The sequence below is a fragment of the Molothrus aeneus genome, chromosome 13 (genome assembly GCF_037042795.1).
Source record: "Molothrus aeneus isolate 106 chromosome 13, BPBGC_Maene_1.0, whole genome shotgun sequence".
Classification (NCBI taxonomy): domain Eukaryota; kingdom Metazoa; phylum Chordata; class Aves; order Passeriformes; family Icteridae; genus Molothrus; species Molothrus aeneus.
The window spans coordinates 17871806-18155120 of record NC_089658.1 but is presented as its reverse complement, the minus strand read 5'-3'; the positions used below and the strand labels follow the sequence as shown (position 1 = coordinate 18155120).

Here is a 283315-nt window from a genome sequence, read left to right as displayed (position 1 = left end):
TGCAGGGCACGGCCTCACCGAGGTGGGACGAGTGCCACGGGGGAGGAGGTGGCCCTGGTGCCCCGGCGGAGGAACCTGTGTGAATGGAACGAGCAGTGCAAGGGAAGAGATGTCCCTTCCTGCAGTCACCTTGTGCTCAGCCTCCTGTTTGTGTCTCTGAGCAGAAGGGGCTTTGCAGGCACCCCAGTTCCATGTAGTGCTGTCCCAGAAGGTCTGGTGGTGGCTCAAGGCAGATAAAATTCATGTTTTCATTCGTTCCTGGTTTTTCACCCACAGAGAAGCACCCCCTCTTCAGGAGGGGGGAAGCACTGGCCTGTGCTCTGCCCCATTCCTATACAAGGTTCCCAGTTTGCAATCCTTAGTGTGCATCTGTGGAGGCTTCTGAAGTGTGAGGGAAAGGAGTGAAGATTTTACCAAGTCCTTTCAGGCTACAGGCATGGTATATTTTTCATGTTTGGGGTCACAGTGCTGGTCTGGGACAGGATAACAGGAAAATCTTTCCTGGAACAACTTAGGGCCTGAATACAATTAACCCTCCTGTCATCTTATAGGATGAATAACAAAACTTTAAATGGCAGCTGGGATTAAAGGGCTGTGTTTTCCTTCCCAGCATCAAGTCTTTTCTCAGGATAATAATTTTCCAGACTGCTCCTGCCAAACAGACCCATGGAGAAACACTGCTGGTTCAGTCAAGTTCCTCGGCACAGGCACACAACACCACTGGACTGGCCCTACAGGGCTGCACATTTCCAAAATGAGGATTTCCTCTTGTAAAAGCAAACAGCAAGAGACTGCTCCAAGGTGAAAACCAGCAGCAAGGAAATGATGACCCAAAAGCAGCAAGGCAGGGACCTGTGGGAGGAAGGAGTGGTGGTGCAGGGGCGGGACTGCATTCCCTCCCTCAGCTCTTGGAGCCATGCTGTTTGCTTCCTGCTGGAAGAAAAGCCCTTTTGCTTTTCCAACAAAGATAGTTTGAACAATTTGCTTTCACCATTGCCCTCCCTCTTTTCCTTTCTATTCTACTTGCAATTTTGTTAGAAATAGATGAGTAAATACCGTGTACGTTTGTGTGGGAGCTGTGGTGGCTTTTGGTTTTATGATTTCCCCCCCAGCTGTGATTCATTGCTTTTTACATTTTTTAATCTATTCCCCCACACCCCCTCCTGCTTTCCCTGTCTCCTTGCAGCCCAGCAGCTGTCGTTATCAGTGAAATGACTTGACATTATTTTGCTGTACTTTGTTTCTATTCATTGATTTGTTGAATGAAAACTATTTATCTGGCACTGACACACGAGATTGGAGCCTTTCAAGAAGAGGCAACTCTGCAATATAATTTTGCTCCAAAATGAGCAGAGCAAGAGCTCTGTGTTAAACCAGCCCAGCTAAAATCCCTGGCCCCATGATGGAGCAGAAGCAGTGGCTGCACAGCCTACAGAAGTGGTGTATAGGAAAAGCATCTTTCCTTATCCTGCCTGCCCCTGGGAAGCCCTGCTGGGCTCTTGCCAGAGGCAAATGAGGGATTTCTCTAGAGCTGGGGATGCAGGGAAGTGCAGGAGGGGAGGCAGGTGCTGGGCAGCAGGTGTGCAGTGTCTGACTGGGGCTCCCAACATCAGGAGGATGTGGAGCGAGTCCAGAGGAGGCCATGGAGATGCCCAGAGAAGCTGTGGCTGCCCCATCCTGAAAGTGTTCAAGGCCAGGATAGATGGGCTTGGAGCAACCTGGGATAGTGGAAGGTGTCCCTGCCCATGGCAGGGGGTGGAATGAGATGATGTCTACAGTTCCTTCCAAATGAAACAGTCTCAGATTCTGTGATTCCAGGATTTTGTTTGGGTATAGATGAGTTGTTCCCTCGGCATGATGAGCACCACAGTGCTGGAGCACAGTCCAGACTTGCTCCTTTGCCTCCTGTCTTCTTTATCTGCTGTGAGTTCCTCCCCATTTCAATATCGGGCATCCAGGGAAAACCACCTCCTGGATCCCTCCTGTGATCCAATAAGCCTAGGGAGAGAGTTGCACAGCTCCAAAACCAGGTGCCAGTGGCTGGTGTGATTTTAGTTTAAAAAAACCCTGGGCACTATTACCTCAAATGCCAGAAGCTGGTTCCCTGCCAGCGCTGCTCAGAAAAATCCCACCTCCTTGGCTCCATCAATACCATCCCACAGCTTGAAGGACAGGTTTTGCCTAGGGAATACGCTCTTGTTTGAGGGATTCAGGATCCCTTTTTCCCACAGAGCCCTGGCTCCTTTCTTCCCGGCACAATCAGCCCTCTTGCCGCTTTTCTTGCCTTTTCTTCCACCGCTTTCCCACATTCTGTTCACACCTTCATGAATATTCAGAGGCCATTGGCCATATGAAGCTATTGAGAGCTCTTGTTAACACTCCTCCTAATGACATGCACCTTCAATAGAAAACAAAAACACAGATAAGAGCTTGTTAGCGCAGACCCTTGTTCCCCACCTAACAAGGTTTCCATTGACTCGGACACTTGTGGTGACACATTGCTTGCTCTCACTGTTGCCTCTTTTGATTTGCGACTGGCTTTTACCGAGGGGGTTTTTTCCTTCTATTTTTTTTCCCTTCCTTTTTCTCCCTTTTTCTCCCTTTTTAGATTTTTTTCCCTTTTTTTTTTTTTTTTTTTTTTTTTTTTATTATTGTGCGGTTTTAAGCTAATTAAGAAGAAGGTCAGGCTCCCGGAACAATGAGGAGCGGCGGCACAATGCGCGCCGGGAGCGGCGTGCGCGCAGCCCCGAGCGGCGGGAGCGAGGGCCGGGCTGCGGCGCCCGCGCCTGGGAAAGTTGTGCCGCGAGTGGCGCAGGAAGAGCCGAGCTCGGGTCAAGAGGTGATTAAAGCTCGGCGAGAGGCTCTGAAAAGGGGCTGGGACCACCCGCCGCGGTTCCCAAGGGCTCCCCGGGTCCCAGCCTGACTGGACATCCGCGGTGGCCAAAACACCACCCGCAAGGCCAGGCAATGGGGTGACTCCTGCAAAACTCGACATCATCTGTGAGATGCTCCCGGTGATGCTGCTCCCAGTTTATGGCCGATGTGCACGGAGAGCAGAGCCCCACAGCCACATCCCTGGTCCCACCGCGGGGCTTTTCCCTGGGACTGGAATCCCATCCGGCTTTGGCGACGCTTTTCTTCCCTCCTCCAGTGGTGCTTTGCCTCCCTCCCGCCGTCACGGAGATCTGCCAGGCTTTCATTAGCTGGGCCCACCCATTCGATGCCATGAGATGCCTGGCTTCTTGTTGTTGTTGTTGTTGGGTTTTTTTGGCCACACCTCATTATTCCTCCTATTATTAGGCTCTCGCGGCGTTGTTTGTCATCTTGTCAAGGCCCTGGAGTTTCTATGGATACTGGTCCCCTAAGTGGCCATGCTATCAATTAAGACAGCTCCATGTCTGAACTCTTCCAGGGGACTTTGTGAAGATTCACAGATAATTTCCCTGATTTCCCTGCAGTTCCTCACGTAGCTGCATTTTCCCTTACCACCTCTTGGTCAGAGCTCAGCGTATTCAGGTTTTTCAAGCATCAAAAGGCAGGATTACCTGCTTGGCTAATAGAATTAGCTAGAGGATGATGGGGTTAATTGTAAATCACCAGATTTTATATATATAATTTTATATATATATATATATATATATTTATGACACAGTGCAATAAATAAGCTATAATGAGATAATCATCATAGTGATGTAAAAGCACCAGCAACAAAAACTGCCACGGAATAAAAAGATAAATGCTTTATTATGCTTTTTTTTGGGCTCCCTGGGAAGAGGAAAAAGCCTCTTTTTCTTCCTCTTCATGTTCAGCTTAAGGACTGACAACTGTGCAAAGCTGAGAGGATGCTGAGCATTTCCTCTGAAAATAAGACTGCTGAAAGTTTCCGTATAGAGCAATTTAAAATTGTTTTCCTTATGAAAAGCAGCATAAGCAAGCAAAATAAAAAGTATAGCATTTCCAGTGGGAAAATTAGACAGAAGAAGATCGTGCTGGGTTGATCAGGATTTACTGGGACCAGGCTGAGCACAAGGAGCAGTTTTGCTGAGCACCTGGCAGTTTCTCACTCTCACTGTTCTTTGAACACCCAGTATGTTTCCTTGGATAAATTTGCTTCACCTACTGATTTTCTTTCATGGGCATTCTGCCTCCATGCCTGTACCAGTTCATTTTTGCTCTCCCTGTGCAGGTGAGCAGATCAGGGGCGTGTTGCTGGAGCTCCCCCACTCTCACTCAGTCACTTCATTTTTCTGTATCTGTAACCATAAAATGTAGGTATTTAATAATTTCTCAGAAGTATCAAGAGGTTTCCAGCCTTTCAGCCAGAGAGGCTGAGCAGTGTTTGCATTTACTCTCTGGTGAGAATTAGTATCTGGGGGCAGGAGGCAGCAGGGAAAAAGTCTTTGATTTGGATTTGAGTTTTGGCTGGTGATTATGATTCTTTATATGCTCTAAACCAGTTTATCTCTCCCTAGGTGGATGTGTGCTGCCAGCAGTGTGATAATATCCATTGAGGGCTGCCCAGAGGTACAAGGAATAAACCCATCCGTTATTAGCTAATACAGGAAAGTGATTCGATATGGGTCTCAGAAGCTGGAGTAGATAAATAGGATGATAAATGTTGGCATTAGCAGACGTGACTGACTCCTCTGTCTCTGTGATTTGGTAGTGCCCAGTAATTAAATAGTTGGAGTTTAATGTATTTTAAACTAGAGCTGCAGCCTGTAAATCACAGAGATTATGCTCTTCCCTGCTGTGCACTCCCTGGGTCGGGAGGAATTCCCATTCCTGTGCCGCAGCTGTCCATGGCCCCGGCTGGGTATTGCATCAGTCGGGACCAGCCAAGGCAGCACCAGCCCTGCTGCAGGCCTGGGGCAGTAAACACATTCCCAGAGCCTTTCCAGCCCAGCAGGAAGGATCCCAGCCCATGGCCTCTCCATCCTGGGTTGTGTCTTCTGTTCTGGCTGGAGCACCTTCATGCCCATGTACACATGCAAACACACCCCAGACCACTGCAGGGCAAAGCATCCCAGGGGAGTCATTTCCTCCCAAAACCTCTGCTGTGTCACTGTGGGAGCAGCAGCCCCCCGGGCTGCTTTTGCTCTCAGACATGGTTTTCAGGATTACTGTTTTCAATTTTTCCATGCTCATCATCACATTTCACATCAAGGTTGACTTTTCTTTGCAACCAGACTATGACCTTGTACTAAATTAAAGTGGTTGTCTTTTTTTATATACAGGTCATCCAAGAAGGAAACCCAACCCCTTCCAATGCAGCTAAAACTGTACTGAACTAAAAGTTACTTTTTCTCTATATATACAACTATTTTTGTTTCTCATCCTTTGTTGGCCAGACCTGACTCTTCTGCTGGAGGTTGGTTGTATTATGCAGAGTTTTCCCATAAGCAAAGGACTAATTTAAACATTTCCATGCAATTCAGCCATTTTATACCTTTTAACACTATTTCTGGATTAGTTCAGGTTTTTACTCAGAAATTTCTCTGTGATAACTCGCCCCATATCCAGACATGGCTCTACCAGAGCCCTGCTATGATGACCCTGAAATGCTGTCTGGAACCACAGCTGGGATAAAACCTGTCCCTGCTCTTCCTGCATATAATTATTTTTAATAAAATCTATTTGTACCTCAAATTATTTCCTCTTCCAAGCTTTTTATAATTAAACAATTAGTTTTGCTGTATTATTGCAAGTTACAATCTCTGAGGTTTGCCTGCTGCTCTGCATGGAGTGGTGGTGAGTAACTTTCCTCTAGGGGAAGGATAAAAATGAGTTCTGGTTTAGCTAAAATAGATGTTTCTTTACTCTTTTGATGAGCAGAAGCTGATGATTGTCAGCCACCAGCCAGAAGCAACAACTCCTATTGCTTTCAGCAAGATCAGCAGCAGTTTAACAACTGATGAGCAGGAATCATTGGAGAGGAGGTGTGTTTTGGGAAGCATAAGGTACCTTCCCCAGTGGGCTTTGCAGGGAACTGGATCTTCTGTAAATCATCCTGTGGCTTATTTTTTCCATACTGTTGTTGTTTTCCTTCCAGATCACTTTTAGCCTGCCTGTCCCAGGTACATTATGATACACAGCCCACACCAGCCCAGGGGACTTCACCTGTGAAGGGTGGTGTGGGAGCTGCCTTCAGAAGCTGAAGGACATGGGAGCCTTCAGACTGTCCTGGCTCCATGGTGGCTGTGGTATGGTTAAGGATCAAGCCCCTTTTCCAGGTGCCACTGCAACCCCCTTCTTTCCATGCTGTTGTGCCTCCCTGTGCTCCATCCTTTGAATAGAGGCTGTTCTTTAGTTGCACAAGGGGCTGAGGGGGTGGGATACAATGCAGGTTGCCCATGGACCAAAGGGATAAACTTTTACAAGCTCTTGCTGAGATTTGGAATGAAGAAATATGTGAGTTTGTAGCTGTTGGACCAGAGAGGCTGTTTGGGTATGAGCACGGAGCAATGGAAAAAAGATATTGGTAAGTGTTGGTATAGAGTTGACAGAGCTGCCCAACAGCAGCTGGGAGTTTTCCCCATGATGAAACATCTCTGGAAGAATGAATTCCCAGCCTTGGGTGACCTACAGTCTTAAGTGTTGAGGAGGAATGAAAATGCCCAAATCCTCTCATCCTTGCAGCTAGAAGTTAAATTTCCTCCTGTCTGGTCCTCTACTAAGCAGAGTCCCTGCCTTTGCAGCTAATGGCACCTTTGGTTGCTAAAATTATTTCACATAAATAGAAGTGACTCAAAGGAGACTGGTGTGTGGAAAGCAGTAGAAGCCACCTGGTCTGGATACAAAGGGGATCTGGATTTTTTTAGCCAAGTGAAGTGGTAAAATGGAAAATGCATCGGGATGTAGACAAATGCAAAGTAATAATTATGAGCAGCAAATGGAAAGGGTGGTAAACAGCAGGATCACATCAAATGTGGAACAGCCAGAGAGGAGGCAAGAGGTACTGCAAAAATCCCTCAGCATGGTCCAGATAAGCCTGGGTGGAGTGCAGCAAAGTGCCCCCAGACCCTGCTGTACATCAGCAAAGGAGCCAGGGGGGCTGCAGAGGTTTCCCATGTCGACAGCCAGCCCGTGGCTTTGCAGCAGGGACAGCGAATGTGGCTGTGTCTGAGGAACTGCTCCACACAGCACTTTTGCTCTGGCACCTCTTTTAAAATAGAAATGATGGGTCATTACTGCAAATTTGCTGAGTTAATTCATTGGGCTTGTGTGTGTGGAGTGGCAAAGAGGAAAGCAAAGGGGTCCACATTTGCCTGCAGCCATCTTTTATGGTCCAAGCAGCCAATTTTCTGTGTAACTATAATAAATCACAGCGACAGACACACAGGATGCTGCTGTCTTTATATAATTATTCCATAAATTGCCCCATTTTCTCCCCCAGAAAGGCCTCCCAGTCCCTTCTCTTTGCTGGAGCATGTTGTTATCCTGAACACAATACGACAAATGCATTTGAAGAACTTTGTAAGCAAAGGGTAAAGAGGGAGCCTGCTCCTGTTTCCATCGCGTGGCTGTTTGCTCCAAGGGGATTTGCAAAGCAAGGGAAACAACCTTACAGCTCAGGAAATCGAGCATGAACTCCAGGACTGAAGGGAAAGCATGGCTGGAAAGCCAATCAGCACAGAGCCCAGCTGCCAAGAGAGTGGCAGGCCAGGGCATGGCCGAGGAGGGCCCTGCCCCTCCTTTACTCCACTGTACCTTGGAGGTGCCTCCTGCATTCCCTGGAATTAACTCCCATGATGAATTTTGAAGTCCCTTGCCACAGTGACAGAGGGAAGCTTTGGCATCTCTAAGTTGTCTCTGTGCAAGTGGCATTTTAGTCACTGCTGCAGACAGTGCAAGGTCAGCCCAGCAAAGTGACTTTGATGACCAGTGCCTTCTCAGCCATCCCAGCCCCTTCCTGCTCAGATTTGCTTCTGAGAAGCTTTTAGTTCTCTTCTTATTCCTTTTGCATCCTCATTCCCTGCCTAACTGCAGTTTCAGGCTGCTTAGCTGGAAGGCACAGACCAGGGCAGGTTCTGCCTGCAACAAGTTGGATAAACTGTTCTCCTGTGGGCACTCACCAGTGTAAAACCCCCACAATTTGTGTACACCAGGTCTTTGGGGACCTCTTGGCTTGGCTGGTGTTTTGATAACCAAGCTTGTGTTGTTTCTCTTTCCTCCTGCCTGTAGAAGATACTTCTTAAAAATACGGCAAGTGGAAAGGAAAGAAAAAAAAAAAAAAAATCTTTTTCCAACAAGGATATAAAACTTCCATCAAATCAACTGTGTCACTAGAGACCCAAAGCTAATAAGTTGATCTTACAGATATATAATAAACTCATTTATTAGGTTTTTATTTTAGGAGTTGGTGGTATTAATTAGATTGATATGGCCCATAAATCACTTGATTTGGCTGAGCCCTCAGATACTTGTAATTTAAATTAATATAAGTGCAGCTTAATTAATCTGATTAAATCCTGGGACATGCAAGGCAGTGTTTGCAGCATCCAGGAGGAGATCACAAGGAAAAGTAGTATTTTAAGGTAAAGCAACTTCTTCACTGCAGGGTCAGTTTTGTTCAGCTGGTGAATCAGGGGACAAGAATGGAACTACAGGAGATGCAAGCCAAAAACCAGACATTCTGGCTTTGCCCTGACACCTGGAAGCTGGGCAGAGCTCATCGCAGCTTCTGGACAAGGTGAGGGGCTGACCTTCACAAATTCACAGCAACTGCTCTGGTTTGGGGGACTCCTGATCTTTTTTCATCCTTTAGCAGCGATAAATGAATTCTCAGAAGGTGAGTTTAAGACATTAGTGAGCATAAACCACAGGCTGATCTCTGTTGTGGTCACAATCTGGATTTTTTACTCCCTTCAATGCTACTGAGAAGAGATAATATTTCTTTCCAGGAGGGAATAATCCATTAATTGGTTCTTCCTTGCTCAAGGGACTGAGACCTTTCCAGACACGAGCTGCTGTGTTCCCCAGGCCAGGAGCAGGCAGAGGTGGAGATGAAGCTGGTGTGTCCCACTTGGGACTTACCTGCTCTGCATTCCCTTCCATCCATTCCTCCTTGGGGACGTTTCTGGGTAGTGGATAATGATTTTATTGTGACTTGCTTGTAGAGAGGATGGAATGCACCCTCCTGTGGGACACACTTTGCAGGGTGCTCCCACAGGGGTGCACCCATCTTCTCCCCAGCATTGACAGTTCCTAAACCTTCTCCAGGTGGGTAACACCAGACACTCAAACAGGGTTCCCATCTATTTTTTTTCCAGAATGCTCTGTGCTTACAGCTCTCAAGGTTGATGCTCCAAGTCTGTAGGGCCCAGGCATTTGCTGTGTAGCCTTTTCCCTACACTCCTGCTAATTTGCCTTAGTCTGAGTGAGCTCCCCTGTGGATAGGAGTGGAATTCAGACCCTGTGGTGCACCCTAGCCTCGGTTCCTCTGTTGTCCACAAGCTCTCCATGTGGGATGGAGGTACAAGTGTGCTGTTTACAGCAGCTCCCAGAATCTGGATGAAAGCCCCTTCCAAGGCTCCCGTGGTATGTCTAGCAGCAAAGCCCCAGCACAGGGCTCATGCAGCCGCAGGTTGTTTCCGTTAGAGTGTGGACACCATAAAATATGTTTTCTTTAAAAGCAGGAGATAATGCTGCTACAGCAGTTGGATTAATCTAATATTCTCCTTCATCTTCAAAAGAGAATTGCCTAAATAGCCAGAGAGGCACATTTTATGAGTCCTTCTTAAGGGCTATCAATCAAACCTTCCAAGAAAGGCACTGATGCCCTTTTGCTCACAAGAGGGAAATTGGATTCCCCACGGCTTTGCTTTCAGTCTGCTGTAGCCTTGCCGTGTAATCGCTGCATCGCAAAGGGTCTGGCCATCATTTTCTTCTACTGGTCTGAGGGAAAAACCCACATGGAGGAAACCTGTAAGAAGAGAGGGAAAACAGCCCAATTAAAGGCAATGATCTCTTAGCTCTCTGCCCTCTCTCCTGCCTGCATGAGGCAGATGTAAAACAATAGCTTTATTTGTGCAAGTTTTAATTGGGTAGTTCAAAGGAAGCAGCGGAGGCTCTTTTGATCTCTTGGTGTGTTTGAATGCCACGTATCAACGGTGCCTGCTGGCCACGGCAGTGACCTCTTGTGTTAATTAGTGTTTATCTGAAATCGAATTAGCTCACAATTGGGAGAAAGCAGAGTGAAAAGCAGGGGATAAGCAGAGATTTGTGCTGTTCCCAGTTAGAAGTAAAAGCAGGTCTGCTGAAGTTGACGTTAAAATAACTCAGAGAACATTACATTTTTGCTTTGTTTTTCTAACACTCTTGCTCAGATGGTCCCATTTCTCTTCCTAATACCCTGTGCTGCCTTCATCTTTGCTGAGTCTGCTGGTCCGCGCCGCTCATTGGAACTTAAACCATAAACCAACACCGAACAATGATGCATTATTTATAGGAGACCGAAGGCTGTGAGGTTGACAATAGTGCAAAGCTTCTCTTTCTTGTGGTCAGTAATCCATAAATAAATACATCATCTATTTAGGTTTGCAGAACTGTCTGATGGATGGGAATAGCCTGCATTATACAATAAGGGCACCAAGGACCTTGTGAAAGCCACCACCTGCTTTTGGAGCAGATTGGCCATTTCTGAGTAAACCCTTGATGGAGGCAGGGGGTGTGAGAGCTGCCCAGTCACCTTTCTGGTCCTCATCTGGGGAACTCCCTGGAAGGTAAAAGGTAAAATAGGGTTTAGAAATGCATAAAAGTATCAAGTTCTCAGTGTGAAGTATTAGCAAGGACAGAATTTTATAGCTAAAAGTGTCTTACTGGACAGGTATACAGTCCCAATTTCTGAGCAGAGAATAGCCAGGGTTGTGGAAACATCTATCCAAACATCCATGAACATCTGCCGGCCTTCAGCGTGTTGGACTGGCTGAAATCTCATCTTCAGATCAGATCCAGATCTCAAGGTGTTTCAAGTGCAGGAATGGTTTTATTTCAACCTTGCTTTTCACTCCTAATCTGCTTTCAAGTATCACCAGCTGGATTTTCCTGCTTGCCCCCATAATGAGCTCATCAGTGGGGGGCAAGGCACCCCAAAAATGCCATGGTGGCACTTACTCCGTGTCCTTGGGTGTACAGCACTATATTTTCTGGGATTAGCCACAAGAGGGTGGCATGAGGATGTGCACCAGGCAGCCTCCGTGCTTCGCTGCATGGCATTTTATAGCCACCTCTGTAGATCCAATAAAACTTTGGAACAGATCCTTATTTTTGGCACATGAGCACATTTCCCACTACAAATAAGCCTGACGGGTGTTTCTGAAGGCAGCCCTGATGGAGCATGTTCCTTGATGTTACACATGTTCTTTATGCCTAACCCAGCCTCAGTTAGTGGGTACCACAGCAGCGTATAAAATTTAGACTATTTCGGATCAAAACTTTTATTGGTCCTTGGTAACTGCTCTAGGGAGAAGTCCACAGGTGTTGTTTATGAGCAAATATTATTTTTCCTAGTCCTGTATGTTTACAACACAGTGATGTTCCACACGACTGCTTTATGGCTCATTGGGATGGTTCTAGTAGGTTTTTATTTGGTTGTAGCTGACAGTGAATGAGGTGGTTAATAAATACACACAAAAAAAAGTCTGTGACAGCAAGGGAGAAAAACTGAAACGAAACAGATTCATTTAATCTAAAATCTCAGCCTGGGTTGTCTTGGTATGTTTTTTTCTGAATTGGACTGTCAGCAATCCAACCCAAGTCACTCGTCTCAAATGATCACAGAATCCCAGAATGGTTTGGGTTGGAAAGGACCTTAAAGGTCATCTCATTCCAACCCCTGCCATGGGCAGGAACACCTTCTACTAGACCAGGTTGCTCAAATCTCCATCCACCCATCCTGGTCTTGGGCACTTCCAGGGATGGGGCAGCCACAGCTTCTCTGGATAACCTATGTCAGGGCCTCACCACCCTCACAGGGAAGATTTTTTTTCCAAATATCTAATCTAAACCTACTCTCTTTTAGTGTGAAGCCGTTCTCCTTTGTCCTGTCACTCCATGGTCTTGTTAAAAGTCGCTCTCCATCTTTCTTGTTGGCTCCCTTCAGAATCAGTCGATGTGTCTCTGTGTAAGGCAAATTCACATTTGATTTAGCAAAGCCTCACCCGGGGTTATAAGTCCCAGGAAGAGCAAGAAACAGGGCACCGGGACATCCCGGCAGCAATACAAATCAAAGACATAAAAACCCAGTCCAAGTTTGGTCTGCAGAGCTTTGTAAATGCTGGAGATTTTGTACCTTATTTTAACACGATATTTTTCCATGTGCAGGCAGAGGGATGATGTTGGTATCCAGAATCCACCCTCCTCTCATTCCTGCTCCATAGCCTGGCACTGTCTACATAATAACTCTCACTCCCCCATCCTGGATCTGTACAGGTTTTTTCAGGGTGTGAGGCCCTCCTCACCCATGGCTCTGGCTGTTGGACCAGGGCCCTTGCATGCAGAAATCCTTTTTGCCATGAACACATTTTAAATACAAGCTTCCGAATCTCATTACGTGCTGCCTTTTCCATTCGTTTTCCTCCTAACAATGCACCTGCCAATATCTGCCCCTGAGCTCCATTTTAAGCAGCATTTTCCATAGTTAATGTCACACTCTTGCTCCCAATCTATCTTTGGCAACTGCTGACTGCCTGCAGCAGGACCAGAGGAAGAAGGAAAACCCTCCCTGGGTATAACAATAACACAACACCCATTCCTGGAAGAATGATGAGATAGGCTGGGTAATAAATATTTATAAGAGCAAGCGTAATGAAATGGATGTGTAGGATGCTGAGTCTCCCTTAGGGTTTGGTCATCACATGTTTTTTTCCTCTTTTCTTTCTTCCCTGTGATACAGAATTGTCCTGATGTCCCTGGGTTGTTGAGCAAATTGCTCATTGTGTTGCTCACTTACACCATGCATGTTATTATGTGCAACCAGCTGCTCCTGTTTGGCATTGCTCACGCATACGGAACAGGAGGCCACCGTCACTTTCCTCGTCTGGAAGTCAACGTTCCCTCCAGTGCTGAAGTTGCTGCCAGACCAGAAGAAGTCTGGGAACAAAGTGAGTCCTGGTGGTAAAGGTCCCCGAGAGACTCCTTTTCTGGGAAGACCAAGGGTGAAGTCTTGCAGTGAGTTTGAGCTGATCCAGCTTTGTACTGCTGTTGAAAACTTCCTCATGTCTGTGTCTGTCTATTCCCATTGCTTTCCTTGTGCTGGCACTAACTCCTGAGTGATTGCACAGGGAGCTGGAGCAGGGCCCTGATTTTGTTGTTAATGTTGTCGCCAATTAAGTTTTCAGCACCATCCTTTCCTCTGTCCAGCTCCAGGCTCATTCAAGCACTAATGCCGTCACAAAGGAAAGAGCAGCCAACTCTTCTGGTAATTAGAGCTGCTTAAATCTGTCATAAAATGTCAACCTCACACTGCAGACACGTCTGGAGTCAGGGATGGTCAGAAAACGGAGCAAGGCTGTATTTGAGACTGGGAAGTTTAATCCTGCTTGGGAGAGAAAGGATCTAAGCTGTGAATCTTCTTGCTCCTCACTGCTTTTTCTCTGAAATACCTTCTCCTTGTTGTTCAGGTTTCTTTTATTTTAGGGTGTCTTTTTCTGGAGCAGGTGTTGTTCCTTACCTGCATTTGTTTAGTAACTCATACAACTACATCCTGGTAGTCTGAATCCCACAGCTGCCAGCTGGAAGTAGACATGGGCTTCTTCATGTGGGTTTGGATTCAGAGGCTGGAGAAGTTCTGATTCAGAACCCTCTGTAATGTGTTGCTGTGCTCCAAGGTCTCTTGCACTACTATAGCCTTACAAAAAGCATGGATCCCTCTTGGCTACAGGCTGCCTGAATGGGAAAAAACCCAAAAAAATGAGTCCTCGACCCTTAAAATGGGACTTTACACCCTAAAAAAAAGGGTCTTTGGATGTTCAAATTTACTGCTGAGCTACATAAATTTATAGCACCTTTTGCTGGATTTCCCTAGTGGGCTGTTATTCCTGGGATCTTATACAAACCAATACATGTGTACAATACACTTTCCATACACCTGACTCACCAAAAAATTTTTGTAGCACAGAAATAATGTCTCTCACAGGAGAAACAAAAAGCTGCACTACAAACACTTGCCACTTACTGCTGCTGCTTCGCCTGTCACACTTTCTTCCCTCAAAGTATGGAAGGCTTGCAGCTATTGAAAGGCAGAAATGCCTTGTCAACAGGAACAGGAATGCTAGGGAGTCTGTAGAACATAAATGGGGGGTTTGCTGCCCTGAGTATTGGAGCAGAAGGGCCATTGTCTGGGAAGGAACGTCCCTTCTGTTGGCATGGCTGCTGCCACTTTGTTCTTCGTGGACTGACAGCCAGGGAGTTATCTGATCCTTCCCAAATCTACTGAGTGGCTCTTTAGCCAGGCTCTCCCTCTGGAAGTGCCACAGGGAATCATTTCACCGCTGTGAGCAGACACTGGGACTTGGTGTTGCTCCTGCAGAGCAGAGGTGGTGTCAGTGTGAAGGAGCTGGTGCTCCGGGTGATGTTTCTGCTGCTCTCTCTGTTCAGGAGCTGTTTGCCAAGTCGCTGGTTTTTTCTTTTCCCCAGGGACAGATATTCAAAGAATATATGTTGCAAGCTTGGGTTTGTCGAAATACTGGTTTCATTCCTGTTTCCACAGACATGCAGGAAGACAAAGAAGTGCCAGAGAGGAATCAAGTAACACTAAGATCAGGTAGAGAGCTAAGACGGGGGCTAAACCTGGGTCTTTCAAAGCCTGGTCTAACTCTGGCCTGTTGACATACAGCTCGGTCAACACCTTAACACAGGCAAGCGCCTTTAGCCAGAATTTGCAGTGTTTTGTAGACAACTAGCAATTTTCCTTTTTTATATTAATGTCAGATTTGCCTCCCTGCAAGGTGAAGTTTTTTATGCTTAAAGGGAGGGAGAAATGTCTGAGATTTGGAGAAAAATGGGCAGGGGTGTGTCTGAAAGAAACCACTGGCAGACACAAGTAGGTATTTCTTTACAGCCTAGTTAAAGCAATTTGACAGCACCCTTAAAACCACTTCACACATAAAGGAGCAGGTGGGAAGGACTCAGAGAGAAAGAAATATTTGTAATCTTTACCTCCATATTGGACTGGTGCAGAAAAGGATGTGGATATTACTACCCATTTTCCTTTCCACAGGAAGGTGAGATGGTGCAGGAATGGGGCCAGTGGAATGCTGGCTTTATTATGCACTCCTTCCCAGCAAGGTTAGCTCAGTGAGTGCCCAGCTGATGTTGGGCAAAGCCCCTCTGCACATCCCTTCCGAGTAGGGGGCACATCCCTCTCAGAGCTTGTCTGTATTGGCAGTGCCGAGTATGAACTTAGAGTTTCATAACTGACACTCCCGGAAAACCTGCTTCCCATCACACAGCCTTTCTGGTTTCACTTAAGTTTTTATAGTTCATTATACAAGTTAATAAATAGGAGGGTGTGGATTAAAAAGGTTTCTTTTTTCATATTCTCCATAGCTGAAGCCCCCTCCACATTCCACACTGCTGTGATAAAACACGCCAGTGTACTGGGCAGCTTCGTACCCTTTTGGAGGGCAAAGCAGACCCACTCTAGATGCAACTGCCCTTGTGTTTGGTGCCAGGTACCACTGCCTAAAGGACTTGGTGTCATGTGCTCTCAGGATTAAACCTGTACCTGTGGCTTTATGCACACACATGTGGTGCGAGTTTGTGTCTGGGACTTAGCCAAGCCAAACGGGGAGGCAGCAACTTTGGGCTCCATCCCTCATCTCTTTGCCTCATTTCCACTGCTTGGCTCAGCTGGTAGATAGGTCCTGCCTCTCTCCTCAGCGATGGGGTGCAGACATGCCACACCATGTATTTTATTTGCTTTATTTTTACAGTCGGCTGAGAAGCGCAGGCAAAGCTTTGACGACCAATGAACGATATACACCTGAAGGAGTGTGCCTCGAAACTGAATCCCAACAAAGCCACGGCAATGCGGTTACTGGTGTCCGTTTGCCTCCGCTGCCAGCCGGGCTCGGCGCGCTGAGCTCCGGCAGCCCCGACGGGCAGCGGGGAGGGGGAGGCGTCCCCGGCAGCACCGTGAGGGGAGCGCGGCGGCGGGAGCTGCGCGGTGCCCTCCGCGCTCACCCGTGGCAAACCGGGGAAAAAATCCCTAAAGAGGTTGGGGGTGGAATTTTAATTTAAAAAGCCACATAAAGTGTTACAAATGTTTGTGGCTTGTGGAGCTGCTGGAGAGCGGAAGAGTCCCGCACCTGCAGTCCACCCCTCAGGGAGCGGGGCCGGTCCCGGGGCCGGCTGAGGCATCCCCGGGAAGCACCGTGAGGGGAGCGCGGCTGCTGAAAGCGGGCCGGTACCCTCCACGCTCTCCCGTGCAAAAGCGGAAAAAAATACTAAAGAGATTGAAGCAAGAAATTATTAAAAAACGCCACATAAAATGTTATAAATGTTTGTGGCTTGTAGAGCTACCGGCGGGCGGAGGAGCCCGCACCTGCCGTCCCCCACCCTGAGGGAACGCGGCTGCTCCCCCCGCCGCGGGCTGGCAGCAACCTGTTGGTGCGGGCGCTGCCGGGCGGCGGGAGGAGCCCCTCGGAGGGGCGGCCGGGCCGCTGACAAAGGCGGAGCAGCGGCAGCCCAGGGCCGCCCCCGGCAGCGGGGCCCGGCGGGCAGCGCGGGGCTGGGGCTGGGGCCGGGGCGCTCGCACAAGATGGCGGTGGGGCGGCGGGAGAGCGCGCTCCCCTCGTAGATGCGGCCGCGGCGGCCCCTGCTCCCGGCGCCCGGCGGGGCTTACATGGCGCTGGAGGACCTGCTGCTTTGTCTCTGCTTCTCCGCCCTCGCTGTCCTGGCCGTGCAAGGTGGGTGAGGAGGGAGGGAAGGGGTCAGTGCCCCCCAGCCCGCGGGCGGCTGCGGTGCCACCTGCCCTCACACGGGTAGCGGGCGGTTCCGCGGGATGCGCTCCCTGGCCAGTCACCCGCTGTACCAGCCCTCCTTCCCCTTTAGTGGCCATTTACCCCAGTCGTCCTTTCTCCCCTTAGTGGCCGTCCTGTCCCTCCGTGGCCATTCCCCCCCTCTCCCCATCCCCTTCTTTCCTCCAAGTCGGACGATAGCGGTGCTCGTGGCCCATGCCTAGATGGTGCTTCTTTTGGAGTCATCATTTGGGGGGTGACATTGGGAGTCACACTTTGAGGGTGCCACTCCCCACAAGAACTCCGGTCAGTGTATGGGCTGGGGGGAACAGCAGACCAGCAGCAGCAGCAGCATTCCACGGCCTCTGCCTGGACAGTGGCAAGTTTCCGCCAGAGGAGCAGTGGCTGTACCAGGGTGATGGGGAATGAAGAGCTTGTCCGGCACAGGGTGGCCCAGAGCAGGCCCAGGTGTCCAGCAAGGCTATGGAGGGGCCCTTCGCCTCCCTTGCCCTGCTCACGCCGGCATGGGACACACGGGTAGGCAGATGTCCCGTTGGTCGAGGAAGTGACCCAGGAATAGCCATGCTCCTCACGCTCGTGTTTTGCAATGGTTACGCAAACGGCGCTGTGCGAGGGCACACGTACGCGGCCACCGGGCGTGTTGGTGGCTTTTTGTGGCTGCCATTGAAGTTGGTATTGAGGGTCGGCTGAACTGACAGACCTTGGGGTGTGGGGCTCCTTCTCTGTGCGTGCACAACCCACAAAAGGTTTTATTCTCATCCCTGAGAAGGGTTTGGAAAGGTACAGGTTGGCAAAACTGCACGAAAAAATGTGAGCGTGTGTCAGGGACTTGCTCTTGTTTAAAATCCCCCCTAAACAGGGTATTGTGGTGGAGGAGCCATCCCCATGTCATTGTACATTTTTATTCCTTTTATGATGCATTCAGGTTCAGCAGAGCATAATAACAGCACGTGGATGGCTGCAGGGTTGTTTTTCTTTTCTTTCTTTTTCCTCAGAACACTGTGAGCTCCCGTCAGGGGTAGGTTATGATTCAGCATAGGTGCAGCTTTATGGTGACTGTTGTGGAAGTGAATAACGGTCCATGTAAATGGCCCATTGTCACCAGTGAGTGTTGGTTTTCCTAGATGGGAGGCAGGCTGTGACCCCACCAGCAGTCAAGCTGGACTGAGTGGGAGCCGTGTCTCCTGTGTGTTTGAACAAACAGCTGAGTGGATCCCAAGGCTTGTAATGGAAAACAATGGTTTAAAAAGAAAAGAAAAAAACAAACAAAAAATGGGGGTGGTGGAGTGGATGTTGTTTTTCCAAACCCACTTCAACAAGAAAACTTCAGATACTTTGGGAGAATTTGCAATTGTGGCTTCTTGGTGTATCTTGCAAGTAGTTAGGCAACTAGTGAAAATTGTTGCTGTTTGTTTTCTAACAATGGGACACATCTTGTACAGGGAGGCAGTGAGTGTGTCTGCACAGTCCTTGGACGTGCCGCTGGGTACGTGTGGATGTGCTTTCCAACAGGTGGGTTTGATTCTGAAAAGAAAAACATGGACTTGTTTCAATCTGAAATTAATTTGGCAGAGAGTTGAAATGGTTTTGGGAAAGTCTGTGTTTGATCCCAAAGCCACATGTGTTTTGATCCAAAGTTCAAGCCTCGCCGGGTATGAAGTTCGTAGGAGAGAAGTAGAATGGAAAGCCTTCCCCCCCTCCGGACTTGATGGAAGCAGTGCCAGTGTACACTTGCTGGGGATGTGATCCAGTGTTTTTGAAAGCTTTCTGCTGTCTGACTTTAGAGCCTGTTTTCCCTTCAGGAGCAGGAAAGGGGTTTAAGGAAAAAAAACAAGCACTAAACAACCCCTTTTCAGTTGACTCCAACAAGGGGGCTGTGCCGATTCCTTTCCTTGGGGCTCTTACAGGGGACGTGTTGGTAGGAAGTGCGCTGAGCTTTCCACGCGAGGGATAAGCTGAAATCCATCTGGTTTTGTGTAGTTCGGTTTTGTGGTTGAGTTCACTTGCTGTTTCCTTTTTCGACACCACCTCATTTGAGTTGTGATTTGTTTTATCCTTCCTGTCGCGTTCGCCTTGGCGGCGTGACCCCGCAGCCGCTGCCTGCCGTGAGAGCCTGTGCCGGGGAAGTCGGCGTTCCCATTGTTAGGAATCGCGTGTCCCTGCTGCTCTTCGCAGGATGTCACCTGCCTGCGGTCCGCCGGCCCTGTGACCGTGGCGTTGCGGTGTCACCGGGAGGGGCGGTGCAGGGAAGGGGTGTTTCCTACAGCCCCAAGAAACGGGGCACGCTGACAGTGCCAAACGCGGTGCACACAGCGCTGGAGAGGCTTCACCTGTATCCCGTTTCCAGGGGCAGCGTTCCCGTGCCGGAGCTTGGAGCTCGCTGCCCTTGTGCCGTGGCTCTTGTGACAGCCAGTCCCCAAGCCAGGCAGGGGCTGCTCTAGCGTGGGGAATGCTTTTGCTGGCATTTCTCTGTTTCTCTTCTAGTGTGTGAAGCTGAAGGTGAAACTGCTCAGGCTTAATTCTGGTTTTGTCTCTCCTGTTTTCCCTAGGTTTTTCCTTTTTTATTTTTTTGGGTTTTGTGCCTTCACTGCCTTGAAGTACCAAGTGAAGCAGAACGGGCTCATTTTCGGGCATATCCCCCTCTTTTGCAGCAGACTTTCTCCTGGCAGCTGCAGCAGATTTGATCTGCTGTGAGGGCCCCGTGGGGGTGGGTGACTTCTGGTCATACATGAGGCACTTCAGAGTGGCACAAGTAAGAATTGGAAAAGAAAATATTTGGCAATCTGCCTTTCCCTGGGGAAGAAAGGAGATTATTTTCCCTGCATGTAGCCTGATTTGGAGATGGAGGCAGCTTCTGTGGGACAGCACAGGTGTCTCTGCACTGGGAGCACCTGGGCCTCCTGAGTTTGCAAAGCGCTGGGGTGGGCTGTAGCATACAGCACATCCCTCCTGAGAACCCACTGTGATCCTGGACCAGTGACTTCATCTGCTCTGGCAACCTCATGGCCCACTTCAGCCAAATGTAAAGATGCTTCTCTCTCTGTCAAAGGTGAGGATGAAATCCATCAATAAGTATTCAGCACATGTATGATCTTTTTCACTCTAGTGCACACTGTCCTGAGGGCAGAGCACTGTGCTGTCCCACAGGTTTGTGACTCCTGATACCATATCACTTGCCAGATGATTTGAATTCTTACCTCCCTTGGAGCTGCTTTTCCAAAGGCTGGCTCTTCTCCCAGGGAAAAAATCCAGGTGCTTGTCTGGGCATTTGCAGTGTAAGAGATGCTGCTTGCACAATTTACACGCTCCTCTCCTGGTTAAATGGCTTCAAGGCCATTAAGCCTAGTCATGGTTATATAATTAAGATGGGAATTAATATTTAATCTGATTGTAATTTGTTGCTGGAATCCATCCCAAACTGTATTTCTGCGTGAGGTGAGTGCGTACGTGAGGGAAAACTGAGGCCAGTGTTACATACAGGATATTTTTTGCATGAACACTGGGAATTACAGGTCTGCCTTGGGTGACAGAGAAACCCTAACCTTTACAAACCCTGAGTGATCATAGTCATTTTGTTATCAGTAGGAAGCAAATGTTTGTTTTATAGTCAGCTGTAATAGTAGAGGGGATATGGTAAATCCTTGTTATCAGTACTTGCCAAGTGTGTGTTGGGCCAAAATCAACTGTGGTGCAATTTCGTTACTTTCTGGAGAAGAACTGGATCCACTTGCCTACAGTATTTTTAGCTGGTTTTTGAAGGTGAAGAGGTGTAATTATCTCATTCAGTTGTCTGTCCATCTCCCTTTTCTTCTTCCCAATAATTCCTGGACCTGGAGAATTTAGAGTTTTTGAAAATAAGTGACCAAGTAGAGGAGGGAGATGCAGTTTCTGCATGGACTGAAGGACAGGGACTGGAAAACCCACTTGAGGAGGAACCTGAGTGCCTCAATGGTAGGAAGAGCTTTGAGCAGATTGTGAACCTTTTTTGGATAGGACTGGACAATCCACTCTGGAGACACAAAACTGCAGGAAATCACAATCTCAAGTCCTTGTATTCCCTTGTTTATTTATGAAGTCTTTTCTGCTGTAAAACATGACTTATGGTTATAGCAACGTACATATTATGGGGCTTGGTGTCTGTTTTGCTTTCCTTTTTTTTTGGGGAAAGCACTTCAAAACACAGGATTTGGAGCTGCTGTGACTTTGGCTCTTTTCCTTGTCTTTGTGTTGGTCACTTGCTGTCTCTGCCTCAGTCTCCCCACTTGTTCCCACTGAGCAGGGGATGCTGTTACACACTGTAAACATGAAGAACACCATCACACTAAGTACCCTTCTTGCATTTATTAAATTCCTTGAGTAAGTGGCCTCCAAGGGCTGCTTGTGCTTTTCTGACTTAACAGCTTGTTGGTGAGAGGATCCACAGTTGCTAAAACTGAATCTGCCACCTTCATAGAAAGCAGCATTAAGCTGTGTTCTCACAAGCCCTTCTAGAGCTGCCAAACCCTCTACCAGACATGGGGGGAAGTCTGAAGAGCTTCTAATTTGTCTGACTATCACTAGTATGCTGAAGTCATCCTTGAAACACCATTGAATTTCCTAATTCTGAAGAATAATGGAAGCTTCAAGGAAGAGGAAGAGCTGGTCAGTGTTTCCTTGCAGGAAGGTAAAAATCTGCTGAACTCGCAGCTGCTGAGAATGGAAATTCCATGGGAGAGCCAAACCATGTTCTGTTTGCAGGTGTCAGGACACTTTGTGAGTGTGTAGGTGTTGGAGCTTCTCCCTTGGACGTGTTTTTGTTCGTGTCACTGATGGCCACTGCTGTCTCTGTTTGGGTCAGGTCCTCTCCTGCTCCTAATCCATGTGATCCTGCTGTTGTGATATGGGCTTGCTTTATCTGAGAAGTCCAGCAGCTGCTGTGTCTTATCTCCGTGGGTAATAAACATACTTTGTGGTGCTTATGATAAGCAATTACTGTGTTCCAGGGAAACTTTCGTATCAGATGTTCTCAAATTATTTAAAAATCTTTATCAGCATTTAAAACACAATTGCCTGTTATTGCCTCATGAAATTCAGCTGAGCTATGGAATAACCTGGTTTATTATGTTTTTGTTTTTTCATGTTTTAATTATTTTTCCAGATCTTTCATGGAGTTCTTGAGGACAGGTCATTAATATTAAAGTGTGTTAATGAAATGTGAGCATCCTCAAGGTTTGCTCTCAGCCCAGATTGGTGGGAGAATTAAAATCTAGCATGTGAAGTATTGCATTTGTGCTCAGTCTGCTGTGGCTCTTTCCCTTGTTCCAACAGACTTCCCTGGTCTCATTTCCTGCTCAGGTCTTTGAACCATGTTCCCTTTGGAGTCGGGATGGCTTAGCACCTTGTTAAATGTAAGACTTTGGGAAATTAAACAGTTAAAATGGTGCTGGGATGGCAGAACTTGGTGGGATGTGGAAGTGATGCCAGGCTGGCAGCAGGGGTGTGATAAAGTCCTTTGTGTGTTTCACTGTGTGCTGGGAAATGTGCATCCTTGACCGTTTCTAAATTGACTGTCAATAGATGATCAAGTTAATTGGTGCGACTAAAAGGTCATTACTTAATGAGATGGATTTCCCATGCCCTGTCAATGCACTGGGAGTTCTGGCAAAATCTGACTGTCCATGCACTCGGGGCTTTGATAAATCTTCTTTTTTCAGAAGCATCATCAGTGCTTAGAGGTTCCCAAATTACCTCAGGTTTTGCACTTAAGGCAGGACTGTCCTCTCTGTGGCTCCTGACTGGCTGTTGGGTACAGCTGCAGAATGGGTGCATGTATTTTCCAGACAAAAGTGGAATTTTCCCTGATATTAAAACTAGTCAAGAGTTCACTGATTATTTTTTTCTGCTCATGTGAGAAGGCTTTTATGTTCTTTTGGAAATCTTTGTCTCTTTTTAGCTGATGGTCTAGTGAAAATGTGCTCTTGGCTTTCTGGGGTTATCTGTGCTGCTTTAAAGGATAGGTGAGCATAGTCCTCCTAATTATATAGACCCAGAGGGACTGAGCCTGTTGGAGCCCATTTCTGTGCCCTCGCAGTCCCACCTGTCTGTCTGTCTGTCTGTCTGTCTGTCGGTGGCAAAGCCTTGAAAGAGTTTGTAACAAAGGGACAGGGAGCTTTGCATGGAAAGAAAAACCAAACCAAGGGCTGGGGAGGGCAGAGAATTAGCAGGTGTTCAGGCTGATGCTGGGGGGTCCCCCTGTGGTTTGGGGATGGGACCTGCCCCTGTGTGGGAGATAAGGGGCTCGTAGGAGGTTATCTTCAGCAGAGGGGTCCAGAGTGTGGTGTGGGGTGGAGGAGCTGGGGCTGCTGGCCCGGCTCCATTGTTTTTTTGCTCGATAGGTATTTCCCCTTGTTACAGAGGCTGGGGCAGCCCTGCTGTTGGAGAATTCAGGCTGCAACAGGAGGATGATCATATCCTCCACGGGTCTGTGTGGCTTGCAAAGACACTTCTGAGGGCACTTTGTGTTGTTCCATGGCAAGGCACCTTGGCAAAATACCATCAGATAAGATAAAAGGGGAAAAAGAATCCCAGGATCTGATCCAACACCAGCTCCTTTGCTGGGTTGGCAAAAATTGTTTAGATTTTCCCTCCCAAGAATGATTTTGTAAACATAATACTGCCTATTAGCCATGTAAATTACTGTCATTGGTGGCAATTGTTGTGATGGAAAGATAAGCATCTTGAAACTCTGGTTTGATTTACCCCTCCTGTCCCCCCAGCTCACTAACCAGTTGTTTGTGTCAGTGCTGATTGCGGCTTTTGTCAGAGAAATCAAAATATTGATCAAATTTATTTAGCTCTCTGTTCCCTAGGTCACAGTAAATGTAACTTTTCTTTCTTTTCCTTTGTTCTCTTTTTCTCTGTACTGAAAACAAAAGGAACTCTTCCTCAAGAAGATGAGCCATACGTTCCCAAAGTCAAAAGTCATCCACTTGAAGAGGGTCCTTAGGAGCAGGCTTCCTATCTGGAGCCTTTCCTCAAGAGTCTGTCAGTGGAAAATCTGGCGAGCAGCATTACCACAAGTACTATTGTGGAGTTTTCTTTACATGCAAAGTGGGCAGAGATGGAAGTTTCTCCCAGCTGCTGGCAGAGAAGAGCTTCCCATTTGCTTCATGCTTACGGCTGCTGCCAGGATTTGTTGTTTATTAGCAGAGGAGTTAAGTGAGGGCTGAAAGGCTTCAGCAACACTTCAGCATCCGGGCACGAGGCTGAGCTGTCAGATCATTCTTTGTTTTTAATACAGTGAAGACACTTGGGATAGTTCAGTGAGTTTAAGGCAAGCAGTATATCGTGCTGCCTTCTTGTGTACTGTGGCAAGCTGAGACATTTCTTGTACATGCAGGTCCTTGAGTCTTTCACCTGTTTTCCATCCATAATCTCAGCCTTCTGTAGTAACAGTAGTAAGCCAGCCCTGCTTTTCTCAGCAGTCAGGTGTTTGCTCTGCTGGGGAAGTCTTTTACTGCTTCAGTTCAGAGCCTGACTTCTTGGATCTGGACCGTGCAGGTCCCTAGGGCACCAGTTCCCCCCAGCTCAGTTCAGAGCTGCCATTCAGCTCAGACAACCAGTGCTGGATGTGGCTTTCCAGATGTGATGGGATCAGAGCCAGCTGAGGGAAAAGGAAAGAAACCTTCATCTCCCAGAGTGTCTCTTTGTGGTGCAGCTGAGCCGTTGCTGAGGCAGATTTGGGGTGTTCATGCATGTGAGCAGCAGGAGGCTCACATGCAGGAAACCAGAGGAGGCATCAGGATGGGGCCCATCTGTGTAACTTCCATTTAGATTTTAAACAGAAGGGCTAAGTTGGTATTTGGTAAGTGGTATGTGCAGACCTGTAAATGAAAATTCCTGAGTAGTTTTTTGTGTATTTTAAAGTTTGTGAGGTTTAAAAAAATGCTGCCCTCATAGGGAGTCTTTTCTTGTCACCAGAAACTTGTTGGACTGCAAAGTTGACAGAACTAATTTTTATAGCATTTTCTAAGCTGAACTAATTGTGTATTTTGGAAGGAGGAAGACAACGATGTGGATGTGTGTTTTTATACAGATTTCATTAAAAAGGTGATGTGGATTATCCTGCAAGTTATCTGAGCAATGTAAAGGTTTCTGCTGGAAAATGCAGGTGATTATAGGCTGGTGACTAACAAATAATCCTTGGCTAATATGGGTTGGGCTCAATTAATGTTAATCCCTGCTCAACAGCAGTAAAAGTTGGATAAAGGAGATTTTGCATGGCTGTTGTTGATCTGAACGTGAGAACGTTCATTCCCTGAAATAAACCCAGCTCTCTGGAAGAGACATCATTCTCATCATTTATTTCTAACACTAGAGAAGGAGCTATTCAAAGTGGCCCAAAACTGCCTGGTTATGAAGATGAGGATTTCTCCTGTGCTGGTGTTACGTGCTTAGGCACAACGGACCTCGTTAAAGAAGGAGCAGCAGTAATTAGTCTAGATTAATGGAAATAAATCTGGTTTTAGTAATAAATGAGGTTGGATTCCTTGGTCCAAAGCAGCCACCATCTATAGTGTTCATCTAGCAGTTGGATGCACAGAGGCAAAACTCTCCTCACTGTTGAGAAAAGTGGGTGATCTGGGATGTTTTTATTGAAATGTCAGTGTAAGTCCAGGTGTTGTTTTTAGATGTGTTTTGGTGAGATAAGCAGAAGCCCAGAGGCAGCCAGGGAGAAGCATCACATCCGAGCCTGGACCCCCATTGATCCAGGAGGGCCCCAAAGTGGTGTGACAGTCCCCACAGGAGTTCTGCTGCTCGGATACTGTGTGTCAGAAGCGTGTCCTTCACCATTTGGAAGCAGACCCAGGCCTTTTACTGCTTTGTCCTCAAACTGTCAGGTTTCAGCTGGCTGCAGCTTTGGAAAACAGAAAGATTTATATGCTCTGAAGAGAAACTTTTGCTGGCAGTGGGTAAATGCACTGGAGATGCTGGAAAGTTAAACAGCCAAGTAGGTGTGAGGCATTTTTGAAGTAGGTTGTGAAATATATTTTCCTCCTGTTGTTATGATAGATGTAAGTTTAAGTTTGGGAATGGGAGGGCAGATTTCCACCCATTCTGACCCTCAGTCCTAACCATGTTCAGAAGTTTGTGCTGCTCCTTGTTTTCCTCCACCTTTAGGTGCATCCTTGTAGCCACAGATATGGCCTTTATGTTGCTATTTTTCCTAATACAGTCCCTGAGCTCTAAAAGTCACTTTGCTCTTTCAATAATAACTGACTTTTCAGATCACAACCAGATACTGCCCTTTCAAACAGGACTAGGTAAGAAGTTAAGCCAGGAGGATTACAGTCCCAAGGTGGTCAAGTCCTTGGTAAGATCATGCATGTCTAGCTGTGGGCACCCTTTTGACTTAACAGTTTATCCTCTCCCATTTTATTATTTTCTCTGTCAAACCTGCCCTTTTATCTGCTATTGTCCCAGCAAGGCTGGCTGGCTGCATTGATAACATACCTGTGGGGTTGGGTGATAACAGAAAGAAGCAGAGCAGGTCTAGATAAAGCAGGGGTGGTCCACACTCATGGAGGGAGCTGGTGTCAGACACTGCAGCTGTAGCCAGGCAGCGAAGCCCGGATGGATTTTGTGACTTCCCAAAGGACATGTGGTGGGTGGTGACAAGGCCATCCCTGGACAGGCTGGTGCTGTGTCAGGACTGCCCACACTGTCTGTTCTCTGCACATAACTCCTGCCCTGAGCCCCCCTCACCTTTTCCTTGTGTTCCCGTGCTGTGTGGGTGCTGTCTGTGTCCTTGTGTCCTCCCAGGGCGGTGACACCTCTCCTGGGGCAATGCAGGCTTGCAGTGACAGTCGTCTGCACTGAGCTATTAAAATGCACTTTTCCATTAGTTCTCTTCGTTGCTCTTCTGAATTGTCTTTTCTTCCCCTGTGTGCTGGCTCATTATTTCTTATTAATTCATGGTTTGTGCAATTACCTGGGAAATGCAGGAGAGTTGGCAGGAATTTGACGAGCCTGACTTTCCTTCTTGGAAGTAGATAACTTTTTTCCAATGCAGCATGGGAGGGTTGGTTCTTGTCCTCTCTGAGTGACAAGTTGCACATCCAGGCCTTTCTGCAGGGGCTTTGCAGGACAGGTTGGCTGTTTGCAGAGAGCTGGCAAGCACAAGGAGCAGGGAAAGGGTCTATATGTGTATTTCCTTGTGTACCTGGTAGGATTGAAACCAGAGCTGTTCTTTGACATTCTGTAGCTGCTCTGCATTTATGGCACTTTACACCCTGCCCTGAAGACACACACCAGTCTTGAATGCAGCCTATCAAGAGTGAACAAGGAAGGCTCTTTGCTCAACTTTAAAAGACAGAATTGTACCATAAATAGTTCTAAATACATGCCAGGAGATTTTGTTTGTTGTGAAAACTCTCAGCTCAGTCTGAGGAGTGGGAGTGCATGTGTCTTGAAGTGACATCCCTGCAGAAGGGTTCTTTGCCCCTTTTTTTTGGACAGTATTTCAGGTAAGAACAGAGATGTGATCTGGTCCCTTTCTGCCATCACACAGCAAGATAAGAGGGCTGTCACTGATTAAAATGCAGCAGTTTGTCTGCTTGTACCTTGTGTTTTATTGGCAAATCTATTGTGCCCCTGGTTTTCCCGTATGAATGCTCCTCTTTTTTAAGTGTTGTATTCATGCATTGACTTCCCAGCTGCTAGGAGGGACCTCTTCTTGATGGAAGGTTTTCTGGATGGCTTCACAGCTAGACTTCAGGCTGTTGGTAGAGAAGGAGCTTTACCTGCCCTCCTCCTTCCATTTTTATTTTCAAGTGAACTGCAAAATCTCATTACCCATGGCAGTGGTAGGGCTTTGAAGATTTCTGACCTAATTATCTCCTTTGCACTGCGAGTAGCAGTAAAATCCATGTGCTGTCAGGGGACTTTGCTGTTGTGGCAGCTATGCAGCAGTGGGAGAAAAGGGGCTCGTGCAGAGGGTTTGCTTCCCACAGTGCAGGCTGGCTCGGGCTGCACATTCCCAGCTGAACAGGTGCTTTCCTGCAAGACTGGATGGGGTGAATGCGGTATAAGTGAGAAGTTACCATGTTCTGGACTCCATCTCAGGTGCTTCAAATGCCTTTTTTGGGTAATGTTCATGAAGGTCCTGCTCAGAAGGGGCTGGACCATTGTCTATGGAGGGGCTGCTTGGTCGTGGCATGATGTGTAATTAAGGAAGTGGTGGGTTAAATATAGCAAGTTTCAGTGGTGTCTGAGAGCTGTGATAGAGCCATGTATTTGCACATCATTTCTGAGACTCTCTTAGAGTCATGTCTCCGTATTTGTGCCTGGATATAAGGAATCTTCTGCTGTTGGAGTGAATCAAAATATTAACTCTAGCTATTCCCACCCTGCAACTTTAGTGAAGTGTTGCTACATCTCTTGTGGGCAAGGAACTTGTGAGGTAGACGTGGTCTAAGTAACACTAAACTGTGTAGCAAGAAGGCAAGAAAAAGGAGTGTGGGAATATTTGGTGCCTTGATCATCAGTTGAAGGCAGAGGGATGAGAAAGATCTTTGAAGATTAATATCTTTGATCTTGAAGATGATGAAAAATTCAGAAACATTAGAGTATGCTCCATCCTGGTATAATATCTTGTGTCTTTTTGGGTCAGTATCTCTGTGCTTCCTGTACCTAATGGAAACAGTAAAAACCACAGCTAAAAAGGATCAGGGCGTTAGTTTGTTTTCAGATGCTACAGGTAGCTGTCCCTGAGGGGTCTGTAAGAGCTGTTTTCTCTGACCTCCTCCCTAAGCTGTTGTTCAGAGTCATCTTCCAGGTTTCTGTGTGGTTGTGGCTCAGTGGAAGGCAGCAGATCAGTTCCTGTGGCAAAACTGGGACCTGTCAGAAAAGCTTGGCAAAATGCTGGCGTGGTGTGAGGGTCTGAGGGAACCCTCCCAGTACTGACCTGTTGTGAAGCCAACCAGTCTCTCCAATCCTTACTCCTAGCAACTCTCCCTGTGGCTTGTGTAGCCAGACCACTGATTGCTGAGTAAAACAAGTGGGCAAAGTCAAGTAATCCTTGTACATCTTGAGTAATGCTTTCCCTTTCTGTGGTTCCAGATAGCAGCTGGGAGAAAGTTGGTTTGGAAAACAAAGCTGTTAGGAAATGTTTGTTTAGACACAAGGCAAAATGAAAGTGAAAAACATAATCTGTCTGTCCCCCTCCGCCTCCCACCTTCTTTTTGTTTAAAATGTCCACATGCTATTTACTTTCAATAAACAAAAGATGTTTCTTATAAGCTGGTGTTTACTGGTAGGGGTATGTGATTTATTAGAAAACAGAAATCCCTTCTCATGCCTATGTTTTCCAACTGGAACAAGAGTTCATAATTTTATAGACCTTTCAAGAACAGATTTTCTAAAGCAAACAGTGAAGAACTGTTAAATTATAGCCATGTAAAACAACAGTGTAATAGTGTGATTGCTCAGTAGTAATGGCTTTATTATTCTGTAACAAATAGGAGTGGTTTGGGCTGCTGGGAGATAACCTGGCTGTTCTGAGATAGCTTTGGAGTTGATTCAGAGGACAAGCCCATTTTAGATTTTTCTTTTCCTCATGTTAAGGAGATATGGAGTATATGGGTATTCCCTTACCCCAACTTTTTTCCAGGATCAGGGAAGGTGCAGCTTCCAGAGAAGCAATTCAGAGTTTCTCTCTAGAGCCTGAGAGCCACTGGATCTCACACTGTCCCTCTGAGTCAGACAGGGTGTTACTCCACCAGCATTTGCTTGGGGTGTCTTTGTAACTTGTTTTCTCTTCAGAGGAAGTGGGAGAGTGATGCATTCTCCCCAGAACCTTGGATGATGGGGGCTGTGTCTGGGCCTCTCCTCAGGCCTGTCTGAGGTCACAAGCCATGCAGGACTCCCAGGCAGTGCATTGTTCAGGCCAGGGCTTTGGGAATGAGCTGTGGGTGCTGCTGAATTCTTCAAACCTGGGCATGAGCAGAAATGTCCTTGCAGTGCCTGCCACTGTCATGTCTGGATCCTGTTTGGACCTCATCTACTCCTTGCTTCTCACATGGAGCTTGAGCAAGTTGGGGTGCCGGATGCCTGGCCTTGCCTCTGCCTTCCACGTGTCTGTCACCTCTGGATGTTGATGATGGTGCAAATGGCTGTTGGAGGATGGTCTGTGCCCCCTCGGGCAGCTCTGCCAGCTGTGGCTGTGTCAGTCACTCTGTCACTGCAGGTAGTGAGTGCGAGGCACGAGAGGCTGGGTGGTCTCAGCTGGAGCTCCTGCATTCTCCAGCCTTGCAGTTCCCTTGTGTGTGAGGATGCCTGCCTGGAGCCTGGGTGGGATCCCTGACAGATGCATGCGTGGTGCCCTGGCCCTTCTCCAGCTCCCAGTCATTGCAGTGACCTCTGCTGAGACGTGTGTGTTGAAAGGGACCCATCTCCTGTGTTTATTCCTTCTTTCTTTCTTTCTTGTTTATTCCTTTCTTTCTCCTGGTTCTCAACTTCTCCCTGGTAGATTAGGCTTATTTCTGGCTGCTCTACATATATGCCTGCTGGAAAACCTTGTAACAGCTTACTTGGGCTCTTGGATGAAATTATCTGTGCAAAGAGAGCTGTGGCTTGTAATGAAATAGCTTTACAGTGACATAGTTTTTGTGCTGCAGTGTGTCTCTGCTGGTTTTCAGGTTATTCCTGGGCTAAAAATATGGCTCATTAAGACTTCTGTAACAGGATGCAACCATATTTTAAAGATATTCCTGTGTGTTATTACAAAGTGATTTAACTGATACTGCATTTGGAGACCTACTTTGTAGGATCTTTTATCTGAAGTGGAAATGAGTAAAAAATTAAGTGTGTGTGTTTCTGATAGTGAGGATGTGGTGCTGGCATGGATGGCTGGGAGGGCCTGGGAGCTGCACTGGTGCCTGGTGCTGACTGATCAAAGCCACTGGACCAGCTACTTCCATTTCTGGTCTTCCCTGCCCCCAGACAACAAGACAGTCAGAACTGCATGGAAAAGAGTTTTACCACCTATTTCATTTGAAGCTGGATGCACTTGAGATGTGTTGAACAAATGGACAGTAGCCTTTCTTCTCCCTGGGGACAGCTTTTACATGGATGGGAAGCTACAGATGGGGCCCAAGGCAGAAATGCAAATAGGCAGGGCTGTGATACGAAGCATTTGGCAGCATCGCAGACTTAAAAGCTTCGTCCCCACGGCTGCTTGATCCTGCTTTCTCAGTTGTGCTGACACAGCTGGTTGTGGGCTGTACTGTGAACTGTGCGAGTGGAGCTTTGACCTCAAAACTGTGGGATTAGGGCCTTTGCTGCTGGCACCGTGAAGCTGGCCCAGCCCGGGCCATCCCAGAGCTGCTGTTGAGAAGCCCTCAGAGATGTACTCGCTGTGGTTACAGCTTTGCAGAGAGGAGCAGCAGCGAGCACAAACAGCTAATTAGTTTTTATAACACTCTTTTGTTTGCTTTTGAAGACACGAGTCCTTGGTTTGCTTGCCTGGCTCCTGTTCGCTGTGGTGACAATGTCAGCGCGGCTGTGCGAGGCTCAGGTTACGCGGGGAGAGTTCAGGAAGGTTTGGTTTCAGTACAGGTCTTGTCCCTGAGCTGTTCCAGCACTTTCCTGACAGGAGGCAATCGGTGTCAGAACAGGTTTGGCCCTGAGACTGAAAAAAAAATGGGTTTGAGGGGCAGATCTCCCCCAGTAATGAGTTCAGTGGTGGGCTGACTGCTTTTTATAGATGTAAAGGTCAGATCTGTTGCCTGGGTTATGTAGAAAGGTTTTGTTCTGGAACAGCCTGCTCCTGATGAACTCCCATCTCTGCTGAGCTGCCAGGCACTGCTCTAAACAGAGTTTTTCCTACATTTTCCTAATCAGTGAATGTTGGAGAGATCACTTTTTCCTAAATATTTCATTGTTGGGTGTTGAAGAATTTACTTTTTAGGTATGCTCATTTAAGGCTGTGAAGTTTTGAGTTCATATCAGCAACTTGGACAGCTTTAAACCCCCCTGGTTTTGAGCCTGCCCTACTTGGAGTTTGGTTTTAATCACAAGTTTTAACAGATTGAGTCTATTGAAAATATTCTCAGTGAAACACCCTAATTTTTTTTTTTCTCAGAAGCTGTTAGCTGTCTTCAAGAAACAATATTTTAATTGAAGCCATGATAAAAGCAGAGTGGCAGTGGTTGTTGTAAAGCTTAATTTATTAAACAGCCTTGTTTTTAATGCAAAAAAATCTGTAAAGAAAAAAAAGCTATGCACTTTAAAACTGTCAAAATAAAACCTACAACTTTGAAGTCTTAAAATACTTTGGGAAATGCTGAATGTTTTTGACTGGTTATATGGAACAGCTGAACTGACTTAACTGGAACAAAATTAGAGGAACAAAGAGGTTTTGTTTCCAGAGTGTATTCTTTGCCCTTTGACAGCGCTGTCTGGCTCACACTCTGAGTTAGATACACGGAGCAGGTCACTGTCGGCTCCCCCCCTTTGGTTAGACTTTCACATAGGCAACCCCACTGGAACAACAATAATATTCTTACAAAAGAGAAAAAATTACTGGAAGATTCAGGGGCAAGGACAGAATCTGAACCTGCTGTTACTGTTGGGTTGGGTTTTTTTAAGGAGCCTGAGTCTCATATTGATGGTGCCACATGTCAGTGCTGAGTTTGGGGGTACCTTGGGCTAGCAGGGCTTTTCCTGGCTGGTGATTGATGTTGCATCCCACACAACTGGACTTTCTCAGCATGGTCTTGAAGTAAGAGACTTGTTTTCCATGGAAGATGCTATGAAGATCTCTCTCCCAGTGAACTCTTCCCGTGTACCCAGCAGCTTTCATAACCCCTCTGCACAGGGGGTATCACTGGCTTGGTACTGGCACTCTGGCTCTGGGAGGTGCTCATGTGCTCTGTTCTTCTGTCATTCCAGGCTATTTGCCTGAAAACAGCCTCTCTGAAAAGTCTGTCTTCTGTTAAGGAAGGGCAGACAGCAGGACGAGATGAGCAGCTGAGAAACAGGGCTCTTGTTTCCATGCAAATATCCTATAAAGAACAAAAGAGGGGAGGAAGAGTGTTCAGAGGTGGAGTCTGCCAGCAGAAAGGCTTCAGAGTTGTTTTCCATGAGTAGCATCAAGTCCATGTGAATGTAATTTTTACACTGTTGTTGCTGTGGGTCTCATGGGTGAGTCACAGATGCTGCTTTTGTTTTGGACTTCTGGAGGGCTAAATCTCCTCTCTGTGGGAATTTTGCTGCTGAATTCACTACCAGAGAATTAGGGCTTTTAGGATCTGGTGCTGAAATGAGTTACCTCTAATTCCCAAATCTCAGCTTATACAGGAGGCAGGATGCAAATGAACACAAGAGGTGCCTTGTGTGCCCCTGGGTGTACCAGTGTGTCTTGCTCTGAGGATGCTGAGGGCACATTTCACTGACTGTAGGACTGCCCTGTGGTTTCTTTCCCAGTGCTTTCTTCCCTTTCCGTGTCACCTGAGCATGCTGGGAAGGTGTCAGAGGGCGCGAAGCCCTTCGTGTCAGCAAAGAGCACTAGGAAAACAGTGTTGTGAGCAGCAGCCTCAGCCTTGCTGGAGTTGGCTTTGAAGGTCTTGGGGAGGAGTTGGGACTGGAGATAGAGACAGCCCCGTGATGTACTTGAATTGATGTGTCAATGGCAAAGAGCTCTTGGGGACTTGCTGCCATTCACTGCAGCAGGAGCTGGGGTGATTTAAGACTTGGCTGCTCAGAGCTCCCTGTAGTAGAGGGAACCAGATTGATAACAAAGGCAACAGGAGTAAATGTACATCTGCCTCTTCCATCACTGCCCCCAGCAAGGCAGAAACGTCCCCTTATCAGCATTCATATCCTTTACAGCTATGGGTATTGAGTTGAGTTGCAAGCCAGTTCAATGCTGGAGCAGATGCACACTGAATTTAGTAGCTTGCTTAGAAATAAGTATCAGCAAGATGTCAGAGAGGTTAGGCTCATTATGAGATCTCATTAATTCTGTGAAATACCCTGTAGAGAATATATTAATATTCTTATTCTGTTGACATATATTAACATATATAATAGTTGTATAATTGTTACTAATAATTATGATAATAATAAGCTTCTACTGGTAGACAAGTCAAAATGGATATTCAGAAGTCCCTGTAGGTACTTCTAACCCACAGTTCATGGACAGAGGTGCTGATGCCTACAGCGTGGTGAGAAGTGGCAGTTCCTCTCCCTGCTCCTGTGTGGGAGTAATGTCAGCCTGGAGGCCAGATTTCACAGGTACAGTTGCTGTCTGTGCTGCTTGGTGGGGTCAGGCAGTTTGGGTTGGGAATTTCCTATGCTCTTGGCTGGAAATTACCATCCCTACCCTGGTATTTGCTGCTGTTCAGCAGAAGAACCTGAATTTGATGTGCCTGCTCTTGTGCCATTGCAGTGGTGCAAAAGTAAAAATCACCCTCAGCCTAAAACATTGGTTTGCAGAAGCCCATTCTGCTTTGCCCTGCAGAGAGATCACTGTCAGTGACAGTCTCATCCAGGGGTCTCCTTTCTTACAAACTCCAGGCTTTTCAGATCGCTGCCCTAGATGAGATAAAGGTCTTGGTTGTGTGTGTTATGTGTGCATAGTTGCCACCCTACTAGGCCAAATCTTGCCATTAGTTCTAACAGAAAACCAGAGGGTGCCCTGATTTTTAAATCATTAAAAGAACTCAGACACATGGATCTTGAAAGGTTCTGGATTAAAATATGTTCTTCTGTTTTCTTAAATGTAAGACCTGCTAACAAGCACGTGGAGACCCACAGCGATTACAATTCAAAGCTTGGTTCAAAGGGTAAAGCTCTTCTTGATTTATTGGAGAACATTACTCTGTGGCGTATCTGAAAGCCAGATGCAGGGTGACAAACCAGCAGGATTATGGCAAAGCAGTAATATTCAGGATTGTCCAAAGAAAGATTAACTTTTCCAGTCAGCTTTTACTGATGCAAATTCCCTCCCGCTGTGTTGCAATAAAGAGCAGAAATAACTAAATATGAAATGCTGACTCGTAAAGGGGAGTCATCTAAAGTGCTTTGTGTTGCAAGATTTCATGAAAATGGTTTTGAAATGTTCTGCTGCATTTACCTTCCAGAGAGGCCAGTTGTGCCAGCTGGCAGGTGCTCTCAGCAGTGCATCATCCTGGAGCAGTTCGGGGTGGAGCCTCAGCACTGGAACATCCCGTCCAGCTCGCAGGGGTCAAAACAGGATTGTTCCCCCTAGTGCCTTTTTTCTTTTTTCTTTTTTTTAATAAATAAATGTTAAAAGGTTTTGTCCAGTGCAGGTATAAAAGTCTCCAGCTTGGTTTCAGTCTCTTTTTTCTGGGCAACAGTTCCAAATCACTCCCTTCCCTGGCAGGGGGATGGCTCTCTAAAGTACATCTTAGGGTTCCTGGTCTTTAGGATCAATGCAAGTTGTGTTCAGTGAAGGTCTCTTTCATTAAGTTCATATTATACAATATAAAGGGCATTTTTCTTCCTAGTGTGACCCCATTGCTCTGTGTTGTAGGTAGCTTGCATCCTGGTGCCCACTGTTACAGTTCCTGTTTCCTTTTTGAATTGCTTTTTCTGCTGCTCCCATTGTTAATCCTTACCTGCTCTGGGTTTTTGTGGTATGTTGGATCCTTTTTTTTTTCCTTTTTTTTTCAGTAGCCTGCATTAAAGTTCTTTAAAGTGTTCTTTACAGCAGACATCTTAGGCTTGATTTTTTTTTTTGTGTTTGTAAAGCATCCAGTACAGTTTTGCAAGCCCATCCCAAGCTAAGCACTACAGCCTATAGACCTTGTCCTGCTGAAGCTTAGAGGTTATGATTTCCCTCAGTTTTGCCGAGACTCTGCTGGGCTGGGTCCAAAAGGTGAATTCAGACACCACCCTGCTTCTCTAGAACTTTGTTTCCAGCTTCAATCCTTGTGTTCTCTCCCCTCAGTCTAATTAAACCCCGCTGTAACAAATGCTGTGAAGCCAGCTGCCATGCTTTGGCAGGTAGCAAGCACAGGGCAGCAAAACCTCCAGCTAATCTCCATCCATGCTATGAAGTCATAAGAATCTTGTTAATTTTTAAAAAGCCCTTGATGCCCACTAATCCAAATCAATTTTAATTTCTTTCATAAAGTCATGCTTCCATTTAAGCTTCAGCTAAGAATTACAGCTAATTTGTTCGATTTTATAACAGTATAATTGAAAAAGTGATTTTAATGTCCTGGCAACCATATTCCCTTTCTTTGGTTGTTAATGAAAGAATCCATTAAAGTTAAATGATTTGGGCACAGATTCAAGTTGAATCGCCTGAATATTCTAGGGGAGTGTTTCTGACCATCTGCTGCTCTGTCACTGGCATTTGTGTTGTAAATGGGACCGAGAGAAGGACTTCACAGGTCTTGTTCAAACCATTAAGCGTAAAATATAATTTTAATTTTCTGATCTCAGTGTAAATAGTGGAAATACTCAGGAGAGTTGGGACTGCTCTGATCTGTGGGATCCTGCACTCATAAATCTCACTGCTGAGCAGTGCTCCCACATCCTTTCCAGGGGATCTTGTGGCTGTTTGTATTGATTACAGTACGTTGTTCAGCAGCAGGTTGTAAGTTCCTTTTAATGACAGGCAAGACAACTGGAAGTGGAGCCTGTGAAGGGGAGGCACACCCGATGGAGAAGTGTTTTTCCCGCTGCCTGGAGTCACACTTGCCGTTTCCGTCTGGCTGCGATCGGAGCGGTGCGTCCTAGGGAGGGTTGGTGAGCGTGAACAGACACAACTAATAAATTACAGCAGCTGCTGTCACTCCTGCCTCCTTTGCAGAGAGCCAGGGTGGCTGAGCTGGGGCTCGGGGGCTGAGCTGGCACTCCAAGCACAAGCCTTGTACACCCAAGCAGGGGCAGAGTCAAAGGGCTTCTGTCCTTTCTCTGTAACATACTCTTCCTCTTTCCTTTGCTGCTGAGCTTTCTTGCTGTCCTTAGTGACATGCAACATGCCTGACAAGCTGGGAGGCGAGATGGACAGGGAACCAGGCCATGAAATTCAATGGAGGTGCCACTGACTCTCACTGGAGGTGGATGAGTCTTTGGGTGCACCATTAAAGCTGGAAGTGTGCCTGTCTTGCAATGTGAAAAAAAAAGAAAATAAGATTACAGGGGATGTGTTTCTTTTGAAATTGTGAAGTCTAGCCCAAGTTTCTGGAGATCTTTAAAATGATGGAGCAGCAGGATGGGCTCTGTCTGCTTGCTCCACAGCTATACACTGCACTTTGTGTGTAAAATTTTGAGTTACAAAGGCTAAAGAATTGTCTGGTAGAAAGGACAGAATGTATTAGCTGGGAAGTTTGGCTGCTAGATTCGGACTTGGAGTGGGGACACTGTTTCATTCCTCTTCAACCTTTCCCAAGCTTTAGCATTGGGTATGCTGCCCCTTTTTTTTTTTTTTTTTTTTTTTTAAATACTGTCGGGTGGTGAGAACTTGGCTGATAAAATATTCACTGTTGGAACTGAACATTTTTCAATTTAGTGTATTTATATTTGTATCTTTGGAATATGCAAAGCCATTAACCCAGGGGGAAAGAGCTACAAAACACTCTTAAACTGTAGCCCACAGGTGAAGGATTTTTGTGTATTTATTTGTCAATATTAGTTTCTGGTTCAATGACTATTCCCAAGAGGGATGATACTGAAGCTTGTATCATACTGCATACTTTTAGCTTTCTCAGGCATGGAGAGATGAAAGTGTATCCTAAAAGTATGCTAAACTGAAACAGTTGAAGTATAAAAATAGGTAATGTTGTAACAGGAGATCTTCTTTCAGTCTCCTCTGTGTCCTTTGCAGATAAAGTGTTATGTATGATGAAGTAAAATCAGGAACCTGTGCATCTCACAAAAGCAAAATAACTGGGTTTCCTTTCCAACATCAGTGAAAAATGCAGGAAGTCATTATGTGTTTAAACGGGTGTCGGTGAGATCATGCAAATCCAAGGCAGTTGTTTTAGTCTACAAATCTCAGGCTTATTCAGCCTGGACCCTCAGCAGCACAATTACAGTCACTGCAGCAAATGGGCCTTCTGATGTTAACACCAGCAGATAACAAAAATAGCATTTAATAACTTTCATTAGAGTTAGTGTTTCTAGGGCTTTGGGGCTTTGCTCTTTCAAATCATTTACATAATTTGCAGGTACAAGCTGCTGTGCCAGACTGTCCCTCTGATTCTCTCTCTGATCAGAGCATATTAATGCACTTGTTTGATGGTCTGTTACCAATAATTACCTTGGATTGCATTAGGAGCATTTCCAGCATTGCAGCTGGTCTGTATTTTTCACTAAGTGTATTTCAGGGCCCAATTACAGGACTGTGATGTGTTATTGTTCCAGTGCACTTGTTCAAGCTTGTAATTTTAATGTGCCTCCACACTGTAAATCTCTGAATGCAAACCCAGGGCTCTGTCCTGAGTTCCCCATGTGTCCCGTGCTTGCAGCAGCTTCTGCAGGGATCATCTCAGCTGTTCCTCATTGGCCTTTTTAAGAAGGGAAAGATGAGGGCCAGGAGATGGACATTGCCTTGAAGATGTTTGTAGAGCAAAGCCTGAGGTTTGGTGCTCTGTGTGGTGGGTGTGGAGTGGCTGGGAAAGGCAGAGGAACAGCTCAGTCCTCCCTGGATCAGGCAGTGTGGGGATTGTGGAGAGGCTTTCAGGGATTTTAGTGTTTAAGTCACTTGGGCACTTTGAGCATCCTTCAGTGCAAGGGAGGCTCACATTTATATTGCTCTACACGGGGCACCTCTCCCTGTTCCACTGTGAGACACCTTGGGGAGAGGACCTGATAAAGGCTGAGTTTAGCAAATCTGGATTTTGAAATTCTAGGCTTCCTTTGCCTTCAGAAACCCTTCTGGGGTCAGAGGGGAGAAATGTGAACACTTAACCTTTGTGAAAGTCAAGCACTTTACTGTTATAATTGCCATTGACAATTCAACACAATGAATAAATTATTACTGCTATTGATTTGTTTCATCTTTCTGGACCATTTGTTACAGGGGATACATCAGAATAACACAGTCTCAATGAGAAGGAACTCAGTCCTGAGAGCTGGTGTGATGTTTGTTCCTATCTGTTAGGCATCATCTGTAGACAGATATTTGTGCAAATCTGATGCTTCTGTGGAAGCAGGAGAGCACTTAGTCCTTTCTAGAAATCAGTTGGCATTTTACTAGGTTGGAGTTTCCAGGGCTGTGTGGGTTGGTGGTTTTCATGGTCTTGGGTGGCTGAAATGAACAGCTTCAGTTGACTTCAGTCTTAGGAGCATCTTCAAAAATACTTCCATGCAGACCTTCTCAGCTGTTTGTTTTCCTTGGTGTATGTTGCATTTATACACAAAGGTATTCACTTCCCCATGTGAAAAAACTTCATTCAATCCCTGCCCAAACCAGCACATCTGTTTACTGTAATTACAGCTTTAGATGATATCATTCTTTCTAGGTATGGCCCATAAACAGTGTTGCAGGTGTTTTAGATGTTTCTTTCATGCCATCCCTTCTGCTCTTTTGTTTTGAATTGGGGATTTGAACAGGACAAAGGCCAGAGGCTCATACCCAGCATTGTTCTTTGGGGAGAGTTGCGTGCTCCAGCTTTCCATGCCAGCATTCATCCTGGGTCCGGATGTGTGCCAGGACTTGAGGAGCACCAGTGTGCACCCAGGCCCAAGCTGGGGGGTGACCAGGACACTGTACAGACACCATGGCTGCAGCTGGATGTGTGCAGGGTGTGAGGGGACTGCTCTTGGCACGGCCTCCTACCCAGCCCCTTGATGTGGGGACAATGTGACGCTCTCCGCATGCCGCCTCTTGCTGCCTGCAGTGCCGGGCTGGCACCCAGCTGCTCATGAAAGGCTGGGATCAGCTTAGTGACAGGGGATGATCTGAGAGTCCCTTGCTGCCAGCTGGATAAATACTCCTGCAGCAGTGGGAGATGCTGCATTATTAAATAAACCATCCGGGTTGCTTATATGCAGAATTAGGATAAGGTTGGCTTCCCACTGGTGAGCACTGCTCAGCACTGGAACTGCTCTGCTGTGCCTGGATATCAAGTGTGGATAAAATGGTCTTTTCAGCAGCTCTGGAGATTAGTTTTAGGAGCCTTCTGTTCCAGAGAGACTTAATGGGTGTTGAAGGTGTAACTTTCTTATTCCTGTTGCTATTACAAGGTGGAAAGTTCCAGTAACATCTGGTAACTAAGTAGGGAATGTAGGGATCTTGACCCTTCTGTCTCACAGGCCTCCTTACGGTTTAGTGGAAGAATGCTTTCTATTTTATTGTGCCGTGGGGAGGCTGAACAAGTGATGCACAAGGGGATTTAGGTGTCCAGCTCCTCTTTCAGCCTCCCATTCTCTAGAGATCATGGGAGTGGGGCGCTCCAAGCCCAGAGCTCCTCTGGTTCTGCTTTCAGTGATGGTGTTGCCGAGCACCCAGCATGCAGACTGTCGGAGACCTTCGTCCAGATTTCTTTCTGGGTCACCACTTGCCAAGTGCAATTGCCCTAAAAACAGACTGAGACCAAGCTATTGACTTGTAATTGTCAATGCATAAAGTTTCCAAGAAGAAAGAGAGCTTTGTGTGGCTTTAATGGGGACACACTGAAGTATAGTCGCTCTTTGAATTAGACAATGGGAACGTAAAGATTTTCTACAGCTCCTGAGAGCCTCTGAAGAGCATCGGCAGAAGGTTACATTAAGCAGAACAATGGCACAGTAGTTGGCTCGCTGAGAGGTAGGAAAACCCTTTGGAAGGAGTAACTTCACTTTTCTTCAGTACTGTTTGCTCCCAATTAAATAAGATTAATTGTGCTGTTGAGTTCCAGGAGTTCAACATCCAAAATAAATACATAAATTAAGGCAGGCGACAGTGCAGAGGCTCAAATGCAGTTTGAATTCCTGCCACCTCTGTGGGATGTGGAGGGGAGAGAGGAGCCCTTTCCTCTTACTGCCTGATATCCCACAGAACACACACGACGACCCAGCGCTCTGCTCTCCTTGCCTGAGCCACTTTCTTGCTCCTGGGAAGGTTTTCTTTGGCTGGATCTCTGCAAGGTGCACAAGCCAGTTTCAAAGTGCCAGATGTGTGTGGAATAGGAAACATGCTGGCCAGGCTCCAGGCTGTGGGACCTGCAGCACAACAGCGGCTCCCCAGGAAAATCTCTGGCTGCCAAGAGCTAGAAGTGATGTCAGCTCTGGAACTGTGTCAGATTAGAAACCCTTGTACTTTGCTCCCTGTGAAGTATTAATCTCCCAAGGCCTGTGCCGTAATGGGTCCTGTCTGGCTTGGCTCAGCTCTCTTTGTTTTGGGCTGGGAGTGTTGGAGGGGTTTCTCAGGAAGGCACTGGAGGCTGTCAGTGGTTTGGCTGCTTTGGGCTGGGTGTCCTTGAGCTGCTCGCAGGGCCTCACTCAGCCATGCTAAAGATGGACCTCCCCTGCCTTGAAGTGAAGGTCTGAGCCTTGGAATCGTTGATTGGGCTGGGGTTTGTAGGAGTGGTTGTGCCTTGGGATCTTGTGTGTGCCTAAATGTCTTTGGCTTTCCCCAGCTGAATGAGTTTCTTGAAGAGAAGATAGAATTGATAGAGATGTGCTGTCAGTTCTTATGGGCCTTACTCAGGAGTTGTGGCTCAGGTGATTTCAGCTGTGCTAGAAAAGGAACGCAGATATGCCAGTGCACTGAATCCCTTTTGGTTTATGCCTGAATGTTTTGTTTTCACAGTAATTACTAAACCACGACTCGTTCTCCTCTGCACAAAGCCATTTGTCTCCTGTTGAACAGTAACCTTTTATTTGCTTGTGCTGTGTAGCAGAGCTCAAGGACATGTTTACTAATGATAGCCAAAATTTCACCAGAACAAGCTTCTCCCTTGTCTAGGTTTTTCCATCTTGATTTAAGTGGTTAAACCTCAGGGAAGGGATGGGAAATAGCCTTATGTGCAAGGATACAGGTGGGGGTTTGTGCTGTTCTTAGTCATGGAGTGAAAGCTCCCAACTCCATGGGTTTAGAGTACTGCATGTCCTGGATGTAAAAACACTGCTGTGAGGGTCTCACCTCTGCCCAAGTATTTGCATTGTCAGCAATCTGTCAGACCTTGCTGTGTTGCTTGCTCACACTTCACCTGCTTAGTTATAGATTTGAAATTAAAACCCAACAGAATCTGTTCTTTTTCCCCTTTACTCAGTGGTACGTTGGGCTATTCCTGCCTCCCTTTGATGTTGGGGAGAGGAGATAATAGGAGTGGGGTTTGGCTGGACGCTGAGATGTGCAACTGGGGAAGGGCTGTTGGCTGGTTTAATGTGGATTTTCAGATGCCTGCCTTGGATCTGAACTCAGGCTGGCAGGGGCTGTGCTCCCATGGAGGGCAGAGGACAGCTTTGTGCCTTGAAGATTTGACGACCTTTGTTCATTTGAAACGCCCTGTTTTTTTATGCCACTCAACAGGAGACTTTTTAATTTACTTCACTGGGCCTGGATGCCGGAGGTGGATGGATGGCTGATGGAAGTGAGGAAATAGATGGGAGAAAAAGAACATTTTCTCCTGGGCTGTTTTTATGCGCAATATAGCCTAGGGGTTAGCAACACAGGGGAGAGTGAAAAAACCCTGCAGAGCCTGGGTCAGAAAATATAATTTTCATGGGAACAAAATGCTTTTAACTTGCTACATCAAAGACCCTCCATTCCAGAGCATTCTTTGTGTTTGAATACATCTGCATTCCCCTAGAACTCTGTATGTGAATGCACGAGTATGTCGTGTGTATCTACATGTGAGTGTATATTTGCACATGCATTTATGATCTGAAAGCTGTTACTGCCCACCTTGGAATAGCTCGGCAGCTGAAACTACTTCCAGCAGGAGTCAAAAGCAAAAAGCTGTTTAGCTCCAAAGCACAGGTCTGTAGCTGGAACACCTGCCTAGGACTGATGTGTAAAAAGCCCCTCTGGCTCCTGTCTTGGAAGCCCACCTTGACTACATTCATTACAGCATCACCTCTGGCAGGTAAGAGAGTGGAGGTGAGCAGGAGGCTGCACGAGCACGTGGCTCTGTGCTTAACCAGGGTCCTATCAATTTCTGTCACTACAGGATGAAGAATGGAGGTTGGAAATAGTCAGCAGCTTCTGTAAGCACTTAACATTCCTGATTTCATTTGTCTTTGATCTCACTTGGACTAATTTTACTCTCTTCTGATCCCTTTCCTTGAAGGGGCTTTTATCTCATTGTCAGGCTTGCTAATTTAGTGCGGTGTTTTGAACCAGAGCTCCTCCTACGTTTCCAGAGCCTGGAAGGTAATTTTTTTTCCTTAATCAGGGAGTGTCTGTGGAGTTCTTTGAACATCTTGGGACAAAAGTCATACTGGGGCTTTTTGCAATGCCAAGTCTGCACTCTGGACCCTACTGCTCAACCTCTGTATGTGCAAATGGCTTGTCACCAAAAACTTGTGGTATTTTGGGGCCAAAGGGGCAGTAAGGAGGGCTGGCTGATTTGGGACAGGTCAGAGCAGTCTGGCGTTGGGTGGGAACTTCATTTGCTCAGCTGGAGGCCTTCCCAGCCGGCTGTGTAAATAATAAACAAGGGGGGTGGTCACACGTGTTTGACCAACCAAGTAGAAGCTTGGATCCCGGTAGATTTTGACTTTGGGGAAAGGAACTGGGTGATTTAGGGATATAGAAACATCACCACATGTTTTTGAAAAGCAAATACTTTTTTTTTGTGATAGAAAATGTGTTCTGTTCTTATTCTGGTACAAGCAGGTTGAGTTGATTTTTTAAGGAGTTGAAGTTTGAGAGGCTGATAATTGCTTCTTACTGTGGGAAGATGCACTGCAGATCCCTTCTCTATTCCTGGCTGTCCCCTTGCACTTTACCTTTGGAAGAGGAGGAGTATTTTCAGCAAAATGCCATTCTAATTGCTGTCTGAAGAAACTAGAAAATAGGACAGATATACAGGCTGTTCTCCCAAGTGATGAACAGGAGCTTCTAAAGATGACAAGTGTAAGGAAAGGCAAAGAATGAAGACTTTACCCAACAAAGTTTCAAATCTTTTGGAGTAAGCTCTGTGTCACACAGCTCAGCCTTTGCTGTGGCAGCCCTGCCTTCACAGAGGTGGTGTGTGCACACAGGCTGCCTGAGCCCTGGTGACATGCTGCCAGCAGCAGCTGCTACAGGAACATCCCTTTGGAGAAGTGTCTGTGCCACTGCTCCTCCATGGATGAGAATTCTCAGGGATGGGGGTTCTCATGACAGCATCTGAGCATGCCTCCTGTCCTGAGCTCAGCTGAGTTTTCTCCAGCTGTTAACCCTCTCCTGTGCTTGTCCATGTCACCTGCACAGCTGTTTGGTGCACTGAATTTCTCACTACTCATACAGTTTTTTATTACCATCTGTCTTGCATGAAAGGCTTCCAGAGGCAGTGTCTTTCCAGCACATCCTGGGCAGCCTTTCAGCCTCATGTTCCCCATGGAACCATTCAACCTCCTGAGGAGCCACTGAGTTCTTTACCTTGCAGTGATCCTCAAAGGACCAGTCTGCCCTAGTAGACATGAATGGGCAGAATTGCCCTACAGGCGGACTCTTGGTGACATTTGCCTGACCTGGACCTGCCAGGGCAGTGCTGGCTGACAAATGTAGCAATTCCATTGTGGTCTGTACACACTGGAGCTCAGGGATGTCTGCTACTTCTGCCTGTACTTTCTCCTTGCAGAGTGTGAGATAGCAGCATGGTGGAAGCATCCACGTGGGAAAACCCCAGGGGCTTGCAGGTAGCTCTGTGTTGGCAATGGCTGCCCTTTGTCACGGAGTACAGTGCCTGGCTGTTGTGCTGCCTGGGACATGGGCATCTCTGTATCCTGCTGGATTCGTCTCTGGGACATTGCCCCCCGGATGTCCTAGAGAAGGTGACACAAGAGGGTCTGTTCTGTCCCATAACAGTAGCAGTCAACAGGCAGGGTTCTTGTGTGGCCTCCTGGTCACTGAAGGGACAGAGCTGGCCAACACCAAGTTCTCAGTGGTTGTTGTACAACCCAGCAGCAGTGACAAACCTGACAAGTTCCCGTCCCCACGGGCACCGAGTTGGCCATGCATGGGGACAGGGTTAGGCCCTTCCTTCCAGGGGCACCTGCGGTTTCCAGCACACGCCTTGAAATAATTCCACCTCCCTGCATATGTAATTTTGCGTGTCATTGCCCCTAATTGCATGCTTAACACACACTCTTTTTAAAGTGCAGCCCTTTTATCAGCAGTAGGTAGTAGCAGGTTTAATAGGGTGTTTGAATTCCTATAAAATTAATCTGTAGCCTTCTGCGATAGGAGACGGGCAGGGAGCCATGTGGTTCATATCCAGTGTTGATAAACTTGTTATAGAGGCAGGAAACATTTCTGATTGGAGCAGTGACAAAATAATCTGGAGCAGAGCCATAAAAAGAGTGGATGGTGATGGTTTGAGCACAGCAGAGATTGAAATTGCTGGTGTGTGGAAGCAGCGCTGCCAGCTAACATTGACTTAGTGTCTCTGGAGAACTCTAACGGCAAATGCATTTTATTAATGGCAATATTCTTTTAGGAAATGCTGAGCATTGTTTCAGAGGTGGAGCCCCCTCGAGTACGTGGGTTTGGAAGTCGGCCAGACCAAGATCTGTTCAGCTGAGCTTGTTGCTGGTCACTGCTCTGGCCTGGCTGCAGCGGGAAGGTTGCCTAAGGGCGTGTGCTGGGTACTGTCTGCTAACAACTGGAATATCCTTTTCTAGTGCAGAAAATGCACCCATCCATTCTTGCTCTGGATTCACCTGTATGGGATAAAATGCTCAGAGACAGCAGGTCATGTTTTTAACTGTTCTTTTATTGTCTTTCCTTTGAAATGTGTTTCCCAGAACATGAACATTAGTGGGAGTTGTTGCTTTCTCAGCTGGACTTGAGCTCTTACTGCCAGTAAGGGGGGGAGCTGCTCTAACTAGATTGTGGTCATTGACATTGGAGTGCCACATTGGGCTTGATACTTTTCCTTGCACTTAATTGTCTTGTGGGGATTGATCAGCCTTGGAGGAGGCTCTGATGTGCAGGTGAGAGGGAGCCTGCCACGGCCAGCCGTGGTACTGCATCTTCTGGGCTTGCTCTTACTGATACCACCTCTTCACCTCTTTCCAGCTGCTTTCTGCTTGAATCCAGCATGGAAACAAGTGTGGACAGCAGGGGTGGCTGCTGGGCCCATTGAGAATGGCAGAAATGGTGCCAATGGTTGTATAGCCATAGGGATGGGGGATGGAAAATGCAGCACACAGGAGTCATGGATTGTGCTGGTCACCCAACAGGGCTGAATTTCACCTGATACCTCCAGCCATGGTTCCTTTGCTGTGTAAAACTGGGATGTGATTCAGTCAAGGAAGGTAACCCCCACTGCCACACTGTCTTTTCTTTGCAGGGAGGCTGTCGGAAGGGGATTCTCTGGAGCTGAGCTGTAGTGCTGGTCCTGCAAAGGTGATACTGGAGCCAAACCAAGTGGTGATTTTGGACTGTAACCTGACCCCTGTTGAGCAAGTGATCAATATCACATGGAAGAAGAATGGGTTTCCATTAGTGGAGCAAGAACATCTCCATGTGCTTCCAAATGGATCGCTCTTCATCTCATCCCAGGCTGTGGCAAAGGACAGTAAATATCCTGAGAGGGATGGTGCTGAGGGCAATTACTCCTGCCTGTCTCACACCTCCCTAGGGACTGTCACCAGTCAAACAGCTGCAGTCAGATTTTCAAGTAAGTGTTCTGGGGGTTTTGTTCATTTCCTTTCCTTCCCCTCCTGGTACTTGTACAGAAATCTGCTTCCCCAGGAGCTTGAGATAAAAAGTCTGTGAAATAAAATCATAATAATGATGATAGTCCATAAATAAGCAGTGGTGTTTTCCTGTTATCCCACTGTTAACATCCTGTGTACACCCAGGTAAGTGTCATCAGCTATGAATTAAAAACAGAGCCCTCCTCTTTCCAAAAGACAGTGCTTGTTTTTGCAGAGAACTTCAGAGCCCTGAGTGCAGCACCCTGTGCTTGGAGACATGGCTGTGGGGGGGTCTGGCTGTGGCAGCTTGTGAGGTGAATATCTCTTTGTATGGAAGAGATGAAAGAAAGGGTTCTTCAGGGCAGTTTTTGTTTGGATTGAGAAGGACACTCCAAGATCTGAACTGCTGAATCTCTGCACAGAGTTCAGGAATAAAATTCCTTTCTGTTCAGGCTTGGCTCCTGGGGGCTATTTTAAGTGAGTGCAAATAAACGATTCCTTGACCTGCCAAATAGGTGAGGCTAGAAAATAATGCAAATACATAACACTTCTCTCTACTACAGTGACTTATGTGTGTTAAATGTTGCTAAAAACAGCTGCACAGGCACACCATGGGAGTTGTGGGGGGGTGAAGGTGCACAGATAATGTCCTGACACCCCCTTTACATTGGAATGTTTTTAGGCTCTGGTACCCCATCCATGTTTGGCCAAGGGAGTGTGCTGTAGAAACCAGAACTGCTGGGGAAGCTTTGCCAGATGAGGGGAAAATCTTTGACTTTTGCAACACGTCCTCCTTTTCTACTCAGAAAATGTTTAGCACGCAGTCAGGGATCCTGCACACAGGTATTGTTTGGGAGGAGCTGTCATTAGTCCAGGTGGATTTATTTAGGTGCCCCTGCCTCAGTCCCAGACAGCCTGAGTTAGGTTATATTTATTCCCTTTTAGGGGTGACTTATGTTGAAGTGTGTGCTGTGTCTCTTGTGCAGTGGCAATGGGCTGTGTCTCTATTATGGTCCTGGGTTTATTGTTTGGTGTCTTACGAGTTAGAACAGTGGAGACATCTCAAAATGGGGAGGCTGACTTAAATTGCCCTTCTCTCCTCCTGGATTTTTCCAGAAGAGCATAAATGGGTGATGCCTCTCTCCATCCCCTTCTGTGTTTGTCCCAGAAATGGGAAATTTCAGGTGAACTCTTTCCTTGTGTGTACTTGAAGGTCTCCTTTTATTACCATCTGCACAGGGAAAATGCTGCTTCTGTGGCACACACATGCACCTGACATAACCTATCCATTTCTGAGCAGGGAGCAGCAAGAGAATTGATTAATGAAATGCATCTCTCACTTCGATTTGTTCCAAGGGCTGGGCAGAAGCACTCGCTCCATTAGCATTCAGCTGGAGCAAGTGAGGATTGTAAAGGCTTGGGTTTTTTCATTTTTTCCCCTGCCACTGAACATGGTCTGTCCAAAGCTGGATGGAGTGGATGGACTTATTCTTTGTGCTGATTGCCTTGGGGACTGCTAGTCAGGACAGGGCAGTAGAAGAAAACCTGTTCAGCAGGTGGGATGTGTTATTCCTGCCATGAGCTTGTCCTTCTGACCTGCAGGTCCTTTCCTTCCCTGGAATGGGGTTCCCATGCAGGGCTGTGGGGCTCTCTGTGCCACTGAGTCTTGCAGTAACAAGTGGGAGCATTGGGTATTCATAGCACCTCCCTTGCTCTGTACTGGTTTGGTGCTCTTGGTGTCATCTGCTGTGTTTCAGGCTTGTGGGAGTCCACTTCTCCCTGAGAGCCCAAGAGCAGCTCTGGCACCTCTCTCTGTGTAAGGGCTGCTAGCTTCCCAGTGGAGGGAGGGGAATGCTCCAGTGAGCCCAGAGGCTGGAGGAGGCCTTTTGGAGCAGTCAGGCTAGAGTGGTGGAGGTTGAATGGCATGTGAAGGCTGTGGCAGTGTGAGGACTTCCATCCTTCCACCGTGGTCCAGGAGCTCAGCTTGTTGGCATTTTGCTGAATAAACATATGGCTCACTGCCCAGTGTTCCCTGGCACCCTGTGTGCCACAAAGGGACCCCTGCCCTGGTCCCTGTCCACACCTCGTGGCAGTGGTGGCCATGGCAAAGGGGGAGGAGCAAGGCTGTGCGGGCTCGTGTGCCTGTTCAACAACCAGCTGCTCAGGCTGATAAACTGGGTTTTCCTGCAGGTTTTCCTGAGCCCCACGTGCTCTCACATGGAAGTACCAGGGGCATTATTGTAGTTGTGGGAAGGTGTAGCTTTCTACCTGTTAATAACTACATTGATGAAGATTTGTTAAAGCTTTTAATTTAGCTTAAACATTTTGTGCAAGGGAGGTTGTAGAAAATTACAGTAATTGTGCCTGTCAGATGAAGACGTTTGCTGTGCCTGGAGGGAATGGGCCAGCATTGCATGGCTGCTGGCAAGGGAGCACGGGAGAGGTTTGGAGTGTTCCTGCACCTGGAGGGACAGGCCACAGCAGGAATTAACACACAGGATCTCTCATCATCCTCTCTCCACACGGACAGTGTGTCTTCTCTGTGGCGCCCTGCGGGTCTGGGATTTGAGCAATGTCAGACTAGGATTTGTTCTTACTTTAAGGATTTATTTTATAGATTCTATCCTATTTATTTTGTGAATTAGGGGCATAGGTGAGTGAAGGCCAGGGACTGCAAGCAGAGCCATGCTGGGCAGAAAAACTTCCTGCAGATGAATGCACAGGCCCTGGACCATCCATGACTTTAGATGTGGATTTAGATGCTGATTTGGGTAGGTGGGGAGCTGGCTCCTGTGGAGAGCAGGAGCAATCCTGTGCTGCCATATGGCCCCGCAGACGAGTGCTGTGCTGGCTGTGCCTGCGCTGTGCCGGGGGGGCTGTAGCAAATTGCTCCCACCACTTTCTTAGCGTGTTCCCCTTCCAGCCCCAGCCTGTTCAGAGGTGAGTCATTCAGAGGGGGTAGCCTGGCTGGTGTATGAGATCTGAGTGGGGGCTGATGTTGCCCTCACCTTGGAAATGCCTCCTAATAATTGTAGAAGGTACAAAGAGGACGAGCACGCGGAGAGTCTGGGGGCAAAGCGCTGTGGGAGAGAGCAGCGAGCCCCTTTCAGAAGGCTGAATTCCTTGCATAGACTGCATTTTCTGCCTGGGGTGTAGTGTTGCTGGCTGGCAGCCTTTCCAAGCCCACAGCCTCCTGCACGGATCTCGCTGCTGGGAGAGGGGGAGGGTGCTGTGTTTCACCATCCTGCAGTCACCCCTGGGCTCAGAGCTAAAAGCCTGGCACACACGGCTTGGCTCCAGCTGGGTTTAACATGTCAGTGGGGAGGGAGCTGCCTGCCCCACTCCTGGAGGTGCAGAGCCCGGTGCTTTGGCTGTCGCTGAGGGCAATTTGCTGTAATGCTCTTCACCTTCTCACCTGCAGTGGGTAATTTTTACTGAGTGGCCTATTAAGGTGTTCAGGATAATCAGTGCAATGGGGCTGGGAGGTTTTGTGGCTCAGGATGGCTTTGCAAGCTAAATCTTAGCTGAGAAGTTGAAAATAATGTTGAGTATGTGTCGTCTTTGTCTGCCTTTTCCCCTCAAGCATCTCCTTTCGCTGCCTCCCTGTGGGAAAACCTCTCACTTTGCAGCACTTCTGCAGCAGCAGAATTCTTCTGCCCGGGATTTGTTTGTGGGAGGAGAACAGCCCCTCCAAGGATCCTGTGGCCCCAGGGTGAGCAGCGTGTTGGAGCCTGTCCTGCACTTGTTGTGACCTGCACGCACGTCCAGGCAGAGTGTCCAAGTGACAGGACCTGCTCTCCAGTCCTCTCCTCCCTTGCCTGATTCTTTTTCCTCCCAGCCCCAGCTGTTTGCAGCACAGCTCTGAGTCGCACTGGAGGTGCTGTACGTGTCCTGCCTCATCCATTCCACCCTGGTACTCCTGAGGATGAGAGGAGGAGCACAAGGGATCACAGCATGCTGTAGTGTTGGCCCCAAGCTGGTGCAGATGCTTGTGGAGCAGTGATGAGCCCAGCCAGCAAGTCTGTCTCTGCCTGACCCTTTCAGGGCTGACATCCACGGGTCTTGCTCAGTGCTGCAACAAAGGAACTTTCTCACTTCTCTTGCTTTGATTTGGTGTTACTAAGATCCCAGTTGAAGTTCCCTGTCCTCTCCTTCACGGAGGACTCTGCAGGCTGCTTCTTTCAGAGCTTGCAGGGGTGATTTTTTCCAGCCCATCTCTATGACCACTATCCCTAACCTTGTGCTGTGAAAGGAATATGATGGAGCTGCTCTCAGCCTCTGAAGCCCACCCCAAGAGTTCTGAGATGGTTTGCTGGGCATTGCCATGGCAGAGCCCCCAGCCCCCACAGAGCTCTCAGCCTGCTGTGAGACAAAGCCATGGCTTTGCCAGGAGCTGTGACTCCCCTTGGGAAGTGTGGCTGTTCCTGTGTGCTCCAAGAGGGACACTGTGCTCCCTAATCAGGGGCACTGTTTGGTCACACTCCTCCACATCCTAGTGAGGTTCTGTCAGGGGTGCTTTTCTTGGCTTTTGAAGAGCCATTCCAGCACAGTGGGCAGATAGGGCTGGGTGGAGGTGAAGGGCAGGATTTGGTTCTCAGCTGGGAATTTAAAGCTTGCAGGACCAGGTCTGGCAGGTGATAGCCACGAATAACCAGGACAGGTTATTGCCTGATGAGCTAGGGAGCCCAGGAGGCTCTGTCACCTTTCGTACACCAAGCTGATGCCACTTAATAATGAGGAGCAGAGAGACAGGTGATGCTGCGTGAGGTGGAGGAAACAGAAATGCTAACAAATTTCATTTTTTAGGATTCCTGCCTCTCATCATGATCTTCCTGAGTACATGGCCCTCCAGAGCCTGCCAAAATATTCTCATTGACACCTGTAGGATGAAAAGAGAATAATGGGAAAGAGGATTAAGGGTATCTGCTGTCAGGAGAAGGTTGCTTTGATGGTGCCATCCTGAATATGCACTGGCATTTGATGGATTTTCTTTTAAACTCTTGGATTCAGCAAGTTTTATTAACATGAGCTTAAAAGGTTTTGTAATTTGTAGAAATTACTCTGTGGTGAAGTGGTCTGCAGTGTATATTTGAGAATACTAAAGCAGTTGGCTGAATTAAGGCCTTACATATTAATGTATTTTTCAAAATTTTCCAGAAAAACATTTTTCATTCCATTTGTATTGAATTGAAAAATGAAACGTGGCAGACAGCTGGTGGGAGAATTTGGTCTGTAGCTGCTGCGGAGAGCAATGAGTTGCTTGAAACATGTGATAACTATTTAAATTAAAGAAAAACACTAATGACAGCTGAGAATATGCTGAGGTTAAAATGGGTCATGCAAAAGCATTTCATTTTCCCAACTGTACATACTTTCTCAAGCTCACACTGCAATAAGGCATGTATATGTGTGCATGGATGTTTGTGTGTGTGAGAGATGCAAAGAAAAACTTCAAGTTTGGAGTCCTACAAAATCCAAAGCAATGATGGATGTTCTTGGAAAGTGGTGGTGAGACAAGCACATAATTGTGTTGGAGGGCCAGGAGGTCGCTCAGGGTCCTTCTGAGCACAGTGCTGTGCTCAGCCCAGCATTCAAGTGTGGTTTCTTGGCTGAAATTTATGTTTCTTGTTCCACATTTGGGGTTTCTGGCACTTGTGTTAGAGCATTGTTGGATGGATTTGTCCAGCAGGGTAGGTTTCACAGCAAAGACAGTTTAACAGAGATAGATAAAGCAGAAGCCATTTCTTCTGGGGGCTTTCTGCCCCCATCCAGGAGCCTACATGAATATTCAAAACTCTGCCTGTGACTGAGATGCCTTCGGGTTATGCTGTTGGTAGGACAGATGCTGACAGCCCTGGGGGAGGATTTTTGCTGCAGGGTTTTGCTGTGTGCATGGAAAGGCTGGAAGAAGAGGCAGCTGTGGATTGTGGTCCAAGAGCAATTCCAAACCTTAGTGCTTTGTCTCCAAAGCAGTCCGGCCTCTTTACTATGGAAAGACATATATAGAGAGAGGTGAGCCTTGGAGGGCAAACAAGTATCCTGGCATGTATGAAATCCACCCTCCTTTAGCAGGGTGTCTGGATTCCCTTGGTTGCCTCCCATCTGCTTGAAAAGGATGAAGTTGGTTTTTGCAGGTAGGAGGAGGAGGGTCAAAACTCTTATGAGCTCTGCCTCTGGTCTCCAGCACTGCCAGTCTGTGGGCAGTTGTTTTGTGTAACTTGACATCTAGCTTGTTCTTCCTCTTGCCTTGTTTTAATTTCCTGTGGCTGCAGGAATGCTGCAAGGCAAGGGGGAAACTCTCATCTCTGGGGTTGTGGCATTTCCCCTCTGTTTCTCATTCTGTGTCCTTCCCAAATGGAGCAAGTGAACATACAAGGAAGCAATTTAGGAAGGTAACTGCTGAAGCTGCCAAACTGCCTGTCTTTCTCTCACACTGTTGCCTTAAGGTAGAAAATGAGGCAAGAAGCAAATTTACACATTGAAACCTTTCAGTTACTGTTGTTAGGGTTGCTGAGGGTCTGTAGGAGCACAGGAAAGTGAGGAATTACATTTCAGACTGTCTTCAGGAGAGAAAAGCCTTTCTTAGCTCATACATCATGACAAGTTTGCATTTCTCAGCAGAAACACTGAGTTATTAACTTTCCTTCCCTTCTTCTTTCCCCAGCATTATCACGCTTTTTCCAGCAGCCGGAGTCGCAGACAGTGGAAGAAAATGGCATGGCCCGGTTTGAGTGCCGGATCGAGGGGCTGCCCTCCCCTGTCATCACCTGGGAGAAGGACCATGAAGCTGTTCCAGCAGAACCCAGGTGATTCCCTGCTTGCTTTCTTGGGTCTGCTTGAAAAAGAGCAAAGCAAAACCTGGCCATTTAGGATGTGGAAATCATTCTATAAAATGGTAGAATGACAAGAGAAGTGATACCAGGTTTAGACCTGATAACTAATTGATATTAGAGGAGGTATTCAAGGGACTGAGGAAAAAAGGTCCATAAACATCTAAATAAAATGAACTTCCCCCCATATATTCAAACCACCAAGGGAAAAACAACACTTGATACTGTTCTAGTTATTACTGCTCATAACCTGCACCCTGCAAAGGCCTGTGTGTACCCAGGATGGGGCATGGCAAGGCATGGATGCTTTAGCTTGTCCTCTTGTGTGAAATGACATGGAATTTGTTGGGTTATTGGGGCTTGAGGTGAGGAGTATTGACCTGGACATGTCCAACTGAATTCCATTATGTGGATTTTCTTTGATTTTGGTTATGGTTTTAATGGGAGGTCTTTTCCTTTGTCTTACTCCCATGTTTAGACACCATCCAGTAAAAATGCTGAATTTTCTTTTTCTGGAGAAAAGAGGAGAGTCCTTTTCCTTCATGAAAGTCAGTTAGAGAGGAGGGGATAAACCATTAGCTGTTTGTCTGTAGACATCACTTCTGCAGGGGATCAGTAACTGAATTGTCCTTTAGTTCTTAAAAACTTCTTTTCTGTTCTTCAGAAAGAGGTGCTTCCCTCCTGGGGAAGTTAATCCAAGTGGCAGAAAAGGAAAAAAAGAGGAGGGTGTTGGGGGGGAAGTTTAGAAATACTTTTGAAGCAGTGGCTATTTCTATAAGAATACCCACTTATATCCTTGAGTCTGGAGTGTGGCATCTAAAAGTTCATAGGAGGCTGTTGAGAAGAAAATTAATAAAAAAGGAAGGAAAAAACCCCAGGAAAATTAGGGATTGCAGGGAGAAGTGTGTCATAGATACAATGGCTTTTTAATGAGACAGCTCGATGGATATTGTGAAATTACTTGCTCAGAGATTGCTTTCATCACGGGCAGCCTGAAAATTGTTTTCCTTGTAAAAGCCAAGCCATAATCTCTATCTGCAGATCTTGCTTTTTAAATCATGTTCTAGCTAATATGCTTTTTCAGAAGGTTTTGCTTTTTTTGTTGTTGTCTAGTTGTTGTTGGACTTAATATAACCGGCTTTCGAAGGAATTAAGTGAATTCCAGGAAATGTTGGCCGCCAACCAGAACTCTCTGTTATCCTCCCTGCATTGTGCCTAAGGATGGGATCTCAGGCTGGCCTGATTACTGTGGGCTCCCTCCTGGGCACACTTGGGATGAGCCTGTGAAAATGCAACCCTTTGGCTGGGCAGGTGTCAGGGTGATGATTTCACACTCCAGAATAGCAGGGCTGGGAGGGTGTGCAAAGTCAGGGACTGGAGGTACAGCCCTGGAGTAGTGCTACATCAGTGTTTGTGATTTAAGATGGATAGAATAATCATGTTAAACTCACATTGCTTTTCCCTTTTCTTGCTTTTCTTTTCCCCCTCTCTTTTCTTCCTTTCCCCCTCTTTTTAACTCTTCCCCCTCCACTTTTCTTTGTTGTTCTCACCTTTGGGCACTCTTTTCAGCCTTTGCCAGGATGCAGGTTCTAGCATGGTGCCACCTCAAAGGTACTGAGAGCTGATCTTAAGAAAGTATTTAAACAACCTACAGGGTACTAAAGTGCTGATTGGTGTTTTTGGAATACATTTCCTGTCCCTCTTCAGGAAAAAATTCTAAATTACCTATGTGATAAGGCACAGATTATTTTGCAGTTCTGTCTCACAGTGAGTAAACACAGTCTTAAATCTGCAGCAGCTGCTGAAAGGTGGCTCACAGGATTTCTCTTGATTGCAGTTGATTTGGGGTGTGTGCAACATCTCTTGGCATAATCTCTGGTTTATGTGCTGGCTGGGTTTCACATCAGGCTCCAAAATTCTGTTTATTTTCTCTAGAGCCAAGATGAGCACTTGCTGGGAACTGGAGGTCTTTGGAGGTCTGTGCAGCAAATCCATAACCTACAGACCACATGCTCTGCAATCACAGTATATTTGTCCACATCTTGGCTAAGTGAGGGTTTTAATTCTGTGTTGTGTCAGGAATGCCTTGACATGGCTCATGTTCATGTACAGGACTCTGGAGCTGTCAGCAAAAGGGCTTCCAAACTGGGCCTGCAACTGAGCTGCAGGTTCCTCACTGTGCTCCTTTGGGCTGTCCTAGGCACCTTCAAAAGGCTGAAAGTAGGGTGTGCTGGCAGTTTACCAGGGAGAAGGTAAGAAAGGGAATAGGGCTGTTAATGCTGGGATATTCTCTGAGCTGTAGGGCTGCAGGGTTTGGGCGTGAGGCAGTGGCACTTGATTTCAGCTCTTGGGCACTGCCCTGGTGAGCAGCCCTGAGCCCCTCAGTGCTGTCAGGGAGGGGAAGAGCTCTGTGGGTGTGCCCTGCTGTTCTTGCTGCCTTTGGAGCCGTGGCAGTTGGCTCTGCTCTGAGTGTGCTGTCCTTCAGTGTAATCCAGGTAGGGACTTGCCTTTCGCCCCCATCAAGGCAACCTGAGATCCTGACACTGCAGCTATCAACAGCAAAACTCCTGGAACTGCCAAGGTTCCAGCGTTTCTATTGCTTCCAGGGCCTTTGTCTGTCTGTCCTTTAGCTTTTGTTTCCTGCTTAATCCTTGGTGAAGGTGAGCAAAGATTTTTGCTTTGTGTGGAAGAAAAGCTCTGACAACTGTCTGCTCTGAGTCATCAGGCAGATTTCCTTACAGGGAGCCTGGGGATGGAGCAAATGCCCTTGCAGGCTGCCTGAAGGCTTCTAGTTCAGGGCTGCTGGGACCCTGAAGAGCTGGAGGCTTTGTGAGCAGCTGGGAGAAATGGTGGATAGGGAAATCTGTTTTTCTTCCCTCCTTGCTTCCCCAGCAGAGCGATCCTCACTGCTGCCATGTTTTCCCAACAGGAAAACATGTATGGCAATGAGTAGACCTCTACCACTGGTACTGAGGGGACTGTCTCAAGCTCTTTTGATGAAGTCTCTCCATTCAACTCCCTTGTTTCCAGCTCCTGCTCTCTTTAGAGACACAGTGGCTTTTTTTGTGCCCTCAAGAGAAGCTGGTCCTGAATGCCCTGGTGTAGTGACCCTGCTCTGAGAGAAGAAAGGCCAGAGACCAGAGGTCTGTCCTAGCCTCAGTGAATCTGTGATAGATTGCTGAAGTGTCTTTTTGTGGCTGGGAGATGCCTTGCCTGGTGTTTGAAATATGTTGATATTAATTACAGACTCAAATAGCAGATGCACGACAAAAATAAATATTATCGCAGTGGGAGGCTTTCCCTCTATGGAGCTGAGAGGATGCAAATATTTGTCATCCTTCTCCTGAGTCCTGATGAGGCATCCTGATGAGAGCTTTTGGGTATCACCTCCTCTGAGGTCTTTTGGAGCTTGATCCTGAGAAAAATGTCTTTGTGAGTAGCAGGAACGTGGCTTTAGGGATGTAAGGCATTGCATTTGTGTACGTGGGAAGCTTCAGCCTGTCTGTGTCCATGAATCAGGCTGTAAGATTGTTTCAGTGGAGACAGAATGGTCACTGGAGGAGCTCTTGTAGCTCTTCCTTCTTCATCAGCTGTGAAGGACAAGACGTGATGAGCTCAACTGCAGTAGCTGAGGTCCAGGATCGATGCAAGACTCACAGCAGGGATATTTGTCTCTGGAACAGACTGCTTAGGGCAAGGGAGGTGTTTCCATGAGTGCACATTTAGGATAAATGTCTGCAGGAGCAGGCATACCATTGGTGACCATGGCTTGAATGCAGGATGAGTGACCTGTTAAGGTCTTTCTGGCTCCATGATCCTCGTTCATGGCACTCCAGCTGCCTCAGCACCTGGAGAACCACAGTTTGACTTACTGTGATCTTTGTGGATGGCAGGACTGGCATTCATGGTTATAACTTGTCTTTGTGCTGTTCCTGTGGAATAGCTGCTATCCCTCCCCTTAGCAATTGCCTTTGAATGTGTCCTCTTCATAATGAAGACTGATAACCCAGGGCTGCCTGTCAAACCTCGGCAGCTCTGTTTATAGAGGCTTGCAATTAAAAATGGATCTCATATATAATTAAAAAGGATCACGTAGGCTTTGCGCCTTGCATTCAAGAATAAAGAGGCTGCCATCTAGGAATCCAGGCAGAAAATGGAGATGCTGACAGCCTGCTCCTACTTTTATGCTAATTGCTAATCATCTGCTTTGTTCAGTGTAATGCAGCAAGGATTGTGTTCATGTCGTGAGCAATGTAGCCATTTCACTCTGTGGAAGTGTTTCTCAGTAACATCCCATGGGCAAATCAGAGGATACTGAATGCCCAGCTGTGAGTTTGTCACCTTGTAAAAGCCAGAAACATGTGGAAGAAGGAAAGGAGCAGAAATTATGTGGGTTCAGGTGGCTGTGTTGTGGCTGCTTTGGCCCATGGAAGTGCAGCTGTGTATCAACTGGTCCCTTTTCATGTACTTGAGCTGCAGCAAGAAAAAGATGATGTTCAGACTTCTTTGCAGTGTTTTTTTTGTCTGGCAACCAAACCTTTGTAAAAAGCAAGCGCTGAAACTGGCTGTAGCATATGCTCAAGCTTGGGGACATGTACAAATGTGTATGTAGAAGTGTGAGTGTGCAGAGTTGGTTTGTACTGTCCAGTTGGTTCGTGTCGGCAAAGTCCTGTTAGTCTGGTCTCCCAAAAGCAGCTTTTAAATTTGGAAGACTCCAAGGTGATGGATAGGTCTGTACCTACTGCTTTTGAGAACCACGGGTTGGGTTGCTCAGAGGTCTCCTGATCCCTTTCTGCTGTCATTACCAGGACCTGCACTTGAGAGATTTTTCGGGAGAAAAAGAAGGGATAAAAGGACTTTGGGGTGAGGAATATTTGGGGTAAGGCATAGCCTGTCTCACACTCTTCCTTTTGGTTACTCAGGTTTATAACTCTTCCCAATGGTGTCCTCCAAATCATGGATGTGCAGGAGAGCGATGCTGGGATTTACCACTGCGTGGCAACCAACGCCGCCCGAAAGCGCTACAGCAACGATGCCACCCTCAGCGTGGTGAAAGGTGAGGGAGGTGCTGCCAGCAGCCTCTTGGGCTGGGTACAGGTCTGCCAGGTAATCATTGTGTGTGGTGGGGGAGCTGGGCTCAAATACCAGTGACCATCTCCCCTCCTGGCGTGCTCTGCACGTGGCCAGCTTTGGTTAAAACTTGCAGAGAAGCATTTCATGGAAGGTTTCTCTTTGCTGGTGAAGGGATAAGGAGACTGTGTTGGGAGGACTCCTTTGTGCTCTGGGGTGATTAGAAGGGATGAGGCAGCCCATTTGCTCCTTGGGGAGGGCAGCATTTTTGGTGGTGTTCTCTGCAGTGGCATTGGATAGCAAGAGAAGCAAGGGCTGGCATGAACAGACAAAGGTGCTTCCCAGGCAAGCGAGAGAAATAGCTGGAGGCTGGAGTAGCTGGCAGGACAGTGTTTATCCAGGGTGCCCAGCACAGTCCAGAGGAGGCTGAGCACAGTGACATTCAACTTGTGTTCGGTGTCCATATTGCTGGTGCTCTGCTGAGCTCCAGAGATCTTTCTGTGGTATTTGGGAACAGCCCCAGCTGGGATTTCTCCTGGTGATACAGGCCTTTGGAGCAAAGCTTTGGCTGTGAGCTGTCCTTCACCTCCCAGTCTGGGCCTCAGCCTCTGAGTGCATTTTCCTTTGTAAGCCAAGAGTGCAGTGGGCAAGTCTGGACATGAGGACATAGCTGAGAGCCTGAGTGCAGTGGGGGTCTCCAGGCTCCAGCATCCTTCCCAGCATGCCTGGCTGCCTCCCCAGCTTTGTATCATCCTGTCCTGCAAATGGACAAGCTCACCAGGGCTGGGAGTCTGGCTAAGCTGTCCCTTCTCTCAGGACAGTGCCCCCTGCCACATCTGTCTCCTGTTCATGCTGACCCCAGTATCTTGCAGACAGCTTTAACCTTGAAAGCTCTGAAATCCTTCCCAGCCCCTTCCGTCTTTGTTTAGGATTGTGTTGCTTGGCATTCTGCTCCCAATGTATTTTCCCAGCGATGGCTTTGCTGTTTATCCATCAGCAGGGAGTGTAATTAACTGTGGAGCCTGAGAACACACCTCTGATCAATGGATTGTGTCATGGAGGTAATCTGGGTGGAATCTGCAGAGAATTCGTGAGCGGTTGAATGCTCTGTATCTAATTGCCAGCCCCTGCCAGATCCTCTGTGTGCTTAATGAAGCTGGGAGCCTCGGGGAGCGCTTCCTATGGGCAGTTCCAGCTCCAGAGACAGCTCCTGTGCTGGCTCTGGTGTGCTATTGATAACTAATATCGATCAAGCTGCAAAGGTGAATTTGATGTCCTTGGCATCATAACTCATTCTGCATAATTGCATCTTGTAGCTCTGCAATGTTTAATCTGCTTTGCAAATGGAGGCAGTGGAAGAGGTTAAATGGGAAGCGTTCCTTCTGGAGCACCAGCCGGCCCGAGCAGATTTCTGCCTGGAGTTCTCACCCAAATCTCTCTTCTGCAGCACCACACCACCCGCTGGCTGCTAAAACAAATATGTGAGGTTGAGTTTTTCAGCAGATTGAGCTGATAGTGATGAAAAACATGCCTGTTAAATCTCTGGGGTTTTTTATAATTGGGGAGAAGTATCTCTGAGACAGATGGGAAACTGCAGTGACCTGTGCAGGCTGTAAACTCCTCCGTGAGTGACTGGCATGGTATTGATCCTTTTTTGTTTCAGCACTTCACCATCAGAGCACATTTTTGGATGCCTGGACTGGCTTGAGGAGTCTTTTCCTCCCTGTTCAGAAGCAGCTGATAATAGTTGGAGTTAACTGGTCAGGCAGAAATCCTTTCCTGATTGTGAAAAATAAAACCAAACTAAACTCAAACAAAGAATCCTAGGGAAAAAAAAAAAAAACAAAATAAACTGAAAGACAGACAACAAAAGAACAATAGACTGAAGTACAGTTATTTAGTGTTGCTTAATTGGAAATTTTAGGGACCAAACTCCTGTGTGTCTGCAGACAGGAGGGACTAAACTGCTTCTTCCCTCCCTGCTCCTGGCAAGGGACTCCTTTGTGCCAAGATAAGGTGACAGTCCAGCCTTTCAGTCCCACTGCACTGCCAGGGCCCATGGAAAAGGTTTGTGCAGTGGGACCTTGTGTCTCCTTATCTGCTGTCCCACTGGCAGCACTGGCAGTGCTGTATTATGATGCTGAAGCTTGTGCTCCTGGTAGATTTTGGGGTCTTGCTGGTGATAATGCAAATGCTTCCAAGGATCTGGTCTGGGAACATTTTGTGTTCATGCCTCTGCCTTCCAGACAGGGCTGGATTTGAACGAGCTGTGCATAGCTAAAGAATCAGTTTCCCTGTAGCTCTTCTGCCCAGTTGTCCTGTTCCTCCCCCTTCCCTCCCTGTTCCTTGTACGATGGCTGGGAATTGTTCCCTCTCCCTTATTAAAGGCCTTTTCCCAGTAAAAACAGCAATTAACATGACCTCTTTCTGTCATATCTGCACAGTCTAAAAACCCCAAAAGTGTCATTTCCCTGGGCAGTGTGACTTCCCTGTCTTGGGGGAATTTAGGCTGTGCTGTGTGTCCATGGCTGAGCACATGCTGGCCGTGGCCAGGCAGGGCAGGCGGGGCTGCAGATGTTTTGGCTGTGCAGACTTCATGGTGCAAATTTCCAGACCTTCCCTGGGGAAGCGGCGTTTGGAGCTGGAAGGGAAGAGAGCAGACGGGACAGCGGGATGCGGTCACGCAGCCCTGAAACAGAGCCTGCTGCTGAAACAGGGATAGCTTGGGTTTTCCTCTTGGATCTCCACTGCTTCCCAGTGCACAGAGTGCTAAACACATCTGGCAGCTCTGTCCCTTCACCCCTCACCTGGACAGGTGATGAATGAACCCTGTGTCTCTCTCTGCCAAAAGGGCGTTAGGAGCTGGCTGTTGGATGCTTTCCCAGGCCCTGGCTGTGCATGCTGCCTTTCCTTGGGGTCAGCTGTGTCTGTTCCTTGTAGCTCCTTTTTCTGGAAGCAGGCTCTGGAGCCCTACTCTGAACTTGTAGATAAAGAACTAATTCCTTGTGTGTCCTGGTCGTGTTCCCAGGTTCTTGACATACACACAGAAGTGTTGCCATGCTTCATAAAGCAGCTCTCAAAGAAGAGTAGCAGAAGGGCTTGGGGAACGTGATGTGTGGTCTCAGCAGGTCACTTTGCCTGTCACTTCACTTTCCCCCTCCATGTCACGCACATGCCTGCTCTGTGTGTTTTCATGGGAATAGGGACTCCCTCTTGCTGTGTATTTGCCCCACAACTGGCACAATGTAGCACAAATAACAGTCAGAAGCTGTGCTGCTGCAAGAACAGTAGATTTATACAAAGATTTGATCTATTCTGTTTTTAAATGTCACAAGGAGTGTTGCTCCCCCTAATTTCCATTGCATCTTCCCCATTTAATGAATGCTGGGATCTCTTCTCCACAGCTAACCCAAATTTCACTTCCCTGCAATCCATCCTATTAGTTTTAGTTGCAAAGCATTGGGAATCTTGAAAAAATTGTCATTCCTCCTTATTTTTTTATCCCTTTGAGTATGTATAAGCAGTATGGTGTCTCCCAAGTGACCTAAAGAAAGTTAAAAATCTTGGCAATTTTAGTATAGAATAGTTTTTTTCCACTGGAGTGGGAGAAACAAATTTGAGATCCTGACCCCAGAGCTCCTTCATGAAGATCTCAGTGTTTGTGTCTTTTCATATTTATTGGTTATTGCAGAAGGATTGTCAAAGCGTGGTCCTGGGAGCCAGGACTCCTTGCTTCTCTCTCCCTCTCTGTTGTTGGGCTGCAGAAGAGAATCAGTTCCTCAACTGGAAATTTCTGTAAAGAGGGATAATGTAATAAATAGCCTTGGAGTGGGTCAGTCTGGAGAATGATTATGGACATTTGGTGCTGGAGGGCATCTAGGGGCACATACAGAGAGAGGTGTGGGCATGTATCTCAGTGTGGGTGTGGGATTTCCCTCCTCATGTCCTCCGGACCCTGTTCCTGGTCTGTGCATGTGGGGTGGCTGTGACTGCTGTGACATCTGTGGGAAAAACCTTTGCCTTAAACCAGATAGGCAAGAATCAGAATCTCCCTGTGCTGCAGTAATGCAGGAACTGGAGAACAGAGCAGGGTGGTGGGTGGAGGTCTGGGCTGAGCAACCACGGAGGAGTCTCCCAGCAGCTGAGCACATCCCCCGCGAGCTGGGATTTAGTGCCGTGTTATTAGAGATGACACTGCGAGATTGCCGTTGGCAGAACATCATTTACGCTGACAGTTGTAGCAGCTTGCTGCAGCAGTGTCCCAGGAAATGGATTTTTCAGCCAAATATTTGTATGAATGTGATAACAGGGACAGAGCTTGGAGGCTGCTGAAGCACCTTCAGTTTTTTTGTTCTTTTGGTGTTTGTGCTGCAGTGGCTTGCAGGTACCAACATAGAGCCTGGGATGGTTCCTGCTCCAGAGGGCTGTAGGAAAACAGAGCTCTTGACTGGGGTGAGCTTTAGGGATGGAGGGGAAGGTGGTGATGAAGTGAGCAACACTCGCAGTTGGCCACCACCTCGCAGAAACAGACGTGCTGTTACCACAAGTGGATTTTCAGTCCCTGCATGTGCGAATGACGTGCTGGATGCTGGCTTGGCACTCAGCCTGAGCCCTGGCCACGTGCTCTGCTCCCCTCGCGGCTTCCAGCACAGGTACTGGGCAGCCAGGGGACAGGGGAACTTTGGATTTGGGTCAGTGCTGCTCTGGGCTGGCCTCCCTGACTGCAGCTGGGCATTGATCCTGTGTGTGCTGCCAGCGACAGTGAAGAGCAGCATTAACCAGAGCGGAGGGATGGTCCAACCTGGATTGGGGTGGTCTTCCTCCAGCAGGAACCCATTGCAGGGACAGCAGGGCCCTGTGTGGTTGAGGGGGTAGAGCTATCCACAGCTGTGTGTGGGCATGGCACACTTCTGGGAGGCATGAGCTGTAGGCATGTATAGGGAAAGAAAGTGTGGGGTGGGATAACACAATTACATTTTTGCTGTGAGTTGTTGGCATAATCAGCAAATGATGCACCACGTCTGGAGAAAGAGACATCCTGGTTCCAACCTGCAATTGCCGTGTTCCTGTACCATGTGCCTCCTGTGCAGGACATAGAACTGTCACTTTTCCCTCTCTCCTTTTATCATCCTTCTGTTTTCCTTTGCCCTCTGGTCCCTCACTTCACTAGCAGTTAAGCAGGGAACTTCACCTGACATCCCTCAGCCATGAGGACTCTGTTTACGAGTGTCTCACAGTTCTGGTTTCCTGGGGAGCAGGTATCTGAAGCTGTTTGCATAATGCATCTGATGGATTCTGTAAAACACTGTTGCTCCTGCCTGTGGCAGAAGGTGCTAAGCAAGCCATGGCAAGTGTGAATTCAGAGGATGGCAAGATCAAGGCGGAGGTACACAACACTTCCTGCTTAATAAATATATCTTTAAAGCTAGAAGTGACCTTTTGCCTAACAAACTGTAAACTTTAACTCCATCTCACTTTACTGAGCCTGTCACTGCTGGTGGGTTTCAAGCACGTGTGGAGCAGGATCGAGCCCATTGATATTGGGTGAAACTTGTGAAAGGCTGGTGCAGATGTGTGTCAGGCACGCATCCAACCACACAGCTCTGCTTGGCTGGGGTTCCTACAGGGCCAAGATGCATCACACCCCTCACATCGCCGAGGGAAAGCTGCTCATAGCTCCAGTGTCAGCAGCCTGCTCTGGGAGCCCAAGGGGAGTTCCAGCTCAGCTGTCTGTGAAGTTCCGTGGGGCTATGATGTGCCACACTCCTGACAGCTCCAACAGCCCGCAGTGACAGAGGGTTTGATACAAAATGCAGAGCCCTCACCTCCCATTAAGCACAACAGCTAAGCCTGGGGATGGCACCGAAGTGAGTGGCAACAGAGGTGTCAAGGATAATAGAGCAGAACAAGAGATGTAGGGCTGGGAATAGGTGAGCTGTTTCCAGGTCCTAAGGGGAAACTGCTCTAATCCACATGCAGTGGTAGCTGTGCATGACGTTTAGAGCTGTCAGATGTGGCCAGGTTCCTGTATTACTCTGCCTTCAGCTCCTGCAGATGAGGGATGTCTGGATTCAGGCATGGTTTATGGTCCTCTGGTGTTCTCCACATGCATCCCTATCTAATTCAGGTCTGCTGCACTTTTGAGGCTTCCTAAAATAACAGCTGGTGTTTGGTTAGGCTTGGACTGAAGCACAGTTTAAGTGGTAGGCTCCATTTAGTTCTCCTCTGAGTCCTTTGGTGGTGGTGCAATCCTGTGGTGCATCAGCACATCTGCACTACAGGGATCACACCTAGCCTGCCCTGGAGGATATGGGACAGGCTGTGACTGTGTGGAGAGGCTGGAAAGGAGCTAGGAATAGAGACCATAATTAGGTCAGCAGCTTGCAGTGGGCTGTGGGACAGGAAGGTTGATGTGGTTGGGCTCCTGATGACACTAGTTAATTATTAATCATTGGTGTTACAGCTGTGCCTCAGCAGCTCTCGGAGGTCAAGGGCTGGCGGTGCCCTCCGGCACCGACAGCATCCAGCAGCTGGAGTGAGGATGTTGGAAGCGTCTGGAGGCATCGCAAAGCTCATGGGGGTGTCTAATCCCATCACTTTTGATACAGGACAGACATGTCCCTGTCTCCAAGACCCACCAGTACCTACAGGGGTGCTGAGGAACAGGAGTGGGAGGAGTGGGCCTGGTCACAGGGGAGGCTGTCAGGAGCAGTGCTGGGCTGCTCTGAGCCCTCACTTGGATATCTTGGATGCTAGGGATTGCTCAGAACACATCTGGGAGTTTGCCTTCAGTATCAGAGGTGTTCTTGCCCATCTCTGTTTCTGGTGCAGCCAGGGGGCAATGCCAGCCGAGTGGATTGTGGACAAGAATGAGGAGCAGGAAGAGAGAGGAAGGATGGGATAAGGAGGGGCAGGTGGTGCTATCAAACACTGTCTTGATGCACAGCCTTACATCAGGGTTCTCTGTGGCACCCAGCAAGTGTCCAGGCAAAGGGTTCTGACAGAATCTGTGGACATCAGCAATGATCTTTCCCCATGGAAAGCCAGCTTTTCTTCCGGACTTTTCCTAGAAAAACAGATTTGCATTGTCCTGAGTGAATGCAGATGCATCCATCTGCTTTTAGTTCTCTCCCTTCCAAGTTGGCAGTCTCAGTTTGCTGCCAGACTGTTTTACTGTGGGCTCCCGGAGTGTTGTGTGTTCACAGCGTCACTTGTGGGAAGCATTCTGTGTACCTGGCATCAGGGAGAGCCCTCTGCAAGATCCCTTCCCAAAATGTTCCTCTTTTCAAAGCTGCTCAGGACAGTGGATGGCTGCTCTGGCAGAGGGAATGGGGCAGACCAGGAGCCATGGTCACAGAGGAAGCAGGTTGTGCCCTCCTGCACGGGCCAGAGCCTCCAGCCTCATCGCTCTCTGCTGTCGCTGCATGTGCCTGAATTGCAGATGGATCTGATATTACAAATAAATCTGAATTGCAAATAGTTCTGATGAAATAGGTGTCAGCCCCTGGGAAACATCAGCCTCAGAGCACAAGGAGGAAGTGACTGGAGTGAAATGGCTCCAGTCACTGAGGCAAGGTGAGTAAGGAGGAGTTTCAGGGTGACTTGTGAGACAGAATGGTCTTCTGTTGACCATGTCTCTGTGTCATTGCTCTGCAAGAGGTAAAAAAATAGGACTTATGGCTTTTTTTTTTCTCCTTGGAGGTTCCTCATGTATCATTCTGGAAAGTGGTGTGCTGCCCTAGGATAATGACAGAGAGAGCTGGTATAATGATGGTTAAAGAGGCATGAGGGTGTTCCCACTGAATCCCAGAGGCTGGCAACTTATGTCCCCAGGGCTATCTCATGTTTACTGATTTGGGGGGTGTTTATATTTAAATCATGGATACTGTGGCTTTTGTTAAGGGTCTTCTGATGCTCTCTGGCTATTACTTTTGCATCTTCACTTCTGTGAATAGCTGTGTTGTGAACTGTGAGCAGATGGAGTCCCAGAGATGCTGAGAGATGTACCCAGAGCAGCACAGTGGGTAAGTGACAAAGACCATGGGAGACTGTCTTGAGCCACTGGACCAGAAGCTGGGACATCATCCTGACTGGTTGTCAGCCATGGGGCATTCCTGGTATACTGAGGAAGTTCCTGTTGCAGTCATGACTTTACAAAACAGCCTCTTGCAGTCCTTGTTTTTCTAGTCACTGGGTTTGGCAGCTGCATGGGAATGGCTGGAGCTTGCAGTGCTTTAAGGGCTCAGCCTGAGCAACATAAGCTGTCTGGGTCTTAGGGTTAGGGCAGGGAGGCTGCTCTGTTCTCCACACAAAGACTCTGAGGTACCTCTGCTCCTTTCTTCTCTTCTTGTTGGCCTCTCACCTGATCTATACACTGAGTAACTTTCTTATAGGGAATTTGTTTGCACAAAAGTCTGTGAAAACGTGCCAAGACAGACTTATTAATCAGTAGTTACTATCTAAAGTGATGACACTGTCTATGCTGCCCCAACACAGTTTTTCTGTTAGGTCTCAGCATCCACTGTGCCCTGAGCTGGAGTTTCCTATTGCCTCTGCCACATTCCAGCTCCATGGGCTGCTGCTTCTGCCTCCCAGAAACTCTCTGTGATGCATCTTCAGGCTTCTGAGGACTGAGATGCCTGAAGGCCTGAGGTGTGCCACCCTTTTGGCTGTGGCAGGAGCCAGAAGAGCCCCAGCTCTCGGAGCTCTGTGCAGCTGCCGGCACAGCCCCTCCTGTTTATTTTGCCTGGCTCCGGCTCGGAGCGGTGCAAATGGAGGCGCTTCCAAGCGCTCTGGGGAAGCGAGCAGGAATGCGTCGTGCAGTCTGGCTGGCTCCCGTCCCTTTTGGCGTGATCAGGAGCGGTTCCAAATGCGTGTACGCAAACAGAGAGCCAATGTTGACAGCTTTACAAGAGCTGGAGTGGTGGGCAAAGCACACTCCGACTGCTTTGCAGCACAGCTAAGTGTACCCTGGACGTACAAAACTCCATAGCCTGAAGGATCAAGGACTTGGGGAGTGGGGAAAGAGCCCCCCTAAAAATCCAAGGCAATTTCTGGAAACCTGCCACTCTTCCTGGGCTTCTGGTTACAGAGAGTTCAGGGTGTCAGCTTGTGGCTGAACTGGTACATTAGTGGATTTAATTTCTGAGCTGAAATCTGTCAGCTGTATAAAGAAGTTGAGAGGAATGAAAGAGGACTGCCTGATGGCCCCTTTGCTTGTCTGGACTGGGATCCATGTGTTCCCTCCCAGGGCTTCCAGACACAGACGTGGAACTGGGGAAATGTTGCACAGGCTGTTTCTCAAGACAAATGAGAAGCTGTTCCTAGAGCAGCTTCTCCTGCCACGCTCTGTGGAGAGACCCCAGAAGCTGTGGCAGGTGGTGATCTGAGGAGTACATCCAGGTAGTAAATGGAAAGTCCTCGTCCAAACTAATGAATCTCTCTGCATCTTTTTTTAATCAGAGGAGTGTATTTAATCTGTTACATTCTCTGTTTTTCACATACATGCAAACAGCAGAGGAGCAAGTTTAGTAATGTGTAGGTTGGACCATATATTTTAGGATCTGTTTGCTGAATTATTTCTTGGGGGATTTTGGGATCGTAGTTTGAGATACAAGTGCTGTGTGTGCAGGTCTTTTAATAGCACTGAAAAGTGATTGAACTTCTGTGTTTTAATCCACCATGTTTCTTTGTGTGCTGCTTTAAAGATGACAGGATGTCACTGCTCTGCTGCAGCACCATCTTAGTAAGGAGGAAGAGAGACTCCAAAGAGAAACATTGCACAACATGGAGATAAATTCTTCCCTGTTCAGCTTTTCAGTTCAATGTTTGCATTGACAAATGCATAATTGCTTACAAAACATTTGGAAGACATGAGGTAAAAGACAATAAAAAACTGATTTATTGAGCTTATCTGTACTGTTGGGCAGAAATAACCTGTTACTCCAATACACCGAACAGTGGAAGCCAACTTGCTTTTCAGCCTCCCTGGATGACTTGTGTGCTGACCCAGACACTCCACAGGTGCCTGGGAAGGGAAAGGAAAGGAGCATTTCTGTGAGCACTGGTGCTGACACATTGTACTGGGACAACCTCTGCAGTCCCAGTACCAAACCATTGTCCTTGCTGTGGTTTCTGCTGAGGCACACACCTAAAAGATCCTGTAAGGCTTGGGGACCAAAGGCTGCAGAGAACGAGTTCTGAGAGCACTAAAGTTGAGGAATTGAGTCCATAGCCTTGTAACCAAAAGTCATCCCATGCCTTCAATGACAGGAAAACTTGGATCCAAGCTGCCACAGGCACCGATATAGCAAAGGTGGGAGAAAAACTCCAAAAAGTAAATGGTAAGTTTCAGAAAGGATATGTGCTTGCATTTGGGGATAAGAGGAGGCAGTTTTTGACTTAGGACACTTGGGAACACCTGATTTAGGGTGTTAAAAGGGCAGCACTCACCTTCTCTAGTCGCTTATGAAAACTCCCTTCTCCCAGTTCTTTTTGCTTTCCTGTTAACAAAGCTGTGCCTTGCCATTTTCAGGTTAGAACAGTTAGAAAATAAGAAATGCCTATTGCTAAACATGCTCAGGTGTGAGATCTGACATTGTTTATATTGCCCTGGAAGCAAATATTCCATGTGTTTGGATACAAATGGGCAAGAGTCTTGCCTAGAGATTTTACATGCTGGTTATCCTGTCCTGAAGTAGAAATAAATTACAGATAAATTTCCAGGGCAGTGTAAAGGGAGGAGAAAGGCAGGTCTGGAGGATGTTTTTCTCCTCCACAGTTGCTGTCAGCTTCTTTCCTAACAGTCCAGGAGGTCTGTGAGTTATCCAGGAAAAGGGAGAGAGCTGGGGAGTGGGAGTAGGACCTGCTCTGCAAACACAGCGCCTGCATTTTTGAAGGTGTGTGCTTTGCAATGGGTAATTTGCTCCCCTATTGTCTGCAGAATAACAGCAGTGACAGCACTGACTTTCTCTAATGAACAGCTGCTCAGTGCTAGGATCCATTCCCGGAGGAGGCTCGCAGGGATGAATAAGGTTTCATGCTCCTCCTCCAGAGAGGGTGAGAAAGTTTGCAGAACAGAAGATTGTTGCTTGATTGTCAGAGATCTCCAAATCTTGACCTGCTGACAGCTGAGAGCTGAATGTGTTGCCATGCTAGTCATGTTTAACCTTGCAGCACTTTTGCCAAGGCAGGGTGTTCATGGAATCGGGAGAGAGGTGTTAGTTCCCATCTAAGAAGTCGTCCTCTTGTCACTGCAAACGACCATCACAAATTGGCTGAACAAAAAGCATTTTCCTCCTGTTGCACTGCCTGAATTCTTTGCTGATACTCTGCACTAACAAGAGCAGGGAGGCAGGAGAGGATCACTGTTGAATTATGGATGCATTAGAGGCAGAGCCAAGTTATGAACTCTTGGAGATGGAAGTCACTGATGGATATTATAACTCAAGCCATAAGCTCAAATAAACATTCTGAGCTTTGTCCCAATCAGCTCCCCCTGGTGCCTCCCTTGACATCCCTGCTCAGAGTTCACCTTCACTGTGAAATGACACAATTGGATTTGTGGAGATTGTGCAGCCTCAGGAGTGTGCTGAGGTGTGTCTGGCCACTCACTCACTCACAGGTTCCCACAGGCTCCCCTCCCTACCTCCTTTTCAATTTATAACACACAACATCAGAAATGCTTTGTTATATTTCCTCTGTGCCTGCCCTGAACCCAGGCACTGAGGGATGCCTGTGAGAGCAGTGGTACAACAAAGTGGAGCACCCAGGTTTGGCCTGACTCCCCTGTCTCATAACAGGAAAGTAGAAAAACACATAAACTGAGAAGTCTTGTGTAGTGAGTCATTTGGAAACAGTAAACTGCAGGTGATATTCTGATCAGTAAGTCTGGGCTCTTGGCCTGTGGTAGCACCTTTGTTGTCTCTCTGTGCAGGGGTTAACAAACTGTGCAGGAAGAGGACTGCCTTTTCAAACTCTTTCAGTGCACTGAGAATTTTCCTCAGTTCTGTGCACTGCTCACAGTGATCCCAGAGCCATTCTTGGCACCCCATATGTGAAAAGAGGGTAAAATTGATCCATCTGATTCAGAAGGGCAGAAAGTTCACAAAGGCCTCAGTGATGGAGAGTTTTGATGTGAGTCCATGGGTTGTGCCTTGGGCTGTGCAAAGCTTTTGCCTGGAGCAGCTCTGCTGCTTGGAGAGACAAAACAAAGCTGGCAGAGTGGGAGAAATCTCAAAGCCCAAGTTTTAAATAGCAGCTCTGTGAAAGCTCTTCATGCCCCAGAGCAGCCAGCACGGCGCAGGTGCATTCAGTGACCTGTTTTGTTCAGGCAGTGAAAGATGTCTTGGAAACTGCAGCTCTTTTTTTCTTTTGGTTCTGACAATTCCCTCTTGACCTGAAATTATCTTAATGGCAGTGGAGACAAAAAGCCTCATGTTGGCTTTACTCTCCAATGTGTGTTGGAATCCCCTCTGTGGAAGTTTCCCTGGTTAGCTGAATACTGTTCTTGGGAACTCCTCACTGAAACACAGTTTGTGGGGGTGAACTTGTGATCCATTGTGTCCAACCAGCCTAGAGAGGTGGCAAGGGGAAAATGTGCTCCAAAGGGGCTCAGTTTGAAGAGAAACTTGACTTGTGGACTTGCTCTGAGACATCCACAATGGAATACAAAGCTGGAGAGAAAAGTGTTTGTGCAAGAAGTGTAAGGGGCATTCATCCATGCACACACCCAGGAATGCACTGAGAAAGCAAGCAGAACTGTTTATGTTTGTAATATAATTTTCAGTAATAATCAGATATGGGGCCTGGACTAATATATTTTCCCGATAGTTTTTCAAGGCTGAAACTAAGGTAAAACCTCTCTCCTATTGACTGACAGCACTACCAGGCAGCTGCCAGGGACCAAGTGATACAGGACAAGTGCCTTCAGGTGAAGCTTCTATAACCTGTAAAGTGCTTTTGCCAGTCAATACCTGGGGCCATGCACCTGATGGAGCAGATGAGTGTTTAAGTCAGGTTTGAGCAGCTTTCTCTCTTTCTCTGCTCTAAGGTTGGTAGAGAAAGCTGCTTGGAAATCTGGCAGGGAATATATTACCATCTGGCTGGTGTTATTTCTTTTTACTCTAGATTTATTTTTTCCCCAAGCAGTACAGAAAAAGACAGCTTTTTGCACACAGATGTGCCTCAGCCATGTCCTGCCCAGCAGGTATGTGGCAGCCAGTGGTGCTGGGTAAAGAATCTCACTCCCAGGGCAGGATGGACATCCTACCATGGATATTCCTGCTCCCAGGATATGTGGTGTCAGCTGCTGCCCTGCTCCTTTTCTTCAGAAGCTGCCATGGCCCTGCAGGCAGTGATTCGTGTCCAGGGTGGGCATATTGGGCTTGCTGAGTCCTGTGCAGGGTGAGCTGAGCCTGAGCCTGGGCTGTGTCAAGGTGTGTGACCACATCCAGCCCTGCTAAGCACAGAGCAGCTCCTCACCTGGCTCCTTTGCAGCACTTTCCCCAGCTCACTCATCACAACTTACTGGGTTCTCCAGTGTCTTTCCAGCACTATGGTCTTCCATTGAATGGCAGCTGTAAAGCCCTTTGCCTTTGTTTCTGATACTCTTTCATGTGTTTCCTTCCACATCCTGGCTGGAAAGCTCCTTCTCCTTGTTCTTTCTCTGACATTGCCTCATCCCTGTGTGCCGTGTGGGGTGTTCACCTCGCATTAACAATGTGCAGAGCAGCCTCACCCATCTAGCTGGGCCTCGCTGAACTCCCTGTGCTCAGTTCTTGTGCAGGACTAATGATTACTTGTGGATTTCAGGGCTTTGTTGAACTAGAGCTGGAGTTAAAAGAAAGCTGCTGTTGCGGAGAGCCTTGAGTTTCTCTGATCCTTGAGCTTATGTGCCTGAGGTGGAAGCTGTCATGCCAGTTTTTGCATTAAGCCCATTTTCTGTCTCAGTAGTTCAGAGTGACCAGGATTTTGATCTGATTGTCAGTGACTTCTCAGAATCCATATCTGCTGAGTTTTCTTCCTGTCCCTATGCTGTTTCCCAAGTTGTCCTGCTGCAGCCAGGTGTGCTGGCTGTGAGGCTGAAGGTGTCTGTGGATGTGGACGATGGGAGCAGCAATGGATGTGATGGAGCAAAGCCCTGGCCAGCCCAGGAGGAGACTGGGTTTGCCTGTCCACACCAACCCCTCTGTGTAGGGTACTCATTTCACTGGAAGAAGGACAGCTGGCTTGGCTCTTCCCTGCCCCAGGGCAGCTCCTCTTGCTGCTGTTTGCCCAGGGCTGGGATTGCAGGTCAGCGTGGTCCGGCCACTGCCCCAGGTCAGGCACTGTGGGTGCTCCTCGGTCTCTGCTTCCATCTGCTGGACAAGCACTGGCTCCTGCTCACTCCTGGTTTCCCTTGGTGCCTCAGGGATTCTGCTGGCTCCTCTTGACCGTGGTCACATAATTCTAGAGATGGAAATCCCTTTCACGCACGTATGGGCTGCGAGAACATTTCAGCCTGGAACCAATGCTTTGGCAAGACTGCCCTGCCTAGATTGACTGGCACTGAGCCTGGGGCTGAGCTGAGCACAGCGCATTCTGTGCAGCCCTCTGTGGCCTCCTGCCATGCAGGCAGCTCTGCCTGTGAGGCTGAAGCTCCTCTGGTTTATATCCCCAAGGAATTCAGATATGAGTGAATTGTTTGGATGCTGCATGAATAGCCAGTGAGGGTCTCCAGAAGTGACCAGAGCAGGTGGTACAGGATAGCATGTAAAGAAACTGGGCAGGGAGGACATGGTGCTTTCCTTGGACATCTCCTTCAGCATCTGACAATCAGGGTCCCAGTCAGAGTATCCCAGTCAGGAGCATTTTGGACTGGGGACTGCAATGAGACCATATTTAACAGTCCTGGTAAATATGTCCTTTTAGAGCTTGTCTGAATCTCTTGGGTTTTGAACTCTGCAGCATCTTGATACACTGAGTTCAGAAAGGTCCTGCTTTTATTTGTTTGAGACCTACTGCCAGTAACTTTCATTGCAGGCCTAATTGTTACTGGCACTATGTGACTCCTCTACAGTTATTTCTCCCTTCATGAGGACAACAACAAAAGTGTCCCCCAGAGTTAGAGGTATTTGAGAGAGCTGGAGGAACTAGCGAGGGTCATGAACACTCTGGTCTGCTCAAGAGTGCTCCGGTTGTTTTCATCTGACAACAGAAATTTGGCTGCTGCAAAGGCATTTCCTTAACCTTCCCTTAACCTCTGCTCAGCAGTGGGCAGACACAGGCAGAAGTTTCATTTCAAGCAGAATATCCCCATCCCATTCTCAAGGCATTGTGCAATGCAGCTTGGAGACCTTCCTGTAAACCTTGCTTGATTTAGGTGTTGGCTCTGGGTCTGTGCACGTACAAGCTACACAGCACTGTCTCCTCCAGATGTGGGATAACTGATCAGTCTTTGTGCTGTCAGGTGAAGGCCAGGACGCAGCCATGACCTCTCTGTGTTGCAGTTTACAGTCCAGCATCTGGCTATTAAAATTGCTTTAGCCAAGTGACTGGATCCTTTCTGAGCTGCTCCAGTGCTTTGGCAGGGTGAGTGTTGGTGTTGCTCTGTTTGAGGACAGCGGTGTCTTGTTTCAAACATCCATGTAGCAACAGTTCATGACGGTGTTGGGCTGAAATTCTGCTTGTTTTCCATGTGAAAATCCTGTTATTAGAAGCCATATGATTAGAGTAAATTTTGCTGGGCAGATTGTTTGTTTCTTTAGTAAAAATTCTGTAGTCATATAAAAGCAAGACATGTTTTTCTCCCCAAGCTGGGCCCGAGCCATTTCCACACATGAGACTGCCCAGGGAAGCACAGCTAGGGAGCCAGGACTGTATTCTTTTTTTCCTGGGAACTTTGCATCTTGGAAGGACAGATTTTTTTTTTTAATTTTTGACATTAGGTTCCCAGGCAGCAGGAGGAGATGTCACCATCGTCGCTGCTCCGGAGAACACCACGGTGGTGGCTGGGGAGAGCGTGGTGATGGAGTGCATGGCAGCTGCTGATCCCACCCCCTTTGTCTCCTGGATACGACAAGGTGAGTATGAGGGACAGACTAAACTTCTGTTATCCATAGGAACCTGTGGATACTACATTCTAAAAATCTATTAAGAGTGGAAAAATCTAGGACAGGAAGGGTGCTTGTAACGTCGATACCTAATGACACAGGTGGTGGCGTAGTGTGGGGTGTCCTTGCTAAAGTGGAATTATTAATTAAATCTTGAAGGTTACAAAGCACACAATTCAATTTATAGTTGTTTCACCTATGCCTGGATGCCTTTTGATCTAAATTAGTCTTTCTCATGTGAACTGGAGCAGTAAAGGTCATGAGATGGGCTCAGGTGCCACTCCTCCCCGGGCTCCAAGGTTACTGGGGATTCTGTGGAATCTGCCATTGCACTGGAGAAATAGCTTGTATTTTGCAGCATTATAAAACTTGATAAAATCTGTTAATCCTTGGAGTGACTGGGACTGTTACTGGGAGGTTTTTGTTGAATGGAGGGATTGAGGAGCTGCTTAGGTCTCGTCAGAGGTGTATGAATGAGCTGGGCTGGCAGATGTTACCCAGGGCTGATAGCCAAAGTCATGAGTTGGATGCCAGTGTCACTTCACTGAGAATCACATCCATCAGATTTGTTTCAGAGGCTCTGACTGAAGACATTCTCAGCTCAGAGGTTGATTCTCCCCTAGAAAAGGCATTCAGTCATTTTCATAAATCCAGGTCACAATTTAAGAGTCCTCTCCCCTGTAGCTGTTTATTGTGGTTGGTTTTCAGCCCAGATTTGTCCACAGGCAGTAATTTTAGCATATAAAAATATTTCCTCTTCCCCACAAAAAAAAAGGAGCAAAAAAACCTCAGAGGATACCACTTTGGAAATCAAGTGAGCAAGGCTTAAATGTTATGGCAGAAATGTTTCTAGTTTATCCCATGTGCTTTATAATTACAAATGCTCAGCATTCCCCTGCTAGATCACTTACTGCTTTACTGAGAACTGTTGATGCCCATGGTAAAGTAGATAATATTAGAGTTAATTATCATTAGGAGAGTTTTTCATGAGGAAGGAAGACAAGGGTAGAGGGGGAAGGATTGGTGAACCAGTTCTTTCCATGCTTTATTTTCAAGTGTTTACTTGGTCCCAGTCTCCTCCCTTGTGTGGACTCTTCCATTTAAAAGGACAGAGTAACAGTGCAAGTCATTTTGAGTTACACAAGTTTGTTTCCAAGCTTTCATTTACGAGCAGAGTGGGTTACTGGACCATCAGTCATGTGGGGAATACTGAGGATGTACCTCCAGGTTGCAAGTTTGGCTCTTGCCAGCTTTGGTGGTGTCAGCTAAGTGCTACCATCTGGAGTCAGTTTTCCAACCAACTGCCCCAGTGCAAACGGGGTGTGCAGATTGTGTGTTCTGAGTGTGCAGCCACTGAACTGTGAGGCCATCTGAAGACCCTCCCAAAGTGCAGGGAGGGGGCAGAGGATCTGCTCTCAGCCACATTCCCTGCTGATGGTGCTAAGTCAGTGCAGCTGTTCACAGTGGAGGTGGGGAGTTTGTTCTGTGTGAGCTCCAGGCTCGGCTGAAGCTGGAGAGGTAAAGGCAGGCAGTGCTGGAGAGGTGCTTCTGCAGGTGGAGAGAGACAAAGTCTGCTGGTGCACAGGTACTGCACAAATTGGCTGGTCCTCCCAGTCTGCAGACTTGTGCCAGACCTCCCATCTAAGCCTCTCCTCAGCTTGTCCCCAGCTCTTGGCTTTGTCTCCCACACACTCTCAGAGGTACCAATGCCATATCCCTGAGATTCTCACCTCAGAGTGATGCTGAGAGTATGCAGTGCCCAGCACCACCCTCTGCCCTGTCTGTGATGCTGAGGAGCCCAGGGCTACTTGAAGTTGTAGAAGGACATCTTGGCTTCTGGCCAGTGAGAAGGAGCTGCCCTTTCCTCCTTCCCTACTCAGCAGTGCTGAGCACCCAGCCTGGAGAGTGGGGAGAAGGCAGCTCATGGCCCATGTCTCTGACATAAACACCAGAGTTCCAGGGAGCTCCAGGTGTCTTTCTGACACCTCACAGCCAAGCTGTGAACAAGGAATGGATCAGGAAGCTCAGTAAATTTGGGTTCACATCCAGAACACAGAGGAAGAGGAGGAGTCCCTGACTTGTCAGTGATTCAACAGTGTTGCTGACATTGCATGAATGAGTGTCTGTGCTCATGACAGGGGTCAGCAGGCAGATCCAGCAGCTTTTCCAAACCGTGTGTTAGCACAGCTTTCCCTTGAATGTGCTATTCCTAGCGCTCTCATTGCAGGCACACCCTAGGCATCAGAGACTGTTTTGATCCAAACCAGAACTTTTTTGATTATTACAGGCTAAACTAAACCTTGCGGCAGTGTTGGCTTGAGCTGGCTGTCAAGCACTGAGGAGTGTCCCAGCAGGAATCTTCCTCTGTGCTGGGGTTTGGGATTTGGGGGTCTCTCCACTCCCCAGCTGCAATCCTGGCATTGCTTACAAGCCCTCATAAAGGGCAGCCTGGGCTCCCCCCCACATTTGTGCATGTTTCTTCCTGCAGATGGAAAGTCCATTTCCACAGATGTGATTGTGCTGGGCCGGACAAATCTCCTCATTCCTTCCAGCCAGCCCCATCACTCCGGGGTGTACGTCTGCCGAGCCAACAAACCCCAAACCCGGCAGTTCGTTACCGCCGCAGCTGAGCTCCGCATCCTCGGTGAGTAGAGCAGGCAAATTCTCAGGCATAAATGGTGACCAGTTTGCTCTGGGTTGCATGGATCAACATCCAGGAGGTCCCCAAGGCTTTGTGGTCTTTGTGGCCCGTGCTGGGTGAAGTGGGAGCCGGGTTAGAGCTAGGAGGCCCAAGTTGGGATAGTTCTCAGTGGGAGTGTCACCTCTTTAATTTGGGGTTTAGTTCCTGGTATTTACTGAACCGTTTTATGCCTTGTTCTTGTTCTCCAGGGTTCCCCCTTGGAAACCTCTATCAGCAATTAACTTTCAGTATCCTGGAAGCCTGCAGGGAGAACAGCCTAGGATCAGGGAATGCAGCACATGATTGATACAGAATTTATTTTTCCTTTTGGACAGAGTCTAAATTAAGCCTCTAGAGTCTGCCTGGCAAATCCCATCTTGTAAGCAAAGCTGCTACTGAATAAAGCATAGCACCGAGTGGGGAGGAGAAGGGATTTGCTTTGCTATTTTTTCCTCCTCCTTCCTGCATTAATTTTTCCTCTCTCCTCCCAGCTACTCCCAGCATCTCCCAGGCTCCTGAAACCATCTCCCGCACCCGAGCCAGCACGGCCAGGTTTGTGTGCAAGGCAGAGGGAGAGCCAGCCCCCACCATCCACTGGCTGAAGAACGGGAAGCCCATCCTCTCCAACGGGCGTGTGAAGGTGCAGAGCAGCGGCAGCCTCGTCATCAACCAGATCGGCCTGGAGGATGCTGGCTACTACCAGTGCGTGGCTGAGAACAGCCTGGGCATGGCCTGTGCCACCGCCAAGCTCTCGGTGATCGTGCGGGAGGGTTTGCCCAGCGCTCCCAAGAAGGTCTCGGCCGTGTCCCTGTCCAGCACCACCGTCCTCGTGTCCTGGGAGCGGCCGGAGCACAACAGCGAGCAGATCATCGGCTTCTCCTTGCACTACCAGCGGGCTGTGGGTAGGTGTCACCTCCCTGGGCAGCACAGCTGTGCCAAAGGTACAAGGCACAGGTTGACCTTCTTCCCCAGCTAGTGACAAGTTGTGAGGCAATTCCCTTTTCATTTCAGGTAAAGGAATCTTTTCCTGGAGTCAGTATCAGACAGTGACAGTGCCTGTGGATTAGCCAACATATTCTAACTTCTTGATTGGCAATGGTGTGTCCACATAGCTTAGTTGTCTGGATTCTATGGGACCAGGCACTGCTGATTTTATGCATACTGATTTTGTATGCAAAGAGTGTGATTGCTAACAGTGATATCAACCAGCTGCATTGTGTACAGGGGGAATCACTAAATTATCCACACCCAGAATCTGAAGTGAGGCACTAGCTCTCTTGGGGTATGTCTTTCCAAACAGCCAGCAAACCAATGCTCCTGCTGAACTGTTGCCAGAGCTCTGAAAATGAAACTGGTAACTGCAGCTGCTTCAGCATGAATTAAGGAGTTTGAGTCAAAATGGAGACATCAGCATTGAGGCATTGGAGTTTCTGCCCAAAAAACTCATACAAGAGATGAGGCTGTGCAGGTGCTGGGGAAACTGGAGAAGATGTAGTGATTTTTAAAGTGGATTTAGTCTGCAGACCTTGTGAATTAAGTGATTTTTTCAGGAGTGTCTTGGCAGTTCACTGACCTGCTGATCAGTGTTTCCTTGGCTCTAGGAACAGATAATGTGGAATACCAGTTTGCTGTCAATAACGACACAACTGAACTGCAAGTCAAGGATCTGGAACCAAACACCAACTATGTCTTCTATGTGGTTGCATATTCCCAGCTCGGAGCCAGCCGGACGTCCTCTTCCATCGTTGTCCAGACCCTGGAGGATGGTGTGTTCATTAGATGGGTACTGGTGCCTAGGAAATGTTCTTGACCTGGTTGATAGTGAGCACTGAATGTGCTACAGATGGTAGCAGCTCCTAGAAACCTAAACCTGCACCCTGGTCTCATCATCAGCTTGGATGATGAAGGATATGAAAATACCCTGGTTGATGGTGGGGCCCATGAGAATCCTTTGGGAATTGCAGGCAGCTCATAAGGGCTTTTACCTAACCCATGTGATATTGCTCTAAGCTTCATTCTGGGCCAGACTGGATTTCAACTCAGAAGAAACATCTATTGCAATATGTAGGGGTGGGAGGAGCCTTGAGGTCAGACCCCTTAAGAGCAAGTAGTTTGTGTTGATCTTACCATTTATCACATAGCATTTTGTGAGCAGTAAAGGCAGAGTGCCAGAAGCACAGCTGCCCAACGGGAAGCCATGCACAGCTTTCAACAGGCTGCAGGACAAGAGGCAAGTAGAGATGGTTTTGGCAGACCTCTTGTGCATTATGTGCTTTTAATGCTCCTGACATGGTGACCTGCGTGGTCCCATGTGTATGTCTGAAGCCTGAAAGGCTGAGTTGAAAGCATGAAAGCTGCCTGCAGCCCAGAGCTGTGCTTCTCAAGGGAGTGAGGATTCCCAGGCTGCAGTTTGGATCTGTGAGCCATTTGCTTTTGTGTCTCCTTCGTGCTCCACGTGCAGCTCAAGCTGAGAGCTGGTGTGTGCCACCCTGCCCAGTTTGCTCTGGGTACAGGTCCCTGGGAGCAGTGTGGCTGTGGCCAGCAGCTCTGGTCAGCCTGGAAGTGGAGCAGTCAAGCATCTTCCCTCCCCAGACACCCCTGAAGGTCTGTGTTGTGTTGGTTCCTGCAGGACAGACACCAAGTCACCAGTGGCTGTGGTAGAGCCAAGTCAGTGGCCTCCAGCCAGCTCAGAGAGCTGGCAGATGTGTTGAGGTGTTGCTGTGGTCTTTGCTGACTTCTCTTGGTTGTTTACCCAGTTCCCAGTGCAGCCCCTCAGCTGTCCCTGTCGAGCATGACTCCTGGTGACATCCGTGTGACATGGCTGCCTCCTCCTCCGGAGCTGAGTAATGGCAAGATAACCAAGTACAAGATCGACTACTGCACCCTCAAGGAAGGTGAGGGAAACACCATTCGGGGGTTTGTTTTCTGCTCTAGTGGTGTTAACAGCCTGTAATGTGAAGGGGAGATGGTGCAAAGCTGAAAATAGGGCCCATTTTACCCAAGGGAGGAGAACCCTTTCATAGTCTGGCTCTGTCTGGTGGTTATGGCAGTGGCAATTCATACCACCTCGAGGTGCCTTTTTGTGTGATTGTGGAGGAGCCATGTCCCCAGAATGGTCTGACCCATGTTTGAGCTGTCCCAGAAATGTCTGCATGAGCAGCCCTTCACTGCCATCTGCACTGTGTTTTGGGGAAAGAGCTTTATGCTGCATGGGGAAGAGGAGTAAGTGCTTTCAATTTCCTTAAAATGGAGTCTAATCAAAGTGATCCTTGTGAAAAAAAAACCCTAAATACCCTGTCCATGTTGTGTTGCTCTATTACCGAGTTTTATCTGATTTTATTTCCATTGTCAGGCACACTAAGCAGGGTTCAGCAGGGATGGTAACATTTACATCTGCTGGATGTGGCTGTTCCAATTCCACGTGTGCTTGCTTTGCAAATCCTTCTGGGTATTTGCTCTTAAAACTGTCAAAGCTCTGCAGCTTCTCACTTCCCAGGGTCATGATTCTTCCTGAGAGAAGGATGGCGAGTGTGATGAGGTGCTGGACATGTTCCCATGTATTTGAACTGGCTTAGTAGTCTGTGCTGTGACTCCTGGCTCTGGTTCTTTTGCCTTGAGCCTGCACATGGCTCAGTGGCATCGTAAAACCTTGGAAACACTTGCAATCCAGGGATCACACTCAGCAGTACGCTGTTACATAGCAGGGACAGTGCTCCTGCCTGAGTTAACACCAAGGGAAGTTGAAATCGAGACCTCTGTGTACTCTAAACAGGCCACATGAATCTTAGCTGATACAGTGAAAATCCCAGACTAGTCTCAGTTTAAATTTCCTGTTACCTCCCTTATGAACTTGGGTGGGCTGAAGAGGGAGCAGTAAAACCTCTGTCTGGCGTGGATGAGGGTGTGAATTTTGCGGAAAGCAGAGCTGCTGGACAGTTCTGGTTCACATGAAGGTGAGAGTTTAAATAGAGCAGTGAGAAGCATTGGAACATGCCATCAGCTCCCATTAGCTGTGCTCATGTTCCACCATCACATCATCAGAGCAAGGTTTCTGACAGCTCCCTCTGGGCAGGCTCTGGTGCTAAAGGCAACCTGCAATTTGGAATGTAATGAAGGGAGCTGTCAGTCAGAATATCTGCCCAGCCTTACAGTTTTTTTCTGATGGCATAAGACTGCTCCGGGCAAAGCCAAGCCAGCCCAGGGCGTGCAGACCACGAGGAGGTAACGAGGCTTGTGGCTGCTCAGCTGTACTTCCCTTGGGCTGGGAAATCCCTGTTTTCAGTGGTGTCCCCTTGGTTCCAGCAGATCAGGTCACCTCCATCGAAGTGGGTGGAAATGAGACCCAGATCACCCTGTACTCACTCCATCCCAACAAAGTGTACAAAGTTCGGATCGCAGCCAGCACCAGTGTGGGATATGGAGCCCCTTCCGAGTGGACCCAGCATCGGACTCCTGACAGAGACAACCAGACACATGGTAGGAGGCTGAGAAATGCCTGGGATTTGGGACAGGGTGGGAAACTTAAGGCATTTTCAGAGATACTCGCTTTCCTTTGGGAATTACAGCCATTGGTTTTGGTCAGACCAAAGTGCTCACCTTTACCTTGCCGCTCAGCAGCCCCTGTACATCTCACTGCTTGCCTGGCAGTGGGGCTTTGCACCCTCTATGTGCAGCTGAGAAAGTTCTTTAAAAAAAAGAAAACAAACAGAACTCCAGATCCCAATGTTAACGACATTTGGGAGTGACAATTCTGCCAAACAGAGCTGAGCCCATACCAGACTCCAGCAGTGGTTAAAGATGGCGATATCTCAGAATACACTGAGAAACCCCCACAGTGGCTTTGTGACATTGTTGTTTCCTGTATCATCCAGCTGGGAAAGTCAGTGGTAGAGTGTGACTGACTCTCCACTGTCAGGGAGTGGAGACTTCCCACTCAGGACAGCCTTTTCCTCACACTCTTCCCTCACTACTGAGGACCAGGAGGATTCAGTAGACCAGGGAAATGGAGACATGTGGCTCAATCTTTTTCTCTTGTCTTCTTCTTCCAGTTCCATTTGCCCCAACAGAATTAAAGGTCCGAGCGAAGATGGAGTCTCTCCTGATAACATGGCAGCCCCCAGCAAACCATGCCCAGATATCTGGCTACAAGCTCTACTACAGAGAGGTGGGCCAAGAGGAGTCCAGTGATGAGAGCCCTTTGGATGGTGCTGAAGATGAGAGCTGGGATGTAGGACCCATAAAACTAAAGAAGAAAGTGAAGCAGTATGAGCTGACTCGACTAGGTTAGCTGGCTGCATCTTCCTAGCACTTGATGTGGAACCCAGGGCCTGTCTCTTGCACTTTGTAGCATCCCAAGATGCTCCCAAGAGAGGTTTGCATGACTGGAGATACATAGGGTCAGGACCATCTGAGGTGTTTTAAGATGATCCAAAATCCTTTCTGGAGTGGGGCTCTTTAGGCTTGTATTGAGCAGAGTTTAAAGCACAGAAATTTCTAATGCAAATTTAGCAGGGATTTTAACCAAGTTACCAATATACTTAGTATATGTTAATAAGTGGTTCTTAATTAGTGTTTTTATTGTGTCACTATAAAGAGTGCCAAGATTGAAATCTCCAGTCAGGACAATTATCTCTCCTTCCCTGTCTGTTTCTAAGGAGCTCTATAATTGCATGCTGTTTGAAATCTCTCTGTATTAAAATGCAGAGATGGGATAATTCACAGCATACTAATTTTAGCCCAGTATTCTGTCCCACTAAAGGAAAAGGGATGGAAGAGTGTCCATGACTGGAGAAGATCTGAGCAGCAGTGAGTCCTGCCTGCCTGGCTCACTGTGCTTAGCATTTCCCACAAGGGGCTGTATTCCTAACATCTGATTGTATTAATTAATTGATTTGCCCATTGATACAGGATGGAGAGAGAAGAGAGTCATGGCAGATGCGTCCTTGAAAGAGGCTTTCTGCTTCCCAGAATTCTTCCATCCCCCACTTTATGCTTCACTCTGTTACTGCCCAGTGAGTGGAGACTGTAGGGCATGTGTCTGTCGTGCTGGTTCATCTTACACTTGTAGCATATCTATTATGCATAGTGTAAAGGTCAGGTTCAGCACCTGGAAGGACTGTTTGTGCCATCTGTAAGTGGGGTTCTCCCAGCTCTGTCACAGCCATCTTGCCATTGAGAGTGTTAACAGTGATGAGTTTCTCTGAAGAATTTAGGTCTGTAATTATTGCGCAGAGGAAGCCACATGTGAACATCATCATGTGCTGCTCCAACCACTGGCAAGTCAGTTGGTGCAGGGGCTGGGAGTGGGCTGAATTGGTTCCAAATGCTCTGGCACAATGATGCAGAGAAGGTTGCTTGTTCTTCTGTAATTACTTCCTTGAATTTGGGCATCCGTCAAGCCCTGATGGTTTCCGTGTGATTTGGCGGCTGTGTATCGGCTATCGCTGTGTCAGGAGCGCAGGCTCGGGTTCCTCCCAGCTCAGGACGTTCCCTCTGCTCCCCTTGGGCTGTTGAATGATGTGCTCCTGCACACAGAGTAAAGGCAGGGTCAGGAATCTGGCTGTGCTGAGGAAGGGAGGGGCTCTGCACATGAAACAAGGAGGAGTGATTGGGATTTAGAAGGGTTTCGTTTTATGGTGCAGAACTGCCCTGTACCACTAAGGGCTGCAGCTTGTAGGCAGAGCAGTCTCAGGAAGGGCTGGCAGCCCTAATGTGATCTGGGCTGATGGGGAATTAGCTGGGAGGATTTCCCAGATCAGGGATGTCTGCCTGGAAAGCACAGCACTGGAACCCTCTCCTTAGATCCCTCTATAAAAGCAAATACCCAACACTGTCTCTTGGGATTTTCTTCCAGAGCCATTGAGTCCAACTGCCTGGGTACCTCAGTGTTGATCAAAAATGAAAACAAATTCTGTCCAAATGTCTTTTAGACACTGACAGGCTTGGGGCACCGACCATCTCTCTAGGAAGCCTGTTCTGGTGTTTGAGGTGGTGTTAGGAAATCCCAGCTTGGGCACTGGGCATCCCAGGCTGAGCTCAGATGTGGATACCAGGCTGAGCTCAGATGTGGTGTGTTCCATGTCAGTGCAGACAAGGTCCAGGGTGGTCACTACATATCCCTTGGCTCCACAGCTCCATAGTGTCACTGAAGCCAGCACTCTGTCCCTTGCCTTGCTTTGAGGTGTGGCTTGAAATAGAAGACTTGTCCCATCTTGTGCTGATCCCTGGAGCAAACCATGTCTCTTTAGAATGGTATCACTAATGGTACCATGTGTCTTGTCTGAGAGGTGCATGCTGGAGTCCTGTGAGAGAGGTGGGCAGCTGGTCAAGGGCACACAGGAAATCCAGCAATTTCATCAGTCCACAAAATCAGAAGGAAGCTTTCCTGAATCACCAGGAGGGGTTTTCCCTGAGAAATTCTTAGTGACTTCCATCGATGTTCTAGCACTTACTCCCTGTATTGAGGTGCAGCTACCAGGGCCATAATTTATGTGAAAAATAAATGGCAGGGATCTGATCCTGTCTTCCACATTCCCATGAAGGAAGATTGCATTCCTTTGGAAGCAGCTCTCTGGAAATAAGGGTGTTTTCCCACTTAAAGGAAAGTATGGCTTCTGGCACCTGGCCAATATGAACACCTTGAAACGCTGAGTGAAGCAACATATTTAGCATATTGGATATATTATGCAGCCATCCAGATTAGTGATTTAAAATGATCTGGACTAGATTATTCTGCCTATATTTAATGTATGATGGAATGCAGTGAAATACATCTGTTTTCATGCTGCCTACCAGCTTCTTGACAGCTTGATAGAGTTTTATGTCTGCCTGTTCTAAGAGCTTGAACATCTGGGCCTGTGTATAAAAATTGAAGCTAATCCTCTGACTGAGAAATCCAAAATACCCCTATTTTCAGGATGTAAGGTGCTCGATCTTGCAGTCGAGCTCCCCTGGCGTCACGTGCAAGCAGCTGCTGTATTGATCCTGCCCAGGGATGGAGACAGAGGACTTGTATTTCCTTCACTCCATTCTCCAACAGGAGCTGCCCACAGCTGCCTCACATCTGTGAGCTTTTCCTCATCGTTTTGGATTGCACCATCCATGATGTGCTCGTGTCCCACTGAAGCCCAGCCCAAGGCTCAGCCAGAAGGGGAGTGTGGTGCTGGCAAGAGATGGGCTGGGTGTTCTTTGTTCCACTGAGCCTGTGGTCCCAGCCCTTTGGAGGTGGAGTGCTCTTTGGCCTTATCCCCCTTGTGTGGGTTTGAAACATTTTTCTGTGGCTGGAGAGTGTGGAAATGCAGATCAGGCTGTCTTGGAGGCAGACAAAACTCTGTTTGCTTTTGGGATTCTTTGGGGGAGAAAAATGTGGCTGAACTGTTTTTATATTCTGAGCGTGAGCGTGTGTTGTGGAGCAGAGAAAGCCTTTGGTAATTGGTACCATCAGCCTTTGGGAGTGTAATCAGGGCAGTAATAATAAAATTGGCATCAATAAGAAAGGTTTCATTCTGCTTACATTGTCTGGCAAAGAGAGCAGTGATCTGTGAGGTCAGGGAATGAAGAGGCATGTCCCAAATTAACAAACTTCATCAATGTGCTGCAGCCAAGGCAACAAAAGGCAGTGTGGACTGCTCTGGCTGAGCTCCTGAAGGGGCTGGCTGCTGCAGGGAATGTCTTCTTTGAGAACTTTTTATCTCCCAAGTTGTTTCTTTGATTAAACATCTCCATTAAAAATGAAGAAGCTGATGAAAGGCTGGAAGAAAGAGAGAAGTGTTTTTTGGACCAGGGCAGCACTGCTTGGAGACAGAAATCCCTGTCCTGCAGCTCAGTTTGAGATTCCCCACAGTGCAAGGCTCTCTGATGGGAAGAGCATGCAATGAGGACCCTCAGGTTTTTGGTGTGGGTTTTCTGTGCACTGTTGCTTTTCTAATTGCAAATTGGGAAGCTCTACTCTGAAGGCAAAACGGACAACATACAACAAAGGCTGCCAGTGACTTAACAGGGCGTTTGAGGACTTGCTGGAAGGAACACCCTCACAGCAGTGAATAAATCAGAAAGGACTTCAGAAACAGGAGGTGCATTTTGGGGTAGGAGAGAATGTCCTCACTCCTCAGGAATAAACAGTGCAATGCAGTCACTTCCATGGTAGAGAGAGGAGTCAGCATGTGTAAGTTTCTTTAGCAGTTTGTAAGAGATCTAGAGATCCTGAGTAGATTGCTAGAGGCCAGGACACTGGTCAACCCTTGAGGGCTGGGGAAAGTTCATTTCCTGCTGATAATTTCTGTCAAAAGTGAGGGGAGGACCAAAGAGCAGCTGTGCTGATAAGATACACCAGCTGTGAGACAGTGTTTGTGTGTGGGAAGCCTGTAAGTGGAAGGGGGACTCCCTGCTGTAATTTAGATATCAGGTGATATTTACTTAGGTATAAGGTAACAAAAATGTATTTATTATGTTCAAGCTAGTTTCTTGGATGGTGAGAAAAGCTGGCAAGATCAAAGAAAATGTGTCTGACTAGGGAGGGCTGGTGACAAAAATAACCCAAGGCAAACCCTGATTGATTTTTCCAGCTCCTGGGAAACTGTACGAGGTGAAGCTGGTGGCATTCAATAAGCACGAAGATGGGTACGCAGCGGTCTGGAAGGGCAAAACAGAAAAGGCACCTGCAACAGCAGTAGGTGAGAAATGCCCTTCAGTTGTTGTGTCTCTTCTGCTTGGCAGAGGAGGGGTGGAGGGATTACAGAGGATGAACTTCAAAAAGGATTATACCAAAATAGGGAAGGTCATAACATAAGGGAACTTCCTTTGACAGTCATTGCAAAACACGTTGAAGGAATTGGGAAGGAATGAAAGGAGCAAAATGTTCCCCTTCTCATTAGGGTTGTTCTTCCACGGGGTGTGAGTGGCATTATTGTACACCTCCACATCTGTCTTTGTGCTGCACCATAGATCCCCCTGTGCAGAAGGGGCCTCCACTGCCTCCAGTCCAAGTCTATGCAGAGTCCAACAGCTCAACTTCCATCTGGCTCCGCTGGAAGAAACCTGACTTCACAACAGTCAAAATTGTCAACTACACCGTGCGCTTCAGCCCCTGGGGCCTGAAAAACGCCTCTCTTGTGACGTACTACACCAGGTAAAGAGGGTTCATCTGCCACGGGTTGCTCATGTCAGGAATGAACACGGGGCAGGAGGAAGTTGCATGGAATTTACAGAACTTAGCAAAATCCTAGGTGTTCCATATGCTGGGAATATCTGCCATGGTCACAGATAATGTTCAGGACTGCTGAGATGTGGCAGTGGGACTTGAATACCAAGGAATCATTTACTGGTCTCTGCATCTTTTTTGCTGTGGTTGGACCTTACGCACTCATTAACAACATGGCCGGGTGCAATTATGCATTCGTGATTTGTGAGATGGTCCTCACAAGTTTGGTCTATAAACTGCTAGAGTTTAAGCAGTTTTAATAATTTGGGGATGTATCTTACATCTGAATACTTGTGCCCATTTTTAGCCTCTAACCAGGCTGTTTTCCACTTTACCCTGCAAGTACATCAGAAATGGTCCTGGAGACTGGGAACTGTTTTGCTCTGTCCCTGGGAGCGAAGTGTTCTTGCATTCAAATGGCTGCAAGAGATGGAAAATCAAATACTGTCAGAGTTAGGATAATCTCTTAGAGTGTTCCTGGTGGGGTGTCAAGGTGACATGGGAGAACCCTCAGGTGTTCACAGCCTTGTGCTGTGTCCTCTCTCTCCAGCTCAGATGAAGACATTCTCATCAGTGGGCTGAAGCCCTACACCAGGTATGAGTTTGCTGTGCAGTCCAACGGCGTTGGCATCGATGGGCCCTTCGGCAGCGTGGTGGAGCGCTTCACCCTGCCCGACCGTGAGTGTTCATGGCAACCAAATCCTCATTTCTCCTGGCTTTCCTTGAGTCTCTGTCAGATCCCCCCCAATGTGCCCCTGAGAGATGTGATCTCAGACCCCTCGAAGCTCTGACAACCTTGAGTCCATGCTGGGAAGCTCTCTGGGGATGAATGCTCTGCTCCTCTTCCTGCTGCTCAGGCTGGCTCTTTATTTGTCTCTGCCAGGGCCCTCCACTCCTCCGTCTGACCTGCGGCTGCACCCTCTCAACCCCTACGCTGTCCAGGTGCACTGGTGCCCACCTGTGGAGCCCAATGGCATCATTGTGGAGTATCTCATCCTGTACAATGCCAACAACACACAGCCAGATGACATGTGGACCTTGCTGACACGAGAAGGTGAGCCCCCTCCAGGTACTGTAATACCCCTCAGTCCTCCTGCCTCCTTTTCTTTCTCTGGAGTCCTGGTTGCTCAGTCCTGCTGCCCTGATTTCTGCCTCACTTTGCATACAGACAAATATTCAAGAGCTCATCCTGGCAGTTTTCTTGAAGCATATGCTGTACCTGGTCATAGCAGAGACTCCAGGGACATGACTGCTGAGAGACATGAAATCATACGTGTCTGGGAATGAGTAGCCATTATCACCCAGGAAATAACCTACAGATGCAGCCTGGCAGCCAGCAATTCCTAGAAAAACGTGTGCCAGCAGCATCACGAGTAGTGTTTTTGGATCTGTAAGCAGGAAGTTCATTATTACTGAAGAGCTGTATGAAATGCACAAAAATGCCACAAAATCCCTCACTTCTGAGGGTCCAGCAATTTCACAGCTGCTTTTCTGTAGCCTCTGAATAGTCTTGAAGCAGAACATTTTAAATCTCTTTTGATTTGCTTTTGGTCAGGAAACATCTTCAGCACTGAAGTGCATGGCCTGGAAAGTGATACCAGATACTTCTTCAAGATGGGAGCAAAGACAGTGGTGGGATCTGGTCCCTATTCCAACGTGAAGGATGTGCACACCCTCCGGGAGAAGCTGTCTGGTATGAATTCCTCCTTGCCTCAGGGCAGGAAGGGAATTGCATGGCTGGAGACTGATTTGTCAGCAGTGACATTTCTGTTTACCAAGCAGTTGCCTGGTGTTGCTGTGGAGGATGTGAGATAGGATTCTCTGCAGGGCAGTGCAGGGGATCACAGCAGATCCTCAGATGTGCAGCTCCAGAACCCATCCCACAGCCAAACTTCATCTCTTCCCCATCCTGGTTCCTCTGGAAGGACAACCTGCATCTTGCTGTGGCGTGACATTAATGAATATGCATAGGTGCCAGTTTGCTTCAGGTTGATTTAAATTGTCACTGCCAAGGAATTTTATTGTTTTATGTGTATAGAATCAGAACCACAGAACAGTTGGGTTAGAAGGACCTTTTAAACCTGCTTGGTTTAGTTCAGCAGGTGCTTCTCTGAACATGAGACACTTTGTACCCTCTTCCTGCTAGCAGTTGAAATGATGTGGCTGTCATTCCTTCCCCTCCTAGATGTCCTGGATATCCACTCTGTGACAGGGATCATCGTGGGGGTGTGCCTGGGGCTGCTCTGCATTCTCTTCTGCATGTGTGCCAGCTTCCGCAACAGCAAGCACAGGTGGGTGCACCTCAGGTGAAGGAGGCTGCTTGGAAGGAGACAAAACCAGTGTGAGCTGCATCCCCTGTTCAGCTGGGCTGCTTGGGATGTGGTGTAGGGGACAGTTAATGCACAGCTTGGATCTGAGGATGGATAAGGAGTATATTTAGTATAATCTTTTCAGTGATTTATTTTTTTCAGTAGTTTCTCTTCAATTTACATTCTTAGACTAGTAGGGTTTTTTTTCAGAGAAAGAAAAATCCTCAAGAAAATGGAAGAACCAGTTTATTACCTGTGTCTGTTAATGTGGGTAGTATTTTGCTTCTGAGGTTGGACAGCTCTAAGGATGTTTGGAAATGGTTTGTTAACTTCCATCTGGGAAAATGATGAAAGACTTCACAGTGAGTGACAAGCTGGTTTAAGGAGGATTGGATACAGCCCAAAGCCCTCTGCTATCCCAGGGGTCTGGATCCAGCCACAAGCATTTGGAAAGACCATGAGCAGAAAACAGCTCAGTTGTTCAGAAGCTTTGGCTCTTTGAGCTTTGAGCTCACAGCAGATCTCAGGGCCAGGAACAAACAGCTGCTGAAGTCTCATCCTAATGTGGCCACTAAACTTTCCTGTCCTGTTGCATCTCTAACCTGTAAAGCAGAGGTGACAGGAGTGACACAGCTCCCCATGGACCAGGGTAGGTGAGCACCTGCTTGTGCTGGGACTCGTGGTGTCTCCTGCCCTTGGGGTGTGCTTGGGGACAGCTTTGCATCCCACAGTGGGATTAGTCTGAGATTTGGCATTAATCAAGGTGGTGCAGAGATATATCTGCAGTGAAAGGTGTTACAGTGGGATGTGAAGATAAAGGATATCCCCAGGAGTGGCAGGGCATGGCTTGGGCCTCGTCACTTGCACAGGGACCAGCTGAGATGTCAGCTCTTGCTTGTTTTCCCTCAGGGAGGCCCTGCCAGGCCTGGATTCCCAGGCTGCTGGCAACCACACGTACTACCACCGGAGCAGGCAAGGGTTGGCCTCTCCCAGTGCCACCTTGGACTCACATGAGCTCGAGTCCCTCATGTCCCCACTCCCTGAGGATGCGCCCGTGCCCCTGGGGGACATCACTGAGCTGGCAGAAGTGCACAGCCTCATCCACACGAGCCTCCCTGAGGACATCTTCCATGGGAAGAGGAAGGTAAGGATCCATGCACATGGTGACTGGGCTCTCACCTTTGGCAAGAGCCTTTGTTTGGTGTGTGGCTGCTGGGAAGCCCAGGTGGGATCCTGTCCTGACTCTGCAGTGCCAGAAGTCTTGGCTGCAGGCTGGTGTTGGACAGTCACACATTTCCCCTCTCTGTAAAACACGACTAGCTCAGCCTTGGCTGTTGGCTATTATTTGGGATCCCTGTGCATCTACCACCCCTTTTCATCTCCCGGAAAATTGACCCCTCAATGTGAGAAGCTGCTGCCAAACTTGGTGCTGCAGAAAGCTGTGGTATTCGTGTTGCTGTGGCATGTGGATGGTGGGAGGAAGTGTGATGTCTAGAGCAGACACGTGGCCTTCCAGGATTCTCTTTTGCTTGGACTAAAAGAAGCTGTCTCCATAAATAGTGTGTTCACTGGAACACTCTTGAAGATAAACAAGAGGTGAAATTGTAGGGTTTTTGTGAACCTTATTTTTTGAAGTAGTCTTCTCCTGCCCTGCTTGGTTTGCCTGACACTGCATTGTCTTTCTTTTCCTGCCCATTTCCTCTTCCAAGCTTGCCTGAAACATTTCATTCCATTAGGGAACCTTTAATTGGCCTAATTTAGTTAATCTGTTTATGTCTCTCTTTGTAGCCCTGGGAGAGCATGTAAAGTAATTAGGAGGTTCAGTAAAACAAATGCATTGTGAGCACTTGGGATTTCACGTTTGCATCAACGATGCACTCGTGTGTCACTGGAGGGAAGGTGAGTTCAGGTGCCTGGCTGACCACGAGCCCTGTCTGTGTGCTAGGGGCAGTGCAGGTGGGATCTTTGGGAAACACAAAGTCTCTGCTGGCCTCACTGCCCCACGGGCTGAAGCTGTGCCCGTGGCCATCCCTGCGTGCTGTGGCAGATCAGTGCTCAGCTGGAGCAGAGGCTGTTTGCAGCAAAGCCACATCCATGGATTTTGGTGGAATGTGGCTGCCTGTGTGGACCCAAGCCAAAGAGTGTGAGGAATTTCCTACAACTCTTTCAGTTAAATAAGGAACAAATGTTTTCAGTGATGGGGACTTACCCCTGAGAACAGGTCAGGCTGGGGGAAGTTCCTTCTTTGTGAGGCCTTTCTGGGGGTAGTATGTCTAGATCTCTGTTCCAGAGCAGCAATCCTGCCTGCAAGGGCTTACATCAAGATCTGAATACGTGCAGAGTGGGACTGGAGAGGGCAGTGCCAAGGCCTGGCCATATGAGGCTCAGCCTGAGAATTTGGGGCCCTCACAGTGGGCAGTGCCCAGCAGCAGTTACAGTCACAGACCAGAGCTTTTGGGGAGATGGACTGTTCTGGCTGTAGAGTTTCCATAATTAGATGGGGAATGGCCACTGAGAGATAAATTCACTGAGGGGTTTGGTTGTTTTTTTTTAATGGATGTGGCTAGGGAAGCAAGGGTCACTGGGAATCAGCCACCCGGAGAGCAGCGTTGTCACCCGTGCCGACCAGGAGGGTGACCTGGCAGGTGAAGGAGATCGAGTGGTGGCCGGGAGCAACAGGCTGTTGTTGCTGGGAGCGGGCACTGGAGGGAGATGTGCTCCCACGCAGGAGACCCTGCTCCCTGCACTGCCCCATTCCTGCTGGAAGTGCCACCGCTGCTTCCTTTCTGTACTCCAGCATGTATAATCGAGTGTGCAAAGAATATGGCCAAGAAACACCATTATGCTGCAGTGGCCAAGAGGCCCCATGGATGGTGATGAGATGTTACCTGGCTGGGCAGTCAGGGAGTTGGCCAGGTCTCAGGTACATGGCCAGAGTGGTGCACACATGCCTGGTGCCCACAGTGGATATAGACCAAGTCAGGAGCAGTTGTGAGCGTGTGCATCTCCCTGCTTATACACAAAATGCCTCTAGTCGAGGCTGTGGAGTGGATGTGGGTGTCCTGTGTGCTGCAAATAGCTTCCCCCAGCATCCATTAAAGCTGGAAAGCCCCAGGGACCCTGCCCGGAACAGAGTGTTGTGGGAGCTTTGCACCCTGCAGTGACCAGCTGCCTTTGTTGCCTTCTCTTTTCTTCTCTCATGCTGTGTGAAGTTGGGGCTGTGAAAATCGATGGCAAGGAATGCAAGAGAGCCAAAGGAAAGAGAAAATCATTGTGGAAGGAAATTTCTGTCCAGCCTGGCAAGGGGAAGCTCCCCAGGGTGTTCTAGGTTGGATACTATGACTTGCAGTTCTATTCACTGAAGAGAGGGAGTGAGAAATGCCTCAAGAATCCCTTTTGTTTAGCAGCATATCATGTCACCACAGAGCTGGGGATGTTGGCTGGGGCAGACCCTTGGGCTGAGGCTGCTGGCACTGCAGGGCAGATTTGTGTAGCTGTGACGTCCAGTTGTCTGTTTGTCCCTCTGTCCTCAGGTTGTGCTCCTGAAACCTGGTTTGTGTTTGCTGGCTGGCACTTGCATTGGCTGCTCTGGGCTTGCAGGCTGTTCCCTTGCTGAGTCATTACTTACCATTCCATGGATTATTCTTTATTGTTTTTATTCTTGTGGCAGCCTGAGGTTCCAGTGGAGACTGGATGCTCCATGTTAGATAGACACAAAGAAGGGACTGTCCCCATGCCATATGGAGTCAGAAGTGAGTGAATGTCATTTTACAGGTGTGGGGACTGGAGAACAGACTGAGGGCAGGAAGTCTTAAAAAACTCTGAGATTGGAACTGATTCCTGCAAAAAAATGTGAGTAAGGGTGGTGAGATGTCCCCTTGGTCATTTTCAGGTCAAGATCATCAGTTCCTTCAAATGTAGGACTGTGATTCTTCTTGAGCTGTTACACATAGTGCTGGAGGTGCAGGATGGTGCAAGTGGAAGGTGGGACAGTCCCAAAGGAACCTCCTGGACCCCCTGTCCCTGCCTGCAGGACAGCAGGGTGCTACTGCAGTCAAGGTGTCGGCATGGGACCCCTCTGGATGCTCACAGCTCCATTAGTACAGTTGGCCATTCAGTGGTTCATTTTCCTTCCTTTATGTGTTTCCAGGGGTCACAGACAAGGATTTCCAAATACACTGACAAGTGATTTTCCTCCCTTACTCTCATCCCCTTGCAAGCACCCCCCAGACTGATGCCCTCAGCAGCCCCGTTATAGATGACACAGTCGTGCACGGGCTGTGGTGATGCAGCCCTGTCTCCTCTGACAGATGGACTGAGGATGATAAAATGGCTCTGCTCCAGACATCTCTGTCACTGCTGCATGTGGGCCAAGCAATTTAAAGGGTGGGGGAGAATGTTAAAAAGCATCTGCTTTCCATGGAAGACTTCAGCTTTTCATTGAATGAAGCCAAACCCAAGCATTTTGGTTTGGAAATGTTTGCTGTTGTCGTTCTTGTGAGCTGGAGCCTTCCTTGCTTGCAGCCCTTCTCCTTCCCTGTGGGCCTCCTTCCCACAGGACTGTGTTTCCCACGAAGCATCCCCATGACTGGGAGAGCAGAAGCTGTAACACATCAGGGAACTTGGATCTACCCGGATTGTTTGTCATTTTCATGTTGAAATTTTTCTGCGTGGAAAAGAAGTCCCAATGTTTTCTGAGAAGCTTCAGACGAGAGCTGTGCTCCTGGTGACAGCGAGCAGAGACTCCTTTATCTGCTGGCAGAGGTCTCTGTGTGTTGCATCCCAGATGCAGGCAGGGATGTCGCTGTGTTCGCGTGACACGGAGCTTTCCCACTCCCACCCACTGCTGTTCAGCAGTGAGCCCTTTCTCTCTGCTACACCACTCTCAAAAGCTGGACATATTGAAACATCCCCAGCCTTGTTTTGCACAGGGCTTCAAGCTACTTTAAATAACCATCCTAAAAAAACAGGGAAGGTTTCAAGTTGAACTTTTGCTATGTGTTCATTCTCAGCTCATATATTTGCATGAAATCATGACTTGTCAATGAGAAGGTAACACGATCTAGGCACATTTTTACCAGTTGGAGTTTCTATAAAAAGGCTAAAATGAAAAGGCTTGTTTGCTTTGATAAGGATTTAGCTGTAATGGAAATGTCTTTTATTGGAAGATGTTTTTATTAGTTTTCATTCTAGTGTTTGCAGTGAACTGACAAAGAGATTCTTCCCTCTTTATATTAGTATTAGACTGACACTCCTTGCTCCTTGCCTTCATTACTGTGTTGTAAAAACCAAGACAATATTTCCTTCCTTATGCCACCCACTAGCTCCCCTTGAGTAAAAAGAAATAGTATAATTTATTACACAAAAAAATGCTGCTTAAAAAAACAGTGAAGCTTTCAGGCACACAACATTTCTTCAGGTCTGTGATGAAAACAGTCCTAGAGTTAATTGCTGCTGCCCAATCTTAGAGGCTAAGGCCCAAGAGGGATTTGTCTTTTGCTGGTTTTTTCCCCCTCTCAAACATAATGTGCTCGAACAACATGTGGGACACAGGCCATGTTGTGTGGCTGATGGTTTTTTCTGTTTGTTGAAAGTTGCAAACTGGTACAAAACAAGTTTGTTCTTCATTGCAGCCAATTTCAGCCAGAGCTGAACAGGCTGTTCCCAGAGTCATCAAAACCTATGTAAACATGGCAGATTGACATTTCCGCTAACAGATGGTCCATGGGGGATTGCAGTAGAGCTGCCTGTTTCTTTCCACGTTTTTTGGTATTCACAAGATGCCTGCAAGAAGGTTTTCGAGCTTGCTCTGTGTGTGTGTCTGCGTATGATGCTCAGATCTCTCTGATGGCAAATATGCATGCAGGCATCTCTAACAGGACACACATTTGGTGCATGTGTGCAGATTTGTGTAGGTTCAGTGCTGAAATTTCCAGGCACTATTTGCTCAGTAACGTATGTTCCTTGGAAGAGGCACAGAAGCCATCAGTCAGGATGTAGCTGCAGAAAGCCTTTCAGATGGCAGCAGAAGCAAATTGAACACGCTCCTTGAGCACTTGCATGTGGAGATATTCCTTATTGTGAGCTCTCTGTGATCGCTTGGTTGATTTCTCGCTATTAAAGCATAGTTTAATGATTGTCCACTTAGAAACAGAGCAATTAGGGAAGGCTTTTGGCTCAGAATATATTGTTGAGGATTGCAGAGAGAGAAATAGAAAAAACACTGCCTCAAGCATCCACATCTAAATTAGCAAATGTTTGGTAGCCACAGTACAGAGCTTGGACATCACTGTTCTGCGGGGTGTTGGCATATCAATGAGGCCTTTTGCTATTTGTTTGCTAAAAATTTACTCCTGAGGCAGCAGCAAAGCTCCTGTGACCTGGGGGTGGTGCTGGGATGTAACATGGCTCTGCCTCCCACAAGGTGTTGAGCCATTTGGGTGCCTGAGTGAGGGTGGACAGAGGGTTTGGGAGCAGCTCTGGCCGCCCTTCAGCGCATACACAAATGTCCTTCTGCCAGCCCTGGCAGCACGAGGTAGCATTTGCTTCTTGCTAAATAGCTGACTTAGGAATGCCCGGCTCACATACAACATCTGGTGGTGTATTTCTACCTAATTTTCAGCCAGATGGACCGAGGCACAAGGAGGTCAAATGACTCACCCAAGGTCAGGCTGATGTCAGAAATCTCCTCGCTGTCTGAGCTGGACTCACGCTACGTTGGTGGTTGTTGGAATAGATTTGGCCTAAGGAGCAGGCACATATGCAGAGCAGGAGCCTGGGCTTCTACTGGCAGTGAGCAATAGAGGGTCAGTGGGTTTGAATGGATGTGCAGGGTATCTTCACCCTGCACAGCCAGCATGCTCACATCACCAGTATTCTGTGTGCATGTGTGAAGTCGCTGTTGTCAGGTCAGCATTTTCTCCTCTGCATCAGCCTCTCTTGTACCCACACAATAATGTAGCATCTGTGGAACAAGGCCAGAGATTGGGCCTGTGTGGTCCTTAAATCTGAGTTGTGTGTTTACGTGTATATGTATGTGAGTACGAGCAAGGCTCAGCTCAGGTACATGCAGGACAGCCCAATAAAATCAAAACCTGGAAAGAAAATACTTTTCTGCCTGTGAACTAATAGTCTGAGCTGTTAAATAACTTCAGCTCTTAAAGATACACATTTCCCATACACAGAGGTGTGCATTCAAGAGTTTATTGCAAGGGGAAGCTGAAAGAACCCAGAACAAATTGCGTTCAGCCCATATAATTTAATTAGATCTACAAACAAGGTAACACTGGTTGCCCAGGGGATTTAAAGCTGAGCAAAGAATTGCTTGGTGGTCTGTTGTAAAAAAAAAAAAAAAATTAAAAAAAATTAAAGCTCCCAGTTTTGTGCCTCTGTGTTGATGAGGAATGGCAGAGTGTTTTCCCAAGTCCTGGCTTGGAGTAGGACTCTTGTCTGTGCTGCAGAGCGAGCGGTTTAGCAGAATGTCCAGCTCCTACTGGAGCACACAGGGCACTGCCCACGGGTGAGGGTCCTTCTCTGTGCTGTGGAGCATGGCTCTTGCCAAAGCAAAGACTCTGGGCACTCAGCTCCAGATTTCCCTGTCCCTTTCCGGCTCTCTGGTGTTTCTCAGTAGGCTTGTTCTGCTCTGGGCTGTTGCAGCTTTGCAGGGAATTGTTTTTAGTGGACCTCTAAATGATGTCTGTGCCATGATTTACCCACTGGCCTCACAATTTGAGAATCAGTGGAAAGCCCCTTATGCAACCAGTTGTGAACCATCTGGCATCTTTTATCCCTGTGCTCTGCATCAGCCCATGTAACAGCAGTAAAGCCAGTTCTAAGGCAGGGACCATGTGAGTCCATTGCAGAGCATTTTTATTTTGATGCTATCAGAAGTGTCCTCCACATTTATGGTATTTTCACGACTTGGACTTTCCTTTTTCAAGCTGCTTCTCATTTCACATGTATGAGGATAAGAATTCATGTCTGTGATAACTGCATCTTTTCTCCTGCCACTTTTCTCCTGCAGTCTTCATGGAATAAATCAACGAACCAGGCCTGGACAAACAGCATCACCAGATATGGAGACACCATCACCAAAGAGCCTCTCTCTGCTGTCAATGGGTCACTGAAGCTCCCCTCCAGCACGGGGCAGAAGCTTCTCTTACAAGCCCTGGTTTATGATGCTGTGATGGTGGGTATCTTTGCTGCTTTGTTGACTTGTGTGTTCTCATGTGGGTTTTCCATTTATGTTCTCCATCTCCCTTTCTCCTTTTTGCAGCCCCTTTCTGTGGGCTTGTTGGTTTGGTGATGGCCAGGTGGGGTCAGAAGCTTGACAAGCAGGTGGTTATCAGCAAGGTTGTGGCAGTTCTGGTTCCTGAGGACCTGGTGCCAGGCACCAGCAGTCTGCTTGGAGTCTTTGCTGTGGCTGTGCAGCAATCAGCCTGAGTGAGTTAGGAGCTGCAGTGCTCCGCACAGTCATTAAGATCTACAGCATGCTTGCCTGACAGAGGGATTGTATTTTTGGCTGTAAAAGGAGACAAAGATCAAGGGTTGATTTAAACTCCCTTCTCCAGATAGGGCAGAGCAATTTTCACTGCAGTTGTGGTCTGGGAGGAAATCCTATTTCTGATACTGCATCACTGGAATAAATATGCACTCCTGTGTTTGGGAGAGTGTACATCTGCGTAACTGTCTTAGCAAAGCAAGCTGACACCTGCTCAGACTGACTCTGTACCAGAAGATTTCTCTGGTTATTCTTTGAAAAAGTTCATTCCCCCTCCCCAGCAAATACTTCTGAGTAGCTTACCTATGTTTCCTTCCTAGGCAGTGGTGTGAAAATCAATTATACACAGGATGTAATTAACATTGTGGATAGAGTTAAGACAATGTTTTACAGCCCAATTACAGGGCAGCATTTACAGCACAGCTTACCCATCAGAGTTTGTCAACAAAAGAGAAAAGTGTTAAAATATGTAAATGATGCTCAAAGTTGGCTTCAACAGAAAGCGCAAATTACACGTGGGATATCACTTCCATACTCTGAATTGTCTTCTTGCTGCTACATCACACTCAGCCCAGAATCTGAGCGTTGATTGCCTAGAGAGCTCTTTGTGAGCTTCTACAGTAATTTGTCTGGTAAATTATTGAGTGATAATCTCACAAAATGACCTGCTTGTCAGCCAGATTTGTGGAGATCTGTAGCCTGCACTCCACTTAAGCACTGCAGAGCAGAACTTATTGTTTTCTTTCTGAATTTAAAATGCTTGACTTTACACAGACTTTTGTAGGCTGTGACCAGGGCTTTAACAAACACACGCTTTGTGATATGTAGCCAAAATTAAATGAGGAAAGTAAAGGGAGCCCCTTTATCCATCTCAGAAGCCAGTTTCCTACAGTGCTGCCCACTCAGCCTCTGGCAATCTGGCCCTTAATATGGAAACAGACTGGTGAGATTTGAAAATTGTGGTCTTTGACAGAGGCTTGGAGAAATGGTTGCTCCAGCCTGCCAAGAAACTCTGAGCAAATCACTTCTCTCCCTTGGGACTTGCTTTCTCAAACGTAAAATAGAAATAATGATTCTGAGGTGATTTGAGTTGCTTCTTAAGACCTAAGCCCTGAGAAACATATCAAGATAATGCTTAATAGAGGCATATATACATCCCATTGCACTCAGTGGGATTAAAAATAAATAAATTCTAGTGCTTGGTTTAGCCACAGCCTCAATTATCTGAATTTCACTTACTTTACCTTTTTTTTTTTTTTTAATTTCTCTCCTGTTTGGTAACAGAATGAAGCAAAGAAAAGCCACCTGCCAGCCAGCATCCACCAAGTAGAAGCAGAAGTCATCGTCCATTCTGATTTTTCAGCCTCTGACAGAGACTACAACTCCCAGCTGCACACCCTGGAGAGTGAAGAGACAGAAATCGAGGACCGGGAGCCAGAGGAGCTCCCCTCAGCAGAGCTGGCTAATCCCAGTTCCCAGCAGGACACTGGCCAAGTGTTGGTGGACTGCATGGACAATCTGGAGGCTCAGGCCCAGGCTGAGCTGCTCTGTACCGACACAAAGACTGACAAACCTGAGGCTGTGTGCATCCATGGGCTCACCAATGGCTTCCACAGGCATGGAGAAAGTCTGGATTCGGAGGAGAGTGGAGATTCAGATTCCACCCAGGAAGGCAGGGGTGATGAGCAGCCAGTCAAGTGCCAGTTGCTTTCCCCGGCACCTGAGGAGGCCCTGCTCTGTAGTAACTCTGGTTTAACCAGTCCTTCCTCAGCATCTGAGAACATGGCACATGTCCACAATCACAAAGAATGAACTGGTTCTGATTTTGATCACAGCAGAGTTGAAGCACGAGGAGAGCCTGTCCCTATGAGGTGCTGCCTGTCCTTGGCTGGCTGAGCCCAGCAGGAGCTGGGCAGGTGCAGCATCTCACCAGAGCAGGGCTTGGACCTGTCAGCTCTACAGAGGCCTTCGGGAAGCCAGGTGGGTTGGTGAGGGCCCATCTTCCTCCTGCTGAAGCCAACGAGGAACTGCGTGTTGGTGGGAGCAGGACTGAGCCATCTGCCAAAGTCTGAGTGGAACCACGATGGAACAGAGCCTTCTGCACTAGGCTGGGGCTGTCACTTCACCATAGCCCTCGAGGGGACTGGCAGGATGTCCTTTAATGCTGGGGAGTGGCAGAGTGCACCGAGGGATCCTTCTCAGCTGCCTCTTCCCCAGGCAGTGCCCAGGCACTACTGACTGTGTGGCAGCGTTGGATGAATTCTGGCACAGGAATCCCAGGAGCGGGTGGAAGCCCCAGAAACAAAGACAGGGAGCTGTAAGCACCAGCCTTTTCTGCCCTCCCGTGGTTAGAAGGATTACCAGGCTCTCTGTGTGTGCTACCACAGTAACTACTACTAGCAGGCTGATGTAGTGGCCTTTTATTACACACTCTACGAGTGCCTCTAACAACTTGTACTATGTAGAACCTTCTGCAGCGTCTGGGTCTTTTCACCAGCCTGGGCTTTGTTTTATGTGGGTTCTTGTACCTAATATTTTAGGTACACATCTGTCCTTTTAATGTACAACATGTATTTTTATTTCCTTGGAACATCTTTATATTATTTAATTTTATAAAGTGGAATAGTGTGTGGTATAGAGTAGCATTTTTACTACTTCTCTCTTTCTTTATTTTTTCCTCCCTAACAACACAACTACCTCATGTCTGTTGGAGAAAAAAAAAAGCAGTAGATCTACTCATTTGTTATAGTCCATTATAGGTTTTAACTTATTCTTATACTGCCTTTTTCTAAAGAATATGTTTGCACTGGTTGTTGACTCTTCTTTAACACATAGTGCTGCAGATCTGATGTCTCTCGCTTTGTTTCTTGACACCTTCCCTACAGCCAGAGAGTTGGGTTGTGTCTCTCTGTAGGATTGTGTTTTGCAGCAGCTGCCAAAGGAGTCTGCTTTAGCTGGCAGGATGTCGATCCATCTTTCCTCAACAAGCTTATACTAGCAAATAGAAAGAAGAACCAGCAATTGCAAAAGTAACTTGTGATACTGGGGACATGTATTTCTTTTCTCTTTTTTTGGGTGCCTGTGTGGAGACATCTCAGATGGTTTTGATTTACAGAGAGCACCACTCAGCCTTCTGTAAGCAGTGGACTTGCTGAAAGCTTTGGATGAACAAGTGAAATTTTCCAGTCACTTCTGATAGTCCTGGCCAAAGTGCTTTTGGGTGGGTTTTTTTTGAAGAGCAGAGCACCACCAGAGTTTTAAAATGAAATCTTTGGTCTCATACCAGTCAGTCTGGCTTGAAAATCATCCAGTGACTCTTCCTGCTGATGCTGTTTGCTTACTGCTGACATGTCTCTCAGCCTGGCCCTGCTGGGGGTGGACTTTTCTCTACTTTTTTTAGCTGGTCTCTGTCCTGCTCCAGGCTTGAAGGGTTTGACTGCGAATGCTACAAGATTGGACCAGCTGCTCGGAGTTAACAAGGATCAGTAATTCTGGTCATGGGTGTTTGGTGAATGATCTGCCTTCCTGGAGGATTCAGACATCTCACCATTTGTTTAAAAAGGGAAGGAAAAGATGCCCACCTTCCTCTTTTCTTACTAAAATTTTCCCCACGGTATATAGGGAAACTGTGTGCCAACTTGAGATCCTGTAAAAGACTTTGGATTTTGTTTTTCCTGGTGATGACTGGATGGAGGTACCACTGCTTGCAGCATGGAGAACCTCACTTCACCAGCACCCTGCAACCCTTTTACCTCCAGCTTTTCAGCAAATGAGAACCTCCAAGCCTCCCTGTAGTATGATGGGAAGGATATTGGAGCTTCCACTTCTCCCCAGATGGCAGCATCTCCTCCCAGTATGACACACTGTTCTGGTAACCAGCTGTATTTCCAGTCATTGTGATTGCTCTGTTTCTCTAGCTTGGTGTCTTGAGGAGTCTCATAAATGCTGTTCCATGCTGTGACTAGCCATGACTCTGGAATGCTGTGGGACAGAGACTGGAGATCAGTGCCAGTGAGCAGGCCAAGGCAGGAGTTTGTGTGTGTGCTATTGGAGCGAGGAAAAGGCAAGGAAACATAACTGGGCAGAGGAAGTGTGTAAATAACCTCCAGAACCCACTGCCACAAGACTTTGAAACTCATGACTTAGCAGGGTTACAGATAAGCAGTGAAGTGTTATTGCAGGCAATAAGGGCAATTGACAGTCTCTGGGAGCAGATGCAGTCACAGAGGTACAAACCCTCGGCTGGGCAGGGCCGGGCGCTCGCTGCGGAGAGCGGGGGACATTGTGCAGGTGGCCCTCAGGTCCCAGTTCCATGAAGAGCCCTTGCCCTTCCTCAGTGACAGAACAGGCCCTGCACAAGCCACACTGCCATTGCCACTTTCCATCCAGAGGGATGGAAGGGGACGGAGGCTGATGTAGGAGTGTGGGGCAGTTTTGGGGGCGCTCTCTTGTACATGCACCCCCTGCTTTACCTGTGCAGCCTTCAGCAATTCTACAGCCCTGAGAGCTGTCCCTGCCTGTCACTGCACCCACACAGCAGGGGCACCATTCCCCTGGATCGCTTTGGGCCGACCACCAAACCACCCACAATAGTTACAGAGGGCTTTGGGGAGATGCAGCAGACCACAAACAATTTTGTTTATGTGTCCCCAAAGCACTTTTGTCACCTTATGCTGAGGCTTGTTCTGATCTCATTACACTTCACCAAACTGTACCAGGGTGTGAAGCTGGCAGTGTTTGGCTGTCCAAGAACTGTAGTGGCCATGGGCTGGTAGGCCAGACCTGAGTTGCAGAAATCCAGATAGTTTCCCTGGAGCCAAGAGGTCACCACTGACCAGCAGCACCTGGATGAACACACATCCACACAGAGTGCTGGGTGTCCTTGTCCAGCTCAGCTGTGCCCCAGGTCCCCCCTGCCCTGAACGTGCAGGGACCGTTCAGTCTCAGCTGGAAGTGAATTGAAGAAGACACATAATACACATTTGATGTGTAAAGCTGAAACAACCAGTGCATATATTTTTTTATCATGAAATATGTAGCTTTCGTGCAGATTTCTCACAGGCACGCAAACTCTTGATACCTTTAATTACCCATCATGCTTAATATCTCTTCCTGTACCCCAGGCTCCTTTCTCCATTTTCTTCCTTTCAGTAACACTAAAGATTATTGCTGTTCAAATTTTTTGCTGGTGTATATTGTTTTACATTGTTAAAATGTCAGGTTTGTCTCACTGGCATAATTTTCTAGTATTAATGTTACTGTTTGGCTACACAACTGTATATTCCCCATGCTGCTGTGAGAGTCACAATTCTCATCCTTTTATTTCTTTTCATTTCTTGTTATGTGAAACATGCAACTCAGATAAAAACCTCTATCAGCTTTTTGTTGACTTGATTTCTTGCTTAACAGGCAGCAAACTTCTGGTTTAAATAGTTCTAAAGAGATAAATTCTAATTTAGAGTTTGAGAATTTTTTTACATTACTAGATAACAATCAGCCCATGAAATATTGCTGTGTAAGAAAACAACCATTTTACTAGAACACTGTATATGGTTTTGATCTCATTAGTAATAGGTGTTTTGAAGGAATCATTGTGTCTTTTCTAATCAATACTTTTGTTAGAAAGGAAGTGTTTAACCAGCAGAAATCTACCATCTACTTCTGTTACTGTATTCCCTTGCTTGTATTTTCAAGTTAAATTTCATTTTCTGCACAGTGCATAAAGATGTGTAACCAGAACTTGATCTTGTTTGAAGGTTGTGTCTGTATTTGGTTCCATACTGTACTTTATTATAACTTTCTTTCTTCAGAGACTGTTCTTACTCCACAAATACTCTTTAGTGTTAAAGTGTAAGACATTGTCCTTATATTCCTTAACTAATGGGTTATTAATAAAATGTTTTTTTAAAAGAGTGGGATTTTACTCACAATTAAGTCTGTTCCGGCTGTGTGAGGCTGTACCTCGCTGGCAGAAGCAGTGGTGGGAGCAGAATGCAGGATTCATGCTCATCACCATGAAGGTTGGTATTGTGAGATGATAGTGGTACCTGGTTCCTTAGGGATTCTTTTGGAATTTCAGACATGAGCAGAGTTTGGATTCATTAGGCATTTCTGGATGCTTGCTCCTTCCTCAGTTTTGAACTGATTCCTATAGGAAAAAATATTTGTCCAGTTTCATGCTTTATCTTGCTGGGAATTTTTTAATGGTAAAAATAAGCAGAGGCATCTAGCAGTGAGTGGTGAGAGTTCTCTTGGATGGCACACTGGGCTGAGCACTTGGTGGCTTGTGTCCAGCAGGATTGGTGAGAGGATACCTGCCAGTCCCCAAGGACACACTATTAACCTTCCGTGCATCTCCCTTCTTCCTGGGATGCATTCCCTACTTCAGTACATAGTTTCCATTATTACTTTATGCTGCCACGACTACAGAGCCATAAAATCTCATTTTATCTGCATTACAGAGGTAATAAATCTGCACTTAGCACAGTGTTCTCTGATAGTGGTTAAAGGAACTCTGTCAGACTGTGTAACTCTGATGAGTCTTTCTCCTAATGATAGGTAACCCCACAAACGAGCAAGGAAGGACCTTGGAGGGGGTGATGGGTGACTGCAAATCACTCTTCCAGCTCCCAGTTCATAGGATGCTGATTGGAGGCTGCTGAGAGGAGCCACGGTGGGATGGAATGGAAGACAGAGATGGACGGACACAGCAGTTACCGGAGAGAAGTGAAGAGCAAAGCGTCAGGTTTCATTTCTTTCTCTTCCCAACCTTTGTCATCCTGACACACCTGTGTAAGGATGCAGCTGGAAATACATTACAGTGGGCTTGGGTTTCCCCGGTCTCAGGTAATTCAGGGAGTTACAATTGCCAATGCAGTGTGTGGCCCAGCTCAGCCCTCTGGAACGTGGCACAGCCCAAGACAATGGGCTGTGTGATGCAGTGAGGTGGCCAGGATTGCTTCACAGATTCTCAACAGACACAGAAAAAACAGTTTTGCTGCTTCCAGAAGCAGGTCCCGGGGTGGTCCCACCACTGCTGGCATAGCTCTGGGCTCAGTGCCTCAAGGTAGGTGCCACAATTTTGGCTCCCGCTCCTCTTTGCTCACTGACCATGAAGCAGATGCTAAAACTTGCATGTACGTACATAAGGGAAAAGCTCCCAGGCTGTTAGCAGGCAGAGTAACCACAATTACACATAGAATAATAAATTGAGTGAATTCAGACAAGTTAATCTCCCACTTCATCCACTGAAACTACTAATGGTGTCTTGGGGACCTCAGTTTGCAGTTAATTGGTGTAAATCAGGAGCACGATTGGAGCTGATGGAAATTTGCTGTGCAGGGAGTGAGGGGTGAGTGATGCCCTCAGAAGGCATTGTGGAGAGGGAGGGCAGATGGACAGACAGATCCTGTGCCCCTCAGCAGCAGGGGGGACAGAGGAACCCCCTCCTGCTCTGCAGGAAAGGGTTTGGAGCCTCAGTTTGGGCTGGACACCGTCACTCCTGCAACCCTGCTGCTTTTCCAAAGGCTCCGATTTCTGCTCGCAGTGTGATAAGCAAATTCCTGCCTCCAGTACAAAGCAACTTTTCTAAGCCCTCATGCTTACAGAGCGTAGAAAAACGTGAGTGCTCTGAATTCCTGCTCTTAGGTGGTTACAAAAGCCCCAAACCTGCCTATTCCCTAAAAGATCTCATGGTTTTTTGTATAAGTCCTATTGTTTGGAATAGTGGATGATTTCTGAATGTGCCACCAGTGCTGTCCCCAGTGTTATTTGCAAGGTGTGGGGGTGAAGTTGGTGATACCCTAAACATGTACCTTCCTTCCCCAGCCCCTGGGTCCTGCCAGGGCACTTGGCAGCAAAAGCACACAAAATCTCTGGTTCACAGGGGAAGCAGCCCTGTCAAGCACATCGTGCTCAATTTCTCTTGGAATTATTAATTCCCACAAGCCATCCTCAGTAATAGCAGCCACAAGTCCATGATGGCTTCAAGTGTTACATAAATGCTGATGGGGCCCCATGGCAGGAGCCAGGGAGTCGGAGCAAGAGCACGGCTGGTGCCAAAAGGTCAGGGACAGCACAGAAATTCAGATGTTACCGAGAGGCTGGCGGAGCCAGAGCAAATTCTTCCCCAGCTGAAAGGAGCCTCGTACAGCTCAACCCTCTGCTAAACGAAGGAAGCTTTAATGTGGAGCAGATGTAGTGACGTCTTCTTTCCTCGTTAGCCGACTCCGACACGCTCAGGGTGCACCATCCAGGGGAGCCTCACACTGCTCCTCTTCACAAAGGGTTTTTCACCAGATTTCTAGGAATTGTCACAGGGTTTAGTAACCCAGTCCACAAAATCTGGTTTAAGTCTGAAGAAAAAAATTAGTTAGGATTGACTTTTATTTCATTTTAGTTCATTTTTGCCAACCAAACACCACAAAACACTGAGCTGTCCTTGCAGAGATGGCTTTTGCTGCTAAAAGTGATGATGTAAGTTATGTTTGTGGAGAACATGGGCCAAGGGACAGGGTAGGATCAGTTGGAAGGCAGAAAATACTGTGTGGGCACAGGGGCTGAGAGCCATGTAAGAGCACATTATTCTTATTTCATACCAGGAGGGCAGACAAATTATGCTGTGGCAGGATTTAGGAGCAGACTCATCCCTTACTGGGTCCTTCCTCACTGGGGCGCCTTCCAGGGTGAGCAGGCTGGTCCAACACCTGCGTTACTGACTCGGGTAAGTCACTTAGGATAGCATTAAAATCAGGAGCACAGAGGTGGGACAAGCCAGGCTCTTCTGCGTTCCTGCGAGGTTGCCCCAGTGAGGGGAGACAGGTGAGGGGCAGGCCCCTGATGTGTCCCTGTATCCCTGGAGCTCCGTGAAGGGAGCCCTGGGAAGTGAAAGCAGCGAGGAGAGATGCGTGAGGGGGCTCCGGTGACAGGGAGCGGACACCCTTGAGTGGTCTCTGGTGAGGGAGACACACGAGGGAAGACCGGTGACGGGAGACTCCTGAAGCAGCTCTGGTGAAGGGAGAGCTGTGGGGCTGCCTCAGTGACGGGAGAGCCGTGAGGGGGCACCGGTGACAGGGCTTCGGTGTGAGGGAGCTCCGTGAGGTGGCACTGGTGAGAGCCGCCCTGTGAAGGGAGCCCCGTGAAGCGGCACCAGTGAGGGGAGAGCCGCGAGTGGGTTCTGAAGAGAGGGCTCCTGTGAAGGGAGAAACGCGAAGGGGCTCTGGTGAGCGAAACACATGAAGGAGATCTGTGAGGCTCGACCCGTGAGTGGGTTTTGAGACGTGCTCTGTGACGGGAGTGCCGTGAGGGGGCTCCGGTGAAGGCAGACCCACGAGGCTCCCTGCACACTCCCCGCGGGTCCCGGGCCCGGAGCGGCCCCTCACGGAGCCGCCCCCCCCTTTCAGCCCGGCCAGCGCTGCCGGCGCCCCGGCGAATGCGCAAGATGGCGCAAGGCGCTGCCCGCCCGCCCCCCGCCCGCCGGCGGCCCCGCTCCCTCAGCGCCGCCCCCCGCCCGCCCGGCGCGGCGGCGTGTTCGCGCCGAGGGCAGCACCGCTGAGAGCCGCTTTTCCCCTTTTTCCCTTTCCTTTTTTTTCCCCCCCCTCTCCCGCCCGCCCGACAGCTGGGGGTGGTTCTCGCCTGGCCGCCCTCCCTCCTTCCCTCCCTCCCTCTCTGCCGGCGGGCTGCTCCCTCCCCGTGGGGCGCAGGGAGGCGAGCCCGCCCGCCCGGGATGCCATGGCTCCGCCGGGCTCCGCGCTGCCCGCCTGCCTGCTGGGGCTGCTGCTGCTTGTCTGCCGTGGAGGTAAGAGCCGGGCTGGGCTGGGGGAGCGGGCGGGGGCGCGGACATGGACCTGCCGCCGCCGCGCCCGGCACCGGCGCCGTTCCCCGCGGCCGCTCCGTCCGTCCGTCCGTCCTTCCAGCACTATGCGTCCCCTCATCACCCCCGAGGTGGCCAGGGCATTGCTCGTCTCCTTGTCCCTCGCCATCCCCGCCGCCGGTCCCGTTTCCCCTCGCTCGTCCGCGGTCACTCGCAGCCCCGCACTCTGCCCTTCCCCGTGGCTCGGGGCCGCCGCGGGGGCTGAAAGCAGCTCCGCGTGTGTCCGCCGGGGCGGCCTGGGGGTCCCCGCGGGTCAGCATCCCTCCGCGGGAACGGGGCGCGTTCCTCCGGGAGGCCGAGCAGGGGTCGTGGCTTGGAGCTGCGGAGTCCCGCACCAGCCCATCCAGCGCCTTCATCCCCAGCCCATCCCGAAGTGCTCCCCAGGAGCTGTGCTTCCAGTTGGAAACCCCTTGCGCGGGGGGCTCTAGGGAGGGACGGTGGTGTTTGTGGAGCCCGAGCCCCCACCGCTGGCGCTGGGGAGGGGTGTGGTGGCTGCCGGGGCAGTGGCGTGGCTGGCCATCCACCCGTGCCCGGATCGTAGGAGCCGCCGGGATCGTCACCGGGTGGGAGCGGGAGGCAGCGCCCGACGGACGCGTCGCGTTCATCAGCAAAGGCTGTGATAGCGACAGAGATGTTGGGAGACAAGTTGCAGGGATGAGGGCGAGCAACTTCAGACCTACAAGTATATTGTGCTCTCCTGTAACTCCAGCTCTGTCCGCATTGGTAGCACGGTCCACCTGGCCGGACTACAAAAAGAGCTTTCCCTGGACCTACTGTGCACATGTCCTGCGGATAAAAGGCAGTGTTTTTCTTCTGCTGGTGATGCATGGGTCTAATCTGACAAAGATGCTGTTCTGCAGCAAAATACCCGTGTGCATCCTGTTCTAGTCTCTCTTTAACAGCTTTCTAGATAAGGAAAAGTAGGAACTGAGCAACCTGGGCTAGTGTAAGGTGTCCCTGCTCATATCGGGGGGTTGGAACCGGATGGTCTTTAAAATCTCTTGCAATCCAAACCATTCTGTGCCTATTTTGTGAATTATTAAAAAAAAAAGCCCTGTAAGCAGCCCAGCATGGTCAGAGGGAGAAAAGTGTGTGTTAGATTTGTCAAAGATTACCTGCTAGGGTGTTTAGAAAGCAAAGCTGTGGGTTAGTGGTATCATAAATCTCGCCACGTGGTCCGTAGCAACCGCGCGAGGCGGAGAAGCCAGTGGAACTCGCGGAAAATAGACATGATCTGTGAAGTGGATGTAATGAAGCAGGTCTTGTTATTATGTTAAGATTCCTGAGTAGTACAATGAGGATGGTTTAAAAACTTTGTTTTGTTTTGTTTTTTGTTTTCGGGGTTTTTTTTTTTCTGACGGAGGAAAGGGAAAGAAGTGAATGCTTGAAAGCAGAACTTTAGCAACTTGAATTTGCCGGCTAGGTTATCGCCTGCTGCTGTCCAAATTGCCCTGTGTGTTTGTTTATGCTGCGCCTCGGCGGGTCAGTGGCTCCTGACTTCGGGGTGTGTTTTGCTGGCCCTGCTGAGGAGTGTTTGGCTACACTTCCAAAGTTTTTTGGTTCTGACGGTCTTTCCCCCCCTCCGGTGGGTTTCTGTGCTCTCGGCGTGGTTAACGGCGAGATAACAAACGGTGTTTGTGCGCTCTGCTGAGCTCAATAAACCCTCCCGCGTCAGTGTCAGTCAGCGCCGGAGCAGCCTCGCCGGGGATGCTGTGTGGGAGCAGTGCCGCGCTGTGCGGGACACGATGCTCCACTCCCAGCCCTGTGGTTTTCAAACTCCCCAAAATGCTGGTCTGGGGATTGTGAACCAGGCACTGGGAGCTGCTGGTCAGCCTGCAGGAGTGGGCTCAGCAGCGAGACAGTATTTTCTTTTTTTTCTCTCTTTTTTTTTTTTTTTTTTAATTTCCTGGAGCTCTTTGTTCTGGGTGGTGGACAGCTTTTGTCTGTTATTGCTGAGCCCGGCATTCAAAGGCAGGCATAGGATACGAGAGGCTCCCCGGCTCTGCTCAGTAACAGCCTTGGAATTAAGCATCGTCATTTATGTTTAAGTAGGCTTAACTTCTAAATTATTGAAGCTATAAGCTTTCACTAATTTCTGCTCTGTATGGCTTTGTTGTCTTTTTTCAGACGAAAAAAAAGGATTGCTTTCTACTAAATTGGTGTAATACCCTGTCTTTTTTCTTAATATACATAGAGAGTATCAGGTATCATTTCCCCAGTAATGCTCAGAGACTCGGTATGAAATTCAAGCCCACGTTTGGGCTTCGTCTCTCTCGGGAGCTCAACAGGAGAATCTCAGGACGTGGTTTTCCCGCGTGGAGGCAGCAGGCAGCCCATGAAATGGGGCAGGCGTTGCACAGCCCTGTCAACGTGCACCACCTCTGGGACCTGTGCTCAGGGCAAAGCTGGCATGGGGATGTGAGTGTGCAGCCACCCGTTCTCGTGGCACTCAGGTGCCTGCTGGGGCCATCATGGTGCCAAAAGTAAACTTTGGAAGTGCATAAAGCAAGGTGAGAGAGGGGGCAACAGGACAGGTTGCTCCCCTTCTAATCTGCCCCACCACCCCCTGAGAAGGGAGTTAGAAATATTAAGCTGGTGTAATTGTGCTTCTTCTTGTTACCTGTCAGGCTCTGGATCTGGCACAGAACAAGTTCCCATGCTCACTTAGGAGCTTGCAGAGGGTACCAGGGGAGAGGATCTGGGCAGAGAGTCCCAGATCCAGGATTAGAGCCTGGCTCCCCATCCTCTCCATCCTGTTCAATCCCAGTTTTGGCCCACGTGGTGTCAGCCTGGCATGGGCCAGCATGGTTAAGCTCAGCAGCAGCACTGCCTGGCAGAGAGCTGCAAAACTGCTCTCATTTTATTTGTGCAAATGAGAAAGTCTCCCTCCCTCTTTCTGCCTGCCTGAACTTTTTTATTTATGATTTCCTTATTTCTCAAGGGTCCTTTGTCACAGTGTGTGAAGTGCCAAGCAGTGACCCCATGCAATGCCAGCCCTTGCTTTACAGACCCTTATACTCTGCTCCAAAGCCATGTACTTAATTTTGCAGCCTGCAGCAGATCTGGGAGAGAAGATGCTTTTTTCTTGGTCCCTTTTCCCCACAATATTTCTTTGCACTCCTGGGCTTCTGGCCCATGATATTATCCTTTTATTCAACTAACAAAACAATGCAAGAATCTACCTCTGCAGATTAAGAATTCCCATTTAAATCAATTGTGTAACATTAGTCAGAAACAGGAATAGTCCATTCAAAATTATTTTGAAATCACAAACTTATTTGAACTTTAGTGGAGCTTTTAGTTTTACAGAGTTTAGAAACTAATAAATTATGTAGCAGGGCTCATGAAAATCTACCCGAGTCTGCTTATCCAAAAGAATATCCAACATTTTGGTTTTGCAAGAAAATAAAAATAATTGTTTACACATGTTCAGGAGCCATTGGCAAGCTTATAAAACTGATGGTTAAGAAGGCGAACATGTCAATAATTGCACTTTAAGAGACGAGAGAGGCAAATAGGCAAGTGCAGGAGGAAAGCACAGAGCACACTGATCTGGCCTTGCTGTTATATCAGATGTCACCATTGTGTCGCACCCTCCACTCGAGAGCAGCCCAGTCACTTAACAACCCAGACCTGCTCCGTGTTGGTAATTTAAAACCAGAGTTTCAGAGCGGAGTCAAGGATTTGCCGCCTGTTTTTTTTGTTGTTCTTGCACATGAGATTGTGTTGATGAAGCTGATGGCGAGTCAGGAGATGTGGGTCGTGGTGAATGGTTCTGCTGAGCTGTGAAGATGCTTTTGCAGAAGGGTCGTTGCTGCTGAAACCTGAGAGTAGTGAAAAGAGAGAGAAGAGCTCGTGTTTCAAGGTGCTGGTTTTGGAGCGAGCAGGGATCCATGCAGTGCTCGGCTCCTTGAGAAGAACAAGATGCTTTCCTCCATCCTGAATTTCAGGGTGGGAGGTGATAAGGCAGAGGGGATGGCAGGAAGGAGAGAGTGCTGAGTTTGCTTTTTGTAATTGTATTGATACTAATTGTATCCCCTGGATACAATTAAGAGTTTCAAAGTTTGTCATGGGCACACTACCTTTCCTGCAGAAAGACCTTTCCTTCCCTTTCCTTGTGTGCCATCCCTGCCTGCCAGAACTCAAGCTGAAATTCAAGGGCTTGGTGACAGGGCTGTGTTGGCTGGTAGGGTTTGGCACTGTGATGCCAAGGCGCCTGTGGCTCTTTTGGCAGCCTTGTGCCACCATGCCAGTCACCATCTCTGATCCACAGACACTATCACTCACTGAGTGGCCAGTCCATTTCCTGCTGGGTCTGTGCAAGGGCCTGGCTGTGGGGACAGTCCCCTCCCTGATGCTTTCCTGCAGGGTCAGGGAATGAACTGGCTGTTCCTCTGTCCTGCATTAGAGCAGCCTTGGGAGCTGAAGCCTGCAGGACCCTGGCTCTGGCACAGCATTTCCCATCTCGGCTGTGCCTTTGCTCTCTATTTGTGCACGGTTGTTCCCTGCTCTATGTTTGTGTCGCTGATGCCCTCTGTGGTGAGGCTGTGATCTGGTCAGGGCTGTGAAATACATGGGGAATGCAAATAACAGGGCATCCTACCCATGGCTTGCTGCCATGCTCTCAGGATGCCTGGCTGTGGATGGAGCTACTGTGGGTAATTAGCTCGGGAAAGGTCTTTGCCCTTTCCAGCTATACCAACAGGTTTTATGCTGCCTTCTTTAGATATGGGGGAGCCCACAAGGACTTGGGGCTTGTCCTAGAAAGGCTCTTTGTGCTGTGAATGTTTCCAGCTTCCACAGTGTTCAACATGCGATCTCCTGGGAATTGCTCAGTCTGGTCTCAAACATCTGAAAATTATTTGGAGCAGCTTCTTTGGCTCTTCATGCTCCTTGCCTTCCTCAGCTAAAATCGGTGTCCCCAGTGAGGGCAGCAATGCTGGGTGGTTTTGGGCTCTCTGTCAGGTGGCTGAGAGGTTGTGTTATCCCTCTCTGTTAGGAGGTCAGAGACCTCCTGCAATCGTTTAACGAGTGGATGTGGTTTATGCTCCCTGATGGAAAAATCGCTTTATATAACCTCCCGTCCAAAAGGAAAGGGAATAAAAAATTCTGAGCTAGTAAACTTTACTGCCAGCAAGATGTGGGGCCTGTTACAGCCTATTCTCCTCTTCTTTAAATGTAAATTTTCTGGATGCCCTAAAGAGCCAATTTGCACTTTACTGCAATGCAGTGCTTTTCTCCTTAGGGTCTGGGTCAGGCTCAAGGAGATTTAAGAGGGCACCAGCTGGATTTTTAGGCTGTCAATTTCATCAGCCTGAAGCTTGTTATAATCTTGTTGGAGAACGTCTTTCAGGTCCATATATCTCTTCCTTCCATATCCTTCCATTTGCAGAAGGATTTGAATGAAAAGCAACCCACCACTGGAAAAGCAGGAGCTATTTTTCATGTTCATGGCCCAACCTGCATCCAGGTTTTTGGTCCTGATACTCATCTATGAAATCTCACTAAAATCCTCTGGTCCTGCACATCTTCTTTTGACTTTATTGGAGCAGGACTGGAGTGGTTATCCTTGGTGGTGGTTATGCTGCTGATTAAGGCTGTGTTATGCTGGGAATAAACACAATAAATCAGAAGGGGGCAAATTTGTGCTGATGTGAGGCAATTTGCAGGTGGATGTCATGCTGTTGGTGAGATGACGAAGGATCTGGTGCTACCTTGGTCTCCCCAGCAGTGTTCTCAGTGATGCTGCACGAGGAAGAGTGGGGTGGACCCAACTACTCCCACAATATCTCTCCCTTTGCCACGAGCAGAGCAGGCTGTTGGCAGCTTATTTGATCCCTCTGTGATTAATGTTCCCTGTCTAGAACAGGAGTAATAATACAGGCTTCATCTGTCAGGACCACGTGCTCCCAGGGCAGGGATGGCCCTGCTGGCTGCGGGTCTGGATGGGCTCCAGGAGGATGAGCCAGGATGTGACTGAGGTCCTTGGCCATGGATGGCACTGCTAATTAGAGCGGTGACATTAGTCACTGAAGCACAGGAGGGGAAGCCAAAATCATGTTTCCCAAATGGAAAAGGACAATACAGGGGTATAAGCAAGTTCTTTTGAAGCCCTGAATGTGCATCACAGTGTCAAGTAAAAAATAATTAAACTTAATTTTTTTTAAAATGTACTTCAAAGTGTCTTTTAAGCTTCCCATTAATTCGAAGTTCTTTCTCTCAGCGCTAAATAAATCTCTTGGTTCAAAAGCACAAGTGCTAATTGGTTTCTCTGAGTATGCCTGGCTTGCTTGATCAATAGGGGAAGTAGTTTTTGTTAAATATTTGCACATATAGTCACATATTATATTGCTCAGGGAGATGGTAAATGTTTCTCAAAAGGAGACTTGTAGAATGAGGATTCCAGTAATTTTCTTGTGGCCTTTATGTCAGAGCTAATCACGCTTCCTCCCTCCATCCCCTTGCAGAAAGCAAAGCAGTTTTCCCTCCTGCGCTGCCGGCGCCGAGACAAGCGGGCTGTTCAGCTGCCTGCCTGACGCCCCGGCTCCAACTGCACACTCGAGCTGCCACGAGCAGAGCTGTACAGTTCCTGCCTCGAGCGGGGAGTGCCTGTGAGCCATGCTGCCTTGCAGTCTGTTTTGGGAGGTACCTGCGATGTTGTGTGGGATTAGAGGGGTTTGGATACACAGCCAGCTGTTGGAGAGGGATGGGACTTTCAGACTCCCTGAGTGAATGTGCACAACAGCCTCAGCAATTTCTTTGCTGTCTCTCAATTAATTGCACTTTTACTATTTCCATGTGCCTTTGGAGTGTTGTTTACTTCCAACTTTGCAACATCATTTCTGTGCCTCACTGGTAACTGCAATCAATTCTTTATGCTGATGGAATTGGGTGGGTTCCTCTCTCCCACCATTATCCTACTCCTTATCCTGTCTGTGCTCTCCCTCTGGCTCCTCTGAGCTGATCTCTAGAGCAAACACCAGGAATCTTGTCCCACTGTGGAGGTTCCTCTATGAGCATCTCTCCCTTTGTCTCTCATCCTGAACATCCTGGGGAAAAAAGGGCTCTGTGTTCAGAGTCTGCCTTTGAGATAGGGAAAAAACAGAGCTTGGCTTCTCCCAGCTCTCCAGGTGGGGTGATCTAGCTTCTCCCCATGCATCTGGTTAGTTGGTCACCTGGCCCTGAAACTTCAGGAAGGAGGCAGCAAGATTTCTTCAAGGTCTGATAAGCATCCCATGAGAAAAACCTGTTGAGTTGGAATTTGGGTGCTTCTGGACACTTCAAGGTGTCAGCAGGTAACAAACCCGTTGCGCAGTGTCACACCTCAAGGCACGGTCCTGCTCTTGAGTGCAGCCCAAGGAGACCCCAGGACCAGTGCCAGTCCCCACTCCAGCAAGTGTCTGAGGAGCCCAGTCCTAATCACGAGCATCATCACTCCTGCAGCTCGAGCAGCCTGGAGTGAGGATGCAGACCGAATGTTTATGGAGGCAAACATGATTATCTCCAATCACAGGCCTTAATGATGGTTGTTATAATGACACCAATTGTGGGAAGGGCATGTAATTATGTTGATTCTTCCTTTTATTGTACATATAATAATAAGCTGTTTTATCTAAGAGTACAGGGGTGCTGGGGGAAGATGGGGCATTTATTTAATTATGGATTTTTTTCTGATTGCGCATTAGGCTAAGTCCTCAAATCTTCAGTTTTCTGGAGTCACAAGTCCCTTTTGGCTCAGCATCAGGATGCAAGGTTCCTTATCTTACCTAACTCACCAGAGCACCTACACAGGGAATGGGGCCCCAGCATGGTGTTGAGACTCTGGCCACTTTGCAGAAAAATGCAGAGCATTCATCTAATTCCTTAATTTTCACCAAAAAAAAGTAATTGATGGGTTTGTGCTGGCTGTAGTCTGACTTGCTGAGAGGACCCCAGGGCTATCTCATAAAAAAGGAGTCACAGTGAGCGATAGATCACCGAGATGGCTGGAGCTAGCCTGACATTTTAAGACTTAATGGGTTAATAAAGTGTGTGTTTTAGGTGCCTGTCACTAAGTGGGGTTTGTCCATTCCTTGCACACACTCATACCTCGTTGGCAGTACCTTTGGCCTGGCCCTGCAGTACCACTGCTGTCTTTGTCTGCTCCGTCCATCTGCCTCGGCTCAGGTTGCACTCAATGTTTATCCCCCATAATCCAATTTAAGTTGCCGTAGAAAGCAGTGGGGATTTACAGAAAGAAAGAAAAAAAAAATCTCACTGGGTTTGCAGAGCAGAAAAGACAGACTTTTTTTTCTTCTCTTTCTTTAGTGTAACTGCCTCTTCTCATCTCTGTTATTCTTACTATGCATTAACAGTCTGCCCTCCACCCTGCTTTTGAGCCTCGTGTGGGGGGATCCTGTCCTTGGTGGGGTCTGTATGAGGGACAGGTATTACAAAGCCTGTGCTGTGGCTGGTGTTTGGCAAGACATATTGCCAATTCTGTGAGTATCTGTGGAGTTGGTTCCCCTGAGCCTGTGAAAGAGGAAAGAAGCTGTATCACAGGTTGGGAAACCCCCACCTTGAAGGGCCAATGCAGAAGTGAACTGTTGGAAAGGCTCTCTCCATATTTGGGTGAAACTGTAGTTTTCTTACTCTGCTGGAATTTCTTCACCATTGCTCCTCTTTAAAAAAACCCAGTTCACCTCCATCCCTGCATTTACAGCCTTCAAATATCTATATAACTCTTGTTCCTTTGCCTCTTTTTGTCTTTCATGTCTGCATATATTTTGGCCAATCTTTAAGCAATAGTTCTATTTCTGTCATCTTCTGTAGTGTCTGATCATGACTACAGGGGAAATTGTACCCTCAAAAGGTGTGCTGTGACCAAGTGAAGCATAACGTGCCAAAGACACAGCGTTTAAATGTTCTTATGGCAAAAGAAGTAAATTAGGACGTATCTGTGTCAAGGGAAGTGAGGGTTTGCCTATTGTTGGTACAAATTCTGCAATAACTTATCTCTCGTGGACATCGTTTAGCGTAATTGCTTTGCAAGAAACCTTTTGTGTGGCTGAGCTGGAACATTGTGCATTTGTATTTTGGTGCTTAACTTGCTCTTCATTAAGGGCTGAATAGCACCATGCTTTGCCTGTTACAGCGTGAGAGAGACCAAGGCGACAGAAGGGCACGGTGTTGCGTGCGAGAGGCAAACAGCCTCCTGCTCTGCCAAGCGGGAGAAGTGTCGGGAAGATGCCGGTGGCAATATGGTCTGGATCGGGAGCTGCTGATCCCCCCTTCACCCCCGCCGGCTGTGCTGCAAACGGGTCTGGGGCACGGCACAGCCCCTCTGCCTGGTGATGTGGGGAGAGGAATGGCTTTCCAGCACTGTGTGCACTTCTGCTCCCGGGTAGGGAATGGATGATGCCCCATGTTTGTGCAAGTTTTAATTGTCTAATGCTGCACACTTGCAATGGGAGGTGAAAGGCAGTCTTCAGGGCAGTATGGAGTGGAGCGAGGGTTTGGCAAGCTGCTGGAGGGGTGTGTCTGCCTGTCCCATTCACTGGAGCCTCCAAAGGCAGCCTTGAAGGACTTTGCCTGTGGTTGTGCTGTAAGAAATTGTACCCTGAGGTTGAGAGAGTAAAAGTCTTGGGAGGCAAACCCTGCCTCCTGTGGGTTTTGTGTTTCTCGGAAACACTTGCAAATGTTTCCATCGTCCTGTTTCCTGCCATAGCAGTTGACTCTTGCTGCTGCTCCTGGACATGCTGCTGACTCTGCCCTACTCTCTTCATTTTAGATTTTGGCCGTTCCTCTGAGCTGGCGTTCGTTGTGGAGCCCAGTGATGACATAGCTGTGCAGGAGCAACCCTTGATCCTCTACTGCCAGGTGGAGGGCATCCAGCCCATCACCATCACGTGGCGGAAGAATGGCGTGATGATCGTGGACAGTGAGAATGCCTTTATGTTGGCCAACGGGTCTCTCTACGTCTCCCGCTTCCAGAGGGTGCGGGGAGATGGCTCCTCGGATGAAGGCGAGTACGACTGCATGGCACAGAACCACTACGGGCTGCTGGTGAGCCGGAAGGCAAAGATTCAGGCAGCAAGTAAGTACAGACACCGTCCCACTCCCACCTCACAGGGCAATCCCACAAGGAGCACTGGCTCTGTTGGGAAGCAGGAGGGCAGCATGGTGGGTGCTGGGTTTTCATGGAGCGGAGATTAAAGAGAGGGAAGAGAGAAAAACCCTGGAGCTGGTGTCAAAATCTGGCTGGCATCTAATCTGTGTAGCTGTCCAAATGTGAAAGAAGAGCTCATGAGCTTTCTTGGGTAGAAAACTAAAAGCCACCTTCCAGCAGCAAATTCTCTGTGTTGGAGGTGTAAGTTACACAAACCATAGACTACTTCACCACATGATTTTAGTGTATCTCCTGCAGTGAGTTTGGAAGCCCCTTTGCTGTGTAGCACAGCTGGGCTCTGCTTGCCAGGCAGCACTTCCCAAACCATAGGCAAAGACCTCCTGAAGGTCATGGTATCTTTCATTTTGTTATTTAATGCTGGCAGTCTAGAGGCAGCAAGGTCTTATTTACTACCTGGCGTGGCATTGCCTTTGGGAACAAGGCTAACAACACCAGACAGATTGTCTGATGGGGGAGCCTGGAGGAGGAGAGAGATGAAAATGCCAGTGAGGGAATGAAATTTAAAGGTGGGGGAGGAAGAACTCCAGGGCAGGCTGTGACTCCGGCTCTGCACATTACCTGATGTTAGCCCATTGCTTTGCCCTGGCCAGAGCAGTTGGGTCCTGTTGGATCTCCTGGTTCTCCCTTGTCAGCTCTGGTTGCTGCTGGGTGTCAGTTCTGGGTGTTTGTCCCAGGACTGACACCCAGCAGAGCTGGGGGGTCTGTAGTGGTTTCTATCCCTGTTGTGTTGGTGGCTTTCTTTGCCCACAGACTGTCTGGGGGCTCTGGGAGTGCAGCCACTGATCCTTTTTGCATTCAACCAGAAGTTGCTGCTGGATGTAATTTCTATGTGAGTGCGAGGATGGGTGTGTGGTACAGCTACGAGACCTGGCATACACTGGTTTGTTAAGTTTTGCTGAAGGGTTCTCCAGCTTGTTTGGTTACTACTCTTCCTTCTGTGCAAGCAACTTACTAATGCTTCTGCTGCAAATGCAAATATCACCCTGATTTTTTGGTGCAAAGCAGGAAAAGTCTAAGGCAAAGTCTGGGGCTGAGGTCTTGTCTGCATTTCCCAAACTGGGGGCCTTTTGGAATGCTGCCGCCCGCTCCCTGCAGTGCCAGGGCCGGCTGGCAGCCCACCAAGGGAACACTCCAGCCCTTGTGTATAACAATTCCCGAGTACATGAAGTGGCCATCTGCAAACCTAGCTTTTCAGGAGTGTAAGAAGTGACATTGTCCAGGAGCCAAGGGCTTTGGGGCCTTGCCAGATTAGCAGCTGGATCTCAAACTTGTCAGTCTTGTGGTGCTAAACCTTGGAGCACTTTTGGTGAATGGGTCTGGCATTTATGAGCTAGAAGCCGACTCATGCACAAGCACAATGCCAAACTTCTTGGACCTGTAAACTGGAGACTTGAGAGCCAGAGGAATTACCTTTGAGATTGTGGATTGTCAATAAACACTGTTATCTTGGCTCCTGCATCAATATGTATGTGATGTGCTGTGTCCCTGAATAGCGTTTCCTTTTGTAGCTGTAGTTTCACATGAATCAAAATGAAAAACGGATTGTGTTGAAAATGCTCTGGACTCTATTCTAGCTTCAGGCTTGGTTTGTTACCAGCCCTGAGAAGAGGTCTGGGTGAAGCCAGCACAACAGGGTCCCCCCCGGCCTTGATGCCACAGGTGCATGCAGATAATGGGAGTAAAACAGGATGTTGTGGGTAAATGTAACCTGCTGCTCAGGGCAAGCTGCCCTGCTGTGCCTGAGCCGCAGGAACACACACTTGCACTTAGGACTCTGCTTAATCGTAGATGAAATCTCCTGAGAATGAATCACAGTTGTACCCTGAGCCCCTAAGTCTCAGGGTGGTTATAAAGGAGACAGTGATTTTTCTTGCTCCAAGTCCCAATCAGCAAGTCAAAAGAGAAGGGAAATTATCCCCATTTTAGGGACCTTTGCATCGAAGGAATGGGTGCTGGCTGCCTGGAAGGGAAAAAAGCCCAAGCGCTGAGCAGACCTTTGCAGAGCAGAGTAAATACTGCCGGTGGGTAAAACCTCATCCCAGTGCTGATCTCCTCTTCCCTCTGAGCCTGACATCTGAACACAAAAGCAAAGGAGAAATAAAAACCTTTCACAAACAAAAATCTTGAAAGTTGATCAAGGCCATGCTACAGAGGAATAAAAGAGATCTGACAGAGCGGAGCCCCTCGAGAGCTCTGTTGCACTTTTCGCTGTCTTCAAAGGCAGGCTGTTAGTCTCGTATCACCGTTACAGACCCTGGCTTTGTATTAGTGCTTGGAATATAATCTTCTTGGCTTGGAGGAATGTACATATTTGCATTCAGGAAATGTGGGCTCGATATCATATTTTTATGTTTCAAATTTACTTCAACACTTGGCATTGAGTAAAATTTAACTGGAAGAATATGCTGCTCTCAGCCACTGCGTGTGCAGCCCTGATGAGCTCAAGGTGCTAGCATTTTCCTCACCAAGAGGGCACATCTTAAACCCTTCCTCCTAAAAATTAACTCATTGAATTGATTTCATTCTATTCTGGGGTATTTCTGTATGTCGCCATTGTTAATCAAAGATACTCAGTGGAAGGAAGCAGACCTTGGGTGGTTTGTGGACTGGCTGGTCAGGTGCTAAAAACATTGATAATATTTTCGTAGTGTAACTTTTTTTTGAACAAGCACAAGTGTGCAAGAAGCCTATGTGTGACTGAGCTGAGCAGGGAGGCCCTCAGCATTTCTACCCTCTGCCTAACACCCCGGCTGCAATTCTTTCAGTTGCTTTTTCTGTGTCTGTTCAAACCCTGGTGTGTTAGTTTAAAAGGTTGTGGAATGCAACATGTTTTTATAATCTGATCAGGTTATTGAATACAGATCTTTTCTGTCTCTCAATGACAGTTCCGTAGTTTCGCATGACTCTGAGCTGTCTTAATTAAAATCAGTTTCATATCAGAGTGTTCTCTGGAGGCACCGCTTGGCTGTGTTTCACAGGTCTCTGAGGAGCTGGATTTCCCCTGTGCATGCCAGAAGCTGAGCATGCTTTGGCTCTCTGTGGATGAAGATACCCTCTGAGCAATTTTAACATCCAGAGTCCACTCCTCAGGAAGGTGGGCTCCCTGGAACACAGCCACCTTTCTTCTCATCACCACCCTTTGCTTAACTTGGCCTCACTTGCTCTGATTGTGTCATCTCGTGGCATTTCCAGCTCTTTTTACCAATGCTGTAATTTGATGGACCTGGCTCCACATCATCATAAATCACAGCCCAGCCAGTGGAGTAAGACCCATTGATTATATCACTCAATAACAAGCAGTTATCACTAACTGGAAATCACCATTAAACTGGGTATCAGATCAGGCTCTGCACGTATCCAGCTTGAGAGTAGAAATTTTCCCTGTTTGATCTGATGCTTTAAAAAACCCCCAAAAAATAAAACAACAAACAAACAAAAAAAACCACCAAAAACAAAAACCCACACTAAAAAAAAGGAACAAAAGGAATTAAGTCAGTGGTGCAATTTACAGCCAAAGTGATTTCCTGAAGTTTGGTGAATTGGACCTGCCCTGTATTTGAAGTACTGCAGGACCTGATAATAACTCTGGACACATCTGAGCTTGTAAAGGCATTTTCTTCCCTATGTCTTGCTGCAGGGTGTCTGGTTTGTAGTTAAGCATAGCAGCACACATCTCTGTGCCCTTGTCTTCTCCCTGACCCCCTTTCCTTCTGCATCCTGTCCCAAATTCTGCTCCTGCATCCCACTGTGTGTGGCTGTCCGTGGCACTTACCCTGCCGGCAGGAGGGCAGGATTGATAGCTCGGGCAAGGCAGATGCTGTGACTCCTCTCTGCATTGATCCCTGCAGACAGCAGCAGCAGCCGCTCCCCTCGCCCAGCCTGGGGACAAGCATGCTGTCCCCACAAACACACTGGCCACTGTGGCCTCGAGGCCAAAGGTCATCAGCAAGGTACAGAAGTGGGGAGGGCTGGTGCATATGCAAACTTGCAGGTTGGTTTCCCTGCCAAGCTGTGTGGCTAGGGGAGGAGGTTGGGAATCCAACAGGGATTTTAAAGCAGCAAAGATCTTCCCATCGTTTCAGCTCCTCTGCACAGAATATATTCAGGGTTTAACCTGCAGCCCCCTTTCCAGGCTCTGGGGTGGTGGGAAGAGCTGCTGAGCCCAAATAATGGCAGCATTTATAAGAGTGTAGAGACAAGAAGGAAGTCTAAAAGGATTAGGGAGAGACAAAGGGGGCTGATTATTTTATGGGTCACAATACAAGGCATTAGAGTGAGATCACAAAGGGATGTAATTACAAAAGAAGGCCATACTGGGGGGGATCAATCCAGGATTAGAGTGGGAAATGTTTTTACACAGTTTTGTTCCACTCATTATGAAGTTAGCATTTTAAATTAAGGTTTAAATAAGGTGGCACCAAAGTTGTCACCAAGGTATTTCCTGGGCAATGCCACTGTTCGGATGCAGATTGCAAGTCTCAGCTCAAAACATCAAGGCAGACCTTAACACGTGGGTTTGCTGTTGGTTTCTCTTGTGCCTGTACACTATCTGTGTTGTCAGCAGAGCCCTACCTATGGCTTGTGCTTAGGACTAGTTAACCTGTTTTTGCTGTTGGAGGTGGAATGCTTTTGTGACTCTTTGTTTTACTGGTGCAAAATGTGCTGGAGGTAAAGGTCTGCCCTGGTGTCACTTACAGCTCTGGAGACGTCTTCCTTTTACTCCCAGGAACTTTTTTGCTAATGGTCATTTGAATTTTATTGCAGTTTAACTCTTGGTGTTACGTGCCAAGTTTCCTCCATCCATAAACTAGATTTTTCCCCCCCTGTTGTGGCTTTGCTCATATTTATTGCCCTTTCTTCTCCAATGCTTAGCAGAAGGGCTCAGCCCTAATGCCAGTGATGTTTCTATATTGTCTGTGCTTTGAGTGCTTATGGCAAGCCCAGAGCAAATCCTGGGCTTGCAGCAGTGGGTCTCAGAGGGGAAAAATACCCATGAGGAATTACTAAAGGAAAAAAATGAGAGCAAAAGAAATTAAGTAAAGCAGAAACACTGTGAGAGGTTTCCAGGAGATGGATATGATGGGTGAGTGGGTTATTTCCCTCCATCAGCTCTTTTGGCTGCCCCTAGGACATGCTGGTTCACGTGATGCTGCCTCTCACATCTGTACTGTTGCAGTACAGTTGGCCCTGTGTGTGCTGCAAAACAAATGTACAAATATAGGAGTCACCAGGGGAAAATTGGAGATTTGACTGAGAATTTTAGTAGATTTGCAGGATTAAAAGAGTTTGTCACTTACCACCCACTGCATTTCAGCGTCTGCATGTAACAGCCAGGATTCATCCTGAGACTTGAGCATATTATAAGACCATATTTCTTTTGGCTGCTCATTTCTTAGCAGTGTGATAGTTATTTAAATATCATCTTGCACTTCTTTCCAAGGCTTCTAACGTGGATGCGCCAACCTTAGCTCCGGCAGCGTTATCTCTCATATAGGGGGTTTGCACTGCAGGCAGTAATGTCACTTAGTCATTTATAGAAAGCTCAGGGGAAATATATCAGAAGAATTTCATTAATGGCAGCACTGTTGAGTTATTTGTCTCAATTAACTCTTGGAGCACAGCTGAGGAAGTTCTGACATCTCTGCAGCCTGCACCTGCAGTATGAGGCAGCTCTCTGCTTCTTTTTTAAGGTGGGTTGAAGCTCTGTGATACCTGCATGGGCAGTCCTGTGGGGACAGCACAGTGCCCAGTCCTGTGTGCTTGTAACATGCTCATTCTTCTGCCTGCTGCTCTGCTCCAGCCACTCAAAGTATTGGGCCACTCTCCTGTATTATTTTAGTCAGGAGGGCAGGTCTCTGCTTAGGTGGCTTGCATTCTCATTTTGCCCTACAAGGGTCCCAGCTGGCTATGGTGTGGCCAGTGACATCCATGTACCTACTGTGCCTCAGTTTCCCTTATCTGAAGCCAGGATGTGTTTACAATCAGTGCCATGATTTGCACACTCCTGTGAACACCTGGGGGGCCAAACTGCTGTTTTGTGTTTATCAGGGACGCAGGTTAGCTGGCCATGGTGTTTCACCTGCACTGTTGTTTCTCTCCGAGGGGTGCACAGTGCTGGGGCCAGACTGGGGCCCAGGTGAGAGAGGAGCTGCTTTTCTGCCACTGTTCATTGGCAAGACTGTGAGTAGGAATCAATTTTGGGGGGCATTTCACCAGAGCAATCCATGCTCATGATCTAGTGAGTAACCTTTGAATGTTTGGGGTCTTTGGGTGCAGTGTGATATGAGTGAGGTCAGACTTCACAAATCCCTTCTTATGGGTGAGTCTCTGCACAGGTGCCAAAGCTGCTTTCCCAGAGCTGGCAGGATGGGACCTGGGAGGGACATCAACCAGAGCTTCCTGACATCAGGGGATGCTGGATCTGGCTATGCACCTCCTCTTCCGCTCTGGTTTTGGCTTTACCCACCATGGCAGCCCTGTTGCTGGGAAGGGAGTCTGCTCCCACTCCTCCTAGGCACAGCATATGGTTTTCAGAGAGGTTCTTGCTTTAAACCCAATTTTACAGTTGGGTTGACTGAGGCAAAAGGAGGTCAAACGATTCGCCTGAGGTCACCCAATAAGTGGCTGGGATTAAATCTCAGCCCACGACGCTGCCCGTTCCCAGCGCTGGCTGTGCTGGCCGGACCAGATGGCCTCTGAATGCGGCGTCAAGATCCTCAGCTTTTTCCCCACCTCATTGTTCTCCATTGTGGGCTTCTGAATGCAGGACCTTGAAAGTGAGAGTCATTTGGATTTGCTGAGTCCAAGTTATTCTGTTTAATGACATGGATTTGCAGGAGAGGGTTTAAACACACTGTTTGCTACTGAGGTTGGAATTTTGAAGAGATTTACCTCTTTGCTTTGGTTTTCTGATGTTAAAACTCTCTCTGCCAGATCAGCTAAAATTGGTCCCTTACCCTTTCAGCTGCCCTGCTGCTGGTTCACTGACTGCAGGGCTGGCATATCTTTGTACCTGTGCAGGTTTCTCCATAGGTCTCTTGTGTCCTGATTCCTGGTGTAATTCCCCAGCACCACAGCTCTCTGGTCTGTCTGTGCAGTTTGTTTCTTCCCCCTTAGCTTGGTTCTGGGATCACAAAAGGGGGTCTGTGCAAGGTGCTGCTGGATGGACAGTGTCACATATTTACCTCTGTGAGTCTGCAGACTCTCGTGTTAGCTCTGGAAAAGCAGATCCAGATCCCTCCCTCCCGATCTGGTGTCTGTCCCGTATGTCACTCCTGATAGAGGCCACAGATGAGCTTAAAGCAGAGCATTTTAAAGATGAGCTCCATTCCCGCTCTCCAAGCTAAGGAGCAGCCTGGAAAAGGGCATCTCCGTAACCTCTCTTGGATAGCAGGTGTACAAATGCCTGGGACTGGGATATACAGAACAGAGACCATCTGCCCATGAGGCAGCAGTGCCTGGGTGTGGGGCAGACTGCAGCTCTTGGGGCAGGGAGGTTCTGCTGCACCCACACATCCTCTGCATTCCCTTCCGAGGGAGGGCCCGCACTCCTGCGCCACTCACATGCCTAAGTAAGCTGGCACCTCTTGAGCATGCCTTGATTAATGGTGTTTTTTTGTCAGTCCTAAGAGGCCCCATTATGTCCCTTTGATGCTGCATTTTGCACTTACCACTGTCACTGAGCTCAATGACTAATTTTCACAGGTCAAGGGAGAGGGACAATGGATCAGGCCACATTTGGAAGAAACAAATGAAATTTTACTGCAACTGAGAGCACTAATTAAGAGTGAGGATCAATTTGGGTGTACAAAAGAGATAGTTTTAGGCTGCTGATGTGTAAATGAGTGGCGGTGTTGCAGTAGCAGAGAAGTTCAGTGTGTGCATACTTCAGCTGTAGCATTGTACTCTGCTGCATTTGATTGATTCTTCTGTGCTTATTCATCAAGGAAAAACCAAGTGTTCTCCTGCCTGCTGTGCCTGGGAAGGGCAGGGACAGCAAACCTGCCAGATCAAGTCATGGCTGATCCCTGTGAGATGTTTTTGACCAGGAGCAGGAGCTTGTGTTTCTTCAATCGCCTTGCTCATCTTGGAGCATGGCACTGCAGGTTGCCTGGTGGCTTTTGAGTGCAGTGCATGGCATTCCCTGCCCAGCTCTGTGGGCAGGATGATGCCCATTTTCATCCCAAACCATAGCTCACCCTACCAAGGGGTGCACTGTTTGCTGAGACTCAGAGGAGTGCTAATTTGGAGGTATCAGAAAGGGAAGGGACACAGTGAACTTTCATTCATCAAGGAGAATGTCATGGATTCAAAAAGGAGAGCAAGGAAAACCAAGACTGCACAAGCTGGATTCATGGCTTCACTAAGCATTGCAAAAGTGTGATTCCAGTTTTCCTAAGCCTTCACATACAACAAAAAGTCAGGGCTAATGTATATTTGGGATGGGCTGGTTGCAAATGTCCAGATGCCCAGGCTGTGCCAGTTAAAATTAGTTTGCAGATGGCTTTGGTAAAATTGTGTGTATTTTTGATTGGATGTTCCTTGGGTAGAAAGGTAGGAACATCAGCTGGAGCATTCTTTTGCCAAGAAGTTCTCCAGGGCCTTTGGGGTTCCCATGAAGCAAAGCTAAATGAATTTGAATCCAAACAGATTTATGGTGCTGATTAAATCTCCAAAATGATCAGGTGGAAGGAAGCAGCAGTCTGTCTCATTTTCCCTTGTTATTTGGTGGTGTTTGCCCACAAACATATTTTTCCCTGCAGCTCAGGATCTTCCCCAGAGGGCAGTGGGACATTCAGCCTCAGTCCAGGGGTTTGCTCTTGTCCTGGGCTCTTGTGGTGACATTGCCTGAATGGCCAAGCAGTGCAGCCACATCCCTTTGGGCCCCAGCATGGCAGCTCTGTCTGAGGTGAGGGTGCTTGCCAAGGCACTTCATTTCCTCAGAGCAGCATCCGTGTCCAGCTCACCATAGTTTCCCACGGCAACGTGTAAAGGGGCGGGAGGGAAAGTCCTGACAGCATCTTTCATTAGTGATCCTAATGCTCAGGAGAAGAGACAGGGCCTCAAGGGGGTCAGCTTGAACTGTCTCTCAAAAAAAAAAAAAAGGGAGGGGAAAGAGAAGAAAAAGTCTTCACATGCTGGACTGGCCGTTGGAAAGATGACAGCAGAAATAATCTTTTTTTAAAGCTTTTTTGCATGACCAAAGAGAAAACAGCTTTCTTGTCCCTTGGGACATCCATGGGTGCTGTAGACCTTCACAAGTGCTCAAGCTCTGCAGGTACCCACCACCTCTAAATGACAGGGGCTGGTCAAAATCCTAAATACAGAGTCTGGGTGCTACACTTAAAGGACCAAGACTTGACTGTTTTACCAAAGCAGTGTGCTGGCTGATGCCTTGGGAAACCTGGCTGTTGCTACTGATCTCAGACAACTGTGTTTCTCTAGGAATTAGAGATTGTGGCATTGGTCCTCCCCAGATCTCCCCATCCCCACTGGGTTTGGGGGCCCACTGCCTGCTCCCTGTCCTTGCACAGCTGGTGTGGGGGACCCTCACCCCACTTGAAGCTGTCAGAGCTCGTTACCAGCACCGGCAGCTCCTTCCCACCGCAGTGGGGCCGGGGAGGCCGGGTGCCTCTGGGCGGCTGCTCCATGCTGATTGCTCTGTGCCTAATCAGGGCTGAGGAGTTGGGGCACTGCTGCACCTCACGCTGCTGCCAGCTGTCGATTTTCATGAGCCTCCTGGCTCTGACTTTTCTGAGACCTCTGAGCTTGTGCCTAACCATCCGGGTACCAGCCAGAGGGGTCAGAAGTTCTTTCATGGGAAAACAGAAATCTCCCTGCACCGTGTATATTCATATGTGACAGCCTCTTGGAGAAGGAGTTTTAAAAGCTGGCATGGTGTAGGTGCACGGGAAGTGTTTGTGTTGTGCTGGGGATCATGTATGAGCCTTTCTGCTTTAGACGGTGGTTTGCATGTGTTTGAAGCACCTCGATGATTCACACTGCTGCATCCCGTGGGGAAAATGGATTTGTTCTCCTACAGCTCCCTGCCCAAGGGGAGCCTGCTTAATTTTTCTTTTACTAACTAGGTCCTCCCAAGAATGAGAGATTACCTGAACTTCCAAAAGCATTTCCAATGTGTGGAGAAGTCTGGATGACTCACAACTTTTAATTAGCTCTCCTGACAGAGGCAAGGATCCCTCCCTTTCTCCCTCCTTCCCTAACAGAGAGGTGGTGATTAGAATTACAATGAAGATAATCCAAACTGTATGTGTAGGGTTTTCAGTAAGCGGAGAACAAAGCAGGACATCCATCTGGTGAGTGTGAGCCCATAATACCTTTCTGCTCATTTCTCCAGTGCAACAGGAGCTGCTTGGGACGGAAGCAAGCTCATTATTTTGGAAAGGCTTGCTGACACGCAGAGCGGGGCTGGCTTGTAATCTCTGAGGCACTGAAACCACTGCTCAGGAAGGAGCATTGCTTTTAATTTTAAGTCTACCTTTGTATTTCTTCTTGTTAAAATCTGCAGCAATGAGGGATACCGGCCTCTTCTGAGCCTGTCCTTAATTAGTGTGTGAAAGAGAGATGCCCTTAGTTTTAGCAAGGCTAATCAAAGCTGTAAGGGAGTTTTAAAAGGCAGCCAAGCTAAGCCTGTCCTGTGCAAACATTCCAGCAGCAGTGAGGAAATGCATTAGCTGGGGACAGCCTCCTTTTGGAGTGATGCTATCTCCCCTCTCTTAAAATCTCTGTCTGCCAGAGCTCCTGCCTCAAAACTTCGGCTTCCCTTTATGTCCTGTCTTTGCAGTGGGACGCTCGCCTGTGCCATGGGATTGGCTTTCCCATGCTGTGCCCTGCAACAGGCAGGGAAGAGGCAGAGTTTGCAGCAGAGAGAAGCAGTGTTGGGCCCTCAGCCATGGTGCTACTGTGCTTTACGGTCAGCTGGGTTTTGCCAGGCTGCTCCAGCACGGAGAGAGGATGGCTGCCCTGTGAGAAAGGAACAACAAAAAGCCGTTGTGGCGGAGCAGCCGGCGCTCCGAGCTGCCGCTCGCCGCCATGCCGGCAGTGCAACGCATGCCTCGACTCCTGCCATGGCAACAAGTTCATCCTTAGGCCAGGACAATGCTTGGCTGCAGCGTGGCAAAGCGGCCAGGAGCTGGTCCAGCCTGCGGCATCCGCAGCAGAACTCGGGGAGACAGGAGGGATGGGGTAAGGTTTCAGACCTGCAAGGTGCTTTGCCCGTTTCAAAATCCAAAGCTGGTGGTTTCCCTACCCCAAAAGCACAGGAGAGCTGCAAGGGGGATCCTTCTGAGGTCACAAGCTGGGCAGCACCCACATGTGGAGTTGTGATGGCTCTTGCCCACCAACACAAAGAGCTCAGGAAGGAAGATACAGAGCCCAGACCCAAGGAAATGTTGGCCAAACACGAGGAATCCCTTCCTCTTATTAGTGTTTCAAGCACTAAAAAAATCCCCACTGTGTAGCAGAGCTAGGCACAGCCTTTGCTTGGAAGGAAATGTCTTTTCAAGCCGGGATGCCAAACTTGCCGCGGGCAGCCCCGCGCGAGCCAGGCGTGCCGGTGGAGTGCAGCTGGTGCGGCTCAAAGGGAAAATATGATCAGCTGTTGAATGGCAGAGATTTGAGACGTCACGCCAAGGCTTCGCGTTTTGATTTTGCGAGGCATACTGTGAAATTCATAGGTGGAATATTTCTAGGGAGCTGCTTTGCTTCCTGTGGGAGAAGCAAGGTGAAAGAGTGGAAAGTAAATGATGTTCTGTATTGACAGCTTCCAGCCTTAAAAACCTGGTCTGAGCTGTCTCTTCGCTCCCTAAATCGTAGCACTTGCTCTGGGTTCTTGATATTAAAAAATAAGAAATTATTATTTCCTTTAGGTCACCTATTGACTCTTAGCTGATGCACTTAAAAAATGTTCCCAGCATTTGTGATTGGTGAGAAAAAAAGAAGCTTGAAAACATTTTGCTTTTAGCATAACGAGAGCTAAGGTTGACAGAACTGTGAAATCCTGGAAGTTGGGGCTTCACGGCATTGCCAGACATCAGAAGGTCCTTGATGACATGATGAGAGCTGGGAAAGCTGAATAAACTGATGAGCTTCTTCCATTCTGGTCCCTTGTCATGTAAATAGGCTCCAATCTGCATGTCAGATCCCTTGGGGAAAGGAGTGTAATAACATTAAAAATAAGGCAGCAAAACCCCCAAGGTGTGTGTGTGTTAGCAATCTTTAAACAGGCAAAAAATATGCTTGGAGGAGTTTGGATGGGGTGAGAGGGCTCCTCGTTACTGCTCTGCTTTGAATGCAAAAAGGTGACTGCCGTGGCTTTAAAGAAAGTACTTTAATGCTACATAAATATAATTGCTTCGATGAAATGTCTTTAGCCTCCTGAGGGAAGTTGTAGTCTGTAAGCCTTTAGATATGAATGGACGACTCTGTAATTGCTATTGTTTCGGAGACACATTAGGAAGGCCTAATGCTGATCACTCCTGGCATGTTGTGGAAGCAGAGTAATGGCAGTCCCAGGCAGCAGGCAGGGACAGGGGATTAGTATGCATTTTGCAGGATGAAAAACTGACAAACGCTTCAGGACTGGAAGTTTTTCTCCTAATTAGATTGTGGGCTTGTAAATTGTATTTGATTTTTTTTTTTCCTTCCCCCTTTTCCTGCTGATATGCAGAGTGAAGGTATCTAATTCCTGGCAATTTAGGCTTTGGATAATGAGCTTGAAGGCAACATCTCAGAGGAGTGCAGAATTTGATGGGTTAGTACATCAGCTCTGGTTAATGCAAGCTCCTGATTCTGACAGGGCCCAAACCAGCTGCTTCAGAGAAAAGAGCAACCTAGGGGTATTGAGAATAAGTATTTTTATTTTTTAAAGAATTATTAGTTAAACATGGGATATTCTGGTACATGGGTTGTGCTTCCATCTGTGGACTGGGAGCAGCTATGTTTAAAAAATCAGAACCTTGCCTTAAGAGGTGATTCCTAAGAGATAATTTGGGTTGTGTCCTGGTTTTGGAGGCTGTAAACATCCTGTTTTCCAGCTTTTCTTCCCAGCATAGGGCCCAGGAAGGCTAGCAGACTGCTCTGGCATGGTAAGCAACTAGGCAGGAGCTGAAAAACCTTACCCTATCACAGCAATTCTGGCATTGGTGGTATTTTTCCTGTGGACAAGTGAAACCAGGGTCCTGAGAGGCAGCAGGATGTTTCTTTCTGCAGGAATATCTGTCAGGTAGCAACCAAAAAAGAGGTGAATTTCTGCCCTTAGGTTGTGTGAGTGTCTTCTCTACAATGCTGGTCTCACACCATCCCATGTGCATCTCTGACTTGCTTTTTGAAGTTGGTTCCAAAATATTTGGGAGCTGCTACCCAAAAGATCTGGAGAGAGAGCCTGGAAAGAACTCTTCTGGGAGCACAGACCAGAAGAAATGGGGTTAGCTTCTTCATCATTGCCCTGTCCTTGAGTAGGGACTGATGCAAATATCCTCATGTCCAGTATAACATGAGCATCCTGTTACAGAACAGAAAGTAATAATTTAGTGATGCTTTCCCTTGAATGCTGAGCCTCAAGTAGTAAATCTTGGTCCTACTTGGGATTTATTTTCATTCTGGAGATTTCTACTGCCTTCAGAAACTTCATGTACAAGAGTGGGATTTTATGGCTCTAAACTGTTTGATTTTAGAGAATTGGTTTTTTTCCCCGGGGGCTTTTTTTTTTAAATGAAGATGAGAGGAATCATGTAATCCTTGACATACAATAGATTGTCCCAGATTAATAACACACTATTTTTCACAGTGAAGATGATCCTGTCCTGATGTAATTTACTCTCTATCCTGGCATGCTGTTAATTAGGATGAATAGTTACGTGAAAAGTAAGTGTTCTTTTAGCCAGTGCCAGCTTCCATAATAAGTTGCCCCAAAACCATGAGGAACGAGCGGGAGTGAGTCAATGAAAATCCCGACATAAATTGACTTTTTGTGTCCTGGCAGTGCTTGGCTGAAAGCCAACAACAATAAGAGCCTGGCGTGCCAGAATTCACAGGCAAATAACACTTTTCCACTAGAGCATCCTTCCGAGACACCCTCCCAGCAGCCGTCCTTCCTTCCTGCCACTCATTCCCTTGTGTCCAAGGAGGCTGTCGAGGCGGTGAGCGAAACATCTCGGTGTTGTGACGGGGTGTGATGAAAACATGAGTGACAGAGTGACATTTTGACAGCCTGACTTCAGGTTCCTACTGCAAATGTAAATACGTTCATTTGAATCCAATTTACGCAACCAGGAGTTTTTAATGGAAAATAAAGGAGGGGGTGCTTAAAGGTGACTTTTTGGGATTTTAATCCAGGGTATTTGTGGACTTCTTAATGGGTTCAGCTGCAAATTTCCATGGTGTTGTGGAGGTCAGAGTGGTCTCCATCCTACTTTGCTCCAGTCATGTGTTTTTATATCAAATTGCTTTGTTTTCTCCCAGTTGAATGCTAATTCCTGTCTGAGTTGAGAAATGTGGTTCACTAAATGTACCTATTGAGCAGCTGATAAAATTGAACTGCAATCCTATCCTCAAATCAAGGACTCTTTAACAGCCAATAGTCCATTTTATCTTTTTCCTAAGGGGTCTAATCTGTTGCTCTTTCTGACTCGGAGACTCGCTGAGTTTTCACTGGAGAAAGTCACTGAGTGTCTTGTCAGGTGGGAACAAGAATGGCTGAATTGCTCTTCAAAGGGTGATTTATTTAGACAGTCTTGGTACCTTGGGGATTTCTAATTCCTTCTTAGTGCTTCTTGTAGTAATTCCTTCCTGAGATTTGGGTGAGTAGTACTGGAAGATGCAAGTTCCCAGGGAAACTCATGAGTGTGTTAAATCCAAGTTGTCTTTGCAGGATTGAAAAGACACTGAAGCTTTCCACTCGTTGCATACACATCATTTGTTGTTTGTGTTCTGTGGTTTGTGTCAGAGTCACCTTGTAGCTGCTGGTCTTCAAATGAGTGGTTTAAACCCTTGGTATTTAACAAGTATTGAAAACAGATTTTGGGGAGTTTGGTGGGGGTTTTTTTGTTTATTTATTTGTTTGTTTGGGTTATTTTTACTGCACATCTGTTAGTGTATGGGGATTTTTGTCTGTACAGTACTCCATTCCTGGGTCTGTAACTGGAGTGGATGAGTTATCTTGGCTAAGAACCAGCAAATCTTTAATTTTACCCACAGCTACAGAGACCACACAGACCTTGTAGCTGTAGGTGTTTGACTTGGGCTGCCTTGGGACAGGGAGATGAGAGATGGGCTCCTAGCAAAGCCCAAGTTTCACACCTGGAGTTTTTGTTCTCCAGGGACTTCAGCAGTGTGCATTGCCGTCGGTGCATGGAGAATGTCACCCAGGATTTTGAAGAAGTTGCAGATTGCTTCCTCCTTACACTGAGACCTGTGAACGCCCATGAGGGATGCTAATTAAGCATCTGCTTCCTTCTCAGCTTTAAGTGAAAGGGTGGCAAGTTAAAGTGACAGTCAGACCTCATTTATCTTAATGAGGAGGGTCAGGAGTTTAATGGAGTTTTGCTTAGTGAGGGTGTTTCAGCCTACTTTGTGTTTGTTTGGGAGATGTCTCTGCATTTTAGGTCTACAGGGCTTTTTAGCTTGGCTTGGGTGGTTTGCTGCATGGGATTCAAGGGCCTCTGCAGTCCTAGAATAAATCCAGGAGGCTTTCTGGTGTGTCTGCTGTGATTTTGTAAATGATTGGGATAATGGTATAGTGGATTCTGCAGGTGACTTTTCCCTGGCCAGTGTGGGGCTGTGTTGCATCCACCTCAGATGTGCCATGCTGAGCGACAGTCACTTTGAAGCTCTTGCCTATAACAGTTTAGACATTTAGCAAATGTACTTAGCAGACACCAGCAAAAAAGGGGGATTGTTTTTACATTCCAGAGTCTCACCTTGTACTTACCACTTCTGAGGTCTGTTTGACACCACGCTGACATATTTACAGTGTAGCCTTACTGTATATAGATGGAGTAATCAGGCAGTCACTCAGGGCTGCAGCAACTAGGCAGAAGTAAAGCTCTTTTTACTAGTTCACGTGCAGCACCACGCTGTGTGCATAACCTCATTTCTCAAGCCTGTTTCCTAGGTATTGAGCATAGACCCCAGCAACACCTACCCCTTCATGGAGCAGAGCTCCAGCTGGCCTGTATCAGCACAGCTCCAGCCCGGAACAGCCCTCCATCTACAAAGGACTACGCCAGGATTAGTGAGGGGATTCGTGCAGGGCCAGCTGAGCAGGTGAACGGTATCACTGTCATTTTTCAGAGGGGACAGGAAGGAGCAGGAGGGGTGGGATGCTGCTGAGACAGTCCAGAGCTGTGCTGCAGAGCTGATGTGGAGTGTGAAAGCCTGCAGTCCCTTGATGGGGCTGAGTGCCCTGCCTGGGGAGGAATTCAAACCTGCTCTGCTGGAGTCATTCGTGCTCATTCAAAGCCAACATCAAAAGGTCCCATTCTAATTCGATGCTTTTTAACACACAAATGGCAGTAAGATCATTAATTATTGCACTTAAGCAGCTTCAGTGATTTAACACTTTGTGTTTGTGAGTGTCACAGAGCTGGTGAAATCTTTCTGGTGCTGTAAGTGAAGAGCAGGGTGTTGCCAGCTGTTGAGGTTGGATGGTGTTGGAAGCAGACAACTCCCTGCTCTCCAAAGAGCTACACGTGTGCTGGGGTATACACTCCATTTGGCCCAGAATATTTTCATGTCATGGCTTGATGGTCTGTGAGAGCTCTCTGCTCCTGCCTTGCTGCCCAGGTAGGCAGGATCATGTCTTTTGGAACAGTATTTTTTGCTGTGGGAGTGTGGAACACCTTGTCTGATCAAGACAAATGTCTCTGAGGTCTCCTGTAGATAAACCTGTGTTGGATTCTCAGTTTGTGAGGTGTTCAGCAGCTCTAACAGTGTTATTTTTCCTCAACCCAGCACAATGCAGAGGGACTGGAGTAAGGAGCATTCCTGGGAAAGGTCCCCCTCCACCTTGGGAGATGTTGGCTTGAGGCAGAGGTGCCTTGGCTTGAGCTCTTTCAAAGCTGAGGAATTCTGCAGGCAGCTTGCAGCTGTTTTTGCAGAACATGGCTGGTGGGCAGCAGGAGAGCCAGGCAGTTATTTTCCATCCAGCCAGGTTTTGTCACCTACCACTAACCACGAGGAAAAATTTCCCCCCTCCTCCAGAGTTCGAGATCTCATTGTTCCCAGCACCTGAGGCATGCAAAATCCCCCTGCCATCCTGGAGCAAGGGTCCAAGGGTAACCATGGCTGATTAGTGAGCCCTGAGCAAAATACGGGCCAAAAAGCTCTCAGAGTTACTGTGCAGGGAGAGAAAGTGCACCCTGAAAAGGGGGTGCAGCTCCTGCCCCAGACATCAGTGGCTATGACAGCCTTGCTTCCATGGACTGTGACCACCCAGCAGAGCAGGGCTCGAACTGGGAGGCTCAAATTGGACCTGGGGTAATCACACTCTGCATCTGGGTTTGTGCTCAGCACGCCAGGGGGGGACACATCCCTTGCTGGACTAATGAGACTAGGCATATGTGACATTTTTATGACTCCATCCCAAGCTATTTCCTCCAAGTTTTTAGTGTTAAATTGGATTGCTTCCCCCAACCCCCCAGTGCTGTTGGGAAAGCCATCTGCAGACAGAAGAGTGATGCAGAGATAATGCTCCTAGGGTGGGTCTGTCTTGACTTTATAGCTCTTATTTCTTTCCTTTAGGGTTTGTCTGACTTTTTGCCAGGCACAGACACATTTCTGTGGCCATTTCTCTTGGTCCTGCATTAAGATCTGCCCAGCCCAGCACATCATGGATCACACTCTCCCCATAGCCCTCCCAAGGCTTTGTTACAAGAGGTGTTTTGGAGCACATGTCCCAAAAGAGCATTTCCCAAGTTCTCACCCCACTAGAGATATTCTCCAGAGAAACATGCTTCAGTTTTATAATGTAGATGAGCCTCTCTTTTTCCTTTCTCTTTATTTTTTTCCCCTCCAGTTTCCAGCCCCAAAAGTAGGCGGTGAATTCTAAGGCTTGAGGGAAGCAACCACACAAAAGCTTATTACAATCCAGGCACATTGTGCAAGGTGAGGATTTGCAATTTTAAGCAGAGGGAGAGGGAATCATCATGATAATGACATATAATACCTAAAGTACCTATAAATACAGATGTATATTTATATAAAGCCTCTCCCAGCACACGAGTTCCCTGTCTGGCCGGGGTTGCCAGACCACCCTGTCCTGCACAAACAAATGAGTTAGAAAGTCCGAAATTCCATCCCTGCCTTTCGGGGCTCGTCTGGGGAATTCCTGAGTAATGGAGGTTGAATTGGGTCACAAGGGCAGCGGGGAATAAATCTTCAAAGGTTAGCTCTGGCATGAAGTCTCCTTTTTTAGGCATGTGAGGGATTCTTTTGTTTTGCTTTGTTTTCCAAAGGCCCCCCCGGCAGGGGAACAATACCTCACTGGGGCCAAGCCTGGCCGGGCACAGCCCCGCAGCATTGTCCGGGGGGCCGGGGAGGGGGCCGGGGGGAGAAATGACATCTTAAAGAATGGTGCTTCTTCTTATGGACACTTAGTAGATCAGTGTGCATTCAATTAACCCTATAAACCGTGCAAGGTCCAGGGAAAGAGCCTTTCAGGCATTATGGATTGAAAGTATTAAGGGGGAAGGGGGCAGAGCTGTTGGTGAGTCCAGTTTAAATAAAGCCCATTAGGCAGGGGCACGGTGGTGGGGGTGGAGAAAGGGGATGTTTTTCTTCTGAAAATGAAATTCATGCACAGTCTCACGTACTGGTCTGGATTTTCTTTCTGAAGTTAGGAAATCCTTGTGCAGCTCAGGCTGGGTGTCTTGGTTAGACATTTGGCCCAACTGTCTTTGGGTTTGCTGGCTGGGGAGTGAAGGGATCCTACCACTGGAGACTGTCTTGGATGGAAAAAAAAGATGTTACATTAATATTTTCTTCCTCCTCAAATTTTAGCTCAACCCTGCATTGTGTCCTAAGGCCTCAGCTGTAATAGCCTGTGGGACATCCCTGACCTTCCTGAGTGCATGTTTGATGGTCCCCAGGGTATGAAAACATCTAAATGCTTCTGTGAAGGACCAAAAAACCTTGGTTTTTCCAGTTGTGCTTCTGACATCTTGCGGGGTCACTACAAGGCACTGATGTATTTAGAAAACGCAATATTTATTCCTATGAATGTTTGGAGGACAGTCAAATTTTGAAACTTTTATGTGCCCCATCATTCACCCCAAGCCCCAGTGCCAGTCAGGGTTGATAAGCCCCTCCAGGATGAGAGCAATATTGTGAGCAGAGATATGGAAACAGCCAAATTTCTTTCAGTGCATATGGCTAATATTCACCTGGAGAAATCCAACCCATTTGTAGATATTAAACCAGACACAGTAATAAGTTCAGTATGTTTTTCAATTTACTTTGCTGCAAATAGATTTAATTTACCAACTGCAGAGTTTTAGATGGAACTGCCTATATTCCTGCTATTTTATGCTATGTTCTGAATATATTATATGTAAAGTTGTAAATTAATAGGCCTGTTTATGATTTGTTGCACATATGACATGGACCTGCAAGTAAATTAACAGTGAAGTCATAGTGTTGCAGAGTTTAATCATATTTGCAGATGAATTAGCATCTAATTCCTCTGTTCCTTCCTTAGTGTGAAGTACACTGGAAATGGTTTTTTTTTCCCAAAGATGAGAGTATTTTGTATTGTTCTGAGAGATGATCTGTGAGATCTGCTGCACTTGCAGCTTATCTTGGACAGCATGGTATTGTGGGCTGAAGAACCTGTAAATCCAGGCTGAGCCTGTTAGTTGGCTTTGGTTCTTAGGTTGGATGTTTCCTGAATGGGGCCCAGATCAGGCAATGTCAGCTGTGCTGATGTGTGTCAGTTGTGAGTGAACTCCTAATTGCTGCCATCATATTGGTGAGCAGGAATGTGGACTTATGGAGCTGCAAAGTAAAGCAGTCTGAATTTTGGACAAAACAATGCATTTAAAGTAGCTGTGGTTTGCCTGCTAGTGAAGTGTGGTGGTGCCAAAGAAGGAGGGTATCCTCCCTTTCTCCCTCTGCTCTGTATTGGTTTCCTAAAGAAATTGCACCTATGTAGCTCCTTTATCTTGGGAAGTGCTGCAGAGCTTGGTGCTTTGTGCCATGTGCTCCTGAAGATCTGATAAAGTGTTGGGCTTCTCGGAGGAAAAGAGATGTTTTAGCACTCAAAGACCTGCCACAAATTCTTTCCTAAAATGTGTGGTTCCCTCAAGGAACAGGTACATGCAGAGCTGGAAACTCTTTAAGATGATGTGTCTGTGGGGAGTGGCATCTGTGTGGGCTCCTGCCAGCACCCTGGGGCTTTTCAGCAGCTGCAGTACCCATCTCCTTGGAGTCTCCAGAAGTGTTAACTTTTCTGGGATCAGAGCCACAAAGTCAACACTTGGTGGCATTACTCTCAGCTGTAAATTGTGTAGGTGCTTTGCTGCTCCGCTGGATTGAGGGCTCTTTGCACAACACCTTTGGAAGCTGCCTCCATCCTTGGCGTGTTAGTAGCATCTGTTGATGGTTTTTGAGCAGCTGGAATGAGATAATGAAGTCTTGCTTTATTAGCTCTTTTTAAAATTATTCTGACCAAATTAATGGTTTGCTTTCTCCCTGCATTGCACTGATTCACTTTTAAATAGCACTGAGCCCTTCCCTTAATTTAAAAGTAGCTTCTAACTGTATTACAGTGCAGATCCCATCCTAGAAATAAATATTTCTTCTTTCCTGAACAAATATAGACAGAGTCAGCAAATATGAAGCATCTCTTTTTCCTGTTGTCACAAAACTGTGGCGTTCCTGAGACTGATCTGTGCTTGCTCGAGGGTGTGCTTTAACAGGAGCACATTTGGGATATAGAATGGGGAAGGCTCTCAACAGCTTTTAATTGGAGTTGTTGCTTTTGATGGGGCTGCACTAATTTCCAGTGGCTTCAAAGCTGGCGGGGAGTGAGGAAGGCTGGTGAAATCCCAGCTCCATCCACGGGCGGTGGCAGGTTTGCTGCTGCCTCAAAGGGACGTGGTGAGACGCCGCTGCACTTTGGGGAAAAACAAGAATTAAATCCAAACGACACCGATCCATGCACCGCGGCTGTGTGTAGGAACTGGAATTTAAATTCGTGTCTGTCACTGCCTAAGAAAGAAATCTGGGCCGTGATGAGAGTTTGTAGGGGAAACTGAGCTATTCCCCCTCAGAGCCACTTTCCTAAGCAATGCCTGGTTGCCAGTAGCTTCCTGTCTGTTGTTAGTTTTTCTTTTCAAATACAATTTAGTTTCTGCAGGCCAGTGGCTTTTAATGATTTCCTTTGAGCCCATGCATCCTCTGGAGCAGCCCTCTTCTCCCTTGACATTTGATGTGGGAATGTGTACATCAGTATTGTTACTTAAACAATACCCTTCAGGCAACGATGCTGGGCCCTCAGATAAATCACAGATTAAAATGAAGCAGAATTGCTTGATAAAAAGTCTGCAGTGTGCTGGCATGCAGGGGGAAAAACTGCACAGAGTCCAGGTAATGGGAAATTCGGTGTGTTATCTGAAGACCCATGTAATTAATGAATAAGAAACCTGTTTACTCTGAAAATAGATGGCAGAGTTGTTATAATGCCTTTCTGCTTTGAATGCTGAACAAGTATCTCCAGAGGAATAAAAGCTTTAGCAGCTCAAAGTCACATCTCAACCAGAAAGGCGGGTTGGAGATGGCACTGAGCATCTGAACTGTTTTGCTTTTATGAAGAATATGAAATCAGCCTTCCTTCTAATAATCACCTCATTTATTTTCTTTTGGCTCCTAAGCGATCTCGTTTGCAAATCGTGGTGCAGACGGAACAATTAGTGGATTCGATTCAGTGCACATGCCATTGCCAAGCAGGAAACGAGCACGCCGGGCATGAATAGCATCAATCTGATTTTCAGGCATGTGCAAGTATCTGGCACTTCAGAGAGCTTTGCAAACAGGCTGTACTTCTGGTTTTCCCCTCTCTTTCCCTCCCAGTCATGCTGCTGCTGTATTTGTGTATTACAAAAGGCTCATGGCTTCCCCTTTAGGGCTGCTGGAGGCTTGGTAGGCTTTTACTGTGCTCAGTATTTTATCCCAGCTATTTTCCACGTGTGGAAAAACGCACCCGTGCAGGTCTTGGCATTGCAGCATGCGCTGGGAAGGGGAGAGCTGTCCCTTTAACCACGCAGAGCATGTGGCTGTTTTTAGTTAGAGCTCTTTTAGCGAGTTGTCTCAGCACATCAGGGCCCCACTTTCATCATGCCTGGCTTTTTTTTTTTTCCTTCTCTTTGAGCCCTAGAAGTCAGAGGCCACAGGGGGGGTGACAGAAAGCAGTGACCTCTGCATAAGCGAGGGACCAGATGGCCACTCCTCTTCCTCTGAGCCTTTCTCCCCTGGCCCCAGGGCAGAGATCTGTGACCTTCGCTTTAACTGAATGCCCAGACTCTGTGACTGGGGCTTTGACATGCTCTTTAATAGGCATACATTATCCCTCTATTGCTAAAAGCCCAGAAAACCGGGTTCATTTAGATGGAATTTAAGTAAAACTGTTTGGATTGGTCTTGCTATCCCCTAGCTGCCTCCTGCTAAATTGTTGATCTTAGTGCTAATGAAGGGAAATGCACTTACAGACAGTCTGGGAAGCATTTGATTTGCAAAGTTTAGGAAAACCCAGTGTTTTCTGACAAATGAGGTGTGCACTCGTGGTGTGAGCTCACTTGTGTGCCCACCCATGGCACAAGCAGTGCTCTGGTACTCTGACCACGTCAAGCCCTCTGCTGCTGGACTGGGTTCAGTTTTGCTCTAAGGTCTGTCTCTCCCAGTTAAAGAAAACTTCTGATGTTAAACAGTGGCAGAACATGGGTTTGTAGCCTCTTGCAGCATTTGCAGGCACAAGGGGGAGATGTAATCACTAATACTTAATAATTCTCAGTTCCAGCCTTACACATGGTCTGGTTCCAAGTGTGAGCCAAGCTAGAGCATTACAGTGTGGTAACACCCATGGTACTGAGCACAGGATGGGTGAGAATAGGGGAAAATACCCTGAGGAGGAGAGGTTGTACTGGACCAATTGAAAATGGGGAAAAGACTTTATTTCCTGAATTTGAAATCGCTGTGTTTTTCCCCAGTACCCCAGTAACTGAGAAGTTCATCTGATATTTCTGTCTGGTCCCATAGGTATTATTAGAGGAGGCCAGGCTCTCGTTAAATCAATTTGCATAATGGTAGCTGTGCTCTTCGGGAATGTCCTCGGGAGAGACTGGAAATACACTTTTCCAGCACAATGGACATTCAGAGTTATGTTTTTTTGCTACTGACCTGCAAACATCGCTGCTGATCAGGCGTGGATGGCCTCCAACCTCTGCCAGGCAAGCGGATGCTGAGGAGGGCTTTTATTAATGCCTACCATTTCCGAAGGGTTAAGCACATGAAAGTTATTCCAGGAATTTCCTTTCCAGGGCAGACCTAGGGAGGTAGGTATAAGCAAAGGCCAGTTCAGCCCTGCTGAAAGTGATGGATGCAATTCTCTTTGAAGTTCGTGGGAGCTGCACTTCCTTGCTGCGTGGCTGAATTGAATCCACAGATCTTCAACTGTGAATCTGTAGCCACAAAACACGGTTTTGTGACATCTGCTGTGGTTCATCAGCTACTGAAGGTGGGAAGGGGAGAGCAAAAAATTTTCCAGGAACGCTGGTGCAGATGATACCAGAGGTTTGACTGCTCGCAGCTCATGTTCCTGTTTTCAATTAAATTAGAAAGTATTTGTGGATGAAGTGACCCATTAGTTGGGTAATAACACTACCTTATCACGCCTGCTTATCAGTATTAGTTATGCACTATAAAACCCATCCCAAAGCCCTTGGGGGAATCAATTAAAGCGGAGGGGGCAGCTTTGTGCACATGTGTGATGGAGCTGCCATGAGAGGCGTGGGGGAAAATTTGTGCACCAAACTGTTGCACTTTTGGGGCAGAGAGTGTTTGTGAGCTAGCACACCAGCTCTGCCTGTAAGCTGTCAGCATCACACATCTTTGTAGCCTCTACCAATTCCTCTCTGAGCAGAAGAAACAGGCCATAAATTTGCTGATTATGTGCATTTAGGCAGAGTAGCTCCCTTAATGGCCTTTACGATGGCTGCAGCCGCCAGTGATGGAGTTTTTGCATCCCCAGCTTCTAATAGTAGAGGGTTGCTTGTTCATGCTGTACATCCTGTTAAATAAATCTGAGCCAGTGGTAACTGATTGCTGATATTAAACTGCAGAGGGAGAGATTGAAAATATTTTCCCTGTCTGCTTGGAAAGCTTTGGAGGGCTTTGTTCAAGTTTAGAGGTTTGTTGTGGTTTTTTTAAAGAGGAGGTAGGAAACACTGTAAGAAATAGTCTTGTCTGTTTTTGTCAGTGTTTCAGCTGAGCAGCAAGTAAGGGAAACCTGATTTAATGACATATCAAATAGAGAGCTGCTCATCTGATCCTTCTTTGAAATGCTGCTGAGGAGTGATCAGTGCCTGTCTGCCTCAATAATTAGACCTTATAAAGAATTTAGGCTCTGGTGGCACAAGGAGCTGTGGTGGCTGATCACCTGGAAAGGACTTGATTTCCAGGTAAAATCTCTCAGTGTAGTCATTGAATCTGCTGAGCTTTCAGCTAACCAAAAGGAGCCAGAGAAAATCAACCATCTCTGGAGCCTTTCAGGGCTGCAGTGGAAGGAGAAACGTGGTGGTTTGACATGTCCATTAGATCTGTCACCTCTGGGGCTGCAAAATGGCCGTGTTCCTCTCAGCCAGCAGTGAGGAGAGGTCGGAGGGGAGAGCTGAAGTGTGGGCTGATGTGGGGCTCCTCACCACAACCCCTTCATCCCCCCTCAACCTCCCCTGAGGCTCAGCTCTGAGCATCCTCTCCCTGCTTTGAACCTGAGGAGCCGTCACACCTTAAGGTCAGGCGAGGGGGCCCCGTTAGTGGGTAGGGGGAGGTGGAGGGAGCAGGATGTCATTTTGTCATTAGCCAGGCTTCAAAGGCAGGCAGGCACCGGGGAGGGGGGAGAGGAGCTGCAGGGTCAGGGGGGCTGTGAGCCCCTTGCCCAGCCTGCCTGCCAGCCAGCTCACCTGGTGCACAGCTGCTCTGGGAGGAGGCAGCCCAGGGGAAGCAGAAGGATGGAGGAGGCAGTGTGGGGAGAGCCTTTCACCCCACAGCCTGCCAAGTTCAGTGTGCAGGTTTCAGGCTGGGCAGGTCTTTCATGGCGCTGGGATGATGGTATGAAGCCCTGCCTGTGTGAGTGGCTGTTCAAAGCCCCCTTGGAGCACTGCTGCTTAGAATGATTTAGTGGGGTCCTGAATATCTCTTGGAGACTCTGGAACGTGATTTAGGCTTGCTGGGGGTGCTCATGTTGGAGGCTGGTCATAAGGCTCCATGTCGTTGTGTTCGTACATCCTGCTTTGGATAACCTTCAGCTTTCCCCAGTCAGATCCAACCCCAAAAAATCTGCAGAGTGGATAAAAAATTACAAGGTTGCAAAAGGATAAGAAAATTACCCTCATTTGAGTGTTCTGTGAATTTGTGCTATGGATGTTTTGAGAATACTTTGGGGTCTCCTCTCAAGGCTTTCCTCTGAAGCCACCCGGGATGGGTTTGTTTATTCCAATAAGCCAAGATCCTCCTGCCAGTCCCCACAAGTGTGGCTGGGGAGGAACTCTGGCCACTGCAAGGCTGGAGATCAAAGCACATGTGTGGGCAATACTGGGAGGCTTCTGAGATCAGATGGTCTTTGACCTGCCCCTGCAAAATCTGAGGGTCCTGATGCACAGGGCACATCAGGAGCCAATGGGATGAGGGGCAGCAGCTTCAGGAGCAGCTGGGCAGCATGGAGCAGCCAGAGCCAGCAGAAACATGGCACAGCTCTCAAGCTCCTTCCATCCCATGCCTGATCAGGCTTGTGTGCTGGTAATTAGGATGTTTGCTGTCATTTCTATGGGTGCGACAATGCATATTCATCAAATATGTAAATTAACACATTAAGCTATTTGCATAAATCTGGATCCAACAGGATGGTGGAAATGAATTGCTGTGAGAGCAGCTCTGTAAATGATTCCCTGATACACATGTCGCACTGGAGTTCTGCACACTCTCCATGGGTGATGCAGAGCAGGAACTTGTTTGGGTTAATTAGTGCAAGAAGTCCAGGCATCCTTACCTCTGGAGCAGGATTACAGCTGCATTTACACTGGCAGCCCTCAGGTGGCCTCTCCTCCTGAGCAAGGATGGGTTGGAGGGGTGGGCAGGCAAGTGAAAATTTATCCCTGGAAAAAGCAAAGCTGTCTGTGCACTAAATGTGCCAGTGGTCTCCAGTGAACAGGAACACACACACGAAAGTTTGCTTGGCCTTGCTCTGAGCTTTGAGATTCCCAACCAACTCTCGGCACAGCCACTGCCTCCAACACATCTGGTACTACCAAAAGGAAAATACATAAGACCTGTAACCCTTGCCTGCAGTAGCTTAACAATACCTCTGAGTATTGCTTCAAATACATATAATAAGTCTGAACTAATAAAGTAACAAGTTTATGAGCTTTTTAAAGATTTTACTAGATGAACAGAGAGCCTAATAACATGATTCAATTTCTTAGTATAAACAATGTATTTGCTGCAACCTCTTAAAATATTCCTAACTTTAACTGCTGAAAATCCAGCGTATGATTTATATTTCTGACTGCTGGAAGCTCTGGCTTCCATTATCTGTGTATGCCGCAAATCCAATTATGTAATATCACTGAGATAAGGCGTGTAATGTTTCACATCTAATTGTTCTAACATGCAAATTTTTTCCAACGCTGGTGTATGTTGGATTAAGAGGAAGGCAAGGGCTGTGTTTCATGGGTGTAGGTTGTGTGGGTGGAATGGGGCTCTCTGCAGGCAGTTGGATGTGTTGACCTGAATGTGTTGCCTGCAAGGTCTCTGAGAAGCTTTCTGGGAACCACAAGGGTGATGTCATTTGGGTGAATGAAGTGTTGGTTAAATGCAACCAAACAGCAGCCCCTTGCCTGAATGGGGAGAACTGTGTATGGCTGCAGAATATTTCACTGATCCAAGCATTGCGACTCCTTTTTTTCCCACCTCAGACCCATGCCATGGGGTTTGATTATCCCTGCGCTTCAATATGAGGAGAACAGCTTGTCTACAGCCTCCTTGCCCTCGCCAGGGAGCAGCTGTGAAGTCAGGGTGTGGGCTGGATGTACCCCTGGCAGACAGACTGTGCCTGCTGACAGTCCAGGGCACCTGGTGATTCACTATAGGAGATCCAAATTTCACACCCATTTTCTAGGTGGTGTTCATCCATAGGTAGGAAAGACACCACAGACCCAAGTTCTGGTACATCTTGTTAAACAGCAGCTTGTGTGTTTTGCCCCTTAGGTATTACCATCACTGTCTGAACATCCTTGGACACGTGTGCTCATCCAAGACTGGGTAGACTTAACTTCAGAGGTGGCTGTGTCCTTGTCCCTTCCCCTGATGGGGTCCCATCCAGCCTGCACACCCAGGCTGCACACCCAGGCAGGCATGAAGCCAGACTGGACTAGACCACACTCAGATCTCCCCTGTTACTTTCTCAGAATGCAACCAAGGAGCATGTCCCAACATGGGAAGAGGATGGCATGGAAAGAGGGAAATGGATGTCATCTGGGAGACCCAAACTTTTATCCTTGGGACCAGAACAGACACTTACACTAACATTTGCCCACATTTGCAGGAGAGCAGGCTTTGATGGCCTTGCTCATTGACCACAGCACTAAGAAACATGGAGATGTGTCCAAAAACTAGGTTTTTTTAGTAGGATTTGTGTTGTCCATGGTGGAGCCGGCTGGGGGAATTTAAAGGAATCATTTTAAGCAAAATATTGAGGTTTTTGGCGCAATGCACTTGAACGCATGAACTTGTCCTACACATTGATTGGGAAGTGCAGGCTGAACTTCTCAGCCTCAGCTCTTCCCTTTGGCCCCTCCACTGTCCCTGCCAGGTTTTGGTGCTGCTGTGGTGTTGGTGACATTGTCCAGATACTGGTTCTGGTCCTGGTATTTGGCTCTTCTGAGGAAGTTTTGCACTCACTATCTTACAGCCACTGGGCATTGTGCTCTGGACATGAATAGGTCCCTTTCAACCTTGTTTTATTCATCATCAGCAAAGCATGAAATTACAGTGGAAATGCTAATAGATTTCCTAACAACTTGGTATCTGCTTGGGTGAAACAGTTATTTGTTGACTAATTAGTAAGTTAATTGTTTTATATTTTATTGAGGTCAGGTTGCTGTTTTAATGTAGAGGGAGGAGGTGTGGGCTCTTCTAAACAAGATGCTGCTTTAATGAGCAGTTACTAAAGAGTGGGCTAAAGAAGTGTAGGGAAATGGTAATGGTGTCTCCAAAGGAGATATGTGGAGCCAAAGGGATGAGATTTGGAAGCTGGGACAAATCCTGCTGGTGTGCTTGGCTTTCTCTGAGACCATTAGCAGAGAAGGCTTCTCAGTTCCCAGAGCTGCTCACAAGCTTTGGGCACACTAATTAAAACCATTCCTGACCAAAAAAAAAAAAAAAAAAAAGTATTTTGCAGAAGGAAAGGAATAAAGGAATGACCTCTCCTTCCTGGAGTTTATGATTGAATGTATGAGTAACCTGGCCTTGGGTTTCTGGGGCATGAAGTCTTTTCCCTGGCTTGATTTATGTGATTTTTTAAAAAAAAAAAAGTTTCCTGTTCTCTTCATTAGTAGTTTGCTTTCTCCTTTCTTCCCCCTCCTGACCCTGTGCTCATGGCCAGGAAAAGTTTCCTGGATTTAGAAACAACCTTAAAAGATAAGCTGTATGTGGATGGAGGCAGTAGCAGATCACTGGGGATAGGCTCCTCCAGGATAGTTAAGCATATTGCTTTGGAAATTTTTTCTCCTTCCATGTCCTTCCTGTTCCTCATTCTAATTAGGGCTTTGTTATAATCACCTGCCTTGGCCATTCCTGTCCTTTCTCAGCTGGAGCAGTCCTGGAGCTGAGATGTGAGTCCGTGGGTTTGGGCCCCTTCTCACACGTTGTGATCAGCTTGTCTCCCATGTAGGGAGGGATTTTAAAATGAAGGAGCTCAGAGTAAGATTTGATTTGGAGATTACATTCTTCCCTGTGAGGCCCTGGCAGAGGCTGCCCAGAGAAGCTGTGGCTGCCCCATCCCTGGAAGTGTTCAGGACTGACTTGGACAGGGCTTGGAGCCTGGGGTAGTGGAAGGTGTCCCTGCCCATAGCAGGGGGTGGAATGTGTTGGGCTTTAAGGTGCCTTCCAACCCAAACCATTCTGGGATTTTGTGATTGTTTATAAAGTATTATTCTGTGTTGGGCAGCATCACAGGGGAGACCATGAGAAATACTATTGCTTGCAGCCAGCCAGCCTGTTTTCTGCTTGCTCTTCCTTCTTCCAGCTGGAAATAGAGTGTGGAAATACTGCTACCTGTTGATGTATTTGTGTGCTGATAATCCAGTGCTTTTTAAAAAAAATTAAAGTATCTCCAGCCTGCTCTGTAGTCTCATCTGTTTTGGCCATATACCTGTAGCAGCTTGGCAGTCCTGGAAATGCAGAGCTACAAGTGAGGTCTGGGTCCAGACGGATGTGCAGGTAAACCTACCCAGTCTGTGCTCAAATTCACCCAGTTTTCTACTCCTCTCTTACTGTAAAATTAAACTGAAAAAGGCAGGATAGATGCCAGTAGACAAAGCTGGTACCAACTCATTGCAAAAAAATCACCTGAACAACACACCCCATCTTGGTTGCCTTTGTTTTTTTAGTTGCCTTATTTTTCAGTTGCCTGTTTTTGTTTTTGTTTTATTCTCAAATGACCAGGTAGCGTTTAAGTTGTGGTAATGGTAGTTTTCCTGTGCTGTATCCAATAACCCTCTGCATGGATTACCTGGCAAGAACAATCCCTGGGCAGCCAGGGAAAAGGAGTATTTTTACTGCCTGCATCTGGGTGTGACTCCAGTGTTTCATGCCACCACCTGAGCTAAGATGGGCTGTGAATACAGATCACACCTCTCCTTTCCCTGTTTTTTCCAGGCTTCTCATTGGGAAAAGGGCCTTTGCTTAGAAGCCACCAGGGAAGTGGGTTATAAAAGTTTTATTGGTGAGGCAGAAAGATGTTTCCACTCTTGCTGTTCCTTGGGAAATAAGAGCAGGAAAGACAGATAATGTTTCGTCTCTTTATTAGATTGGGAAATCATCTATAAAGCAGAGGTGTATTTCAAACCAAGCCCCCCACGTCTCTTGTTAATGCCAACTCAGCAGCATCCAGCTGGGTGGATGAAGGGTTTGGATGATGTAGGACTTTGAAGGGATCCTGTTTTGGTGGGATGAGAGCCCCGGAGGAGCCAGATATCTGGTGAGAAGACCAGAGCCACCAGCCTTGGTGCCCTGCACTCAGCCCTTGCAGTTCCTTGCAGCAATGCTGCCAAGTGGTAATATTCACCTGTGATAATCTGCAGGCTGGAAAAACTCATCCTTGGGGGAAGCTACCTGCCTGGTGGGTCGAGGAGAGCTTGTGCATGCTCAGGGGTTGTTGGTAGGACGCTGAGGGATGGCAGTGAACTGTAAAATGGCCTTAAAAGTGGCAAGTCCAAGTGAAGCTATGCGGCTTAAAATGTTTTATCATGTCGCATGCCAGGGCTATTAGTCCCCTTCTGTGCTTCTGTCAGGCAGCGTGGCAACCAGCAGTGAAGTTTTATCAGATACTAAAACCTGCTTTTGAAATTTCTCGTAGAGCAGAATGCTAAATCAACCTCTTCACAGTGATAGTTCTTTTTTTTTTTTCCTTCTTGTGCTGTTTCTTGCCTGGCAGCTTTACCTTTACTTCCATTTCTCTCTCTCATTTTCCATCAGCTCTATCTGTAACCATTTTGTGTTTTATTGAGCATGAATGAATAGTGATGCCTTTTAGATGAGTGATGTTTTCATCTGAAGATGCTTGTTTAATATAGGCCTCCACTCAGCTGTTACCCCAATGGTGCTTTGTGTTTACCAACAGATTATTCCAACTAGCTTGAATTTGGAAGCCAATTTTGCATGGGGAGGTTTTCTCCCCTTCTCCTACCCCAGCAAAAATTCTGCCTCTCTTCTTGTGGGATATTACCGACCTGGAACAGGCTTCAGAGGCAGTGTGAGCTGTGTAAGGGCTGCAGCTTTGCTCCTGGGGCTGAGTGTAACCTACGCTTACCATATGCTACCACCCTCTCCTTTAGGTAAAATGAGGGGTTTTTCTGCCTCCCTGCAAATGATAGCAGAGACTGTAATCACTCAAGCTGCTGCCATGTGGGTCTCAGTGCATTTGGGAATAAAATTTTCCATCTGTGGGGAATGGGTTATGAATCCAAAGTCATTAGAAAGGGTCTGGATTTACCCTTGGTGCTGTAAGCAGGATCTCAGCTGTCCGTGACAGTGATGGATCCCCAAATACCTGCTTGTTGCAAGGCATCACTGCCACCCCCAGAGGTTCCCTGGGCTGTGCAACAGCAGCTGGACCTGGGGAGGCTGAAATGTGCCTCAGTTGTTAAAAGTTTAGGTTTTACATGGTCTGAGGTTTGTCGCAGCAATTCCCAGGAGGTCTCTGCTGGTTGAGCCCACTCTGGGGCAGTATGTGGTGGTTTTTTGGCACTGATGATAAACGGCACTTACAGGAACTGGGTTCCCATGAAGCCAGTGATGGAGGGCAGAAACAAAATTCCTTCCTGAAGGTTGGTTTTTCTGTTTGCACCAAGATGGAGGGGGCAGATCTCTGTGCATTGCTCAAATCAGAGCTGAGTCCCTTCAGAGAGCTCTGACCTGCATCAGATATGGATCAGCATCCAGATGTCCCCAGGGTAGCACCTGGGAGCTTTTGGAGGCACAGTTGTGTTAGGTGCAGGGGAAAAGGAGGGATTGTGTGTCTCCCTGGGCTGAAGATGCCCTCTCCAGCACCATTTCCATGCCTTGAGACCACTGTGCATCTTTAACCCCTGGTGATTTGTTCTCTTGATCCTCATGCAACAGCTGGCAAGGGAAGAGGCTGGAGCTGAACTCACACCCTTGACAAGGTGCTCAGCCAGCCCTCTGCTGCACCAGCACTGACTTTTCCCTTGTGATTCATTGCCAGGCTCTGCACCCTTGTCCAGTACCATAGTGCTTAGGGAATTCAGACACTCATGGCTGCAACTGTTCCTTTGGGACCTGTGTCCTCTGGGCTCCACCCTGCCAAAACCATCGGGGTTGCTCCTAGGGAGAGGCACTGCTGCTGAACCTGGCCCAGAGCACTCACATCGACACCTCCATGCCCTGCTTTGCCCGGACCCCATGCACGGTAATTTCCCAGCCAGTCTGCTCCGTTAGGGCATTACAGGGACATTAGTTAATGAGGCTGGTTCGGAGAGTGTGTTGTGAGTTAATCTGAGCTGTCCCCACTGCTGCAGAATTTGCATCTGGCCGGGGTTGTGCATCTCTCAGCCGAGCTGCCAGCACTGCATGAAAAGGGCAGCGCTTCCAGAAACCCTCGCCAGCAATTTGTGTTGCAGATGAGCAGGGGAGGCTCGCACCGGGCCGGCCCTGCTGAAGTCAGCCCTGGGCTGCGGCTCGCGGGTCCGGGGCGCGCTGCAGCTGCCTCGCACCGCTCCCCTTGCCGCCGCTCACCAGCCGAATTTCTCGCGAGCGGGCCACGCATCTGCATTAATTTAGATGGCTTAATGTGGGGAGATCATCAGCTTGATTTCCCCTGTGGCTCTGGGAGTCAGCTGGGGCTCCGGGGCCTCCCATTAGCGGCCCAGCCCGCTGCCAGATGGCGGGTGATGGCTTGCGGAGGCTCCGGAGCTGACGTGCCCCATTGTGCGAGAACACAAAAGCGAGCCGGGCTGGTTGTTTTTTTCTTACCCCCCTTTCTGCTTTCATTTTCCTTCAGTGCTGTCACCCTCACAGCTAATTCCTGCAGCTCTCTTTATTTATTTATTTGCTTCGTGGTGTCGAGGGCTGTGAAGTTGCTGACAGTGTTTTCCATGTGGATGCTCCTGCCTTGCACCACGCAAGTACCTTAAGGACTTTGCTTCTCCTGTCTTTTATTCTCTGCCTGAATATGCATGGGGTGCACAGTCCCATGTGCATGCACACTCTCATGGAACATCCTCTTGGACATTTGGGTCACATAAACAAGTTATTAGGATATTACAGTGGGTCTCCTGGGGGGCCATTATATGCCATGAGGTTTTGTTAAAATAGATTTAATTGCCTTCCTGAATATTTCAGGTGTTCCAGCAGTTTTTCAGGTCCCTTAACAGTCTGTGCTACAATCACCTGTTTGTTACAGAGTTTTCATCTCTTTTGTTAATACTGGAGAGGTATCTGTTTTGGACTGCAAGTGTTTTTTCTGACAAATATGCACATTTCAGTGGGGAGAGGACTGATGCCTCATGCTTGGTACAGGACACACTGAGCATCCCTGCAAGGGCCCCCTGAAGATCAGGCTTGCAGGGCTTTGGCTCTGATTCCCCCAGTGTGCTGCAAACACACGGGCAAAGCTCAAGTTCAGAGCTCAAGGTCACTAAATCTGCCCTTCTGCAATCCTTCCTTTCAGGTGCAGTGTTTGACCTCTGCCTGCTCCCTAAAACCCACATCACTTTTGCAGTGCTGCTGCTCCTTGGCATTTATCATCACTCCAGCCCACGCAGCTTTCCACATTCATGTGGGCATCCCAAACTTAAGCTTTAATTAAAATGAAATTTCCTGCTGACAGAGAGCTTAGGTGGCTAAATGATGTTAACCTTGGCACCTGGATGGGGAATAAGTCTGGGAAGCAAATGAGAACAGCAAGTGCATGAGCAGGGATGGAGACAGAGGAGTCCCAGGCAGTTGCAGGTCTGTCTGGCTGTCCCATCATGCCTGTCTTTGAAGGCTAATCCTGGTATTTAAATTTGAATTGTGTGACTGCCTGAGTATCCAGCATGTCTTCTACCTCTTCCTCCTTTGGCAGGAGCTGCTCTTCTCCAAGCACTGTGGGCTGGGTTTCTTTTTCAGCACCTCCTCTTGTCTTTTGTCCATGATGCTGAATTTTGTTGCCAGGGCTTGTTTGGTAGGATGGGTGGAGATCAATGGAGGGTGTAGGGACTTGGTGCACTTGCAGAGGGCTTCGGTATGGTAATCACAGGGGAATCTGTGACTCCTAGTCAGGAACCACTGCTCAGGGAGTCTGGCTGCCTTCTCTCCCCAGCCTGCCCAAGTGAGTTTCAGGATGCACAAACACAGGAAGAAACAGAAATGTTTGGGTAAAATATTTGCAAATTTTACAGTAGGAAATAACACAGGCTCTTCCAACCTCTTCTCCTCCCAACACATTGATAAAGCCCCTCCTTGTAGCTCTTCAAGCTGATAGTTATCCCATCCAGGAGCATCCCATGGGAATGCTCTTCAAAGGCTTCCTGGGCCTCACTGCCCTCTCCTCCTGTTTCCCAGGGCTTCTTGTTGTATCCTGTGCCCATAAACAGTACCAAAGGTCCTTGCAAAAATAGGAGAGGCACCACCTGAGGTGACCTGTGTTTGTTTAATCAAGGATAAAAAAGCAAAAAAAAAATAGAAGCATCTGAAGTATATATATCTGAATGCCTTAGCAAAGTGCTCAAAGCTGAAATTTATTTTCACTTGACTGCTCATTTAAAAAATTCCGCACAGAAAGGACTTGGTTATTTCTCTGTGGCAGTAAGAGATGCATATGCCAAGTTCTGTATGTGGTTGTGACACAGTACAGAGGTTGGGTGATGGCAGATCACAGTTGTGGCTCTCCCGTGTGCACAGCCAGATTGTTTTTCTACTGTATTGAAACCTGCTCTCGTAAACCAGGAATCTTGCCCAGTGAGCAAAGCCCTGCGTGGTGTGGCTGTAGGTGCAGTAAACCAGAGAGCCCTGTGATGGCCTGGCAGGAAATCAGTGTGTCCCCTTTTCTGTCACTTTGCTTCCTTGATGTGATGCTCTGGGATGGTTTAGTGCTGGCGCTGCTTTCCCAGGCGGCGTTGTCCCACCGGCACGTGCCGGAAAGGACGCGCTGATCCCGGAGCGGCACCGCGGGCTGATGGCAGCGTCGCCTCCTTGACCCACGACTCTCCTCCTGCCACCTCTTTTCAATGAGTCCTCAAAGGTAATGAGTTTAATTTGATAAACTGGGCCGAGGGTGAGGTGTCACAGTGGGTTTAGAAGATAAGCCTCCCTGCTTCTTATCAACAAGAAGCCAGTCCTCCCTGGAGAACTGTGTTTTCTGGAATGCATCACTGCTCCTCGGGTTCAGTGATGGTCTGATGATAGTGAGGAAGATAAAGATGGTGAGATTGGTGGTTTGTAACTCTGCTATCATTTCTTCCTCTGTGTCACCATCTTCCATCCTTATCTTTAACCATTCTCTTGTATCCTTACTTGTGTTTGTCTGCCAGGATGGTGATGTGTCTCCCCGTCATATTTAGGATGCTGTAGGGTGCACAAGGAGGAGAAAAAGTTCACTGTGGGGGCAGAGGTGCTTTGAGATAGAGTGGCTTCTTCACATTGAGCTGGCATAAAATGGAAGTTGACACCTTGTCGTTAGAGTGGGTGTCTGGAGGGACCCTGGCTCACAGAGTCTGACCTGAGTTGCCACCCCCATACTGTATCATAAAATCATTGAACCCTAGACTGAGTTGTGTTGGAAGGAACCTTAAAGATCATCTTCTTCCACTCTCCTGCCATGGTCAGGAACACCTTCCACCAGACCAGATTGCTTCAAGCCCTGTCCAAGCTGGCCTTGAACACTTCCAGGGATGGGGCATCCACAGCTTCTCTGGGCAGCCTGTGTCAGGGCCTGCCCACCCTCACAGGGAACAATTTATTCCTATCATATGTCCACATACATGCACATATGTGTATGCACACTACTGTGTCTGCTCTGACAACAGTGCTGGGGTGTAGCCCCAGGTGCACCCATCCCAGCGGAGGCGCAGGAAAGGAGTTAACGCTCGCTGGCTCGTGCACAGAAATACAATCCCCATCTCCTCTGAGCTCCCAGAGAGAAATCGGTGCAAACATCAAACCGCACGTCCTGTACCGAGGGGCCGATCCGCCGGAGCCCTGAACTTTCTCTTTGAGGTGGTAATGGCTTGGCTGGCAGCCAGGAGCGGCAGCCGTGAGCGGAAGGGGGGACTTCCAGAGATAAGCTATTTTCAGCCAACGGGGCTTCTCGCCGCGAAATAAATAGAAAAAAGGACGAGCTCTACGTCTGCGGTCATGTGTCCTGCTTTCGTGGATTTGGCCTATTTTCTGAAGAATGGCTGTAATTCAGCTTGAATTTCCCCTGGATTGCTGCCAGCAAAATAGGAAGCTGTTGCTATTGCCAAGGAGTGAACAGGAATTTATACAGTAACTCAGCCACAGGGATGAGATGACAGCTAACGGCTTAGCTGCTGCTAGGAGGAAAAGCAGACCTGGGAGGAACCTGGATTTTCTCAGGATCACAACAGTTCAGACCTTTCTACAGCTTTGACATTATCCCCTTCAATCTGGACTGGGCAACATTGAAGCACAGTATCTGTGCTCAACACCAAGGGATGGGAGCAGAGCAGCTTTCAGCATTTAGAAAAATCACCTGTGTTTGAGTGATATTCAGAGTTAAAATGAACAGAAAGGAGCTTTAGAGCAGTTCTTTGCAATGCTAACCCTGTCCCCCACTTGTTCTGGCTCAGTGCTATGATCCTGTGGTCTCTCCTCTCCCTGTGCACAGGGGATGCTGAGTATTTCCCTTGCTGTGATGTAAGGCAGCTCCTCTGTGGGAATCCAGCCTTTTGTGATTATTTTTCTATTTAAATAACTTATTTAGTTATCGTGTGCACCATTTCCACTTCTGTTTCATTCTTTAATAAAGAAGGGGAGTAGTTTATCATGCTCAGCAGAGTATGGACGTGGTGAAAGACATACTGTTCTGAAGGATTTAAAGTTAATTTCCATCGGACAGAGAGACCCTTGTTTGGGGTACTTCCACAGCCGCCTTTCCCCCTTGCTCTGGCTGCCTTGGGTCCACAGGGAGCCTTTGCCTTATGTCTTTGGGAAGCTCTTCCCCCTGCCTGGACCCCATGTGCTGGGAGGTTTGCAAGTCTGTAATGCTTTGGAGTCTGAGGGATACAGCTTGCACTCAGGCCTGCTGTGTGATGATAGGCAGCAGAGAGGTGCCTCTGGGTGCCACAGAGCCCATCACCTCTGACTGCCCACTCCATCATGAAAGTCAGAGTCCCCATGCTGTTCTTGGGTTTTTGCCAAGATCTATGAGATACTTTGCTGTATGCACTGCCACCCCTTGGACCACCAGATTCGGGAAAGAGATCATCTTAGAGGCAGTTTCACCTCTTCCAGGCACTCCCCAGCAGCTGCCCAAGGGAATATCTCAATCTGTGCAGCAGGCAGAACGGGCTGTATCTCAATTTGCCATGGGCTTGGCCATCCCAGCCGAGCCAGAGCAGTGTGATGCCCGTGGCTCAGCAGCACTGAGCACTCACTCAGCTCCCTTGCCCAGGCACAGCTCCCACCTCAGCAGGGCTGACCCTGCTGCAGCAGGAGGAAAATGAAGAGGGAATTGCCAGCACTGGTGCTGTTTGCTGTCGGCCCGATAAAAATGGCACCTTGCCCAAGTCTTCTATAAATCACAGGTTCCATTTGGAAAGGAGATTTCTGTGGTAATTAATGAGCCAGTATAAAGACATTAAATGGAGAATGTGTAGTGATAGAAAGGCTTGTCATTCACTGAGCCATCTTCCCCCATGTGAATAACCACAGGGGAACAAAGGCCAAACTCCTTATAGACTGAAGTGCACTATCTCTGATAGCTGGGAATGAAGTAATTCTCTGAAAATAACAAAGGCACAGTGAAATACATTAGTAAACTAATTACAAGAGAGCTGGTAAAAACAGATGCTGAAAATTTAAAGCTATTACTGGAATGATTGCTGGCAGAAAAATGGGGGCTGACAACAAAAAATTAAAAAATGCATCTCATTTAAAATTCATTAGCCTGTAAATCAGGACAGCTCCCAGTCTGAAAGCGAGGCTGATGGCATTTCCGTGGGCAGTGGTGATGAAAAGCTTCCTTGCCTTCACCTTTACGGATTCCACCAGTGCCTCCGGAGATGCCAAAACAAAGTGCGTGCTCGTCTGTGAGCACAAAAAAGCAGGGAAGCTGCTGACTTTGCTCAGGGAGGTCTGAGCAGGGATGTTTCTACTCAGAGGTGTTGTGAGGGCTGCTGAGGATAGCACCTCATGCTTGCTTGGCTCACTGCCTCTCCGAGCTGATGAAAAGCAGGATTGCTCGTCCATCCACGCTCGATATTGGAAGGAGTTGGCTGCAAACAAAGTGGTCCAGGGCCAAAACCAGCTGTGTGGGAGCTTCCTCTTTTACTATCTCCATCAATATTTGGGAGAGGGATGGAAAACATCAGTATTGTGCAACAAATCAAAATGGTAACTATGTAATTTGTCTTAATTGTGTGTGTCAGAGTAGGAAAAACACGAGGAGCACTGGATGGGAATCTGGCATGAGAGACCTGCCTGCTGGCAGCTTTGCACGCTTTGCTCTGCCCTTGTCGAGCCAACCTTTCACAGAGGCTTGTGGACAGCTTGCCTTTCATTTTCTCATTACTTCAGGGGTCTGCAGGGGCACTTGAGTGGGATAAATCATTGCTATTTTGCAAATAGAGCGAATGTGTGCTTCAGAGGAAAGTCCTGAAGAAGCCATTGCTGTGAATGCAACAGGAGGGGACATCTTCTGTGATGTTGGAGGGGAGCCTTGCTTTGTGGTGGAGGAGCCTCGTGTGATGCTGGGGTTTCTTAAGAAGTCACCCCACAAAAATACAGGAGCCCTTTGTGGTGTGCTGTACCTCTGGGCAGGCGTCACAGCAGCCAGTGTTGCCTGGCCAGCATCACCCTTGGTGCTGGGGCCCTGTGCAGTTGACAGATAACCCCTTCCTGCACTGCAGAATCACCAGCCCCATGTGCAGTCCGCCCAGGCAAATTAAGAGTTGTTTATGGCATTTAATACTCCCCCTTCCCTCCAGCAGCAGGGCAGCAGGACCACAGGTTTGGCTTCACAAATGGTCGCCTCAGGATACACTAAATGCTGTCATGAGCCGGAGAGCAATTTCATCTTGAAAAATTACTGCAATAGAGCTCCCTGATAAAGGTCTCTCCCAGCAATGCCTCCCTCTTTGCCAGCAACTTCTTCTCTCCCTGAAACCAATTTGAGAACGCTAAAGGGGCTGTTTATTAGTGATCCCCCTGCAAAACAAGAGGGTGCTGGAAGATGGATAACCACCCTAGGCTGTCTGCTGTGCTGCTTGGCCTAGCAGGTAACATGATGGGATGCTGCCATGTGCTCTGAGCATGGAGGGAAGTGAGAAATTTGATCCATGGGATTGCCAAGATGCATCTTTCAAAGTGGTTTATAAGGAGCAGCATTGCCTCATGGGTAGAGTGTGCTATTGGTACTCAAGGGAGGGATGACGTTGGATTTTGGTTGTGACCACGGGTGGCACTTAGTGCCTGTCCCTAAAATAACCAATGACTTTGTAGGAAAGGTGTGAGGGAGCTCAGACAGCCCTGGTTTCTCACTGCACCTCAGAGAGGATGTTAGTGCTGATGCACAGGGACTCCCTGCTCTTGCTTCCAGGCTGGGATGATTTCTGGCTGCAGCCACATTGTAGTAGGTCTTGGGTCTCAGGAGGCAGCATTTGGGCAGTGCTGCTGCATGAGGGAGAGCATGGCAAATGCCAGATGATCTCAAGGGTTTCCTCTGGGATTGGCAGCTCCCCTGGTGCTCTCTGCTCCCCTAAGTTAAGACAAACAGGGGTGGTGGGCTGTTGAATATTGGGGGTGCTCCCTCACGTGCTTTACTGGAACAGTGTGGGGACAGTCTCTCTCTAGAGGTGCAGCATTTTCTAAGTTTTATAGAAATGGTAAGATACTGCAGTATAAAACAGTCCTTGGGCCACAGGGCTCCTGTTCATTTCCATGTGTGATGCAGAGGCTGCATTTATCCAGTCAAAAATCTTTCCTGCTCACAGGAGAGCACCCCTACATCAACACCTGATGGTGATATGGTTAATTTTCCAATAAGTGAGCTATAATAAATACCATGAATATAGTAAGTTCTATAGGACTAGAATATGGGTTTGGAGACACTGTGATTGTGCAGGAGAGACTGGGTGTGCTGGCAATTAGCAGCACATTGAGTCAAGCTCAGCAAGAGGAGTGGAGCTGCAGTGCAGGCATTCAAAGGGTTTCCAGGTGCCACCCTACAGGGACCTTTTCAGGAAGAACCCATCATCCTCCTCACAGCTTGGTTCCTTCGCTCGTGCAGGGCGGGTAGAGCAACCAGGGGCTCCTGAGGATGTTCCCTCTGACCCCTGCTCTGCATGCAGTGAAAATGTGTTCATTACTTTCACAGGATATTTATCATCCCTAAGCGGAAGCAGCCCCTACAGGGCTCTGTGCTTTTTTCTGCTTCTGAAAGCAGCAAACCCAACAATAAGTCATGGGTCAGTAGCGTCCATCAGGGCTGTTCATTGCGATGCAGCGGGGAGGTGACCTGAGCTGGATTTGGCTCACAGTCATTTAATCTGTTATGAAAAAAGTTGAGAAGCCACAGTCCCAGACCAGACAAAAATTTGCCTCCTGGTTGACTTGAGTAGCCTCCTGCTACTTGAGTAGCAGATTTCCCCCCCTACTCTTCTTGTAAAATATCTGTTGCATGTTCCCTCCCATGGGCAGCTGCTGTGTCCCACTGTGAGGCATTATCTCTGTTGTCTCCCTTTCATCCCTGTCCCAGGAGCTTGGGACAGGAGAAGAAAACAGGCCAGGTGGAGACTTTGTTGCTCAGCTAGAGAGGTCTGTATGATATGCTGTCTTCTCAGCCGATTTTAAATTCTTCCAGTCAGCTTTGATTGCAGGTGAAAATAAGAGACATGAGGATGCAAAATGCAGGGAGAACAGAGCCTGCACCGTCCTCCATTCATGGTCTGAGCCATCCTGTTCGCTCCAGGGGAAGAAAACAACGGCCAAAGCAAAAGAGGAATAAGCACTTGTTTGCAAATATTCCAAATAAAAAGTGTTCAGGACTGACCATTTCCCTGTACCTCTGCACAGACCGAGGTGGGTCATCCTCCCTCTTTTATCTCACCTGGTATTTTGGTTCCTCTTAAATGAACTACATTCCTCTAAAATGTCTTCCTTGCCTCAAACTCTCCTGAGTCTTGCAGCTCATATTCTTTTGAGGTCTGAAGCTCAGCATGGACAATAGAGATTTGGGATTTTCCCCGCTATGATTAGTGGACAGGGGCAGAGAGGATTTTCCTCTGTGCTGGGAGAGGCACGGCTGCTCTTTAATATTTCCCTCCCTTTCCAAAGCTGAGAGAAAGGCGATTTTTCTTCCCTTTGGATGTGAGCGAAGGGCCCCGCTCCTGCTACTCCTGGAGAATTAAATAGATAAATGGGCGGCGCTGTTGTTCACGCTTCACTATGCACAAAGCAACTTGCATTCAAAATTGGGCTCATGGCAGTTCAGCAACAGCCTCGCACAAAAGCGTCATTAGACACGCAGGGCCGGCTCGCAGGCGCAGAGGCTGCTCTGCAGCTGGAGTAGCCACCGGCCTGGCCTGCCGTGGGCTGGGTTTTAGCTTTATAAAAATGCATCTTTAAAAAGTACCGAAAGAAGATTCAGTGTCTTTTTCTTAAAGGCTTGGGCAGGCGTTGCTGTTTGAAGGCAGGGGGGAAGAGAGGAGAGGATGGGATTTGTGGTGTCCACATGCCCCCCGCCTTTTGTGCTGGCTCCTTCTCATTAGCAAGTCCTCCATTTCCAGAGTGTGGAGGGGACAAATAAGACCTGAGTCTGCAGAGCCTTCACCTGATGACTTCTTTGAGAATGTTCCCTGGCATGTTGCTGACTTAGTGGTAAAGGTCTCTTAAGCCAAGTGGGAATTGAAAATTTAATCCCTCTGCTTGCCTTAGTACTGGTGGCTTTCAGGAAAAGGAGTTGGGTGCTCGTGAGTCTCACAGATATTGAAGGTTGGTTCTGCTGGAGCTCTCAGCCTGATTTGAGAGTGGTTCAGGTTTGGCATTAATTGGCATGGTGTTCATTGTGTTTTAAAAAACAACCCTGGCTTCTGCTGACCTGAGGAGGAATTCAATTTTATTAGTACATAGAGAAATTCAGTATAAAAATCAGCAGCTCACTGTATATTCAGTATCAGAATCAGCAGTCATTGGAATGGAGCCAGTCTTGGAAAGGGTCAGCTTGCCTATGGCTTGTTCTCTGCTCTGGGCAAATAATTTGCCTCCCAGATTTCACCTTCCTCAGTTGTAACAGAGATAATGAAGCCTGCACTCTTTGGTAGGAGCATCTGGAAGCCCAGGTACTGGAGGCACACCCCCATAAAACTCTTGTTCCTTATACTGAGAGGCATTTTAGCCACATGCTTCCATTGGAAAAGGTCTGCATTTAACAGGTTGGTGGCAGAAATGTGAAGAAAGGATCTTCACTTGTGTGCTGCTATTTGTGGACTGTGTGGCATCTGTGGTGGTGTGGGTGCTCACTCCTCCCCAGCATCATCTTGTGTCAGAGCCAGCCTGGGTCTCTGTTTCCCCATAAGTAATTTAAAATCAAGAGGCAATTTGAGTGCAGACCTAGCTGGCCTTCCCAAATGCTCTCCTAACACCATGTTTGGCACTGAACCTTTCAAGTCTTCCTCCTCTCCTTGTGCCTGCACAATGTTTGTGTTTTAATGACTCTAAAGGCCTGGGATTTGCTTTGACATACCAAGTTAATGTTTTCTTTTTCTATATCAAATCTAGGTCAATCTCTGGCTTAGCACTAATGCTGCACTGAGCAAAAAAGGATTGGCCACTAATGGTTTCAATTTAGTTTTTTATGGAGTAGAGAAAATTTCACTCGATAGCTATTTTCATTTTTATTCCATTGGCCTTTCCACCGGGCCTGTTGGGATGGAGAAAGTGCTCGTGATTTGATTAGAGGAGACCCCAGAATGAATCCTCCATGAATATGGATGAGGATGAGAGCTGCTGCTCACCTGTGTCCATCAGACATGCCTTCAGGGACTGCATCCCAGTGAGGGTTAAGTGGCGGGCAATCCCAAGCATGGTGGTTTCTTTATGGTAGAGCCTTGCCTGTGATCCAGCATCATCCTAGTTGAGGTCCTTAGTTATATAACACAGGGGAAGGAGAGAAGAAGAGTAACTCCTCTGCTTCATGTGTCTGTGTGACTGTAGACAGTCAACATTCAGTCTGAATCTAGCCTTGGACAGCATCTTTTGGAGGAGACTCCTCCATGCCTGCAGCATCAAAGGGCTGCCAGGACCATTCCCTGTCTGCTGTAAGCCCTAATTTTGTCCTTCTGTGCCCTGTGGCAGTTGCTGTGTACCACAGCCAAAATCCAGGTGGGATGATAGCAGAAGCACGGAGACATCACAGCTTGGAGCATTAATGTGGAGCAATGAGTGTGCATGTGATTTATGTTATTTTTATGGCTTGATGACACAAGGAGATGGCAGAGGGAAATTTAATGGGAACAGGGTGGCACTCGCCCCTCTGATGATGGAAAAAAAGGCCTGGGGTAGCACCAGTCCCTCCATTGGCACATGGATGTTGCATTGCTGGATGGCAGAGAGCGCTGGCAGATGGATTAGTGAGTGCCTCCCCTCTTAGGAGCTCGCGGGTGAATATTGTGATTGCATGTATTTATTTTTAAAATTATTATAGCCATTAGCATAGAAATGAGCTGCAGCTCCCTGGCTGCTGGCCAACCCCACCCGGGCTGACGTGCAGCTCTTCTCCTTGGCGGCTGGAACAAAAGCACCCGGCTGGTGACGGGGTCCTGCTGCTTGCCACGGGAAGGCAAGTGACAAACAGGAGCCAGCACTCTGCTACATGAGTTTGTTACAGTCAGTTGGGACGTATATAAAAACCTCACATGGGTCAGCAGAGATTTAGCTCCTCCAGGCAATGCCCTGTGAAGCAGTTGAGCTCCTGTCCCTCTCCTCTCCTTCTCCCAGTGATTTATTCCCAGGCTGAAAACCCAGTAATCACTCACATTGAAGTTTTGTTGCTGTTTTACAGGAGATGCTCCAAAAGTCTTTTGTCTCTGCAACTGTAAATAAACTCGTAAACCTGTTTTAAAAATAGCATTTTGTAGCTCAGTGCATGAATTTTTAATGCATCTTCTGCAAACCAGCTGGTCTTGGCAAGGGTCACAGTGTTTCCTAGGCATTTAACATAAAACTGTGCTTCAAAGCCACATTATAGTGTCGTTGAAGAGTAATATTTTACTTAACATCCTCATAACTGAATTATTTATAACTTTCCATGTTTTATTCATGATAAATATTAATACTGGTGTCTTTAAGAGTAGAGGTTATTGCTGCAGTTTTACCTATAAGAGGTGATATTATTGAAATAAAGGAATGGCGATGAATTCTGTAGCCAGCAGAGCAAAGTCTGTTGGGCGGTTCTCATTCACACCTCCCTCTTTTATCAACCCTGTCAACCACCAGAAAACCTCAGTGCTGAGCATCTGTACATTTGAAAGGAATTTTCCTACAGGCATCTGAATCCATGCTTTGTAAAACATTTTTTTAGAGAGCTTTGTGTCATTCTCAGTAATTCTTGGATTCATTTCTTGGTGAGAGTCCATAAGCTTTGACTTTGCAAAAATGCTCACCCTGGTGTGGGTCTTCAGCCTTGAAATGTTCTGCAGGCTCCCTTGAGCTCCCCTGCTGCAGGCACCCATGGATCCCCCATCTCTTGAAGCATCCCTTGCCACCTTGGAAGCAGCATCACCTGGTGATGAGAGACCTCCTAGCAGCCTTTGGGCTCCCTTCCATGTCTGAATGCTCTGAGCCATGATCAGTCTCATTTCAAGGCTAAATCTATATGAATTGGGTAAATTGCCATTGCACTATTGGGCTCCATCCTATAATCCTATACCAGAGAGGATAATTGCATTGGCTTTTATCTTGGGAAAGAGAAATACAATTTTCCGTGATCTTTCACCTTGTGCTGGTGTGTCGCCATCTGGCTGGAACATTGCGCAGCCACTCCCCGGTCTGGCTCCCGACGTGGGGCTGCCTGCCCATTCCACCCTCATACCTACAAAACCTTCCCAACCCTGCAACTGTGCAGGGCTGGGGCTTTGCTCCGTGCTACTCCATCAGCTTAACAAATCTGCCATCAGCGGGTTGAGAGCGGTGGCTGCGGGAGCAGCGCAGGTTAATGCAACACATATTTAATGTATGATTGCTAATGGCCATCTCCCATCTGCCTGAGCCCAACTGCAGTTTGCAGATGAATGATTAAGCTGCCCTGACACATAGGCAGCTTGTTCCTTAGCAGACCCACAGTCATTGCACTTGATGCTTGTAAAAGGGGACGAGGTTTTCTTGCTGGGGAGAGGGGTGTCATCGGGTTGGGGCGGCAGAGCAGGGAGTTCTCCTGGAGTTTGTTTTGTATGGTAATGCAAGAGACCTTCCTGTGAATGCAGCACTTTAAATGAATCACGAGCTCAATAACCACTGGGATGTTTATTAGCTTTGAATATGTTTATTGCGGAGTCAACAGGCAGCACCTTCCAATTAATTAATAGTAATGATTACGGTATTATTTATGTAGCTCTAACAGCGTGCCAGAGTGTTTCCACACGGTGGTTACAGCTGTGGCTTGCTGGAACAGGCTGGTCTGTATTCACCCTGCGTGGGCATGCTGGGGCTCATCATTTGCTGTCGGGTGGTCCCAGCCCCAAAAGCCTCATTTTGCTGAGCTCTTGGCAGCTGCTCTTTCTTTTGGCTGAATCCTTTTGCTCCCCAACCTGGGGATGTGGCTGTTCCTGCTGCTGTGCTGGAAGGCAGAGTATGCAATGAGCAGGAGCACCTGCAAACAGGTGGAAATCAAGGGCTGTATGTTTCACTAGGGTATTTTGGCATTCTTCTGCTCAAGTTATTTAAATAACATGAGTTTAGGAGTCAAGCTGTACATATCAGAAGGATATTTACAACAGGTAAGACATTGATGGCAACAGAAAGAATCCATCTCTCTTTTGATGTGGATTAGGATCCAAAGACTGGTCAAGCTATTGGGAATGACCTCTGATAAGTGCCAGTGCAGTGTCTGTGTTTCTCGCTGCCCTGGCAGACCTTGCTAAGCACCATGAGGGTCTTGGAGCAAAGTCTGCTGTTCTGGTTGAGCCAACCATTTCAATGTGCAGAGGCAGGTGGGATACCAAGAACTTCCCACTAGTCTTGTTTTTCCATGCAGAAGGTTAGGCTGCAAGCTGGCCTTCTGCTCTTACATTACATTACAGTCCTATTTGCATTGTGTGGGAAATGATTGTGTTTCTAGGTCATGTAAAGTTGCTGACATCTTCCAGTTGGCTCTTTCTTCACATGTGAATAATTTTGTCTCTCTTTTTGTCTTTCAGCAATGTCTGACTTCCACATCCACCCTCAGAATGCAGTGGTGGAGGAAGGTGGTGTTGCAAGATTCCAGTGCCAGATCCACGGCTTGCCTGAGCCAGTCATCCTATGGCATAAGAACAGCATGCCAGTCAACACAGACAATGAAAGGTAGGACATGTCTAAGCCATGTGCTGCTGGCCTTTCTCCAGATGGGAAAAGATCACCAGACTTTCTGTTGCTTCCAGTTGTGCTCGGACACAACTAAACCTGGGCTAAGGGTCTTGGCCAGTGTTTCCACCATGGAAGACTCTTTTGTTTAGTGTGCTGTGGCTTTTCTGGTTTGGCTCTCCTTTTGGGCAAACACCTTGTAGGAGTACTGGCATTTCCCAGGAGAAGTAGATAAAGCTATTAGCTGATTTTGAAAGGCTTGCACTGACCGTCTCTGATCAACCCTGCTCCAGGTTTATTTTCCAGCATTGAGACCTGCCCAGCAAGCCTCAAAGAGCTGGGTAGCTTTGGCATCTTTCATCCCTCCATGGCTTCATTTTGTGTAACTCTTTCTGATTAGGATGAATCTTAGGATCTTGCATATGGGTCCTGGACTCTTGCAAGCGCTGAATTTCGCTGTGGCTGCCGTTTCCAGGTGGACTCCCTCATGTGTGGCAACTGGGGAGCTCTGCAGAGAGCTTCTCACAGCACCCTGAGCTGCCATTTCCCAAACAATCTCCTAAAGAGAAACTCCAGCTGCCTCCCTTCCCAGCCTAGACCTGGAGCGGCACGTCGCCGCTTCCTGTGTTTGACAGGCGCTCCCTTGGCGTCGGAAGCGTCCCTCATCAGGGTTTGGTGCGCGGCGCAGGGCAGCGCAGCTGGCAGGAAACGCGTGCCCGCTGCCGGCGGCCGCACAGCCAGCGCTGGGAGACAATCGCTCACAGCACACCTCGAGCAAACACTGACACCCCTGCCTTGGGAATAGGCGAAACCAGGAAGCTGTAAATATTTTCCTGAAAGCCCCTATTCTTAAAAATGTCAGCTCTGCGGCAGAATGTGGTTGGGTTCTTTGGAGGCAGGAGAAAACACGAAGGCTGGAACAATGCCTGACCTTCTCAGAGTGGCAGTGAACTTACAGTAGAAGGACCCAAGAGGCCCAAATCTGCTGTGGAAAACTGCAACTGTCAGGTTTTGTTTTTCCTTGCATTTTTCAGCTAAGCTTTTTTTAGCCCAGCGCAAGGTTGATTTGTTGAACTTGATCTCCTCTGAAGGATTCTTACTCATACAGGTGCTGAACTGGGGACGTGTTAGAGCAGAGCCACTGATCCGAGGTGGCATCAGCAGAAGTAAGGGTGGAGAACTTTGCTGGATGCTTTGTGGCATCCCAGTAAGATGTTGCAGGACAGGAGAAGTTCCCCTGAAGTCCTTCATGCATCATTGATCCTTTGCATTTGAGCCCAGGGACACAGTTGTGGAGTTGGTCAGAAATGTGGCAGGGATTTAAATATGACCAGGACTTCTTTTCTCCAAGGCTGGGGAACCCCAAGTTTGAGGAACCCCAAGGCTGAGAAGCCAAGACTTTTCTCCAACCCAGAAAGGTCCAAGCTGTGCTCGTTCCTGCTGCTTCTCCTCTGGGGAAGAGAGTTTGCCCAAGCCCTGGAGGATGTAGCCTAGGAACAGTTTCCTTACACTCGTGTCCTGATTTTGAAGAGATTTGGCTTTTTGTAGGAGTAAAGTTATTGGGAAGTTTTTCATTGTCAGCTCAGTAGATTAATCTCTGACACCAGAGCCTGGGTGATGAGAGTTGCTTCTCTAACTGAATTGGATTTCTGCATTAATCACGCTTGGTGCATTTCTGCGTATAAAGTGTATATAAATTTGTATGCCGAGTCTTGCACTTGGAGGCTTTGAAGGCAGAATAATAGCTTTGGAATTGAATCCTCTAATGCTGTGGGCAGATTGTTAACAAAAATGAAGGCTTCTTGTAGTATAATTCATCCAAAACAATGGGCATTTTAAAGTCCCAGAGAGATTGCAATCAACTTGGGGCCATGTAGAACTGATTGCTGTCGTGCTGCCACCGACACGGAGCCGCACGTTTAGAACGCGGCGCAGGGAGCAGGTTATAGGCACTTAACCATATGCTGATATGGAGAAAGATATTCTTCATCTTCCGGACGGAAATGGATTATTAACTCATCACAGTGTAATGACTTACTGCCAGCCAATTTAAACAAGTGGTTGCCAAGCAACCTGTAATGTATGTGTACATATATGTGTGTATGCACGCGTGATTTAAATGTGCCTGTGTTTTAAAGATATAAAATATTTATTGATGTTTACATTTGCCCGCACAATATTTATTTTAAACATTCCTTTTCATGCATCTGAGGTTTTAAGGTCATACGGATTTGAGTCCTGGGCCTGGAGTGGGGAGCATGGAGCACAGGTTTCTGATGCCTGTCCTTGGTCACTGTGCTTCAGCTGATGAGTGGTAATTCCCATGTCATGATAACTGTAATGTCAGCTGTCTTCACATGCAAATGCACTGCCAGAGCTATTCCACAGGTTAAATAGGAAGCATCTATTTTGTAGCCTTCCAACAAAAATCACCATTTCTCAAGGATGCATCAGAAGATAAATTATTTTCTTTTATTCCCCGTAAAAGAAGACCAGAGGCTCAAGTATCCAAAAGAACCTAAGTACTGATGCAGAAGCAGGCTTGGGCTCAGCCTAAAGGGGTGTTGACATCCTGGTGGTATTGGCACCTCTGCACTGGGATGCAGGGAGCCAGCCTGCCTCACCTGGATGGGCGTGCATCCTGCTGTCACATCATGTCCTGCTTTGCAAGCTTTTGATTCTGTTTTCTCTCCCCACAGGTACACGCTGCTCCCCAAGGGGGTTCTCCAGATAACGGGGCTAAGGGCAGAGGACAGTGGGATATTTCACTGCGTTGCCACCAATATTGCTAATGTGAAGTTCAGCCGGGAGGCCCGGCTCACCGTGTCAGGTTAGTGCCAGCTACGCTGTCCTGGCTGCCTTCCTGTCTTCTTCCCACTGCTGTTCTGGACCAGGACAGTTCAAGAGAGCTTCAGGCTAACACACTGAGAGGCATTCCTCTGTCCAGCCGTAACACCTTCCTTGTTCTGCATTGTTAGTTGTTAAGATCCCTTCCAGTATGGTACATCCCAGATTCCCTGTGGAAATGGAGATTGCATCTTTGGAGATAACAGGCAAGGGAAGTCTCCCCAGGGATGGTTGAGTGGGTGTTTCTGAGTTCTTTCTTACATGCAGCCAAAGGTCTTTCCCCTGAGCTCTCATGCTCCTGTCCATCATATACATGTAATTGCTGGTACTCAGGAGCTGGAGGCTTTCCAGCACACATCTCACAGCTTCCCATCACCCTCCAAAACACTGCCTGGCCAGTGGTTCTATAGCAGACTTAACACCTGTACCAAGTGTCATATTAGCCTCTGCTGACTGTAAAAAAGCAGCATGTGTGAAATGGGGTGAAGCCGAGGGAAGGGTGATGCTGTGTATATCAACTCTGATGGGAAAGAAAGCAGGTTAACTGGTTCTGAAAGACCTGGGGGCTTTGGGTACCTGTTACTTATCTGTTTGCTTGATCTATGCAAACAGTAGCCACATAGAGGGAATAAAGAGCAGTAAATTATCAATGTGGTGAAGTTCTTTGTGTCAGTTTACTGGCCTGAGTTTCTATTTCTCGCAGGGCAGAAAGCTCTAGTTGTTCTCATCTGACCATCGCTCATTACAGATGGATATTTTCCAGGTTTCCTGTCCATGAAACATTTGTGGTTTTTTCTCCTCCTTAAAGCAGTCAGATGATGAATATGGGCACCGTGTGTAAGTGTTTGTTGAAGGGTTTTCTCTCCTCCTTAAAGCAGTCGGATGATGAATATGGGCACCGTGTGTAAGTGTTTGTTGAAGGGTTTGGACCATGCTTCAGTGCCTGCACTGCTGTAACTGGACATTTGCATGGAAAACTCATTGCACTGGGTTAAACCTCCACAGAAAAGGTTTATGCTCTGTGGTGTTTGCTAAGAACACACAAATATCTGTTAGATCAGGACAGCAGGTATGTGTTAGCATGTGAACCCTGGGCTTTGGCACGGCAGCAGAGGCTGTGGTGAGCCACAGAGGTGCACGGGGCATTGCTTTGCTGGTGTGGGTGTTGTGTCAGTAAATACTGAGCTAACGTGAGTGCTGCTGTGCACATGGCATTAGGCATGATGGGGTAAGCAGAATTCTTACAAATCTTTTGTATCTTGGGAATGGTCTCTCTGCTCTTCATGATGGCAGGAGGGCTCCCACTTTTCCCTGCTAGGCAGCAGCTTCAGCCATTGCTTCACCAGCAGAGAAGCACCAGGTCAGCCTCCCTGAGGTTTCCAATCCAAGCCCTGGTTTGGGAAGGAGGAGGGAGAGGGTGAGAATGGGCTCTGGAAGCCTGTGCCCTTCAGGGTACTGCCACAGCCCGGCAGGAGGGGAGGAGGAGGAGGGTGGCTGCCCGTGGGGATGAAGGAGCCTGCTTGCAGTGCTCTCCCTCCTCTTCCTGGCGGTGGTGGCGGGGCTGCCGGCCGTGAGCAGCACAGAGATGTCTTCCAGTCCTGCTGATTGATTATTTTCAAGTGCCTGCTCAGCGGAGCTGCTCCCGAGGGGGCTGCCTGCCTCTCTGCACTGACACCTTTCCAGTGCAAGCTGTGGCTCTCTCTGCTGCTGTCCTTTTGATCAAGATCTGGCAGGCGACGCTCCTGTCTCTGCTGGAGTGCCTGTCACTGCTGGCAGTGCTGGGGACCTCCCCATCCTCACTGTGACTGCTGCTGGCAGAGTCCCTGGGGACCACAGGCATCATTAGAGCTTTTTCCCCTTTCAGAATAAATCCCTGCACTGCCGTGAACCCTGTTGAGCTCCAGCAGCACTCGCCTGCCATGAGTCCCTCATTTTATCATTCCTTCCTTCCTGACCCTGCATCAAAGAGCTGGTCTGATTGAAGAAGGAAACCTCCTCCTTGATGTTGGGACATGGTCGGTCCCTTTGTGCAGTGCTGACATCTGACTGCTGTGCCCCAGTCCCTGCTGGCCCTGGAGCTGTCACTGCTGTGGGTGATGGGCTCAGCAGCCAAGCTACAGGGCCATTCCATGGCCTTTGCAGAAGGTGAGCAGTGGTGGGAATGCCAATTCCAGAGCTGGACAGCATTTGCCCAAACTCAGGGAGCTGAATCCACACTTAAAAACCTGAATATCTAAGACTCAGAGTAGAAATCAAAGAATGTGATATTTAAATATTTTATTGTCAAAGTAGTGTGTTTCATAAATTCTGCTTTGAGCTTGCCTCCCATTTGCTGATATACTTGGGTGACCTTGGACAATTCATTTCATTTCTCTGTGTTTTGAAATATTGAAATCGCTATATAATACGCTGATAATACCGCATTATTCTAAGCGTGAACATTTAGTATTGTGATTCAGAACAATAAATCTACATGGGTTTTAAAGGCACTCCGAGGTACTGAGGGGAAGGTATTGTTTTTCAGATCTCTTGGGGTTAACCAGCCGGTCATATGAATTTATTGTGCATTCTGGTTCTCATCAAAAAATCTGCATTTTATGGCTTGCAGTGAAATGCATTTAGTGAGAAAGTCAGCTCTTAAGTCACACTGACATGGTGATTTTTCTTGGATTTTGCCCATTTACACACAAGCTCGGAGTCGCTTTATCATTCCTTGCTTAGCCCCCGTAGGAACAATTCACAAACAAGCTGCTCTGATCTGTGCTTGCCCTTGGACCACTGTGGAATCCCCCTGCTATGCCCTGATTCCAGCCCCTGAGCTGCTGTGAGCGAGTAACACTCAAAAGTGCAGGAAGAAATTGTTTTTCTTGGAGAAAAGCCCCTGTCGATAGATTTTGGTGGATCACTTCTCTGTAACGAGCATTTTGAACATTGGAAAGTCCATGTACAGGAGTCAGTGTGGGTTGATCCCTTTGGCAAAGCCCAGCCAGGGCTGTGCTCCCCAGCCCTCCCTGTGCCCCACTCCTGCTTGGGGGCAGATGACCAGCCCAGGTATTTCTCTTTGCAGGTGTACAGAGCTTTTTTTGCCAGCAGCTGTAAGATTGATGGAATTCCTTAAACACTGCTTTGACCTCAGCATTTCTCATCAGAGACAAGGGAGGAAGACTAATTTTCAGTATTCCCATTTACTGATGGAGAACTGAGAATATCTCTTGGGTTTTCTCCTCTCCTGCTTCCAGAAAATGGGAGTAAAGGCTGCAGGGACTTTTGGCCCAGGGATAAGGCACTTTTCAGGGTCTCAGGAGATATGGGTTCAGCTGTGGTATACATAACACAGGATGATTGTTTTGTCCCATGCCATTGTTCTGTCTAGTGAAATGTGTTTCCTTTTGCCTTTCTTGTGCCTGTCTGGTGTCCAGGGTCCTTGTGCCAGGATTTTGTTCTTTTATGGGTCTGCACATCTATCTTGCATGATGGGTTTTATTCTTGATTGTTGCCACTTGGTGCTACTATAGTGCAAATAAAGGATTAGTGATTGTATCATGAGCAGCAAATATGTGACAGTTGTATCAGTGCAGTGGGATGCATCCTCTCCTTGCAGGAAAATGGTAGGAAAAAGTAGGGTGCAGTCATCAGAGAAGTCTCCTCTCAGAAAGCTCCTCAGCCAGAGTCAGGGACTGTTACCTCCATCATTCCTTGTCCCAGGACAGGTCTTTTGGAGCAAGTGACACCAGCAGCAAGAGAGGATGCTCACAGAGACAGAGTTAGGCATTGTGGTCTGTATGGATTACTTTGTGGTTTGAAATGCTGAAAGATAAAGCAACCCCCTCATTTATTTGCATTCCTGCTGTCTTTCATGTTGTGTTTTCCTTATATACCATGCACATCTTCTCTTTGCAGTTCACAGTGCAGTTCCTTCTTTATGTTGCTGATATCCAGGTGTTTACAGGGCTGTTTGTGGCTGGATCATTTCTTCAGGGATTTTCCCCAGGGATAATCAATGCACACTTAAAATATGTTCAGTGTGACTGTCACACAAACACTGTGCTCCTTTTGTTTCATGTACATCTCAGGTTTATTGAGGGTTACACCAGCCACATAATTTAGAATCCTGGAATGGTTTGGGTTGGAAGGACCCTTAAAGATCATCTCATTCCACCCCCTGCGATGGACAGGGGCACCTTCCACTAGAGCAGGTTGCTCCAAGTCCTGCCCAGCCTGGCCTTGAACACTTCCAGGGATGGAATCCACAGCTTCTCTGGGCAGCCTGTGCCAGGGTCTCACCACCCTCACAGGGAAGAATCTCTTCCAAATACCTAAACTGAATTTCCCCTCTTCCAGTTTGAACTCATTACTCCTTCTCCTATCACTACAGCTCCCGATGAAAGAGGATGTGTGCTTAGAAGAGATGTACTTGGAGGATACCCAAAGTCCTCGATGTTCCCTTTAACAAGAGGCAATCAGAAGCATTCTGACCATGGTGCTGTCGTTGCAGGCTCCCACTCCACCGTGTACAAGGACCCCATGATCCTCGTGGGCCCGGAGAACCTGACGCTGACCGTGCACCAGACGGCGGTGCTGGAGTGCATCGCCACCGGCAACCCCCGGCCCATCGTCTCCTGGAGCCGCCTCGGTAAGCCTGGGGTCACTGGGGTTTCCTCCTCCTCCTCCTCCTCTCCATAGCCATCATGTAGGAAATAGGTAGGTGCCACTGACTGTTTTATACAACAACCGATTCACCCTCTCCCTTCCCACAGAAGGTAATTGTAGGCTTGAAGTGCTTTTCATCCTCATGTCTACACTTTGTTTTTTCTCTCTGCCAAGATTCTGTTTTCAGCTGTTAGAGAAGTGGGTTGGTTAAACCTGTAGATGTTTCATGAAAGGTGATAATTTTATCTTTTCTCAAGTGACAGCATCTTCTGCTGCTGCATCAAAAACATCACCACTGTCGGCCTAGAGAAGCAAAATCATACACAAACACATCTTTCACATAAAAACAGACTTGAAAGAAATTTGCTGCCTGTTCAGGGAGTTTTAAAACAATTTTAAGGGGGAGAGAGTGTTTAAAGTGTGTCTGAAGCCCTGAAAAAACAAATGCTTGCTGCTGGGGTCCATGATATGTTTTTAAATCAGCGTGGAAACCAGAGACAGTGTCTGATGGCATCATGCAAGCCAGGAGGAGCAAAGGGCTGTGTTTCTCTAAGGTTTATTTTAGGTTCTAACTTTGTGATGATAGCTTAGAAACTGTTTTGCTCAGAGCAACACTTCCATTGCCCACAGAAACCTGTGCTGAGTGAAGAGCTGATGAATTTTGTTTTATCTCCCACAGCTTGTAACTCTGGCTGTGTGTACAGTGGGGTTGGATTCAGTTGGGATTTCTGGAGATCTTGTGGTCCTTGAGGTCACATGAATTTTGGGATGCTCATTTCCTGGTGTCTCCCAAGGTGGTTGTGAAGCACAAACAGGGACAATTCTGTCTCATGCTGCTGTGCTGGATGTGGGACTCCACCCCCACAGCTCTCCAAGGGTCATGGTCAGCTCATGGGCAGGGTGATTTCCCACTCCAGAGCTGCCTGCCAGGGAATGAGGACTTGCATCCAATATCAGTTGCACTTTTTTCCCATGTTTTCCCTCCTTGCATCCTCTAGTGGCTTGTAAAATCAGCCTTTGTATGCCACTAACTGGTATTTTTGCCGCCAGAGCCATAACCATCAGATTGATGCTGTTTTAAAAATTCCCCAGATACTCTATATCACTGGTTTGGTTCTCTTGGACACAAGACAGCTCTATGTTAGTGCTCAACTATAATAAACTACTTTATAATTGCCTTAATTATAAGTGCTTATTACCTTCTTCAAAACACTTGTCTCTATAGAGCAGTGCAATAATGAAGATGTAATAGCACCGTGCAATGTTTGTCTGGATGGTCTGAGCTCAGCCTTGCCTTCCACCAAAAATAAATACCCTCTCCACGCTGCTTTGCAACACAGTGGCAGAATCAGAGCTACTGAATGGGAAACAGATCTTGTTATTTTCCCTTCCCTTCAGCAGGAATGTTTCCTGTCCAAAGCATCACAAGGTCTCATTTAAGATGACAGTGATCCTGACAGTGGTGCAGTGCACGGGCTCTCTGATGACTTGGAGGCTTTGTCATCTCTTTGTAGCCATTTTGGAAGCACTTTCATGTCTCCTTGTCTGTGTGATCATGGGGAAGGAGAGGGGTTTGTGCTGGACAGGGAGGTCCTCAGAGCATCTATCAGCTCTGGCTTCCTCCATGTGAAGGTCTTCTTCCTGAAGCTTGGGAAAAAAATCTCTTTAATCCGTTTGCAGAAACTAAAAAAATCCACAGCCACAAAGTCTTAGAGAGATCCAGCTGATTTAGCAATAGGAATGGCTTAATTTAAGCAAAAGAAGTCAATTCTGTGTGAGCATCTTTCTTGCCTTGTAGAAGTAAGGAAGAGCTGTGGCATTGCTGTTGTGCTGGGACTTTGCACAGGGCACGTTGCCTTTTTGGAAACTCTTTCTGAGCCCCTTTGCTCACAGTTTTGACATCGTGGCATTTCTTCTGTCAAAAAGGAGCAAAAGAACAATTTTGCTTTCACAGCTTTCTGGTACAGGGGAAAGCAAGCCATAAACACCATTTGCACTTCTTGCTTTGGCTTTGCTAAAACCTGGCCGGTTTTCAGTGGGAAAAGCAGCTAGCTGTATTTTGCTTGAAGGAAATCATTCAAATTCTGGGCCAGTTTTTGAGTGTCACACAATCAATTTTGAATTTAATTTCTTTGGGAATATGTTGCAGCCCCTGACCACAAACAGAATTCCTGTGTCTCGCCGTGCATGAAATGTCAACATTCATTAGAGAGCAGGCTCTGAGAGAGATGTAAAATCATTAAGGGTTTGTTCAGGGAAGATAGGGCTTTTCCTTTCAGAGCTACGCACTTCAGGCTTGGACCTATATGTGTGCACAAATGAATATCCTGGGCACTTACTGCAAAGCCTTTTGAATGAACGACGATTTTAATGTATCCTTACCCTTTAACTGACAGGCCACTGAGCTGGCCTCCATAAAAGGTACCAAAGCAGAATAATAAACTATTTAGAGAGATACAGAAAAGTGAGGCGAGAAAGAAAGGACAGTGATTATCTGATAGCGTTATACAGAAGTTGTCAGAAAGGGCCGCACAATGGGAAGGAAATTACTAAAGAGGGAGCCATTCAAGAAGTAAACTATACAACAATTGTAGGAGCCAATTAATTGGTAACTTATTGGACACAGAAGCTTGGAATAGATGGCTGACTGGTTGACAGGAGCACCGTTCCCGTAAGTGTTTAGAAATAATAGAGTAAATTTCACCACTTCACATACTGAATAGTCAACTGTTGCAATGTACTCTAAATATGCTAATCCACAGTGCCCGGTGTCCTCAGGAGCAGGAGACCCATGTGTCTAAAAAGTGGAAGGCTACTATGACACAATACAAAGAATTCACAAAAGACCTAAATGATCAACATTAGAAAGTTGTTACTTTCTTTCTACTTGCTACTTATAAAAGAAAGGCGTTCGTGTTGTTGCATATTCATATTGCCTGGCACGTTTTAAGGGGCTCTGTAATTGGTGCTGGTGTGCCAATCACTCGGTTAGCAGGCGGAGAATGGGCTCCAGAAAGCATCACATACACCTTGGAAAAATAAATAACGTGGCTCCCAAACTGCAGGCGTCTTTAATCCAGACTTCACCCCCATGGGGAACCTGGAAGGACCTAAAGGAAGGCTGGAGGGGGACTTTTTGCAAGGGTGTGCAGTGATAGGACAAGGTGGGGATGGCTTTAAGCTGAAAGAGGGTAGATTTAGATTGGGTGTTAGGAAGAAATTCTTTGCTGTGAGGGTGGGGAGGCCCTGGTGCAGGTTCCCCAAAGAAGCTGTGACTGCCCCATCTCTGGAAGTGTCCAAGGCCGGGTTGGCTGGGGCTTGGAGCAACCTGGGGTAGCGGAATGTCTCTGCCTGTGGAAGGGGGATTGGAATGGAATGATCTTTATGGTCCCTTCCAAACCAAACCATCCTATGATTCAGTGAAGTCTCTACTTGTCTATAGCCAGAGCATCTTTTAGGAGCATCTCCCATTTGGAGAATGGTCTCCTTTATTAATTAGAGGTCACTCTGCTCTTCACCAGAGCTGAACCTCCCCATTTTGTCCTCATCAGCTGAGGGATCAGAAGAGAAAACCTGTCAGGAATTTCCCTCCAGACTGGCCTTTTTTCAGCCCTCAAATTTTCTGCTTTTGACTTCTTTAAAAGAAGTAGAAGGTCATGTTAAATGAGCAGTGGTTTCAAGCCTGCCTGGGTCCTGACAGCTTTGGGAACTGAGCAAGTGTTGGCTTTTGCAGTCTTTCAGATCTCCTCCATGAAGAGATGACTTAATGGTGGCAGGTGATGCCAGGAAGGTGGATTTGTAGGGTTTCGATTGCCTGATCCAAACCATTCTTCAGGTCTCCCTGTAAAGAAAACAGGGTTAAAATAAATAGCAACCTTTGCAAAGCAGGTGTGAGTCCCTCAGCACAGCAGTTCTGCAAAGTGCTGAGCTTTCAGGATGCAAGGAATTTCTTGTGTAAACACTCTGTATTATTTATATGTGTTGTCAGTGTTGCTAAGTTGGACTAGATATTAGCTGAAGACCTTCTAGCTGACTGCAGGATGGCTCTGGCCGAGTGAGGCACAGAGTGAGAAGGATGGAACAGACTGGGAAAGTCGAGATGTTTCTGTAGAAGCCCTTTTCAGTGCTTTTGGGAAGGGAGGGGTTGAGTGAGAAGTGTCCGAGGTGATCAGGCACAGTGACCTTTGTTGGCTGTTAGAGGTGGCCACACTGACCCAAATGGCAGATCCACCAAGGCTTCTGAGCTTGGAGGGCTTTGTTCTCCAGGGAAATTAAAGATGTGTGGACAGGAGATGTTTCCTCAGACCACCAGACTTCTCATAGCTGGAGTTGGAGAGATAACTGAGGGCATATTGACACTGGTATTTGGACTGGGGGGGAGCACCTGCTGCAGGCTGAGTCTTTGCATGCTAAAATGATGGAGCACTTTATAAATAATGCAGTAAAACTGCTGACATTCAAGTCCCATTTCCGTGGTATTTCTCAAGGCAGTGATGTGATGAAGGATCCAGGTGTGACCACTTCATGTCTTTCACTGGTCCCATCCCTCCCTCAAGAGAGAGATTTGATTTTTACACCTATTGTAAATACAGACTTCCAAAAGGTCTAACTTAAAAGATGAAATCAAGTTCAATTTGGATTTATTCAGACCTCTTTACACTTCAGTTCAAATGCTGTTTGGAAGGAATGGTTCTTTGTTATTGCTCATTAAATGTAGGACAGGTCATGTTTTACTGTCCTTTTTTATGACTGAGCCATTTACTGCAGTGGGGGCTTGGCCAGCAGTGTGATTCTTTAATGACATTGTTTTTCTCTCTCTAAAAGATCCAAGCATTTTTCTTTGCAATGCAAATAATGAAGAGGTCTGGCATTTCCTGTCTAATGAAGCAATGCAACCTTTAAGCTTCAAAATTTCCTGGAAAATAATTATATGCAGAGCATGGCAGGAGATAGGTTTAGAAAGTGCCTTTGTAGCTCTCAGCCCACGCTTTGCCCATGTTTCCTAGCAGGATCCTGCCTGGAATCTGAAATGGGATCTCTCACTCCTATGGTTGTATTGGGTTTGCATGACAAGGTTTTGGTAGTGCGGGAGCTACAGGGATGGATTTTTACTGAGGGAGTTGCTGGGAGCTTCCTCATATCCAATGGAGCCAATTCCAGCCAGCTTCAAGGTGGGCCCACCACTGCCCAAGGCCAAGCCCATCAGCAGCGGTGGTAGCACCTCTGGGATAACAAATTTAAGAAGGAAAAAAAGTTATTACACAAGAGCAAATTGCAGCTGGAGAGAGGAGTGAGAACACGTGAGAGGAACAGCCCTGCAGACCCCAAGGTCAGTGCAGAAGGAGGGCCAGGGGCTGCTCCCTATACCAGAGCAGAGATTCCCCTGCAGGCTGGGGTGCAGCCCATGGTGGGGCAGCTGTGCCTCTGCAGCCCATGGAGTTCCACAGGTGAGCAGAGATCCATCTGCAGTCCATGGAGGAGGAGGAGTTTTCCCAATCTGTTCCAGAACCTGTTGGTTATGAATGAGCAGTGGTTCTCAAATTCTCTAATATTTTTTATTACGCAAAGCATGATATTAAATCTAAAGCATGTTTTTGCAGGATGACTTTTAGCTAGCCCTGCATGCTGTCTGTGTTGGAGTTGAAGCTCATGGCAAGATTTTGGCACGCTTTGGAGCACAAGACCAGGCTTTTCCACTGTAGGGGAGCACATGAGTATGGAAATCTCATGGGGAGGTCAGGTGGGGCCATCACCAGGGCTGGTTCTTGCTTCTCTGGTTTCTGTAGGTTCTTTAAACTCCTCCATGAGCAAACTTGAGAGAACTGAATCCCTGATTCCTGTCTGATGAAAGGGTGCTCCCTTTAACTGCTCCTCCAGTAAAACTCCCCTGCCTTGCCCCTCTGCTCAGACACCCTGACATGTGCTAGGCCTGATTTAGAGCTGCCTTTGTCAGACAGTGTCTTAAAACACAAATCAATGAAACAATAGAAAGCAATAGCCTGATACTAATGAAACACATTGTAATTAGAGCTGGCTGGGAATTTTCCAGAGAAAACAGGATAAAAGTGAATTCCCTGATACTGAACTATTTCACATGCCTCATATCCAGCACTTGGGGCAGGGGCAGCCATTTTCAGTTGCCCTTCCAAGCAACTGAATGAGTGAAGAGTGAATGAGATCTAACCACCAGCTGAGAGACCAGCTCCTCAGCCCTTGAGCTAGTGTGTGTTCAAGAGCTGAGGAATCAAAAATCCAGGGTTCTCTTAGTTGCAGAAGCCACAAAAATCCATCAAGGGTTATCAGGTAAAGTGGTGTAACTTCTGGGTGAGGTAATCTGCAGGTCATAAATTGCTGGTGGCTGGGAAAGTGCATCAGGGAAGCACTGCAGTAGGTCAGCTGAACTCCTTCCTGAAGCCTCTCAGATGGAAATAGTCTATTGAACTGAGTGGATCCCTGCTCATTCTAATGGAAGAACCCAGGCAATGGCTTAGAGAAGCTGAGATGATTTAGCTTTGTTTAACCACTCTGTCGAACTGTGTTCTGGGTGCTTCCTCTTAATCTGAACACATGTTTGAAAGCTTTCACATTTCCTGTGGTGGTATTTTGGGTTTTTAAGCAGCAAAGAGTGATTTGGGGCAAACATGTAAATAAGGATGTGATTTCTGCAGAAGGCAGTTCTGATAAGAGCATCAGCTAAATCCCATTGACGTTACTTGGCAAATAGCAGTAGCAGAAGATGGCACCACTCCATCAGTACTTAAATTGGATCTCACTGGGGCCTGTGCTCTGGAGAACCTTGTCCAAAGGTCCAGCATGTGACTCTTGTCCTTCTCCCATTCTTTCAGACGGCCGCCCGATTGGCGTGGAGGGGATCCAGGTGCTGGGCACAGGAAACCTCATGATCTCGGACCTCACAGTGCAGCACTCTGGCATCTACGTGTGCGCCGCCAACAAACCCGGCACGCGCGTGCGCCGCACCGCGCAGGGCAGCCTCGTCGTGCAAGGTGAGCCCCGGCACCCCGAGGGCTTGGGCTGGACAGGTCCTGAGCTCACTCCTCTGGTGGTACCAGGCAAAGCACTTCTTTCCTAGACATGTGGTTTCCCAAGTGGGGGTGAGTCTGTGTCCCACGCAGGTGAGTCGCAGCCAGGTGTGGTTCAACTGACGCATCAGCTGTATGGGCTACAGTGATTTCTCACCCCATCACAGGCATTGTCGCATTGTCTTAGCAGATGCTGGTTGTTGCTTGTTACCATACTTGTGCATCTCAGCAGAAAGCCTGAACTAATCAGCCAAATTTGTCTCATGGTCCTTAGTGATACAAGGACATGGTCACTGTTTTCATACTGGACACCTCTGAATGATAGATATGACTCCTGCAGTGATATGCAGCAGTGGATATCACTCACAGTGTATTGCTTTCCAACTGAAATGGCACCAGTAAGTCTAAAACCATTTCCAAAAAGTCTGTGAGACTGTTTCATGTAGCAGTTGACACTATGTCTGAGCCAGTTGCCAGGACCTAGTGAAGCACCCTTTGGGGGCTGTGCCCATGGGATACAGGTTGCTCCTCTTCCTGCAACAACTGTCCTGAAATGCTACTTGTAAAGGGCAGTTCAGCCCAAAGTAGAGATCAACACTAGGGAAAGCACACAAATCCCTTCCACATGCTCTGTGTGACGAGTCTCCATGGTGAGGGGATCCAGGCAAGCATTTGAGAAGGCAAACCCAGCTGGCAGCGTGCTCTGAATGGCAGCAATCCGCCCCTGATTACAGGCACTCACCTCCTCTTCAAGCTAGTCCACTTAAAGCATCTCACGCTCTCATCAGTTCACTCATTAACTATTGACTGATGATATCCTGAATCTAAAATTACACACCTCCTGCCGGAGCTGCTAATTGAACCTTTCTGCTGCTGATGGGGAAAGTGCCCTGCTCCAGCCCTGATGTCCCCTGACAGATCGCGGGAGTCGCAGGCAGTGATCCCGCCAGCCGTGGAGGAGCAGTGTAGAAAGGGGTAGAAGGGGCTGCCTGTGCCTCCTGAGCCCCAGGTGCTGATCAGACAATGAGACAAGGTGAAAACTCACTGTTTCTATTGCTCCTGGATTTCTGGGTGAACAGTGCAATGAGGAGACCTCCCAGCTGGCACAGCTATGGATCCCCTTATTAACAAACATCAACCCCAGCATTAAGAGCAACCTCTCTGTACTGATACAAACCCTCCTGAGCTGCTGCAGGACAGCTCTGCACATGGTGCATGTAGGAGAGGTCTCCTAAGCCCAAATGCCAAGCTGATGTCCAGGAGGCAGACCCAAGACAATTTACTTGGAAAATCGATGAAGTTTTAATAATTCAGCTATTGACTCATCCTGTTAGCAACTGAATGAGAGGGTGAAAGGTAGCATCATCTCTTGAGCAACTGGTCAAGTGCTGGAGTTCAGCTGATGTAGAATTACCGTGGATTTTCTCCTGGCAAGCCAAGATGAGAATTTGTCCCTAAAATGTCACTCACAGGGCCATAGGGGCCCAGTCTTTCTGTGGAAGCAGGATGCTCCTGCATTCAGCATCAGCAGAAAAGGTGGCAGTGGTGTGGAGAAGTGTGGCCAGTGTGTCCTTGGAGTAACCCTTAGACAGGACCTGCAGTGTCCAGGACCCCAACCTGTATTGCCCATCCTTAAAATGCTTCATGTTTTTTAGGGGAATGTTTCCCAAGCAGGGTAGGGGCAGACCCTGGGCAGGCAACTGAGCTCATCCCAGGTTTGCTCACTCTCCCTCTGGAAACAGTTTTTCCTGCCTCTGCATCTCATTTTGCCTGAATTTTCCAGCTGAGAGGTACAAATGATTGCTGTTCAGGTTCGTCTGGGAAGAAAACAGTGATAATGACTGACATGGGAGACTGTGGGTTTTATCTTTGTCAAGATGTCAGCGATGCAAATTACATCCGTAAAGAGAAGAAAAGCAAAGAGCGGGCTATCAAAAGCCTGGCTGGAGAGGAAGTTAGCACAGGGCTAGGACAATACGGCATCCTCAAAGCACACCAGGCCAGGTACTTGCTGCCTTTATGCAGGGGCCCTTGAAGTGCCTGGAGGCACAAATTAACTTGCCCCAGGCTTTTGAAGGCAGGACGTTTTATAGGTGGGAAACTGGAGGAGAAAGGGCGATGTTTCCTGTTGTAAGGCAAGGAGTTAGCAGGAGGCTGGAACTGAGACCACGTCCTCCCTCCTGCTGCCAGCAGTGGTCCTTGTCCCATCCAACAGCTTCGTGGGCAGAGGTGTCCCAACACAGGGCTCTGCTCTTCCTCCAGCAATAATGTCCTTTCCATTGCAGGTTTTCCTTCAGATAATCTAACACCATCTTATTATCTTCCTGGGAATTCCTCCTCCCTCCAGAGGAGAAGGCGTCAATCCCCCACTCCTTCCCTCCCTGCCCTCCCTTGGCCATTTAGGCTCCTTTGATCTCTTTTGTAAGGTTCTCACACAAGAAAGTTTCCATTTTCCCTTCAGATCCCAGCGCAGCCATTTGAATATTGCTTTGTGCTGGGCTTCGAATGAAAGTCTCACGGGGGGAGTTGTGGAAGGGCCGAATGCGGCGCCGACTGAAACCGAGGGTGTGCGTGTGTGTGAGGCGAGGGAAGAGCAGGCTTCAGTGGCAAGGGAAAAAATATATCAAAGCACTTTCCCTCTACCTCCTGTGCAATCTTTTGTGCTTTATTATGTGTTTGGTGTCATAACAAACTGATGGGCTGTGAATGGCCAGATGGTCACCAGTGTTCTCCACTCCACGCTTCATTTCCTCCTGAAAGCTATGCAGAAAAATGAGATCCCATCTCATAAATGAGGGCCCATCTTAAGGACATGGGTTTGAAGGCTCTGCTGACAATGCCTGCCTTGTTTGCCTTGCGTGTTGTTGACAGGACTGGGCAGCGCTCCTTGGTCCAGCAGATCCGGCCACCGCTGCGCTTCCTGATGTTTCTTCCATCGTTCTTGCTCACTGGCATCACAAGCCTTGGCTGGGCTGGAATTCAGCAGCAGATGTATTGCAGTTGCTGTGGTTTAGTCTTGGCTCTGTGGTACTTGGTTTGCCCTTGAGTTTAGCCCTGAATTCATTCTACAAACCAGCTTCAATATGTGCTGTGTGAGTCAGTGTCCCCCATGGAGCAGTTCCCTTCCTGTCCACATTTTCCTTCTCAAGAAAAGCCACTACACAGGGACAGGTGGGCACTCAAATTTTGTCTGTCAGGATGCTGGAGTGAGCTGGGGTGTCTGATCCCTGTGGACCATTCTTCCAGGACCACACTTGTGGGTGACATTGGAACATACCCTGCTGCTGTGGAGCTCCAGCCTGCACCTTGCTGGGACAAGAATTTCATGAGGGCTGAAAGGCAGGCTCCATGACAGCCCTCTTGAGTGGTCTCTGCCTGTTTTCCAGGGGACATGGGCACAGTTTCCATCTTTGGCCCTTCCAGTCCCATGACTGCTACTGTAAGTTACTCAAGTAAACATCCGAGTATCCTCTAGAGTGAAGAGAGAGAAGCCAAGTGAGCGGCAATTGTCTTAAATCTCCTGTCACCATTTGCTGTGCTTGAGTGACTTCCCCATTGACCTGACTTCTCCTTTATACCCTTATTGTGGGTGCCAGTAGCCTAATTTACGAGGTTTTGTTGTTTCCATGTTATTCTTCCTTCTCTTCACCCCAGCCTCCCTTCCCAACCCTGCCACTCTGTCGACTTGAGAATTAACGACACTTCCTACTGGGACACAAGAGGCACGGATTGGTCTGGCACCGGAGCATTGGCTGTCACTGCTCCCTTAACCTTAGGATCTTCTCAGATCCTTGGGACCTTCTGTGAGCCATCAGGCACTGCCATAAGCACCACACCACAACCTCACAGCAAGGACAGCAAAGTTCCCTGATATCTTGGGGGACACACTGGTTGCTGGTCCCTGCTGACTTGTCCCAAAAGAGATGGAGCCCACTGGGGTCTCCTGTTAGAAGCTGCTGTTGCAGTGCATCTCCACGCTATCACAGTTTGCTGAGCACAGTAAAAGCTACTGAATCGCTTCGTTAACGATTCTGGGGGTGGTATTAAGTGTTATTGCTTTTTGATACCAATATCATGCCTTTAAATATTCATTAAAACTGCATGATCCCCTCCCTCCCATTAAGTCCTGAATAATCAACGCTCTGGTTTCTTCATACTTCACAAGCCAGGGCTGGATCCTGCCCACTCCTCCTTGCCATGTTTGAATCCTCTGCTTTTAACAGTTATCTCTATTAGTATCTTTATTAAATCTTAATGGAGGACTGAGAAACGCTTGCTCTGGCTGCCTGTGATGGCCTTTTGGCACGTAGTGTGAAAGGGGCAGAGGTGTTCAGGCCACTGTGCCTCCATGAAGGGTGGGATGGGCCCTGACAAGATGCTCTGTTAATTATGAGTGATGAGGAGGGTGAAGGGCTGGCAGTGGGCAGGGCTTGGCTGAAGACAAGGCTGGCAGTCAGCAGGGTTGGCTTCTGCTCCTTCCCCACTAACCCAGGCAAACTCTTGGATCCTGTCAAAATTGTTTGGAAGGGCAGGGGAGAGGACCTGGGAGAGGAGAGGAGATGATTTTCTGCCCAGGAAAGGAGCCATTTGCCCTGAGACCACACACCAGCAGTTTCCTGAGGGAACCTTGCTCGGGGCACTGGTTATGAACACAGGTTGGGTGCATCCTGGTCCAGGTAGCAGAGGGACACCCTCTCAAGCCATGTCTTTTAAACTCCATCTGTTCCCAGACCACGTCCTCTGACTCCATGGGTTTCTGTTTTGACCTGGGCCATTTTGGCACTACAGCTTCACACTGTTGAGACCTCAACAGGACAGAGCAATGTCTGGGGAAAGCCAGAAAGAGCAGGAACAGTGGAAGGGCAATCTATGTCTTGCAGAGGGATGCCATGGAACAGAGGACAGCTCAGCACAGCAGAGGTGGGATCCTGCTCCCCAGAGACTTTAAGCAAGTTAGGCAGGGGCTGGGCTTGTGCTTAGCAAGGCTGCAATGAGCAGGGATGGCAGAGGGGAGCACGGACCCGAGGAACCCGCGGGCCATGGCACCAAGCAGCGTGACTGGCGCCGAGCCAGCGGCCGCAGCTGCGCGTTCGTTACCCCGAGTCACACGCGACCCCCTCCAATTACTGCCTCTTGACACGGGCTAATAAGGGAGGATAAGGAGAGCCGGCGGCTCCACAAGGGTTATGCCGGATGCTTCTTTCCATATTTCAACTTTGTTTCTGCTGAACAAACGGTGGGTTTGAGATTTGATGAAGCGAGGGGGAGGCAGAGGCAAAGAGCCAAGAGGATCTTTAATGAAGCTGCAGCGAGGAGCTGGAAGGTGGCTGTGCCCTTCCTTGGCATCGTGGGTTTGCACCTGCAAGTGCTGCGGGTGCAGCTCGGCAGCCCAGATGAAAGCAGGGAGGTGCACAGCCACTTGCAAAATAATTGCTCCTGCAAAACTGCGCCAGCACAAAGCGGGGGGCGGGAGGCTGAGGAAAATCAAGTCTCTAATGCTCTCACTGTACACCACAAAGGGGCCATTCATGGCAGGGATGAGGGGTTTTCCCCCTGTTTATCCTTGCTTCCAACTTTTATTGAACCCATCCTGAGTTTTGTTTTAATCTGTAAGTCTAGAGCAAAAACACAGAAGGGAAGTAAAAGGGCAAGAGATTGATTGGCACATGGGGAAGTTTAGCAGGAGGTTCTGGAAGTAGTGTCCATTGGGTTGCTGGGATCAGGTTCATTAGTGGAGCCGAGCGCTGACAGCGGTGGCCTGACAATAAACCCTGCTGGCGGATACCCTGTACCAGTAACGTAAGTCAGACCTGCCATGCTCCACTTCCCTCTGATTATTAAAAATGAAGGAGGGGGCTCCTTCAAGGGGGATAGGCTATGTGATGAATTCCTCTGTCTTCCTGCTTGGAGGACTTAGGATCTGCACAACTGGACTTTTACTCACACACAAGCGCCTGTCCCTGCGGTTTGGCCATGTTACTTCTTCCCTTACTGGCACACAGCTGAGAAAGACCTTTATCCCCCAAAAAATGCTGCAGGAAACCCCAAGGGATGTTTTGGCCATGCTCAACTCTTGCATCTCCACCTGCAGCCTGGCCACTCCTCAATATATCTCGCTAGACCAGTCTGCTTCCTTCTCCAACCCCTACATCTCTGCTCGTGGCACAGCCACCAACCCCATGCTTAGAAAATGCCAGTGAGTGGCTCTGAATGTGTCTCCCTCGATAATTTTTCTTTTGTCAAAAAAATTTAATGTCAGCCATCCGTTATGTGATGTTAGTCAGTAAATTTATTATGGAGCTGTGCCTCTTATCTGTTTGTCTTCATTGTGTCTGCTGCCGGTTCCACCTGATTTTAGGTTTCAGTAGCAACATGCAGCATATTTATCACTTTGCCCTTTGAAGCAGAACTGCTTGAATAATCTCACCTATTTGGCAGTGTCTGTCAGGCCCTGCTTTCTGTAGGCTGAAACGCTGGTTTATTCTGATAAATGATTTTAAATCTAATTTGAGCTGCTGGAAGGAAGAGATCACTTTCTGTTTAAAAATGTTACTGCCAAAGGTGAAAACATTTGGTGGCAAGGTGAGCAGCAGTTACAGGCATGGTGTAGTCTTCTGCAAGGCTTGGCAGGACCCCAGAAGTCCCAGGCTGAAGATCTGGAGAAAAAAGGTTCCCTAATCTTCTGCTGACAGAAAAAATTGGCAGCAAATCTGATATTTACTACAGAGAGAACATCCTGCCAGATTGCTGTATGATATCCATACATTTCTTTCCATTTCAAGCAGTTTGCTAAAGCCATTCAGATCCTTTAGACACAGCCAGGGTGTTGATCGAGCTCTGCTGTTGAGGAAACAGCACATCTCCCCAGCTGCAGCACTGGGGTTGCTTTCCCTGGGAGACCAGGGAGAAGTGAAGGAGCTTAAACCTTGGTCCTGTTTGCCTGAACCCTGCAGGGCTCATCTCAGCTTTCAGTCACTTCTGATCCGGCCTTCAGGTGCCTCCTGTGAAGCCATGACTGCCAGGGTGGGCAACCAAAAGGCAGCTTTGCATTGCTTACAGCCACACCATCCAAACCAGAGTTATCTGCTGCCTGTGCTGTGGGCTGGCCAAGTATTCCACGTTCCTGGGCAGACAAGGCTTATTGATGAGGTGTTTTTTTGTACCAGGATAAAGTGGGATCATCAGGACTTTTCTCACCCTCTTTCTCCTTCCTCCTCTCAGCCCCAGCAGAGTTTGTGCAGCATCCCCAGTCCATTTCCAGACCCGTGGGGACTACTGCCATCTTCACATGCGTGGCCCAAGGGGAACCCCCTCCCCAGATCACGTGGCTGAGGAACGGGCAGATCCTGGAGACCAGCGACCACATCAAGCTGAAGAATAACAACAGGTAGGTCCTGGTGCACTGGGCTCTGGCACTGCTGTGGAAATGGGAGTGGGAGAGATGTTGGATTGCTTTCAGGATAGCAAAGAGCTGATGGGAAGGTGGCAGTGTTCTGAAGCAGATCTGTGAATTCAGTTTGGGCTTTGATAAACTAAAACACTGCTCCAGTCCCGCTGGCTGCACCTTACAGTATTACAGTTTGGTGCTCCATGATTTTTTGTGTCAGGACATCAGCATTAGACTTTGACTGTTGATGCAGGAACCCAGAAAAAGTTTTTCTTTTGTCCTGATCATCATCTGGGTATTTCTGGAAGGGCTAAGTGTTGTTCCTGGAGCTGACAGGGACCACATAGACTCTTCAGTGGAGGAACTGTGCTTTAATGTCTGAACATTGACCTGCCAGGGCGTGCAAATGCAAATATATTAGAAATAATATTTGTGTGGAGCCTGACTTTCACTAAATTTTAGCCTTTTATCTCACCAGGGAAGAGTGTGTTCTCTGAGTACTAAATAACTGCATTTTCCTGTGAGGGGATGGGGATGTTTGTACTGAGGAAATGATGCACTTAGTGTGAAAATTACCACTCAACAATGTAGTTTCTATGGAAATAGCATGAAAAAATATACTACAAAATAATAGCACCTGTGTTGTAAACCTGATGTATTGGTAGAGGTTTGTACTCTGTGGTGTCATAGAGCTGCTCTCTATATTAAAAAATGTGTCTCAGGAAAGCAACTACCCAGCCTTGCTGGAGGGTCTGGACCTTCAGTTTAGACAGTTGGGAAGTGCTGGCACCATGGCTTGTTCCTCAGGGGACAGGAATGAGTTCATTTTTCTGAGTGTCTGTATAATGTGGCTTTTTGTTGTCTTGTTTGAAGGGTTTTAAAGCTTTGTTACATGAGTGATGGAAGGATGTGTGACACAAGAAGGATAAGACATGAGTGGTAATAAAACCACCTCAATCAGTAGAGGTTTTCTCCAAACTGGAAGTTTTTAGAGCTTCAAAAAACTTTGTATGTGCACACACAGATGACACTCAGTTCAGGCATGTGGTCTTCTACTTCATGGCATGGCTTTCTGAGGCATGTCTGCCCTTTGTGGTATGAACAGAGCAGAAGCAGAAAGAGGAAACTTAGTGCATCCCTTTTTGTTGATGAGGAAGTGAAGTCAAAAGTGATGAAGTGGTCATTAAATCCATGGCAAAAGCGACACTGAAGCCAGTTCTGTGTCTCGCTCAGTTGTTTTCCCTGTGAAATCATTCCTCTTCACTTGAGGACAGCAGGAGTCAGGTCTTTGGTCATGGTCACGTCTCCTGGCCAGGTCCCTGTGCCTGGAGCTGTGCTACCCATGCCATGAACTGCAACTTGGTGAACATCTCTGTAATTGTTTTCTTATGGGAATCGTTTAATGCAATTTAGCATCATTCTTTTCCACAGCAAGCTGAATGATCAGATTTCAGCATCTGGCACAGGCTGAGGGAGCTCAGCCCGTTCCTGGGGCTCAGCTGACACGTGGCATCTTCTCAAGCTATAGTAATGTGATTGTAAAGCTGAGCCCTCAGGCCGTTGTACTCAACAGTGTTGAACTTTTGTTGTCTTCCACACTAATCTTGGTCAGCTCCAACCTCCAGCTCCAGGCAAGTGGCCATGCCTGGTGGTTTCCAAAGCTGTCAGTCTGGAAAATGCCCTCACTGGTGCAGCAGGGCAGGGAGCTCCAAGACATGGAGGAGACACATCAGTGGATGATTTTTTACCTGAGCTTTTTCAAGTTTGCCCTTTGTTTTACTCTCATGGGCATGACTGAGTGCTGTAACCCACTTAGTTCCAGGCAGAATCAGTTTGTGGTTATGTCTTGGATTTATCAGTCTGTTGCACTTGGAAGATATTGGTCTGTGTAAAGATGGATCTCGAATATACTAGTAACGAAGCTACTAAACTACAACATGAGCTTTTTAATTAGATTACATGGTTTCCTAGAAAATTCATTTGGATTAAAACTCTGCTTAATATTGTCATAGAGGTCTTAATGTCCCCTAAGGGATTTTTAGGAAAAAAAGTAGTAAATCATCCCAAAACATATCATGTGCTAATTGATTGCAAAATGTGTCACTGGGAGCAACTTCGTTTTTGTAAACTAACACAGCCAAAAGCAAGGTTCAGACTTGCAGAAGATGGTGTGTTTGAGATACTGCTCTATTCCTGCAAGCTTGAGGCCCTGTGGGCAGCAGCACAAGCCCACAGGCAATGGATCTGTTGCTTCCCAAAGTTGTGAAGGGCCCTTTTGCATCTGCCTCACCCCACCCCACACTGTCACTCATATGCAGTAACTGCAAATCCAAGGAGAGCATACCCTACAAGGGGAGAGGACTCCAAAACCCCTTCATTGCTGGGCTGCAGCTTCAGGGCTGGATTCACTGGAGATTGGATGTGACTGCTGGTACAACATCAGACATTCACTTGCTAAGCAACTCCCAGGCTTTCAGTACAGTAAAATCAGCCTCACGGGCTGCATCCAATAAATATCTCATCCCTCGTGGTCCCTCAGATGTGAAATCCCATCAGCTGATGTGTTGACGGTTTCTGGGCACATTAGCATTAAAGATCAGCCTTCTGCTGTGCCCTCTCCAGAGGTGGTTGTTATGTTTTGAAAATGCCAGCTGTGTGGGAACAAAATAGCCAATCGATGATTAGCAAAAAATCAAAAGCAGTTCTGGGATAGCAGATAATTGTTAATGAAAAATGCATGAAGGCTCAGGCATAGGGAATTGTGGGCTTTTCCATTAAAAGCTGTGAATAAAAATGACTGAAGGAGCTGACGATGGGGCTGCCTTGCCATGCAGCCCCTGGGCTGGGGATGCAGCCGATTGCTGTCAGGGTGATGCTGTGCTGAGCCAAGCTCTCCGAGGAGAAGCTGATGGAGCCTTTTGGCCTTTGGTGGAGCCATCCCTGTGTCCAGCAGTGGCAGTCTGTCCCTCTATACTGATCAGAGATGCCCATGTTGCTCCTGGAGTGATTCTGATAGATCATGATCCAAATGCCTGCGAGGTATAAAAGGAAGTTCTAGCAAAATTCCTACCCGGCATCACCAGCCCATCCCAGAAGTGGAGTACTGCTGCAGAAGGCAGGTGTGGTTACTGGCCAAGTTGGGCTTGTGTAAAATGAATTTACACATGGGTTTGTGTAAAATTATGTTTCTAGGTTATTACTTCAAAATTTACAAGGAAGCATGAAATAGCCCCCAAATTACCACTGTGAAAGGTTTATTGCTTTTCTTCCTTTGACCCAATCAGGTTCAGGGGGGTAATTTTCAGCCTGGAAGTGTATCACACTATGGGGTTTATATTGCCATAATAGCAAGGAACAAAGGCCAACATCTTCAGAGAAGGCAGGCTCTCTAAATATTGATTTTCCAAGAAGATTATATTTACAAATTGTAATTAAGGGACTTTGTTTGTTCCACCGGAAAAAGGCTTTGTTAGAATTTGGGCTCAGGTGGCATTCACTCTGCTTGGTGACCTTTGTAAATTCTTCCTCACTGGTTTGCACTTGGTTTAGTGCTCTGGAAATGTCTCGCTTCCAGGGCCATGAATGTTCAAGCTCATCAGGGGAAATACTCCTTCGTAAATAAACATCAGGACAACTTTGCTCTTCTTGCACTTCTCGTGCTGTTAAATCCCAGTGCAGAAACAGAGAGGAGCCTTCAAGCACAAACATCCCAGCACCTGGACCTGCCAGCCCTTCTGGTACCAAACCCAGGGAAACCAGAGCCTGTCATTCAAAAGGTGGCTTTTTTCTGTAAACCCTACATTAACTGGGTGTGGAAAGGTGCAGATGGGTTTGTACATCCCTTTATGGTGCACACTCCCTACAAACACTTCAATTTGTATTGTTTTGGACCACATAAGGGAGGACAGGCAAGCCTGCAGTTCCTTATGCCGTGAGTTTGAAGATGGTTGTGATTGAGGGGAGAGTGCTCTATAGCAAACCGTATTTCATTCCCAGAGCATGACAAATAAGTATGTGGAGGATGGGGATGTGAACCCGCTGCTCCTGATTTAAACATAATTTATGGGTTTGACTTTGGAAGTCACATGGAAATGGCCTTTGCAAGGAGGATGGCTGCACAAATGCACAAAGCCTCTAAGCAGTGGGGAATCAGCATGATCCTTGCACCAAGCAGGGATCCTGTGCTGGGATCACACAGCCATATCCCACAAAAAGGACCTGCAGCAGCCCCGGATCAGCCAACAGCAACAGGCATCAGTCTCTCTTGCTCATGTGGCTGCGATTATTTTGCTACCAAGTTGTCTGTGTAATTTCTCTGTGTGCTGCTCCAATGAGCTGCTCTTGAAGTGCATCGAGTCAGGAGTTTAAGTGTTTGTTCCAACTGTTGCACACAGCAAAATCCATTAGCAGAGAATGGTCCTTACACAGGAGGCTTTGAGGCAGGACTGAGCCCATAGTAGTGTAGCCTAAAATTAGTCTCCTCTAAATAAGGCTGGGTCTTTTTCTGCTCCAGTATCTGTGCTGCTTGCTTGGGAAAAGTTTGGGGGACTTTCAGTTTAGCAGCAGAGAGCTCTCACAGATGTCTGCATTTGCAGTCCTACCAATACAGGCTCTGCCTTCCCTTCCAGTAGCTTTTTCTAAGATATTTTGTGCTTCCCCATGGTTCTCAAGATGTAAAGGCTTCTCTGCTTCCTGGGGCAGGATTCAGTTAAGTCTGTGTTTGTACCCTGTGGCTCATTTAAACAGACTGAGTGGCTGGGACCAGCAACAGCCTTCCAGAAGCTGTTCTTGGATGAGTCTGAAATCACAAGATTGGGTTGGGATCCTGGCCAGTGGGCTGCAGTACCTGCAAAATAGAAATGAATTCTTCTGCATAACCCAACCCAATTTGACCCAACCTAGGATGTTCTGTATGATATTTAATTTCTGGAGGTGTACGAATATGCATCTAGAGGGTTGGGAATGATACGCAGTGTCCTCTGGGTTGCTGAGTGTTACTTTCAAACTTTACACCTTAATTTCAGCCTGTATGAGGCAACCTTCAGAATACAGGGCATTTCTGCAAAGCTGGGGGGGCAAAGGCTCCTTCCCAGCGTGGCACAGGCCAGCAGCCCAGGAACAGATCATTCAGTGCAGCACAGCACAGGTCATGACAAACAGCCAAAGCAGGGATGGGGGCATCTGAATGTGGCACTAGTGGCTTTCTGTATCTGCTGGCACTCAGAACGCTGTCCCTGCTAGCCACAGCCTGCTCTCTGCATTAATTTCATCACACTCCCTCCTTTGTGCGCCTGTGCGCGCGCAGGCTGATGCCCTCCCAGATGGGCCCCTCTTCTTTGTGCTCCTGAATCGATGAAGAGCCTTCCTTCAGTTCGCAGACTTTTTCAGAGGAGCCTTTGGAAAGCCGATCTCCGGTCACCGGCCTGGACCCCTGACCCGAGCCAGATCAGTCATCCTGATTGCCTATGAACTGGGGAGACAGCTTGGGAATACTGCGGCTTTCGAGCAGCGGAGGCCTCTCGTTTCAGCTCAGCCGGGTGTGAATCTGCAGCAGCTCCTCTCCCCACTTCCATCAATGCCTGTCAGGGCATTGTGTGGGGATGTGATGGAGCCCTCGGCTCGCCGAGCAGCTCTGGTGACCAGCAGAAAGCCTTCTGGCATCTCGCCTCGTCTGACGTGCTCGCGGCGCTGCCAGTCTGGCACTCGCGGGAAAGTTTTCCAGCAGCAGATGTCCCAAAGTGACAGATTTTTTCGTGTTGACGGGAAGAAATAAAAGGACACTGCATATTTCAGATGGTTGATGCACAGAGACGCTCTGCGCCTTCTCACACTGCAACTACAGATCTTCCTTTTGTTAGAGCTTTCTTAAAAAAAAAAAAACCAAAACAAAAAGCAGCAAAACCTGGACTGAACACTGGCCCTGCTGCACTGCATCCTCCACATGCTGGGAGGCGATTCTCATGGAGCTGGTGTTTAGATTCTGGGCATTCTGTTCACCAGTTTGTCCATGCTCTCACAGCCAAAAATCCAGCTGTTTTAGTGCCCTGTTACCTGTGTATCATTCTAGGTGATGTGAGCTCTAGGTAATGGATGGCCAAGGCTCTCATTGCACAACACATCCAAACACAGCCAAGGAAATCTCAATGAAAATTAACTTTCTGAAGCCTGAAGCAAATTTCCAGCTATGTGCCATGCCAACTTCCCAGAAAATACTGCATTTATTTCTTTTGACTTGACTGTGCATGACAGAGACTCTGCTCAGCTCCAGGTCCCAGTGGCCAAGTGCCATCCTTCCAGGACCACTGGCATCCTTCACATCATCTGTGTCCTACGTGAGGAGCTTTGCTCACCCCCAAATCCTCCCAGGAGAGAGAAGTCTTTGGCCCCAGAATCACAGCACTGCCATCAGGCTCCTTGTACTGCTTTTCAGCCTAGCTCCCCTCTTCCTTCCTCCCTCCACATATTCCTCTCTCTAAGCCAAGCAAGTAAATGCACCCGGAGGCAGTGGAGCCTAAATACTCCTTGGTCCAGATCTGCTTTGTGCTTGGGAAGCTTAAGGCTGCTCTTGGCCCGTGTGGCAGCCCAGCCTGGCTGCTCTGGGTGCCCAGATGCACAGCAGCCACATGGAAATAATCCCTGCATTGACGGGGCAGAAGGAAGTGGTGCTGCTCCTTCCACACATCTGCTTTGTGCAGGGCTGGGAGTGCAGCTCTGGGATGGCGTAATTCTGCCTTCTGCCATCTGTCCTCACAGGAGTCAGCCCTTGTTGACACAGCTGAGCCACACATCGGGTCCTTCCTCCCCGCGCCCTCTCCCAGCTCTGCCTTTCTCCTTCCATTTAATCAGATACGTTGAGCCCGTGGCTATGAGAGGAGCTTAGGGCTGATTCTCGAAAATCACCATATCAGCTGAAACCATCACATTTGATATTCCATTTACAATGTTTCCAAGGAAACAAAGGCACAGGACATAAATAGATGACTGTTAAACATTTGCTCACTCACCATGGCCCCCGATAATTTGCAAGGCAGAAACAGGAATGTTAAATCAACAGCAATAATAAATTTTAATATTTGAAGACCAACATTTTGCTGCAATTAGAAGAAGCATTTGTTCTGACATACAGGCAGGCAGTGGCAGGTTATTTATCATTTCCACTTCCAATGTTCAGTTTTTCATTTACATAAAAGGCAGCTTTGATTGTGATTCCCAAAAAGCCTTGAAGTGCCCCCTGCATCAGCAGGGATGCTTGGGATTTACTCATGTGCAGTCAAGTTCCAGGTCCACCTAGAATTCACTGCAGGAGAAGAAAGTAATTTGTTTCTCCTTAGAAGCAAGTAGTGGATGTGGATTTCATTAGGATTGGGTCATTTCTTATAGAAAAGTAAGAAAAAGCTCATGTGAGCTTCTGAAGTTTTTCCAAGGATGTCCTGCGTGTGAGAACACCCTCCCAGGACCAAAGGCATTGTAGGCAGATTTTACCATAACCTGAACTGCTGCCTCAGAGTTGGGTAAAAAAACATCTCCAGTGTCAAATCTGCCTTTCCAGCTCCAGCCCAGAGCTGTACCCAGTGGTGACAGTGACCATGCCATGCGTTAGAAGGGAGATACACTTGGTATTTATTTATTTATTTATTTAGGAGGCCTTGTGTCTGATGGATTCACATCCTGAATCATGTTGTTCCTGTCTTGGCTTGGAGTGGAGCTTTCACTGATGAGTCCCTGTTTGTGAGCAGATGTTATTGAGAAAAGCTGCTTTGCCTGTTCAAATAGCAAGACAGAGCTTATGTGGCACACAATTATTTCTGAGTCAGTATTCACTGGTGTTGTTTTAAAGGTATTGGGTGGTGCAACTTTTGAGCTGTCCCTGAACTTGCTCCAGTTGTCCACAGCCATTGCTGGAGGGTCCTGCAGTGCAGAAACAGCCTCCAGTTCATGTGGCCACATGTACAGAGATTCTGGCTGTCCCTGTGCAGAGATGGGCACCATGCTCAGGAATATGCTCATTTGGGAGGCTGGTACATGGCTGGCTTTTCCCCCTGCTTTAGGGATGTTTTCCAGGGTAGTCAGTGCCTGTCCTTTCTTGGATGATGAAAACACCATCTAAACCTGATATGGAAGCCCCCAAGAGCAGGCTGGAAGACCTGCTCTGTTTGTTTCCCTGGAAGGCAGCAAGCTTTGATGCACAAGCATCAAAAATACACACAGAGGTTCTGCAGACAAAAGCTGTGACTTGCTCATAAGCTTTGACTTTTGGCTGATGGTGATGGTGTTTCTGGAAGTGCAGAAGAGGCAGCTGAGGCTATAACCCTGCTGGATAAATCAGCTAATCCCAGTGTTACCCTTAGACAGCTCTAATGTGCTATAATGCAATTAGAGCATCACCAGAGGGCTTTCTGGCTGTGTTTGATTGGACTTGGCTTAGCAACCATGTGTGGTGCCTGGATGGGTCTCACTGGTGTGTACTGGAGATAAGCCAGTTAAAGCTGTTTTGGCTGTGTGGATGCACTTGCCACAGAGTTGGCTCTGTGGTGTGGCTGGGCTCTTCCTGAACCCACACCTTTAGATCCTGCTGCTCCCTGTCCCACTCTGTGTCCACCTCTGGTTATACTTGAACCACAGTATCTGCAGTCAAGACAGATAATCTGCCCAGTCACAGGGAATGACACATCCACCTCCTGGACTTCTCCTTCCCCAAAAGCACCAGCCCATAGCTTCCTGAAAGCTTTCTGTGGAAAGAGAGGCTGTGGGATGCTTGCCATGGGAGCCAGCACGGGGACCATGGCAGTCAGTGTGACGCTTGTCCCTCTCATGTCCCCACACAGCACTCTCTCCATCTATGGGATCAACCAGGCAGATGAAGCCATCTACCAGTGCCTGGCCGAGAACAGCGCGGGCTCCACGCAGGCCAGCGCCCGCCTCACCGTGCTGTGGGCTGATGGGCTGCCCAGCCCTCCTCAGAGCGTGAGGGCAGAGACTGTCTCTGCAACCACCATCCAGGTGTCCTGGGAAAAGCCCCTGCAGAACACCAAGGAGATCATTGGCTACGTGCTGCACATCCGGAAAGCTGCAGGTACGGTGCTACACCCACTGCCCAGAGCACCCTCGGCCTTCCCGTAATTCAGCATCACGGCCCAAAATAGGTCTGCACTGTAGTGGTCCATGCTGCCATCAGTGTTTTCCCTCACCTCCCTCACCTACCCTCAACTCTGAAGCGTAGAGATGGGGCTGTAAATACACTGTAAATACCTGCAAATACTACATACACTATTGTAATTATCAAAAGGGTGGGGAGGATGAAGCTGCACAGTCAAATCTTGCTGCCCATGTAGCTCTCTGGCAAAGCATGCAGAGATCACAGAATCAGAGAATCATAGAATGGTTTGGGTTGGAAGGGGCCTTAGGATCATCCAGTTCCAACCCCTGCCACAGACAGGAACATCTTCCACTAGACCAGGCTGCTCAAAGCCCAACATTACCAACTTCAATGGCCTTGAAATGTAAGCAGAAATGTGTGTGAGCAGGTACATATTCACCCCAGGGACCAAACTGCTTGAAACATTTATTCTCTTTACCTCTTACAAAGCCTAACACCACTCAGTTCTCTCTCCCTTTGCATTTCAGATCCCGTAGAGATGGAGTACCAGGAGGCTGTTAGCAAGAGCACCTTCCAGCAGCTAGTGACTGATCTGGAGCCCTCGACCAGCTACAGCTTTTACATAAAGGCTTACACCTCACGGGGTGCCAGCAAAGCCTCAGAAGTCACGGTGGTGAGCACGCTGGGGGAAGGTAAGGCACGCTTTGCGCAGGGACCCTCAGATGCCGACGCCCGCTGTGCGTAGCAGCAGCGCCGCTCACCCCGACACCGCCCCGCAGCGCTGTGCCACTGCAGCCTGTGGCGTTGCTGCTCCTTGTTCCTGCTGCTCCTCCTACTCTGGGATATTGTGTAAAACTCACTTGTATCCTTGCAGGGGGGTTGACTGATTAAACACAGCATCGCATCTCCCAGCTGATGTTGTAGCAGGGGGTGAGTGCAAACCTGCCTGGCCTCGTGCATTGCAGCTGCTCTGGGCTGTTCCTAAACTCTTTGCTAAATGCAGACTTCCTGCTCAAGCAGCATCTCATCATCTTCCAGCAGCTCTGGTACTCACAGCTCTTACTTGATAAGTGCCACACTTTCAAAGATTTTATTATTTCTGCTCTGTCCAGGGCAAATCACACTAGAGCTGAGCTGTCCTGACCTACAAATCCGTGCCCTGGAGCAGCTTTCTGTTTCAGTGGGAAGTTAGGGTGATCTCTAAGGCTTTTTTTTTCCTGACTTGGCCACCAGTTAGCTTCTCCATTAAGACAGTGGGTGTTTTAATATAGAATCCTTGCACATAGGTACCAGGTAGAAACCATAGTCCCATATGTCGGTCAGAACTGAAAGAATGTTTTCCTAGAGACTCGTCTGTTTCTGAATCCTGGCTTGTCTCGGATATGGAGACTAATTTCCTAGGAATCATTCTTATGAACATTCAGTAATTATGAATTTCCAGCAGAGAGGGCCTTGGTGTGAGGATGCTGTTTAGGATCAAATGGAAGTGTGTTGACTTCCAGGTGGGGGATCCAGTTCTCATTCTGTTCTCAGCCCTTGCAGATATTCATTATAGAATTTAAGCAAAAAACACCAGTAAATCCTTGCCTCCTGGGTTGTTGCTCTGCAAGTTTATTTTCCTTGATACTCTACAGGGAATCAGTCACCCTTGGAGTTTGTTTTTCTTCACAATTTAGAGGCACAAGGATGGGCTGAGGCAAAGCTTGAAACTCCCTGACCCGATGCTCCAAGTTCAGCCCCAGGAGCTACGAGCCAGCCATGCTCTACAGAGCTTGGTGACTCTGCAGAAGTCCAGGTCAAGTAAGAGAGGACTTTTTGTCATTATTACCTTCAATCATGACAGGAATAGTTAGGTATCTGGTAATGGGATCATAAATTTCCTGGTTCTCTGAAGTTTTAAGGTATCTCTGTCCTGCTATCCTTTTAAAAAGGCTTGTCCTGTATAACAAAGCCTCAGGAATTAGCTCCCTGTCCTGGACAGACAAGCTGGCTTGGTTCAGATCACTCAACCCCAGCCTATGTTTGCCTTGTAGGAAGGCAAAGAGATATTTACAAGTCCCAGCTCTGGCTTCATTTGTTCAGTTTTCTTCACTCGGGTGCCTGTTGCCTTTTGCTCACAGAGGAGAGAGTGGCTCAGAGAGCCAGGGTCCAGTGGCTTTTGTCACCAAATTCAGGTTTCACTGCAGATTTGTCTCTTCTCATGGCCAAGCCATTCTACCCTGTGCCCTCCCAACATGCACAGGAGAGCTGAGTTCCCCTGAGCTCAGGAAGCCCCTGGATCTGTGCTAACAGCTTCAGAAAAGGATGGATTTTCCAAGATGCCATATCCAGCAGCCAGGGACAGCTCAGTGGAGCCATGGCAGCAGAGATGCTACCAGCTGGAGACTGGTCTGAGTGACCATGTTATGCTGGTGTTGTTTGGAGCAGGAATATGAAATACTCTACAGAAAACAGAGGAACAGGGTTACTTTTGGCTTGGGGCCATCAGCTTCTCAGGGCTGGCAGTATGCTGAGAGGGTGCTTGGCTGAAACCTCTGATGCTTTCTAGAGACACAGTGCTCCTTCCCTTGTGCCAGTGCTGATTTTGGATGGAAAGTAGAAGGGAAGATGCTATAGAGAAGGGACTCAAGTGAACCTTGTCCTCCTCCATAAACCTCACTCTCTGGGAAGGCCCTTCTGCCTCCTCCCTGTCGTTCTCCTTTATGCCGTTTCACAAATGCCATGGTATTTTAAATCTCAAACGCTCTCTGCTTCATTAAGCAGCATACACTCCTTGTTCTTGTCTTTTAATGCTTTTTAGGGTTTTCTCCAGGACTTTTTGACATTTCTCTAGGATGAAGACTGTTCCTTTAGTCATCTTCGGCTAAAGACGCCTTCAAGAAGAAAGTTGAAATGACCTGGGGAAAATTCCAAACAGCACGGAAGAGGAAAACAAGTTTCCCAGCCCTTAGCATGAGGGAGATGCCTCACTTATATTAGCTCCATATTATGTCTAATATCTACTTCTGTGAAGCACCTATCTGCTGGTGTGTGTACATATATTTACACACAGACAGATATATTCCATTGTATACACTTATTTGTGTAATCACATTATAAACAGCACGTGCATTCTGCGAGTGCCTATACCTATAATCAGTATTATACATCTATATATATATATATATACTCAAAGTTTGAATAAATACATTATATTCCATATTTTGAAGGAGAGATATTCTTGTGGTTTTTATTAAATGTAAGGCTCTGCAACCATAAAATAAAGCCAACTCTTCACAAATCAGGATGGCCCACATCAGTGTTTCTTTGTCCATGGGATAATGTGATAATTTCCCTTTCTGTGGTGTTTTCACCCGTGGCTGGAAAAGTGATGCTTTAAGCAAGGGTCCAACTTCTCAGAGCGGGGATTTTTGCCCTGAAGGGAATTGGGAGAATAAGAAAAAAGGAGTATTTAATTGGATTGCAAAAACACACAGCCTTGGGAGGAATGGCACATTCTGATATAAATAGAATTTACTCTGTGTTTTGCACCCAGGAATTGTTAAATTCAGCTTTCCCAGCAATGAAATGCACATCAGAATAAATCCTATCAAGAAGGAATACTTCAGCCCATTTTTTTCACATTGGCAGCACTCAAGCAGGATGAGATCTCATTTATGTGACCCAGAACACTGGGTCTTTCCTCTTGAATCCACGTGGAGATGTGTGGCAGTCAGCAGGGACTTGTTCATCTCCATGGGCTTACTCAGAGGACATCAAGCAAAGCCCCTGCAGCCTGAAGGAGGACATCACTTTGGGAAGAGACAGGATTGCCCATACCCTCCTGCTCAGCTGGAGAGGCGTCCATCCTTCCTCTAAATCTCCTCATGGGAAAGCTTGAGCTCTCAGTACCCAGGAAAAGGCAAACAGTTGTGCTGTGCAGTTTTACTGTTAAATTGAGGAAATGCCCTTTTTAGCTCTCATCAGTCTTAGACTGACATGGCCACGTTTCATCTGCTTTTCCCCATTGCTCACTAATGGTTGTGCTGAACTCTGTGCCAAAGGCCGAGTTTGCACAGCTCATCCTTAGAGACCCTTTGGGGAGAAAAAAGCCAGAAAGCAGCTTTGGTCCAGTGCAAGCCCAGCAAGCCTTGTATGTGGGAACTGCTGAGCTTGTAATCATGTGGGATTGGAAAAATAGCTGTACCTCAAAGCCTGGGGGCTGCTGGAGAAGTAGAGCTGTTCTGCTGGATGATTTTGCTGTGGGGTGAGCTGAGCTTGGTGCCCAAAAACTTTTCTCCCTCCTGGTGCCGGTGCTGGAGCAGAGCCCTGGGCAGGGCAGAGCCTGTAGCACCTCATGCTTTGCACCTTCTGGATGGTGCCAAAGGTTGGGGAACTGATGGGAGAGTTTAGCCTGGGGGTGTTTTGTGGAAATGAGAAAAAAATCAGCAGTGAAATGTCCTGCTGAGACACATCTGGTATTGGTGTGATCAGTGTAGAGAAAGGGAGGGAGGGGAAAACATGGACTGTGTGCCCCACTGCTGCCCAGCAGCTGGGCTTGGGGCAGAGGCAGCTTTGGAAAACCCAGGTGTCGCAAGAAAATTGGCTTTAATTTGCAGATCTCTGCCTCTCAAGCAAGACCTATGGGGCAGGATGGGGCCAGGCAGCTTTCTGGGGATCTGGAGAGGGAATGGTCTGACCCACTCTGCAGCACACCCCGAGAATAAGGGCAGGGTTTTGGGGTATTGACTGGAGCATGTTCCTGGTGGACTTTGAGTCAGCAGCAGGGACATCTTCCCAGCTAACCCCCTCTGTGCCCCTCAGGCCAGGTAAGTGCCTGCCTCCCAAAACAAGCCAGCCCCAGCTGTGCAGGGATATCAGGCTGCTCAGCTTTTTGGGGCTGTTGATGAAGATGCTCTGGTTCTCTCCTGAGTCCCCAGCCTAGTCACAAATCTCCCTCCTAAAGGTGATGGGGAGAGCAAGCCCCCTGCATGCCAGTGCAGGTACCTAGAACACTTTTAAGACGGATGTCTCCTGCTCCATCCCTTCTGGTTCCTTCCTGCCAGGGGCATTGATCACTCTGAAAGGTTTGTGCCTCAGGGTGAGGGCAAAAAATTGGAATTTGAGAATGTATTGCCAAAGTCACTGCATTCCTGCCCTGACCTGGCCAGACTGAGCATCATGTTGCAATCGAAGTGTAAAAGTAGTTTCTGCTTGCTGATCTTAGGAGAGGGAGCCCTTGCAAACTCCTGCAGCTCCCTGAAGAAGTTCAAAGCTGTTAAACCAGATTCTGGTCTGCTCAGATTTTTCTCAGTCTCAGCTGGCACATTCTTTGGTGCAGTGACTGCAGGGAAAGGCTGCTGGGGAATTTCTCATCACGCAGACTGAAAAAGTACTTTCAACCCTCTGTCTTTCTCTCTTTGTTTCAGTCCCAGCCATGCCATCCCTCTTTATTAAAGTCATTAACAGCACCACCGTGCAGGCAACGTGGGAGCCCTCCATCAAACTGGGCCAACACGAAGGCTTCAAGCTGTATTACCGCAAAGTCCACCTCTCCCAGTACACAGGTCCAGTGCTCCTGGCCAGCAACATCACAGCCTACAACATTACCCACCTGGGTGAGTATGGTGACACCTTGATCCATGTCCCCTCCCCACCCTGTTGGGATTTGCAGGAGAGAGCTCCTGCAAATGTGTATCCCAATCCCTAAATGCTGCAGCTGTCCCCCAGGTTTTGTGGGTGCATTCCCAGCACCAGGTACTTGTTTGCAGCATCTTGTGTGTATTTGGTAAGATGTTCTTTTCCCAGATAAGCATCACTGGGGGAGATAAGGCTCATAGTTACACCTGAACTGTCCCTCTTGTGTCCCCCTGGGCAGATGCATCGGTGGTGTACGAAGTCAAGCTCCTCGCCTACAACCAGCACGGGGACGGAAACTCCACTGTCCGCTTCGTGTCCCTGAGGGAGACTGTGGAGAGGACAGGTGAGATGGGACCTGGGTCTCGCTGCTGGTTTGGGAAACAGCTCTGCAGGAAGGTGGTGAGGCCAAACGCATCCTGCGTGCCCCCTGTGGCATTACCCTCACCTCACAATCAGCCATTCATTTATTTTCAGCATCGCAAATAATGCTGAGGCAAAACTGCATGGCTAAGAGCACCTGGATGGCTTTTTTACCAATGGGGGGAAGACAAACCAAATGTTTTGCACATGCCAGGTTTGCCCCCTAAGGTTGAGACAGAGGTGAGGCTATGAACATGAACAACCCCCCATGCATAAGGTACCGGATGCCATCCTCAGGTGAGATATGGTGCACTGAGCATCTCTGCTCTCCTGGAGCTCTCCTGGATATTTTGTCCCTCACTGGTCAAAAGGGAGGGCACGTGGCTTTGGAAAGGGAAATGGCTGCAGAGTGTGAGCTCTGTATTACGTGGCAGCAAAGGAGAAACCTCTAGAGGGAATCTCTTAACTGATTGCACCTTTCATATTCATCTATGTGTAAAAAACATCCTGCTGCTCTTGGAAGACTTTTAAGCCTCCAGTGGGAATATCTTCAAGAGATAGTTATTACTCTTCTGTCTGTGCTGGAGTAAATAGTAATCTCACTGGCATCTGTCTATTCCATCAGGTTTCAGCCTGCTCTAGTGTGGTGCCTGCCTCTTACCTCCCACTTTAGCATGGGGTATTGCAAAAATTAACATCAGAGTGGGTTTTTTCCATTAATTGTGTCAGGTAATGGGGATGGTTCACTACAGATATTCCAGTCCTGAGCTTGCTGTGTCTCCCTGCCTGCGGTGCTGGAAGCAAGGGAGGTGCATAGGCAGGCAGTGAACCCCTGCTTCCCATGTGGTTCTCCTCTTCCCATACACAACTCCCAGCACTGCCCAAGGCTCTGACTTTGGCTCTGGGCTCCCCAAAAGCCAGAGGAGCAATAGAAGAGTAGCACCACTGACCTATCCACCTTTTCCTGGCAGTGCTGAATCCTCCCTGTGACTGCATGAAGGACGAGCAGAACAATAAAACTTCCACGACCGGCATCATCATTGGGATCCACATCGGCATCACATGCATCATATTCTGCATCCTCTTCCTTATGTTTGGGTACCGAGGAAGGTAGGGATGCTCGTGCCACTGCTCACACGGGGTGGTGGTCCCTGATACTGTGAGTGTGCCCACCTAAGTCTTACATCCCCAGTGGAATGTTGGACTTTAATGGATGGATTGAAGGATGAAGGAATGTAGCACAGGGAGAAGGCAGATGCCAGCCCGGGGGAAGGACAGAAGATGAACCACCTCTCTCACTCTAAGGCTCCATCTCTTTTTTTTTCAGGCTGCTGATGTGCAAAAATGTGCAGGAGCAGCTGTCAACCCCTCAGATCCCCCGGAGCCAGCGGAGTGCCACGGGCCTTGTCCTGAATGGGGCCACTCGGAGAGACAGGGATGACCGGGACTTGAACGGAAAGCAGCTGGATATGAATGAGCTGGAGAGGTTATTCCCAGCACCCCCATCCCAGGAGCAGCAGGAGAAGGGAATAATGGTAAGTGCAGCAGCATGGGAGCACACCTGGCTGTGCATGTGAGCTGTCACTGTCACTGCATTGTCCCCTTCTCTCTCTCTCTCCAGTCGGCTCACAGCCTGTCAGCCCCCCACGATGAAACCCAGATCTCCACACTCCCTCTGGATGAGTTCAGCATCATTGAGGAGCAGCCAGACCCCCTCCCAAAAAACCCCCATGCCAGCAGTCCTGCTGCTCCAGCTCCCAACCACAGTTCTGCCAATGAAGGATAAAACTGCCAAGACTCAAAGCCTCTTGTAGGAGTTACCAGAAACCAAACCCACGGCTGGTGATGTCTTTACGAGTTGTCAATCTCAGGTCAATTGAAGATTTCTACGGTCTGATTGTTATTTTTTTGTTTTGCTTTATTTTTATATATATATATAAATATATATATATATATATATATATATGTATACAGCCTTTTGGAAACTCTGTGAAGTTTATCTTTCTGACCTCTCTTGAGCCTCTCAATGTGTTTCTTCTGATGATGGCTGTCTGGAGACTGGTCACGATGGATTTTCCCCACAGCTGCTATGTAACAGACTCCTTGGCAGAGTTTGGCAAACTCTCCAGTCTCTGACAGACTGGGGTTACAGTGGAGCCCCCATCTCTTGGCATCCCAGACTTTTTCCTGATCAGCAGCTTTAGGACTACTTTTTGGATCTATTTTTTATTTCCAGAAGACTGGATTTGGAAAAATCCTTCTAACTTGACTCCAAAAATTGAGCCTAGGAAGGCTGTCTCTCCGTGGAGTTGATGATTTTGTACACTTTTGCTATTTCTCAGGATACTTTTTTTGCTGATTGACTCTAAATAATATGAAAAAAAAGGAAAAAAAAAAAAAAGTGTGTGTGTGTCAAAGGATGCCTGAGGGCTACTGAAAGACTTGGACAGAAAACCCGAGTGAACTCAGAACCTACCTCAACCGGAATGAATGTCTTCTGGGAAGCAGAAATACCTGTGTCTTCCTTCGTGTTCAAACAAACAAGTAGCATAGCACTTGGTCAGTACAAGCATGGTCCTACCTCAGCAGTCACGCTCTGTACCCGCCACCTTGGTGGCTTCCTTGTTGTCGTTCCCATGTAAAGCACTTCCAAACCTTTGAAAGCAATGTTCTACCTCAAGTGTGAGAGAAACTCGTGTGTGTGTGCGTGTGTGTGTATGTGTCCTCCCCTCTCCCTCAATTCCTGCCTCTCCCACCCAGCCCCACATGAAGCATGATGCTTCACTGGTGTTATGAGCTTTACTTTTGGGGGCTCCAGTGTGATTTTGTGTGGCGGAGATTTGTGTTGTGGTTTTTTACTTTAAAGACTGTTGGGGCTGTCACAGATAAGCAGTGTGATGCCCTGTGGCTCCCTGGCACCACTGCCTTCCAGGGCTGATTTGAGCACTGGTCCATCCTAGGTTTGAAGGGATGGGGTACTCAGATTCCAGTGCTGGGGCTAGAGCACCCTCCTGCCACATCAGTGTGCTGCTCCCCAAGGCTGATTCCCAGCAGGATGATCTATGGCATGTGCTGGCACAAGCAGCACAACACACCCTTGGGAGGTGGGAACCTGGACATCACTGTCTTGTCCCAAAGCCCACCCTGCTATCAGGAGCACCCGTGGGGAAACTCCAATAGAGCACTTCCCCAGTAGAGCACTTGAGATGCTACTGAGCTGCCCCCAGCTCCTCCAGCGCCATTCCAGCCACAGAACGTCTAAAGGATGAGTGGAGCCAAAAAAGGCTCAGCTCCTTGGAAGGGACAAGGCAAGGAAGATGCTGGGGGCTGTCAGAGCTGCCCCTTCCCCATGCCCATGGTGGGCAGAGGAGCTCCTGACACCAAAGAGAGGGTTTGTCCCCTCCAGAGATCAACCACCAACCTGACACTGTGGAGGTTGGGTTGTCCTGGCATGGTGCAGCCTTGTGAGTCAGTGTGTGACCAGCATCGCCCATGGGTGAGACGGGGGCACACACGGGGGACGGGGACACCAGGTGCCAGCTGGTGACAGAGGGCAGCCCTTTCCCTGCTGTGTGAGGTGGTTAAATCCAGGCAAATGCAAAGGTTTGATCTCTTTGTGTAGGTGGTGGTAAATCAAACGTTGCTGTATTTGCAAGGACAGTGAACAGAATCAGGAAAGGAAATTAGTTTAAGTTTTTTAAAAGTATGAATTGTATTTTTTTAAATGGTACCAGTGGGAGAGTCCCTTGTGTCAAAAACACCCCCATCACCTGCCCAGCTGGCAATGGGATGCAACCAGTGGCTATGTAAATAGTACAGTATCCAGGAGGCTGAGCAAATGCCTCTTCCCTGAGCTGAGTCCTGGTGCTGGGCAGGGTTACCTGGGAGCAGGACTCTGTCCTCATCCAGCTTGGCCCAAGAGAAGATGTAATGGCACCAACCTCAAGAGCAAGGAGCTGTTCAGGCTTGGTGTTCCTAGCCCTCTTCCAATAAAATTTGTCCTCCTGTAGACATCATGCAGAACAGAAAAGATGGAAAGGGTTACATTTTGGCATTTAACACCCCCAAACAGCCTTTCCCCACCCCACCAAAGAGGCTAAATGGGCTGTCAGACGATCCTTGCTCACACGTGTGAGGCTGGACCTGGAGACAGCCTGGGGATGCCGGGGTTAGGGCAAGGCAGGAGGGAGGAGAAGACACCAAACAGCTCAAGTTATAACCTCGTATCAAAGACAACCCGATCCTCTCCTGCCATCCTGCTCCCACTCCAGCCCAGTTTTTCTTTTTATTGTTTTTTTCATGTGTGTAACGCCGCCGTTCACATTGAATAAGTACCGTTGCCAAAGTGAACACAGAACCTAGAGTAGTGTTCAGCTCAGACTTCCTGGAGCTGTGAACATGCTATTAATTTAATATCATATTATTGTGATATTGTAATAGTAACAAGTATTTGTCACTACTTCCTTTTATTAAAGGGAAATTCTGTGCCATTTGACTAGTTGGAATACAATAGTTTGTCAAGAATAGAGTTTTTTCTTTTGTTGTTTTTAATTATGCAGAAACATGGTGGCTTAAACCAATGCAGATTCTGTGTTGGTTTGAGATGGTTGAAGATGGATGTAAATCTTTAAAGACTATTTTTTAGATGTTTAGCTCTTTTTTGGTGTTTCTTTTCTGCTCTTATCAATTCGTACCATTGGGACCAAACACAGACAGTTGTGGCAGCTCAGTCCCTGAAGGGATGAGACTGAAGTCTGGTGATCCATGAGGATCCATGGTCTTCCCTAAATTATCTAAGTCCACCAAACTGGGCAAAAAAACCCACTCAAAATGACATATTGGCTTTGTGCCTCTGGCTGCCACTAAGCTGGAAAAGTGACATGTAACAGCCCCACTTGCTGCACTGCAGTGCTTGAACAGGGCTGGAGGCAAAACTGTCCCAACCCAAAACTTGGAAAAGCATCACTTAGCGAATGTCTGGCCCTTAATCTGTGAAATGAGGAGGAAAAAAGAATTAAAACGAGAGCTTGTGTTTGGTTTTAGCATGGGGGACAGCCTGTTCATCCAAACTGCTGCCCTGGTTTTGAAGGAAACTGATAGAATTTTATTCTGTGTTCAGGGCACAGTTGTACTCAAGTAGACAAGCTGTACTCGGGTAGACACGTTGTATTTGGGTGCATGTGGGAACCAGGTCCCTGTGTGTGGCAGATGGGCTGTGCCACAGGAAAGGGGTCAAGGCATTGTTTGATGTCCCCAGACCAGAGGCTGAGGCAGCCAGACAGTCCCAGGGTGGTTCCCAGGGCCCTTCACCATCAGCACCCACCTGCAGCCAAGGGCAGCACTCCCTTCACACTCCTTTACACACCACAATATTTAAGGAACAGCTTGCCAGGTTTCTTACTCCTTTTTTTTCCCCTCAACTTTTTCCTGATGGGAGGAATCAGTTCTACCCAGAGATACAACCACTGGATGATGGGCAGGTGTTGGATCCAGTCAGTGCATACTGCTGGAAACTGCCTGTGTTTGGGGTAGGAATCTGATCCTACAGTATTTTTAAAATAATTACACTAATTCAACCTGTTGCCTTTTCTCAGCTGATCCCCAAAACCCTCTTATTTTCTGGCTGTGGTGAGATGAAATTATAGGAAGGAATAAATATCCAAAAGGTGATTTTTTTTTTTATTTTTTTTTATTTTTGGTAACCCGTAATGGGCACAACCTATTCTTGGAGATCTCAAGTTAACCAGAGATGGCTGCTTCCTCAGGGATAGTATCCACATTGTCTTTAGTTGAACAGGGAATAGTTTTATGCTGTGACAGGGTATTTTCACACTGTTGGATTCAGGTATTTATTTGTCTATCATTATCTTTCTTCTTCCTCGTTTTGTAAAGGGGCTCATACATTTAAGTGCTGGACCAGTTTGGGAATTTTAAAGCTTCCACCCAAAATGATACCAAGGGACTGTAGGTTTTAAATTGGCAATAAGAGGAGAGAAGCTACAAAGTGTTGTTGCCTCTGGATAGTGAAGGGAAGAGTTTTGCTGCCTGTGGGGGTGTTCCTCTGGGATAACCATCCCGTGGCATTTCAGGGGGGATCAGTGCAGTGTCTGAGCCCCCTCTGACAACACTTAAGTCTGGGAAAATTGGTTAAAAAAAAGGAAATTAAAAGCTTATGAAAACAAAGGGGGGGAGCTCCTCACTTCATCTGTGCAAACAGTGTGTGGAAATCTATCCGTCCCTGTGCGCGCCAGAGCAGGCAGGTTACAGATCCCATCGAGCAACTTGATGCCGGCTCATTTATTTCCCTCACCCGCCAAATTAAAAAAAGGGAAAGGAAAAGGAAGGTGCCTGGGCTGGAGCTGCAGGCAGGGAGATGGGGAGAAGCACCAGCACCCCCAGGTGAAAGCGCTGCTGGCACAGGGCCATGGCACTGAAACCCCTGGAACACTGGGAATCAGGGAAATGGCTCCAGGCTTACTCCAAGGGCAGAGCCTGGGCTTCGGCATCGTGTGGGAAGAAGGGACGGGGCCGGTGCAAAGCCCAGCAAGTTGGGGACAAGCCTGATTTCACGGGGCTTTGGATCAGGGTCTAGACTTAAAAAGCAAAGAGGGATTTGTACTTTGATCCTATTTCCATCATTTAAACTTGCAATATCTTTACGTTTGTAAGAAAATCATAATAAAACCAATGCTAAACCTTTGTCCCAGTCCTTTTTGGGAGTCAACTGTTAGCAGTAATACTAAAAACTCAAATTGCAAAGCACTTTTCTACTGTTTATTTTCTACCTTTCTTACTTTGAACTGTTGTGATATTGAAATCCCACTGATCCCACGATTGCTAGCTCTGTATTAAAAAAAAATAATAAAACCCAGGTTTTTTGTAGTTTGCTCTGTTTAGATTTTAGCCTGTGGCTACTTGTACAAGGAAAATAAAACTAGAATAAATGAGCCTGTGTGGAGTTTTTCTTTTCATATGCAGGGCTGTGGTGTGGGTATTGTTCAGGGCAACTGGGGGCATCGCCACTTCAGAGGTGATGAATCTGGATCCTCTCAAAGAGCAGCTTCCAAAATTTAGCATTTAAGGGCTGAGGGGTTTTTTATTTTGATGCTTTGCTCATAAACTCCAGCCAAGCCATCAGCAGAGTCCTTCTGGGGACTCTTTGGGAGCTGGGACCTGTAGGGTCACAGTGTGACACCTGTGCTTAGAAGTGCAAATCAATTTCCAATTAATCTTGGCTCTTGCTCAGCTATTGCTGCAGTTGCTTTTCCCATTGCCTGCAGTGCTAGGTGAGGGTGGGGAGGCCCTGACACAATTGTCCAGAGAAGCTGTGGCTGCCCCATCCCTGAAGTATCCAAGGACAGGTTGGATGGGGCTTGGAGCACCCTGGGATAGAGGAAGGTGTCCCTGCCCATGGCAGGAGGTGGGAACAGAATGATTATTAAGGTCCCTTCCAATCCAAACCATTCTGGGGTTCTAAGATGCATCCTTGCCCCAAAATGGGCTGTGAACATGAGCCACCCTCCTGCCACTGTCCTGTGTGCTGCTGCTGCTGCCCTCGAAGCCAAAGGACTGGCAAAGTAGAGGCTGTGGGGAATGAAGGAGCGAGAGTGAGCCCAGCAGCTCAATAAGCAGGTGAGTGAAAAGTTGCTTCAAACAACTCCCCAAAGCTCTCAGAACAGTTAAATTGCAGCATGGATTGTCTAAATATATACTTCATAATAAATACCAGCATAAAAACTGATTTTATTTCCCAGTGGCAACGCAAGAGGTGAAAAAAAGATCAGAGTGGGCTCACTCGGGGGATTTTCATGTAAGTTCAGTGAAATCTGGTACTGCAGATAGCAGCTGCAGAGTCAAGGTATTGTATAGAGCTTGTGGCTTTCATTAAAAAGGACTTTCCCTGCCTTCACGGCAATAAAAAAAAGGTTTGACAATATTAATCTGAAGTCTTAGAAACTAAGGAAATAAAAAACCCGAAGCAATACGTTTAAATCACTTTGATTTTGGGCTGTTGGAAATATTAAGAGCCCTCAAAAAAACCCTACTTGAGTGCTCAAAACTCATCTTTAGTAGAAGCAATCTCCTTTTGACCACATGCATTCAAATTTCTGCTGGAAACGTCTCAAATCAACTCTTCAGCTACAGAAACACTAAAAAAAAATTAAGTTGGGGGTTTTCACTCCAAACACTGCGTTCCTGCCTCAGATTTCGCTGGAGATGTTACTGCTAATGTCCTAGTTATAACCCTGCCAACACAGGAGAATTTATAATATCCCATAAAGCCCTAACTATCGGAAAGGTCATTTTGGCATTAATACCACTCGGGCATCACTGCTTCATTTGCTGACACTTTTACAGAGCCATGCTTGATTCCAGCACGGCTGCTGTAAAACCTTTACAGCAATGGCCTAAGCCTCCAAATACCATCTTAAAAATCAAGAGCTGGAACATCCTCATCAGCAGGTGCAGGCGGCTTGGAAAGGTTCTGCTCTCTCTCAGTGTGGGGTTCCCCAAAATCCAGGGTGAGCACCCCAACCCCACTGCTCCAGGAGGGATTTATTCCTCAGATCTTACCTCCAGCCCTGTTATTCCCAGCACCTTCAGACCCCACCAGTGCTCGCTGTCTTGGCTAAATTAAAAGTCTCCTAATTTCATGCAAAATTACCAACCCCTCGCCTTGCCCAGAAAGCCATTTCCTTAGTGCTAAAATAGCTAAATTAGTCTTGCTTGGCCTCGTAAAGGAGCTTGTCTTGTTTATTGAGCGATAAATATAAAGGTACAGTAACTAAATTCATCAGTCCCTAAACGCAGCCGTTGGGAATGGCCATTTCCACCATCCAATCTACGGCTGCATGAATATTTCAGAGTCCTTTTTCCCTTGGGTGCTCGCCTTATCTCTGGAGCCTGGATATTATTTTCTGCTTTTCAGCTTTTTGGATGTATTGGAGGAAATGTCATTATTTGGACCTGGGTGGATTACAGTTGACTTTCCTAAGCCAATTTATATTGGCAAGCTGCTGTTTTTAAAAACCCCTATAAATCACTCCCATGAATTTTAATAATATAACGTGGTTTCAAACATGCTCCCTTAATACATGACACACTATTACAGCCGGCAATCGCTCCTCGGGTTGTGAACTCCGTTTTACCGTCACCTTCAGCGAGCGCCGCGGGGGACGAGCGATGCCTCGGCCACAATCATGGAAATACCCATTCCTGCCCCAAATACCTTGTTATTGCAGTGATTGCAACTTAACAGTGAGACCTTAGAGATGCTGGCACAGAAAATCATGGGGGACTATTTGCTGATAATTCCCTAAAAAAAGATATAAGATCCCCACCCAGAGTGCAGCCCCAGGCTGGGATTTGTGGCTCCAGCTGGTCCATAAACTCCCACATGCCAGGAGACAAGGCTATGCCTCCTCATCACCTATGGACTTATTCTGATGAGCTCTGTCCTCCTTTTGTGCAAATTACATTCATTTTCTTCCCATCCCCATTGCAACAACTCCATGGTGTCTGCCAGCTCTCAAGGGATGTCTGTCAGTGGAGAGTGGTCTACTGGCCAGAAGAAAAAGGGCTAAGAGGGATAAGGAATAAAAGCCAGGGCAAAGGAGGGACCTTGGGAGACCTTTGCTAAGGAACATGCGTGGATCATATGGAGGAACCGATGATGGGGTTTGGTGCTCCACTGTGGCACTGGTGATGCCCCCACTGGAGAGCTCCTTGTTCACGTTGCTTGGTGTTAGTTGTACAGAACAAAACATAAGAATATTCCAACCCTGGAAGTGTTCAAGGCCAGCTTGGAGCAGTGGAAGGTCTTTGGTCTAGTGGAAGGTGTCCCTGCCTGCGGCAAGGGGTTGAAACTGGATGGTCTTTAAGGTCTCTCCCAACCCAAACTAGTCTGTAATTCTGTGAATATAATAAGAACATCTGCAAGAAAGAGGATCTTTAAGAGATGGACTATTTGTAAGCAAGGAAAAAAATAATGAGCCAGACTTTGCTTTTTGGCTTCCAAAAGCAGTGAGGGCTCCCCAGCACAGGATGCAGCAGGATGGGGGTAAAGGGGGTGCAAGGGCCTCCTCAGACCTTGTCACTGCCTGCTCGGCTGCTGCCAGCACCACTGAGACCCAAAGCAATCCCTGGTTTAATATCCTTGGGAGAAAAAAATAAAAATCCCGTTTGTTCAGGGAGAAAACAGGCTTTTCAAAGGCTTTAGCTCTGATGATTTCCCCTGAAATGTTGTCACGTTCATCATTAATCTATTTTTTCCCTTTTCTGTAACTTAACCTGCGACAAGCCGACATTGTAAGTGCTTGATTTTCCAAGAATAAATTACAGTTTCATAAATGGTATTTTGCTTCACTGCTCAATTTGCAAGTGAAATGATGCCAATTGCTTTGTTCACAGGATTTTATCTAGCACAAACAATACCATCCTCAAGATTTATTTATTTTTTAACCCTCAAGTTATTTTCAGAGCCTATATAACAGGAATACATGGAAAAGTACATGACAGCCCATATGTTTTGGCATTATCGATTAACCATGAGCAGATACAAGGGCCCACGTGCCTATAAAACATCGATCCAGGAATAAGATGTCACACACAGAGTGAGACACTGCCCAAAGAGAAAATAATCCCTTAGATCAAAAATATTTACAGTTGCCCCATGCTGGGCTAGAGTGCCCTGAGAGACTTTTTATATGCATGATTTATAATTTGGGCCTGGGAAATCAGCTCCCCCCAGCTTCTCCCAAGGACCACCAAGTTGCCTCCTGGACCAACAGATCCCCAGTGGGGTCTCCAGAACATGGAGTACCTCAGTCCTGTTGACAATATGGGTTCACACCAGCTTATTTTTTTTTTTTTATATGACAAAATTATGAAAAATAGGAATAAAATGAAAGCACCTTGGAGCTATTTATGTTTTTTAAATGCAGAGGAATTCTCCCTGCTGGGGACACCAGCTCTGCCCAGGGACAGCCAGGCCACACAGGCTGGGACATGTCAGCATTAAACCCAGTAAAGCCTTTCATCAAGGGAAGGAAAAGAGAGAAAAAGTCCCTGCATGGAAAATATTAATGCTACAAGATTTCATTAACAGCTACGGCTTCCGCTAGGACTTTTTAAATCGTGTTTTTAGGGGAGACCTTCGTAGAAAAGCCTTCATTTGGGAAAATTTTGGTGTAAGACAAAAAATGACTGGAAATAGTTGCATTAGGGATGGAAACCTGGTGCTTGAGGTGTTTATACTCTTTAATAAATTGGGATGAATTTGTGGAAAGCCTGGATCTTCATCCTTTAACTGATCCACCTCACTGGAGCTGGCTGGCTCCTGGTTTTCCTGCAGTTGATAAATCATTTAACTAACACCACAGAGCTCTGAATCTGCAGGTGATGTGGGCAGTAGAGGCAGAGTCTGCATTTCTAACAGAGAAACTGAGGCACAGAGAGAATATTTGTCTTCCCCTTCAGATATGAAAATGTGTTTCCTCTCATCCCTCCTCTGCTTCTCACCCCACTTCCCTCATCCCCCTGGATGAGACACTGGGAAAAGTTTTTGCTATTCCCTTGCAAATGGATGCTTCAAGACAGTCCCAGACCTTCAGAGGTTTTGGCAGTGAACAAAGATAAATTTCTGGTAACAAACCACATCACAAAACAGAATTGTCACCTTTTGGGCGACCCCAAGAGGCAACATGGAAATCCCAGCGAAATGAAACATTCTCAGCCAGACAAAGTGTGTCCCAGTGTCCCTGTTGAGGCCATCATTGGATTGTTACAACATGGAAAATCAAAATAAAACTGAGTTTAAAAGAAGTGAGGGCTTGCCCACTGCAGGCACTGTGTGAATGTGTCCCTCCACGGCTTCCCCACACACAGAGCTGCTGGCCATGAGCTGCGGGCTCAGGGGCTGGGCTGCTAATGGCTTTAAGCGGCGCTAATTGATCCGTGCAGTCACTGTAATTACGGAGCGGGATATGGTGGCAAAACACGGGCAGAGCATTAACTGCTGCGAAGGGAAAAATCCAAATCACGGGTGAATCGATCTTCAGGCAGCCGGCACTGACAGCCCCGGCCCTCAGCGCTGAGGATTTTCCAATGCGCTGAGGTTTTCTGCAGGAACGTGCTGATTTCAGGAATATTTGATGGGAAGAAGGATGGCTGTTAGCTCTTTTAATCTATTTCTTTGCATTTTGCCTTCATGCCCAGGCTGAGCCACTGCGGGTTTGCCCCTGCTGCGCTGAGCAGCCCCTAATCCAAAGGTGCCCAACAGAAAGCACTGGGTATCTTTGCAATTAATTACCCTTAATGACAACCTCCAGCAGCATTAGTGCAGGGCGTTGCATGAGCCACCATGAAGAGCTGCTCTCTGTGTGCAACAGGGACCCACTCCCATCCTTTTCCTAATGCAACTTATTGATTATTCTAATTAAAACATGCGTTAGTAGGTACTTCTGATGGTGAGGGGTTGTGTGGGGCCGAGGGGAGAGGGAGCAGCCCCCAGCTCCTGCCTGCAGACATGGGCTCCCAGCAAGTGCCTGAGGATGGAAAGTGGAATGAACAGGGGAAGGAGAGAGGGCTTGGTCTGGGGACAGTGCTGGGAAGTGACACGGTGTAGGAAGACGACATTGTTTTGCAGTAATCTCCCAACCTTCCTTAATACTGCTGTCACAGCGCCAACGGGCTGCGTTAATTAAAATGAATGGTACATGACAGAGCAATAATTCCATTATTTCTCTATGCTTGCACCTTCCTGTGTTTCATCCTCAAGGAGCAGGGGAGGGAGAGCAGGGGGCAGGGTGCCAGGACCGGTGTCCCTGAGCAGCCGAAGGTCCCTGACCTGCTGCCTCCTGTCAGGGCCTGGTGCCCACAGCAGCAAAGTGCTCAGGGCTCCATGGCTGCTGGTCCCCTCCTCACCCTGCACTGCTGCCACAGCAAATCCCTGTCCCTGCAGCTGGGAGGGTCCACATGCCCCATCCATCCAGGGACACCCTGAGAGCAAGGAGGCCCCTGGAGCCACAAAGAGCATCCAGTAAAGGGACAAACCCTTCCCTCCCACAATCAGCAGCCACAAGCAACAGACAGGCACGGACTGATGGTGAATCAAGGGTTTTGCTAAAATGCCTCTTCTTCAGAGACTGTTCTCCCGCCTCCCACACCTCTCCCTGCCTCTGTCCAACAGCATTCCCAAAAGACTAAACACCTTTGGTTTCCATGGCAGCCTGATTTTCAATGAGCATCCTTCAAGTCTTAACCGGAAAGAAAGTGTTTCATTAATGCATACAGGACACACTGGCATCTCCCTGGGGCGACAGTATCCTTCCCCCAAAACTAACACCTTCTGCCCATAGAGTTTTTTTTTTTATTTTAGTGGATTGGTGGACTGATGGAGCCATGGGAAGGGGCTGGCCAGCTCTGCCACTGACTCACGGAGCTTGCTTAGAGAGGGACTTGGGCTGCTTTTGCTTGGGGGAAATTAAAGAAATAAGGTGATGCTGAGCATTGGGAGGTGGCACGAGGAGCTTCCCTCCAGAAAGGCTGCCTCCCCTCCAACCCATTGGAGGGGGACATTGGCACCTCCCCAGCTGTCCCCTTCTGAGCTGTCCTGGATACCAAACTTGTGGTTTTAGTTAGCCTATTTCCATCCAGACTCTGCTTCTGTCTCCTGTTTAACACAATCTGATCAGTTTGCACACTCACAATTTGCCATTTCTTTTGGGTTTAACCCCATTTAGTGGCTCTGTCAGGCAGATGGTGCCCAGAGCTGGAGAATAGGAAACTAAGGAACTAATGATCTGAAGCAGGGCACTTCAGTCCTGCAGGATGTCATAAGAAAGGGTCAAAGGACATTCCCTCCAGCCCAGGGGTGCCAGTGCAGGGCAAAGCAGGATGTGTTTGCTATGTGATGTCCAAATAAAGTAACCGTTAAGCAGAACAAGTGAAATTTTTTAGCACAGAATGCCTGGGGGAGGATGTGGAGGATGCACTGAGGCAAAGCAACCCAACCTTCACTAGCCTGGAACCTTTCAAAGGTTTTTAAGAGACCCCAGGTCACAGCACAGCCTCGGCCCTGGCTTTTCCCAGCGCAGGGGATAATTGCCGTCCAGCCGTGACGTACCCTCTCGCTGACCCCGCCGGGGTCCCAGCCACCCTCCAGGATCTGGCAAGGACAGATATACGGCTGGACCTCAGGGGGCTCCTAAAAGCAGGTCACACCAAAACAATACAGCTTTGTCAGAGGCAAAGGGGGAACGAAGCCGCAGTCAGCCCCAACTGCTGCCGCAGGATTTACTGCCCACAGATGGCATGGTGGTCGTGGATGATGCACCAAGCATCGCCCTGGGGCAGCCAGGGAAAAGAGAGCTGGGAAAGTGCCCCCACACTTGGTTTGGTTTCTGCTTTGTATGTGCAGCATCATCTTCAGCTGCAGCAAAGGCTGCTCTCTGGAGATCAGGATTTGGGAAGTCTCGGGGGGGTCCAATGCTTGGCTGAGACTCATTGACTCTGCTTGGACTCATTCCCCCTCCAGTGTCTAGTTCAGAGCTTGGAGAGCTGATTTGAGCTGCAGAGCAGGGTTTGCCCCCAGGGAGGTTGCTCTGCCTTTTACATCACCCTACCATGGGAAGAGCCTGCCCATGTGGACTAAGGCATCTCAGAGAGACCTGGACCTCAGTCCTCCATCGCTGAAAGGAAAGCAGGATGCTGCCATGCCAGAAGCATTTATTTATCCATCATATTTATCCAAGAGCTTAGGAAGGAGCTAAAGGGACATGATAGAGCCTGTCCATGCACCAAAGGGTTGTCAAAGAGCACCACAGGTAAGTGCAGACAAAGATGCTGCAAAGGATACAGTTGAGATAAAAGGTACTATTTCTTAGAATATCATCTAATAAAGTTAAATTAAGCATATAATAACTGTCCATCTTAGCACCTCCCTCTCAACTTCTTTTGAGAGGACACATCTCATTAAGACTGAAAATCTTCAGACACACTAAAAAAAACCCCTACCCAATATATTTTGCCTTGCCCAGTGCTAATAAAGCCTTCTGCATTACATGGGGCTTTTTAATAGAGAAAAGCAACTTTTCCTAATCACAGCCAAATTTCAGAGCAGCCTTGCAGTTCTTTGACTATCCTTGCTACACCAGTCTGATGCATTTCCACAGCACAGGGCAGCCCATTGAGCCCTCACAGCAAAGCCTCTGGCACTTCCATGAGGCAGCTCTCTGCCAGGAGAGAAAACCCATTAGAGCTCCCAAGAGCAGATACACGTTGGAAGCCAGCAACATCATTAAATGAATATTCATAAATTATTTTGCTACATAAACAATATTAATATCACACCTTCCACCTTCAAAAGCCTATTGCAGGCAGGGACTCATTAAGACTCCAGCTAAGACCACTTGCAGACTTTCAGTTACATGGAAACTCAGAGACTTTATTAAACATGAGCAATATATTTATTTTAATAGAGTACAAAGCCTGGATTTGGCCACCCTAAAACACCACTCAGAGCACCGAATCTCCGAATAACCCGATCAAACAAGGCTAATGTGTGCAATATATCTTGGGTGAGTAATATACAGCCACATTTCCTGCTCCATTTACCCAGTTTTAACTACACCTGACCTACTCTTATCCTAATAGAAAACGGCTGCTCTTCTCATTGCCCGTCCTCCACACATGTTTTTCTGATAATGACCAAAACTAAATCACTTCCCTTTCTCCTAAGTGCTGGGCACCAGCTGTCTTGTGACATTAAACTACAACAAGTCCTTTTGCAGGACCTCCAGGTTAGTTCCTGGGGCCCTGGTCCTCCGTTCCTGTGTCCTGTCTCCTGTCTCCATCCGGGCATCGGAAATAAGGCATTAGGCGAAGTGCTGGGTCCTGCACTTGGGTTACAACAACCCCATGTGACATGACAGTTTGGGAAGAATGGCTGAAATGCTGCCTGGTGGGAAAGGACCTGGGGGTGCTGGCTGACAGCACACATGAGCCAGGGTGTGTCCAGTGGGCAAGAAGGCCAATGGCATCTGGCCCATATCAGCAATAATGTGGCCAGCAGGACCAGGGCAGTGACTGTCCCCCTGTACTGGGCACTGCTGAGGCACCTCCGATCCTGGGGTCAGTTCTGGGCCCCTCACTCCAAGACAGACAGTGAGGAGAGTGTCCAGAAAAGGAAACAGAGCTGAGGAAGGGCCTGAAGCACCAGGAGCAGCTGAGGGACCTGGGGGGGCTCAGTCTGGAGAAAAGGAGGCTCAATTGGCCTCAATGATCTTAATGATCTTTTCCAACCTAATTGATTCCATGATATGGTCCCAGCCCCATAGGATTTCCCTATTTTGCCACACTAAAGAGGCATGTGAAGAAAAACCTGGGAGCTCTCTCAGCTCCTACAGTCACTCTGTTTGTGAGCCAAGGTCTCCCAGCAGCAGTGAGGATGCTGCTTGTCAGCAAGCACGGTGTTCGTGCCTGGGTGAAAGGTTTTCCCAAACCTGTGAGCATCACCTCACAGAGCAGGTTCAGCTTTGTAAAGGAGAAAAATCTGTTTCCAGCAGTGTTTTTGCCCCCCATGGAGCTTAGCTCAGAGTGATCCATCGAGGTGGATTTAAAGCTTCCTGAGCAGCATGTTTAAATGGCCAATTTGACCAGAAAATGTGCTTGATTCACAAGCGCTGGCTGTGTTTCTCCAGTGCTGAGAAATCACGGCTATATTTCATTATTGTTACTAATTGCTATAAAGTATTATGGGGAGGCGATGGCACAGGCAAAAAGAAATATAAACCATTTGCAGTCTATTGAGCCCAGAGAACATTTCCCAAGCTTGCTTAGGGGTGCAGAAATCGGTGCTCGGTGCAAATAAATGAGCAAAAGCATTTTCCGAAGGAATTGGCGCATGGCACGAGCAAATTGCAGCAATTGTGTCTCTTCTTTCTAAGCACTGAATTGCCTCTATAATTCCCCATCATTTAGTTGCATAAATCTTGCACAAATAAACCAGCAATTTGCATATGCACAGAAAAGAAATTATAGAAACACAAGGAAAGATGTTATATTTTTCCTTCATGAGCTGGAAATAAATATGCATTGCTTACTGCCTAAGCTGTGTTTGGCCCAGCTCAGAAATAAAAATTTAGGAAACCCTTTAATTTCAATAATAAATACGTATCAGAGGATGAAAAAAATATAATTTGTGGCATATGGAAGCCACAAGTTTCTGGGTTGTTGCATCATGAAGTGCAACGGCAGAGCTGTGAGCATGCAGAGGAAGCAGCACGATCACAGATCGGAGAATCCTAGAATGGTTTGGGTTGGGAGGCACCTAAAGATCAGCTGGTTCCAACCACGTGCCATGGGCAGGGACATCTCCCACCAGACCAGGCTTCTCTAGACCACTGGTCACACTAATGTCTTCAAGACAATGTCCAAGGGATGCACACCACAGCTAACAGGAAGAGCAATGCAGAGGGGTGAATGCAGCTGCCTCTGGTGCAGCTCAGTCAAGCACCTACTGAAATAAATGCAGAGGCTCTTGGGGAAGCAAATATCTCTTGAGGACAACACCTCCTTTATGCATCATCTTGATTTTCAGTCACAAAATGCTTATATTTGTTGTGATTTCTATCGAAGACTGTGAGGTTTCACTACTACAGAAACTCCAGGGTCAAGGCCAGAAGCAATTAAATTATATCTCTAAATTATTGAGCATAACACACCATCTGGCCTTAGACCCACTCGGACCAAGGCACCAGTGGGCAGCAGGGTTAGGAGCAGCTCTGTTTGTCACGCTGGTGGAGGCTGCCCAGGGGAGCAAAATAGCTGTTTCCGATTAACTCCCCGTGTGACTGATCTCATTCTGGAATAAGAGGGTGTTATTCCAAAACACCATAATCCTCTTCCAAATGGCTTAATCACGTTTGGAATAATACGCTTTCCTTCCAAAACATTCATAGATGAAAAAAAATCGGGGGTGAAAAAAATCAATCAGAAACAGCCCTTTGTAATAACACCTTGTGCAGAAGAGTTCTCAGTGGGGACATGCAATACTGTGCTGGTTTACAAAGATTTAATAAATCACCATTTGCAATAATTCCTGCAGGCTGGGAGAGCAACATGACTGAGAGGCACACAGCATCTCCTCTTCCTCACTCCAAAGCTACAGAACTCCAAAATGGCCCCACTACACACTGGTGCCTCAGGCACTCACCCATGTGTCTTGGGCTCCCTATGGACCATTTATGGCTGGAGCACTGCTGCAAACCCAGTGCTCGGGGATGGTCAGTCAGGCCTAGCTGGAAAGTAAAAGTAGGTAGGAACAACCAGACGGTGTCCCAGGAGAAGGTGCCACCAACATCCACTGGCTTTCTGTCTCTCTCCCCTCTGCATCTCCCACACCACTGGGGCAGGAGGACCCTTGTGTCAAGAAGGAGAAAGCAGTGACTTGGATGAAAGCATGAGCTCTCACATCTTTCATCCATTAACTAATCATTCCTCCTGCACAGCATATGTGCCAATTCATCATAGGTGATCAATACCTTCCTTGAGGCCCCAGGATGATGAACGTCTCTGCTGATATTCAAATGACCTTGAGAGAACAGGGGCAGCTCCCTCAGGCACAGGTCAAAGAGCCAAGACTGAAGCATCATGTAAGATGATACATGGTCCCAAAATCTCTCTCTAAGGCACAGAGAAATGTTTTTGGCTAAAAAGCTTCTCCAGAACCCCAAAGAAAAATTTTAAGTCATGCAGATGCTGGAAGATGATGCTGGACCAAGCAGACCAGGATTTTGTGTGCCAGGCCAGAGCAGAAGGCTGCGACAGCTGCCTGCAAAAGGGCAATGTGGTTCCTATTCTGTGCTCTTGCTCTGGCCTTAGGGTCTATTCACAGTATCTCTGTGTAGAATTAAGATGGAGTCACAAGCTGGGACCTCCATTCTTCACAGAGACCAAGAGCTGATGTACTCCTGTGTGGCTCCTTTCTCAGGTGCAGTCCTTTGCTCAATCCATTACCTGTGTCAGGGTAAAGACCAACTCTCTCCCTCTCCAAATCACTGTTCACCTCACCAACCCAGCAGATCCCAGGAGCTGAAATCCTCCTGTGTGAAGAACTACTGTCTTCAGCTACAGCTTTCCCCTCTGCACATATATCCAGCCATGCCAGCAGGAAAATAAACCCCAGTCCTGCTCCATGTGCATTGCAGACCAGGGCTGCCCATGGACTACATACAACATGTAGGGCTTATTTTTCTCAGCAGAGGAGAAGAAAGATAACCATAGATAACTAAAGCAGCTTCTCACCTTCACAAACTTGAAAAGCAATCCTTTAAGACAGCTGTATGTCCTGCAGAGCTCCATGTTTTGCCCCCAAAATAACTGAAAGAAATGCTGAGAACTGGCAAAGCTCCTACAGTAGTTGTTTGCGTGATTTAGGTTAAAAATAATTGCTGTCCAGGCTTATCTGCCTGACATAAGTAATTAGATCACAGAGTACTTATAAGCTGCCATTTCCTATGAGCATATTTTAACATGGCCTTTATCATTTGACCTTTATATCTGCAGAGGCTTCATGCGCTCCCTGCTGCTGTGATGGATTTATTTTTGAAGATTGGGCTCAGGCTTGCCAGTCCTCAGGCGAGGATATGGCATAGGAGACAGATTACAGCCCCAGCAGCTTCTGCAGGGAGGAGGAGAGAGCCTCTCTTTATGTGGAGATGTGCCAGACCTACACCCTGCTGCAGCTTCACCAGAATTAATCTCCACAGTTAAATTTATTGTTTGCACCAAGAGAAAGGGAACAAGAGAAAGAGCATTAGAAAGGATTGGGCAGTGTAGACCTGGGGGAACATGGAAACACACCACTGAAAGGGAATGGTTCTTATCATATGAGATATATTCATATATCTCATATATTAATGCTTTCCAAAAAACAAAAATTCATACATTTTCCCCCCAGAAATGGAGAAGCGTGGTGATCCCCTCTTGTACATCCCAAAGGCAGGAGTGGGCTTCCTGGCTCATGGGTGAAGCAGCTCCCTGACTCTCAAAGCTCAGAGAAGGCCAAAAGCAAAATGCTAAGAAGAATAGAACCCAAGAGAATAGATCACTGTCATTAGTTTCAGTCACAAAGACAGCTACAGGGAGACATTGATCCTATGCACAACAAAAACTACAGATATAGAGTAGGACTTGGGTCCTCCACAGCTGAACAGCTCTGAATAAATTTTAAAAAACCAAACAAATCTAACACAACATCAACTCCTTTGTTTCCATTTTTATAAAGTCCAGACTTTATAAAATATGGGTAGGTTCTCTCTTCCCATCAGCATCCCTTGAGAAGCAACTTGACTTTGCTGGAGATATCGGACTTGTAAAATAAGAGATTTCATTTTTACACCTCACCCAATTTTTAAATGAAATATAATTTCCTTTTAAAAGACAATTGCAAACTTCCCTCACAACTGGTGGATATGGTTTTCTTTTATTGTCCAAACTTCCTTAATGACATAAAGACCCTAAATTTGAGGGGATTGAATGTTTGCAGATCCTTTTAATATCTTAATGGATGGCAATCTCGTTCCTATCTTCATGCAGATAACGTGAGACACTGAGATCAGAGTTATTTTGGGAGAACACACAAAGAGGTTGCCTTCCTTAGGGGAGCAGGCTAAAAACCCTGGAAGCTGCCAGTCAGGCACTCTTCCTGCTGAGTTTCAAATTATGAAGCAGAACAGCAACGCTGAGTCTCGCCTCCATCTGGCAATGGTGGGACCTCTCCTATCCCCATTGTCTAGCACTCCACACCTTTGTGGAAAAGCCAATGGGACAGTTCATTCCTTGCCACTTGGTAGGACAATGACGTGGATTGAAAAGATGCTGTACCACCCATTCAACCAGTGCTCCCTTCCCACCACATCTTGAGCAAGCCCCCAGTCCATTTGCTGTGGTTTTCTGCTGATGGCGTGAGGTGGATTTGAGCAGCTGAGAAGGACCATCAGTCCCATATAAAAGCCAGAGCTGTTATAGACCTGCTCTCAGAAGTGGTACAGATGGGAACAGCTGCTGCAAACCAGAGCTGTTTCCCATCAGGTAGGCAAAGCCAAAGGTCTCTTCCATGTTCCACAGAAGTTTGTCTCATCTGTGAGTTTGTCTGTTTTAAGGGAAGGCAGAATATCTCTTAATAGGATTTCAGGACTGGTTTATCTATCAAGGACAAAATCCCACAATGAGACGACATCACTAAGAGATTATCCTGTGTTCTCTGAAGGAGAGAGCACAAGATTATCCTGAAATGAGGCTTGTTTCTGTTGAGGTAATGAGAGATAATTAGTAACCCCCTTTGCATAGCTGGGTGACCCAGAGAGCACTCCTAAAGTAGAAAAGCAGCAGCATTTCCAAAGGGAAGAAATCCAAGGTCTGACGTGGACTCAATCTGAAAGAAAAACTTCTGGAAAGGATCAGGGCAAGGCCATGAATTTATGAAGTAGTTGTTCGGCTGACTCTAATTTTTAAAGCATTATTATCCTTTTAGCAGGGCTGTCGGGTAGATGGAAGCCAGAGCCAGTGTGATGAAGAGCAGCTGAATAGTGATTTGCAGCAATTCCTCCTGCCTTCCACACTTTTTTTCGGCAGAGCAGCAAGCCAAATTGCTTGTAACCAGCTTACTCCAGCCTGAAATCCTGCAAAAAGGGAAATTTCTGGGCTGGTGGTGTAAGGAATGAAGAAGGAGAATGAAAAAGGAAGAGAAACACCAATGGCAGGTCCTGAGATCGACTGGCATTCCAAAGCCCCAAGCCAGACAGGTGTCGGAAACATTTACTTTGAGATCTTGGAGATTCTTTCTAGACTGACCCAAACAGGGCAAACCAAAGAGCCATTTCTGCAGATTTAAAAGCATTTTGTGTGCCCTTGCAGCAAATCCTCATCTTGCTCACAGCTGTATCACCTGCATTTCTCCAACAAAAGCATCCCTGTTGGATGCAGCACCTCTCCAACCTTCCAGGTGCTCAAAAGCCACCTTTTAAGTAATGCAATCAAAACAATCCAGATAAAAGCCTTTCTTCTGGCCTAGACTGACATGAACTGTTCCTAATAAAGCTAAAGGTCTGTGGGACAACTAAAGGGTGTTTATTAGTACAGGCAATGGACTATTCAATCACCCATATAGAGAAACTAATGGGGATTGATGGCCAAAATACAGGATAAGGATTTACCTCTATATAAACAGCTGATAGGCTGATGATCTGATTAATCTTAGGTATCAATGGGGAAAGTTCATACCTGGCTAATAAAGAGATAACAAAATACGTGAAAAATAGCATCATTGGGTCCCTGGGGAGGTTTAAGATTATTGCTGGTATTAGGTGGGTTTCCAGAGATGTTCACCTTTTCAAACAGCACAGGTTTGGGAGCAAGTTAGAAGATGGTGTAACCCAGACAATGCAAGAAGGCAGCTGGAAAAACCTCTGGATGAACCTTTGCACTCAGTAAGAGTAGGCTTAGATTAGATATTAGAAAGAAATTTTACCCTGTGAGGGCGGGAAGGCACCAACCCAGAGAAGTTGTGGATGCCTCATCCCTGGAAGTGTTTAAGGCCAAGCTGGAGGGAGCTCTGAGCAATCTGTTCTAGAGGAAAGTCTCCCTGCCCATGGCAAGGGGGTTGGAATTAGGTGACCATTAAAGTCCCTTCCAGCACAAACCATTCTATGATTCTACGGTCCTCTTTTTTTTTAGACCACCTTGGATACAATCCTACCTTTTCCTGATTCATCTCCTCCCTTCAGCAAACACTTCCCAAGATTTTTCTAAAACCCAAGATTTTTATACCTTTGCCCTAGAGCTGGTGGAGGAATGGTGTGATTTGCTGGGCTGAGGGAAGGGCATGGTCACTTCTGGGGCTTCTGTCACTCTTTCCTGCAGCAAAGCATTCCCTGATTTCCATCCTCCCATTTCCTTCCCTTTGAAAGGCCTCTGACCGGATCACAGATGGCAATTCCTATGTGACAGATTCTAATGTCATTATTGATGACAAACCAGATGTCCAAGGAGACATAATGCTCCTTTAATCCAAAATTCATCAAGAGCCTCACCTTTGTAGTTTAGGGTGAGTGCAAAGGTATCTTCATTGGAAGGGGTTGGGGCCACACTTTTTTTTCCTCTTGCCTCAGTTTTCCTTTGCACAGCGTGGCTGGAAGTGACTAAACCAGATACCAAAGGCATCCTGTTGTCAATAACAGCATCATTAAAATGCTACAAAAATCTCTCTTGAACTTCACAGGGGCCTGGGAAGGGACATACTGTATGTGACAGAGTGTGTATGAACCCCAAGCCATTACCATGTGCTGCTCCTGCTCCTTGCTGCATTTAGGTACAATAATTCTTAGTCAGAAATAAAAGAATTCCTAGTTTGGGTTATGGAGCAATCCTAACACCTAATGTATCCGTTTGTCTCCTCCCTGACAGCTAAATATGATATATTTTTCCATAGATTAAGTGTTGTATAGCTGTCCTGCTATAAGCCACTGGATTAAAGGGAATGACATGGGACCAGCATATGCAGGAGATGCAGAGTGGACCACGGGTAGTTAGCAGCAGGTAAAACACCACAGGTGACTTGTTCCCACTTACATTTTAAAACAAGAGCTCTGGTACTCATTATCTCTCTTGGAGACAGGGGAAAAAAATCCCAACAGCCTTTGTGGGAGTGAAGACAAAGCTTTGCTCAGTAGGAGATGTTCTATACAGCATAATGTATGCCGGGAGCAATCCCGGTGTTTTATGGGCCCGCTTAGTGTGAAGTGCAAAACAGGCTTGGGGCTGAGGCTGCATTATTCATGGGGGACCTTAAACATTTCAGTGTGAGGCTGAGGTAGGGAACAATGTAACAATAGTGTATCGTCCCGTTTCTTCCCCTAAAATCATTGTTTGTGTTTAAGAAGGCAAGCAGGGAATCTTTCCCTTTCAGTGTAATGCCATGCACTGACACATTCTAGGGGAAAGCAAGGTAGCAGTGAGGCAAACCCCACAGTCCCTCCAAGGGAGGGGAAATTGTCCTGTTGTCTCCTAGCTCCCAAGGAAATATCAGTTCTGTCTTTAGAAAAGGAACAACTCAATGCTGGACATATGTTTTTGGAGACAATTCACCAGTTCTGTGTGTGAAGGGACACATCAGCAGGTGGGTGTGCAGACAAAGAAAGTTTCTGGCAGTTTTTTTTCCTTCGAAGCAGCAGAATTATTTCCATGCCATTCTCCTGTGCATGACTTGCTTGATCAGAAGCAATGGCTGTTTTGCAGCAGGGCAGTGGAAATAGCCCGAAATTGCAACGTCTGGGGTTATGTGGTCAGAGCAGTGGAGGGCAGCGGCAGGTGAGGAGGCAGAGCAGCCTCTGTGCAGATCCACTGCTGCCATCAGCCGGCAACTGGAATCCAGCACAGGGCCTCTCCCTGGGACAAGAGCTAAGGCAGACACAGCACACATCTCTTATACCAAGCCCCTCCTTGGCTCTTTTCACTGAGAAGAGGCATCCTTAGGCTCAAAAAAGAGCAATGCAGCAGATGGGATGCTCAGACACAGGGGAAAGCTGGACTTCTCCAGGCAAAATTTGCCTTTAAATGCTGCTTTATCCTCTCCAAAGCCACAGAGGTGAGAGTCACAGAAGCTTAAGGGCAAGCCTCACTGTGATCCAGGCTGGGTATTTTGGAACTCTGCAGAAGTCAGATCACTCTGGCAGCTCCTCATGTACTGTTCACACAAATTCACCAGTGCTGAATTTGGACCAGAGCTTCAGGGTTCAGTCCCCTTGCAGACAGCCTGGGTCTTGCTAGTTATCCCTACAAATCTAGTCTTGTGTTGAGACTCTTGAGCAGAGTGAGGTTTGGCCAAACTTCAATAACCTGTTATTTCAGATAACATGATTCTGGCCAGAGCTACATGAGATTCCAGACCTTTCTCACTTCTGTTTCCCTTCCTGCAAAGATAAATCTTGGCAGCTGTCTCTCGCACGAGATAAAACAGAACCAGCTCCCCACATCTTACACAGCTGAAGCGCAATAAAATCCCTGTTTCTGCTCTTTTTGGAACCATCAGAAAGAAATTCAAGTGGCTTCCCCGACAGTGAGAAATCCTGGTATTTCAGTTTTGATGTTTAAGCTCATCCATATTCCTTCTCAGCTTAGATGAAGGTTTATAGCCAGAAATTCACATTCCATAGCCACAAAACTTTAGGCTAGTCCACTTTATCAGTTTATTTGTGACCTGTTACATGTGCTGTGCTATCTACGTGGAGTAATTTGCATTCTGTTCCTTCCAAAACAAAGCTGCACAACTCTTCCTTTGAAATCAGCCCTCCAAAGGTGGAGAGACATAGGGCTCAAATATTTCTCAGGTAACAGCCCTTTATTTGCAAGGAGATGCTGCTGCCTCCAGGACAACTGCTGCACACGGACAGGTCTCTTACTACAAGGCTGATATGACCACTTTGCAGACTTCCCTTTTGTTTAGATTACCTGATAATTACCAGGCACAGCTGTTGGGTTTTTTTGGGTTTTTTAGGAGATAGATAACACAGAGATTGGTTGAAGACTGGGCACAACCTGCACACAACCCATGCCAGAGCACTCAGCTTTCTCCAGCAAGAACATTCCTGAGAGCCAAATCCTGATGGAGCCCTTGCACTCCCCTGGGTATTCCCGTATCATTTATCTCCTTAACAAAACTGCAAAACTCTCATTTGGGATGTGGGGAAAAGGTCCCCCCTTTGCTGCAGGGGTGTCCCTGCAGACCCACACACCCCCTGTGCCATGACAAAGGTGCAGCACAGACATCGGGGGTGCTGCCACCCCAGCTCCCGCCAGAACTGACCCAGAGCTTCACTCCTGACCTGGACTGGATTGGAGTCCATGACCTAGAGGTGAACTGCTCTATATCCCATATCCAGTCTCCCACTGAGTTTATTTTCTGGTGTGGCAGATCAAAGACTGCTGTAAGGAGAAAAATCTATCAAAGGCTCAGCACCCTAACATAGATCCAGCTTGCTTTTATGTTTACTTTCAACAAGCATCCTCCTTCCTATTGTTCAGCAATCGCTTTAAAATGGACAATTATCAGATTTCCCTATTAATGGGAAAAGTCAGGCAATCATAAATCTTAGAACATGCTACTATTCATAACATTATGGAAAAACCAATCTGTGGAGAAAAGCTATTACCGAGTGGCCATGTCTTGGCTCAGCAGCTGGTTTTAATTTCAGCAGAGGATCCCCTCTGCTTCCCAGCATCCAGCAGCACTGCTCTTCCCACTGCTTCCCTGTAAGCACTTCAAAACTAGTGTTGGCCTCACACTACAGCAATTCAGTGCTGCAATCAGCAAGGAGAACTTCTGCATCATAGACAACTGCCAGCCCCTCACTGCATTCGCCTTGTCTTTCATCCCATCCAAGAATGGTTTGGGTTGGAAGGGACCTTAAATATCATCCTGTTCCACCCCACTGCCATGGACTGGAACACCTTCTAATAGACCAGGTTGCATCCAATGTGTTTGGAAGAAGTGAAAAGTTATTTTACTCCCCCTATACAATGACCTACACAAGGCTGAACCTGGTGACACACTGCCTGTCATATCCTGGTACCTCTCATATGGCACAGAGAGCAAAAGAATGGACCAAAAGAAACATGTTGTCTTCTGGATAAAGCAGCAGAGTGTCATTCAGGAATTCCCAGGTGGCATTCTGGCCCTCTCCATCAAAAAGAGTTGGAATCTAAAGCAGCCATGAGGACAAATCTGTGTTTTGCTACAGTTTACAAATGGCTTTGGATAAATTGCGTAACCACCCTCAGTTCTCATTCCCTGTGCTAACTGGGATACTCATGCCCAGTTTACTGGGATGTCTCATGAATTATCTGGTATTTGGAAAGCTCTTAAATCCATGTAACTCACATGTAACAATGAAATGTGATCCTGCTTTTAGATCAGAACAACAATAATTTGGAACTGAGCACATTTTGTTTTGATTTTCCTCAGACTGTCTGAATTCACTGAGACAAGTGACAAAGAAATATGATTCACCATATTCATGACTACTTCCAAAATGATTTACTTTAATCTGAGCAATTGGAAAAACGTTAAAGGAAAATCTGCTTTACCCAGCTGACTTAAAAAGGTTGTTTCATTCCACATTTCTGTTTTCAATAAACATCCCAGGATAAGAACATCCCCTGCAGCAGATCTATGCAAAGGACAAAAAGGCGTTAAATCCAAAGTGGGGGCGGGTGGAAGAGATAAATAGTTTACTCCTATTATCTTTACCATATGTTCTATCCCAACTGGATACACATAAACAGCATGCAATCTTCAAGCTCAGCTTTAGACTCTTTGAAGTGACCTGACCATACTACTGATTTATTTCAAACTAACCTTTCTCTTTGAACCTTAGGTCAAGGTTAATTCCATAATAAAACATACCTTATACAGCTGGCTGTTCCAGTGGTGCTAGCAAGGAACGAGGCCCTCAGTCATAAGCATTTGTTTCACTGAGTGTGGTATTGTATTTCTATTTTCCCTTCCCTGTATTAATTTCCTTCACAGACCCTAGTTAAGGGGAAAAAAAAACCCTCTTTTCCGGTCCATGAGATCAATTTTAAACACACTGGAATTAAATGAAGACATTGAAGCCACATTTCTTTGCTGAAATGCATCTGCCAACACCAGAAACTATTTTTATTACAGTCTATGTTTAATAATCAGATCTTCAATTTCATAAGAAGCCACACAGCCACGTTATTCAAACTCCTGCACTGGCAACGACCCTTTCAGTATCTTTTACAAAACCATCTCTGCACTGAATCACAGCAAATCACCAAGGATAGCTTTTCTATCTAGGAAAATAAAATGGGAAAAGAGAAATATGCTTGAAGGACTCTTCTCAAAAAAAAGTCAAGAGAGCTCCTTGCCAGTGCCCCAGCCAGTCTTGCCTGCCTGTAGTATCAAAGCACACCAAGCAGGGGTGCAAAGGTGTGGGAGAAAGCTTGGAATGTGGGATGCAGTCACTAAGAAATGCTGAAGAGGTGCACAACACATTGCTCAAGCATTGCTCATCAGGTTGTTTTCCAGAGGACTGGAAAGATGCTTTTCAATTTCAATCTCCAGCCCATGGCACACACTCACAGCAGTTAATTAAAAAGCAGCAACACCAAAGCTAAACCAGCAGCTGTTCCACATTTCTCCTGACTCCAGAGCCTTGCCAACATGGTGCCTCTTGGAGCTGTTGGGAGAGGGATGTGTAGAAACCTTTGTTTGGGTTTGGGGTTTCTGCAAGGCACAGGCTATAAAATCTTATCTGCTGTAGCTAACTCTGAGGGGAATTGTGCTTCCCCTCCAAAGGAACGATGGTGTTACCAAGCTTATCCTCCCACATTTTGCAGGCCTGAGTCTACAGCGGCTGATGTTTAGGATCACCAGCACACCAGCACACTTCCCCTAAAACAGCCCCAAAAGCTTTCAGCACTTCACTCTGGCTTAGGAACAGCTCTGTAAAACAGGGTTTAGCCCCGTGTCAAACGAGTTTGAGCAGGCAGCACTCTCAGGCAGCATCGATACCGCAAACTTGTTATCTCATCAGTATCTGTCATTGGGAACACAGCTGAGCCTGCCGTAATGGGAGCACCATCCATTTGGAATCCCAAAGGTAGGCATCAGTTTTGGATCAATGCTCTCACAATCTCCATTAACTATTAAAGTGCCAGGGACGTTTTAGATCTATTTTGGGTTCATTTTTTTAAACCATAACAAGGCCACAGAAGGTGCTTCACTGCATTTTGACTCTCTTAGAGTAATATAAAAAGTGGCGGCACAGGAAGCCCGGCATCCCCAGAACTGATGTGGTTCCAAGGAAAACCTTTCCCCTCCAGCTCTCCATTCCCATTTCACCACACTGTCTGTCTTTTCCAGCTTCTCCTCAGGGACTATTGCCTATTCCCACTCCTTAATCACATGCCAGGATGCCCCACTTTCAACAGCAGGGCCCCAGCTGGCAGTGCCCTGCATGTCCTGCTCCTGACCCTATGCTCTGTCTCAAAACCACAGCCCTGGGCACGCTGTGAGATAAAAGATACAGGATGTAGAAATTCCCAAACCAGGGACACACCTTTTGCTATATGGTGTGTCATTACCTGTCCCACAGATATCAAAAGCAACAGTCTCCCTCTTTCCTCTAACACAATAATTGGTATCTTAAATGAGGGCACAGGAATTATTAATATCAGTTCAAAAGCTCGAAATAACAACGTAAAATTCCACCCAAACGCATAGAAAGAGACATAACTACCATTTTCTAAACTTCTTCAAGAGGCACCAAAAAATATTACATCTAATTATTTATTAGTGAATGAAATCAGCCAATTAGACAGCCAAGGACTGATTTTGAAAAAAAAGGATCACACAGAACAATTTAATATCATGGGAGATAATAAACATGTCCTGAGCTGGATCACTGAATGACGTTGCTAACAGCCTGTCAGAGATATCAGATATTTACAGCAGAATAAGGCACCACATCAGATAAAGTAAAATACATCCTCTCAAGGATATAGAAATATGGAAAGGAATCACTCCAGCTGCATTTCAAGTCTGGGTAATTTCCATAACTCCAGAGAAAAGGCTTTGTGTGGTGCTAGCTCTCTTCTTAGGGCACCCATCCATGCTGCTGGCATGTGGGAGACCCTCTGGAGCAAGCAAGTTGAAAAATAGCACAGACCTCACAGACTGGACAATGTTCTAAAGATAAAAGCATGTACAGGTATCTACTAAATTGGGTAACGTAAACTAAAGGCACCTTTAAAATAATTTTGTCTACATGCTGCCATTAAATATGTCAGACCCAAGCAAGTATTTGTACTGTCCTAGAAATTATGGCTTAATATTACAGACTTTTTGATGCAGCTGCTATGGAAAGGTGCTTTTTTGGATAAACTAGTAAAAAGCAAGTAAACAAAGCTACAACTCAATTCAATTATATATATGACTGTGAAATACCTTACAATGCAACAGTGCACAGGCTATGATCTATCTGGTTATATCCAAAATTTTGAAATCTCATCATTATTAAGTGGATTCAGAATTATTAAAAATTTCAAGTCATTCAAGTGGATGATTAAGAATGGGAATTCTGCACTTGGGAATCAAGTTTCCTTTTTTTTTTTTTGCTTTTGACCAGCTTCACCTTAGACAGGATATAACACAGCTGGTGCTCCTATTAAAGAAGGCTGCCAATTGCAGCTCCAGCTATCTCTGGAAATCCAGCTACAAGATGAGAGCCCAGTAAAAGATATTCACAACTGACCTTAGCATTTTTCTGAGCATCTGTGCATGCCTGTATCAGTTACTTCATGGATATGTGCAATATCCCTCCTGAATGAAGAAACCAAGAAAGGTGTTAGAAGACCTCAAATATTGCTATACATTTCCAAGATTTTACTCAAGACACCAACAGCATGTGGACTGAGGAGGCTTCCACCATGATGATGGGGATTTCTAAGACACTTTGGGACTGGAAAGAGGCTTCACAGCACTAACACCACACCAGCATTCCAGGGAGGAACACTGAGCCTCAATTTCAAGCAACATAGGGAATGCAACCTGATGAAGGGGTTCAATTAGAAAGTGAATTCCTCTCCCTTAATCCTGTAATGCCAGCCTGCAGAGATGACTCAAACAAACTTGGATTCTTCCTCAAGACTACAAATTTGGATGATAAAGGGAATTGTTGAGGAGTAATGACATCTACACATTTTTGACTTAAGTAAATCTGTTAAAATTAGAGCTACATAAAACCAAATTTGACACAGTCTCCTTAGATAACCCTTCTAGTTAATCTGCTGTTTCACATGAACGTAATGCCCAAGATGGGAGTTTGCATCTGCCATGCCCCAGCAGTTGAGGGCAGGGCCCTGGGACCCCCGCAATGCTGTGCAGAGGATGGGGCACAGGCCACCTGACATGGCCACTGTGCAATTAACACCCCAGCACACTGTCAGTGCCCCCCTCTGTCCCCTGCCATGGGGTCCTGATGTGCTTGCACTCTGGGTATAAAGAGCTGGGGTCCCCCTCCGTGTCCTCTTTGCCCCATGGGCCATGGACCTGACTTGGTCTGTATCTGAGGTAAAGGTGACATTTTTCCCCCTGACCCATAACCCCTTCCAGTCTCTGAGAGGAAAATGCAATTTCTCCCTTTACCCCCTCCAGTCACTACCTGAGAAGATGCTGCTGCTGTACCCTGTAGGCCTCTTGCAGTTTCCAGCTGAAGAGAAAGCACCATTCTCCCGTACCCCTCTCCCAGTCTCTACCTGTGAGGGTGATGCCATTTTCCCCTGTACCCCTTTTCCCAACCTCTACCTGAGGGCAAGGTGCCATTCCTGTCTGTACCCCTCTCCTGGTCACCCCCTGAGGGGAGGGTGCCATGGCCCACTCTACCCATCTCTTGATCAACACCTGAGGGGACGGCGCCATTTTCCCACCGCACCTCTCTCAGTCTCATCCTGAGGGGAAAGCACCATTCCATCCCCATACTCTTCTCCAGGTCATTACCTGAGGCAAAGGTGCCATTCCCTTTCGTACACCTCTTCCGATCTCTGCCTGAAGGCGGGGAAGGCGCTATTCTCCACGAACCTTCTCCCGGCCTCTGCCTGAGGGGAAGATGCCACTGCCCCCTGAACCCCGCTCCCGACTTCTGCCTGAGGGGAAGATGCCACTGCCCCCTGAACCCAGCTCCTGGTCTCTGCCTGAGGGGAAGATGCCACTGTCCTCTGTAATTATCTCCGGTCACTACCGGAGGGGAAGGCGCCGCTCCCCCAGACCTCCGTCCCTTCTCCCCGTCCGCACGTAACGGGGCACAACCGCCCGCTGCCCCCGCTCCCGGCGGCGCACGGACCGACAGCTCCGGCGCGGCGCGGGGCGGGCGGAGGCGGCTGCGGGGCGGGGCGGCGGGGCCACGCCGCGGCCCCGGCGGCGGAAGGGGCGACGCCGGCGGGGCGGGCGCTGCCGCCTTGTCGGAGCGGCCGGGGCTCGGCAGCCCCCGCCGGGCATGTCAGCGTCGAGCCCCGGCCCCGGCGAGGCGGCCCCGGGCGCCAGGGAGGCGGCGCGGCGGGACCCGCTGGCCGCCGATCTGCGGTGCAGCCTGTTCGCCGCCGCGCTGCAGAGCTACAAGCGCGACTCGGCGTTGAGGCCCTTCCCGGGCCGCTACGCCAGCGGCGACAGCAAGGACTTCGAGGGGCTGGTGAGTGCCGGGGGCCGGCCCGGGGCAGCTGCCCGAAGCGCCAGGGCACCTCCCCCGATGGGGAGCACGGGCTGCCCGCAGAGGTGAGGGCAGCGGCGCCGCCGGGTCACGGATAAAGCAGGATGAAGGGTTTATCCAGTCAAGAAATCCAGGTTTAAAAGAGTATTAGGGATGCTGACCGATAAACCCACACTGGGAAACGCCCAGATCCGGTGTGGACGTCACGTGAAGTAACAAGCCATAGGTAACAGGTAGGGAGCCGACAGGACGAGAGGAAGCGGCATCAAACTGCTCAAGATTGAGGATTCTGGAACATTTCTACCCTGAAAGGGTGGTTAGGCATTAGCACAGACTGCCCAGGAAAGTGGTGGAATCCCCATCCCTGGAGGTGTTCAGAAAACGCGTAGATGTGGCACTGGGGGTCATGGTTTAGTGGTGGGCTTGGCAAAGTTAGGCTAAGGGTTGGACTCAGTAATCTCAGACGTGTTGTCCAGCCTTAATGTTTCTAATATTCTGTGAAGTGTTATGAGGGTTAAATTCAAATTCATACCGAAGGATTTGCATGTTACATGGCCTGAACACTCCCATGTCAGGTCCACTGCACATGCTGCCCTGTGATAGATTGTTTTCTCTCAGGAGCGTGTCTGATTGTTTCTGTACGAACCCTACAGATGCTGTTGGTAAATATCACTGTAACTTACCCAGCTATTTGCATTCAGAGCAATTGACAAACTTCCCCACAAACTGGAAACAAGTGTTTATATCTCAGAACAGAACCTGTTTTTCAGATTGTTGGGGTGAAATATTGTTTTGTTTTCACTAGAGGTCCCTGTTTAATCGCAATGGCACTAAGGAGCTTGTGCTAAATGCCTCTGTTGTTAGCTTGCAGATACCAAGGCTCTACCAAGCCTGAAAGAGCTTCTGGAATCTGTTCCAAATACAGATAAAAGGACCTGGGAGCTGTTTAGTTGGATTCTATCATCTAAAGTCTTCATGATACAAAGTACTAAGAAACAGGAGGTAAGTTTTGAATTCTGAAAATCGTATTTAGAATTTGGTTTTTGAGGCAAACTTGCACTTCAGAGAATATTTCCTCCTCCCAGAATTAAGTTGGTTATTGTGAGAGCTTGACAGCTGAATATAAATCCATTCTTTTCTGTATATAGAGAGGGATGTTTTAAAGTAAATTTTCAGGAAGACTGGTTGGAAGAAATAGTTACCAATGTCAGTAATTGATGATAGACAGTGATTGTAGTTGGTTACTGCAGTTAACATAACATGCACGTGCATAGTTTAGTCTGAGAGAGTCAATTTGGGTGTCATGGAACTGGGTCCTGCTTGTCACTGAGAAAGACAATTCTTGTCTTCTGTCCCAAAAAGGGAAAGGTTCAGAGCCACTGAGGCACTTCTGTAACAGGGATCAAAATAGTTGTAGAGATTAGCAGCAAACTGAAAACAACTTCTGTTTTTGTGTTTTTCCTCTTGCAAGATCAGCTGATGAATATATTGTCTTAGTAGCCAAAGCAGAACTGTGATATTGTCCTTGCATCATAAATTAATTCATAATTACAGTTCAGGTTTGGGGTTTTTTTCTGGAGACAAGATTAAGGATTTAACTTCAATAGCAAGAAGCAAGAAACGGGCAGGATTTTTACTGTGCACTTACTCCTTCTGAATTGTGACAGTGTTGAATTCTAACTCAGAAAAGCATAATCAGAATTCATTAAACAGTATGAAGGGACGGGAAGCAGGGCTTCCAGTGAGTAATCTAACCACATAAACCAACATTGATATTCCTTCCTGTTTTTAAGTACAAGAAGATCCAGGAACTCACAGGGATGTCTGGGGCTGCAGTTCCTGCTCCACACTATCTCTTTGAGATCATGTATTGTGATCAAATGAACACCAAATTTGCTGAGACAAAGGGAGAGCGGGACCTTATCTATGCCTTCCATGGGAGCCGCCTGGAGAACTTCCATTCCATCCTGCACCATGGCCTGCACTGCCACTTGAACAGGGTGAGGCTCCTGCCATTGACACCATCTTCCCTTGCTCGCTTGCAGCTGGGAGCCGTTTTAAAAATAGGCCCAGATTCCTTTTGGGGTATGAAATGTGCTGATGCTCTTGTACTGCTGTGTTCATTTCAGTGTAGGCCTTTGCAGATGGCTGTGTTGGATTTTCTAGTGCAGCCTGAGGGTAAAAACTGGAAGTGGCATGAAACCCTTTTCACCAGTGTGACAAATTATGAGTGTCCTTTGCTTCTTTATAAGGAAGTGCAATTCCTCTGAAAATCCTGTCTTGTCTGACAGCCTGCAGCTGGGAAGTGCCTGTCTGCAGAGACAGAGGATAGTGGAGATTTTTTGCCTGGCCTTGTGTTTAGATCGGCAAAGTTTCAGGTGCTACTTGCCAGTGGAGCCTTCTTAAAATGGTCTGGTTTAGGGAGACATCCCACAGGATTTGCACCTCTTCTGATTTCAGTGGAAGGGAAGTTGAGATTCCTGGCTTTTTGTGTCAGCTCTGAGGCAGCTTTGACACAGCACCTGCTTGACATTCCAGTCAACCTGGACTGTGTTTTTTCCCCACATTCTCAATGAGTAATGGTTTACTGGGTACAATGGACTTACTGGAGTAATAATTTTAGCCAGTGTGGCAAATTGAAAAGTTCTTTCCTCTTTTCTAGTAAAGCATGGATTTAAATGAAGTAAAGCCTTGCCTTGTTTGGGGAGTTTGGATTACTTGAATGATGACAGTCTCAATAAATCGATGAAATGCCTTTTAACAGCGGTGCAGTCATGTTGATGTAAAATACTTTTGCTGGCAAACTAACTCCAAATCCGGGAAAGCATGAATCTGTCCACACCAAGTGCTCTGCCAAGCAGCTAATTTGAGGGATGGGAGAGGGCAGCAGCCCCACCCCAAGGAAGTTGTGCCAGGACAAAAACAGTGCATGGACCAGGCCCAACATGGGTCAGAAAGGCCTTTCGTAATTTACCTTCAGGAGCAGAACTGCCAGTCTGAAAGGAAAGAACACTTGCATGTTGTTTGAGGTTTGCAGCACATGATTTTAGGGTAGATTTCTGCTCTGTTTCAGACATCCCTGTTTGGTGAAGGCACCTATCTGACCAGTGACCTGAGCCTGGCTCTGCTGTACAGCCCTCATGGTCTCGGCTGGCAGCGAAGTGCACTGGGCTCTGTCCTCAGCTGTGTGGCTGTCTGTGAGATCATTGACCACCCAGATGTAAAGTGTCAGGTGAAAAAGAAAGGTGAGTCTAGCACAGTAATAACTGTGTAGTAGTTACATCTGTCCTTGATGTTGTTTTTCTTTCCCTTTTAATATCAGTGGCTCCTTGAGCACTGGATGGGAGACTTACCTCCTTGTCACCCTGGTCTGGGCCATAATGTCATCCATACCAAGGATGACTAGGAGTGGTATAGCCTCAAGCAAACTTCTCACTCTATTCTTGGATGCTGAGGGATTCAGGGGAATACCAAGACTAGATTTTTGGTTATCTCATTCTCATTCTTCTGGGGGGTGTGTATGGGGGTGTTGGTTGTTTACTTTTTTTTACAGTTACTTGAAGTTCTGCAATTTTTTTTCTTTTCCCAATTCAGATTCAGAAGAAATAGACAGAAAAAGAGCAAGAGTGAAAAACAGTGAAGGGGGAGATGTACCACAGAAATACTTTGTTGTCACAAACAACCAACTTTTACGAGTTAAATACTTGCTAGTGTATTCACAGAAGCAGCAAAGGAGGTAAGAGTTCAGCTGTCTAGAGGAATGACATGCTACTACAGCGAGATAAACACATGTCATTGTTGAAAAACAATAGAAAACAACCAAGAAAGATATACTGCACTGCCAGAATTTGTTTGTAGCCTGTTTCCTATGGAAAAAAGTCTTACACCATCGTGTTACCTCTGTCTCGCTCTTTGAAATTCCCAGGCTCAGCTAAATTTGCTTTTTTTACCAGACCTGTAAGCACTTAGAGTCTTTGAAAGGTCTAATTATCTGTTTGTGGCAGAAAACCAAGAGTGGATGTCTGGTGAGTGCATCTCTTACAACTGCCTCAGTTTTAACTCTGCCCTTATCTATCCTAAGTGGCAGTGTTCACTCAGCTACTCAACACATGTCTACAGGCCAGGCAGCTACAGCTCCAGACCACAGGGAACGGTGTGAACATGGGGAGAAAAGACAGGATTGTGCACAGAGACTTAAGGAAAACTGATATGGTGAAAATCAGGGTTCCTTGGTTACAGAGATTGTGGAACAACTTTCTGTTTTTATAGGATTTGCTTAAAATAATGAAGCCTGAAGTACTTTTTGCCAAGGTATTTGTGCATCTCTGACAGAATTCATGTCCTTTTCCCCTTTCAGGCCTTCTAATGAATCTTCCTGGTTCTACACCCACCGTTTTGCTGTAATGATGATGCTGTACCTGCTGTTGCTGATAGTGATAGGGGCCAGCAACTCACCAACCTTCATCTACTACTGGCACAGAATGTTTGACTCGGAGAGATGAACCAGCTGAGATGATGAACTGTTCATTTCACCACGTGCCTTAACAATAGCTGATCTGCAGTGCACTGCCTCTATTCCAGAGCTCTGGAAATAAAGGTGCCCAGTTCTGTCACCAACATATTAATCCTCATGGCATCTCTGCATTTATTCTTATTTCTGTGTTCCTGGGATTCATGAGGATGCCTACTACAGCTGAAAAGGATCACTGTGGTGCAACTAAGCATGAGCCAATCGTTAAGGGTCCATGGAAAAAAGGTTATTTAAGATTAATGAAAACTAAGTATGGAAACACTCAGGTGTAACTTATTTTCTGTCAAGCTGAAGTATGTTTGCACAAGTTGGAAAGGAGGATTTTTCTGGATGTCAGGCAAAGCAACCTGTTTGGGAGTCTTATCTGTATGTTTGCAGAAACTGAATCTAGTGATGTTTGGCATGTATCAATGCAGATGGAATTACTTTTAAAATTCTAAAGCTAACTTTGGCCAGGAATTTTTATATTTGAGCATAATGATTGTAAGGAAAAAAATCAACAAGAAATAAAACAACCGCCAAATGGAAGAACTTAAATGGTTTCTAGTATGTTTTTTTTCCCCTCTGTAGAACATTGTTGTGTTTTAATCCCAGCTGGCAGCTAAGCACAAATCCAAAACATAGTTACTGCACTGCTATGAGGAAAATTCATTGTATCCTGGACAAAACCAGCACAAACATCTACAAGGCTAGATCAGCCATGATCTATCTTATCCTAGCTTACTGTGCAGATTAGACAAACCCAGGGTTTTCAGCGTCAGTACTGAATGAGGATTGTTCTTACCAAACTGGGGATTTGTTAGAGAATACACCATGTGCAAGTTAGTAATGCAACATGCACAGGGCAATGCTCTCTTCTCTCTCCTTCCGGTCAAGTCATTTGTGTTTGCTCTTTGCGTGTTTGCAAAGCAACCTACAACTGCCTGAAACAGAAAAAGGAGCAAAGCACTGTCCTCTGATTAGTGACTGGGCATGGGGTAACCCCATGAAGACCCAGGGGTTCTAGGCAAAGCAAAGTCAGATAGGTGCCACAGTTCAGTCTCTCAGTGCAGCCTTTAGTAGATTTGATAAATGCAGATTTTCATTGCACAGTGAACCCTAACCACAAAAAAACCCCAACTCATCACATATTTCCAGCAAATGAGTCTCTGATTACTAGCTTACTCATTAAATATTTCAAAGAAAATCTCTTATTTTTCTGATGTTGTTCTGGTACCTAATTGCCAGAAATAACGTCCTGGTAATCAGGGTTTTTAATTCAAGGCTGAGAACAAGCTCATTTACAGCAACCCCTCTTCTTGGTGACTGGAGCTAGACACATTTATCCCAGTTAATTTTGCTGCCAAAACAAATTTATTTATTCACCATACAGCTTGCAAAACAAGAACATTATAATCCAATTCCCCATTGCCTTTTACAGCCTGTTAATAATGCTCACTGTCAAAGGACACTGCAGTGCCTCAACCCAAGAAGTGTCCGTGCTAATTATAGCAGAGATTTGCAATTAAAATATACATAAACAAATAATTTATTGTGCAACAGGTTCAACTACTTCATAGTTTACTCCTTGATATTTCAGTGCAGAAACTTGGGGTTTGGGATGTGCACAGGGGTCATGGGAATATTTGCCTATTTTTGTCTTCCTCAGCATGTTATATTAAATGTTGTGCCATGTAAATACACAAGTTTAGGGGAGATAATGTGCCAGCCAGATAACCTGGAGGTATTTTATGCTGTCCAAAGGATACTGCTTTGTAAAAGCCTGGTTTGTTTGAAAAAAAAAAAAAAAAAACATCTTTTGGAACAGATGGGCTGTTTGGGGCCCTTTGGAAAAGGAGGAGGTTGAGCAGCAGTTGTGGGATGGCTGTCTGCTGCACTGCAGGGAAAGGCACAAACCTGGGAGCTCCTGAGCCAGATGAAAAGAACACAGCAGGGATTTAAAGCTCTTTTCTTTGGGTTTCTTTGCATAGGAAAGTTTCTGAGAGTAAGCAGAAGTAATAATAGTTCCAGGCTATGTCCCCAGAGAGAAAGCATTGTGGGGGCTCATGGCAGACACGCACAGTCCAGCTCTGCAATGAAATCAGCAGGTATCAAAGGGAAAAAAAAAAAAAAAAAAACAACAAACAAAACCAGCTTTTTCTGCTTTGATCAGTTTGAATAGACACCAAAAAAAGGAGGTGGTTTCAGGTGGGGGCTGATGGATGTGTCTGGAGTATCCCTTGGAGAGCTTGTAGCCCCATTCCTCGTGCTCAGGCCTGCAGGGATTCTGGGCACAGCCTCATCGTTGCTTCAGCTCCACAGCTGTGGAGCGAGGCAACAGCAGTGGGAAAATATTTTAAATACATTTAAGGTGCTCAGATCCTACCTAGCAGCCTGGCAAAACACTTAATATCCTACTCCCACGCTTGTTTTCGGAGCTCCCTGCTGATTTCAGCATGTGTTTCCCAACGTGGCGAGGGGCAGTCAGCTGGATTAATGTGGGTATTGTGCTGAGTAACTAACAGTATTATGAATTAACCCAAGGTTTGTGTTAGCCTCTTAAGCCACTTGCGTGGCTCTTTGAACATGCACAGTGCTATAAAAACACTACCAGGGAATGAATCAGAATTTCCTCTTGAACAAAGGGCCGCTGTGTTTGAAGCAGGCGGCCCAGGGTGAGGTCGAGGAGTTGTAAAATACAGAGCTACCTGCTCTTATTAATATGTTCATTACATTACTGTGGTGAATATTAAGGAATTGTTACCTAATCAGACAAATCTGATCCTGGCTGGGACTGCAAGAAGTGTGGTAACTGGTGTTTCCTTGGTGGGAATGAGCAGGTTTTGAGGAAGCAGGAGAATTTTCCTCCAACAAGCATAAATAGATAATAAATATAAAAAGTATTTTTTTCTCTCTCTCAGTATTTTATATATACTTATATACAGAGATCTCAGGAGCCAGCTGAGGAGAAGGGCAGGTGCTGTTGGAGACAAAGGGTTTGAGGCAATGGGGGGAGAGAGAAGGAAGCACCACAGAAAGCAGGACCACCCCTGGGTTGGGGGGGAAAGCAAGACTTAGGGATTCATGCTCCTAATAAGTGATGCAAAAATCTTGTGCTTTCTAAAGTGTGAGCAAATACAAGAAAAGCAGAATCAGACCGGCAGGAATATACAAACCAGGCCTGGGCTTTGGTCCACCTCTGGCAGGACCCAGACTGATCCCAGCTTCCCCAGGGAGGTGTTGCCCACCTGCTTGCTCCTCCTTCCTGCATGCAGGGGACACATGGCTTAGCAGCACACGTTTCCAGTGACATTTTCCTTCTCTCATAAAAGCTGTCACTTTGGGCACCTTGCCCACACTCCAGACTCCACAAGATGTCACTTTGAACAGGAGGGAAGGTATGAAAGAGATGGGCAAAAGGAGCAGCACTGGAGTGCCTGCAAGAATCCCAAGGAATGTGCCATGCTTCCCCCAAGGACTAAGGTACATATGCTTGCCAGAATTCCCATTTTCCTACTCTTCATAGAGATGTATTCCAATCTAAATTATTGTAAGATTAGAGTCCTCCTAAAGCCAAACCCACTTTTGCCTTTTCACTGTACCCATGGGGTGTAAAATCCTTCCCACAAGGAAAAAAAGTATTTCTTGCTCCTCAGAAAAGACCTCTGAGCTCTTCTGTTGCTGGGCAAGAGGAGACGTGTATGAGCAATGTTGTATCTGTTGTCTCCCACTCAGCAAAAAGTGGATGAAGACAATTTTCAGTAGATTAAAGACACTTTCCTACTTATTCAAGGCTTGCCAGAAAACTAACGCACCTTCAAGGTCTGCCTCCCATCAGCAGTATAAACAAAGAGACCAAAGGAGTGTCTGATGAATAAATTAGCTTCCCCTACTGCAAGCCATTCCCATCACCTTACAAGAAGCCTTTTTGCCAGCCTGGCATCAGGCACCCCCTGCTCTGTTAGCATTGGGTAATTAACTTTGAGCAGAACGAGCCCAGGAAAGCCAAACTGCGATTACGCATCTCATTGGAGTTTGGATGCTTCCTAAATGGCTCATGCTTGTCCCCACCAGTTGGTCTGGGCTCCTGCAGTTCTAATTGATTTTTTTTTTTTCTCCTTGGGCTACATGTTTAGCATAAATAATAATTAGTACCAGAAGGACAAGGGCTGGGTACCCATGTGCAGCCCAGCATCACTCTGAGCACTGTGGCTTCCTGTGTCCTCATTGCCCAGCCTCAGCCATCCTGCAAGGAGTGCTTGCCACCCCTCTAATTTCAATGATTTGTTAGCTGGTGAACTGGGATATCAATGCAGATCCTTTCTGTCTGATGGGGAGCCAACACCTCTTAGAAACAGGGTTGAGATAAAGCCCCCTCAGTGCCCAAAGGAGATTTGTTTTCTAGAGGGGAAGACATCTCCCAGCTCCCTACACACGCAACCACAGCAAGACAAGGGTTGTTTTTAAAATAAAGCTCTTTCATCCTGATAAAGTCCAGATGCTCATTCAAAGCTGCAGTGGCCACAAAAATAGCCAAGAAACTGCCTCCTGCCAAGTCCAGAGCTCCTGAGCTGTCCAAAGGTTTAACTAAACTAAGAAAACAACAACCCACCTGGCTTAAAACTGAATTTCTCTTCAAAAGTAAACCCCACATTTAATAACAACCATCAGATAATAAAAAAGAAATAATCCACTCTTTCTAATTACCTGGAAACGACAACACAGTTGAAAAAAGACTCATCTCTTCAACCCACACCCAGAGAAAAGACTTCTGCCTTCACAAGCAACTTTTGGCACAATGGTAGAAAGCAAACAACCCATGTTACTCACCACAGCTCAGCTGATCCCTCCAGAAGCCCTCCTTGCCCTCATTTACTTCCATCTGGCACTAATGGCGCTGATGGAGCCCTACCAGCTACATCCCATCATTTCCATCATTGGGACACCTCAAACACACCTGTGGGGTGGCTGTACCTGCTCTGCTGGGGCAGAGCTGAGGGGCTGGTGTTGCTTAGGGCAAAGCAAATGTGGCCTGCAACCTGCCAGGTTGTGCTCTGGGACATGGGGACAGAAAGGTCCAGGGGGGCTGGGCAGTGTCAGGTCTGGTTCTCAGTACCCCAAATACTCTCTCTCTTGGTTTGCCCTGTGCCCCACAGAGCTGCTGTGTCTGTCTGTCTGTACCATCCCCTTCACACCAGAAAACAGTAGCAGGGACTCTTTTCCCTTCTGGCTCTCTTCAGAAGAGAGAAGAAACCTCACCCCACTCCGCTGTGGTTCTTTGTACCACTCTTGCCTAAGTCCCTCCATCCCCACAGCAATCCCTCCCTGCCCACCATGCCTGGGGCATGAATGCCCCTGCATTAGTCAACCTCCAGATATTTAGATCTTTCCCAGGGCTTGTCACACAGCCATGGGAGAACCAGGCAGGTTCTGAGTCAGGAGATCTGAAATTTCCAGAGAACTTTTCCTACAATGTGTGGAGAAAAAGGAGTAAAAGCCTGTGATCACACCTTTGCAGGCTCAGGGTGGCACCATCCATGCAGCTCTACAGCTGGGTGTAGGTGCAAAGGGCACTTGAAGCCACTCCAGAGACATGACCCTGGACCACAGAGGAGATGGTGAATTTCCTCCCAGAGGTTGATACTGGAAGCGTAGAGAAGCTTGATCCCAGAATCAGGACTGGAGCATGAGTCAGATACAAAAAGGATGTTTTTCTAGTTGTCACAACGCTGCCAGAATACAGCAGAACGACCAGAAATACCCCCAGATTTTTCACCCTGAGTACAGGGAGGAGACACATTCTCAGTTTCTGGCCAGAAACCCTCACCCACCAAAGGTGAGTAGGGAACCTCGTCATGACAGTCTCCAAAATGGTCTTACAGGACAAAACAGTCCCAAAGCTGTGCTGGCCATCCCCTTGTGGGTACATCTCTTCATCACACTGTGCTGACAGTTGTCCCGTTGGAGCCCCCTGATGCCACCCCACCATTTGCAGCACCATCCTTGGTGTTCTTCTCTGAGGCTGAGATGGGTTTGTGTCTCTTTTGCCTGGTGATGGCTGTTTCAATGCCCCTGAGACACAACTGCACGTCCTCCCGAAAGGAAGGGGTGTACAGTCCATAAATGATAGGGTCAGTGCAGGTGTGCAGCAGGCCAAAGAGGAAGAAGCTGTGGTTGACATACTCCGGCATCTTCTGGATCATGGCTGGCTGGAACCAGTACCACAAGCCCAGGAGATAATAAGGGGTCCAGCAGATGATGAAGGTGGCAACAATCACTATGGTCATCTTGAGAGTCTTCATGCGTGCCTTGGAGATGTGTTCGTTTTGATTTCTTGTTAAACCTGTCAAGGAGAGTCAAAAAGATAATTGAAGATAGGGGAAAACCAAGACAACATAATCATCCATGACTCTGCTTCTGCCAGAGAGGGAAGACCATCTCATAATCTGGTCCATGTCCCACAGGAAGCAGAAGACAGCAAGGACCGGGGTCAGTAAGTTTGTGCAAAACCTTAGTTAGTTTGTGCAAAACTTCTTAGCTTTCAAAGGATGTTGTGACACACCCAACAACAATTCCAGGATGGAGAAGTTCAGTCATGGAGGACATTAAAAGGCTGGGATCTACTTACCTTTATTGACCTTTAGCTGCTTACTGATCTCCCAAAGGATCCGGATGTAGCAGACGATCATGACACTCAGGGGGGTGATGTAGAGGGTGGTGAAGGTGAACATGTTGTAGACAGTTTCCTCCCAGTGTGCTCGGAAGCTCCCATGAGTAACACACTGGGTGAAATTCCTTCCTGGGATTGTGTTCAGGTGGAAGAGGAAAAGCTGAAATGGAGAACCAAATAATAACTCAGAGAGGATTTGGAACAGAGCACCACATCCTAGAGATGCTGCTGGCTGTGCATGGAGAGCACCTTCCTGCTGGTGTCAGACTGGGAGATAGGCTCTGGGCACCTAACTCATGCCTTATTCTGGTGCCTGTGGAGATGGACTGGTTGATTGGGATGGACTGGTTGAGGATGTTGAGATGGAGAAGCCCTTTTCCAAAACCACCCCAACCTAGGCAAACTCCATGGGGAGGACACTGAACTTTACCTGGGGCAAAGCCAGGAGCACGCTGCCAGCCCAGGCAGCACGGAGCAGCATCCCATTGCGGCGGTGAGCACGGGAAAAGGGATGGAGGATGGCTGCGTGCCGGTCCAGGCTGATGACCACCAGCACCAGGGCAGCAGCATACATAGCAAAGAGCTTGAGGAAGTTGAGGACCTTGCAGGAGATGTCCCCTCCATACCACTGCACTGTCACGTTCCATGCTGCATCCAGGGGCATCACCATCACTGTCACCAGCAGGTCGGCCAGCGCCAGGCTGAGGATCAGCGGCTGCACGTGGGATTTCCTCCTCTTCCTCAGCAGGCTGCCCAGCACAGCTGTATTGCTGCCTGCTGCCAGCAGGAAGAAGATGGCTGTGATGACCACACGGACCTTGGCTGCTTGGGTGAACCGGGGCTCCACCCAGTACTGGGGGTAGGCAGAGGCTGAGACATTGGTGTCCTCCTGCGTGGTGGGGCAGTGGGGAGATGCAGGGAGCTGCTCCTCACTCATGCCCTGCTGAAACACAAGCAGCAAAATTAATCTCATCTTAGGGGCTGTGTAGTGCTGCAGCTTTGACAAAAGTGGGGAGATGGTGGGATCTGCACTGGAGGTACCAGCAGCAGTCTGTCCCATTCTGTCTTGTCCCATCCTGTCCCTGCCTGTCCCCTCTGTGTTGCCCATTTTGCAAAGTCACCGTGTCCCCCCACCATGGTGACCCAGCCTGGCCACCCTCTCTGGCTCACCCCTGCTGTAGCTACAGTGACTGCTCACACAGACATATATTTTTAGCTCTTTGCAAGGTGGCTGAGCAGCTGGGAAAGCAGGAGTGGTGGCCAGGACCATGGAACCAGTCACTGTCTGCCAGCATCCTGCTGGGAATAGGTCATACCAGAGCTGGCTGAGCCTGTGCTGGGGCAGCTGTGCTCAGTTCAAGGACTTGTCCTTCCAAAGGGAGTTTGTAAGCAGGGCTCAGTTTTTTAGAAACCCCACAGCCCTTCCCATTAGTGTGTTAAACCTTAATGATCCATCTCCATTTCGAGTGCCAGATCTGGGGTCATGGGCAGGAGCAGCTGGGGGTGACCAGGCAGGAGAAGGGGCATCCCACACTGTCCAGAGTCTTACAGTGGCTCCTGGGAGAGGACCACAGTGGCATTTAGGAGGCTGGACCTTCCCAGGACCCAAGCAGCACCAGCACAACACCTCTGTCCCTTTCCCTTCTGGAGGCAAATCAGGAGGAGGAGGGAAAGGTAGAACCCACCCTAAAACGGGGGTGGCTGGGGAGTGATGAGCAGTGTGGTTGTCCCCCACACTTGATTTCATTGCCCTTTTTACCTGAGTAACTCACGTTTTAAGGACACACACTTTCAGCTCCTGTGGTCACAAGCTGTTTACAGTCCCAGCTGCAGGTACAGCACATCTCCTACTGTTTCAAGCACCTTCCTGTTTGCTGATTCCAAAGTAAAATATTCCTTACCTTCATACAAATAACAGGAACAGCAGAGATCAAATCTGTCTCCGCAGTTCTGCAACAACACCTCGCAGCAATGAGCCCTCCTCCAGCCCCACCACCACCCCCACAAGCCCCCTTCCCCTTGCTTCCTTCACCCCTCCCTCCCCAAAGAGGAACTGAACAAACAAGCAGCAAAAAGAAAGAACAGCTAAAAAGTACCAAGTTGCTTCTCTGGAAAAAACGAGAAATCTGAGTGCAGGTCAGGATTTATCCCAGCTGATGGGAACATACCTGGCATACGCATGCCCTGATGCTGAGAGAAGATGCTCCGTGTCTTCCCCAGGGGTCCCCCACCGCTGCGGTGCTGAGTCAGGACGCTCCAACGTTTCCTTGCATCAGATCCCTGCAACAAACCTTGAAGCAGTAAAATTTCCCCTTGCCAGCAGGCAAGCCAGGAGCGACGCTGCTGTTAGCACAGGCATATGCAGGCATCTGGAGATGGGAATGCTGCTGCAAACACTCCCTGCACCTGCAAACCAGGAGCGGGGCACACCGAGGCCGGCACCCATGGGCAGCCTGGCTCAGGCAGCCACCATCAGCCCTGCCCTTGTTAGCTTAATGAGCTGCCCACTTAATGAGCAGGCAGCGGGGATGATGACAAAGCTGCTGTAATGCAAGAAACAGCCAAAATTCAAAACGTTGTGGCCAAACGTAGCTCTATCAGGGATAAGTGCCAACACTCCCAGTACTGGTTTGCTATAAATACAGGAGAATGAGTTAATTATCCTGGGAGTTAGTGATGAACATCCCGTTGCTCGGACAACCGAGAAACTCGCAGACACGCGCACACACGCACCTCAGAGATGCTCCTGGACCACACGGGTCCATGGAAGCATCACAGGTACATGCTTGAACTGGAAATGCTGCAAGGAGGGAATTAACAAGGGGAAATGTGGTTCATTTTGCCATTTTAATGAATACACTTTTTTTCCTGCAGTCTATCAGTTCCCATCTGGTTCTTTCTGTATCTCTTGCAGCATAACACAGGGAGAGGGAAGGACCTTGGGAGGGACAAAGAGCTCAAAAGAGCTTAAAAAATACGAAGTGCAATGCGAGGACGGGGAGGGAAACTGAGGACATCCTGCTCTTCTGGAGCTGTGGGGGTGAAAGAGGGATAGCCCCAAGCCCTGCTGGGACCAGCATTGGCAAACACACTCCCAGGGGCTTCACTGGGACTTTAATGACATGCAGACAGACCTTCACATTTTCCAGGCTACTAAATTAAAGAGTACGTGGTATACAAGTCCCTGCAGATCCCAGGCTGGCAGTGGTGGCTCTGCATTGTGCCCCAAGAGGAGGAGATTCCCTTTCTAGAATAGGTTTTCCATTTTATTAAAACTACTCCCACTTATTTCAGGAGGAAATGCCTGAGCTCTGAGGGTGGTTGCACCATCTCTGAGGCTGCTGTGCTGGCAGGAGTGCTCCAGGGCACAAGCAGAAAAGGTATTTTCCCCTTTTCCAATTTGACTCTTAAACCTTTGTGGATTTAAGAGTCAACTTGTGTGGCAGAAGGACCAGCTCCTGAGACCCAGGAGATGCTGCAGGCACTGGACCATGTTTGCCCTGGAATCCCCTAAACTCTCCATCACTTCTGCATAGAGCTGCCAAAAGGGATCAGGAGGAAATCTCTCTGCTCAGAGCCACTCCTGCATCTGAAGTGCTTTCCATACAGGGGGAAAGAGGAAAGCAGAATCTGCTGGCACTGCCAGTGAGCACCAGCCAGCCCTGACACATGGGATGGGACTGTCCCCATCACCTCCTTACCTGACAGAGGCATCACCCACCAGTGCCTTGGAAACGAGCCTGGCCCTTGGGGGACAAATACCACAAAATCTGCATAGAATTTGGGTGGAAGCCTGTTTGTTCTAGCAGCCACCTCCTCCTGACATTAGGTTCCTGCTCAAAGCTGAGATTAATTAGGCCCTACACACTCATCTTTATTTTCCCTTTCATTTAGCCCTTTGCACCTGCATGAAAGCAATTAAGTAGCAAGTCAGGAATGTATTCCCTGTTCGTCCTTCATCCTGGCTGATGGCCTTCTTGTCTAGAAATGTCCTCTCCATCCCTAGCTGTATGATGCAAGAGAGGGACAGGATTTTTCTTGGGAATTGTAAGCCTTGCTTATGCCACAACAAAGCCTTTAGTCTCTGTTTGGAGAGGATTTTTTTAGCATACCATCACACAGAAATGTCCTGGGCATGCATTAGCAATAAGTCTTATTTTAAGGGTGGGGTCCCTTATTGAAATGACTGCTTTTCTCCAGCATTTGCACAGTAACCCCCTTGTGTTTTCTCTCTTTTTTTTCTTTTGCTCATCTCCTCAAAGGTCAGTTTGGATGTTGTCTGCATGGCAGCCTTCAGCCGAATCTCTGAACGCTGGTTTAACGATCAGAGGGTTTTGGTGTCCAGGATTAGGAAACAGTGCTGGCAGGCAGGGCTTGTTTCCATACATCCCAGCTTGGCTCTTCCCGAAATCTCCTCCTCTTGGGATGCTGCCCCAGTACATCCCCAGAGCTGCAGTCCAGTGCTGGGTCATGAGGGGACAGAGCTTCCCCCAGTGTCTCCAAAGAGGACTGATCTCCCCAAATCCATATGGATCATCCCAGGATGCTGGAAAAAACAGAAATCAGGAACCACACTGGGTAATACAGTCCCAGTGAAAATTTCTGCATGAGCAAACCTTGAATAAAAATGCAAGTGCTCTGTTTTTCCATCAGACACCCTGTATATACTGGGATCTATCTCATCAAGGGAGAGCAGTGTAGGACATAATTTCCATTAACCTATAGCAAACACAGGGCAGGGAACCTGCTTCTGTTTGTTCTGATAAATCACTGCTGGGGGCTTGGCTTCCCAAAGAGAAAAACTTGTATTTTCCTCTCTGAGAGAAACTCCAGCTGCTGGTTGTTGTGGGGGGTGAGGATGGGAGATTCTTCTGCTGGACTCATCACCCAAACCCTCCCCCCAGGCAGGTGCTTCTGCCAGGCTGGGTGCCCAAAAACTTCCCTTTATTCAGAAAAACCTCATGATTTCAGAGTGTTTTTAATGCTGATTCTTTTTCCCCCCCTGCAATTCTTCTCCTTCTTCTCCAAACCTTGAATTGTCTTAGGAGCAGCTCATCCAAGGAAATTTTTGTCTCATACTGGACTCGAAACAGAAAGTCTAGTCAGGGACATCTGACATGCAATGTTTTTGTGAGTAAATACCAGCGTCCATGAAGTCATTTCCCGGGGTTAGAAATGAGCTCACCTCTGGAACAGCTTCTCTTCTTACCCAAAGTTCACAAGTCAAGCGATTGGGAAGCTCCCAGTTTTCAGCCTTTTCATTAAATAACAGCATCATAAAAATTAGCACGGTGCCACTGTGCTGTAAGTTACAAACAGGTCTGAAACAGGGCATCACCCAAAATTCCCCAAAATCTCTGCAGCAAAAGACAGAGACACAAAGCCCAATGATCACTGGGGATAAACCAGGACCTCATTCTGCCTGCTCAGCCAGCCCTGGCTGCTCTGTTGAACCTGCCAAGGAGGGATGGTAATTGCTGCCCCTCCTGGGGATAAACTGGATCACTCCATCCCCCTCCCAAAAACCTGTGTTTAAAGCAGAGGGAGGGATCTGTCTTGCCTTCTGGGCTCAATTACTTGGTAAACTGTGCCATTAGACAATTTCTTGGTGAGACAATGCTCTGTTTCTGATTCGGCTTTTTATATTAAAACCTCACTGATAAAAAACTCTTCTCGGGGGTTTCACACCATGGGACAGGGGTATTGGGAAAAACATGCTCAAACCTGCTGCAATTCCCACCTTTTAATACCCCAGGCTGGTGCTCCTGATGCTGCTGAGCTCAGATGTCCAGAGTATCATTCCCAGTCATTCCCCAAATTTACATCTTTCCACTCAGAGTTCCTCCATCTTTCACCAGGACATGTCAACTGGAGTAACATCCTCCTCCTCATCTCTAAACTGGAAAAGAAAGAGGATGGAATTTATCATCCCAGACCAGATCCTGAAGTCAAGCCTGAAGAAACATGGTGGGATCTGGTGCCGAGCCCTTTCTGCTCACCACCAAGGGATAAAATCTGGTGTTGTGTGCATCACTGCCCCACTCAGCTGAGCTTCCCCACAGCAGCTTTGCTTTCCTGCCCAGGCTGGAATTTATTTGGGGAGGAAATCATTTGGGAACTTTCACCTGGTACCCCAGTCCCCAGTAAAGCAAGAAAATCATCCACAGGGTCAGTGGAGGGGCCATGGGTCCCCTTCAGCTTCAGCATGCCCTGACCCAGTCAGGGCTCTCACTGCCCTAATGGGATATTTTTTTTGAGCTGGAAGAAATTATGAAATGCCAATGTTTTTGTTGTGACTAACCATGGAAGTGAACAATTTTGCCCTTGTTTTTGGACAGGGTTTAGTTGCTCTCCTTGCCTTTGCCTTCTGTGCCCTCTTTTATCCTCTGCTTTTTTATTCCTTGTGGGACCTGTCCATAGTGTTGCTCCAAATATCCTCCTCCCTCCAAACTCTCAAATAGGATTGTGTGCCCAAGGCCATATTTGGATGCTCCTTCCCAAACATTGGCCAAATTCAAGGGCTGCTCTCCTTTGTCACATTGGGGGAGAGGTGAGATGTGGGGAAAACTGACATCCCTGTGGGACCCTTGGCAGTTACATAGGGCTTGCAGGAGTAAAAAGCAGGGAACACCTCCCCTGACTCCTCTTTCCCAAGAGCTCCATATCTCCAAGCAGTTTTCAAAGCTTAAAGATACTCCTGGATGAACTTTATGCAGGCACATGATCCTTCTCTATGCTTTTAGGAAAGGATCAGTTTCTGGGTGGGGAGAGATACCATCAATGCTGAATTTGATGAGCCAGAGGGATATAATTTCTGCTCCCCAACTCTGCTTTTACCCTCCCTCAAGAAATCTGCTCTGAGCCAAGATATGGGGCTGCAGGAAGCCACTGACTTTCTCTAAGGATGAGCGTCAGTGCTGCCATCTCCCCCCATCCAGATCTGGCTTCCCAGGGAGGTGTTTCTGGGAGCCAGCATTCAAGTTGCTCCTGCCGTTTCTCTGCAGAAGTGCTCATCTCCCACGCTGCCTTTGCAATCTGCTCCCTGCAATTTTTGTTTTAGATGGGACAAGGTGTTCACAGCAGGAGCTGCCAGGCCTTCCTCCAGCAGCTCTTGGCCCCACCAAAGCCTCTGGTGTGCTCCCGGCAAACACACATTTACCCTCCAGCGAAAGCTGATCTGGCCACATATTCCAGGGGGAATCCCAGCAGCGCTGGAATTAGCTCGGCAGAGACCGGCTTTTCCAGCATGTCCTTGGCATAGTGCATGAGGTCATGAGATATTTTACATCTCCAGTCGCCCCCATGACCACAGGCACTCCAGGAAGGGGAAGCATTTCCATGCTCTCTTTTGCCAGTGGGGATGCTGGCAAACCCTTTTGGAGCTGAAACCTGGGGGTGGATCAACCCTGATTACCCCAGCCCAGGCACGGCCCCACATTGCTCAGTGCAGAAATTAACCTGACAGAAATTCCCACATGGTTCAACAAGGAGTGCCCAGTGCCCTCACGGCTCCATCTCTTTCTGTCCATCCCATGTAGAGTCTCATGTGAACACTAAAAAACACTTTTTAACTCAAAGCTTCACTTTCACTGCCATCACTGTTGCCTCTGGTCTGACTTACACAGCCTATACCTCTCTAATGTGCTGCCAGTGCAATCCCTGCAAAATAGGATAAAGACAAACTGGAAGAACTAAGCCTGCCCCTGCACACTCATGGATCAGGCAGGATTTTGCTGGTTTTTAGGAAAAACTGGCTGACGTTTTGCTGGTGCAAATCACTGCAAACCTGCCCACTTCAACTTGGTTTATAGCAAGAATATGGAAAAAAAGGCACAAATGAGACCATGATCGCCATCCCTTGTGTGGGAGGCTGCTCCCCACGCCAGCATGGGTGCATAGCCTGGAGTGCATCCCAGCCCAAAGCCAATACCCATAAACAGGAACAATAAATCAAGGATTTCTTCAGGAGAAATTAATTACCCAAATCAACATGGACTTTGACACAGGATGGTCTTTGTCCACCCAACCCTGTCCAGAGCTAAAGCAAACAGCTGGTGGACTGTGGGTTGGAGCTCTGCTCCTGCCCTTCCTTTGCAGTGTAAATGTACCCATTGAGGTGCTGTCCTGGCTTGGACCTGGCCACATTCCCATCACGCCTGTTCCCATCCTGGGACTGCTTTTACATCGTTGATCAGAGGTTGTGCAATAGCTCAGGCCCTGCCACATCTGTGGGCAGGATGTTCCCCACACCATGGTGCTGCCCTGCAAGTGTCCCTGAGCAGTTAAAGCTCCAGGGAGAGACTGGCATATCCATTATTCATGGAGGCCTTGAAAATAATGGCCTTCTTCATCTCAAAGAGAGTTTCTAAATGAGTCAGTATTCTTATCTTAATTTCCCCAGCTCATACACTTAATTAAAAAGGGATTCACTGTTGAGGCACTTCTGGTGCTCTCACAGCATCATGGTTTCTGCCTCTCCAAGCTCTGATGGGAAGGAGAGACAGCAGATATGGCCATGGCACCTAGGAGGGAAATACCAGTGGGACCCTTCTGCAGTCCAGGACATCCCAGTGACCAGTGAATCCCTTCCCAGGGTACGTGGGTCTATATGTGTGCAGCAGGGTGGAAGGTGACGCTCCCTGGGCACTCCAATAGCAAACATGTAAAAAACCACTAGCAAAAGCCCTTTTCCTTTACAGATGGAATCATGGAACAGAGGGCACTCTTTTACATGTCAGGAGTCAGTTGTGTTGTGCTGGTGCCAGCAGATATTTGGGGGCTTACCCCGTGGAACAGACCCCACAACCAGCACAGGCACTTACTGTCTCCTCACTCCTGGCTCTTTCACCACTGCAGAAAAAACCTTCCTGAGCTCCAGAGCTAAAATCAGTCCTTCCCTGGATCCTGGCTCTCCTGGTGTCCCCACTGTGTGCTGCCTTTTGTATCTGTTCCATAAATGATGTTTATGGAGCTGAGCACTACTGAGCCCCAGCACAAGTTTTAGCTCCCAAGCAAATCCTTCCAGAGGGGAAAAAGGTCCACTCACTCCTTTTCTCCCAGTCATAGCCTGTAAATCCTCATCCACACAATGAAAACAAATTCCAGTAATTCATTTTTTTGGCTCTTTTCCAAAGATTTTAGGCAGCTGGAGTGCAATTTTGTGCTGATGAAGCGGTGGAGGCTGGCTTAAGTGAAACAACATTGCAGTGGCTGCGAGGTTTGCTGGTGTTTCAGAGCTCAGAGGGAACCTCAGGGACCGGCCACATCTCCAAGTTCTCCTACAAGCCATGGAAATCGCCACTCCGGCTCCTGGGATAGCAAAACAGGATTTAAAAAAACAACATTAGCCACCCCTGGAGCATGGCTGGAGAAGTGCCGGGAGCCAAGTGCTTAATGAAATCCCAGCTCCCAACTCTCCCTTCTAAACCACGCAAACTTCCCCAAAGTGTTTGGGATGGAACAAAGTCATCAATCAGTTATTTTAACTCCCATCTCCGTAAACAGAAGCAAGCCCAGAAACATGCAGCAGGGGAAAATAACCGTCAGCTCCCTTTGGCGGAGTGGAGAGGGCGCAGGGAGGGAGGACGAGGGCAGCCGGCAGGGAATTAGGCATGGCCTTGGCCCAAAAGTGGATTTATGGGCCCCACAGAGCATTTTGCAGACCCCACAGCCTGTAAATTCCACATGCAGCCCTACAGCAGCCCCTCCAACCCTGCTATCCCCCTGGCATGGTACAGTTGGCTTTTGGAGATGGCCACTCTGCCCATGCTGTACTAGAAATGGTGGGAGGCATGAAGAACCAGGATGAGCATTACTAGCCATCTTTCCCTTGGATTTATAGATGAACACAAGAAAAGTTATGGATACAACCACAAAGGAGTGTGGGGAGGGAGATGCTGCTGGCACCATCTGCTGTCACAGTCCTCTGACACTGCCCCAGCCTCAGCACTGGTCAGAGGCAGCATTAAGCGTGGCAGCATTCACATAAAGACCTTATGGCTTTGACATTACACATCAGTGATGAAACCATGGAAAAAAACCATGAGATTTGGGTAGGCTCCCCAGCATTAATCCAGGAGCAGAATGAGTCCAAGAAGCTGTGGATCTGTTGTTATCTGATGGGAAGGAGCAGCCTTAGGCAGCTGAAGCCACTGGTGATGGGCAGAAAGAAAGGAGGAGTTTGGTCTGGGATGCATCCTTGTCACTGGCAACAGGTACTACAGCCCTGCAGACCACCCCAGGCATGGGGCAGCCCCTGACTTGTCCTCTCCACCCCAAGGGTTGGGGCATTGTTCACCTCCAGGCAGATGGAAAGCCTCTCCCAGAGCTGGTGGTTCTCAGCACTGGGAACATCTGGGGCTCCTCTCATGCTGTTCCCTCCAAAGTCAGCCACGTGTCAGAGCTGCAGCAAGGGATGGTCAAGCCAAGAGAGACTGTGCAAATGAACTGTTCTAGAGACTTGGGGTTTACATGAACTCACACATCCCAAACCTGCTCCTAAAGCCACACACATGTCTCCAGAGCTTGTCTTGAAGGACACTTGCTAGAGAGAAAACAGCCATACTGAGGAGGCTGCAAAATCCCCTGCAGAAATGCCTGCACCAGCACTGGGTTAGAACTATCATCATCCCATTTCCATAATGTAAGGAATAACAGTTTATTCCTTTTGCAGAACAGCACATTTCCTTACTCAGCAGTGTGACCCATAGAAATTGATGCCAGGATATAGACAAGCAGCTGGTGGGACTGGAGATGTCTTGCCAAGGCATTGGTGCTGTGCTTAGTGTGGGTCAGTCATGGTGGGAGGTGGATTCCATCTGGGAAAGATGAATTCCTTGCTCTCTGTCTCAATACCTTTCCCACATCTTGTCCTCATCACAGAAGGGAAACAGAGATGATCTTCATGTTTATGTCAGAGGTCTGGAGCTTCCAGCTCACTGGACACTCTCTGTCCACCATATAAACATTCTGCCATTTTTGGCACACCTCAGGTGTTTTTTCCTTTTCCCTCGTAAACATAAACAGGAGCTGGTGTAGGTCACCACTGATTATTTTTTATGTGACATCTTGATCTGTGTTCCTCCTGCACCACTCCCTCTGGCAGCAGGGCTGACAAGGATTACTAGGAGGCAGCCTGGGTCACCACTGACCCCCACTGGCTGCCCCAACACCCATGCCCATCTTTTGGGGGTTGCTCCTGACACATACAGCCCATGCTTTCACACCCCATTCCTGCAGCAACCATCTGCACAGTCGAGCGGCTCCAGGGCTGCATGCATGGGTGGCAGTCACTTGCACAAGGCCACGTGCTTTGTCAACACCCAGGAGCTCTGTGTCCACAGACACTTGACACAAGTTACATGAGAAAAATGTGGCTGCAGAGGGAGGAAAAGCCTGGAAGGCTGAAGCCAGACTGGGGCAAGCAAGAAACTCTGATTAGGGGTCATTGCTAGACCTCCCCATAGTTTGAGATGCAGTCACATTTATTTACAAGGACAGTCCTGCCTCTGCAGCTCTGTGCTACCCCGGGTGTTCAAACCAATCCCACTGGCTTTGTCCCACATCCTCACATCCCCACAGCATCCTCATCTGATCCCTGCCAGAGCCAGCACAGGGGCAGAGGTGGGCAGGCAGTGCAGGGAACGGTGCCCAGCTGAGCCCACACCTGCAAAACAGGGCAAATCCACGTGCACTGCTGAGTGGGCACCACGTTTGTCCCAGACTAGGTAAAGCCAAAAAGCATCCCCAAAACTCATTGCCTGTTCACTGTATCTCCACCTTCAACACTCAGCAGCATCTCTTTCAGACCCAGACCCCGGGTGAACCCCTAACAGTGACAGTGCTGTGCTGGGATGCGGTGCCCACACCAGGACGTGGTACCCACACCGTGCCCTGTCCCACCACCAGCAGCAGCCGCCACGCCGTGGAACCGCCACAGGTTTCTGTTTACCATCACCTTATTAAGGGATTATTCAGGCTGCGGTTTCCTCGCGCGTCCGATCTGTTTGTGCTCGCGGACGGTGGCTCGCTGCCATCCCCTAAGCTACACGCCGGGCTATATAAGCGACCTCGCCGCCTCAGCGGCGGGAGGCTCGCACACTGCCCGGCTCCGCTCGGCGCAGGGGAGGTTTCGGTAAGCCGCAGCTCTCTCTTCTTCCCAACCGGCTGCAAATCCCTGCACACGCAGCTGACAAGCCCTCGTCTCGCCCGCGGATCTCAGCTCGGCTGGCGGCTCTGTGGCGAGAAGACGGGACTCTCCTTAAGTGGGGTTTTTATGGCTTTTTAGGTAAGAGAAAAAAACCCCAATCCTGCTGTTTTCCCTTCTGTGGCAGATAGTGGTTATAGAATTCTTTTGTGTTAAGGCGACGTAATTAAGAGTAGCTGTGATTGAAGGTGAGGTAGAAATTAATTAATGGGCAGATGACGGCACAGAGGCTGAAAAACAGCGATGGGGATGCAGTTTCCTGCGTCCCGCTTCTCCCTTCCTCGTCCCAGCTAATGGGCTTGGGGAAGGGTTGCGGGACAGCTGGAGCGAGGGTCTGGGGGGCTTTGCTCACGTGGGGCTGTTTCATCTCCCGCGGCTCTGTCCCGCACAGGCTCGCACAGCCAGACAGGGGACACAGGCAGCTCCAAACCCTCCCTGCTGCCAAGACCCGGCCGCTTGAACCCCCCCTTTTTTAGCATCGTGTGTCTGGGTACAGAGGGATGTATCCCAATCCCAAACCCAGTGCTGAACAAGTTGCAGTCAGCTCCAAAAATAGTTGCCAAGTGGGAAACAGGATTAATTTTTTCCTGGTTATTGTCTGGCTGCGAGTTCACGACCCCACCGTAAGCCCACAAAACACCGCTCATGTGTTGCTTGTTATTTTTGCTTGACTGGGATTTGCTGAGCCATAATCAAAGTATTTCCTAGTCCCACATTCCCGGGTCTCAGAGGGGATGGTTAGTACCACTTACAAACAAGTGTTCTCGCCAGTGACTGCGCTTTATCAGCCCCATTTGATGGGTAAACTGAGGCACCAAACGGCTGGGGCAATATTTTCCCCTCCTCCCAGTTGATTAATTTTGGGTGCATAAAATAAAGCACCTGGAATTCCAGCTGGTGCCACTAGGGATAACACCAGCTTCACAGGTACTTTCAGAAATTAAATACCCAAATACTTGATGCTCTGGGGCAAAGGGACTCACTGAAAACAAAATCTGAAGTGGCTGAGCTGGTGAAGAGTGACACAAAGCCTGTCCCACATCTGTGCTTGCGGGAAAAGGAAAATATTGAGCTTCTTGCTACATTTGCGGGAAAGACTTGGCTTGTGCATGGATTTTTCTGCTTTCAGAGGTGCTCAGGAGCCTTCCCTCTCCTCACACTCTGGGATATACTGGATAAGATGCTATCCTCACACTATGCCCAGTTTGCAGGCAGAGGGATGGAGGCATGGGGCTGTCCCTGCTCCTGTGGGTAGCAGATCTGGGTGCTGGGGGGGCCTCCAGAGCTGTGTGGGCTGTGAGAGATCCCTGCAGAAGTATTTAAGCTGTTCCTAGGCATGTTAAGGAGATGCTGTTACAAAGCAGTGCTCTGCAAAATAGATTTGGGCTCAGATGTGATGGTGAGAAGCAGGGAGGATGCAAGCACAGATGTGGAGCTCCTGCTGCTCCCCACTGGGGAGGTAAATGAAGAGCTGCTGGAGGTGGGTGAACAGGGGGTATAAGTGCCCCTGTGGTGTGTTCTGGAATGGTTCAGCCTGGGAGAAGCTCCCCAAAAGCAGCAGGACCTGGGTGAGCTTTGACACAGTTGGGTTTGTCTCTGCAGGACTGGGGAAAGCGTGGGACGGTTGCGGAAACTCCAGGAATCCCCTGGTTACCTCTGGAGACAGCGATGGTCACCATGAAAGGCTGGATCCTCCTCCTCCTCTGGGGAGCCACGTCTGTTTTAGGTGAAGGTTAAACGTTTCCATTCTGGTCACTGCTCTGTCCCCTGCCCATGCCAGTGCAGGCACGTCTGTTGGCAGCCGCTGAGCCAGCAGACGCAGCCCGACATCGATGCTGGGCGCTGCTCTGGGTCACTGCGGCGTTTGCCCGGCCAGACAACTTCCACACAAGGACTGGCTCCCATCCAGCCCCCAGAGCTTGAGCAAAGTCTGTCTGCGAGTCAGTGAGCCTCTGGATGGCCAGGGATGAGCTCCCCAGCCCACTGGTCATGCTAGGACCATCCCTGTCTGCTGTCTCTGAGATCCCATAGTGCCCAGTCTGCACCCAGAGGAGCACAGGGGAGAGCTGGTGCTGGGGCTTAGCTTCCCAATTCCCAGCAAGCACCCCAGGAACCGGCCATGGCCATCAGCTTCCCTCAGGCATGCAGGTGGCCAGCAAGTTCAGAAACCAGCTCTTGTCCCATAAAAACAACCAACATCATCCACCCTGGATTAATTTGTCCTTGCGCATGCACAGGAAGGACATATTTTATCTCTCCAGCCATAAAAAGATTAGTTGATCTGAGCTGCTCCAACACAGGAAGTGCAAAAAAGTTTTTCTGGGTGATAAGGGAAATAGAATATTTGTATCACACCTGAGCTGCAGTGATGCTGTGGGATATATCCATTATGTCCTTCTCTTAGTATCTCCTGCACTGCATCCTACAGGAGCTCTAACCAGCCACAGTCCAATGGGAAAGCTGTAATATTGAGCCTAAGGATGCCCAATCCTTGAATCTAATTTATTCTTTCATTTATTGACCCTTAGGACAAAGGATTCTGAAACCAGCCCTCAGCAGGGTCCAGATAGGATCGAGAACCTTCAGCCCGCTGGTAATGCTCAGCCTGGAGAGTAAGTTAATTCCCACCTTGGGTGGATTTTCCTCACTGGACAATTTTCCCAACAATTTACAACTAACCAGTATTATTTGAGTAGAAGAGGACATTTAGGGTTAGAATCATTCTACGATTCTATGATTTAGGCAGTGGAATAAATGTTAATCATCCACGACGTCCTGTAGGGTTTTGGCTATCACTGACACACGCTGTTGGCTCCTCTCCTGGAAAAGGGAAGGTCAACGTGTGACCACAGCCCCAGCTCCTGCGGGAGGCACGCGCAGGCTGGGAGGGTGAGAAGAGCCCAGGGATGGGCCAGCACATGCTCTGACCTGCCTTTACCCTACCCAGCCTGTCCCCACACCCTGGGCGGTTTGTGACACCATTCCTTCAGAATTAAAGCCTGTGGGGAATTAATTAACCTGCAGAGCCCACTCTGCTCATTAATCCCTGGGAGATGCCCCAACTTCTCATCTTTACTGTCCAGAGCTCAGAATTTAAATTTCAGCAGGCTGAAATTTAAAGGGCTGACCATGCTGAAGGATTTGGGGATTTTCCCAGCCTTTTGCTCAACTCCCAGCAGCTCTCTTAGCCACTGGGAAGAATCAAAGCACCAAAACCATGGACACTGAGAGGTCCTCTCCACTTGCTGAGAGGCATTTTTTTGAAAACCATGGTAAAATGGTTTTCCCCTGAAAGTGGATGTACAAGGCAGTGATACTGGGGCTGGCTCCCTGGCTGGCAAGCCCTGCCTGAACCATCCCTCTGCCCACAGGTACGAGGAGCAGCTCTCGCCGGGGAGACCCAACCTTCACCTACGTCAGACGCAGTACGTTCCTGCCCGCCAGTGCCATGGACCAGCCCTGTCCCTTCCCACGTCCCCACCAATGCTCCATCCCTCAGCTTCTCCCTCATCCTCCATGTTCTGCTTTTTCTGCTGTCAAAATGCTACTTAGAGACATATAATGCCATTTTCCTCCACGGGATTCCCCTGCTCATTTCCTATCATCATCAGCCCTGCAGATTAAAGCAGCTGATCCCAAACAAGCTTAGGATCTTGCTGAGATCCCGCTTTAATCTGTTGCACATTTAGTTTTTGCTTGGGGCAAGCACAAACAGGCATTTATCCACAGGATGTGACTTCATCCCCAAGCCCACCTCCTCCTGCATGCCTCAAATTGCTAAAGAAGTCATGGATCCCACTACTTGGGATGCTGAACTAGAGATGATGATGTGCCAACAGATTAAAACCCTGCCCATTTAAGTGCTCCCAGACATGACACTCCCATATCTGCTCTCATTTAAAGGGTCTTTTCCACCCACCAGCTTTTATAAGCCAAGATTGTTTTCAAGCACCCATTCACAATTTGAGCAATCCAGCCCTGTGCCTGTCTGCCTTTCTAGGAAACAAATCAACCTGCTCTATTACAAACTGTGTGGAAGAATAGGTATGGGAGATGACATAGCACAAGTCTCCAAGAAACTTCATTTTTAGAAACTTTAGTCACTAGTGCATCCTCATAAACATTATTAGAACACTGTCATTTTTAAAAAAGCCCAAACCACAGACTTGGAGTGGATCTCATCCATTCAAAGTAGCTTAAATTAATAACATCTAGTAGCCCGTTTAAAGAAATTCCTTTAAAAATATAACCTCATATTAAACTCCCAATGTGTTTTGCAAATTTTCTGTTTTACCAATCAGCTGGCTCCTGACATGTTCAGCCTGCTCGGTAGCATCTTAAGCTTCTGGTTTGCACTCAGTAAAAGTGGTGCTCACAATAGGACACACGTTGCCCCTATAGAAAACATATGTTGAAATTTGGTTAAAGACATTCAACATGATCATACCAACAATTTTACCCTTTTTTTGTAACTATTTAATCATTTTGCCTTCTATTTAAACATTTAACCACATTTGAAACAGACAAGTGTTGTCCCCCAAACAACATTTAAATGAGAATGTGCGTTTGATTTCCTTAAGCCAAAGTTATTCAACGCTAAGCATGAGCTGCCTGCACTTTGCTCCCCCTGGGTTTATCTTAATCATCCTGAATTTGGAAGCCTGTGGGGAATTAAGTCAGAAGCCTTCAGACGCCTTCTCATGCTTTAATTCCCAGCTCCCTGAACATGCTTTAATTCCCAGCTTCCTGAACATGCTCTGAGTTTGTTTAATCCATGTGGTATGTAATATCCAAATGTACAGTCTGAGCTCTGTAGAAGCTGCTAAAACCCAACTGCCGGTTTTTGGGCAGCTCTGTGTGTAATGTGCATCTCAGTAACACACCACTGATGTTATTCAAGGTCCACTGGTGCAAGATTCAAAAAGGTTTTTGTCTCCATGGTCGAAATGGAGCGAGTGCTCAGCCAAGTGTGGCCAAACCGGGGTGCAGAAGCGCACCAGATCCTGCCTGGCTGAGCCCCTCTGGGGCGTGCACTGTAATGAAGCAACTGAGGAAGGGCGGCTCTGCATTGGACATGTTTGCTCAGGTGCTCCTCTAAACTCACTTATGGGCAGGGGAGGATGTCACGGTCTCACCACTGCCCAGGTGTTGAACTCCCTTTGCTGTCATTTTACCATCTTTCTCTCTTTTGACAGAATTCAGTGATTTCCAAGCAGGTCTGGAGAGTGCAAAGAGTAGAGCAGGGCAACTTTATAGCCAAACAGAAAGATAACAGGGATTCACAATATCTTGGGGATATAGAAAAAAATCTCATTAATCTTTTTATAACAGCAGGACTCAAGGTAGAGTCAGTGACTGCACACAGCTGTCTCCATAAAACCTCCAGGAAAGAGATGATTCAGGAATATCAAATTGCCATAGTTCCTGCTGAAGGGGCTTGTAATTAATTATATTATTCTTATAATCTCCTTTAAACCAAATAATTCTGAAAAAATTCTGAAAATACGTTTTGTGCAGAAAAGTTGTTTCAGGTTTTCCCTGATTTCTTACATTTATTTTCAACTTTGAAATATCAGACAGTTCCTGTACAGAGATGCTCTGTGATTGTAAAAGGAATGACCTGAGCCTTGAGAAAAGACAGATTATTATTTAGGATTAATCACTATAGGTAAATGAGACTAGAATAATATTTGTGAGCCCAAATGTTAAACCTGTCGGGTAATGCTCACTTGGCAATTATCCCACATTCTGCCCAAGCCAGGATACCATTGAATAAGGGAAGACAGCTTTTGGGATAGACCAAAATCACAACTTATGAGCATACACTGGTAACAGAAACCTAGAAAGTTTATGACATTGAATTTGTAATCTTGCCAGGGTTGAGCTAAGAGCTCACATGCTGATCTGGATTAAAATTCCCCTGAAATTCAGCCCTTTGGGGAAGGTAAATAACAGTTCCTAGCTGTAATTATATCCATGTGGCTGCTTTCTACTAATTGTCAGGTTCAAAATGACATCGTCCCTGCCTTTCTAATGCACAGCTGTGGGTAATCAGGAAAAATATGTTTTGGATACAATTTACTCCTTATGCAGTACTTGCCTTATTGCATCTAAATGAAAAGCAGATGCAAGAACACGCTGTGAGTGTTGTGGGGACTTGGGGCTATTTTTTGACCTGTCTGCTTCTCCTCCAGCCTGCAACATCACCTGCCCCATGGGCCATGTCAACGCCGACTGTGACACTTGCATGTGTGAGGATGCCACCCTGCATGGGAAGGTGTCTCTTGAGGATGGGTCACCTGCTGCCGATGCCCGGGTCTACCTGCAAGCCAAGAAACTCAAGCTGTTGACAATGGCTGATAGCAGAGGCATGTTTAGGATCCCAGGGGTTTGTCCTGATGGCAAAAACACCCTTAAAATAAAGAAAGCCAAATATGCAACAGCGACTGTCACTGTGCCTGAGAGCAACCGGAGAAACCTGGCGATCCAAGTGCAGCTGCACCGATCAGGTAGCCCCAAAGAGGGGGGATGCAGGAAGCTTTACACAGGCATCAGAAATAAACTGTGGTTTTATGAGAGGAAGAGTAATGAGATGGCATTTTCCTTCTCCTGCAGGCAAACCCTATGTTTTCAGGAGCCCTGAGGACAAAGCCAGGAGAGTGGGACAGAGCGTGTCACTCTGCTGTGATGCCCGAGGGAGCCCAGCTCCTGACCGCTACCTCTGGTAAGGAGCTTGAATTTGATCTGCCAGAAGTCTTAGCTGTCCCACAGATGCCAGTTTTATCTCCTTACCATCTCCATAAATTGGGGGGTTTAGTTATAGAACAGTTAAATGCACTGAGAACTGATGGCTGCAAGTGATGGCTTCCTCAAGATGCCACAGCAATGTCATCTGCGGAGTGATTCACTGGAAAAATACACAAAGAGTTTAAAAACCTCATCAGACACAACTGGCAGCTCTGCCTCCCTGCCAGCTGTCCAGCAGCCACACTGCAGTACTGCCACAAGTAGGGGAAAAATTTTTAGTGATGCCACCTAGCCAAACCAAAACCCCAGGGAAACTGAGGCAGGAAATCTGGCAAAATCCACATAGTAGGATGCAGGATTAGGCCATTGCTGTGGTCCAGCCAGATGGTCAGTCTCTGTCCCTTAACTGTTCCTGGCAGGTACCACAATGGCTCACTGCTGGATCCCTCCTTGTACAAATATAAAAACAACCTGATTCTGAAGAACCTGAAGAGAGAACAGTCAGGAGAGTATTTCTGCAAGGCCAGCAGTGCTGGGGGGTCGGCAAAGTCCCAAGTTGCCAAGCTGGCTGTCATAGGTAAGAGAAAATGTGCCTGATGTTCTCCAAGCAGCTGGGGAGGTGTTGGTGTGCAGGAACCAGAAACTCTTATACATCTGGTAAAGAAAAGTCACAGGAAAAATTCTTGAGGTTTATGTCATTCATCTGTTTGCAGACAAGCTTTAGTGAGCTGGTTATGAACCAGACGCTCCCTACAAACCAGAGTTCTGGACTGCAGGTGGCCTATCAACCTCAATCTGCTCCTGTCAGGAGATTTCCCATTGTACTTGCTGCCTGACATGGGACTATTTCTGCTTGTTTAGGGTTGTTTTTAAAGTCTTGGGATATATTCTAGTCTTGCCATAGTAAAAAAGCCGGGCAGCAGCAGAGATCTAGCTGAGGGTGGGCTGGATGACCATAGTGGATAAGCAGGAGCAGGGAGCATCCTGCAAACAGCTCTTAATCAGGGTCCTACAGCTAAAGCTGAGCTACTTGCCTCACTGAAATGAGTTAACCAGCTCACCAAAATCCTGCAAAAACCTCACTGCTTTTAGGAGCACTGTTTAGCTCTGAGGTTTCAGACAACATAGTGGTAACTGTACAATTATTTCATGCTGCTCATTAAGAAATCCTATTCAACAGGAAGACAAGAGGCAGCCTGTGACTCCCAACCCCAAAGCAACCTCATCCGACTTCCTCATGATTGCTTCCAAAAAGCAACAAACTCCTTCTATTACGACGTGGGCAAGTGCCCAGCAAAGACCTGTGTGGGGAAGCTGGATAAGGGACTTCGGTGTAAGGACAATGTCTCCTACTGCTGTGGGGTATCCAAGATGGAAACCAGGGACATCTCCTGTGATGGCTACACGCTCCCCACTAAAGTCATCGTTGAATGTGGTTGCAAAATATGCACCGAGACCAAAATAATGGTTCGAGGCAGAGCCACAGCAGCAGATAATGGTGAGCCACTGAGGTTTGGCCACATCTACATGGGGAACAAGAGAGTGAGTATGACTGGCTACAAGGGAACCTTCTCCATCCACGTCCCAGCAGATATGGAGAGACTGGTTCTAACTTTTGTGGACCGGCTGCAGAAGTTTGTGAACACAACAAAAGTTCTGCCCTTCAAGGAAAATGGAGGTGCTGTATTTCATGAGATCAAGCTACTGAGAAAGAAAGCCCCTGTTACACTGGAATCCACCGAAACCAATGTGATTTCTTTGGGGGAAATGGAAGAAGACGATCCAATTGCTGAATTAGAAATTCCTCCCAATGCATTTTATAGGAAAAATGGAGAGGTCTACAGTGGGAAAGTGAAAGCCAGTGTGACATTTCTGGACCCAAGAAACATCTCTACAGCCCCTGTGACACAAAGTGACCTGAACTTTGTAGATGAGGAAGGAGACATATTTCCGCTCCGCACGTACGGCATGTTTTCTGTGGACTTCACAGATGAACAGGGCACTGAGTCCCTCAATGCAGAAAAGGTGAAGGTTCATTTGGATGCTGCTCAGGTCAAGATGCCAGAGCATATGCAAGAGATGAAGCTTTGGTCCCTGAACCCAGAGACAGGGTTATGGGAGGAAGAAGGGGACTTCAACCTTGAGAAAAGCACACGGCGCAAAAGGGAGGAGAGAACCTTTTTGGTTGGGAACATGGAGATCAAAGAGAGGCGTCTTTTTAACCTGGATGTCCCTGAGAGCAGACGGTGCTACGTCAAAGTACGAGCCTACAGAAGTGAGCGATTTCTGCAAAGTGAGCAGATCCAAGGGGTTGTGATTTCTATTATAAACTTGGAGCCAGAACCAGGGTTCTCCTCCAACCCCAGAGCATGGGGCCGTTTTGACAGCGTAGTCACTGGTCCCAATGGTGCCTGTGTGCCTGCCTTCTGTGATGAGGAAAACCCCGAAGCCTACGGAGCTTACATCTTGGCAAGCTTGGGGGGTGAAGAGCTTGAAGCTGTGCCCTCTGCTCCCAAACTCAACCCTGCTGCTATTGGTGTCCCACAGCCATACCTCAACAAGCTTAACTACAGGAGGACAGACCACGAGGACTCCAACATCAAGAAAACAGCATTCAGCATTAACATGGCCAAGCCAAGCCCTAATTCCCCAGAAGAGAACAATGGCCCTATTTATGCCTATGAAAACCTCAGTGAATGTGAGGAAGCTCCACACAGTGCTGCTCACTTCAGGTTTTACAGGATAGAAGGAGACCGGTATGACTTCAATACTGTTCCCTTCAGTGAAGATGACCTCATGAGCTGGACCGATGACTACCTGGCATGGTGGCCCAAGCCCATGGAATTTAGAGCCTGCTACATTAAAGTAAAAATAAACGGACCCCAAGAAGTGAATGTAAGATCTCGTAACATGGGTGGGACACACCCACGCACCATTGGCAAGCTCTACGGCATCCGGGACGTGCGCAGCATCCGTGACCCCCAGCAGCGGGATGTGTCGGCAGCCTGCCTGGAGTTCAAGTGCAGCGGAATGCTCTTCGACCAGGACCGCGTGGACCGCACGCTCGTCAAAGTGATCCCACAAGGCAACTGCCGCCGAGTGAGCGTCAACAGCATGCTCCACGAGTACCTGGTGAACCACCTCCCCATGGCCACCAACAACGACACCAGTGAGTACACAATGCTGGCACCTCTTGACCCGCTGGGACACAACTACGGCATCTACACAGTCACTGATCAAGACCCGAGGATCGCCAAGGAAATCGCCCTGGGCAGGTGTTTTGATGGCACGTCTGATGGCACATCCAGAACCATGAAGAGTGATGTTGGCATTGGGTTGACTTTCACCTGTTCAGAGAGGAGCACGACAGAGCAAAGCATCTTCCAGTCTCAGAGGAACTTGGGTCAGCAGTCTCTAAGGGACTCAGGCCGGCAGTCTCCGGGGGACCCAGGGTGGCAGCCTCCACGGGACCCAGGGCGGCAGCCTCCACGGGACCCAGGGCGGCAGCCTCCACGGGACCCAGGCCGGCAGCCTCCACGGGACCCAGGCCGGCAGTCTCCGAGGGACTGGAGCCAGCAGACTCCGAGGGACTGGAGCCAGCAGTCTCCGAGGGACTCGGGCCAGCAGTCCGTCCTGGTTCTACCAGGGCAAAGCCCTGTGTACCAGAGGCCGCCGGCAAGCCGCCGTAACAACCAAGCCAGGATCCCGATGACAGGTCAACGTCCCACCTACTAGAGCTGTATAGGAGCATTGGTAAAGTCACTCACGCTCAATTAAATATAATTTGAAAGTAACATCAACCTGCTAAATAATGTAATTGAAAGCTGGTAGGTGTCATTATTTATGAGACATAATTAAGGTGCCAATTTTTTTCCCCCACCAGAAAGAAAAGACGTAAGGCGAGAACTGGGGGCCAGCAGAGGTAGTGAGTTTGTGTCTTATTAAATGCATCCATAAAAATCTTCTTTCTGCCTGACATTAAACAGCTTCACATGATAGCCTAAAGAGAAGACTAAACATATGATTCAATTAAGTCATGTACATAAAACATTCTTCTGTTCTGCATCTGCAGACTTTGCCAGCCCAAGTACCTGTACAGTAGTTGGTAACATGAAAAGGAATAAACTGATTTCCTCATACTGAATTCAACTGCAAGGTTTCGTACTTGAAATGTAAGTATTTTATTTATTTCTAGCTTGTTTTAGAATTACTGTATTCAAGCTAAACTACTGGCAGCTGCATTTCTAAGAACTCACATGCTCAATAGCACAGAGAAGCCATGTGGATTTGTAGGCTCCACATAGATACAGATAAGAGTTTTCTCTTGCTTCTTGCATCGTTTGACAAGAAAATCTATGCTCTTTGATAGGGTAGGTTAATAAAAAAAGTAATTTTGTAACTTTGACAATGTGTGTCACTTTTGTGTTTGAAATGCCCGACTAAATAAACCACATGTAGAACTCAGCAAAGAATAACCTGCAGGATTTCATCTTTCTGTTCACAAACAGGTCACAACTTTATCAGTGTGAGACTGATCCTGGATATGGGTGAGGGGTTTTGTGGATGTCTGGTTCTCCTGCAGCTCCAGGGTTTGGCAATGGCATGCTGCAGCCAGGGAATCTCTCCCCAGCTTGACAAGTGGAGAGTCAGCAATGGTTCTGGGAGAATCAGAGCAGCAGGTCTGGGCAGGGATGAATTAAGGAGTGGCACAAGACAGAGGGAAAGGAGGGCTGGGAATTTGTGCTTTAAGGATGATAGGAAACCAGGCAATGTAGAGCAATGCTGGGTGGAGGCAGGGAGAAGATGGGCTTCCCTCCACATTCAGCAGCAGTGAGCATAAGGAGCTGGCAAGAAGCTGCTCTTAGCTGAAGGTGCAGCTGGCCACAGAAGGGGTCAGTGATCCCTCTCCAAGTGACCTATTAAATTGTCCTTTCCACCCCCCACCCTTCCTAGAGTGAAATCAAGGACCTCATAGCACAGAAGACACCTTGTGTTTACAGGCAAACACTGGCAATAAAATTTTGGGGGGCAAACAAACCAGCAAGTCTCTGACACCAAAACTCCTACCAAGAGAGATCATAAAAAGGTGGGCAGTGCAATTGGATGCAAACTGGAATTCAAACACGTGCTCCAACATGGATTTCCCTCTGCTACCTAATCCCCTCCTATGAAAATGAAGCCAGTTCTAGGCCTATGCTGCCATACCCACTGCCCATCAAGGGCATAGGGAATCTTTCAATAGTGTTTAGCAAGCTTGTTCTCAGGTCCGACACAGGACAGGCTGAATTATACCTTAATAGGTTAAAAAAACCCTTAATAATCCACTTTTTAATGTAAATTGACAGTTATCAAAGAAAAGCAGAAAAGGAAGAGCTGTGGAATACTCTGGCACATCCTCTTCATACCAATGAATTTAGACTCAGTGTGTTTTCTTTTGTGTCTAGTCTGCTGCAAGGGCTTGGCAGGAGCTGGAGCCAAGGCGGCCAGTGGGGAGCATTAGCTTGGACCTTCCCACAGAGCTCTTGGCTTGTGCAGAGAAATGTCTCTTCCCTCTGCTCCCCTCCTCCTCTGCAGACAGACAGCCAAATCCCAAACTTTGTTTCATCACTCTGAGAGTGAAGTAACACAAATGACTTCTACAGACAAACCCAGGAGATAAATGGATGAAAGCAGGCTGAGGATCTGATCCCTGTGCTGCATGTGGGCTTGCCAGTCAACAGAGCAGACTACAGGGCTCTTCCTTCTGGGGAGAAATGTGTGTTTAACAGCACTGAAATAGTCATGGCCCTACAGCCTGGAACAGCCAGAAGCTCTCCAAGTTTCCCCAAACTGTCCCCCTCTGCAGCTTAGCACTGACTTGGAGGAACAAACTAATTGTGCACTCACTGAGTCCCTGAGCTCTCCCAGGAGGCTTCTGGCAGACTGTGTTGGACGCAGAGCAAGACAGAGGTTTCCATCACGGGTGCTTAAGCACTACCAACAGAAAACAACCATGACATAACCACCACTCCGTGCTAACACTTCACTGTTACTGATGAGCCACCATCCCAAATACATTAAGAAAAGTTTATATAGGAGCAAAGCTACTGCAGGGTCCTGGCATCTGCTACTCACACAAATTTTATGCTACAGTTCAATGTCAGTTCTGACTCCTCCAGCTTGTGTTTATGGTCAGTGTATGGCAGTGTCCTTTCTGAAACCCAGTGCACACTCCCACATATCAGAGAGCATCAGCTGGAGGAATGCGGCAAGGCTGGGACTCAGCTCCTCCCTTGGCCTAAGCCTTTGGACCACCAACCTTGAGGAACAGGCTGAAGAAGGAGACCTGGCTCCTGAACACCAGCAGGTTTGTGGCTAATGGCAAAGCATCTCCCACTAAGGTCACTTAGTTTCCAATCCAGAGATAAATCCAGTGACCTATCCCTCCTGTTTTTGAAGGAAACTATTGCTTCCCAGAAGCCATCAGGACACTAGCAGATAGGATAAACAAAAGGAGAGAGATTCTTGTCTGGCCTCAACCAGCAAATTACTGGGGGATTTTACAAACAACTTTATAAAAAGGCTCAAGTACTTCTCTGATTAGTCACTTATACTTTTTATTTATTTGTAATGTATTCAGAAAACAGGAATAAAGAGGTTTCCTAGGAAGCAGGGGGAGCAGTAAGGTTGTGGAACATGAAACAGATGCATCTAATTGTGAGTCACCAGCATCCTAGGAAATATCACTCCCTCTACTAACATTTATTTGAAATCCATGATGAAATCATCCCTATCCAACACCAGAGCCCTTCTGGTGCCCAAATATTTTGCAGTTCTGCCAGTAATTTGGTCCCAGTGATATTAAACTGAGCCATAGTGGACATTGGGTCTGTCAATACCTCTGTTATTTCCCTCTCTCCTCTGAGAGGAGAACAGCTGTTTTATTTTGCTAAGATCCCATTCCAATGGCCAGGGTAGCTGTACTCAACCCCATCAGTGGTACTGGGGATCGAATCACTGTGTCTGTGTTCCAGAGTCAACCCTGACATGCTATTCCACACCTCATCAGTGAATGCCCCATTTTTGTTTTGTCTGTTCTGCAAAAATAATCAGATTTTCATTACTTACTGAGTTAAATCCCTGCAGAGCCAGGTGAAAGCAAAGTTTCCAAAGAGACATTTTGGCTAACAGCTGCCTGGTGAACACCAATTCCATTTTTAAAACTTCTCTACCATGCCAAAAATAGCATGCCAAAGACTTTCTCCATAAAAAAATAAATTAATCTTACCTTCTCTTTTGCTCCATAAAATGACTTGGGTAAAGTTGTGCATATTCAGAGCTAGGACATTAGCTATTAAACAAATCAGAATGGCCTTATCTTTTATAACCTCTCACACAGAAAGCAAAAGAAGCCTTATAGCAAACTCTGCACAGATCAAAAGATTAAATTACAAGTACATGGGATCCTGGCTGAAGTATGGTTTAGCCATTATTCACTATTGAACAACTAACTGAAGGCATTCTGTACCAGATTTTCACCATCTTCTGTCCAGCTGTCCTTGGTTTTCACCCAAAAGGGATGCAGCGAGCTCCATCTACAGGGATTCTGGGCACATGCCACCTCAAACTTCCCAAAAACACAGGCAAACTCTTCCTGTTGCTTTATGCTTTAGTGAGAGCCAGATTATTGTCTGCCAGCAAGAGGTCTCACACCGGACGTGACCTAAAACTGAGGATGAGAGATACACAAAGGAGTTAAAAGAATTTTCCTCATGTCACTGCTAGGAAGAAGCTATTGATTTAACAGTTTGGTTATCTAAAAGACTTTAACCTGGACTCTTTTGCCTGAACTTTTGTCACTGTATTCTTTCTGTGGGAGTCATGCCTCGCTGTTCATTTTGCTCAGCTTATAATGAAGAACTAATTTTCCAGTGCCTAAGGACCTGGAACATCTGAAAAGTTGCATCCTGAAACACTGAAATTGTTGAGTCCCAGTTAACTAACACTTAAGTCCAAAACTCTTTATCATTAGTGCTTAAAATTATCTCTAAATTGTGGTGGTGGGGTTTTGCCATACAGTGACGTAGCAAGCCCCAGAAAACTCTCCAAACCACCCACTATCCCCACAAACCCACAGAAAACTCACTCACCCACCCACCCTTCTATTGGCATACAGCAATTATTAACATTTCCAGACTGATCTGAACAGAATAAAAACAAAGTGACTCCACAACTTGCACTTGCAAAAGGTAGCAGGGAGCAAAACACAAAAATACATAATTTCTCGGAAGCAAACTTGCCAGATTTAGAATTTCTGCAGCACAAACTGCAGAGTCTGCGGTCAGGAACAACAGGAATTCTCTACAGGAGCCTGACTTCCACCTTGCTGTTGTTTCCAGTTTTTGACTCTGATTCATAGGCTTGGATTTCTTGGAGGACCATGTGTTTTGGAAAACCTGTCAGAGGCAATTAATTGATGATCTAATGGCAGTAGAAGAAAAACACTGCAGCAGCTGCTTTAACAGATGCTTCTTCAGAAACATTTTAATCCTTGTGATATGACATTTTTCTAGATTTTTTGCTTTTACTTCAGTAGAACTCAGAAAAAGCAGGAAAAAGTTAGCAAATATTAGAACAGCTCCTAAGATACAGCCAGTCTTTGCTCTGCTGTTATGCTCAGTGCTATGTTACCTCTTCTAAGACAAGAAAGTGTAAGAATCACTAGTTTTGGGGTTCTTGACATGAAATACTCCTTGTATATGCCATTAAGCAAAGACAGATGAGGAAAATCTTGGATTAGATTAACTCCTCATCAGATAAAAACCTCTCCCATCAGAAAGTGAAATAGTAGAACATAAATTTTCTGGATGAAGGGCACAAAAATTTTAAATGGGATGTATCTCAGGACATGAAAACAGAAAGAGGGAAGAAAATCGTGATGGAGAGGGAAAGATTCTCTTATGTTCCTGGCTCAGTTATTCACCTCAATGCAGGGATACAAAGTGAATTTTAGGATCCACAAGAATATCAAACTAGACAGTCTAAGTCTCGGTGAGCATTAAAAAAGCTCACTAGATTTTAGTATTTCCAGATTAAAGTAATTGTCCAAAACTTACGCCTGAAGAAAATTATACCGAAGTCCTCAAAAAAACCCTGAAAATACTGTATAAAAATAAATTTATTTCTCATCAGTGGAAACAGGGATTTATTCAATATCTACAGCACTCATGGAGATTCTCTTCCTTAACAGGGAAAGAGAAGAAGTATCTTCAGGAACCCACCATCAAAACATGAAGATGACAATAAGATCAAATACCATGGGAAGAAATCCCCTAATTAAGCTGAATGTTATAGCTGGGCTTTGAAATATTTTATATTAACTTACAGACATCAAAAAATACATTTATTGCTTTATATCCTGTGCCAATATTCCCCTCTCTTTCAGAGTCTTTTTTGTCATGCTGAGTTTGAGTGTTTGAAATCTGCATTCCTGATGAACTGTTCTTGGATTCTGCTGGAACCAAGAGTGCATATATCCATTGTAGAAGTCAACTGCTGTAAGCTTCTTCTTTAAAACAACTGTTTTGATTCCAACCCAGCCTTCCTAAAAATAAAAACAAACAAAAAAAGGCAGTAAGCTCCTTCCATGTTTAAAGCTATCTTCAGGTCCCACAGCTGGCTTACAGAATACATTTTATTCAATGTTAACAGGCTAACAAGTCAAATTCCTGCTTGCAAATGTGCAAAGCCTGTTAATGGAAATTAAAAGTTTAAGGTGTCAAATAAAACATCTGGTGCTGATCTAAAATAGTACAGAGACTAACAATGGACAATTAAGACAAAAGTTATGCACCTCACAAATACTAAAAACCTCATCTTTAGGGCAGTGAGTATAAAACAAATAGGGAAAGCCTACCTTGCAGCGAGCTATCAATGTTTGGGACATTTTATGGAACAGCACTGAACCAGGAACAACTTCACAGCCATTTTGTATTTGATCTAAAAGCAAAGAAAGGTCATCCTGCATTTTTATGCCAAAAAGTACAGAAAAGGTTTGAACCACTTCTGTTCCTTTGAAGCATGACAACCATCTTGAGTAACTATTTTGCTGAAAAATATTTTATTGTATTCTGTGTTTTATTATAACCAAAGGAACAGAAACAATCAGAACAGTCATTCTCTGGCACTACTCCATATCTGATCCATGAACATTCACTAAGCCCTGATCAGTCACACAACTTGGCCCACATGGCACTTAGATTCTTAAAGAAAATGGTTTAAAATTTTTAATAATTGAAGAGTAAATACCAGAAAAACCAGGGATATTATCCACTTCCACAAAATCCAGGAGTTTAATGGTAGTACCCTTCCAGAGTGTCTGCAAAGGAAACTGGAAACAGAAACAGATGACACCTTCAGAATGTTTTCACATTTCCAGGCTATTTTTTCCTCAGGCAAAATACCTGTGTTAATAACATTAAGGGAACACTTAGCTGTATGTCTAGATAGGAGATTTTCCTTATCAGACTCAGTTTTCCTTTCCCTTCCTCAACTCAAACCATTAGCCTATGCAGAAATGAGTTAAGCCCTTAGCTACAACAGCTCTTCACTGTGGCTGTTTGCACTGTTTACTGCCATGCAGAGATGTCACTGCAGCATTCCAAACCTCCAAATACATCAGGGAAAATCTCAGAGCTAAGGAAACAATATAAAATTTTTGAGCTGATTTCACACTTGGGATCAAGTCCATGAAAATTCTCCTGCACATTAATTCCACCTCTAAAGATAAACGACCAGGATTTTAGAACACATGCAAGGTTACAGAGGCTAAAATAACTAAAACTGAGGTATAGTTTAGATTAGTTAAAATACCTACACCAAACTCAGCCATGCTATAGGACAGAAAAGGGTTCCAAAAATTCCAGTCTCACCATACTTCCTATTGCACGATGCAGCTGAATTATTTGTGCAGCTGTTTGCTCTTCCCATTTTATACAACTCTTCGCTATAGAGATTTTAGGAGCTGTGGGGAAAAGAGGAATTAGAAGACTTCTTATTTTGCTTTGCATCTTTTAGCAAACAAAAGATGCTTTGCATCTTTTAGCAAACAACCGTACTACTTTATTCTATTTTAAACCCCAGTTTTTCCTGACCAATAGTGGGTCTACCATCCAGCCAAGATACCTCAGACATAAACTGGAGAAAATATTTTGTAAACACCTCAATTGGATTTTTTTTATTCTCAGTTGTTCTCTTTATTTACCCATTGCACTGCAAACCTGTATCATGCTTAGAAGTACAGTTCTAACCCTTCTGTCTGCATTACAACAATGAAGAATAACAAACTCAGATCTTGTAACATCAATAGTGATTTTGATATTGTACAAGTAACTGGAAAAAAATTAATGTAGTAAGTCTGAAGAATTCTGAAGCATTTTTCTCCTGTATGACATTTGTAAGCCAGAGAAGGCAGTGAAGAGAGCATATTGAGAAATGAATCTTAAAAAAATACCCAGCATGGCAGAAAACTTCAATTTTCCTGCTAATCAAGGAAAAAATGAACAAGTCACATTAAAAACAATGTGTACCTACCAAATGTTACTCCTTCTTTTGGCTGCTCTTTTTTATTTTTTAAACTTTCAGGCAAGTTCTTCAAAACTGCTAACAGCTGCAAAATTAAATTTTGTACAGAGTAATAGTCAAGCTAAGTTCGAGCAATAATAAACAAAGTAAAACTTAATTTTTCAACAGTGAAACTGTCCTGTGAGCTTTTAGAAAATTGGCTCAGTATATTCAGAAAATACACAGAGACAGTAAAGACATCCTTCCCACTGAATCACAACGAAAAAACGCAATTATTTTTTTATGGATGATCTCTGATATTAATTCCAGAAGGGAACAAAAGCTGCCTATTCAAATAAAAAAGCAGATATTAATTTAAATGAAAGAACCTGCACTGTTTCCACAGACAGCATTTGGATTCTTCACTGAATAGAAACACAACAGCAACACAGAGGATTGACACTGACGCCTGATCACAGAGCACTGAGCTCTTCTCTCAGCAAGGCAAAATGCTCACAAACACCAAGTTTCACATCATCCTCCTCCTAAACTTGAAGCCAGCTCAGAACAAGATTAGTAAGAATTCTGTTTGCACACGTTAAAAGCAAAGTACCAGTCAGAAGTGACACAGCTGGCAGGACTTTACCATGTTTGCCCCCATCTTTGCCAAGATCCCTTCCAGCTCCTGTGCCGTGCAGTGGGGAGGAACAGCAACCTCTTCTTGCTTAATAATTGGACCTACATCAAACCTGCAAGGCAGAAAACATACAACCTAACTGGAGAAGCTGAAGCTTAATTAGCAGTTCAAAAGTCTGCATTCAATACATTAGCTCAGTTGCTAATTATCCATTTTTATCCCCTCTAAAACTATTTTTCAGATGTCATTTCACATTATCAAATTTTTTAGTTCACAAGACAAAACAAGGAAGAGAATACCAATCTTGGCAGCAAGATTCTCCTCAGCAAGCTGAGACTGATATGAACACAATTTACAGTTCAGAATATGAGATCTAAGAAGAAACAACCTGAAATATTTAAGATGAAATTCGCTTCACACTTTCCTGAGATCTATTATTAGACAAGCATCTCAGAGAGAAAAGGTGACTAAATAATGTATTTTGATAAGCCTTTAAAGCCAGATCTTGGGCTGAAACTAAAAGATATAATCTTCCTCATGCCTAGACAGGCAATTTCTTGCCTTCTGTCCACTTTCAGGACATTACAGGGGACTCTGAAGTCTGAAAACCAGATCTTTTCTGTCTTGTCATACCAAGCCTATTGATAAAGCCGTGTGACTGCTCTCTGTCTGTTCCTTGTGATAATGCTAAGAATTAGAGAACAGGCCTGAAGTGCAAATTGCACACTTATGAAAATACTGTAATTGTGGCAAATCTCATATAGTTAGATGAACATTTTTAAGTGTTTCAAACCTTAATTACATACATTAAAAGAAAATGTGGTTATGTAGAATGAGTTAAATTATGACTTCAGCGGTGATTATTTAAAGCCCTGAGAAGCAACAGTGAGTTGTCTGCAAAGGACACCAAACCTACCTTTTTGGTCTTATTTCCATAATTGTCACCCCAGTCACCTTATCACCATGAAGCACCGTGTGGACTATGGGTGCAGGGCCACGCCATCGTGGGAGACAGCTGGGATGGACATTCAGCACCCCACTGGAATGAAATATTCACAAGTTAGGACAGGAACGGTACCTGAAACACACGTAAATGGAGTGCAACATATATTACAGTGAACTACTATCTGCTCATACGTTCTCATGGGTTACTGGCTTAAATATGCCCTTGAAGGAAAATTCACACTATATAAACTTCAGTTTCTCAGTGAACACAGAAAGAGATGTGAGGAATAAAGGCAAACATTCTGCTGGATATTTGCATAAATTTACACCCATGTGTCAAAGAACACTGAATTTCACCATGACAGCAATAAGGCTCAGGCTAAGCATATGAACCCAGGGAAGCTGACCTCACCTACTGCAAGTCACAGATGCTGCCCCAAAACGAGAGTGCAGCTTTGCTAACAAAGCAGTGACAGATGTGCTGTCCACACACTTACTATGGGAACTGCAGAATGAGCTCCTCGCTTAGAAGACGTCCAAAAGATGCCACCACACCCACATCAAACTCCCCCGCGGGTCCCGTGTGCGGCCACTCGTGCACAGGCAGCTGGAGCTCCCTGGCACAGCTCCTGACGGGCAGGTCCCGGGCCAGGCGGGAGGGCAGGGTCACCACCTCCAGCCGGGACACGAGCGAGTCCTCGCTGAGCTCCCTGGGGGGCGGGACAAGGTGTTGAAGGCGTCGTGCAGGCAGACTGAGGCGAGGGCTGGGTCACCTCCACCACTCGCTGCGCCCCTGTGCCAATTCCCTCACTCTATGATCCTGGCTCCTGTCCCACGCTCAGGTTCCTTCCCGCTCCCTTCTCTGCCACCCTCCCTGCCCAACCCACGGTCCCTCCCGCGCGACTCCACCTCATCCCTCAATAACCTCTGAGCCTCATCATCAGCCCTCATCTCCCATCCCTCAGTGCCCACCCCTCTCTCACCCTCCCCAGCCTCGGCCGTGTCCCCGCAGGCTCCGCGCCCCTCAGGGTCCATCTCCCCCCTCAGGCTCCTCCTTCACGTCCCCGTCTCCCGTGTCCCCTCTGCCCCTCTCTCCCGGCCCTGTCTCCCCTCAGAGCCCTCGCCCCCGTGCCCGGGCGGTACCCGGCGGCCCGCAGGGCTCGCAGGGTGGTCACGGCGAAGCGGTCGGAGCCGAAGAACAGGACCCGCCATGGCGGCCCCGCCGCCCTCACGCCCTGGCGGCAGGCGCGCAGCAGCCGGGCCCGCATCGCGGGGCTCCCGCCGCGCGCGGCGATGACGCAGCGGGACCCGCCCTGGGGCGGGGCCGCCCTCAGCGCTGAGGCGGCGCCGCCATAAGTCATAAAACCACGGAATTATCGGCGAATCTGAGTTGGAAGGGACTCAAAGGGATCGTCGAGTCCAACCTATAGCCCTGCGCAGGACACCCCAATAATCCCATCCGGTGCCTCAGAGCGTTGTCCGAACACTTCTTGAGCTCTGGCAGCCTTGGGGTCGTGACCATTCCCTGGGGAGCCCCTTCCAGTGGCCGACCACCCTCTGAAAACCTTTTCCTGACATCCAAGCTAAATCTCCCCTGACTCATTTTTATGTCGTTCCCTCGGGTCCTGTCACTCGTCACGAGAGTGAAGAGAACCGTGTCTGCCCCTCGGGGGGATGTTGAAGACCCCAATGAGGTCTCCCAGTCTCTTCCAGGCTGGACAAAACAAATGCCCTCGTCCACTCCTCATATAGCTTCCCTTCCACAGCCTTCCCCATCCTCGTAGCCTCCTTTGGATGCTCTCTAAGAGCAAAGGGCCTTTATATTGTGGTTAGCCTGGAGAAGACTGACAGGCGATCTCATTAATGCATAAAAATATCTCCTGGGGTGCTAAGATGCTAGTGCAAGGGTCTTCTGGGTGGGGCTCAGCAGCAGGATGAGGAGCAGTGTCCATAAATTAAAACACAAGAAGTTCCATCTCAACATGAGGAAGATCTTTATGTTGAGGGTGGCAGAGCACTGGGACAGCTGCCCAGAGAGGGTGTGGAGTCTCCCTCTCTGGGAGGGATAGCTGGACACGTCCAAACCCACCTGGACACATCCAGCTGTGTCCATGCTCCACATGACCCTGCCTTGGAAGGAGGTTGGACTGGGTGATCTCCAGAGATCCCCTCCAACCCTAACAATTCCCTGATCTTGTTGTGGGGTGGTGGAAGCCATCAGGGCGACCCTCAGGGTCTGTGCTGCCCTGACAGCTCCAGTCCCACAGTGTCGATGATCCTGAGTGGTGTCACCCGTGGCCCCTTAACCCTGACCAGAAATTGTCCATGCTGCCTCAGTGCAAAGATAATGCAGAAAAACGTCAGGGACTGGAAGGGGTGTTGACCCCAAAGCCACTGATCTGGCTCTGACAGCATTTGAAAAACAGAGTTCAGTTTCTGACTCCATGGACAGCTTCATTTTAACAGTGACAGTAACTCAGAGAATGTTTTCTTGTAAACTATGGGGTCAGAATCACCACTTAAAGAACTGTCTCCTCCCATAACGTAAGTATGAAAACATTTTATCATTATGCTAAGTACATTCTTTCCCCCCATGGGAAGATGGATTATTTGTGTAGCTTTTTAATGTAAATCACATACACAAATTCCCTGCACATCTAAATCACAGTCTATCCTACAATCTTTGACACTAGGAATTTCTGCAGCATGGAGTGTGAGAATCTGTAAATGTCCTATATGCCTGTAAAAATATGTAAATTATTTGGAAAATTGATGGCAGAATTTTATGTCAGATACATGAGGGAAGGATCAATTTAAAAAAATGAAATTTTGTGCTGCACTAAGCAGTGCTGTATATATTCCTTCCCTTTTTCATGTCTGTTTGCCCATCATTAGGGTTTTATTCTCTCAGACATTGAAGATGCCATTGTATCCTGTGGTGGTAATAAGGAGAAAAGAATGAAAAATTGCTGTTACAGATAAAAAAAAAAAGAGTCAGGCCATCCTAACTGGGGTGCTTACATTCCTGCACCCTGAGAAAAGGAGAATATGCTACCAAATGCAGGTAATTTTCTAATCAGTATGCAAAAATCAAATGCTCAAAAAACCTTACAATTCTCTATTAACTGGGAAGTCCCTTGAAAATACTTGGTTTAGTCTCACAGGCAGTACACGTCAACTCTGGTCACCTCATCTTAGTGGGTAAATGAAAGGTTATAGTAAAAATAAATATAAACAAGAGGCTAGCAAGGATGAAGGAATGGCTTGTGCTTGAGAAAAGATTAAAGCTCCCAGCATGGTTCATGTTGGAAGATGGCTTGGAAAAAAGGGAAGGTGAACAGTCTGACTTATCATAAACTGAGAACAATTTGTCATTGCACAATAACTAAGTGATTGCAGACACTCATGGCTGTCAGGCCCCAAACATGAGGAGCGCTGTTCAGCACAGAGTGTAATTTCAGGCCTTATCTAAGATGGTGAAAAATTTGACCTCATGATATCTCAGATGCTGAAAAATACTCATGGTTTCCAGAGGCAGTGAGGGAAATTGCTGGAAGAAGGGCTGGAAGGAGATATCCTGTGTGGTGACCACAAATACCACTTCTCTGAGGTCTTGGGTGAAGCCCTGGATTTTTCACCAGCACTTCAGAAAGGCCAGGGATGTACGTGTATGTCTGGGTTGCCCAAAAGTTGGGAGTTTGAACCCAGAATCCAGCTGCTGCTCGGTGTTAATTTCCAGGTATCAAATCCAGGCCCTGAACATGTCATTGACACCGTGTGTAGAGTTTCACCTGCTGTTCCTCCAGGACTTAAGCCCAGAGATGGATTCTCACTTCTGGCTGTAGTTAAGGCTCCTGGAAATGCTGTAACTCCATGCTGAGCTTTCGCCAGACATATGCACAAAGTGATTAAAGTTTCATTTGCAGTGAGTTTTTGAAGTGGACTTAAATTCCTTCCAGTACACTTGCTCCCACGTAATTCATCCTTGGCTCTGCTATGACAGCACATTTCAAACACATTATGGCTGTTATTCATTATTATGCCTTCGACGCAATTTTCATGAATTTTAACTGAAGATTTATTTTGATATAAATTTTTTCAGAATGACAGCAACTATCTGATTGTTTCACAAAAAAAAAAAAAAACAAACTGGCTTTCCTGCTGCATTTGAACTCTGCTTTTGTACATGGAAAGAAAAAAAACTCCAACCCTGAATGTTTAGTTATTCTGTAACCAGGCATTTCAGGTCAAAGACACTAAAGGGATCAAAAAAGATAAGCAAAATTAAAACACCAAGGTCAGACAAATTCTTCCCAAGAGTAGTGAAGACAAATCTGAGGAGGAAACAGAACACAAATCAGATCTTATCTCTACTTTGCTTCCTGGCCAAAGATGCTGAAAGTGTCTCCAAGAAGTAAAAAGATATCTCACATTAACCAGTGCCAGTGTTGTCAGGAGAGACACAGAATCAAACACACCCTCGCTGGAGAGGAGCACTCCTGAGCATGTTTGTGGTTCTCTGGAAAAGGAGAGGATTACTGGGCACAAGAGCCAACTCTAACCAGTGGGGAACTGCTTTCATTTTCATGTACATCATGCTGAGTCCTAAACGTATCTCAGCCACCTACCTACCTGCATCCTGACCCTAGATATATACATCAAGCCATGTAGAAAATTGGGATGAAAAGGAACCTTCTGGGGTTTTGCAGTCACCATCCTTAGGTTACAGTCACCTCTTCACCATGGCCAGTGTCTCCATCCCTCTACTCAGAGATTGTTCTGTGGGGACCAAGTGTCTTCTTTGAGCTTTCCCAAGGCCAGAGGGTTTGATTGTGAGACCACTTATGTCCTATTCCTGTGCACCCTGGCAACAAAAAGCTCCCAAAAATGCTCGAAAAGTGTTCCCCACTGTGGTGGCACTTCTAAAAAATCCAGCTGGAATTGAGAAGGAAAGACAGCACGATTTACCATGTGGTGGGTTGTCCTGCCTGGACATGCCTCCAGCAGCAGGGAGCAGCTCTTGTTTCCTGGGGGATGTGTTTCTGAGCTCCCATCTGATTGCTGCCAGGCTGAGGCTGAGCAGTGAAACATCTCTGTTTGGGGAGCACACGTTTGCTGGGTGATATTTCACAGGGGCTGCCCAGGGAAACTCTAGATGTGAGATGGGATTCAAAGGATTAAGCACAATTAACAATTAACATTGAACAAAGCTTCAATGCCAAAGATCATAAAATCATAGAATGGCCTGGGTTGGAAGGAACCATAAAGATCATCTCATTCCAATACCCTTGCCATGGGCAGGGATGCCTACCACCAGACCAGATTGCTCCAAGCCCTGTCAAACATGGCCTTGAGCACTTTATTTCAAGCTGAAAACCACCAAGAACAGAACAACACATGGATACTACACCTGCCATCTGCAGTTCAGCTGGAGCTAACCAGAGCTAGCTGTGTGTCCCAAGCCCATTGGTGAGATGCATCTCTCTTGCTTTGCAGTGTGCAGCTCTATCCATGAATCAGCTGTTTCAGGGGGGAGGAAT

The 283315-nt window shown here is 47.5% G+C and overlaps 6 protein-coding genes and 1 long non-coding RNA gene across 13 annotated transcripts; 4 read left to right on the top strand and 3 right to left on the bottom strand.

Annotated features, from left to right (window-relative positions):
• The first annotated feature begins 16801 nt into the window (after window positions 1–16801).
• Window positions 16802–104362, top strand: IGDCC4 (immunoglobulin superfamily DCC subclass member 4). Its single transcript, XM_066559000.1, is given in 22 exon segments — window positions 16802–16910; window positions 46424–46753; window positions 53437–53578; window positions 55538–55631; window positions 55633–55652; window positions 58525–58658; window positions 74599–74733; window positions 77252–77407; window positions 77935–78345; window positions 79045–79209; window positions 80200–80337; window positions 81746–81919; window positions 82492–82725; window positions 87007–87114; window positions 87386–87569; window positions 88192–88319; window positions 88525–88695; window positions 89197–89334; window positions 89827–89932; window positions 90860–91094; window positions 97974–98138; window positions 99735–104362. Coding segments are annotated over 22 exon segments (4005 nt in total). The 3' UTR covers window positions 100263–104362.
• Window positions 104363–108176: 3814 nt separating this feature from the next.
• Window positions 108177–204050, top strand: IGDCC3 (immunoglobulin superfamily DCC subclass member 3). The gene is made up of 14 exons (XM_066558929.1): window positions 108177–108246; window positions 118091–118396; window positions 165088–165232; window positions 167932–168062; window positions 172575–172712; window positions 179575–179733; window positions 186991–187156; window positions 195982–196229; window positions 196781–196945; window positions 201662–201850; window positions 202111–202215; window positions 203204–203342; window positions 203560–203767; window positions 203854–204050. Exons 1-14 carry the CDS (start codon window positions 108180–108182, stop codon window positions 204016–204018), a joined length of 2331 nt encoding a protein of 776 aa, XP_066415026.1. The 5' UTR covers window positions 108177–108179; the 3' UTR covers window positions 204019–204050.
• A 2096-nt stretch (window positions 204051–206146) lies between these two features.
• LOC136562160 (uncharacterized) lies at window positions 206147–233872 on the bottom strand. The gene is made up of 3 exons (XR_010784475.1): window positions 233815–233872; window positions 232571–232638; window positions 206147–206236 (listed from the first exon to the last, which is right to left on the bottom strand). It is a non-coding gene; the product is annotated as an uncharacterized lncRNA (long non-coding RNA).
• A 403-nt stretch (window positions 233873–234275) lies between these two features.
• On the top strand, window positions 234276–239588 carry PARP16 (poly(ADP-ribose) polymerase family member 16). Its single transcript, XM_066558706.1, has 6 exons — window positions 234276–234502; window positions 235385–235522; window positions 236314–236520; window positions 237594–237765; window positions 238115–238256; window positions 238878–239588. The coding sequence occupies exons 1-6, from the start codon at window positions 234311–234313 to the stop codon at window positions 239020–239022; spliced, it is 996 nt and encodes a 331-aa protein (XP_066414803.1). The 5' UTR covers window positions 234276–234310; the 3' UTR covers window positions 239023–239588.
• A 5097-nt stretch (window positions 239589–244685) lies between these two features.
• LOC136562224 (gonadotropin-releasing hormone II receptor-like) lies at window positions 244686–248147 on the bottom strand. Of its 3 annotated transcripts, none has more exons than XM_066558940.1 (4): window positions 247869–248147; window positions 246131–246640; window positions 245659–245860; window positions 244686–245373 (listed from the first exon to the last, which is right to left on the bottom strand). In XM_066558940.1, exons 2-4 carry the CDS (start codon window positions 246635–246637, stop codon window positions 244967–244969), a joined length of 1116 nt encoding a protein of 371 aa, XP_066415037.1. In that variant the 5' UTR covers window positions 246638–246640; window positions 247869–248147; the 3' UTR covers window positions 244686–244966. The 3 variants fall into 3 exon arrangements, with proteins under 3 accessions (XP_066415037.1, XP_066415038.1, XP_066415036.1); XM_066558941.1 differs by lacking the exon at window positions 247869–248147 and adding an exon at window positions 247473–247503; XM_066558939.1 differs by lacking the exon at window positions 247869–248147 and having other exon boundaries at window positions 246131–246720.
• An 11378-nt stretch (window positions 248148–259525) lies between these two features.
• Window positions 259526–268914, top strand: CILP (cartilage intermediate layer protein). Of its 3 annotated transcripts, none has more exons than XM_066558856.1 (9): window positions 259526–259631; window positions 260434–260517; window positions 261277–261330; window positions 262806–262991; window positions 264100–264414; window positions 264521–264629; window positions 265072–265229; window positions 265833–268062; window positions 268264–268914. In XM_066558856.1, exons 1-9 carry the CDS (start codon window positions 259574–259576, stop codon window positions 268385–268387), a joined length of 3318 nt encoding a protein of 1105 aa, XP_066414953.1. In that variant the 5' UTR covers window positions 259526–259573; the 3' UTR covers window positions 268388–268914. The 3 variants fall into 3 exon arrangements, with proteins under 3 accessions (XP_066414953.1, XP_066414952.1, XP_066414950.1); XM_066558855.1 differs by having other exon boundaries at window positions 268249–268914; XM_066558853.1 differs by having other exon boundaries at window positions 265833–268128; window positions 268249–268914.
• A 2317-nt stretch (window positions 268915–271231) lies between these two features.
• MTFMT (mitochondrial methionyl-tRNA formyltransferase) lies at window positions 271232–279043 on the bottom strand. Of its 3 annotated transcripts, XR_010784466.1 has the most exons (11): window positions 278919–279043; window positions 278273–278485; window positions 277747–277869; window positions 276840–276942; window positions 276224–276299; window positions 275563–275654; window positions 274940–275021; window positions 274548–274630; window positions 274017–274235; window positions 272932–273087; window positions 271232–272360 (listed from the first exon to the last, which is right to left on the bottom strand). XR_010784466.1 is itself a non-coding variant. In XM_066558715.1 (10 exons), exons 1-9 carry the CDS (start codon window positions 279041–279043, stop codon window positions 274035–274037), a joined length of 1098 nt encoding a protein of 365 aa, XP_066414812.1. In that variant the 3' UTR covers window positions 272344–272360; window positions 274017–274034. The 3 variants fall into 3 exon arrangements, 2 of the variants coding, with proteins under 2 accessions (XP_066414812.1, XP_066414811.1); XM_066558715.1 differs by lacking the exon at window positions 272932–273087 and having other exon boundaries at window positions 272344–272360; XM_066558714.1 differs by lacking the exons at window positions 271232–272360; window positions 272932–273087 and having other exon boundaries at window positions 273792–274235.
• Window positions 279044–283315: the final 4272 nt, after the last annotated feature.

What these genes read in the sequence shown, in the direction of transcription:
- IGDCC3 (XM_066558929.1), top strand. Translation starts at nt 108,180, where the DNA reads ATGGCTCCGCCGGGCTCCGCGCTGCCCGCCTGCCTGCTGGGGCTGCTG. An exon ending in GCACATCCGGAAAGCTGCAG is followed by an intron (nt 196,230 to 196,780) that starts GTACGGTGCTAC and finishes TTTGCATTTCAG; the next exon opens with ATCCCGTAGAGATGGAGTAC. An exon ending in GGAGACTGTGGAGAGGACAG is followed by an intron (nt 202,216 to 203,203) that starts GTGAGATGGGAC and finishes TTTTCCTGGCAG; the next exon opens with TGCTGAATCCTCCCTGTGAC.
- PARP16 (XM_066558706.1), top strand. Translation starts at nt 234,311, where the DNA reads ATGTCAGCGTCGAGCCCCGGCCCCGGCGAGGCGGCCCCGGGCGCCAGG. An exon ending in GCAAGGACTTCGAGGGGCTG is followed by an intron (nt 234,503 to 235,384) that starts GTGAGTGCCGGG and finishes CTCTGTTGTTAG; the next exon opens with CTTGCAGATACCAAGGCTCT. An exon ending in TGCACTGCCACTTGAACAGG is followed by an intron (nt 236,521 to 237,593) that starts GTGAGGCTCCTG and finishes GCTCTGTTTCAG; the next exon opens with ACATCCCTGTTTGGTGAAGG.
- CILP (XM_066558853.1), top strand. Translation starts at nt 259,574, where the DNA reads ATGGTCACCATGAAAGGCTGGATCCTCCTCCTCCTCTGGGGAGCCACG. An exon ending in GGGAGCCACGTCTGTTTTAG is followed by an intron (nt 259,632 to 260,433) that starts GTGAAGGTTAAA and finishes ATTGACCCTTAG; the next exon opens with GACAAAGGATTCTGAAACCA. An exon ending in CTTCACCTACGTCAGACGCA is followed by an intron (nt 261,331 to 262,805) that starts GTACGTTCCTGC and finishes ATGTTATTCAAG; the next exon opens with GTCCACTGGTGCAAGATTCA.
- MTFMT (XM_066558715.1), bottom strand. Translation starts at nt 279,043, where the DNA reads ATGCGGGCCCGGCTGCTGCGCGCCTGCCGCCAGGGCGTGAGGGCGGCG. An exon ending in TAATATCCCTGGTTTTTCTG is followed by an intron (nt 274,631 to 274,939) that starts GTATTTACTCTT and finishes CTTTGCTTTTAG; the next exon opens with ATCAAATACAAAATGGCTGT. An exon ending in CATTGATAGCTCGCTGCAAG is followed by an intron (nt 274,236 to 274,547) that starts GTAGGCTTTCCC and finishes TTTTATTTTTAG; the next exon opens with GAAGGCTGGGTTGGAATCAA.
- LOC136562224 (XM_066558939.1), bottom strand. Translation starts at nt 246,673, where the DNA reads ATGAGATTAATTTTGCTGCTTGTGTTTCAGCAGGGCATGAGTGAGGAG. An exon ending in TGCTCCTGGCTTTGCCCCAG is followed by an intron (nt 245,861 to 246,130) that starts GTAAAGTTCAGT and finishes TCTCCATTTCAG; the next exon opens with CTTTTCCTCTTCCACCTGAA. An exon ending in GCAGCTAAAGGTCAATAAAG is followed by an intron (nt 245,374 to 245,658) that starts GTAAGTAGATCC and finishes TCTCCTTGACAG; the next exon opens with GTTTAACAAGAAATCAAAAC.